General features: G+C 40.0%; 4 protein-coding genes across 6 annotated transcripts; 3 read left to right on the top strand and 1 right to left on the bottom strand.

Moving 5' to 3' along the window:
- Positions 1-22901: 22901 nt before the first annotated feature.
- Positions 22902-145906, bottom strand: CDK19 (cyclin dependent kinase 19). The gene is made up of 13 exons (XM_030944295.1): positions 145566-145906; positions 126814-126889; positions 99535-99645; positions 89247-89387; positions 60463-60520; positions 59105-59236; positions 42595-42738; positions 42264-42333; positions 41028-41100; positions 36737-36834; positions 35167-35245; positions 29892-30158; positions 22902-27133 (listed from the first exon to the last, which is right to left on the bottom strand). Exons 1-13 carry the CDS (start codon positions 145691-145693, stop codon positions 27002-27004), a joined length of 1509 nt encoding a protein of 502 aa, XP_030800155.1. The 5' UTR covers positions 145694-145906; the 3' UTR covers positions 22902-27001.
- Positions 145907-176670: 30764 nt separating this feature from the next.
- On the top strand, positions 176671-194548 carry AMD1 (adenosylmethionine decarboxylase 1). 2 transcript variants are annotated; one of them, XM_030945372.1, is made up of 9 exons: positions 176671-176849; positions 187056-187142; positions 188402-188528; positions 189002-189104; positions 189926-189968; positions 190054-190198; positions 191194-191286; positions 191370-191525; positions 192367-194548. In XM_030945372.1, the coding sequence occupies exons 1-9, from the start codon at positions 176719-176721 to the stop codon at positions 192505-192507; spliced, it is 1026 nt and encodes a 341-aa protein (XP_030801232.1). In that variant the 5' UTR covers positions 176671-176718; the 3' UTR covers positions 192508-194548. The 2 variants fall into 2 exon arrangements, with proteins under 2 accessions (XP_030801232.1, XP_030801233.1); XM_030945373.1 differs by lacking the exon at positions 176671-176849 and adding an exon at positions 176946-178316 and having other exon boundaries at positions 192367-192809.
- A 16908-nt stretch (positions 194549-211456) lies between these two features.
- GTF3C6 (general transcription factor IIIC subunit 6) lies at positions 211457-217938 on the top strand. Of its 2 annotated transcripts, none has more exons than XM_030946327.1 (6): positions 211457-211600; positions 212562-212642; positions 214905-214968; positions 215521-215565; positions 215703-215813; positions 217315-217938. In XM_030946327.1, the coding sequence occupies exons 1-6, from the start codon at positions 211538-211540 to the stop codon at positions 217608-217610; spliced, it is 660 nt and encodes a 219-aa protein (XP_030802187.1). In that variant the 5' UTR covers positions 211457-211537; the 3' UTR covers positions 217611-217938. The 2 variants fall into 2 exon arrangements, with proteins under 2 accessions (XP_030802187.1, XP_030802186.1); XM_030946326.1 differs by having other exon boundaries at positions 215700-215813.
- A 1973-nt stretch (positions 217939-219911) lies between these two features.
- On the top strand, positions 219912-231099 carry RPF2 (ribosome production factor 2 homolog). The gene is made up of 10 exons (XM_030946324.1): positions 219912-219971; positions 220897-221029; positions 221823-221860; positions 222603-222642; positions 224422-224503; positions 224595-224671; positions 224991-225090; positions 229242-229344; positions 230252-230396; positions 230697-231099. Exons 1-10 carry the CDS (start codon positions 219949-219951, stop codon positions 230874-230876), a joined length of 921 nt encoding a protein of 306 aa, XP_030802184.1. The 5' UTR covers positions 219912-219948; the 3' UTR covers positions 230877-231099.
- Positions 231100-252457: the final 21358 nt, after the last annotated feature.

Genomic DNA, 252457 nt, shown 5'->3' with positions numbered 1-252457 from the left:
CCATTTAGGGACACAAAATGCCATGGGCGAATTTGCATTCACTGGGCTGCTTGCATTTAGGCTATGAAGAGTCAAAGAAAAAGGAGGCTGACTTTCCAAAGACACATGCAAGCATCCCTCGCTCAGAAAACCCAATCTCAGGCTGATGTTGGCTACATGAACACTTTAAAGATTTGAATATTTCTGCCAAGCTGAGCCAGTTAAAATCCACAAACGGCTAGAATGCAAATCCAAACTCTAATTTTACAACCTTGTTGAAGCACAGTCTCATAGAAAACCTTGTGCCAAGTCCTGTGGCCACTTCCATTGTTTCTTAAGAGGGATGGAGAAGCCACTCTCATGGAGCAATACTCCAGATGGGTTTTTCCATGCAAAAGTAGAACAAGGGAAACAGAAGTAGGTGAAGATAACGCCAAAGCCAAGCAGCACAGATGGATAACACTGCAGCAAGGACCTTCCAGGAGAGGCCCTACCAAAAGATGGTCTTGTTGAAGGCGCACCACCACTCCTAGACAACAGAGGCAAGAAAAATTACATAGTTTGTAAATTCATTTGAGCAAAGTTCAATTTTGGCTATTATGCACTAAACTGTAACTGATTTCCTGTACAAGGCAATTCATATCTGGGTAGAGAATCCCACAACAGATGTCATTTCACACTCTGTAGCACACACACCCTGCTCCAAAAAGCCTTTGCATTTCGTGTGCCTCCCCTCACTTAAAGGAGCTATCAGCAACCACTGCTAGCTTCACCTGATACAGCTGAAACTGTCCTTCCTTTTCACTTCTGAAACTGGCATGTGTGGCTGTTCCAGATTTGCAGGGTCCTGTGTTCTTTAGACAAATATGAAAGTACAAATGAACTTTGGTGATGTGCTAGAGAAGCCAATGTCCTACCCAAGGCATTTCAGCTGCTTTGCTTTCACTTTGATACACTCAGCTCTTCAATCTCACAGTGAAAATTACCTGGACTACACCAATTTTTTTCCCGGTTACTTTAGTCCCAGTTGACCCAGTTTATTCCTTTACTGGGTTTCTGATGCCTGCTATATGCTCTAAGACCACAGTGAGGCAGGTATGCTCAGCAAGTTGCTGCCAAGCCTTTGGGATTAACAGTTTGTTTAGTATTCCTCCTACACCCTGTCATGCTGGCCTGTGTGAGATTTCAAGCAGAAAGCAGTGATTATTCAGGATGCTGCTCCTGTTCCTTTTGAATTTGTTTGGCCGCCTCGAGAGGGACTGAACCAAGACTGCACAGGCTCAAGGACTTCCAGTCCTCTCAAGACAATTATTCTAAGGTACTAAATCTTGTTTCTGTTCAAAACAAATCACACAGGATACACTGTGATGTGACAATAATGACCTTTGGAAAACTCAGCTGAGTTTTCAAAAGGGCTTTATTAAAATGCACTTGATTTTAATGCCAAATCAAACCACTCAGTGTTTTGACAGCTCAAAACTCAGCAACTCAGGAAACTAAAGGAGTGATTTTGTATGCTTACTATACATCACCTGCTTCTCTAATATTCTCCAATATACAAACAAAAATAATCCCAGGACAGTTACTCCTGACAACAACTTGGCTAGGTGGAAAAACTGGGTCCACCATCCTACAACACTACTTCAATTCAGATGGAAAAAACAGCCAAAGAGCTGTGAAATGAAAGAAGTAAAATAGTGAGGCTCTGCATTTTCTTCCATTTGTTTGAGAAACATCAAGCCATGGTTGATTTGAAGCATACATGAAGAAGATAGAGGGGACCAAAAAAAAAAGGAAAATTTGTGGCTTTGGATGTGTTACCAAAGTGCTTGCTCCAGCAAGCTGAGTCTCTTCCTTGGTGAAGAAAAATGAGCTGAAATAGTTTTTTTCATTAGAGTTTGCCAATTCAGTGATGTTGAAATATCTTGTGGAAAGGCTACGACTTTGGCAAAGTTTCAGAGGAGCCCACACTTGTCCTAAGCAGTCGCTCAGCACCATTCCCTGGCTGCCCAACAAGGACTCATCAACCAGCAACACAAGCTGCTCTATTTTCAACTTCTCAGGAGCCCACAGCCCCACCATTTCCAGGATGTGAGACTTGCTGCTTTCTCCACTGCTATGGTTGCAAGTCCCTTCCACAGAAAATCTGACATATTGGAGTTTTGCAGCTAGGTGGAACAAGACCAAAATATTCAGATGCCTTGTGACAGTGCCAGAGGAGGCTCCCAGCCTGACAAACTCCTGACTCAGCAGTTGCTCCACTGGCAACAGGCACAGGAGTGAGCAACAGGCATTGCTTGTGCAGGGATGTGGGCTGTGATTGCTGTGGCACATTGTGAGTGCCAAGAATAGTAGATTGAAGAGAGGGAAACAGCAGTGATGGATGGACAGAGAGGCTCACCCTGAACAGTGTTTTCTTAAAACATGGAGGTGTTTCTCGCAGCTTTACTGTGGCCTTATCCAAATGGGAAGGGGAGATGATGGTGCTTAAAGAGAATTTATAATGTCCTCAGCAAGAAAAAGCATAAAACAACTAAAGATGGGGTGGCTCTTAATCCCTCTTCTCCCTGACTGCCTTTTAACTGGCAATCAGAGGCAAAGTCAAGATTTAGTGGAGCATGATGATATCTATCCAAGTCCACATGATCCATCTGCTAGGTGCTGCTGGTAGTAGGAATTCTTTAGGGAATATTCAACACAACGGGTCCGAGTAGCTTGGGAAGAAGAGACACATCTCCTGTGCACCTTTACTGACAATAGACACAAAGGTATGTGCAGACTGTTTCTATCCCACTGTCTCAGCAGAGACTGTGTCCATGCTAAACCCTGGATGCTGGCAGCTGCAGCAACACAAAACTTGGCCCCAGCTTCCAATCCCATCCAGAACGCAGGGAATGAATGACCATGTAGGAAATAAAGCCATGTACATCATACTGTAACTTCCAGGGTGGTTGCCACCTCAACACTTTGCTCCTCATGTGGACCAAAGGCAAGGTTTTATCAGCAGAACAAGCCACGCGAGTATGTTGAGGAAACAGAGCAGGAGCTGCTGTTGCTGAAGGAGCTCCCGCATGAATTCCTTGGGTGTTCTCCTCTCAGTTTCCCAGTTGCCTTCTGATACCCCTTCACTCTCTTTTCTCCCATCATCTCCCTTTCTTCTCTGCTCCTTCTCCCTCAAACCCTGAAGGAGGTGGTGAGCACTGGCCAAAGACCAGCTAGGACTTGTGAGCAGCTCACAGGTGGGTGCAGGTGATCCCCTGCACACTGCTGGTGGTCAGCTCTGTGGTCTCCACTCTCTGTGCCCACCCCACAGGTGCAGCTCAGAGCCCCGGCCTGTACACCACTGCCTCTCACTGGCTGCAGTGGGTGGGACTCCATGGCTATGAGCAAAGATCCTGTTCCTAGCAATGTTCCCTCTGTGCTCACCCGTGCCTTCACCTGCCAAGGGCTGTGCATTGGCTGTGGGCCCCCATGCCTCTCCTGAGGAGCACAAAACAAGCCATGGCTGTGCTCTCCTCTGCTATTTAGGCAAGGACAGCAGCAAAGTTGTGAGCTGTGGAACACCCTCCCTGGCAGCAGGAGGTGACCCCTGCCTCCTCCCTGTCCCCTGGATCATCACAGCTTGCAACATGCCTGGATGACCTCAACAACCTATCAACACATTTGAATCAGAGCAGCAAATAGCATCTTCCTACCTTCACACGCCCCTGCTCTGGGTTCACAAGTTACTTTGCTGCAAAGGGCATAGCGGAAACAGGATCTTTTCTGCTCTTGACACCTGGCTTTGACAGCCTGGAAGATGTCCAGCAGGCTGGAGCCCTTCACAGCCCAGGGACTTGAGCCCACATCCTCTGGGGGCCAGGCTCTCTCCTGGGGCATCCTGGTTCATGGGCTCAGCCCCCAGTTCTCATTTCCAGGCACTGAAGCCACAACTGCTTCAGCCCATCATTTGTGTCACAAACCCAGGGAAAACAGTGCCAGGAGCCCTAAGCTTTCCTGCACACAGGACCAATACAGGTACTGCCACAGCAAGGGGAAATGAGGGATTACCTGCCAGGCTTCAGCTGCTCTAACACAGGCAAGGAGGCTGTGACCACCTTCCCTGTCCTTGGAGCAGGACTCTCTGCATCATCTCACACCGGTACCTGGCAAAAGCATCATTGCTTTCTAAAATCTTCTGCAGTGATCCTCCCAGCCGCCAGTAGATGGTGATACTTTATCTCCATCCGACGTGCGTGCACTGCAGTCAGGGAGGCAGCACCACAGACAGTTTGAGAAGAGATTAAAAAATAAAAATAAAAATAAATGCGAAAGTCAGGCTACAGACAACCTCCTGCTTGTGCAGATGCTGATTTTTACATCCATCTAATATCCCAAACCTCACTCGGTAACCCTGGCTAGATTTACAGAGCTGAGAAAACGGCAACTTCAGCTATATCACTCACTTCCTAGTGTGATCCTTTGTATGTACCTGAGTGGGCACATGCGAGGAGCACTGAAGGCAGAGCTCTTTATCGAATCTGCATGGTCTGGGCACCAGTGAGATGAAGAAAATGTATTTATCTCTGAGAACACAAATAACATCCTCCTCATCTCTGACAAAGCAAAATCCTGGAGGTGTTTAGCAATCACCTTCTCTTGAAAAGCTCCCTTTATTTAACAGAGTTCTCTTCCCACTGGTGATGAAAAATAGTGTAAATCACTGATCTGCAGAGTCCTCTGTGGAAAATCTGCTCTCATTTTTCCACCTCTTAAAAATTGCCTTCAGAGCTGCATTTGTGCAAGAACTGACCAGATCATAAAGAAAAAATAGAACAGATCTGGCTGAAGGCTGCTTGAAATTGAAATGGCAATATTTTTGTCATTCCTGATTTATTCATATATCATTAAATTTGGGGCAAGACTGATGTGGTTGTGAGGGATGTGGTCCTAAGCACAGGCAAAGTGTGGCAGGATAAGAAAGCCCTGCCTAACACAAAGCTGCATGGCCAGCCTGGCGCCTCACAGGCACTCTAGGAATAACTGACAAAATATGGGCCACAGCAGATCCTTCCCTTTTATTGATCCAATTACAGGCCTGATCTTCCTTTCTCAGAAGCTATGTGGGTTACATAGGTGATCATTTTGACTGTCCCAAAACCATTGCTAAAACACTCTCACCCATTTAGCTGGGAGCCATTTTTTGGCCGTTTCCATCTCCAGTGCTGAAGAAATTACTTTGCAGTCTCATCAGCTCATCCTTGTTCAGCCTGGATCCACTCCATAGGTGTTCCAGGTTGTGGCTTCAGTGCCACCAGGCTGCACAGAATTTCACAGCTTGGGAATTGTCTGGCTCATGGCCAATGAAGGGCAACAGCAGACACCAAACCTTTGGACACCTTGCAGGGTGCAACTCAAACTAAAGAGGCTGGGCTTGCTTTGGTAGTTTGCATGAAGCATTAAGATTCTACAGGATCACAGAATGGATCAGGCTGGACTACAGAAGGTCCAACCCCCCTGCCCAAGCAGGGTCATCCTGGAGCGCAAGGCACAGGATTGTGTCCAGGCAGTTCTTGAATATGTCCCACGAAGAAGAATCCACAGCCTCTCTGGGCAGCTTGTTCCAGTGCCCAGTCACCTGCACAGTGAAGAAGTTCTGACTCATGTTCAGGTGGAACTTCCAGCGCTTCAGTTTCTGTCCATTGCCTCTTGTCCTGTTGCTTGGCACCACCAAGAAGAGCCTGGCTTCACCTTCTTGGCACCCTCCTCCAGACACTGATAGACATTGGTAAGGTCCTCAGTTATTTCTTCCCAAGGCTGAACAGGCCCAGCTCCCTCAGCCTTTCCTTGTAAGAGAGATGCTCCAGAGCCCATATCATTGTTCTTACCTTCTGCTGGACCCACTCCAGGAGCTCCATGTCTCTCTTGTCCTGAGGAGCCCAGACACAGACACAGCACTCCAGATGTGGCCTCTGTAGGGCTGAGCAGAGGAGCAGGATCTCCTCCCTCGACCTGCTGGCAATGCTTTTCCTAATGTACCCCAGGATGCCATTGGCTTTCTTGGCCACAAGGACACACTGCTGGCTCATGAGCAGCTTGTTGTCCATCAGGATCCCCAGGTCCTTCTCCTCAGAGCTGCTTTCCAGCAGGTCAGCCCCAGCCTGTGCTGGTGGCCGGGGTTATTCCTCCCCAGGTCCAGGACCCTGCATTTATCTTTGCTGAACTTTGCCCAGTTCTTTGCCCATCTCTCCAGTCTGTTGAGGTCCTGCTGAAGGGCTGCCCAGCACCCTGGGGTATTGGCCTCTTCAGATTTGTGTTATCAGTGACCTTGCTGAGGAGGCATCTCCCCTCCATCCAAGTAATGGATGGATAAGTATTGATCCATGGGGGCACCACCAGTGACAGGCTTCCAGCCAGACCCCGTGCCACTGATCACGACCCTCTGGGATCTGCTGTTCAGCCAATCCTCCTCGCTGTCCACTCGTCCAGGCCACACTTCCTGAGTTTGCCTATGAGGATGTTGTGAGAGACAGTATCAAAACCCTTGCTGAAGCCAAGGCAGACCATATTCACTGCTCTGCCCTCATCCATCCAGGTAGTTGTCTCATCACAAGAGGCATTCAGGTTGTTCAAGCAGGATTTACCTTTAGTGAACCATTGCTGACTACTCCTGGTGACCTTCATGTCATCTATATGGATAGAGGTGGATTCCAGAATGAGACTCTCCATCACCTTCCCAGGGATTGAGGTGACCATGACAGGACTGTAGTCCCTTGGGTACTCGTTCTTGCCCTTTTTGAAGACCAGGATGACATTTGCTTTCTCCCAGTCCTCAGGCTCCACTCTTGATTGCCACAACCTTTCAGAGATGATCACAAAGGGCCTCACTATGGTGTCCACCAGCTTTCTCAGGACTCATGGATGCATCCCATCAGGGGCCATGGACTTGTGGATGCCAAGTTTCCCTAGATGTTCTTTAACCCAATCCTCCCTGACCAATGGAAAGTCTTCCTTCCAACAGTCCTTTGCCTTGGTCTCCTGGGTCAGAGATTCCTGAGGGATGGTCTTGTCAGTGAAGACTGATGCAAAGAAGGCATTCAGCAGCTTCAGCAGCTTTCCTCAAGTCCACGGCTGTAATCTTACTTGTTACCCTGCTTCTTCCTCACCCAACTCCAAACTCCAAAGTATGACCCAACAACATTGGCAACTGCTGATATGAAGCCATAACATTATTATGAAATCAGGGATCTAAAATCAGTTCTCCCTTTCACACTAGCAGTCCATGTAGCCCAGCAAAATCGGCAGGCATCTGAGAAGAAAATGGCCTAAGTAAAATCCCCTCCTCAGATGGGTTCCAACCTTCCTACTGCACAGTTAGCAGCATGTTTCTCCCCTCAAAGCACAATTTTCAAACAACTAATTTGGACTCAAAATATCTCTCCCTCTCCCTTTAGGGTTTGAGAAGGCAGAAACACAAATTAGAGAGGAGCTGTTCAGATTTAGCAAGAGGCTGTAAGTGTTTCACCCAATGAAGAGAACAAACATTGGCCAATAATTTTAGAATCCCATAAAAGAGGCAAAAGCCACCCAGGCAGACCTCAGAGAAAGACCTCCAAAATACATGTACAGAAATAGGAGATAAAACAACGAAGAGCAGTCAGCTCCCAGAGGCTCCTGGCCAGAGCAGTAAGGATGAGTTTGTGCTGGCCAGGCCCAGGAAGGAGGGAAAAGAGGTGTTGGGGCTCTGAGTGTACCCTGGAAAGGAGCCATTCCTGTCACCAGCCCCATTTCTCACCTTCTGTGAAATGAAGCCCTAGTCTGAGCCTCTTCTGCCTGTGTGGGGAATGGCTGACTGCAGCAGCTGGCAAATGGCTCTGGAGAGAGTAGTAAAAGGCATCATTAAAATTTTAAACAAAAAAAAAAAAGAAGAAAAAGAGTGAGAGCAACAGATACATTTGACAGAAAAATCACATCAGAAGCAGGTTATGGGGAAATGCCTGTGGTGAAATTGCAGCTTTGGGCTAAAGAGGCACCTGCTGTGCCCACAGTTAATTAATTGCCAGGGCATCAGAGGCTGCCAGAAACTCCTCACTGTGGCTGTGGCATACGGCTCTGTTATGAGATGGGCCTTGCCTGCGAGCAACCACCCCTCAGAGCATCCCTCCAAGCAGCTTGCTGGGGACCAAAACCCCTTTAAGCCATCTGGTGGGATAAACACTGCCAGTTAGCTTGGATCCTGCAGTTCTGGGACAGGTGGAGGTTCAACAGCCTGTGCTCAGGAGTCTTCAAACCTTCATGATCTTAAGCTGATGGCCCTGAGTCAACCACAGGAGGAGCTGCTCATAGGAGGTTTTCCATGTAAAGGTTCCACATGGTTATCACATTTTCTGCACCCCTCCTTTACAAGATTTTGTGATGGGTGGTAGAGCTGGGCCAGCCAGGAGCTGTGGCAGTGTCCCCTCCCAGCTCTGTACAAGGCTGTGAAGGAGAAATGTGAGTCCCCAGACCAGGCACTCAGACACAGACCAGCAGCATCCACTTCCCTGGAGGCACAGAGAGGTTGCACCTGTCAGGCAACAACTCCTGCCTTCCCTTCATGCTGCCTCCCAGCCTGCCATCAGTGGTGGCTCTGTCCACCCTTTTTCCCATTCCCCAGGTCAGGTTCCATCCCCCCATCCCACTGAGAGAGCTGCAGGGATTCCACTGCCCCCTGCCTCCATCCTTGATTATCCCACTCTGCATCCAACAGGCACCATGTCCTCACTGTCCCTGCCCAGATGGGACCAGCTGTGTGCACGGGGTGGAAAGCCTGGGCCAGCACTGCTGGAGGATGCTCTGTCCCAGTGCAACATCAGAAGCAGCACCAGGCCTATGAATCCTTTGTCTTTCTTCCTCCTTACCTCCATGCCACTCAGCTCTCTTACCAGCCACCCCTCTTATCCCTCAATTTTAGCCATGAGTCTCCTGTCCCCATTTGTAAAATATTCTCAGGAAGCTATCTGCCACAAGAACAGCTTCCATTGTGAGCCCCTGCCACATTCCAGGGATGCAGACAGCCCTAACTCTGTGGCATTTCAGCATCAGATTTATTATTAATTATTGGTGTCATTATTACACAGCACCTAGGAGCCCTGGCCGCCTAGCAAAACCCTGCAGTGAATATTAAAATGCTAATTTCCCTCCGAGATGAGAACTTGCTGGTGTCTCTCTGCTCATTTGTTTGCAAATGCCTTTTTCCTGTCGAGGCTGTATTCCCAGCAGGCATGGCAAGGAAATGCTTGCATAAACAGTCCCTGTTTAAGAAACCTTGTATCTCACACATTCCTGCGTTATAGCCCTAACAGGGATTACTGTGACACCATAAGAAAAACGTTTCATTTTGTCTGATGCCTTTTAAGGATTCGATGGTGCCTTCAGAGTGTCTCCGTGCAGCAGCGGCATGAGGATCGTGGAGAGATAGTGGGAGATGCGATTTAGCTGACTGTATAGGGTTTTATTAAGGCACAGCTCATTTTTGTGCCCCTGTGTGAGCCCCCACATGGTGTGCTGGTGTGTGACTGCTGCAGCTGTCCTGGCTTTGTCCTGGTGTCGGGTTCTGCTGGAGGAGCGGGTGGCAGCGCTGGCTCTTGGCAGTGCTGGCTGTCCTGGGCCAGGTGCCAGCACCCACCGAGCCCTCCGGAGCCCCTGCATGGCTGCCAAAGGGCTCAGGCTGACACCCTGCTGGCACAGCACAGAAACCCCCCCATTTTGGATTAGTAGGGTATGGTTAAAACATTAAGGACAGCTTGGTGGTGAAGGGCCTCGGGAAAAGCAGAGTAAAAGGCTGCGGCTCTGCAGGTGAAGCGAGAAATGCTGCTACTCCTTCCCCCCTGCACTGAGTTTCCTCGGAGAGCTGCATGTGAGGGGCCAATCTCCCGACCATCACCTTCCATTCTCACTGAGGAAGTATCTCTTGAAAGCACCTGAATTCCCTTCTCCTCAGCTGTATGTTTCCAGCAGTTGGCACAGTATAGGAATTCATGCCACATTTTAAGGTAACTAAGCCAAGCATTCAGTTATATGGCAGAGGGAGCTAAAGAATTTGGCAACACCAAATGCAACTACAGCTGAGTACAGCTCAGCTTAAAACAAACCAATGAAACTGGGATCTCTCCCTGCAGGTATTTTTTGTGAGAGCCTGCCACTATTATCGCTCTGCCATTGAGCAAAACTGGCAGCCTTATCTCAGGTTGTGCAATACCCTGAAGATTTAGATCTCTTTCAACAGCTCCATATTGGGGGGGTACAGACACACAGCCAGAAAGCAGCTTAGAGAGCAAGATGGACAGTTTTTATAGCCTTGCAGTGAAAGTCACACACATGCACAGCACCTGCCGTTTCATTAAACTTCTTTTTATAATCATGGTGCCCATCCCATTTACAAATACCTGCCTTATATTTAGGGCCATGTGTCTGCCTTCAGGTGCTGATACAAAGTGATTGCAGTGGGGCTTGCTGCTCCCAGACATGATTTCTACATAACCAGTAATAATCCCCTGCCCAGGTTAGGGATGCAATCATCTTTGCAAGTGTTTAAAAGTTTATTACAAAAAAGGCATTGCTAGCACACCGGAGTGAGACAAGAGAGTGAAACAAGAGTGGGGAAATTTGTGGGTAAAAAAATCAAAGCTAAGATGTAGCAAAAATCATTGCAGGTATTGGCTCCTGTAACTCTCAAGGCTAAAAGAAGTCATTGTCACAGAAGCCAGAGGTGATTCCTGAGGATGCCTGTCTCCTGGCACAGAACTACTCCCAGCTTCATTTCTGAACTGCCCACATATTGCTTTAATTCAGGAACGTTCAAAGTGTACAAAAGGGTCTGAGCAGACATACTGCCCGGTTTTGCACAGATGGATGTGCTGGAATGCCACAACTTCCCAGGAAAAAACCTGCCCAAAATCTCTGGCTCACATGACTGCCACTGCTCACAACCAGGGTCCGACAATACTCTAGCCTGCCCAGCCACAAAACTCAGCCTAATCTAGTCTTAATGGATACAAAAAGAAAATGACTAGGGAAATTGAAAAAAGAACCATGCCCACGGTGGGCAATGCAGAGCAGTTTATTCCAGCCCAGCTATTCACAGAGGGGAAGGAAGGGCAGAGAGAAGGCAGGCTGAGCCATCAGCACAAAGAGCCCCCCCCGGGCAGGTTCTTGCTCTCCTGCAGAAGCCCCTCACATGCTGCCTGGGCTGCCCGGTGTCCTCACTGCCGGTGGGATTCGCTCTCTGCAGCCAAGGGGCAGGGAGCAGAGGAGCAAAGCTGGCAGGGAGCTCAGAGCAGAGGATCAGCTGCAGCAGCCCTTGGTATGAGGGCTGATCTGCTGCTCCTGCTGCTGGTGCTAATGGTGCTTGACCCAGCAGGCTGGGCCCTCACCGTGCCTCTGCTCTGCACACTAACTCAGCCTCCAGCATTTTCTGACAGCTCAGACACGAAGAAGGCAAAATACGTGTAGAGTAATCTGGAAAACAGGTTCCCTGTGCAAACAGCCAGGCTCAGGCAAAACAGTGCTTATCTCCATGGCAGAGATAGGGGAAGGGAGGCGCTCGCTGTAAATCACAGTGTTGCCCTATCTGCACCAGGAGCATGTACACATCCTCTTTGCCTGCTTGCCTGGGCCCCAGACCACAGGAGCATTCTGGTTTGTAAATAGATCCAGGCACTTCTACTCAGAGACACAGAACTCCCAGCTGGCCACTCTGAACTCACCAACATCTGCCCTGCTGTGTCACTGCAGTGCCCAGCTGCCTGGTCCCCCCCTTGCCCGCACAGACCTCGCTGCCCTGCCTGCCCCAGCCAGGCACTTCAGCAGCTCCTCCTCGGCCTGCAGGGATCACCCTTGGCTGTGGTGCTCGTCCCAGCCTGGGAAGGTCCTGCTTCCTCTTGTGGTCTTGCCCTGCTGACCCCACAGCCAACGCTCCCCTGTGGCATCACCCTCATCTCATCCTCCCGTGGGCCCAAAGGAAAGGCACTGGTGATGCCTCCTTTGGAAAGAAAATGCCACAGCCCTGAATCCAGCACAGCTCGGGGCTACAAAACTGCAGAGAACAGGCTGAGTCTGGGATGGGGGTCACTGCAGGTCCTGGTGGTGCTGGGCAGAAGCTGGCATCACACAGAGACAAGGTGCTGGCATCAGGATGTACGTGAATGCCAGGCAGGGGCAGATCAAGAATTTCAGGGCTCCTCTGAAGGTCATACATCTCTGCAACCTGTCCAAAGCAATAGGGTTATGGAACTGTATTGGACCATAATGCAGTCTTCAGTCTCATCAGCTGGAACAACAGAGTGATGAACCCTCAGCCCTCGATCGTGTCAGAAATATTGTCTCTGGCCAGAGCAATACCACCTAACCACAGCAGCTTTCCCTTTGCAGTGCTCTCCTGGGCTCTGTCCATCCCATGGGATTTGCCAGCAGATGTCAGGCAACCCCTGGCAGAGGTCCTCACCAGCCAGCCACAGAAGTCTTGGCCAGTTGCTCTTGGCTACTGAACTCCTCAGTCCCACCTGAACAGCAGAAAGGTTCCCAGCTCTCTGGCTGGCCCCTTCCCCAGTTCTATATTTAAGGAAGAAGAGGCCCATTGTCAAACACTCCATGCCTACACCAAGGAGCAAACAGGTACTGCACCACGGACCTCAGATTTGGGGCCCTGTACCTGCTCACCCTGGTCACTGCCCAGGACAAGGGCCAACACAAACCACTTTCACAAACCCCATCATAACATCTTGGAGGGGTCTCTGCTGGCACAGACTCTTGCCAAGCAGAAAATGGCAACAGCTAGGGACAGGCATTTCTTTTTCAAGCCTCAAGAAGCTGTTTGCAAAATCAAAGCCAGGATGCAACAGTTTTGCTCTGAAACCTCCCAGTGAAACGAGTGACAAGCCTGCTGTGAAAGGTTCTAGGAAAGGAGCTGGCTCAGAACTGTGTTCAAATTTTTTGTGGTTTATGTGTGGGAGAGTATTTAGCCAAAGTCTTGTAGAGAAATGTGAATTTCACATTTGACTGTAGGTGTCTTACGAGGGGAAAATCCACAAAAAACCCCCCAAACAAATACACAGCACCCTCTTCCTGACAAACCACCCCTCCACTGGCAGGCCTGCAAGCCCCAGCTCTCCCAGGCTTATCAGGAGCTGTGGCTGGTGCTGGTGGGACAGGGCTGGCCCTGTGGCCATTCCAGCTCAGTGGAGCAGCCCCTGCCCTGTGGGCTGCTGGGCTGGGCAGCAGGGCCTCATGGCTGCTCTCCTTCCTCAGCTTGCACCACACTCTGCCCAGCTGCCAAAGGCTGTCACACCCTGCCTGTGCCTCATTCCTGCTCTGGCAGCCGGGATGTGCCAGGCCTGGGGACATCCTGAGGCGCTTCTCACTGCAGGTCTCCATTTGCAGGTGCACATGCAGCAGCACAGAGGCCACATCTCTCAGTGGACACAGCAGAGCACTGGATTGTTGCCATCCTATTGTCATCACCAGGAGCCAGCTGGAGTGTGAGGGGACTGCTGGGCACAGCACCCACCGGCCTGGCTGCCTCTGCCCTGTTCACACACACACAGTTTGCAGCATGGTGTGCTCCCAGCATGGTTGAAAGGCTGCTCTCCTCTCCAAGCACATCAGGAGCCATGGCACAGCCCTCACAGGGCCAGCTCTGCCCACAGGGTGTGTGCTACCCCATAGCTCTCAACTTCCATACGTGTTGTCCTGGGAGCTGCACCAGCTGCCCCAAGCCAGGACAGCCATCAGCCCTGCAGAGATCCCTGGCAGGCACTGCAGTGAGCAAAGCTGGGTTTGGGGTTTGAGACAGTGACAGCTCTACTGCCCAGATGCCTGGTCCTGCTGCAGCCCCAGCACTGGGCAGCCCTACACCTTGTCTGCCTGTGATGGTCCTGGGCCCTCAGGCTAGCAGTGGCTCAGAGAGAGTTCAGGCCCTTTCAGGGCTCTTATTTTGGGACCAATGCTCTTCAAAATCTTCATCAAGAACATAGAAGATGGGGTCAAATTCATCCTCAGCAAGTTTGCAGATGACACAAAGCTGAGCACTGCAGTTGGCACAACAGAGGGAAGGGATGCCATCCAGAGGAGCCTGGACAAACTGGAGAAGTGGGAGCATGAGAACCTCATGAGGTTCTACAAGGCCAAGTGCAAGGCACTGTAGGGTCAGGAGAATCCTAGTGGTGAGTACAGACTGCAAGAAGAACAGAGAGGAGCCCTTTGGAGAAGGATTTGGGGTTCTCATGGATGAAAAGCTGGACAGGAGCCAGCTGAGCAGATGCAGCCCAGAAAGCCAAACACATCCTGGGCTGCATCAAGAGGTGTGGCAGCAGGTCAAGGGAGGTGATTCTGCCCCTCTGCTCTGCTCTGCTCTCAGTCCCCACCTGGAGTGCTGCATCCTGCTCTGGGATTTCCAGCACAAGATGTGAACCTGTTAGAGGGAGCCCAGAGGAGGCCATGAAGATGATCAGAGGGATGGAGCACCTCTCCTGCTCAGACAGGCTGAGTGAGCTGGGAATGCTCAGCCTGGAGAAAAGAAGGCTACAGGGAGACCTCCTTGTGGCCTTCCAGTACCTTAAGAGGGCTTACAAAAAGAAGGCAGAGAGACTTTATATGGGCAGATAGTGACAGGACAAGGGCCAATAGTTTTAAACTGAAAGAGGGCAGGTCTAGATTAGATATAAGGAAGAAACTCTTCAGTGTGAGGGTGGTGAGGCACTGAAACATGTTGCCCAGAGAATTGTGGCTGTCCCATTCCTGAAAGAGTTCAAGGTCAGGTTGGACAGGTACCTGAGCAACCTGATCTAGTGGAAGGTGTCCCTGCCCATGGCAGGGGGTGAGCTGGATGATCTTTAAGGTCCCTTCCAAAACAAACCATTCTATGATTCTGCAGGCCTGTGGTGACATTAGCACTACTGAGGTCCAACAGCAGTGACTGCTACAGGCTCACATAGCCCAGCTACAAAGCAAAGAGAAAAGGCATGCTGGTGTTCCAAGAATCCAGTGGAGGAGTAAAAAAAGGGGTCCTGACCCCTCAATGGAGAGCCTTGTGTAAAAAACAAGCAGTGAGAAACTCCTGCGGAATGGCATTTGCTCACACTTCATAATACCACAGTTCACATATCATAAAATCTTAGCTTCATTTAGGTTGAAAGAGACCTTCAAGATCAGCAAGACCAACTGTAAGGCAAACACAGCCAAGTCCACCAAGCTGAGACAAAGTCAGCTGAGCCCATCCCCAGCAGTGTCTGGCACACACCACAAATACCCACATGCACGTGGCTGTTAAAGCAAGTTCTGGTGACAGAGAAATGCGGGGTGATTCAAGAGAAAATAATGAAGCCACTCCCACCCTCCCGTGTGAATGTGACTCACGTGGGCTCAAACCCCAGCCAGATACAAATCAAGGGTTCATAAATGAAATCTAAAAGAGCACCCCTTGAGGGCTAGCAGCCTGCCCCACCTCTCTCCCCCTGCTGGGATGTCAGTCTCTCTAATGGATTCTGCCATGTTTGTTCAGATCCTCTCTAAATGACCCTGTCCTCGTTCCCTGCCAGCATCTCGAAGGGAAGCAAAAATGCACATTTTCAAGGGTTTTCTGGAAGAGGGTCTAGCTCTCACCCTCTTCACCCCAAGTGGGAAAGTCATTTGAGTCAGTGTAGCCTTTAGCTGGGAATCTTCCTCCAAAGCAGCTGCTACCTGGGACTTTGGGGCAGGGTCAGGCTACAGAGAGAGGAGAGCAGGATGACGATGCCAGTGGGTGCTCAGTGTCCCACTCTGCAGAGCACGGGGTACAGCCAGCCTCCTCCTTGATGTCTGAAGAAGCAATCATCCTTTAGCCCTGCAAAAATATGTTGGAGACCTCCTTCTTGCTTCAGACCTCTGCTACCTCCCTTCTCTGGAGAGGCTGAGGCTGCCTGCCCATCAGATGATTTAAGGAGGCAGCAGCTTCCTGCTTGCAGAGGGCTTGCATGAACCACACCTTGCCTAGTCCAGATGGGCCTAAGCACATCCTACCATCTGGAGCCCCACACAAGCATAGTATCTGGAGAATTCCTTTTGCCTGCCATGGCCAAGGAATCCAAGTTTCCATCAGCCCTTACTGTTTAACTTGCAGGTCAGTGAGATGGATTTCCTCAGCAAGACTTGTGTTCCCCAATTAGAGGATCCAGATTCATGGCAGATGATGCCTGCCATACTGCTGAACTGCCTAACTCTGCCCAAGTAGGACTATTATTTTCTTCACAGCTTCCTCAGTTGTCTCCAATGAGACACACCATGCTTTAATCCACAATGGTATATCACATGTAAGAAAATTTGAAAACTATAATCCCAAGAGGGCTCAGACTCTGCTCTGAAATACATGCTGTCATGTTAGATACCCTGACAGACAAATATCCAAGCTGTCAGACAGTTCCCCAGGACAGCAGACAGCACTGACAGCAGATATCCTCCCTGGCAATAAAGTGAAACAAACCACCCAAGGGCCTTCTGAATACATATTTTTTTTTTAATGCATCTGCCATTAACCATAAAATGGTCACCTCAGGTACAGATTGCCATGTCTCTGGAGAAGAGAGGCTTTGTGTAGGACTGGGCAAAGCTGAGCCATAATAAGAAAAGCGGCATTTTTGCCAAAGCTTAGAGCAGTCCTAGCAGATAAGAACAGAGCAGGGAAAAAAGGGACTGTAAGGGATCAAACCTTCCTCAAGTCCACCCAAATCCAGTGAACTGTCAGCTACTGATCTGTATCTGCAGAGAAGCAGAACACTCTTCCCAAAACTTCCCAAAGTCCTACCCTCACCCACATGTGGCACTCATAAGACTGTCCAAAAAATCTCAGGGCCAAAAACATGTTGGAAGACGGGTACCACAGCCCCATTCCATGGAGGCACGCAACCACAGAGCTGGGCAACGCAGTGCGTCACCCTTCCAGCCAGGAGTGAGCTGCTGTGCACGTGGCACCTTCCCCTCTGCTCTCCCCCGGAGGCCCTGGGGAGCGGCATGCGTGGGGGGAAGCGATGCACAACATGCCCATGGCTGCTGTGCAGGGCTGCGCTGGCACCTTGCTGCTGGCACTGGCCTCCTCCACGCTTCCAGCTTCTCGTGCCCCTGTTTGCAAGGCTAGCATTTGCCAAGGCACTTCAGGAGGCCCAGAGAGTTTCTATGAGGCACCATGGTCTTTGTAAAGTGTCCATAAGAGAGGAGCCCGGTGCCAGAGCCCCTCTGTCTCAGACAGGAGTGGCACACCAGCAGTGCTACCCACTTCCAGGCCGCCCCAGGCGCTGCCGGCACCATCCCACGACGCCCACTGCTGCAACGTGTGCGGACAGCTTGTACAAGGTGGGGACTCAGGCTCCTGGGGGTTGGGCAATCTTCCTTCCCATCTCTGCACGTGGGCCCTGCTCTGGAGCTGCTCCATGGTGGCACACTGCATTCACCACCCTTTGCCCACACCACTGCCGCTGCCACCCAAGGGGGGACCTCTGTGCCCAGGGCCCAGCTCACCAACCCAAGAGCTCACATCCATCAACAGCAGCAAACCTCCACATCAGGTCTGTGCAGGGCCTGAGGGACCTGCCCGTGCCACACACCACCTTCCCTTGCAGAAGGGATGGCTCCAGCTGGAAGGAGGTGGGTCTGGGTCAGGGAACTCACTCCCAGCCAGCAGCTGCCAGGCTGGGAGCTGGCCTGGCACCCAAGGAAGGGCTCAGGTTACACGGTGGGGACGTCTGGCCCTGAACATCCCAGGCTGCCATACGTGGTGTAAACCTGAACCCTGCTGTGTGAATGCTCAGCACTGTTATATTTAGGATGCATAGCTATGCTGGCTACACAGGGTATCCTGTTTTCTCAGGGCATTTTTGGGAAACCAGTTATTCCTTAGCTCCACATTTGGATATGTGTGTGAGAGCAGCAAGGCATAGGAAACTTTTTTGGTTTAAGAAGTGATAGCAACTATCAATGTCAACACAGTTTCACTAATCACGCTGATCTAAACAAACTTAGGACATATCCCAATAATTTAAACCTGCATACTTCTGGAATTCACCTGTAGGGTAAGATCCTGAAATACCAAAGTAAAAGTGTGTTTTGTTTTCATATTCACACGTAGCATATCCAGAAACCATCCCTAATCTCACAGAAGCAGCAGTAATTCCCACTCTCTTCCTGTGTCCCCTCTGTAAGCATGCCATGTCGCATGTACTGGATTTTCAGCCCACACAAGGACAAGACTGAATGCTGCTGTGATGCTCCCTTGAGTTCATTTTCAAGGTAATGGATAGGCTATCCAGAGTCAGGGCCAGTGCATTGCTGGTCTCTCCACAGCCACACATGAAACATCCCAAAGGAGCTAGGCAGAACACAGATGGATTACCACATCTCTGATGCACGAGAAGCAGCAGTGATAATGCAGTCTTGGAATAGTACAACCACTGTGTATTAATAAAAGCATGACGCACTGCAACTGATTTATGAGCTTGGCACGTTAGGTGGGAAGAGAATATGCCTGGTTCTGATAGAGCTGACAGATTGTTCCTTACATCCTCCAGCACACACGATCCACTGACGAGTATTTCATAAGATTTAAGTTAGCAAGTCACAGCTGAGCATGTCTCCACAGACAATACATGTAAATGTTATCATGTGAGATTGAGTTCCTGGAGTTGGAAGTGTACGGCCACTGTTCAAATATGATACATGTCACAATCTCAGATGACTCAAATGCACTTAAAATACCTCTAATATTGCTCTGGATGATAAGAGAAGCTGCTTTCTTCCTACTTTCCAGAACCAACTGTTTCAAAGTCACAGGGGACTTCCAGCTTTCATCTAGCAGCAGCATGATGCAGAAGCAACTCTTGATAATCCCCATTGGGACATACCACCAGGGTGTGTTAGTAGATGTCCCCATTGTTTCTTAAATGAGTAGGGATTTATTTCTATGCTTGTGGGATACTGCAAGCTACAAGAAAACTTTCGGATGGTTAAAGAAAAGCTCCATTATTACCATTATTCTGAAACCACAAACTATGCAGATTTTCATGCAATTATGGGTAGGTAAGACCAAAGTCTATAAACTGCTCGACATGATCAAGTCAGTCTGCTTGCTATGTGCAGGGAATTTCCTAAAGGTGACCAACTCCCATCAACTTTGCTGAGTATACTTTCTACAGTTGTGATCCTGTACTCATAAATATTTCTTTCAAAACCAAGTGTTGCAGTTCCTACACAATATCATGGTATGATCTGCCTCTTTGAATCTCCTCCGCTGCAGTGGAAGGATTGACACCAGCAAGGGAGATGCCTGATCTCCTTTGGGTCCTCTTCCTTAGCAAGTTAATGTCCTGAGTTTTACTGCCAAAACCAAACTACTGGAAACTGTCCTTCTTTCTTCTGTACCACTGCAAAAACAAGTCATACAATTACAAAAGGTTGAAAACTGAAAATCATAATTACACTCTCACAAATTACTCATTCCACACCACACTAGATAATGGCAAGATGTTTTAGAACAATAGATGTTTTAGAACTGCACAGCCTTGCAGCAATTATATGATCTGATAATTTACAATCATCTCATAATACTGTCTGTCAAACTGGGGGGCCACAGGAGCCTTTTGCATAAGACTTTAAGCCTTTAATTTTGTGGTTCTCTGTCTCACCTGTCAGCCAAGGAAGTGTGCTTTCTGTAAAAGCTGATTGCTTTTCCACAGACCTGTGTGACCTGAGCTTACAGGTTAAAGTTCAGTGTCCACCTGTGTAAATTGTCTGCAAGACTGAATTGACAACCGTGCCCCTGACAAGGTCATGCATGCAGAGCTGAGGTTATCTTTTCAGAGCAGGGCTGTGCCACGTTGCCCAGACAAAGGCAGAAAACATTTTTTACAAATGTTAAAAATACATATTTAAAAGTATTTAGAATTTCATTATGAACTGGAGAACTTCAGATACATAAATTTGATAGCATTAAAACTTTTTTTACAAAATCAAAAGGCTGCATGCTTCTAGTCCTTTTACCTCCACAACATCCCAGGGAATTCCTATTTGTGGATACAGGGAAGAATCTTACCAATGTAGGCTTACATGCAGGCCACAGAAAGGATGTCTGGGCTGTACATCACTTGGCATATTTGGTTCATAATTAAAACTTTGTCTGCTGCTGACAGGTATGAAGAATTCCTTTCTTCAGTGCTTCACATATCAGGCTTTTTGGTATTTGAGACATGATATTTTGTGGGATGGAGATGGCATAAAATATATTATTGCTGGCTATCACATCATATCCAAGATTCAGTAGCAAATAACTAATTTTTTTAAAGTAATATTTGAATATTTTGCTTTACTAATTTATTTACTGTGTTTACTGACAGTGCAAGTAAAAGTAAAAATCCATTCTGGGAATGGAATGGGGCACAGGTATCCTTTCTGTAATGATTTCGTATACCAGCTTTATTCAAACAACTTCTTACTGAACAACATCATCAGATGTTTTAGCTAAGAGAATGTATTGCTGAATACTTCATTCAGCCACATGTTCTGTGCATGCAATGCACATGTAGAAGTTAAATACTCTCAGGCTGTCCTCTTCATAATGCTTCAAAGAACACACAAAATAATCACAGAAACAGCTTGTTACAGACCCTACAATACACATAGCAGTATGCCACTACACCAAGCTGGAAAAATTGATCCTATTCTAAGGCAAGTACATTATATAAAAAATATTAGGTAGGTTAGTATTACTTTCAGATTTGCAATAATAATGATAGTAATACTAACAACAATAATAATATTAATTTTTTAAACACCTACTCTGGATTAATTTGGCAATCTGTTACATAACATTTGTGGTACTCTCCCAGCAATTTCAGCAGCTCAGCTATGACTGTACACACATCTTTCATAACCTTGTTGGTGATTTTAATCTACCTCAGCAACTGGTGTTCTAATAAATATTTCTTGCAAATGAAAAAAATCATTGTATAATTATCCCATCATAATTTTCTAAATTACTATAAACCCACCAAAATAAACCAAAGCTTCTGTTTTTTTCTGTGACAATAATCAAGGATATGAAGCTCCCTGGAAAGTAAAAAAGCAGAACCTACCTGTTAAAACAACATTACAAGAACACCATCATTAACCTTTGCTAGCTATTGGAACACTGCTTGCTCAGGTTCTGTGATTAGCCAGATAAATTCGTGTTTGGCACTAACATGATGCTTCTTTTGTTGAAATAGCACACGGAAAGTGGCAACACTACTGCTGTGTATTGTCCAGCAGTAAAACACCATGATATTACAGTAATTATTTTTCATATTCCAGAGTGCTGCAAGCCCCAGTCATGAAACTACTGTATCAGAACAAAATGACTGTTCTTGTCACAGGGAGCTTGCAAGGGGCATGCAGGGAGGCGATGGATGGAGACAGACTGGAAGGCAAAATGAACACTGGAACAGTTTCACAATAGATATGACTCCTTGCACACCAGTAGTGTAAAATACTAAACTTCTGTATACATCAACACCAGGGGGCTTTAATGTGGGGTGAAGAAGACACCAAGGAGGGAATTTTTCAGAATTTTATGCAACATCTCTTCAGAAACAATGGGCAATTGGAAACAGAGCCTTAAAATGCTTATTTAGAAGTCTGAAAATGAAGGGTGCAGAGGCTGACCTGATGGGACAATGAGACCAAGAGATAACGTCTTGATTTGAGTAAGAGGGATGGTGTAACAGCAGGCTTTGGCAGTCATGAGCAAGTGAAGAGAGAAGCTTTACAACTAATGTAACAGAGATGCCAGAACCAGGGCAATAACACAAAGCAAGAAGCAACAAGTCAAAGCAAAAGACTAGTAAACAACCCATTCTGCAACTTTCTCAGTGGCTGTGAAATCAAAGTTGTTTATCTGTCAAGGACAAAAAAGGGACACCATTAATTCAGATCAGTATTATCAGCCTGGATTAGACTGTAAACTGAATGACCAGGTAGGAAAAACAGAGAGAGATGTGCTGTAAAAGAATGGAGATTGAGACAGAGCTGGCATAGGAGGTTTTAGAAACATGCAAGTCAAAGCTGTTAACTAAGCACAATTGGATCAACAAAAGCACAACAGAAGCAGAAGCCCTGAAGTTTACAGAGTTGGGAATATTCAGTTGCAGTGAGGCTGTCTTGAGGTGTCAGAGACTCAGACTAAGCTTTTTGTCAAAAGCTTTGTCCTATTCGCACCCTCGCATAAAAGGCACATGAAAAACCAAAGCCTCTTTCTTAATGCAATGGGCAGTGCAAGTAAATCCCAACCGTTCTTATCCATGCAACTGTTATGGAAAAGACATGTGGGATTTTTGGAAGAAGTTTCCATCCATCCATCCACCCATCCATCCATCCAAGTTAGATGGAACAGAAACATGCAGACTAGCAAAGCACACAAAATCCCATTGTGAAAACCCACCAATAATGCTCTAGCTCATACTTTCCATGTTGCCACCAGAAATACTTGAAATGCTCCGAGATCCAGCAGGAGGAGAAAGCAGGAAAGCATTTATTTCCAGAACAGAGTAAACCAGCTTTCTTTTTCAGAAGATGCAGTTACAGGATTGTCATGCAAGTAATAATGAATCTCAATGAGTGCCATCAGTGTGGCACACCCGCACACAAGCAGAGAGCAAAGCCTAAGAGAACACTCCATCCATCCTGCTTTCCATAAGGCTTCATTCTATTTTGATAGACACATAGCTGTGAATATCCTCGTGGGCATTTTAAAATCTGCAATTTCAACTCTGAGGTTTTGCAAGCTTTGTTTTCTGTGGTGCATGATATCATAAACATCCTGAATATAATTACAACTGCAATTTTGTGGGCTGTATTTTCCCTACTGGTAGCCTGAAGTTGACGTTTACAAAAACTTTTCTACACGCTTATTTGATTTGAACTTTTTATTATTATTACAAATGTATATTATTTTATTAAAAAAATTCACACTGAAGCAAAGTCAATTCCATTTCATTACAACCAAGAATATAAAATAAATGCAATGAACTCATAGCTTAGTTTTAACAGTCATTTAAAGAGTGACATCAGGACAACTTAAAAGCAGTAAACTCTCAACTCTAGAATGAGAAACAAGTATTTTGCTTCATGGTTTTGGTAGCCCATTGGCACGGGCACTACTGAATGTGGCCACCACAGATCTAGAGCGGGAAAGTTTTGTGGCAGCACCAGGCGCATACACAGTAATTTCTAATAGAAACTACAAAAATGAAAGATGCGTGCATGAAATTATTAGGAAAAAAAATAACTGAGTAAGGACAGGCACACTTCCACAAATAGTAAACATGGGAATATACAACTAGAACAATTTGAAAAGTTACTACCTTACATATATAAAAAGTTCTTTAAATTGCTGTTAAAAAGGACACGTTCTGTCCAGATTTTGTGTAATACTTTTTAGTGTCTACACAAGACAAATTTTTAAAAAAATTAAATAGCATTAATTTACTACTAAATATTTAGGAGATAACAGTGCATTAAGGACTTTTTTCATATTGTAATACACATCGCTCCTGTCTGGCGACATTTTTAGAAGATTACGTATGGCCTTATGTACAATACATTTATTTAATCCTAAAACAATTCTTTACTTAATGGTGTTAAAGTACCATTCCTGAAGATTATGAAGGGGAACTAAGCTTATTATGTTTATATAAAATATCATACATATTTGAACACTTCTAGCTTCCCGCCACCCCTCCCGCTACGAATGCGCTTCCCTCCCCCTCCCCAGATACAGTGTCACAGATACAGTGCAGGAGTCGCAGCTTTCCCTATATTTTTCCTTCATTGTGCAGTTTGTGCTACATAAACTTCACCAACATGGACCAGGCTGCTCATCCCATTAATTCCCCACGTGTTTGATTCCTCTGAGCCACGACGTGAAAAGCTGTGCTCAGCAGCCTGTTCTCCCACCAGGATGGAGAAGACAGCTCTGTGCCTCTCAGTGCAGGTGTGAAACACTTTGCTGAGGGTCTATAGGTTATGGGCAGAGACAGAGCTGAGTAATAAAGAAACTGAACAGGCAAAAAAAAACCTCATAAAAATGACATGGTCCTGGTTTCCCACAACAAACTGCACAATTCACTTCTGAAAGCAGAGAGTTTTTACCTCATGGGATAACCCCTAGGCAGCAAGGCTTCTTCCACTATGACTGCTACCAACCCTGGCAGCATGCATCAAGCTCCCAAGAAAAGGCAAATTATTTCACCCCAGTGAAGAAATTACAAGAGTGTGCAGAGCCTACATTTTGAGCCAGTGCTTTTATTCCCTCTCCTCCTGGCTGTGAATTTGAAGGAACAGAGGAAGACAGCTCAGTTTCACCTGTGCGCATAAAAGCTAGAGAGGAGTGGCATGTGGTCATCTATCAACCCAACCAGGACAAGAAATGCAAGTGCAGCTGAGAGAGGTTGTGGCAGTCACTCTAGAAGCTGGAAGTTCACTCAATTAAAGCACCTTACATTGCTGTGAAGTTTCACACTCTACATACAGATTAATCTACACCACGATTTTGCCTTATTGGCACAAGAGCCCACCTTAATTAACCAATGGTCCCCTGCCACCTCCTGATCTCATATGAATTTTGATGATCAGCTGCAGGTCACAGCAGGGAAAAGAAATGTTAGATAACTGTAGTAGAAAAGACAAAATAATTTTGAGAGAACAGAAGGATGAAAAGAACATGAGGAAACAAAAATCACTCTGCCATAAGTTAATTTCCAGAAATGTGACATTCAAATCACGGAAGTATAAAAGAAATGTTACTTAATAGCATTGGCCAAATACCCATTTGATCAAAAGTACCTCGTCTTAACATCAGTAAAGGGAGAGACAGAAAGAATGTCACCCCACAGTCACTGAAATACAGGAATAATTAAAACCTGTCCTTTCAGAGTACTACCGTATGTATAAAATGTAGCACTTCCAAGGGTTATTAATTGCAAGTATCCTTTGGGAGATTATTTTTCCCCAGAAAGAATTTTTCCCTTCAATTGCTTCATTTAGTTTTTCACCACCTTCTTATCCATTTGATGACAGAAGTAGGTTTTAGCTGCTTTTCTGGAGCAGCTGGGTGTTGTCAAAATTACATGATGGTAGGAATGGCCAAAGCAAGCCAACTGCTCACACAAAGCAGAAAAAAAAGTACGAGTTTGAGGAGGAAGGGGGCACTAAAGATGACTGGGAGATCAAACCAGTAGAACCATATATGTGATGAAAAGCATTCTCCTCAGAGCAAACAGACCTACTCATCTTGCTACATCCAATTACAACTTCAGTGTGAATGTGCGCGGGTACATAATTTTTTTGTGTGGGCACAGGACAGAAGAGAACACTCTGCAGTATAAAAACCTGTTACCACTGACCATTTACACCTGAACTCCTGTCACTTCTTCTCTGGACACCAGCCGCAGAAGCTCTCTGATGTTACACTGCCAGTAGCTCTCTAAAAGCATTCCTCCAGGTTTTCTGCCACAAGAGCCAGCCCTATTTCTGAAGGCTGAAGCAAAAACGAAGCTGTCCCAAATTACATGTTGTGTCTCTCTGAATAACTGTGGTTCCAGAAGTTGGACAATAATCCTCTGATTATGCTTCTGAACTCTCACTTAATTACTAGGGATTTTCTGCCAGCTACCCATCCACTTACAGTCCCTTAGGCACAATCAAAACATGTTTGCTCTAGGGAAAAAGAAACATTTCAGTGCAATCAAGCGCATCTGGTGTAACTAATCTGGTTAATCACAGCAATGTGAGGGACACAGAATATGCATTATAAACAAGAAAAAGGAACAATTTTCAACATGCTTTTCAAACTGCACAATAATTTCTCTTAATTATAAATTCTAACATAAAATGATTAAATGCATTTGTTTTTCCAAGTCTTAGTATTTCTGTCACCTTTAAATTTTGAGAACTGACTCAGGAATGTGAAAAAAAGCTAAATTTATAGAACTCTCACACACAATAATAAGCTACTTTGCAGAAGTACAGAAAAAGCCCGTCATCCACATTCCTACTGAGGCTTGAGGGCAGTAAATATGTTTTCCTGACTATTTTGGTGTCCAGCCTGGGAAGACATTCCATTCTTCTGTTCCAACAGATCCTGAAAGCATCTCCTTTTCATGTGACTGTCCTGGTTTCATTTAAAGTAATGCTTAATTTAAAACTAGTCAGAGCATGATCACTGTGATTTCAAGAATTCAATGTGAATGAGTTAAGAAATATCAGCAATCTTCTGTTTGGCGTTCAGTCCAGTAGCATGAAGCATATCTGTTGCTGCAGAGACTCGGGTGGGTTTTTTTTCTTTTTTCATTTTTCTTTTTTCATTTTATTAATTTTTAAAATTTTTTATTTTTAATACTTTGCCTGAAAACTAGACTAATAAAAACAGAATAGTAAAATACTCTGGAACAGTAAAATTTTGCTGTTCTTGACATCCATGAGCAAAACAGTAATATCCTGTGAAAATAACATAGTGCTTTAAAAAGGTGCAATATACCTGTATAGCTAAACTGGTTCGCCTAGTATAAAACTAACTATATACAAGCTTGAAAGCCTGGGAGTTCAAGATTTTAAAACTTTAAAATCCCATCAAAGAGATTGAAAAGACAGATTTATGGCAATCACTACAGCATAAGGAAGGTGCACCAGGAATCCTTCAAAATTCCAAAGGTTAAAGAAGTTAAGTGCTGGGTTCAGATCAGAAGGGTTCATTAGAGTAACCACAATGGAGCACATGCAAGGGCAGGAAGGAAGGAAAACTTCACAATAATCTTCTTTATGGCAATAAAGGGATGGGGATGGGGCAGGGACTGGGGAAGTCTTCAGTGAGTGAAGTTTTCCTTTTATCATCATGAATTTTAATTCTGCATCATAGTTTGTATTTTTGGTCTTCTCATCGTTATGAACTTCATATTGCTGGAGTCTTCTGGCTTCTAGTCCATTCCTTTCTGAGTGCAGCCGGTCAGGCCCCTCAGTACCTGTGAGACTGATGAGATTGGTGATACTGAGAGCTCTGCTGAGACGATGCGGAATAGCCCATTGTACTCTGGGACTGAGAAGATCCCTGAATGTTGCTTTGGTAACTCAGACGTGAGCTGGAGTGCTGCAGGAAAAAAAGAGAGTTATCAAAGGAATGATCATCACAGGTCTAGCCTGCAGCTCAGGAAATTTTTAACCTCTCTGGTGCTCATTAAAACATGATTGTTGGGGAAACTGACTAAATAGTGCTACTTTTTAGGGTCCCATAAAACAAGTCATCATTCTGATCTGCAATCAGCTTTAACACAGCACACAAAATATACAAGAACCCTTGGAGACACCTAAAAGCATGTACACATCCATTTTCTGAAGAAAAATTCACAACAGACAAAGAGAGCAGACTCCCTTTCAAAATTCATCTGTTTTTTAATCTTACATCTATCATTACTGTAAATGCTATTAATGCTAAGACTACAAACATCCTTCTCAAGATAGGCAATACTAAACGTTATAACCATTTTATTCTTTTCTGAGAAAAAGACAACCATGACTACTACTCAATTTATCTAAATGAAAAATTGTCCATTAAGATATAACATTAAGTGAGTCTTTTAACCTGATACCTTAACTACTGCAAACAAGGATAACTGCTTAAAAATGGGTATGGGTATGTACGTAACCTAACATTCATTTTCCTGAGTATTTTTTTTCCCCTCCACTATGGGACTGTCAGCTCAGTGGACTCCACCCTCAGTGAGACAAATTTGTAAATCTTGCAACCTCCAGCCTGCTGAATTTGCCCTTTCATTATCATAACCGTTTCCCACCCAGAATTAATTGTGAACTGCCCAATAATGCAAGATGCAAAATCACTTAGCCTGAGAAGTACTGCTCAATGGACAGGAGACTGTCCAGCAAGGTAAACCCCACCACATTCCCATGATAAGGCTGGTTGTGTTACACAGTGTCTGAAACCTGAAATTTTTCTCAAAATTCTGGGAAATTTTTCAACTTCTAATGAAAAGAAAAAGAATTGTGATAAATTCTATGATTTTATAGGTGCTCTTTCTGGATGAAAAGCACCAGTTCACTATGGTAAGCAAAATACCCAAGGTCACATAAGGAAGGCTCAGTAAAATTCAACAAAGAGTTTTGCACTGTCATTTGTGGAAGCAACAGATATTGAGGCTGGTGAATGACAAAAAAAACTTCAACAGAGATTTCAGACCACAAGCTAAATGAAACTCAAAGCAAAGAGAATCTTCCAAATAAGATAAAATGGAATAAAATTACTGCCTTAAGACTAGAAGAATGCATTAACTTGCCCATAGTTATTTTTGTTTCACATATGAGAATTTGTTTTTAATAAAGTCAGACTTAGACAAATTGCAGACATTCCTTCCTGGAACAGAAGATAATCAGCTAGAAGTTAAAGGCAGATAGCCAAACACAAGTGTCAAAATGGATAATCAGACCATACAGTTTAGTGAATGACACAAAAGAAACATACAGATCATGATTTTGATGCCTGTGCTGTTAAAAGTTAAGAAGGAAAGCGTCACAGAGGGCAAAAAAAATCTGAAAAAAAGAATATTTAGACTACTAGCAACTTGTAAGGGGGAAGTTTGCCAACAATTCAGAGAACTGGATAAGAATTCTATAATGGATATCATGAAATGCAGCACACCAGTCCTCAAAGTATAGACCAAACCAGACCAGCCATAAATACTGCGCACTCAGACAGATGTACTGATCTGTCCAGGCCTCAAACCTGTCTGGAACTTTTCAAAAAAGAAACCTGGTTGTCTTTCTCCTTAAATTGCCCTCAATGCCTTCATGATAATTTGTAACTAAAGGAGTTAAACAAAAATGGGAGAAATATGTCTGGCACTGAGTAATCAATTGTCTGTGGAGAAGGTCTGGAGGGCTAAGTCGAGACAATTGTAGAGCTGCTGTCTTAAATCCTACTTATTTTAACTTTAAAGCAGCCTGAAAAGACCATTCTCCAAGGTGGGACCCTCTTAGAGACTAAGACCAACAGAATCCCTAGCATCATTTAAAATTTACTCTTAATATCTAACTTTTTAAAAATTTTTCTTTCAACTAATTACCGCTCCAGCAAGTATAAACTCGGGTAAGTTCAATGCTTTCTATATTTAATGTAAGTCACTTTCTCAATGGAAAATATAATTCTAGTAAGCAAAGACAAGTATACAAATTCAAAAATATTCAGTGATAGTGTTTTTTTCCTTATGAATGCTACTGTACTGAAGAACACGAAATCTGTTCTACTTTGGTCACATTAGAAACAGTGCCTGTCTTTGTGCCCTGCCCTGGCATAAATCAAATGGATGAACCAAATTGTCATTCCTATGCTTACATGCATTTTTTTTTCTTTAACATTAGAAGTAGTCTTAGAAAGATACCAGAATAAACTACAGAACCACTCCATACATGTGACAACAGGAGGAATGAAATGGGAGAGCCTGGTTCTAACTTTGCTCCTTCTTCTCAGGATTGTCTCACATCTGTGCCTCACAGGGGATTTAATATTGCCAAGACTCGAGTATCCTGAAGTTGATGCAGTGCAGCATTCACATCCACTGGTTTCAGCAAGATAACTCTAAAATATAAAGTTAAGCAAATATTTAAGTGACTTCCTGGAGCGGACTAGTCCTCAACACTTCACAGGGTGCAGTAGATATAACTCAAACTGGTATTCTATTGAAAATTACTAATCACAGAACAAAACCTCAGCATGCCTCAGGTTACATCAAAAATTCATTAAAACGCAATCTGTTCTTGCAGCTGGGAAGGGGGGGAAAATGACATTTTGGCCCTTGGCCCTATAGTATCAGAAGCAGCAAAATTTCCAGAGGTACCTGATAATCTGAAGGCATGACAGGCCCGCCTGAGTTAGCGCCTGAAGGCCCTATGCGTGGTTTCTTGTTGGGAGGCACCTGGCTGAGGCCGGAGTCCTGGCTGTGCTGGAGCCCCGCGCCCGCGCGTCCCGCCGCCCCCGGCGCCGCGCCCGCCGTGCCGTTGGTCTGGCTGCTGCTCTGCTGCTGCGGCTGCGGCTGCTGCGGCGCCGCCTGCGCCTGCTGCTGAGGTGCTGCTTGCTGCTGATGCTGATTCTGCTGCTGCTGATTCTGAGGGAAGAAGCCACACAACACGGTCACTTGCTGTGAGCGAGGTTTGTGAGCTTCATGGAGCTGCCAACCCCCTGTCACCGAGGGGGAGGCAGACCCTCATGTGATGGGAAAACACAGCAAGGCTGAGTGCTGGGAGAAGTTCACCCTCAGTACAGACCTGCACACCTGTGGGTTATCCACCTGTGATCATTTTGCTTTTTTTAATGAAACAAGCTGTACTTAAACTGGAAAGACAGTCGAGCGCCTCTTACAGCTACCCAGGGGTCCTGGGTTGCAAGATATGGGTGGGGTTGTATATTCTGTTATCATCTGTTAGAGGTGGGGCAGTTATCTTCTGTTAATTGGGCAGATTTTCTTTATCTCTTTCACAACAAATCCTCCCTCTGGGAAGATATCTTCTGTTAATGGGCCACCTAGCCTCACTGATAAAATTACATCTCCCCATTGTGAGATGCTCCACCCAGGGGGAGGAGCCAAGCATTCCTACCTGGATATAATCTGGGATTTGGAACACCATAGGCAGCCTTTTCCACTGGATTCCAAGAGGAGCAGCTTTTTTCTCCACTGGAATCCCAGAGGAAGATCAGGCCCATCTACACTACCACTGAATGTTCAGAGGAAAACTACACCCTTCTACAGGATGATTGTTTCAGCAGAACCACACCTGTCACTGCAGGAGGATTGCAGCCACCATTTAATCAGACTGCTACCAACGCCCTGACCCACAGGGTGTCAAGTTGTATTCTAACTCTGTCAGTGGGTGTTTTTTGTTTGTACTATTGCATTTGTACTTTTAATTTTCTTAGTAAAGAACTGTTACTCCTATTCCCATATCTTTGCCCGAGAGCCTCTTAATTTCAAAAATTACAATTATTTGGAGGAAGGGGGTTTATCCTTTCCATTTCAAGGAAGGCTCCTGCCTCCCTTAGTGGACATCTGTCTTTTTCAAACCAAGACACCGGGTGCTCAGAGAGGATAAAAGGAACCTTTTATAAAGCAGTAATCACCTAATGAAATAAATCAAAGCACCCAGAATTCCACTAGTGCTCAGTGGCAGACATGGGGAGCCCAGAGTAAGTTGCTCTAAGTGGTTCAGCGGCCTTGTTCACGCAGAATCAAAACCAGATTTCAAATTTTCACTTTTCACCTGAAGAAGGCTGACAGCATTACTGCCAGAAAGGTAAGCACATTGAGACCAAAGGAATTTTATCATGTCTTCCTGGTTGCAAGGAAATTCTGTGGCAAAACCAAAAACAGGTTTCATTACTATTTTGGTTTCCCATGCTTTTAAGCACCTTGTAAAGAGTGCTGTACTGGGAATTGGGCCCAGCACAGTGCACAACATACAGGGTCAGAAAATCTTACTGAAATAGCAGAAAAGTGAAAATAAACCAGAAATGTTGAAGACAAAAGAGGAGGAAACCGCTGAAGGAAGAATCTGGCAAGGGAAGGAGGAGACTAGCAAAGGAAGAGAAGCCAGATAATTAAGATGACACTGGTTCCTAGAAGGAAAATAAACAGAGAAAAGTGTCACAGAAGGGGAAAAAAAGGTTAAGAGGAAAAACACAAGAACAAAAGATATTGAGAGCTCTTCTGGCTTCAGAAGGCTACAGACTAAAAGGAGTATTTGAGGAAGTGGAGGGAAGGTCAGAAAATGAACTGAGTACAACTCTGTCCTCCATGGTTGCAGTTCTGGGAAAGATGTCACTTGTTCATCATGAAAAAAACCTTCAACTGACATGGATTGAATTAAAAAACCTTGTTATCTTTCCCCAAACATACTGTAGGGAACATTCCAGGATAGGTTTGGGTTTTTTTTTCTGTAGAATATCTGCTTATATAATGACCAAAGTTTTAGTATGGCAGCCTTTTAATTAAAACCTTACTTTATTAGTTTCTCAGAAATTATGACAACCAGTTGCCACTAGCAGAAAATTCTTGATGTCCTCTTCACCTTGAGGCTTTTAGTTACCTCAGATAAATGACATAAAAGATCTGCATCTATGCCATTCATCACAATAGTATCCCAAGATACATTCCAACAAAATATGCAGTGATGTGTTCATTTAAGACTATAAAGAAGACTTGCATCTTCAAGAACTTAAGAGATGGCCTGAAATTCCATTCCACATTTAGCAAAACCCATAATGTATCCTCCTTCATGTAGTCCTCAAATCCCATCTCAGTCCAATTCTACTTCCTGGGAGATTTAGACCTCAGTAATCTAAAAAGTTAATCAAACCAGCTTGTAAAAAAAAAAGCTATCAAGAAGCAATTTATTTTTAATAATGGTTTGAGCTTCACTTACACAAACAAAACACCAATAACTAAGGTACATTTGTGTTACAATTCCATAATTTGTGTATTCATAGGAGTGTTTGGATGCAAGTAAGTTAGTTACTATTGGCTGTGGCATTCACATTCTCTGAACAGAGAGAGACATCATTTTCTCTCTCAGGGCTTTTTCCTGGAGAAGCACAGAGAGAAGAAGAGAAAAACAATTCTTATCTCTACTTGCTGCTCCTGTTGTTTTGCACATGTGGAATGTTTTGGAAAGATTGTTTACCTGAAGTGATTTGTCAATTGGATTCTGCTGAGGATTGTTTTGTTTCCTTGGCCAATTGGCTCAAAGCTCTGTCCTGGCTGTCTCGAGACAGTCACGAGTTTTCTTTAGTATTCTTTGTAGTATAGTTATAGTATAGTATAATGTAATATAATATAGTTTATTAAAGCAATTATTCAGCCTTCTGAATCAATGTAGTCAGATGCCAATCATTCCCTGAGTTGGGGGTGCCCTGTTTTTGATAATTGTATGAGCCGAAAAATTTCAATTTTTTAATGTGTAAACAAATATTGGAGGGACTCTCATAATTAAAGGCAAGAGCTTGTTGTAGGTCCCTGGTTTTGTGCTTCAGATTTTAGCACAAAATTTAGGTGACTAGCTGGAGTTTGCTCTAGTGTGGAACTACTACTGCTACTGCCTGGCTGGAGACTGAGACCTGCTCTGTCAGTCTCCAGCTGGGGCCTGGCTGCAGCACCCAACTGCATAAAAATGTCCGTTTTCACAAGCAAAAACCTTGTCCTCAGGTCAGTCTGGTTCATGGCAGCTCCTAAATGACTAAACTCATGAAAGGTCTACACTTAGCAACCCATTGCCATATGTCACCTCTCAAGCACAAATTACCAAAATGAAATTTCAGTCCTACCTAGAAACAAGCCAAGAAGAAACTTGCCTAACAGAATTGAAATTATAAAATTACATTTTCACTTTGTTTTACAAACCCTCATTTTAGTCTTGCTAACTAACAATTAACCATTTTGAAGAACAGATGCTTATGCTAAATTTTATTTAATTCAGATGTAAGTTCCAAATAAACAGAGACAACTTCTCCAGGTTTCCAAATGACTGTACAGATATTTACAGTTTTTAAAACAAACCAGTCTAAAAAAAAAAACAAAACCTTTCATTTACAATAACATCATAAAGCAACAAAACATGGAACAGATTCAACTTTCAGAATAGCCTTTACCTCCAGATTTTCTATACTGCAGGAACACATTCAATGAGTAATGTGGGACTTGTATAACCTAAACGGCCTAAGAAAAAGTTTAATTTGGAGTGTGCATGAATACCTGACTGTCCTCAACAATCTCAAAGACCATTTATATATCGGCTGTTTTAAATATAAACATGCCATTGTCATCACCCCTGCAACATTCCCAGGGAAAAGACAGATATTTCCTTTCAAGTACACTGACTTAAATATAAAAAAGCCAGAGTAATTTTAATTCATAAGGTTTCTTCTTGTTTTTTGAGGCTGTGAGAGTTGAAGCAAAACTAGTAACTAAATTACAATCAAATTAGTATCATGAATTTAATTTCATTTTTGCTCAGGGGTCTGTTTCCTCCTCTGGAAAAAAAAACATCTGGAAACAAAAATCATGGATATTACCACTTGTTCCCAGTGAAGAAGAATCTGCAATACCAGTTCTGAAAAAAAAATTTGCTCTCAAAAATATAGGTTTAAACTCAGCTAGTTTGTCATGCTACACAGAAAATTGAAAACAGAATATTCATGTCCTCAAATGGTTTCTCCCAAAGACAACAGCCCTTCTCACATAGTCCTCAGATAACTACAGTTCAAGACTGTTCTCTTCACATTTGGCTAGCTATACATCACTGCTGGTGCCTCACTGTACCCTGTTCCATGAAAATAACACGCTGTTTCCTACACTGTGGCACTATTGTCCGGCCTTCCCAGCACTATGGGACAATGGCTGTGGTCACACAGTGCAGCTGAGCTACATGCACCAAGCAGAGCAGATTATGTTGCAAACACCCCAGAATTTATTATGCACACAAACAAGTTCTTGCTCATGTCTATGGGGCTGTGGAAAAGAGAATATTCAGAGCAGATTGTTGCCACCAGAACAGTTCAGAATCCTTACTACTCCTTTGTCTAAGGGCCCTTACAACACAATCAGGAAACTGCATGCAGATGGATGAAATGTTCTGATGTAGTGCCAGAAGCAGGCTGCCACTATTTATTTGAGACCCCGACAGCCATCTACATTCAAATGGCTGGATGGATGCCAGTCATACAATGAAAATGCCATTCTTTTCATGTGCTCACAACGTATTTTCATCATGTGATGCTGCAGGAGGTAGCAAGGTCTTCTTGGAACACAGCAGCTGAGATCAGGCTGCAGCTGACAGAACAGCCCATCCAGCTCATTCCCCACAGGTCAGGGCAAACCGTGCTGGTGATATCACCTGAGACACCCGGAGGCATCTGATACTTTTCAACTGTCTGAGAAGCAGTTTTAAGAGAGCTTTGCCTTGGAAACACATTTTTGTTAATTATTCATGTTTCATTTTTGGTCAACTCTGTAACATTTTTGGTTAACTCTTCATGTTTCATTAGTTTTCATTTGGAATCATGATGCTTTCTTATTGCATACTTGAAAGTAAAAAAGCCCCAACCAAACAAGGAATTCACTATACCTTATCCCCTTTCTCTTCAGGTTCATCTTCATTGAGGAATTCTCTTTTTGGATACGGAATCTGACAGCCAGCAAACACACTGAAACACAGTAAACACCCCACAAATATGTACACATGGCATACATTCACTTAATACTATGTTAAAAACAAGTGCATATAACGTAACTTCATTTCTTGTATTTGACAAATCCTGTTTCCACAAGTGAGTGGCAGTGTGAGCACCCAAGATAGGTGCTGATTGTAATGTCAGATCTCTTTGCTATTGGCACAGGGCTATCATTTAGAAATCATGGCATGGTTGAACATGCCCAAATGCCAGAACGACCACTTGTTGATCCAGATGGTAAAATGAACAAACACAGTGTCAGAGGTTCCACAGCACCCAGTTGGAACATGCATGGCTCACTGAATAAAGGGACTGATCCAAGGAGTATTAGTGTCTTATGAGCCTGCCTTGGCTTACAACAGGCTTCAGTATATTTGCCAATCACAACTGCAGAGTTACTTTCACTAAGCTTCTCAGGTCTTGTTTAGGAAAAAAAGACCACTTTAAAATTCATCTGACCAATGGAATTTGGAACATTCCTTAATGTTTATGGCAGAGACTTTACTATAATGTTATCCTGTAATCCATAGGGAGCTACAGTTCTCCACAGGATAGCATTAGATAAACACTAAGCAGAAAATTACTGGTAGATCTTGACCAGTATAAATTTCTTACATTTCTGTGCCAACATTCAGAATACAATTAACATGATGTGGTTTTTTAAAGGGTGTTAACAGTTCTTAATCTTGTTGCTATGTAGCGTAGAAAAAGAAATTTTAAAACCCCAATTAGTATCAACTAGACTCCTTTTTTATTCCAGTGACTGTTCCTTCCTTTTGCTATTGCCTGCTAGTTGAGGAAACAGTGAAAGCAAAGGTAGAAGTCTACCTGCATTAAGTTCATACAGATCATCATGCCATGCACCACCATGCTTCTGAAAACTGGGAAGAGAAACTGACAGTCTGCCAGCTGGAAATGAGAATGTCATCTGAACTTTTCATGACAACAAAATATTCTCTCAAGCCTTCTGAACAAGGGATTTGTGGGATTTTAGGCAGACATTTATCTCTTCACTTTAGGCAGTCATTTATCTCTTCACTTTTCTCATACTGTTACCCTGTGAAAAGAGGGCATGGGAATGGGCTATAGGTCAGAGAACTGTCCCACTCCTAGGGAGAGGCACGGTCAACCAGGCAGTGGAGAGCAGCGCTCTGTGAAGCTGTGTGAGGCAGAGATTGATTCACTAAATGCTGCAGTAATGTTGTAACTCTGGCTTTGGTAATATGTTCAGAATTACAACACTACTGTGGTACTGGGTTATTTTTCATGACCACTCAGTTCTGACGCCAGTAGATACAGACACTTCTGTACAACACTTGTAGCTTCTACTGAGCATGGCTGAGCTGCTACTTCTTGTGTACACAGGTAGGTATCTGTGAATTTTTCATTTGTCATGTCATTCCAGAGACTAGCATGAAGCAGAAAGAAGTCACCTCAGATGTTCATAGAAGAAGGAATACATACTCTGATGTAGGCAGAGGATCCTCTTGAAAGTAGGGGTCCTGCAAAGCCTGCTCTGAGGTAATTCTCTTTGTAGGGTCCATAGTAAGAAGCTTCTGAAGCTGCAAAGCATAACAATAAAAATAGAAACAGCTTATCAAACTATCATTTTTCAAACTATGACTTGTATGTCTTGGATTGTGGATTGCTAAACTATTTCTGGCTTGTCCAGACAAGCCTAAGTTAGCATTGCTTGTTCAGTGAAGTTCCCAAGAACTACAATGCACATCCATCAAAGTACTGTGGTTGTGAAGTACTTCTCACGTAATAAATAGTTAAGAGAATCAGGCTGTATTAATTGCTCAGGCTGCACCACTGCACTAAACTAATGCTTAATTCAGCTATTACAGGTTCATAAAACATTATTTCTAAATAATAGCTTTTTGTTGTGGTATATGTATAGCTTTTATATTGTTCTACACTGCTGACACAAAAGGAAAAAAGTGTTAGAATGGACTGAACACGTCTGATAGCTTTAGGGACGGAAACAATAAATCTTCATTTCTTGCACTGGCAACATTCCAGAATCAGAGCACTCTGCTGCTCATGCAGCTCCCAAACCCACTCTAATTGGTACCGAAATGAGAGGGAACAGACCCTTCCTAGCAACCTTTCTTCCTTGCTAGGAGGAAAACAAGCACAAATTTATTAGTTAGAATTCTTTGGACTGCAGCAGGCTATGAAAGAGGATTACAATATATTAGTAGTATAAAATAGGAATACTAGGCATATCACATAATTTAAAATAGTTACTTATTTATCACATCCTGATAAACTTACAGTAGTAAATTTGGGTGCTCACATTATACACTATCCTGCTCTCACACAATACTCTTTCAATTCAAGCCAGTACTGAAAATAAATTTCCTTCTGTAAAGGACATCTCAGCTCAAACTCTTTCAGGTCTCCAAAAAAACTGCCTGGATATTCAACAAAAGAATGTGATTTTGGCATGGGTATTTGGGGCTTTTTATTCCAATAAATTAAAAACCTGACATACAATTCTATATTCTATATATATATGCTACAGCAAACAGCTTCAGTAAAAGCACTCATCCTCCTCAAGAAAGGAAATACAAGGAACAATCTTTTTCAATAGTTGTAGGTCTCAATAGGTCTCAATAAGGTCTCAAAACTCTCTGTACTTTTGCCATTTCCTTCCCAACTCTTATTCACATACTTTATAGGCCACAAACCTCAAAAGACTCACAAAACAGACCCATCTGGGCTGTCTCTCCACCCATTAGTTCATTTGCAACTAGCTCCTAAATGTGTTCCTGCTGCTTGCCTAGAGATACACCTCAAGCTATTCCTGCATTGTATACACCTGGAGGGTTTGAATGGGCACTTATTTCCTGTGTTTTTGAGTGGTGAGATAACTCTTAACCCTACATTTTCTGTGCATCTTCACAAACTGAACTTCTAATGATATGTTGGCTCTCTACAGAGTGACCTCACACAACACAATACAGACAACAATTTGGTATTCAGTATCTTTACTTCAAATCACCTTTCCCTACATGAAAATTTTTTGCAGCTAGAGCAGCTTCTGGCCCCATTACAGGTTATGCAAATTTCCCAGTTCCTCCACAATGACTTGTAGAGACAAAAATGCATTATCTGTACAAGGCCACTCCTGATCTTTGGTACCAGATGTCAACGTTGACAGAAGAGTACAGGGCACCAACCTCTGCCCCCTGGACTCCTTCCCTTAGCATTCCTGCTTCATTCCTGAGGATACAATCAGCTAGCCCATTCCAAGTAATACCACACACAATCACTTCCAGCAAGATAACCTGCCTGTTGGTGATGCTACTGTGAACCAACTTCTTTGAGAAATTCTGATTATCTGTAGCTTCTGGTAAAATGAATAAAAAGAAAAAGTCTGGAGACAATTTGTTTTTAGGGCAGCAGCTGCTAAGAACATAGCAAACGAAACCAATGAGACTAGATTTCATCAAAATCTCATACTTCCCAGCAGGTCTCAAGCTCTTAGGCTCCACTGGCCTGACATGACAGCTATGTTTGTAACTTTTCCAGGACAGCAAGAACAGATGCCTCTTCTTGAATGGAAAACATTCTGCCCTTCATGTAGACATTATCATTCAATGTCAATCAGCAGAATGGCATAATATCGTTCTCTTTGTCAAGAGTCACTTGCTATCCTGCACTGATCTACTTGATGCCATCTGTTCCCCATGAACCACACTTCCTGTACTCATTAGCACAGTCACAATCAATGACTGCTACAAAGGAAACATCTTCAGAGGTCACCCTGCAAGAGGGAGATCATCTCATAAAAATACCTTGGATATGAACAAAAAGTTTTAGAGAGTCTGCTTCACAATATACGTATACCTCCAATGTACAGCAGTGAGATATCAGGAAGGTATCCCATACTAGTGGCCATTATTATTCAGAGCTTTGGGAGACTGACCTATTTGAGATCAGAGGCTGATCTCAAGCAAGACCACAAGCAAGCCTTCGCCTTAAGTAATGAAAACAACTAAATTACAAAAGGCTATCACACCACACCACGTCCAAGAAAAGGACCAGCTAGTGTGGCAGAGCTTGGAAAATGCAAAAGGCTTAAGTCCTTTAACTCAGAGGTTCAAATCCTCTCCCTAGCTTAACTCAAACCATCTCCCATGACTAACTACCCTCTCTTAATCAACCTCATCATAGCCCTCACCTATGCCCTTCCAATCTTAATTGCAGTAGCCTTCCTCATGCTAGTAGGGTGCAAAATCCTAAGCTATATACAAGGCCGAACGCGCCCAAACATTGTTGGCCCATTCGGGCTCCTACAACCTCTAGCAGATGGAGTAAAACTATTTATCAAACAACCTATTGGACCATCAACATCCTCCCCAATCTTATTTATCGCAACTCCAATACTAGCCTTACTTCTTGCAATCAATCTGAACCCCATTGCCCCTTCCATTCTCCTTAGCAGACCTTAACCTAGGCCTACTCTTCCTATTAGCCATGTCGAGCTTGGCAGCCTCTGTCTCTGCAGCTGATCATTAAGCCACCTTTATCCACTCCTTGAACTGTGAGAAAAATCTACCAAACTACCTTACTTAGAGAACTAAGTCTTTGTCACATTGTTCAGGAAGAAGAGCCAAGTATGTTTGGTTTTGTTGTTCTTCAAAGATCTGGTTAATATTTCCCCCAGGAAAAGCAGCCAACCCACCCAAGATGATTCTCAACTCAGTGTTCAGCCTTAGGGAATTAATAATATAAGCTGACAGCAAGCAGGTTTTCTGGTGGATTCCACTTTTGGTAGGAAAACATGGAAATTCATGTGCTAACTAATGATGTCTCTTAAAATTGTCGTCTTTTCAGTTAGACTTACCCTCCAGGTGATTCCAATGTGTGCCCAGTAAGTTGAGTTTAAGAAATTTTAATTCATTTTTCTTCAAGTCTCACTCTTCTTATGGAAACTCTTCCTTTCCACCTACTTGGGACCAAGCTATTCTGTTTCCACAGTTATTTGTGTCATCATCCAGCAGCAACTAATGAGTCAAAGAGCAAATCTTTGCCAGGACATAGAGAGATGACTGCTATGCTGAATTTGTAACTGAAAACAGACCACTGAAAGTCAAGCTGCACCAAGAGCCTCATTACAGAGCTCCCTGTACACAGCATTAGCAAAGTCACTTTGAACTTCAGTCCTAAATTTAGACAGCACTAAGTCATCACAGAGACATCCAGAAATTATGCTGTATTAGACAGAGCAACCCTGTGTTGGCCTACAATGGATGACTCAACTAGGCAACCAGCAAATATATGTTTAGGGATTTTGTTTGGAATCATCCCCAGAACAGTGGTGGACTACTGTCAGAGGGAAGAAAAAGAAAACCAAATTACTACAGGAAATAAATTTCTCCTTTCCTCTTCCCTTTCTTCACAAAACTCTTTAGCTTTTGGGGGCTCTTTAGGTCTCTGAAGCCACACAGAATCAAGACACATATTATACTCACTTTCTTATTTGCACAGCAGACCTAAAGGTAAGGCTGCGTATACAAGTGTCTTGCAGATCTTAACTAGAGAAGACTCTCAGATCTTCAATTCCAGCAGTTTAAGCAATTTGTGTATGAAGAAAACACATTTCAAAAATGACCAGTTAGTGATAAATAGTTTTCTTTAACATTGGTGTTCATTAGAATGAGAGAGGTAAACAGACACAGATATTACCCTTAGAAATGCAATTTCATTCCCGTCATCACAGCAATTTTCAAGTTGCACCTACCAAAAGAAAAACTTTGCTGTCAGGCTTGACTTTGTGTTTCTCCATGTATTTTATGAGGCTACTATTGGCATATCTGAAAAATATGTTAAAGAAAAACATGTCTAAAATAATAGTGCATTAAAAACATGGAACTCTATCAAAGTGACCGCAGAAACATCTCCCAACCCTCAGGAAGTAAACTGTAAAAAGAACTGCTATCAGAAGACATGTCAGATATTTATCTAGCAGTTGCACACATAAAATGTGCTTTTCACCAGCAGGAGTGCTATCAACTGTGTAAAGATTATCTCCATGAAACATGCAACTTTTATAGGGTATGGATAAGCTGTTGATAAGGACAATGACAGAGACACAACTTGAAGCTGATTCTATATTTTTCCAAAGCAACTCTGCCACAGAAAGCATTCAGCAGCTCATCAAACCTCAACATTCAAGCTATTGTTTCTGGTTAGAACTTGGCAGAGCAGTTAAGATTACCATTCTGTCTCCCCAGCCTCCAGAAAACCATACAGTCCTTACAGCTCCCAAGCTCAAAACTGCCCTAAATACCTATGACACATGCCTTGCCTTTAATTTACAGCTCCAGAGGTTATCTACAGCCATTTTCAAACAAAAGAAGCTTCATATTTTGTGTAAAGCCAGTGTAATGAATCCATGTCAGAGCTGGAAACAGAATCCAAAACTCCCAAATCCATGTCCTCTACCTTACTTTAAGGACTCCTTACCAGCTCTGATCTATTATGACCACTTGACTTAATTTAGCCAAAGCACCAGGAAACAGTATAAGTGGAAAATTCTCAGATCCTGGACAGGCTTTGAATTGCAACCTATTGAACATGTTACCTTCAATAGAAATTTCTGTCCAATACATTGCTGCCCCCACATATCCACTTCTCAAGAATACCAGCGCTTCCCTATTCTTCCTCACACAAAATGAACAACATTATCTTGAGTATGTAATAGAAATGGGTTAAGGAAGCTCATTTGTCTGTGCCTGCCATAGATTAAATTATAGCAATCCCTTCTAGAGAAATGAGGAGGCCACTCAGTTCATGTTCTTAACAAGCAGCTGAGGGAGAGAACACAATTATGTAAACCAGCTAATTCAAACAGGACAGCTGCCACAGTATTAGAACCCAAATACTTCAAAATCCCCTACCCGAGAAGTCAGAGCGGAGGAGCTGATCTCTGCCTTCCTCACACTCAATGAACTGTTGTTACATGATCATTACTTACGTTGTTCTTCTAAAATCTTTCTGAAGAGTTGGATATTCTGGCATCTTTCTTATGTCTTCCCAGTCTTTATCTTCAGTAGTGTGGAAAAAAGAAAAATCATTTACAATTCTGAATGTGTTGGTTAAGTAATACTCAGGAAGAAATAACTACAGGAGTTGTTTGACTTCCTGTTTGTTGGCCAGTGCTATTGTTCTTTAATTGCCAGCATTTCCAAATCCATCAAACTGACAGTTTCTTCATACCTATACAAACAACTAGTAATTTCCTTAAGGTAAAAACCAACAAACAACTCACTAGAGTTATGTCTGCTGCTTTAATGAAAATAAATTACCTGCAGGGAATCCCATTACACTGAAAATGCGGTCTAGCTGATCGTGATGAAAAGGATTACTTGTTTTGATGTCCTCCTGGCGACAGTGAAATATAGGTTCTGAAGTCAATAGTTCAGCAAATATGCAGCCAATTGCCCAAATATCTACAAAAGAAGGACAGTAATTAATGAAAATTTGCTGTACTCAATTGCTCTGTTTTTTGTTTCTGTACAATTTCTCAACCTGTATAACCACATTAAGACAAAACGCTTCACATTTAAAAACAAGGCATTAACATAATACATTAAAAAGGGTAAAATCTGGAGATATGCTTTCAACCAAAATTAAACTCTCAAAAGCCAATTTGCACAGTGGCAGTCCAGCACTTAAAATATTCACAGTTATGTCAGAAACCTACACAATATTTGCTTACAATATATATTAAAGGGCATTCAGCTGATCAAAGATACATTGAAATAATACTGCTACCCCATATTTCAGAACAATTCCAAACAGATAATTGAGAACCAAATAAATAGTAAGGAGAAGATTAATGGCTCACATGTTTAACCAAATGGTGCAAGCTAGTTAAAATGAGGAAAAAAATCCTAATTTTAATCAAGTGTAGAAGAGTGAGTACAAAACTTTGAAAAAATTAAAATCCTACTTGACAACTGACTCCCACAGCAACAATACTTTAACTGTATCATCTACATCTCATGTACATAAAGAAAACAGCATGATATTTGACAGTTGGACTTGATGATCTTGGAGATCTTTTCTCCCTTAATGATTCTATATACTGAAAGAAAAAAACCCAAAACTTCTATTTCATAAAACTCTCATTAATATAATTTTTTAGATTAAATCTATTGTGGACCAAAACATTAAGTTAAAAGAGAATAGTTTTTCAGATTACATGTATGCATTCTAGTTACTGCCCATTACCATCCATCCTAGTGTTCTGTATGACTCAAATATAAATTTACTATGCATCTTAAAATGAAAGTGTGAATTTGCCAGTGAGAAGAAGCTTTTTTTGTCAAAAAATCAAACCAAACCAAACAAAAAAAACAAACAAGCAAACAAAAGAAAAAAACAACCAAAAAAAGGATTTAAGGATTTGCTACACTGATAAATAGGTGTCTGGGATACTGGGCAATACAACTTTGGAGCAGGTGTTGAGAACAGATTAATAATAAGCATAGTCTGCTGAATACAAGGATGTGGAGACTTGTGTAGTAAGTGAAGTTAAATTAGATGACCCTAGGAAAACCTTTTTTATTTTTTATAATTTAACAGAACAAATGCAAAAAGCAATTTAATTTTAATTTATAAGTCTAAGAGATACAAAATTCTTTAAACAGAGTTTAGTTTACTGGATTCAGACTAAAGAAAACACCAACAAAAGCCTCTTGGTTGTTGCAATTAATCTGAGACTCCAAATCCCACTTGCTGTCAATGGTGATGTTTGGCCCATGCTGCCTATGAGACACAGGGTGTCCTTAAGAAAAAGCACTGCTCTCCTTATGTAGGAAATAAAGAAATGAGCCATCACACTCTATTTGCCAAAACTAGTCAGCTCCATTTCCATCCTGTTACAGGTGTGGAGCTTGAGGTGTCCCAATATATAACTCTTTCTTCCAACTTCCCTTACAGGAAAATCTGATAACATTTCATTCAGACTTTACAGTTTTGACAGGGTATAACTTGCTCTGTGCGTTACATCACATTCTCGAGGTTTTATCTTCCTTTGATTTCCCTATTAGCCTTATCTGCATGAAAACAAGATCTTCAGCTGTTGAGATTTTATCTACTCAGGCAACTAATGCAGCATATTAATCACAATTGCTGCCTGGGTAGTAGGCATAAATTATCTACTCCAGAATGGAAATTACTTATTAATTGAGGAATGAAATCTTCATTTAACAGTATCTCTTCACTCATTTTCATATGATAGCAAATCCTTTTGGAGAAGGCTTATCTAGAGGCCAAAAGAATTGCAGCTCTCTTAGTTTTCATGGCTTTCTACAGTGTTCACTGTCCATCACATTGTGAGGGAGAGGCTGGGCCACTGCTCATTATGACATTATTAACTGCTCTATCCATACTGACCTTCTCATCTTAACAAAAAAAAAAAAAAAAAGGTAAAATCTAGTAATCTAGTATTCTCCCTGACAGCAGAACTGAACAGGGAAATATCCCTGATGTGACACAGCAAACTTCAAAACTGTTTTTCCTTCATCAGCTGCACTGTGTGAAAGAAGAGCCACTATAGAGTGTACAGAGAGTGCATTTTAAACCCTCCAAGAATTCAGAAAGACAAACATTGTACCAACTGGATGTTACATCTGTGTAAACACTGGAAACTCCCAAGATGGTGTTATAATTTTCTGTGGGATGGCATTATTGGGCAAGTCAAACATAAGACTGCTTTAACTTTGACCAAGTGTTATATTCTCTAGCACTTCGTATGGTAGGGTTCAACCCTTTATGTTTCTTGCCAGATACTCTTAATCTCTGAAGAACTAATATAAAGTAACCCAAAAGTCTTGGTACAGAAAAACTGAAGCTTTAATTTATGCAAGAAAAGATTAAATATATGGAAAAGGTCTTGCAGCCATGCAGCTCAAGCAGGTCAGGGTCTTCTCTTCACGAACCTTTTATGTAACCTGATCTGGAACACATCCTTGGCATATATTGATACAATTCACAGTTAATGATTTTCTGCCAAGATTAGCTAGTCCTTTTGTTTGTTTCTTCTAAAAAACATTCATAATTTGTAATAATAATGTACCACATGTGGCACTTTTCCTAGCAGGAATACTTCATTAATTCTGCTAAGTTTAAACACTTCATAGATACAAGCAATCTTAATAGGTATTTATGTCCTACACTGTTCACAGTAGTCAACCAAATACAAGTTTTAGGTCTAACTATGGGAAAAAAAGTCCTTGTCTAGTGCCATTTAAGGTTTTCCATTTATGCCCCTTAAAAATTAATGATTATTACATCTACTTCAAACATATTCTAAGTAGCACCTACTAGTCCTCAGCAGTGGGCACTGACAGAGCAAACCTTAAAACACACAAGTAATATTTTTCAAGTACAGTGTATTATTATTTTAATGCACATAATCTCCCTCTAGCACTAGAGGAGCTCCTTATAATGTTATTTGAAAATTTCATTATAAACAAAACTTTTTTTTAAAAGCAAACAACAAAATAAGTGGCAAACATTATCCAACAATTAATTCTCTCCTCTCCCCTCTACTAATGATCAAGATGGTGAGTGGCCTGACTGCTCCTGAACCAAAGCTGAAACTACTGAAGGTATCCATTTGTTATGTCCCAGACCCACTGAAAACTGGGACACAAAAGTCCTACAGAATTGTACCGAGTACTAAATGTTTTCCCATCTTGGGAGGAAATGTTTTCCCAGCCTGATGTCTTGGGAGGATGCTAGTAAGTTTACCATAGTTACACAACCATTCCTGTAAAGATGGTTCTGTTTCCTACAGTCTCTTCCCCCGCCATTAGGCTTCAGGACTGATCCATGGGAAAAGGTTTTTACTGTCTGTTGAGTTGTGTTATTTTGCTGATGTTCTCCTCCACCCCCAAGACTTACAAAGTCCTCACTTTCTTCAGGTTTACGCTGGACCCCAGTGCAAGCCAATTCTGCTCCCTGGCTCTGGAAAGAGGGGTAGGAGTGACTCTTAACCACACAACTTCCTCAGGTTTAATTCAAACCTGTTCTCCACTGAAATATCCTTCCACTATGACAATACTTCTCAAGTACCATATAAATTTATGAAAAAAATAAACCCCAGCCTTTTATGAATGGACACTTGTGATTGGTAATGAGACTTCCTATATAAATGCCTGTGTGCACAGATTATTAAAATATTTGTATGGCTGTCTATGTCCCACTTTTAAAAGCTGGGACTCTTACAGCTTTATAGGTCAGCTGAGAAAATCCTGCATGTCCTGCTCTACTTTAGCACTGTAGCCAAGAAACAAGAACAAAGGGATGCTGTTTCAATGATAGGGCTGATTAAGCGGACAAATGCTTGTGTATTCTTTCATTTCTATGGAACAATAATCTCATTTCTGTATTTGTTCCAGTATCTTGGAAACATTCTGTAAGAATAGTATGACCATTTAAAACAATAAGACAATTTATTAAGCAACAGCCTTGACTCATAAAAGGAAACATCTTTTCCCATGCATATTAAGCAAAACTTTTCAGTGAACACAGGACAGAATCCAAGATTAAATACATCATAATTCTTTACTATATCCAAGAAAAGAAATAAATAGTCTCTTAGTCTCATAGAATTCTTTAATAAAATTCTCTTTAAAAAAAGCAAATAAAGACTTGGAAAACATCTATTTAGGTGCAATCTGAGGAATTCATCATTAGTGAGGTTTAGCATAATAGCATCAGTACTCAACTGAAGTGCTTTTTTCCTGTTGTTGTTTTGAACATTTTGAACACAAAGTCTACACTCTTGGACACATATGAATGCTGGTAAAGGCAGTGAAGAGCAGAAGGACAGACAGCAGAATACAGCTTCCCTGCACCTGCCAAGGGCTAATGCAACAACCAGGCTACCCAAGAGCTAGTTAGCAAGACTTTAACCCAAACAGGGCTTTTCAGGCCACCTGTAAGAGCTACAGCATTTACTTAAGATCCTCTAAAACTTTCCAGTCAAGGCAAGGATATCAAACACACCAACGGACTGGAAACCTAAAATGGGGCTGTACAGGCAAACACGTCTAAGTTTTTCAAATAGCCATCAATTGGTCTAATGAAAAGATATAACCTCTGATTAAAAAAAAATCCATCTCATGCTGAGCACAACAGCACATTCTAGACTTACCTGGAATCTTTATACACAAGAGTCTGGGAGCACAGAGATAGTATAGAAAAATAGTTTATTAATTTTTATGCTGGTTTTAGCATTAGAAATTAGATTTAAGAAAATAATATACCCTTAAACAGGGATTTCTTTGGTCTGGTAAGATGTACAGAACATGCCTGTTACATATGTTCTGTTAGCACACATATACACAAGGGAAAGACCTTTCCATTCATACATTAAGGTCCCAATTTGGATGTGCTTCATTTAAACTTTAGTCAGCAAAACAGAAGGTTGAGGAAGTAGTTAATAGCCTTTTACATTTGACACCTTCTATGAAGAACTGAAAATGGGGTCAAACATTTTCATGTTACAGGCTTTTCAAGGGGAAGCAAAAAATGGTGTCAGTGAGTTAAGGATCAGAAATTTGCTTTCACTCACTGATGTTAGGAAATGTTGACCAATTTTTAACAAACAGCATCTCAACAGACCCTGACTGAAGAATAACTTACACTGTAAAGCCACAAAGATGACTGTGCTGCAGACAGAAACAACACCTCCCACTAATCCGAGGGATGTTCACAGCCAGCCAACCATGTATCTAAGAACAATGTTTTATTTCAAAAGTGCATCATCTGTGCCGTGATGTAACATCAAGATAATTCAAAACTTTTAACTGCAAAACCATACTAACTTGAATTAATAATGAAATGCACCATCCTTACTTTTCTTTTTACCTCTATGCCTCCATCCTAGCATTTTAAACTAAGCTGCCTTCTTCTCATGTTTGCACTAACAATTTAATTAATTAATGTCAATTAATACAACTCTAAAAATTTTAAAACATCTTGACTGAAATTCTGAGTTCACTTAAATCAATTGTTATTTTCTGCAGTGCTTTAATGGGCCAGATTTTCAACACTCTCTCTCTAACAGCGGTATTCAAGGTTATCAAAATACTTAATTTTCCCACTTAAATTTCTACTCCTCAGTGTATCATTAAATGAAGATCCTGGATTATATTATTTCAGACTTCTGCTATGCATTAGATACATTATCTAGCTTTCAACATTACACTAAAATTACTGTGCTAAGCTTGACAACACAGGTACAATAGATTTAATACAGGGAGTGGCAACAAATCCAGAGGCCCTAAGTAGTCCTTTCACGCAGCAAAAATATTATTTCAAACAGGAAAATCCTGTAAAAGAACTTAATCCTTGGTTTACAGAACTTCACATCCAATAATTTGGAAATTCCAGGTTTATGGTTCTATATGAAACCTTGCATTTAAAATGCGTAGATTCCTGAAGACAGGAATCATCAAAGCTGAAATCTTACCAACAATTGTAACCCCAGAGTACAAGAATTTGACTTTTGCCAGCATCAGTACCTTGAGAATTAAACCCCAACATTATATTGCTTTTGCAAAGACTTTCAGTGACTGTCTTCTCAAAGACTCCTCTCCACCACAACCCATGAATCCTCTACACCACATTGTCATCAGCAATTCTTTAACTCCTCACTCGTGTCTCCAAGACTACTGCTGCATAAACCAGATGAGCTACTACATTAGCTAGCAGCAGAGCAGCTAACTTCCTCAGGAGCAGAAAGTGATGGTTGCATGAATGCAGAACAGACTGACAGTTCCATCTTCTTTCTCCTCTCAGTTCCTCCAGAACCTGGGGTTGCTCCAGCCTCAGGTGGTGTCATTTCAGGGCAAGCAATCGGGTCAGTGGGACAAGCCCTTAGTTCTGGCATGGAAAGGGTGTTACAGTCTTGCTTTTTCCCTAAATATTTAGATGGTTGGAGATGGCAGAGGAACATTATGACAACTCCAGCACCTCCAAGATCTGGTAAAGAACATACTGCTACTTTTTTTCAGCAATAGTCATGCTTATACCTCCAAGGGTCCAAGAGGTACCCTGGCAAGCTGTCAAGCTCTTTGTGGAAACAAGGGAAAAAAGAAAAATGGCCTTTCAGTGACAACTCTTCAAAAGTCTGAGGAATGTAATGGATGACAAAAGGCAGCTTTGTAGCTTCAGGGCTACTTCCCACTACGAAGTATCAAACTGCAGCAAGTAAAGTATGAAAACTTATTGTAAAGGTCATGAATCTCCTTTATACTGCAAAGTATTAGGCAGGTCTAATACAGAAACTTTTACTATTTCCTCCTGTAATGATGACAGAATAAAGAACAGGCAATATTAGCCACTGTTAGGTAAAACAGTATTTACAATTATTTTCAGGAAATATTCACAGCTCTGTGTTTCATAAAATAATGGGAAAAAGTTACTGACCATAACAAATAAGAAAGCAGTAAATATTCTTTGAAAGGGAAATATACTTTTTTCTAATTAAATGCAAAATATTTTAATAAAACAGCTTTTTTGTAGACAGTGGAACTCTTTACAGGTAACTCCACGCTAACTAAAGAGGAACAGTGAGTTTGTTATCTGTTGTGTGCTCTCACTCGGCTTGTGTCTTTAACTATTACAACTTTTTAATAGATCAAATGTATCAGCACCTTCAGAGCTAACATAAGGTGAGCAAAATCCCTGCTATCTGGTAAGTTATTGAGCTATAACAAGGAACATCTCTGAAGAATACTTTATTGGACTGTTTCAATTCACAAGCCATGACAGTTCTTTCTAGAAGTTATCAAAGCTTTTGATGCCTACTTTATTTCAGTCAACGGAGAGGAATGCGCATGAAGAAACCTTGCTTCCCAGACAGTACCACTGGAGAAGCTTCTTTGACCTTCCAAACATAGTGTTTTACTTTACAATACCTTAACATGTCTGTTATTAAGGTTTTCAGCCTTACAACTGTTTCTAGTAAGGCACTGACAATAACTCCAAAGCATAATAAGCAACTCCATTGGATAATACATGAAATAAACTGGTGCAAAGAGTAATTCTTCTGTCAATCACAGTTATTGACAAGAAGTCAACCTGCAAAGCAATCACACCCATCCTGAAAACCAGTCATTCTACTTAATCAGCGCTGTAATGTTGAAAGTTTCAGTTGATATTGCTGAAGTAATTATGCTTGATGATCAAACTGAAGGATCAGCTAAAACAACTCCTCTGCACCAGAAGTATGCATCTTGTTAGGATAATAAGCACTTGGTTTTCAGCCAAAATCAACTTTTAGGAGCCAACTTTTCAGATTTGGTAGCAAAAAGTGCACATTAAAAGCTACTCATTATTGCACAGTGTATTGAGGGTAACGTGTTTATGGAACCAACTTTCACAAGAAAAACTCCTGTCTTACTTCCCTAAGTAATCTTTCTTTTAAAAAAATCTAAATTTTTTTTTAACTGAGTTCATGGCCTATGTTGCTCAGGAAGATTAGAGAATGAATGTGCAAGTGCAAAGCTCATCTGTCTGGTAAAGGGCAAAGTCAGTGAGATCCTAGGGAAGAAAAAGCTTGTCCATGTGAGTCCCCATAGTTATTAACAGTTTGGAAGAACACAAAGCTGATACTTGGAGGGAAAAACAGTTAGAAGGAAAAAAGACATGGAACTAAAACTATGACCACTATGGAGGATTTTTGGCCCACAAATCATTGACGACTCTTGATGTACATGGGACTAAGCACAGACAGATTTTTAAAGGCACCTCTTGCTCAAAAGTGGGGTTTTATCTCAAAGTTATTACTATGGAGGATATTCTGCCTTCTGAGTATTTTTATATTATTTTTCCTGCTGGAGGATTTTTGGCCCACAAATCATTGACGACTCTTGATGTACATGGGACTAAGCACAGACAGATTTTTAAAGGCACCTCTTGCTCAAAAGTGGGGTTTTATCTCAAAGTTATTACTATGGAGGATATTCTGCCTTCTGAGTATTTTTATATTATTTTTCCTGCTCTAAAATAAGCCATATACAAATTGTCACAAAAGTCACAGCAATAATCATGCAGCAGCAAATCTGCAAAATACTAAACAAAATGGCAAAAGCATCCAGTATGTCCCTTCATAAGTGTTGCAAGGGGGGAGAGTCATAAGAATAGAAAAAGTATTGGCTGACCACATGTGGAAGTTTACAGGTTAATTTACCAAGCAATCCAAATCAGGACAATTAGCAGGTTGTACTTGTGTTGAAGATTTAGTGGTTTTGTTTTCCTTTTCTTTCCTTTTTGTTTTTCATGTCCAGAATGTGTAAATTTCTCAAGTTAATTGCAGATGCTAAGTGACATCCCAGGTTCTCAGACAGATAATCCATTCATTGAGTTAACAAAAACAATTTACAGCATACTTGTACTGGAGTTCTCTATTATCCTTAACTGACTTTATCTTCAGGACAATACAATACCATTAACTAGTGTCCTCATTTTATAGATAATGAAACAACACTAGGGATGGAATAAATTAAATGTGGCCAACTACAGAGAACCCTTGGGACTGAATCAGTATTTAAAGCCAAGTCTTTTGAGACCCAGCTTACTGTCCTAAGAAATGAAACTTTTAGTCTGGCCCACATTACAGTACGTCCATTGGTTTTCAACCAGCAGAGACAGGTCAGACCCACAGCACCGTTCCCATTTTCTGACTGTTAAACTACTACACACCTCTCAAACTCTTCAGAGTTGACAATGACCACCAGCTAATTTCCAGACTTAACATATTTGAGAAGTAAGATTAATAGAGGAGTTAGAAGAAGGAAGGAACCAGAGCACAATAGTTAATGTGTTAAAGTGTGCAACAATCCTGCGGATGATATTCCTTGAGTTGCTGTCAGGATCCCAAGCTTCCCAAAATACTAATATAGCTTTAAAATGTTCTAATTAGGTGATCTAATAATCCTTAAAAAAAAAACTTTACATTTCTTAGATTATTGTAGTAGAAAATGCTTTCTATTTTTTAATAAAAGAAGAAGCATGTATAGTATTTTAGACATATTTTGCTATTTTAGAGAGCAAGAAGAAAAAACAAAGCAGTAAATCATCCAGTACCTGTAATAACTAGATAAGAGAGCAACAATTAGTCCTTGGTATTAAAATATTTTGCCTCTCAGAAAAAGCGTAAGAACAACTTTGATAATCAAAATTAAGAAAGTTTACCACATGCCAAAACAAGTTTACCACAAAATATCATCTGAATCCAATTACCCTTCATGTTGTATAACATTTCCCAGGGCATGAACAAGGCTTCCTTCTTGGTGCAGCCTGAGATTTTCTTTTCAGCACACATAAATGAATATTTTCTAAACCTCTCTAATTTACTTTATTTTTCTAGTTTTTCCACAACCCCTTCCTCAAAACAAGAATGTGGATTCCTATGCAGCAATTAAATGCTGACTGACTATGGATTTCTTCTTCTTAATTATTTCTCATGGTTGCTTAAAAGCAGTCCCCCTCCTCCTGCGGCTCCACAGACAACAGGTAGGAACCTCCCCTTTCTTTTTTCCTGAAGAGTTTTTTTCAGTCTTCTGGCTGATCCCACCTGTAATTTCAGGTTTACCAGATTTTCCAGATAGGTCTTTTTTTTTTTTCCTTCCAGCCCTCCCAGAACATGAGACCAAAAGAGCTTCAGGCATCAGTCCAAGATTTGCAGAGGCCCCACAGGCTGGCCAGCATGCCAACAATCTGTCCATGCACAGTCGGGACATCTGATGCACTGGGAATGTGTGGGACTCACTGCATAGGCAATATGGAACACATATGCACATACTTCCATCCTAAATCCAACATAATACACCCCAGATATTTCCCTCTCTTTTATTCCTGCGTGAGGTCAAATGGTATTGTTGAAACTCTGATGGATCCCAGCATTCGTTATAAATTCATTCCTTCTGATACACCAAGTATTTTCCTGTGACATTTGCTTCCAAAGGCATTTTGATATCTGCTTATACCTTTCACACATTTCCAACTTCCATAACTGCATGATACTCTGGAAATAGAATGAGGTGACAGGCACTATCCAGGCTTTGAATTACAGTTTCTCTTCACCTAAGTCTCATTTGGGCTGGTAAATGCAGTTACCAACGGGCTATTACGGACATTTCTGATGACCTATAATTTAGACAAGGGCAAAAAGGCACCTAAGAAATGGGGATTTCTCAGGTTTCCAGATTTATTTTTTCACTATAAACAAGCCCATCCTTTTTTGGTTCAGGACAGTGTTTTAGCCTTGATTAATGGGTGGCTGAATGATCACTTTAAAGAATTCTTATGTCAACAAAATCCAAACCATCTAAAATACTATAAGTCATCTGATGACATTTATCAAACATGCTATTGCTTTAATTAAGCCAAGTGGTAAAGAGAGGTAAGATAACAGGCTTGTTTGATAGCACTGATAACTATACAAGCTGCAGCTTGATAAAAACAAGTCATAATTATGTTATTACCTTGATATGCTACAAGATGCCCCAGAATGAATCATATTGGAGACAGCCACATGTTTTCCTAAAAACCTATGATGAAAGAGTTCTTACTATTTGCTTTACCTACTAAAACATTCTTTTCTAATCTGATGTTCCCAGAGTGAGAAAACCCACTCTGATTAATGTCTCCTTTCAAGCTCAAAGTCAGCTTAACTTTTCCTTCATTTCACCACAGTCATTTCCTTTAGTTTCCTTAAAACTGAACTGCAGAAGTCTTTACCCATACATGAAAGAAGCACTGTACCTTGCCACTTATTTCAACCTTGTTTTTTAAGTATTTTGAGTGTTTTAAGTATTTTCTGGACTTTCTAGTTGTTCAGTAATTTTATTAAAGTTTCCATGATTGCAAGCAATTTGCATTTTTGCAGCTACTTGATTTCACCTGAAGCTTGTTCAAGTTACTTTTATTTGCAGGTTTTATGTCTTTGCTAAAGTATTAAGACCTGATGAACACAGAGAAACATTCTGGTTTTGAATTTTGACACTGAAAACGCAGAAAACCTTCACAGGCTATAGTGAATTTAGTACAAATTCATATTGTAGTAATGGAACAGAGAATGAACTTAGGCTTCTACAACACCAGTTTCCCAATTTGCATTCATCTGGTAAATTACTTACTTGTAACTATGGTACCAGGTATTACACGTGTAATATTACTTATTAACAATAATTTTAATACATTTAATCTTAATATTTTAATAAATTTACTTTTTATTATTAATCTTGCTTTTATTAACAAGTAGGGCCTACATTACAAACATTCAGAATTCAGGAAATGAAATATTACTCTCCATGAAACCCTAACACGGGCTTTTTATTATCCTTTTAACATGCAGAAAGTAAAAGCTATCTCTGTTTTTCAACAACAGTATTTTCCTGATTTCTACATCTCTTTAAAACATTATGTTATATATAGGATGAACAACTATCTGTTCTGCAAGGAAATAAATTAAAAGTAGAATATTTAATTAGTAGGAAGAGACAAAGGACAAATATCACTGAAAAGTCACCCCTAAAATAATAAAATATGCTTATGTACTGTTTTATGTAATATATAGCATTACTCTAATTTTCCCTCAAAGTTAAACTCATAAAATGTAACTAAGATCAGGTCCAGAAATCAAAGACAAAAATCCTGAACAAGTCAAAAGTCAAATTCTAATTTCAGTCTTTGATCTTGTATGAGAATTATTTACACGCAAACAAGCACACCTAAAGGCTTTATTACAAGAAAAAAACCAAACTGGACACTATAGTAGACAGTGTCCAGGATATTTTGAATGCACTGCTAATAATTAAATTATATGTGAAACACAGATAAGGAAGAGAGATTACAAAAAATACATTTAAAATAAAGTAAAATCAAGATAAAGTCAGTAAAAACCTAAGCAAACATCTGAATCACTCTTGGACAATCTTGCAGAAGAGAACTGATGACAATGATTTCCTAGTAAATTCAAACAAAAATATTTCTCACTATGACAAAACTGAAAGACCAAACTCTGCTTTCAGCCTTATCTTATTTGTATTTACTAATCAATAGAAGTTATGTATCAGACATGGGAGAATAGCTATGGAAAACAAGTAGCTATATTAAATAATCTTTTTTTCCATAATTTGTTATAGCTAATCACCTTTCTTCTAAATTATTGTTTCCAACTCCAGAGCAATTAAATCTTACTTAATTTCTGAGTTATTACTAAAAGCAACACATTAGGCTTCCTGAGAATTGCATAATATTAAGAGATATAAAAATTGTATTTCTTGCACAGAGATTTAAGTTTTAAGAGTTGCATCTTTTGCCAAAAACATCAGCATTCGAATTAAACTCTCACTAGCATGCTTAGCTCATGAAAACGGCCTTTTTTAAGTGCACATAGTGCTGGAAGCAAAACACAAGTCTGGACTCAATGAACTGCATGAACATCATCGCTACTGTCATTTTCTTACTCACTTCTCTTTGCCTTAAAGCTGCACATAGATCAGCTCCATGTGCCTTTTTTCTTTTCTCTTCAATCACACTCTCTAATCCTTCAGTCAGCCTACAAATCTCAACTTGCAACTCTCCTTGTCTTCATTTCCTTGTTTTTTATTTTGCTGCCCAAACAGTTTTGAGTGCCCTCAGCACTCACACTGCACGCCAGGTACGATGTAACCATTCACACCCCTCCTGGGTGACTCACTGGTGTGATACAAGAAATAAAAACCTCAGAAATAATAAACTACTAGCAAAACCAGATCTCTCCAAAGTACCATCATCCCCTGAAGTTTCATAGGAACTTTTTGCCTGTGTTTTAGTATAGACTAGAGATCCCTCAAGGCAATAATCAAGTTATTTATGACATAATTAAACAAACAACAGCATTATACTAATTCATCCTTCAAAGAGATACCCTGAGATAGTGGTACATATCACTCGCCCAAATCTCCAAACAATGTGCCATCTATCAAAAGCAGGTAGCTGTCAGCTGAGGTAACTTCCCTGTACCACACACACAGGTCGCTCAGTAATCTGGTCCATTCACATCAGTGTTTTCCACTATGAACATAGGGCAATTTAAGCACCTAATTTGCAGGTGTTGGAGGCAATCCTCTTGGTATTTTCTTTAAAACACTCCAGCAAACACAGACTTCGTAGTTAGCAGCCCAGTCTGCATAGCGGGAGATGCAAAGCAGACCCTAAGAGTGCTCCTGCCACCATGGGATTGCGCTGTCTTGGGGCCTCTCACTGGCCAGAGTGACCCCGAGAAATGTTAGAAAGTCTCTTTTCCCAGCCCAGTGCTTGAAGAAGGAGTCAGAGCTCTTCAGTTCTCAGTCCCAAGGTTGTTTATTGTTCCTTATCTATAAAATATTTTCTCCTGTCCTGCTGATGTCTGCTCAGCAAGACAGTCCAGGCACTCTGCCCGCCCCGCGGGGTGGTGTTATGTCTTAATACTAAAAATTACATATAAAATGTTTACAATTACTTTCCAATACCTATCACCTATGTTAGACAGTAGAAGCGCACTGTCTAACATAGGTGATAGGTATTGGAAAGTAACCTAAGAGTGCCAACATCACAACAGAAGATGGAGGCAGAAGAAGGAGAAGGAGAAAGGCTGGACATGCCCAGATCCCTCCATCCTGCCCCCTGAACCCCCATTCTAAAAAACCCCAAAATCTACTTTTTCACCCCATGATAAATTCACTATCATTCTACTTAACTGTCGTGGCCTGCAGATCTTCATCTAAGGTTGGTAACTTGCTCCATGGGTCATAATCAAAACCACAGGCATTTTGGGCTCTGTGCCAGGGTCTCTGAGCCCCCTGGCAGGGGTCTTGGCTGCTCAGGACAGCCAGAGGGATGTCCTGGGTTCTGGGATTGTGCCAGAGGCATGCAGGGGACAGGGGCATTACAAGGGTCCATACCCAGCTCGCACTGGAGCAGATGCCCTGGGATGCCTCTGTCTCAAGTGAGGTAGTGATCCAGAGGGAAGGTGCTGCCATGCAGGAGTCAGTCTGCAGGGTGACACTGGCCTCACACTGGGAGAGACACTCTGGTTGGGGCACTGGGACACCAGCAAAAGGAGCTGTGGGAGGAGGTGAACAGACCATGGGCAAACAGAACACAAACAGGATCACTTCAGGGATGCTGAAAAGATTTCCAGTGGACTTAGGGGTAAATTATATGTGTCATCCCACAGATCTGCTGCTGAGGAAGAAGGAAGAACCTGGTTGGGGATAATCAATGGAAGCCTTGGCTGTAACAACCATGAAACAGCGGAGTAACAAAGGCAAGAAGCAGAGGTAACCCCCCAGCATGGTTAGACCCTGGAGAACCTGCTCCAGGAGAAGATAATGAGGGACATGGGCTTATTCAGACTGAAGAGGAATCTATGAGCAGCGCCACCAGAACCTACACAGAGGTGACCAGGATGATGGAGCTAAGCTCTGGCAATGGCATACAACAGGAGAGAGAGATTATCGGCATGAACCAAAACAGAAAGTTGTAACTAAGTATGAAAAAAATTTCTTCACTACGAGGATAATTATGCAGTGGAACAGGTTAACCAGAGAGGATATGAAATCTTTGTTCTTAGAGGTTTTCAAGATGTAGCTGGACAAACCCCTCAACAGACCAGGCAGAATTCACAGTGGGCATTGTTTTGAACAGGAGGATTAACAAGAAATCCCCTAGGGTCAGGGTCCCTTTTGACCTGACTGAATCTGTCTGGACCAGCTTTTTGGTTTTGAAATGGATCAGATTTTTCCTCACTTCTGATACTTCAGCTTTTGCTGCAAAGTTCTCCTAGAGTACACAAATAAATTTCTGCACTGGAGGATTCCAAATGGAAGTGGAAAGAAAGAAAGAAATGGGAAGTGCAAGTCTACATCAAAAAGTCAGGTGTCAGTTCATTCATTCTCCAAACCTTTTTCTGTATATGGCAGTTGAATAAGCAGGAGTTATTTTTAAAAAACACACCATGAGCCTTAAAAGTCCACCATGAGCCTTGCTGGTCCACCCAAGAGAACACTCAAACTGAGATGCCAGTACAACACAGTATTTTGTAACTCTCTGAACAAAGGCTGACAGAGCATGTCCAAAAACTTCTGCAACAGAAAAACGCCTGCAACGAAAGCCATCTCTGTACTCAGGAACAATTTAACACTCTTAACAGAGGGTCACTGTTTCCCTTGCAGTTCAATGATATATAAGCCAACCATGCCTCCCATGCACCTCAATGCTTTAATTCTCCAAGCCTCCAGCTGGGCACTGAGGCTGATTGTGCTTCTGGAACTCACTAGGGCAGAAAAGAACCTGGCTACCAGCATTTCCTGAACATGGAGCTTCGTAAGTCATCAGGAGGAAATGATTTGCAGATTATGCACAGCACAGGAGTCCAGCCTTCTGCTTATCAAGACACACATTTCATAGAAGCATCTGGACGTGAAACACTCTACAAGAATGCCACAACTCTTTCCCTTTCAAAGGTTTATAACATTACAAGATTTCTAAGTCAACATTAAGAAAACATATAAACCAATTAGAAGGATATTCTTGTTTTACAAACAAACAAAACTAGATATTTAAAATGTCTAAGTTATATTGAAATATAAAAGCCCAGTCCTCAAAAAATTTTAATCTTGATTAATCCTTTATGGATGGGATCATCTGCAACTACTTCAGTGACAAAACCCCAAAACTAGCAGGTCAGCTGACCATCTTCTCTATTATAAGGCTACTGTCCTTACAGAACTAGCAGGCAAATATCCTTCTTATATGACAACTCACCAATGGCCTTTGTGTAATGTCTGGCCCCAAGTAACAGCTCTGGAGCTCTGTACCAGAATGTCACCACAACAGGGTCCAAGTCTGCCAATGGCTTCAAAGGTGAGTTAAACAATCTTGCAAAACCCATATCAGCTGGGGAATGGGGAGAAAAAATGAGAAGTGTATTTAAATTCTAATACAAATAAATCAAAATTCAATAGTATTGTCAAAAACAATTACAACAATAGCTCTAAAACATTAAAAATTACAAATCAAATTTTCTAACAAAACAAAAGCTACTTACAACAATACTGTAGCAAATTTTCTAAGGCTAAATTCCATTTAGTTCACTTCTAAAACTACAAAGGATAACATCTGATGTGTTTTGATCATGGTATTGTAAAACTTTACATAACACAGACACCTGTTCATTTTTTAAAACTGTAACAGAAACTTCGTTAACTGAGGTCAACAGTAGTAGGTCTCTAATGTACATTTTCTCCTTTATTTTTATACATGCTTACAAAACTGCGAGTCCTTGTGACTGCTATATATTTACCCAAAGTGCAAAATTAAAATGACTGCAGTGTAGATTGGTTTTCCACTATTTTTCAAGGCATGCCTCCTACATGATTTGGAGGAATGAGCTCCAGAGTCAGTCAGCATGCACTGTTACAGAGGTGTATTTTAAAACTACGCATTCATTCTATAGAACTCAAAAATTCTCCTTAGAATGAGCCTGGTAAGCAACAGTAAGAAATGCTAGATGGAAAAGCACAAAATTTGGTGTATTGTCAAACCCACACATTTTAAACCCAATTCAAATCTGTAACTTTTCTTTCACACAAACTTCAGTATAGCCACATGTAATATCCACATCACTAAAACTGAGAAGGGAATTAGATTCTGGATAAAGACCATCACAGCTACATATGTTACTCACTTTGACACCAAATAACTTTCGCATAACAAACCTTTGGATCTCTACAAACATATGTAGTAATGTTGTTTATATAAAAACAAAAATAAGAAACCAAAAAGTTTATAAGTAACAATGCTAACTTATGCTAACTAATCATAGCAGAAATCAAAAGAACCCTGGTCATCACCACTGTTCTCTGTGCTTATTACTTTTTTGTTTCATACAGATGCTTTTATGTCTCATCTAATACCCTTAGCAAGTTTAGAAAAGCCTAATAATACATTCGGAATTTCTTAAGTCCGTAAAGTCAGTGAGTGAGATTTAAAATTGAACTAGAGGTTGTAGATACATACACTCAAAGAATACTGAAGATCTGTTTCTATCTTACACAGAAGATGCATTTTTTAAATTATAGTTATCTTTTAGCTGAAAAATTAAATTTTCTCAAAGAGTTTACCTATTTTGACTCTTCCTCTCTCAGGACCTTCACCCATTACCAGAATGTTTGCTGGTTTCTGGAAAACAAAAGCAGAATTTTTAGCTGGTCAGCATTTGACAATTATTTTTGAGTATAATATGATTACATACATTTATTTTATAACGAAAACATCTCTAGAAACACCCTTAGAAGTCTAAAAGTACCATACCTCTATCTTGCTGACATTTAGTTTTTATCTCTAGTTACCAATTTCACAATTAGAAAACAGAAATATACTTTGACATTTCACAGTAAGAAATACCACCTTTAAGTAAATGCGCATTTCTATTGTTACGAGAATAATTCTATTCACTGGAGAGATTTTCTTCTAGATGAAAGTTTTATATAAGCTTAACTTTTATGCTACACATCAATAATCTGGCAAGAACCACTTTTGCTGGTATAACTTATCTAAAGTGATGGTATACAAATGTATAGTTGAGAGCCACTTTTGTTTTCATCCTATAATAACTACATTTTCAGAGCTGTACTTGTTTTTAGTGTATGAATGACAAAAATCACATAGGGCAAAAGCACTTTTTTCCCACAAAGTTGATTTCATGCTATGAGAATTCTCTTGAAACAGGAGTATTCACACAGAACTACACCCCAAAAGCTTTTGACAGTGCAGACAGCAGCTTTACAAGTAGAACAAAACCTTTACAGGCATTTTTTGCAATCTATTTGTTTGCAACCAGCTGTTTGTGAACACCACATAAAATCTGCACATGACATCACAGCAATTGTTCTGCAATTAGGATCTAGGTTCCCTCAAACATCAATAGTCATTCCTTGGAAGCTTTTGTCCTATTGTGTTAACAGCTGTAAAAAGTAAACAAGATTGAAAACATTAACTGATTTGAATGAAAAGATGCATAACAAAGCTTCAAAGCAGAATTTTTGGAATGTTCATGCAAACAATAATTAAATTTAAATCGTTAATGCCTGCAGAGGGGTCTACTCAAGCAGGATTTGTTCAAGAATCTGAAAGAGATGTGCAGAAAACCAATGTCAGAATCTCACTTAAACTCTCAGTTCCTTGCCGCTATTTACCTCAAATGAGATACTCAAACTAGGGTTTCTAATTTGACTCAAAATTACACACCTTTAGCTTTTTTGAAAAAGGAAACAAACAAACAAACAAAAGCACTCTACTTCACCTATTCTTTTTCCTTCCCCCAGGAAGCTGTTCTTCCCATCCCACACCCAGTGCTAACTTTGTTTCCTCCCTACCTCCAACCACTACCTCTCTTTCCAGATGCCTCTTTTATTCTTCCTTTTTTAATCTGTAATTATCAACACCATCACTGGCTTTTAATTCCTCAACATATACTGGAACCATTCAAAAGGCAATATGCACTCCCTTCTTGGAAAACACAAGCCATTTCAATTGACCTTGAGCAAACACCAACAAATCTAGGAAAGAGAAAGATGATGCTTGCATCATCTTGATGACATGCTTGATGACAATAAAATCAACACCTCAAGGCAATTGTTGAACTCTGGCTGTACATTTATGTATTACCCTGAATTGAATATTCCAGAGAACAGAATAATCACTTTCTGCATATTCAGTAACCAGGCAGCAAGAGATGCATGCAAGTTCACACTACATTTTACCTCTGTTAGAAATTGTATGGGTAAAATTGTCCTAACCAAGAGAGCAAAACTCCAGTTTTCTTGATGAACTTCTTCCTAAGCTTTTGCCTAGCAACTTGGATTCAGAGTTGAGTATGATGAGTTTTCTGGATTGATGTGCCAAAGCCAAATGTATGAGGTTCAACAAGGCAAAGTGTTGGGTCCTGCCCTTGGGTCACAACAATCCCATGCAGTGCTGCAGGCTGGGGAAAAGCGGCTGGGAAGCTGCAGCTGCTGGCATTGGAACAGGCTGCCCAAGAAACTGGTAGAATCACCATCCCTGGAAGCGTTCGAAAAAATGAGGATTTGCACTTGTGGGCATGGTTTAGTTCTACACATGGCAGTGTGAGGTTAATGTTGGACTTGACCTTGGAGGGATTTTTCCAATCTTAATTCTTCTATTAATCAAAAACACTTCAACAGACCTTTACATTCAGGATTGGATTCTAAGCACTATAAAAATGCATTTACTTGTCAAGTGAAGCAAGTTGATAAAAATGCTGTTACGGCACTGATTTATAGGTGAGGTTGTTTCTAATAAAAGAATTAGGTTGTAAGAAATAAACATTCTAACTTCAGAAGATTTTGTGAGATAAAAATTAAGATCTAAGCAGAAAGGACTTTCAGAACAACTCACAAAAGCCATATTTTATCTCTGGCAATATAATATTCTCCAAGCAGCAATTTATTCACAGAAAAAAAGCTCCCAACTCTTTTATCTGCAGACCTTATCCACAATATTCACAGAATATTTCAGGTTGGAAAGGACATCTGGAGATAACAAGTCTAAAGCAGGGTTGCAAATTACAGCAGATTGCTCAGGCCTGAGCCAAGTCAGGTTTTAAACTTCTCCACAGATGGAGACTCTCTGAAACTTCCAATGTTTGACCCCTCTCACAGTAAAAAAGGTTGATCAATATAGTATGTTTACATCTACTGCTTCCTGTTCTACCCTGGATAGCACTGCAAGGAGTCTGGCTCAGTTTTCTTTAATCACACTTATCAGACACATATACACACTGATAAGATCCCACATGAGCCTTCTCTTCTAGAGATTGAATAGCCTCAGCATCCTCAGCCTCAGAAAAATCCCCAAAGCCCTAGGAGACTTAGTGGTCCCATGAATACAGGAGATACACTAGGTCAGAGTCTATGGAAGCAAGAGACTTGTCCATTTGTATATTTTTAAAGCCAGAATGTTTAGAAGAGACGTTGTTCTGATTAAAATTTAAATCTGTTCTAATACGTAATCCACTGAGGATCAGAACCTGCTTAGGCAGCCAGCAGAGAAACAAACTGATTTATGAACTTAGCAGATGTCACATTCATTAGCTCTTGTGAACCCCTCTGAGAGAGTCAGGGGCAGGGGAAACAGGGAAAGAATAAAATGGGAAACAATTAAAAACTTTAATTGAGCAAAAGAGCAATCACTTCTCCTGAGGCACCACCACCAGTGTGAAGACAGCAGGGATTTCATGGATGGTAACCTGATGCCTGCAGGATCCCCACTGTGTCAGCAACACCTTGCATCGTGGCACCTTCCTGAGAGAAGTCTTGGTTCCAACCTGCTTCTTAAGTAACAAGAAGCCTACATCTCAACCTCTTATTTCCCACATGAGCAAATTAACTACTTGATTATCTACTAATCAGCACTTTCTAAGTTCCTCTTGCTAATCAGAGCTGCTCTGGCTAGGAAAGGCTTTTCAATGTACATATGCTAAACCAGATGGGACCCATCTTCTTGAGATGCAATGTATAATACCCAGTTCCTGTGCCCACGAATTTTTATTTAATAAAAATAAACAGCTTTAGAGGAGCTTAAAATATAGGTCAAATATTTTGTGGTTGTTTTATATAATAATGGCCTGAATATTGTAAAACTCTTCCCAGAGTCTTCACATTGCTCATACCATGGCGAGAGAAACACAACCCTTTGGCTAAAAAGGAGGCACCAAGGCAGAGCAGTGGAATTTCAGGTGCTCAGGTATGGAGGAAAGATTTTGGTTTACTTCAGAGGGAGTAATTTAGCATCAGAGATCCTCAGGAAACTATGTTAGGAGGGTTTCCATCATGAGGTAAGAGAAAGGACTACTGAAGGAGAATTCAAATGACCTTCTACCTTCTTGGAGAACATGTTAGCTCTACCTTAGTTCTTAGTAATCTCTGAAAATGGAAAATGCAGCATTTACATATCAAAACATTTTACTCCAAGATCATCACTTAGACGACAATAAAACTACAGCCTAGTATACTATAGTTACTGGACAGCTATAAAAATCAGATTAAAAAGCAGGAATGAAAAAGCCCCACACTTCATTTATGTTCAGGCTACATATATGTCATAAGTGCCAGTCTAGTTCCTGACACAAATCCTACTGCCAACCATTTGATGAAGAAAACAGCGTTTTAGCTGTAAGAAACAATCAAGAACCAAGCAGCAGCTAAAAGACCAAAAGCTAGCACATACTTAAGAGTAAATTGTGTCTCTATACAAGAGGACAAAATTTTAATAAAGAAAGTTAGAGAAGCCCTGCTTAAAATCATTATCTAACTCTTGTAGAGTAGTAGTTGGGTGAGACAACCCAACAAGGAGTATACTTTGCAAGCAGTTACATTCTAATTAATCCTCTATCTTCCTCATACTCTCCCCCCTCGCTGAGAACACAAACACCAGCTGGGAAGTGAAGTGATGCTGCTGCATCTCCCCCTATCTAGTTGCTATAGAAACAACAGAAACAGTAAGAATTAGGAGTCTTACATTTAATATAAGCTATAAAAATGAACAGGCAAATCCCTGCTGAGAAATTCAGTTGAGATTTGACTGTCTAAAAAAACATTTGCAAAAAGAGCAAGGTTAACAGCAGCAACCGAAGCAAAAATCTGAAATATCTGCAAAAAGGGATGAAGATGACAATGATTCCTTACGAGCCTACAATAGGTTCTTTACAAGTAATAAGCATTGATAATAACATTTACTTTTCTACATTGGTGGGGTAAAGGGAATACAGAAATTTTAAAAACCTTGATGGGAGAGAAATTAAAATGCTGGATTAACAAGTGTGTTTTCACAAATACTAGAAGTTTCACAATTGGGACTCATACAGACATCCATGTCAAGATATACTTCTAATATTTAGACAGTAAAACAGAAGAAAGGTTGAAAGAAACCATCTGTGGTATTATAACAGTATAACAGTTCAAAACAGGAACAACAACCTAACAATAGATGGCAATACTTCAGTTTTAATGGTTGTTGTGATCTCCTTAAGTACAGCAGTGACACAATTCTTAAGAGATTTGGTGCAGAATTACAGTCCTATGAGAAAATGTCCACAGGGATATACCACTTTCCATAAACAATTCTGTATTGTTTATATCCAAACAAATGTGTTTCCCTTTTGGAATGTGCCACTGGAAAAAGAATAATATCAAATTAGGAGCTTCTATTGTAAAAGAGATTGCAAGCCTTACAGATAAAGGCTCTCCCCACAGTTACTGACACTGCCTTGTGATGAGGTCTTTTCAAGTCTCCATTATTTAAAAAAACAATTGTAAACAGCCCAGTGTTGATACATAGAGACACTTTCATTTCACAAGCAAGAGGAGAGCAATAGTATTTTTGTCTCAGCTTTCAGCACACTGCTCCCCAAATGACAAAGGTCCTGAGTGAGATGGCAGCGTTCCACTCTGCAGGCACTACTCCAAAGACCACTGAGCCTCTCAGTTCAAGGGTAAGAGGGAGATGCTGATTGTTGGCTGAAATTTGCAAACAAAGCTTTTGTTCTGCTCATCTGTAAGGAAATGTAGGCACTTCCCTGCCTTAAACCAACGCTGTTCAAACCCAGACTTTGTGCTCAGATCAATAAACTGCCACATAGGTACTAACACTGCTGCTAACAATTGAGCTAATTAAAATTAATTAAAAAAATTAAAGGGTCTTAAAATATTTTATTATGCACTGCAAACCTCCAAATCATTACCACTTCCATTTAAAATATTTCCATATATTGAAAAGCACGTAGGAAATGGTTATTCCCACTTCTCTTTTTTTAGAAAAATTTTAGGTCAACATTTTTCTGATACTGAAGCACTAGACAGAAGTATACCATACAGAATAAAGTATCTTCACATCTGCTTCTCTTTAGCCTTACACACTGCAAACTCATATGAGAGTCACTACTCTGATTACATAACATCACTTTCAGCTTGGTTTTTATCAGTTTTTATCCTTAATGTTACAAAAACCCAACCATATTTCATTACATTTTTGGCCTAGGTTTGTAATCCATACAATTTTCTTCCACTATTTCTCTATTTTGTGGGAATGACTGACTTTGCAAAGTAGTATCTTTAACAAATTACTTTAACAAAATAGTATCTTTAACATCAAGATAATTATAATTTCATTTGAATCAATGTAATAACACAGATATTATCAAATTATCAAAAGGCCAAACATAAAGCTGATTACAACAGCACATGATCTAAAGAGTCAGCAAAATCTCAAGGCATACAAAATGCTTTGAAATGGTAGATCATTCAACTGAACTCAAAACTTATTTAAATCTGAAAAGGAGGAAAAAAATAAGAGGTAAATACGTTAAGTAAATAAAAAGAACACAGGAAACAAAGAGTACCACAGAATGCTTTTATCCCATCAAGCAGAGTGCTTGTGCCTCTGGGATAACAGATTTTAAAAGGAAAAAAATGTTATTGCACAGAAGTAATGAGGTCAGACTAGAGAAGAGTGGGAATATATAAGAAAAACTTTGCAGACACCAAGATCAGTGAAGAAGGAGGAGCAGGAGGTGATCCAGTCTCTGGAGCCAAAATTCTCCTGCAGCCTGTGGTGCAGACCATGAGATCCATCTGTAGCCTGTGGAGAAGCCAATGCTGTAGCAGGTGGATGCCCAAAAGACAATTGTGACTCAGGACTTGTGATCCCATGGGGGATCCATGCTGGAGCAGCCTATTCCTGGAAAGCTGCACTTCATGGAAAGAAAAAAAGAAAGGACTCATGCTGGAGCAGCCTGTGAAGAACTGAAATCTGTGGGAAAGACTCCTCTGAGAAGTTCATGGAAGAGTGTCTCCCGTAGGAGGGACACAGCGGTGGAGCAGGGGAAGGACTCCTGCCCTGAGGAGGAAGCAGTGGCAGAACCAACACGGGATTAACTTGCTGATGACCCCATTCCCTATCTCCCTGTGCCACTGAGTGTGAGGAGGAGATAGAGAATCAGGAACAAAGTTAATCCCAAGCAGGAGAGCAGGGGATGTGGTTTTAGGATTTGTTTTACTTCTCATTATCCAGCTCGGATTTTGATGGGAATGAATTCAACTGATTTCCTTAAGTCCAGCTTGCCTGTGATGGCAACTGGTGAGTGATCTCTCCCAGTCCTTCTCTCACCCCATCAGCCTTTTTTTTCTATTTTCTCTCCCCTGATCATTTGAGGGGCCTTTGGTGGGCACCAGGCACACAACCCAGGTCCAACCACCATAAAATGGTACACAAAATTTTACAGCTAAGTGTCACCAGACTGTGTCTTTAAAAAGTTCCCAAAATTCATTTTATTGCAATTAGATAACTATTAGTGACAACAGAAACATTTTAAAATGCATGGTAACTTTTTATCTCCACTCTTGGTCCTTCTAAAATAATTTTAAAATGAAACATGTTCAGAACGGATAAAGAAAAAAGGCTCTTGAGGGATTCTGAGATATGAAACTGCATATTCAGACACAAACCATGCTGTCAGGTTATGGTAGTGACTTATGTATTTCATAGCAGCTGAACAGATGTGGTCAAAATAGTAATTTAACTCCAGCTACCATGAATTCTATAGCAACTACATTTGCAGAATTTACCTGAGACTGATGGCAAAACATATTACTAACTATGAATAGGAACAAAATGTACAGAAGAGACCTGAAATATTTATTTGGAATGCCTTAGGTAAAGATTTTGGTTAAACACATTCCTTGCTTGTACTTATTATGTATTGAAAGGGGAAATGCACTGTTTCCATATAGAAGCTAGTTATCAAAGAAACCTTTTCATGTTTATATACTCTTATAAAACTTGGCATAAAAAGCAAAGGTAAAGGAAAGCAGAAAAAAGCAAACTTTGGCCACAGTGCAACAATGCATAGATCTGCATTTTATTTTTTAGAAGTCCATGAATTAAGCTTAAGGTGATCTATCATTCAACAAAAGCAAAGATGTCACTACACAGGTTTCATTACAGACTGATTTCAACAGCCCAAGAATCTGGATATTCATCTGGAGGATCAGCCAAAATCATAGAATGCTTTGAGTTGGATAGGACCTCTAGAGGTCATCTGGACATTTTGCAGCTCAAAACAAATCCAAATTTGAAGCTGCATCAGATTGCTCAGTAGCATGACTAAGGGAGCTGCAAGTCTCCAACACTGGAGGTTACAAAACCCTTCTGGTGGGCAACACCTGGCACTGTCTGACAAAAAAATTGTTTCCCATCACCTAATCAAAATGTCTCTTGTTAAAACATGGATCTGTCCCCCCTCCTCCTTCTGCATTCCCCTTAAGAAGGCTTCACCATTTCTACAGCCCTCACAGCTCAAGTCCCCTCACACCATTCATGCTGCTGAGCTGAGTGGTAGGACAGCTGAGGCTCAGAGAGCCATCTCTGTCACCCTGCTGTAACCAACCCTATTGCACCTTTGGCTGAACAGCTCCAGAGCCACAGGTTTAGCACCAGGAAAACATCTGGGATGACAGCATCAGCCTGGAAGTCCAGTCTCTAGAACACACTCCCTACTGAAGTATTTCACCAAAGGGAAAGACGGACTTTTCCACTCTGCCTTCATTTTAACCAAATCACACATAGATGTATATTCTAATTAAGTTGCTACTTCTTCACTTACTCTCATTTATAACCACACAATTAAATCAGTGGTCAGGTAGAATATTCGTGTCTCTGTTTGACTTGATTTTTCATAGGTCAGATGTTCTCTTGAGATGCAATTAAGCATATATACCTCAAGTAACATTAATTCTTTAAATTCACTTCCCTCACTTCTATCTAGGCCTTCCCCAGAAATGGCCAAAATGTCCATGCTCCTTATAAGAATACTCTGGTTCAAAATCCATTTGGAACAATGGTTTCTTAGGCAATTTCCAGAAAAAATATTTGATTTATAAACTCAACATGCTTTGATCATTGTTGAAACAGGAAAAGACTATTCACCAACTCTATTCCCTGGTTAACCAATGGATAATATAGTTGCACTTATGTCATTGGAAAATTGACTGTACACACAAGGGGAATATGAAATAAGAGTAATCACAAGAAGAGAATATAATTCTGGGTTGCATAAAAGTTCAGAAATGAAACAATCTTCCTTTCACACACCATTTCAGGTTTCTTATGGCTGACAGGGCGTTAAGCTAATGCGAGACAAAAACAAAAACTCCAGACAATTTTGGATGCTGGGCATTGCTTTGATTAAAACAATCTTCACAATGTTCCAGTACACCAAGTTTCACTCAAATCAATGGCAATGCAGTTTAAGTGAAAAAGAAAAGGATGAAAAAAGTCACATTTGGAGAATGCCAAAACATTTGACACAAATTAAATTTTATGTTGCTATGCAACATTATCCAAAGCATTCTGCTGTTACCAGTGCTGCAATAGCATACTTGAACTTAAAATGTTACATGCAACCTTGAGAAGGACAAAGAAGGGGGAAGTCAGAAACAAAGAGACAAATATGATCATAAATTTTCAATGAAAAATAAAAGGTCATAAAGCAAATGTTCAAATAATATGCTGAATTCACATTGTCCCTGGGATTTTCAACACATTGCAGTACACTCTCCAGCAAAATTCCCATGAAGATACCCAGCAACCATCTAAGGCCTTGTTTTTAGACCTTTCCTGGGTTCTTTGGGAGCACCAAGCATAGCACAGGACAAGGCAGATTGTCCAACCTCTGCTACCCCATTTCTGAACAGGGAGATGTGCAGATGTTCTCAGTCTTCTAGCCTGAAAACAGAAGAAAGACTCACCTCAGGAATACTTTGGATGAATGTTCTGCTTTTAATGTAATTTTGTTCTATAAAAGCACAGTCAAACTCTTCCTCTGCTGGGCCTTTAAAATACATCCTAAATGCCCCAAGATACTGTGGTCAAGCCAAGTCTCTGCATCTCTGCTATGAAGTTCTCATTACACATTTTTCACACATAATCTTTATTCAGAATAATAACCCAAAGGCAAATAAACGGGGAAAATGTATGCACACGTGAAACATCACCAGCACTACTATTTTCTTCACCTTTCTAAAGGCAAAAGCCAGGAGACAGTAAGTCTGACAGAACACTAACATAAGAAAGCCTATGCCTGTATTGAGTTTAGGGGTAGAATTTAAGAGAAGGGGGAAATGACATGATGCAATTCTCACCTGCTCCTTGCATTACTTTGTTTCTGTTACAGTACCATGAAAATTAGATACCATAACTGCTAATTCTTTCAGTTGCAGCACTAAATTCCACCACAGCCAAAATCTGGTATTTGTTTTATATTCTGACAAGTCCTCTTAATTTAGTAGGGTTATTAAGACAGGAGCATGAAGCCTCTATCCAATCAAACAATAAATAACTGAAACTGAGACTGGTGACACCATCATAAAACATTTTCTTAATTGCCTTTCACAAAGTATTTTTGGCAGTAAAACTCCAATACCTCCATTCTCCCAAGAGTCTGGTAGAGTCAAATAATTAACAAAGCCTTTCTGACTGCAATAAATAAAATATAGTATCAAATGAATAGATATAAATGTAACCCATTTTCATTACAAACAAGCTTCTGCTTGGATAGCTTAGATTGACTGAATTAGGTTGAAATATTAAAAGCCCTTTAATGGACATTTCAAAGGAGGAAAAGAATAGGGTAGCATGATTACCTGAAGTGGTTACTCCCATGCCAAGTGGGTCTTAACAAGCTCCCTTTTGTCTGCATATGGACATGGGAATTTAGCTGAAGGGACTCAGAACTATGGAATACTTTTTTTTTTGTTACTCGAGTATAAACTTGGAAAGATTTAGAAAAGCAATAAAAACATTTTACAGGACTTTAACAATCAAAGGTTTATGTCTAATAATATTTAATTTATCAGCTCTTGTCAGTTTATTACATATCAAATTTTGCAGCATTGAGCTACTTTTTAAATCCATTTTCGCATATGCTGTTTTTCTATGCTGATTATCTCAAGAATAAAAAAGTGAAATCCCATCTCTTCTCCCCTCCTTCCTTGATATTGAGTCTAAAGACTAAAACTAACCCTCACCCTTATGAGCAATTCAAATGCCTGTTATATGTAGGGGGATAGAACATAAGCAAATAAAGGTGGTATAGAATGTAATCTTACCCCCTAAAGAGTTGCAGCTGAACCAATTACTAAGGATTAGGAGCAGGCCTGATGTTAACAGGCCACAGCTGTAGCCAATCAGAAGAGTGTTATAAAACAGTGGATTGGTTGGTTGAGGGTAACCAGAGTCAGTTGGCTGCTGTGAGCACAAGGAAGAGTCAGTGCCTAGAGGAGCTGCCGGCAAGAAACATCAAGGAGGTGTGAAACGCTGGCAAATATGGAACCCTTGCAATGTAATGGCAACAGAAATCTTGCATTGTAATGACAACAGTTATACTATAGCATCAGCCTTCTTCTCTGTGTGGAAACAATCTAGATCAGTGATTTATATAAGCCAAATCCTTATACACAGTCTTTCTTGGAGCATCTTAAAGCAAGTTCCCACATTCCACTATTTGCCGGGCTAGGTTATGTGTCCCTTTTTCCTCATGATTTGTCCAGCAGATCAGTTTTCAGGTTTCAAGAAGAAATTTTATCATCCTAATACAAGCCTTGTTCCTACAGCAATACTGACTGGGACTTAACAGTCCTCTGGACCTTAAGGTCTCAAACTCACCATCCAGTTACCATGTTTAGGCAATTAACTCACTTATCACTTGAGGCACCACAACCCCAGGTATCTTGCAGTGGAATAAAAGCAATGCAGACCCCAAAGCAAGCAGACAAAGTACCACTGTTCAGCTGACACATGCATTACAAAGAAAGCTAAATAAAACATAACCTTTGAAACCCATCCTAACAGAAACTTTTTTCCTAGTTTATCACCATCAGCCTGTTCACCTCAGGACTCAGATTAAATCTCTCTTTATCTCTCAGTCAGTTCTCAGCTTCCTGACTTCTGGGAGACCTTCAGGCTCATGACGACGCTGATTTTTAAGATAAGCATCAATGGCCAGCTTCTTCAGCAAAAGTTATACTTCAGACCCAGTCTTGTAACATTAAGTTAGAGAAGCCTCGTGCTCCTAGTTTTCTCTTGGAGGTTTTCCAAAAGTGTCTCCACATGAACAAGCAGCTATGAAGTCTTTTAAGTAACCAGTAAATGCAGGCAGCCGATGGCATGCTAAAACAAGGTCACAGATACTCATTTCCACCGTTCTTCAGAAGAGCACTTGTTTCACAACATTAACCAGATTACAGGAGAGCAGAATCTCCACTCCATCTCAAGAGCTGTCCTGCCTCTGCAGCCTACATCTCCATTACTGTACTCCTTAAAGCAGGGTCCCTGGGCAGCTGCAGTGCTCAGCCCTGAGCCAACAACCTGCTCATGTGTTCAAGGTGCTCTGTCATGGATGGGGCTGTAACTATTCCCTTAGATGAAACTACACTGATGGGATTTTATGAGGCAGTGAACCTCACAGGAGACACAGAAAAACATCTCTGGATACACTACTATAGCAGCATTCAGTATTACAAAGTTAGTAAAGAACCAACAAGAGAGGATGATTCTCTGAAATCTTTTTAGGCTCTTTTCTTGTAGAAGAAAAAGTCAGAAAGAGGTAAGAAAGGCTACGTTTGCATATAGATTCATAAGTTATAGTATTTCTACATGTTTTCTGAAGTCTGAGATAGGTTCATTCCCTGCCATTACTCCCACACACAGACAAGATTAAGACATACTAAGAAGCACATCTGCATGTGTTTACATTCATGATGTCTTGGTAATGTTTCTCAATACAAATGCACTCTAAAATTAAGAATAATACTGCATTCCTTTTTTTCTCATTTTATCAGGAATGCTAGGGAAAGGAGCTTAATGTTCAGCTGAGATTCAAATTTTTATGGTGTTCCTTTTGTAGCATAAGCTTCAATCATTATAAATCCAGTGTAACAATAAAGGTCTAGATGGTCTAGATGTGGAGAACTGAAGACCTAACCCTTAAATCAGCACTAATTCAGAACTATCAGCATCTCAAAACAATTTAAAAGCATCTCATCACAACAATTATTCACATAAATTAAAGGTCATCTGTGTTTAAGAAGGTTTTCCACCAATTAAAATAATTTTCTAACAGGCCAGGCAGGAACAAGCACAAACCTTTCAATACAGAATGTACTTCCCAAAATTACCATAAACAACTGAAAGGCATAGATCTGGAATACTGCTACTCCAAACATGAGTGAACACTGCCTACACACGAACCCAATTCAAGTATTTTATTGTTTGTTTATGCAGCCTTTCTTGCACAAAGGGCACAATATCTAAAGTACTGAAAAACAGCTCCTGCTTTGGAAAGCTCAAGGCTGGGAAAGGCTGGTACAGCAACAAAACACAGGAGTGAAGAGAGAGCAGCACATGCTGTGTAAGGATGACACAGCTGCACCTACACAGCTCAGGGCTTTGGCTTCAGGGAGACAGAACTTGGAGAACAGTAACCAGAAAGGTGCTTTCAAGCAAAGACTGACACATAAAACATTGAAACTGGGAGGAGCAAGGGACAGAGACCAAGGAAGGCTTCTCCAGCCACAGGCATAGCTGGTGAAGGCTGTGAAACATATATAAGAAAGAAGGGGAAAAAAGGCTCTGAATACAGAGACTGAAAACCTGAAATTGGTTGAAGAAAAGGAAAACTATTTAAAGTTAAGATTTAGCATGCCAACTAAAAAATTATGGAGACCACAAATTATCTTTTAAGACTCTTAAGCACTTATCCCAGTTACTTAGCTACTGTAGGTATAGTCCAAGATTGCTAAATTTTTGTTGCCTTGGAAAAGAAAAATATATTCCTTTCCCAGATACCATATTATTTACACAGCTTGATAAATATTTATATTTTTAAAACTACTATTGAAAATCACACAGTTTCACTTTAAAGAATGACATTTGTAATTTGTATTTTAGTTTCAACTAAACAGTCACAGCCTAAGACAAGCTAGAAGTAGGCTTTAAGTAGTTATGTACCCTACCACCTTGCGCATGAGTATTTTTGCCTGTTAATCCAGTTTCCAGGTTTTCATGCAGAAAAACATCACTTACTCAGAAGAGTCTTCTCACAGAATACTTGCAGCCACTCATTTCAAACCAGCACCTCCTAAATTTCAAAATAAAGATTCTGCAGATGCTGAGGCAAAGTATGGTGGACACATGCAAGGAAGGTTCCTAACTCCACACCACCATCACTTCAGAGCTGGTAACACTGCTCCCTCCTTTCAGTCAATGAAGGTCTTACTAGCACTGAGATTGTGTTTGAGGACCAAAAACCTTCTCAAGAGTTTAGACAGCCTGTTTTTGAACCTAAAAACTCTGGCCACAAAGAGCTCACACTGCATTTCTGTGCTAGTGGGAAGTTGCCAGGACCCCTCACATATTTGGCTTGAATAACCAAAAGCAGTAAGTTTTCAATGGCATACTTCTCCACAGCATAAATGCGTGAGATCCCACTTAAAAACTGTTCATAAACACATCCATTAAACATATAAACACATTAAACGGTTATGTTACATTCTTAGTATTTGTAATGGGCATTTTCAAATGCAGAGTAACACATTTGGAATAGCCTTAGATATTCATGCAGCTGGGTGAACAAACCAGGCTAAATGAAAGCAGGAGCTGTCAGCACCTTCACCAACATGCCATGGGCACGCTCTTATCAAGTGGTATCTTGCAGTAAGCACCAAGCAACCTACTCCTTTTCATGGAAGCATAAACCTATCTTGTATTTACCATATAATAGCACTGGTAAAAAAGTGTGCTCACAGGCAAATATAGCAGCTGAAGGGCTTGGAGTTCATACTCCCCATCTCGCACAATAACATGTCTTTCAAGAAAACATGCTTATACTCTGAACTGCAAGTCTAGAGCAAGAGGTTCCTCAGGTTAGAGACTACACTGATAGCTGAAATGAAAACTGAGGTGCAGCAGATCAATGATGAAATCTCTCCAGATTAATAATGAGTTTATCCACCTGACCCAATATCTTATAGTGTTTACAAAGTCAACACAAGATTCAGGTGATGACACTCTGTCAGATGCATGAGTATTCCATTTAGGCTTCCATAATACACATGGAAGCTTTTCAGCCCTTAAATTTAAAATAACCTAGGTAGATAAGTGTTTGTATTGAACATACTTGATACAGTGACTTGAAGTGATAATGGAAATTACTACAGTTTATTAAAAGCTGCACAGTATCTAAAGCAAAATGCTAATCTTCTGTCCTAAAAGTATCTCAATTTATGAGCGCAAACAGAAGAAAAAACATACTTGAGGAAGCAGTGATGGCAACTAGGCTGGAATAATTTACACAAGAAGCAAGTTGTTTCTTTATTTCCTTTCTTCAGAAGCGTACAAGAGCTTTTTTTGGGGGAAAGAAAGTACAATAAATATATTTATATAGCGTAACATATAAATGCTACAACACAGCATTTCAGATTCTTAAAATTTTGTTTCTGTCGTATATTGCCAGAATCTTCATTTTTTATTTTACTACCTAATAAAAATGCATCAGAAGACAATTATGTTAAGAGATGCTTTCATGAACAAATGCATCAGGTATTAGTATTACTTGTCCTCATTAATGCAAACCAAAAAGCATTTCTTGGCAGGATATTAATGCGTGATGCTTAAATATTTTAGATGAACCAGCTTAAGACAAGATGTGAGAGTCTGCTAACTGCTTTTGAAGATTAGGCTCTTTCCAAATGACACATATAGCACAAAACAAAGAAATCATTAAGTCACCTCAGAAAAATTTAACCTAACACATTAGCATTTACATAAAGCCTTGTTAATGTCTCTGGAGTTATTTGCAGCAGTTTTACAATAGTGTTGTAGCAAGCATCAAGACGCCTCTTACACACTGAAGTAGCTGTGCTGTATCTAATACCACAAGGAATGGCTGACTAATTATTGACTTGGAATGCCTGCAGACAAGTTTACAGCACCAACCGCTAAAAGTTCTTTCAATCAATTGTCAATCAAGGCTGATTCTAGACTGAAGTCTGTGTTTGAAGATTCTCAACTTTCATGCAAAAACCCTGCAGTCAATAATACATATACTTTTGATAATATAAATATCACAAACACTTCTGGGAAGTTCAATTTTTTTTAAGTGTATTGACAAAAAAGTTATTTGCTGTTAAAAAAAAAAGTCTGCCAAACCCCAAATGGATAAACCCCCTTTTATTTTGTAAACTATTTTCCCAATGATCTCCAAATGTTTTAGAAGAATTGCATAAAAACTAAGACATATCAGAACTATAGATTGTAGCAGTTTTAAAATACATTACTATTTTCACACATCAAGCTACTAATGGAAGCTAAAAGCTAGAGGAGATAGGGATTGAAGATTTAGTACATATAATTTTGAGTGGGGAAACACAAAGTTGTTTGAGGAAACAACAGCCTTAGAAAAGTCAGTCTCAACATCTTTTCTGAGGCAGAACGACCACAGTAAGGAGTGTTACTGAATTCAGAATCTAGAGACTAAGTTTTAATGAGTGGGTAAAGTTTTTGTATGAGCATGGTACTTTTAATGAGAACCTAAAACAAAGGAGAGTCACTCCACCTGGAATGTGTGAGCTTTTCCTACATGGGGATCAATTGATGAAACACAGCATTCTACCTGTACCAGCCACAGAACTCGAAGTTACAGAGACCAAAGGGAGGAGCGATAATTAAGATTGTGAAGAGTATTTCAGGAAAGTCAAAGCTGAGTCAAGGTTATATGAGTAATGTTAAAGAAGTGGCAAAAGGCAGATCAACAGATATGGAACGTGGGCAGAGGAGAAGGAAGTTGGAAGCAAATGAAAGATTTGTGTAAAAAAAAAAAAACAGAAGAATAGTTGTGAAGAAGGTTCTGCGTGCCAAAAACAAAATCTGAAGTAGTTCAGAACTAATTATAATATTTTTCCATTCAATAATTATGCCCTTTTAAAAAATGAAAAACAACCTGCATAGACATGCAATGGCTGTGAGATTCCTGAGAAACATTGTGATTCATGTCAAAAACACGAGCACGTTAAAGAGTGGCAGGTCAAGATGCCCTAATTTTTTTAATTTTAATTTTTTTTTTAAATTAAACAACTCCAAACACATACCACACTTTTAAAGCAAGACAGAACTGTACTTGCTACAGCAAATTTGCCTCAGCTTACTAGATAAAATATCTATGTTTTCAGTGCTCAAGTCTTAAGATTTACCTCACTGTTGATGTTGTCGATAAGTCTTTAGACATTCTCACAAATATTGAGTGCTTAAAATGCAAACAAACTTCCTGTGGAAATTTTTATTTTCTTTTTTCAAACTGCATCAACAGTCTAGACACTCAAGTCCTGTTACTCAAAGCCAGATAATGACTTTTGAAAAGCTTACTGTGTAACAAAATGCCTTTGAGAAAACCCCTGGCTTTGAGAACACAGCATCAGAGCACTTGATAATTCCTGTTATTCTGTCCCGTGTTTCATATAGTCTATGCTCATCAGCTGAAATTCTTCTCTATAAATTGCAACATCAATTTTGAGATTAGTCACAAACTCAGGACAAGGATTAAAGTTTATGGAAGCTTTATTGGAGGCAATAATAATTTTGATAAAGATTTAATGGCTGCAATGTTCCTACTATTAAAAATCCCAAAGCTATCAATACATTTAACAACTTGAAATCTAACATTAATAAGATGAAAAGAGACACTCACACCTTAAATTTTGAACAAAATTTTTCCTAAGCCTAAACTAGACATACACTGTAGGAGAACTGTGCCCAAAAGGCTGAATTGTTCTACAACCTCAGCATATGGGTACCAGTCAGAAAAACCCAATACCATACTGTCATTATTACTACACTGACATTTTAGTCGCTTGCATTTTACTAAAATCACTCTCAGAAACAATGTAAAGCACTTGGAAATTAATTAAATAGCTGTCCAGTTTTAATGGTAGTAAATAGGACAATTTTATCTCACCCTATTAAGGAGTGAAATACCAAAGAACTATGCACTTTCTGCAGAATAAAAAAATGCAGGTGAGCAGATACTACAGAGCACCGAATGCAGAGTAAATCCACACCCTACACTACCTCGCTGTAACTTGTTCATGTAGTCATACCCTCTGCGTTAGTTTAAGGTTTTCAACAACATTAAAACTACAAAAATACTAAAACAGACTTCCACATCATGTGCACTGAGAAAAACATAGTATAGTATAATTTAAAATGTTGCTGCCTCTAACAGCCCATGCTGTCTTGCTGGAAATAATCATCCAGGCAGCAGATGGCTGTAGTGGATGGGCTCCTCTGCTGCAGCACTCCAGTCCACCTTTAGCACCTTAAAGGCAGCACTGGGACCATGGGCTGGGTCAGACACAGTGGAGAAGCACCCTCACAGCACTGAGCACCCAGCACCACCCCCAGTGCCACAGAGTGCTGGGCAGGGACACCATTGCCTCTCACCAGTACAGCTGGACTGGGCACAGACCCCTTTCAGAACAGCCAAATAGTACTTTTCACACAACTCAGAAGAGCCACAGGACAAGTTTAATGCAGTTTAGCTAATCTGGTTCAACACTTTATGCAGACTTTCTTGAGTGTCCCCATGTACACCACCCATGAGAGTGAAGAAGTGAGATTAGCATCTAGTATTTTTCCAATGAAGCAAAAAGAAAAGTCCTGAAGTGAGAACTGTAGGGAGCAGCACTTCAGTAAGTTACAAGTTATAAAGGAATATAAAAAGGAGTGTAAAGGAATAGGAACACATATCCCTACAGAGAGGGGAAAGAATAAGAATCAAAACTTCACATTGCAGAAGGAAAAAAAGATCTCGAAATGAGATAAACAAGAAAATAGCTTGACCTCACATTTTTTCAAACATATCAAACCACTTGCAATATACACTCAGGCACTCTTCTGGTAGATAGAAAAGATTACTTTTAGGTCCCCTAAAAGGTTTACTGTCACTGCAAGCTCTTCCCAATGCACTATGGAAGCTGGCACCAAAGAAGAGCAGCTCCCCACCAGAGCAAGGAGATGTGCACAGAGAAACAAACTTCAAGTAAATCCTGCATCCTAGAAAAGAGCAGCAGCCAGCCAACAAATACATTTGCTGACAGCAAAATTACTAAGAAGCTACTGAAAACATATTTTATTATCCAGCTATAACCAGAATTTCAAGCACACGTCTTACCCAAAACCTAAATGGGTTTGCAATTCTATTTAGTTTAGCTATCAAGAATTCAAATTAATATTTACTTGATAAACAGTTTTAGGGCTGAGACTAGGATTCACACTCAATGTCAAGAAACAAACCAAACTTTAAATGTCTTATTTAAGAAATTGTATTTCGTCTGAGCTGGCAAATAGCTAATCATTAACTCACAGTTAAATAGCCAAAAACCCAGTTTTTATAGCATTAAAAGTCAGCATCAGTTCATTAAAATGTAACCTACTGGAGTCTGTATTTATTTCATAATTCTATCAGTCATCATCCACAACTGTTACATCAAAAGTAACTACTTGAAAGGCAAATCAAAGTAAAAATGTACAAGCGCATTTCATGGATTAGAGAAGAATGCAGAACAGAAGACACACTTCTAAAAAATCTTCTCTTTGGCAACAACTACAATGGCTTGAATAGCTGAAATCCCCCATTCCAAGAGGATTTTCAGGAATGCAAAATATTGGCTATGGAATTCTTTTTTTCATTAGTTACATTTGAGAACGCCAGCTACACAGAACATTATCATACTAAATATTGGGATTTGGGCTCAATATTTAAACTAGCAAAACAAGCAGGCATAAAACTCTAGTACAACCTGACTTCATTTTTATTACTAGTTTTTTTGGTTAGGTAAAATACTTCAACCAAAAAAAAAACCCACAAAAACCATCCCAAACACACTAGAATTGGTTAAGTAGAAATAAACTAATAGAAAAATAACCTCAACCTATGTTCAAAGATTATTACAGCAGTAGGAGTCCAAATGTCACAGATGGAGGGCTAGCTTGGGGGTGGGAGGTAGAGGTTGCAGGAAAATGTAATTAAGTCCAATATAAAGAACCTTTTTCAGATGCCACCAGCTAACTTACATAGAATAAAAGAATTTCCACAGAGTTTTCAACTACTTCACATAGTAGCACAGAAAGGTTACTGAACTGCTTGGAAGTGCTTCTACAAGCCACTCAGAGGAAACAAGAAGGCGAACTCTGCTCTAACACACTGAGGTGCTGAACAAAGTGGAATGGGGTCTGTGAAAACAACTGTCATACTCACATGGGCTTTAGCTTCCAGAGGGAAGGAAAACAACAGAGATCAGCAGTTTAAAAAGTTCTGTTAGTACTGAGGTTTGGTATTCAGAAAATTGTGTGTTTGCCTACTTGCACTATGAGAAGCCTTTTTTGTCTTGAAATCTTTGCTGCTTCACTGTTAAAATAGGTGACAGAATAACATATTTTACCAGTGGTCCAGATATCTTGAAAGAACTGTTCCTGTATTAAATATCTTGAAATTTTAATTCCAAGATGGTTTTATGTGAAATTCAGAATCCTCCCTAAAGATGAATCTGAAGACCTAATGCCCAGTTTCTGAGAGGATCACTTGACAGATTATGCAAAGAATTTCCTTTGTTTTAAGTGACATGACTGCAGTGTTCACTCTTAAGAGCTACCATGAGGCCAGTGATTTCTGAAGCATTTCCAGAAAGCATGGAGGTTGGAGAGAACAGAGGTCCTGAGAGAAGCCATCTGGGAAAAACCAGCTGATCAGTCATTTTCTGCAGCACAGCCAGTTTCTTTGACAAAGTTCACACATAGTAAAATGAGAAATAAACTAACATCCTTTGCTAGTCACTGCAGTTTCCTGGATCACTAATCAAAGATGCTTAATTTAAATGCAAGACAATCTGCAATGTTACTGCAACTGCTTAGTAGAGTAGCAATAACTACAGCATATTTGCAAATGAAGAGAAATGCACATGAGAAAGCACAAGATGGCAAGCAACATTGAGGAAAAAAATGCCTTTTTTTCTTGATTATAAGTTGTTACATTAGTTGTATTCACTGATTATAATGTATTTCTCTTAAGCTTCACTAATTTCTATTACTATAAAACAACATGATGCCAATTTCTGTAGCCTTATTCAGAAGAGGTAATGAATCCAAACAGAAATAATTCCATAAATGCACTTGCAGTCAATCCCATTTATCCCAAGGGTACTTTCTCCAACAGAAAAAAAAAAAATTTAAAAAGTAGCAATACTTTTACAAAAGAAAAACTTCTAAAAGTAGCTTCTAACATTTGCATTGTTTTTAGAAGGCAAAACTCAGTTTTTGCTCACTCTAAACAGCCTGCTGCGGCAGTAAGCTGAAACACATCACGTATTTACTAGAAACCTCCTTATGGCAGATGGTAAGCTAAACTGGGACTATTAGAAAAGATGACGTTTTCAATCTGTTTATTCTGTATCAGGAAAAGAAAACCAAATAAATTCTAAAATTATTTTAATACTTTAACTTCCTTGCCACCCTTTTTCCATCTCAGGAAAAGAGATAAGTTCACAGGCCATATGTCATCTGTTGACTTTAGCAGCAAAACGCAGCCAAAAGAACATTAAATCAGTCCCTTTGTTTCTTCTGACTCATCTGAATTTATATCCAGTCAGAGTTTTATGAGCATAAGCTTGTTTCAGAACCTGAGGTAAAGCATTTCTCTTCAACTGTAATTATTTTTATTACTAAAAATTAATCTACAAACATCTTAATACTCTTGCCACAAACCAAAAGGTATGCATTAGTCAGCCATGGAAAACTTGCTGTTTCCATGTACACAACACAGGTAACAATCTGCACATCTTCACATACTTTTTTAAATCATGTCAAGATTAGTTTTTACAACTGAAGGACAAAAGCAAAGTTCCAAGTAATGAGAAACACACCATTTTTAAGAGGTGCCCTCAATATATGTTTAAGATTTAAAAATAAAAAAGATACAAGTATATGCTGATAAAATTCAGTTTGTTAATCAGCACGTAAAATTTCTGGTTGATTTACCTATGTAGAAGCATGTAGAGATACATGTATAAGTACCTACATACTGCTCTTCCTCACCAGTAAAAAAAAAAAAAAAATCTCTAACCAGATACAGAAGAAGAAAATTGTGTTGACCTTTCAGTAAGTAAATTCAAGTCACTTTGTAAAGTCATCAGTGGAGTCTCATTTCTTGAAACATGTGGGTTTAGCCTGCATTTTCTTTCTTTTGGGAAATCTGCAAGCTGAGTATGATCATTCATATGATTCTCTGACACTGTGGAAAGTGTCCTCCATCCCAAAAAGATCATGCAGATGAAAAAATAAATGATTAGGAGTCCTGAACCCATACACAGCTCAGGAAGAATACGAGTCAGGAGTGCATGTCTGGACATATTCCTGCACCCTTCCCATGCCCGCACACACACCGTGACACAGAATGGTGGGATTACAATTACAGTGGGTTTTAAAAGTTTAAAGAAACTGGTAGACAGGTTGACTCGGTATTTATTCATAGGAGTCATGTGCATGCTCAAATGGGTGCAACAGGGCCAAAACTTTTCAAGCCAGTACAAAATTACTGGCAGAAGGCAGGACCCAACAGTTCTACATTCCTACACAGCAGCTGCTTGTCAAGAGAGGGATGCATGAACCTGGACCTAAATTTACTTTTGATATCAGTACATAAAAATCCCAATTTAGAATTGCTAGTAAAAGGGGAGTTTCCCACACTCATCTATTTACATTTTATTTTTCAAACCCACAGTTTGCTTGCATAGCAAAATGCAAGTGAGAAATTTGAAAGCCACTTCAGTGCTGCTGCTTTTTGCATAACTTTTCTAATCATTTACTGGAAAATCTTGGGAGGGCACAGGGAGGAAGTGGGGGAAGTATTTAAGTGATATAAACTAGTAATAATAAGCATTTATTTATCAAAAGCTTTGTAATGAAAGCATAAAAGCAGAAGCAAAAAGTGAATATCTAAATAACATCATTTTAAGTCTTCTGGTGCCTTCAAACAACATGCAATTATATTTATTTTTAGAAGAAGAACACCAAACAGCAAAAATAAGTCACCTATATAAGCCATACCATATTAAACCAATTTCATAGCACATTAAGCAGTGAGCTACGAAATACACCCATAAATAGGTAACAGATTGGGAAACAGAAGCAAAGACAGGTTAAGTGAGTTGTGTAATGTGGGAGCAAAGTTTTAGAGCAGAGTCCAGGTATAGGTCCATGGTAAGAGACTTCATATTTACATACTGGCTAGAAAAGGATTACTATGAGAAAATGACTAGGGGTTTTTCCTAAACTAAAAGTCAATCAATCAACTAAAAACCTGAAAACTGTTAGAGCTGTATTGAATTTAATATAACTGAATTACTGAAAATTTACTAAAATGTTGCTATTCTATAGAAACGTTGCAATGGGTCATTTAAAATACTTATTTTGAATAAACAAAAATATTTTTTAAAAACCTCGATAAATTATCAGAAGTTAGAGGATGAAAACCTATGTAGTTCATTCATTTCTGAAAAGGCTGTGCTTGTATGGAGATAGAAGTTGCAGATTCCCACAGAAAATTATCTGTTTGACCACTTCAGTTTGGGCTTTCCCTTTCTGCTTTACTTCTAACAGAACAAAACTTAGGTTCCAGATGGCTGCAGTTTCCAGAAAACCCTGAGAGACAGCAATACTGCACTGTTCACTCTGCACAGTTCCACAAGGGATGCGGAGCAGGACCACTGGAGAAGACAGCCTGCCCTGAGTGCAACCACAGCCAGCTGGAGCCACACACCACACTGGCATCTCTTGGCTCTGCTCAAAATCCGCCCTTGGAAAGATACCCTTGGCTTCCTGTTCCAACACCAGCTGCGTATCCCGGGGATTTGTTAAGATGCAGAATCCAAGAGCTCACACATCTGATCATCCTAAAAAGGCTGTGTATAGACATTTACTATATAGACAGATATGCAGAGTCAAAATTATGTCAGCCTCAATTGTCTGCTATGTCCTTTCACCAGAAATGCCCAGATTAGCTCTCCATAAATTCTGATGGTGGGAGAAGCACAGAGACCCTCCCTGATCCACTCCATAAAGAAACAGAAACCGCTTAGATTACGCACACAATGAAAATAGCTTCTCCCAATATACATGACATAGTGAAACAAACTACAGAATACAGATATTATTTTATCCTTCTTTAAGAGACAAGGAGATGGCAATAAAAAAGCTGAATATAAGAAACCAGTAGCAAAGTCTTTACCACAACTGGATTCCTCCTTCCTCTCCTTAGTGAATTAGTGAAATTAGAGTGAAAAGGTTAATTTAGAGAAAATGGGTTACACTGAGAAAACCCCACACGGACATAGATGTGTCCAGATTAATGTTTATATAATAAAAACACTTAAACAACTTTGCTCATTTTACAAAGTTACTTTATATGACCATCACAAGCAAGTTTTCTATTTCAGAATCCTTAGAGCAACCATTTAACTCCCTGGGGAGGGGAAGAAGAAATCTGCATTTCTCTGGTGAGTTTGATTTCCAACATTCATTTTTCAACCAGTCATTTTAATATTAAGCAGTATTCTAAAGAAATGCCCAAGCTACGTAAGTGGAATCTTAAATTAATTTCTCCATATGGATTCTGTGCACTTCAAATGTCTCATAGATAACACCTCCCTTCAGGAAAATACATTCTGTTACAAATAGAAATTGCTTTTATCAGGTCATAAAGGATATGTTCTCTACTTGCTTTTGACCTTAAGCAACTAATCTACAGAAGGATTGTCAGAGCAAGAAAGTGCTCAAATAGTTTCAGTTGCTAACATGAACAGACACTGCAAACACTATATGAAAGATCTCCATTTTTTGACATCTCTGCAAACTAAGACCTTTGCTGAACATTCCTGTATAATCTAAATATTTCCCTTCTAGGAGAGGAGGGGATAAAGACCTCAGAACACTCTGAAACAGTGTACTTCAAGTGCTTGCTCTTATCTCAAGGTATGGGGCACTGGTTAGACCCCGTTCAAGCAGACAGCCCACAGTGTATATAGGGTATTTTAAAAAGCCAAAAGCACAGTACTCAAAGGTTTTTTTCTCCAATATCTATCTCTATTAACCTCTTGTTCATAATTAAACACTCCAGCAGCTAGCAAAGCCAGCAAATCTTCCCTCCTCTCATGCACAGCTTTCAGAAATGTTGCTATGCTGAAAAGGTAAAATTATCATTGCCCAATGACATGCAATTCAACAGCAAAATCCCACTCAAAAGGGGCTCACAGGAAAACAGATGTATGGATTTTCACAGACTTAAGTCAATTACAAGCTGTATAAACTGACACAATGCTATTCAAAGAAATCAGTAACCCAGTGCTTCTCTTCCATAGTCTGTACTTGTTTGAATCTTGCTATAAAGGCTGAATCATTTTTAAACTGAGAGAAATTAAGAGCTTAGCTAAAAAATATACCTAGAAAGTAATTTAGCACCTTAACAGCTACTCTCAGGATACAAAAGCCAGACTCAAAATAACCCAAATACTACAAAAATTTGAAAGATACACAACACTAAATTAGTTTCCAATTTCTTGAAGCACGAGTACAAGTCTATTTGGTGTTTGTCTCAATTTGAGCACTTTCTTAAAGCTGGACTTGCGTTGGCAGTCTTAAACTGCTGTAAGTCTTGCATTACAAACTTATACCAATTTAATCTTTTAAGAACACTTGCACTCCCTCTTAAGAATCAAAATAGTGCATTTTAACAATAAAATAACCAGATCTAATGACAGGTGATGCTGGAATGGCCTCTATTGAGCCACCACCTCCTGCCTCACGCTGCCTCTGCACCAGCTCCCGCACATGCAGCTAAGCCCCCAGTGAGGCCCCTCCAGGACCTAACCCTGCAGAAAACAAGCTCTGCAGGTGAAAAGCTTTCTATGACACTTGGTGTGGGTTTAACTCCCTGAATGAGCTCACCAGGAACCAGGTGAGTGTCCCCTGCCAGGCCATTAGCAAGGGGGTCACTGCCAGGCAGTGAAAAGGGGAAGGAGACTGCGTCCTTGTGGTAACAGCCATCCATGAGCTCAGCCCAAGGAAAGGACATGGCAAGTTCACATTGTTCACCACTTTTATCACCCTGTCATGCACTTGCTGGCTACAGCTGACCTTAATGAGTTAACTAAGAATATCTTAGTAATTCTAAGGTTTTTAAGTAACAAATTTGGTATTCCAGCTGCTTTAAAAACCTCTTTGATTTAAGGCAGTAGTAAATTAAGATTTAAACAATGTTCTTCAAATACCTCTAAGCAAATACTTAATCTCCCAGGTTTCTGTTTTTTCACAACAACATTTGTTAAATAAATTACAGAGGTCATTTCCATGGCTCAGGAGAATTTGACTAATATTATGATAAATATTCTTGGAGAATCTAATTTTATTGAGCAATGAAATAAACATAACATGACTTTTATGGATGTCACCATTTTTGGTCTTCATCCAAATACAGGTTAAAAATAGTAAGAACAAAGTTATATTAAACCAAGAAAGTACAAGGTGTTTTGATGCAAAACTTGGTTTACATAAAATAGAAAAATACTTTTTCCAGCAGCTGTAAATTCAAACAGCTAAGAGAAAACCACCAGAAAAACTGTTCCACATCTTAAGAAGACACTGAGGAGCTGCTATTTATGTATTATGCAAGAAACTGATGCTAGTGAAATTGTACCTGAGTACCATTCTTAGTAGCAAAAAATTACAAGCACAAGCATACAAATAAAAATTACAGATAAATAAAAAATCTTGGTTAATCCAGAATTTAAACTGTTTGCTAGCTATATTAACCTCTAATTTCAAGTGCAGACACAAGGACACATCCAGAATAACATTTTTTTTCTTATCATAGTCAAGATATAACTATTTGACATACCTGAATTCTTCAGAAATCCAGAAAAAAAATTAAAAGGTAAAGGATTCCGATTATACTTTTAAATCATTAGTGTACCAAAGCAATTTTTGAAATGGTTTTCCTTTGTCTTACTGAGGCATCCCAGAATCCATCAGTTTACATTTATTTTCAGACTAAGAACATACTAAGACTTCACGAATTACTATTCTCCTCCCTTCTCAATAATGCCAACATCATTCAAGCACTCTCATTCCAGAACCAAAAAATACAGTCTTTTTCACAACAGCAACCATCATCTCTCACCATTCCAAAAGACAATACAAAGACATTAGACAACAGCTTTGCTCCAAGTCATCAGCAACAGGTAAGAACTGCAAAGTAGCAGCACTAGTCACACAAACACCTGGTGCTGGAGGCTGAAAATAACACCAGCAAGAAAATTCTCAAGGCTATTTTTTGTTATTATCTTAGATATCATCTCGTATTTCCTATCAAAATAACGAGTTCATGTATGGCATTTAAGTGTATATGAAATTAACAGTTCCATGAAGAGGTGTGTCTCCCTTAGAGCTGGACATAGACTTTCCAGGTGTTACTTCTCAAGCTGGAGCTAATCACAGCTGAGCATTCTGCCAAAGCAGCACCTGACTCTTTAGGAAAATAGTAATTGTAATGTGAAAATCAGAGTTGTACATGCTTCCTGTTTTTTGGTCCTGGCTACTATTCCAAAGGCAAGCCACACCCCCTATCCCTCCCCAAATATACTAACATTGGGAATTTAACAGAAAAACCAATGATAAACAACCAAGGAACAGAGTAAAAAAAAAAAGTTCCATAATGAAAACTGAAACCCGCTCTGGCCACTGTTGTCAGGTATTACAAAAAAATTAAATAAAAATCAGTTCAGAAAATGTTTGCGACTTGTATTCCAGGCCTGCTTTACTTCATACTTATTATTAAAAAAAATTTGGTCTACAACCAAAAATTGTAATCAAAGTCCCTACTTACTATTAAAAACTCAAGAACAATTAGTGACAGTAAGTTTCTGGAGAGGCAGCCCTATTTTGACATGGTGGAGCAACTACGAAAAACCAGAAATAACCAAAATAAAAGGCAGTGACTTGATATACAGGCTGCCATACCTAAGAGCATTGTTTGGCATATTCACCATCACATTGCTTCATGCCAAACATTCTAGTTAGAATGCAAGTGGAAGCATACCTGTATTAGTATTCTTTTCATAAACCACTGTAGCACTTCACATAATTATGAGGAGTGATGGAAAATTTTAAGGGGAAAAGGGGAACTAAGACAAGGCAACTGGCTGCCCTTGTAATGTGCAATCAACTTCAAGAGCTACTTCAGGTCATGAGAAATTTCAAGATGATAACTCTTTTATAGTTCTCTTCCCACGGTCAGAAAAAAATACCACATGGAAAAGAAATACTCCATGAAAAAATGACTCTTTCACTAGCTTTTATGCTAAGTTGCACGTAAGCCAAACAATGTAAAAGGGTATCAATCACTCTCCTATTTAGATGCCTTTTCAAAGTCATGTGAAAAGTTGTAAGAATGTTCACCCAACATGTATCAGCTGTCTCACGTACTGTTTTTGGATATTGATATCTGCAATCCCTTTACCGGATCTGCCATCATTGTCCGAGCTCAGATGACTCAGATAAAAACAATGTGAAAGCATAGTTTGTTTTCATGTTTAAAGTCACAACTGGGCTCCTGCAACAATAACAGGAAGAGCTGTAGGGATCGATACGCCAGATTACGAACGGGGCTTTTCTTGTCCTCCCCAACGAAACGCACGTGGAGCGCTCCGGGGCAGGTGTCACATGCCACACTTACCAGGTCTCTGTGAAGCACCCAGTTTGCATGGAGGTAATGGATTCCATCGAGGATCTGGTAGAGGAGGGATTTAACCATAGATCTTGGCAACTGCATGGGCTTTTTATTTGCTTTTGAGGCACGGTGAAACTTGATAATATGCTAGAAATAAAACAAGTAGAAACATGAAGAAAGTTAGGTGATAGATAGGTGAGAAAGTTGGGTGTTTTGGGATATTTTAACTACTAACACTAAATAATGGAATGAGATACAAAGTTTGTTGAACTTTGGAATTAAAGTAATAGTGAGGCACTCACAATTCTCTTAAAATTGTTTTTATCCTCTGAGTTGCTTCAAAGAACAGCTGTGAAGTTTTTGTGAATATCTAAATACTGGCTACTTACCTCCAGTAAAGGGTCTTAGATATTCTCCTTCCTCCCTTCTCCCTATATGGCATCCTCTTACCCTTGGCAGCTAGACCAGAACCTTTCAAACCAGCAGTATCTACCTGGTAGATAGAGTAGGAGAACCACACTCTATGCTCTCATAGAGACCTTCCCTCCTCCTCTTCAAAAACACCCAGGCTAGCATACTTGCAACCACTATTCCTCCCAAAATCAGGACCCCAGTACACAGATTAAATAAATATCTTAATAAATATTTGAAGGGGGGAAAGTATAACTCCAAAAACCCCATACAACATTTGGGTGAGATTATGTTCAAACATCTAAAAATGGTTGTCTTCTTGCTGCCAATTTATGGTTGCATAGTTCACTGATAATGACAAACTGGTGGCTCTTGGATTACAGAAGCCAGTCTGCCCACTGAGGACAAACACCTCTTGAAAACAGAGAATGCAGTAAAAGACCTCAGTATTAGTTGAAGGAATGAAAAAAAAATTGAAAGATTTCTGAGAGATCATTAAATAGTCATAAACTAATTAATTCTAAGATCAATGTGGAGATGATGGCTTTGCTCTGGTTTTGCTACCACAGTACAAGAAATAAGCTGGAGTCAGGCCATTCTACCTTTTCAATCCTTAGAAAGGTGGGGCTATGCAGGGCACAAATCCAATCTTAATATATGGTCATTCAGCAAACAACTAAATATGTTCATTCAGATGGGGAAAAAAAATCTCCTTTTTGAAGGCAATTCAATGAAGCACTTCAAATAACAAAATAGTTTTCAATTGTGTGTCTTTTGAAAGGTGGAAATGATAAAGGCAGTTTACATTTTTACTGAAAACCATACAAAATGCTAGAGTAGGACTATTAATTACCCATTTTTTTAGATTGGATTTGTCTAGCTGAAGATCTTCTCCCTTCCCAGGTAAAAGAGGTAGTAGCCAAAGGCCATGCTTTAATTAGACCACTGCTCCCTCCCCCACCATCCCCACTCCCCACCCAGTTTGTCACTACTGCTCCCAATGACAATGGTAATGAGTTAATGTTTACTCATGGTAAATGCTACCTCTGGCTGTCCCCAGTACTTTAGCCACTGTCAAACTGTACTTAGCAAAAGTGTAAACAGTAGTGTTTAAAGAGAAGTAAGAAAGGCAGAAAACACCAAATTAATCAAAACAGCCTGCTTACTCCCTACCAACAATGCTCCCACAGAGCCTTCCACTGGTAAATGTACAGTATTTATGGCTTTGTACTAAAAAGCAGTAGAAATTTACAGGATTGTCAGTTTTTAATATACTCATGAGGATCAATAAACAAGTTAAGCTCTTAGTACCTGATCCTCAGTTATGCAATCACTCTGGAAACTGTATTGAAATGCTTTAAGGGATTATTTCCTTAGAAAATTTTTGCTTGTGATGTCACAAGATTCAGTCTCATAACTTCAACTAGGAGTCCCTAGTACTACACAATGCTTACCAGATAGCAACCTTCATGTGTAATTACAATGTGATTTATAAAGCAGTAATGATACCATAAACTCACAAAGCAGTGTATTTATTAATGCAGGAAATGAAAAATGAAAAATACAGAGGAACCAACAGGCAGAGGTCATACACAGAGGCCTATAAATCCTGTCCTGCCCTTTTTCAAGGTGCATGTAATCACTAGAAGGGATTTCTACACCCATCTAAAAACCATCTACTACCCACACAAAACATTAGTCCTTAGGCAAAAAGAAAATGAAGGTGTCTCATGAGACAGAACAGGACACAATTAACCACAGATGTGTTGCAGAGGAACAACACGAGGCTCTGCCTCAGCTGCTCTGGTACTGCTGGAAGTGGGGAGTGAGACAGCACCAAGGTGATGCCATTGGATTTCTGTCCCTGCCCCTCCCATGTGGCTCCCAGTTAGAAAGGCTAAGGAAACAAGCTCCTTTCTTGAAAGGGTTATTGAATTGCAGAAGCGAATAAAAATGGATAGTTTTGCTCGAAGCAAGCAATATCACCACTAGGTAAAATCCAATTTCCTGCAAAAGCAAATAAAACCTGTTGTTGCCAGCTTACTCTATGGAAGTTTATATCCAAAAGATTGCAACCATCACAGTTTAGAGAACTGAACAAAAGCTAAAAATATACTGCAGGGCCAAGTAGTATGGGGAACCGAAAAGCTAGATTTGCCCCATGACATTGTAATGAATTCACAGTGTTTGTGACTGAAAAGTTGTCTAAAAAAAAAGTAGTTAATCCAATTTCGTGTAAGCAACTAGCCACATGAAGAAAGAATAACACACCTAACAAACACTAAACAGCAATTTTAATGGCAGTGTCCATCTAAGAAATAGAAGAGCAAACAGGTGCTGCTTCAAGTACAGCACGTAACAGCCAGAACCTGAGACCTAATAAAGGCATGGAATAATTTACAGGAATTACAGCCTGCATTTCCCATTTCCCAGAAAACTGAATTAACTACTAGATTTCAAAACTACACTTCTCTCATTCAATATATCTTTTTGCTGAATAGCACAAAATTAAGACTGCCCTGTGAGTTGAGTATAAATCTGAACCATGACAGGTATGAAACACATTGTGCCTCTCTCTCTAGGAAGCATGAGGTGCACTTGGACACTGTAGTTGGTAACCTTTAGGTATACTCAAGTTCTTTGCTGACTCTTACCCTAATGAAAGCCACCAAGGACAAAACACGAGGACTTCCACAATCCAGGCAAGTCAGAGACATGTTTGTAACAAGACAATAAGCAGAGGGTCAAAAAGCTTCAGTATTCCCCGTGTCTTTTTTCAGCGCATCTCCTTAAAGATAACTCACACATCCTGACATACCACCTGGCCAATAAAGCTGGAAAACACCCAGCAACATTCAGCAAAATTAATGAGGAAAGTTATTGTCAGTCCACACTATACCAGTTGCATGCTACAGAACAGACACCCATCCACAATGTTATGCAGACATAAATTCATTTTAATTACTTCATTAGAACACTGCAAGCTCTCTTCTAATATACTTTAAATCTTTCAAAACAAAAGAAAAACATATGTCATAAGAGGTAAACATAACTCCAAGCAATATTGAAATCTATTCAGCAAAAGCAGCCATTTTCCCTTTCTGTGCATCCATAGTTCTGATTCCTAAATCTTAAAAACATTCTGCCACTGACTGGATTCCAAAAATGGTGTGAGCCAATTAGGTATTCACTATTAAATGTAATGTAAAAAAATTTCTATTGCTTGTACAAATTTTGGTTTTAATTTAAACAAGACAGCAACTTTGCAGAAGTGATTTTAAGTCTTTTTTCTAAATTAAATTAATACTTCACTGACCAACATTAAAGTACACATTCAACAGAAGCCTAGGAAAGCAAGGAAGGTATAATTTGCTGCTTGCAATATCTGGGACTATTAGTTTTACTTACTAACTGCTTATTCCAAATTTTCAACTTTAAAAAAATGTAATAAAATCGCAAGGAAAACTGGATGAACCATATTTCAGTAAGGTGATTTTAGCTCTTGCAAAGGCAAGACCATATAAATGATAAAAAATGAAGAGGAGAAACAGAGCTAGACATTTGGAAATAAACAATACTCAATCTAGGAGCTTGACTGTCTTCTATGTTCCCTAGCGCATTGATATTGCCTTGAAAGCTGGCTGGTGAAGAACTATGTGCATTCTCTAAACTCTCCACCACAAACAAGGCAAACATAATGCATAACAACACAGAGCAAATTCAAATCCCTAGGATTTACCCAGCAGTTAAGTGAGCATTCAATAAGATCCTAATTTTAGTCTGCTTCCAAGTCTGTCTGTGTTTGTGTCATCCCATTCCCAATTCCAAGAACTGTTGTTCAGTGTGACAGAGGTTAAAACAAGCAAACAAACAAGCTGGACCTAGAAACTTTTCACAGAATTAGGAAGCCAGCTAAAAGAGGGATTTTATGCATGTCTGACTAAATGAAGTTACAGTGAGCTCCCACCTCAACATACATGAGATAATCAATAGACACAAGCCTCTAGAAAACCTGACTGCTTGAGGTCTACTGCTTAAGGCAAAGCTTGCTGAAAATTACATGCATCTCCTTCAAACTGAAATGCAATCCTGCCAATGCAGATGCCTCTCCCTGCTCAAGGAAACTGCTTGTGCTCCCACGCTTCAGCAAAAACCCTGCATTCTATCCAATCCCTAATCCAGCCTTTGAGAACAAAATAGAATTATGTCAATGTACCAATAAAAAGTAAAGTTACATTTTAATATTGAGGAGAGGGAAGCTTGGATACACATAAAATCTGTACTAAGGCCAAGAGGATTTATTTTATATGGCTTCCAGTCTCATTTTTAACACAAAACCACCTCAAATTACATTGACTTTAAATGTAAAGCATTCAAAAAGGATATGAAATAACAAATCAAAATCTTAAGGCAGTATAAAAACTAACCATGCATTGTTTCCATGATTTTCAAAAAGAGAAAGCAAACACCCAATGAATCCAAGTAATTTGTTTGCGGTTCCAAAAATAAATCATAGTTTGATATACCTACACTTACGACTAATTTCGGACGTCACAGTTTTAGAAACTAAGAAAATTTTGTCAATGTACTTATCACAAGTAAAATAAAATAAAATCAAAACAGAAGTGGATAGAAGTACCTCTAGAGCAACCACTTTAGTTTCCAATTTTGGAAACATTACAGCAATTAACAAACTGTCCTTCAAAAAAGAAGGGGAAAAAGCATGCTTGTTCCCTCTAAATGGTGCCAGTGCATGGCCATCATCAGTACCTTCTTTAAAATGTCATTAACCAAACTGCCCAAAGAAAGGCCCTATTCCAAGTGACAAGAGTTGAACATTTTTAGTAACAGTAATATATCAACTTCTGCTAATCCCAGCTTGCTTTAAATATCTAAGTTTTGAAACACAGATCAAACACGTCCCATATAACACATCCCACAAACAGACCCCATATAATTTTTCTAGGTTTTGCCTGCATCTTTCTAGATCTTATAGTACCTTTCAGCCCTAAATATTGCAAAATAACTCTATACAATGTTAATAAAAATCATCAAAATTCAGCTACCCTTTCAGTACACATAAAAGTGAAATACACCACTGTTCACTTTAGTTTTTCCCACATTTATGCTTTTGAACCTTGCCTTTGTTTTGAGGCCTGCTCCTACCTGTTGTTTCCTCCACTTCTCATGCTTTGTGGTGCAGAAAATGAGTCCATATAAACTACCCTCAAATTCATACAAGTCTGGCAGAAAAAGCAAGCGTATGTTTTGAGAATATGACAAAGAGCTATGGGCAAGGAATGGCACTGCCCTCTGTGAGAAATTCAGCCATGACTTTGATGGTAAAAAAACCCCATCCATTTCACTTGGAAGGAATCAATCATGACAAAGACCTATGCCAGCCCATTCCCTTGTGTCTCCACACTAATTTTATACTCTTCTTCCAGCCTATACTGGTACATACATATGCAAGAGAGAGGATTGCATGAAAAACAACCTGGCAGAATCACCAGAATTACACCAAAAGTGTAGACATGACTTAGAAAACAAAAATATTAAAAAACACATGGTTGTTACACTGAGAAAAGTACTTTTATGTATATAAAGATATTTGTCATCAACTAGCATCTGAATTATGTTTATGATTAAAAGCTAAACTGAAGCCTGTTGAAGAAAGAATTATAACTGATTATACCATATTTAAGGAATATGTTAAAACTCAGCTGTTAGACAATATTCATGTGATTAAACAAATGTACAGCTTTATTGTACACATCAGTATGCAACACTCTCCCAATTTCATTTATCATAAAAGCTTATTCAAAATGTTGTTAGCTGAAATTAAGTATATTTATTTACAGACTGAGAGCATCAAGTAGTGCTATGAAATTCACATGTAGGAAGAATAGTTTCTCCTTTCCATTATTTGATGATTATTTTTATGTACTCATGACTGTGCTAATAATCTCTACCCTACATTTTTTAAAAGCAGAACACATACATAACAGGTAATTCATATAAAACAAAGCCAGTCTGCCCATATATATTTATTATTATCAACAATAATTCCCAGATTAATTTTACTCCACTTTTCTCAGTAGTATTGGTTGCCAAGGATTTAGTTGTTAGAGATCATTGGAATCTAATAGTAAGAGAAACGTTTAACGAAACCTAAAAAATTCAAAGACCATGGTTTAACTGCTCTGGGATACTGAACATATCATCACATTCAATATTACCAAATCAATAGTTAATTATTTATGTACTTACTTATTAAGAACCAGCAGTGGCTTTTATTGCTATAGAACACATTTAACACATTTTTACTACGATAAAAATGTCAATGCGATAAAACCCATCCAGAAGCTTCTTATTTAAATTACAACATATATTTCCAGAAAAGGGGATCCTAAAAATTTGACTTTATACACACATACTAAATGAGTCTGGGAATTAACTCTGTACCATAACTAGGAAAAGGTATATAGATAACCTGTCAATACAAAAAGTTGGTTTTTTTATTATAATAAAAATGTTGGTTAGAATCAAAAAATCCTACTTAAAGTATAGAGACTGTGAAATTGAAGTCATTGAATGTGTGTTTATCCGTGGTACTAAAAACATGTGCTTTAGCAAATACTTTCAATATTAGAAATCTGCTTTTAAAGGGAACAAAAGTTCTAAATATTGTAACCTCTACAGTGGCTAAAAGTAACTAGATTGACAAAAAAACTTCACCTCCATGACATTTGTATCAAACTTTTCCTCAAGTCCATTTTAGTAATCATCATGCATTTAAAGCATTTGATATAAATTTGAATAATGTCTTGAAATGCACTAGCTTTATGCAGGAATTTCTGGACAGCAGTATACTGTCCAGAAGTATAAAACTAGGGTGATAAAGAATATTCATGAAAGTTCAATAAAAAAAAGAAGTTATTCTTTTGCTGATAAGACAGCAGGAACTCTGGCATTTAAAACAAATTTTTGACCTTTAAAAATAAAAAGTTAACATCCTACAGCCTGAGAACTTTACCAGTTCTCTTTGGCGGAGACAAATAGCCAAGAAAAATCACAACATTGTGTATTACACTAAGAATTCTGGTAATCAAAGGAAACTAGTTATAAATCAATTTGTCAAAAGAATTCCTATATTCTTAGATATTCTCCACGGTAATCTCATGGTTTTGCACTGTTTTGTATAGAGCAACTTGAGAGATAAGAAAAGAAAGTATCTTTGATAGGATTAGTTATTAAAACTGATTACCATCTTTATAGTTAAGAACAGCATAATCAGTGTTCACCAATACTTGCCTAAAGCAGTTCAAATTAGCAAAGCTTCTACATTCCTTGGTAATGGTATCAGCAGAAGTTACAGACCATTATTAAGTATACACTATCTCAACATAAAATTTCAGATCTGAGCAGTTTCATTCTTGGGAATTAAATGAGAAGTAAAAAAAAAAAAGTTCTTGCTCATCATGGAAGAACTTTTTAATAAGTTTAATTAGCACCAACCCTTTAGAGCAGGACTTTTTTTTCAGTACTAGAAAATTAACAGAATAGCATAGCATCTGATATAGTTGATTCATCTCTTGCCAAATGTTTCCAGTACATAAGCTGAAAAATATAATGATTTTAATTAATCTAATGATTGAATGCGATGAGCATTTATTCTTCTCACTGAAGCCAATAGGTGTTACTAGAAGCTGGACAGCTTTGAACAGAAAGACAGTTTCCATACTTACTGATTTTGGTAAGTAACTCTAACTACCTACATTTAAAAACATTAGTGTCTGGAAAACTACACACCTCTAGTGACAGCACACCTTCCATTCCAAAACTTAAATCTTTATAAACTGATATATCCACGATAAATAGACTTATTTTGTCTTTATGTAGTGCTGGCAAAGCACATGGTGCTAAGAAATTTTTTTAAAAAGTGCTAAACCCCTACTAAAATTTCTACCCCAGAGAGTTGAAAGGGCACAAGCTGTAAAGCACAGGAAATGCAAAACACAACACAACACAGACAGAATGACAAGTGGTTGGTATTACTGAAATGCGTTACAAAATAAGTGGATTTTCAGGAGGTTTTTGAAGGAGGATAGTGAAGGATCTTTACGTACGTTAATTGGGAGGCTGTTCCATGTGTAGGAGGCAGCGTGGAAAAAGACACAAAGTTGGGAGTGAGCAAAACAGACAAAAGGGGAATTAAGAGCGATGCTTGGGAAGTGCTGACAGTAAAGGAAATGAGGACCAAGGTTAAGCCAGAACCAAGAGTGCCTTGAACGTGGCAAACTTTATGCAAGGGAGGAAAAAATTCCTGGCAAAGGCTTAAGAAGCAAGGAAACATGGGCAATTATACAGGAAAGGAGAAATGACTTGTGTAGCATGTCCCATAGAAAAAAATAAAAACAAAAGAGAGTTAGGAAGTGGGAGACCAGTTCATATCAAGTACCTCATTGTAACAAACATTTCAGTCTTCAATAATAGAAAATAATAACTTCACTGAGATTATATCCAGTACCCAGCCATATGGGAGGGGTGGCAAGAATATCAAACTGCAGTGATTTTTCTTCTAAAGCTGTTAAATCATGTGAAAAACGACTATGTAGTGTAAAAACCACACACCAAAAGGAAAATCGAATGGAAAAGGTAAGGAAAAAAGGTGTTTAAAACACATGGCAATAAATGCAGCAGTAAAATGTGCTTGTTATGACTGTTCCATAAAATGAGTAAACTCATTTAATGTACAAATAAAGTCTGTCATACAGAGATTTAGCTGATGCACTTCTCTTCATCCTCACTACCACCAGTTACGTGAAATACACAAACTCACAATGTCCACTGAACTTTGATGAACAAAACTTGCAAAATACAAACCTGCTAGCCCATAAGAGAAATAAATATCTTTCAAGCTTTTGAAGGGGAATAAATTACCATGATTTTCTGTGTTCTGAGACAGAAGTGTCTTTTTGAATGGTCTAAGTTCACTTTCTGTCCAATTAAAATCTTGGGTCATTTACGAGTTCAAGATCCAAGTATGAAGAAATTGAGCAATTTGTCACTAACATTTGTAATAGTAACACCTGTATTACTGAAGCCTTCAAAAGTAATACTGGAATTCATATTACCACTTCCTCTCCTTGCCAGTATTTTCAAAGGAATCATAAACATATTGGTTACACTTCATGTTTGATATCTTTCAGGTTTAAACACAAATGCAGGTTCAAGTAACTCACATCTTATCAACAGATGTGGAGCTTGAATATTTTCTAGTTCAAGTCACAATGTCACTGATGTCTGCCTCTACAACAGACTAAACCAAATCCTATCATATTTTGCTAGAAACTTAAAAACAAACATCTAAGTCTCTACTCCTCCATGTAATGAGTGTCCATCAGTAGGCCCAATTAGCTTACTTGTTATTTTATTTCCACTCATAATGTCACAAATTATCTGTTTAAAATATAGATGATTCAATGTTAGTGGCTTACAGTTACTGTCAGGGAGAGAACGCATCAAAGCAGTCACTCTCCTTTTTTTCTTGTCTGTGTATGTGCAAAATATCAGGAAAAAGTATTAAATACATTTCCAAACAAAGTTTTAGAATATCTCAATTTAGGAATGCTTTCTTTAACTCCAATTAAAGCTTGCAGAAGAATTCTTTTCACTTCAAAACCCAATCTGACTCCAAAAAAAATCTATGTAGTCTTTGGCAGGCTTTAAAGTGTAAAAGTAACAGGATTATCAGTTAGACCCTTAATTACAGAGTAAGAAATTAATGCATCTCTGCCTATATGAAGGCACATCACACACACATCACTTTGAACAAATTCTTATTGCACAATCTCAAATACTCAGGGAAACCTGTACTTACCCACAAATCATGCTCAGCATAATCAAACAGCAGCCAAACCTTTCTGTCACTGTGAGAAAGGAAAACCTTCTGCAATGCAATCACATTTGGGTGCTTCAACTCTCGTAAAAGCTGCAGAGAAACAGAGAAGCTCTTGTTATTCTGTGCTTGTTAAGAAAAGCAAACACAGCAAACAAAACCACCAAACAGGTGAAATAGCAAACAAGTAATCCCAAAAGAGGCCCTAGAAGGAAAGACACCACTGATTCACCACATTATCTTCCAAACATCAAAATCAGGATATACACAGCCTCTGTGGCATGGGCTGCTGTTCTTACAGCATAGCTACCCATCACTACCTACCTTTCTCCGTCCCACACTTAGCACAGAGCTGCCCATCCCACCTATTCATCCTGCTTGTCATCAGTATCTTTCTTAAAAAAAGTCATTACACACAAGTATAACTGTTTTCTTATCAAAGGTGAACATTAGGATTTGAGGATGCCAGAATGAAGCTTGGTCCAGTTCTTTGTCTGCACAACACAGTTCTTGTTCATCACATAAAATTATTTTATTGTCAATAATTTTCTTTTGCTTTGGATCCCTATCTCACTTGCCCTAAAGTGCATAGGCTGTTGCTCTCAGAAAACAGGGTGTTTTCAAAGAAAAGTTTACCAAAATGGGTTTCCTACTGGTTGTTTCAACTATTATTCTGTAATCCGGAAATAATCCCATATTTATTTATTGCTTGAAATAAATTATTGATAGTTATTGAATTTATTGATAGTTATTGAAATTATTGATAGTTATTGCTTGAAAGAAATTAATAGTTTTCTTATTGAAAGAAAACTAGGTCTCATCACTAATTAGCATATTAAAGCAGACACAGCTGCTGGAGTCATCCTTCTGCCAGATTAACCCAGGTTCAGGAGGAGTTGTGAAGCAGCACTCCCAAAAACATAATTTCCATGGAATCACTTCCCCCCCCACCACTGTAGTCACCAGAATGATTGATCATTTCTGTTTTATCTGGAAATTGCTTACATCTGCAGCACTAGTATATACATTGCCAAGAATCAATTTCTAATGGCAAAATTGTAAATGGAGTACGTTCCAAGGCACATTTGGGAGAAATGCGTCTTCTATCATTTCACCCTACAGAAAAAGGCTCAAGATGATTTTATTCTCCCTAAAACCAATATTTTAGGGGAAATAAAATACTAATTTTAAATTATATTATCTTTTGACTATACAGGTATCTGTCAAGACAAGAAATCTAAAGAATATCATAGCTGCTTAAATGTATTCCACTTTTCCAGCAAATGAAATTTAGATGCTTTTTTTTACCATGCAGGAAGTGTTTTCTTATTTTTCTTTCTTTCCCTAACCCTGAACCTCCTTTTCTGCATGCCAAACAAGCCCAGTTCCCTCAGCAGCTCCTTGTGAGACTTGCTCTTTGTTACATTCTGGCTGTCAAGGCTGCATGCCACAGCAGCCAATGCTTCAGGAGCATGAGAGAGACCAAGGAAATGTTGGCTCTAGGAGTCCAACACACCACATCAAGAATGAGAGCTCTATTCTAGCCATGCTGGACTTGCAGTGGTGCTTCACTACAACGACAGGAGGTCAAAAAGGATAACATAAGGGACAAGGGATGAGAGTGAGCCACAAACACAAACTGTTGGTCAGATTTATGTTAAAAACCATTTCATTTAGAAACATGCTACTGCAGGACAGAGGGTGACCACGGGGACTGAAGAGATGTAATTCTTAGGTACATAAAGAGTGGAGATAAGGGAAGTCATTCTAAAAGCACTGGAAAGATGTGATCAGAAGGGAATATTGGGCAGAACCAAATCCACAGCTGTGGAAATCAAAAGACAGCAAGTTTGAGACAAGTGTATCAACGACAAGTATCGATCCAAGGCTGAGACAAAAAGAAACAAGGAACTTCATTTTGAATGAACTGTATTTTCATTACAGCAGACAGGTGGAAGCCAACAATGGGAAAACTTGGGTGACACAGTGAAGCTACTTACTTGCATCATGATTGAATCTACCACCTACCCTAACAACCTCTGTAAGTGATGCACCTTTATGTGATGTGATTGTTATGTTCATGTAACTGAAAGACTCCAGTGTACTTGACAACATCTTCTATTACAAGACAGCAACTGGAACATAAAAAGGGTCTGCAACTACTATAATTTATTAGTAAATGAACACAGCATCATATTTGAATAGTATTTTAGCCTAATGTTCCTCTAAAATTTAAGTTCCATCATACCCAACTTGAGGTAAAATGCTACTAAAAACTTGTGTCTCAGTTACAATACATTCCCTTCTTGTAGCAGCACACAATGCAGTTTAGACAGAAAGACACTGAGAAGGACTTCATAGTGAATTATCAACATCTGTGCAACTTTGAGTGTCTTGTACAATGGCTTTCATCTAAACAGATTATGGTCATTATTATTAAAAGTATTAACAAGAGTATTGTACAAGCATATTTGTTTATCACCATTCTTAGCTGATGCCACAGCTTAAAGTTTAAAATTATGCTTTTGGTTAGCCCAAATAGCATGAACAGCTTCTAGGATTCCCAGATATCTGCTATATGCAGAATTGCTAGTAATTTCTTAACAGAAAGTTAAGTTAATAAGTTCTCCATGAGGCACACTGTGAGAATTTCCCCCATGAGTGAATGTCTCTTATAGCAGGGGAAGGGAAGGTCATTACGTGAAAGTCTCTGATGCCTGAAAAAAAGTTAAGTTGCTAACAGTATTGGTGTAGAAGCTTGAAGCCTTGGAAATGTAAAATGTCGGTAGTCATGCTGAGGTAGACTTTGCCTAGAAAATCCAAGTAAAGAGTAAAGGCTATCTAGCCAGAGAAGGAGCACAAGAGAGTATACAAGATTAAGCAAGTAAAAGTGGGATATCATAAAACAAAGAAAAAAAAAATCTGTTATTTTTACCTCTGTTTTCAACAATAGTTATGATACTGACCATGGAATGAACAAACACACAGATAAACGATGCCTCACCCTTAAGAAAGTAAAAACTAGCACAAGTAATTTACAAGCAAAACTCAGAGGTGGTATCAGATGATTAGCAAATAGATCACATACATCCAAAAAAAAGGGACACAAAGGAGACATTTGGAGACTTGTGTATCCAAAGCATGCAAAAAACCAATTTTGAAACAACGAACATAAAGAAAAATGTGTGGAAAACAAACTATCCTGACTTTCTTCTCTGATAATTGATTTTCTACTCAAGCAGAAGATCTGAGTTCAAATTTCAACCTTATAATAGTTTCAAGTACTTCATCAGATGGGAAAGATGACAACTGGAATACATTCAAGGTGAGAAAAAAATACCCTAAAGGGGCAGCTGACAATGGGGTCAAGGTAAAGTAGCTCTGTATTAACTATAACTATTTGAAGAGTTACCAAAGAACAAGTATTGTGTTTTTTAATAAAACCCATCTCAGTATCAACATCGTGAGTGTGAATGAAATTATCTGAAAAAATAAAGGCAGCATTTCCAAGGAAGAAAAGGAATGTGATAATGCATCATCTTTTATGCTACTTTATTCTGTGACTGAGTAAACAAAGAGTAACAGAAACAAGATTAAATCAAAAGCACAAAATCTGAATTCATGCGCTTAAAAACTAAACAAGAATTTCTACTATAGACTGAAAAGTCATCAAAGTGCAAGTGACAAATGGTAGAACTGGATTGCCATAAACAATGAAGAAAATTGAGATGGCAAATCTGATACCAAATATCCTAGTTGAGGTCCTTACAGGAGAGAATGGAATGTATTCAAATCAATACTTAAAAGGCTTCTGTGATTTTTTTAATACTATACGCAGTTTTCTCTGCTCAAACACCACTCCCTCCACACCCACACAAAAGATGAACTCTCCCAGAAAGAGGTAAAGGGTGACCAAAGGAGCAAAACAATCCATCACTCAATGGGGAATTCTCAATTACTGTAACTGATCAAATATCAAAAGAAATAAGAGGGATACCCACTAAAACGCAAGGATATGAGCATCAATGGTGAAAGAAATCATTACACTAGATGATAAACATGGCTGAAGAACAGAAAGACAGCTAATAAGAGCTAAAATCACCCTGCAAGTTAGCATCTCATGAACAGGAAGGTTCAGGAATAGTTTCTCAAGAGCAGGGAAAACAGTATATTTCATTTGCTTCTTTAGCAACATTGGACAACAAATTTAGTTGATGAATTTGATATGTCACCACTAGATTCCCTAGACAGATGCCTATGCAGTGTGTGCTCTTGTAGAAGCCTTCATGAAAAATGGGTTTAGTGAGGTTTTACTGATCATCTCCAGCACATGGAAAAGATGATTGACAGCAAGCCCTACAGCAATTTGGTTTAAACACTTTAACTGAGCCTGAAAATCATCTATCACCATATAATGCAAATTCCTTTTACAAGAAGTAGACAAGCAACTAGGAAGTCTCTTGATCTTTTGAGCTAGGTAAAATTCTCCCTTTTTTCTCCCAAAGAGATAGGCAACTTCTGTGAATGGGAGAAGAGTTGTAGTGTTACCAATATAAAAAACGTGATCATTTTTGAGGGCACTTAGCACATTTAAACACAAGTCAAAAAGTACATTCCTCAAGGAAATAAATCTTGCCCAGAAATACTTTTATGCCACTGGATGAATAATGCTTTCTAGCTACCACTTGAAAAAGCAGGGTGAGGACAGACACTTCCATCTTGCTGTGAAGGAAACCTAAGAAAAATTAGAGAAAACAGGAAGACAAACCAGTGCTGTCACAACTGACACTAGTAAATCTTGCAGCAAACATTTGTTTCTGTGTCAGTGATGACAAAACCCATAACCACCTTCAAAAATTTATTCAGAGGGCAATCTCATCTAAGAGGTGTACCCACCTTTCACACAGTTTACTTCAGTCTTTTGATCTATGTACTTCAACTGATCTGGAACAGCACTGGTAGTTTCTGTGATGGAAATGCACACTGTACTGCATTGAACCATTTTCAAGGTTAGAACAAAAACCTCTAACAGGCAAAAACGTGGATCACAAGAAATCAGAGGAAAGGCCAGAGCATGAGGCTGATGGCTCATAAAAGTGATTGCACATTACAGAATTTTAAAGCTGCCTCTTCTGTAATGAATCTATTCAAAGTCTCTAGGGTCACTGAAGTCTTTTCTTAATTGAAGCTGGGCTTTTCAAAGGAACGTAAAGATCATAACTTTACTCCTTCAGAAGGCCTTTTAAAATTCCAACTGGTTTTGACGCTATTAATCAATCAATACTAGATCCTCTCCTTGGTGTTATTAATATTATCCTTTCCACAGACACTCTGCTGTCTATTATCATATCAAGCTCATGCTGCAGCTTTTCCTTCAGGGAGGTATGAGCCTCTCTCGCTCAAAAAAAAAAAAAACCAAACCAAACCAAAACACAACTACCCCCCCCCCAAAAAAACCCAAAACAAAACAAAACCAAAAAACCAAACCAAACAAACAAAAAAACCACAAAAATAAACAGGCAACTATTTATTTTATTTAACATGTAAGAACAATCCTTTGCTAACTGTGCTACAGATCTTGAAGTTATCATATTAAGAGGAGAAGTTATCAGGAAAAGAGAAGGGAATTCAAATTCAAACAAGGTACCACATTAGAAAACTACTCAAAATTCAGCTTTTTTTAGTGGTGCGGTTGATTCTGAAGTTAGGGATTTTCCAGTTTGGATTCCCATTTCTACTTGAAGAAATTACAATTACAGAGTTATTGCATAACTGAAGTACCAAAAGACCTTAATATAATACCTTCAAACTGAGCAGGTATGGAGGGATTGTTTCCAGCTCTAAGTTGTCCATGGCTGACCCTTATATAAGAGGTCTTAGAAAGATAAAGGCAGGCAACATAAAAACGGACATAGAGATATACACACACAAAAAAAAGAAAAAAAAGAAACCATCCAAATAATATAAAAAAAGAAAGGCAAAAGTTTAGGCATTAGCTTAAGCTCTACTTTAGAAAGGACATATTCTTTGTACTCTGGTCTGGTAAGGCCTGTCCTTGGACTGCCTTTGGCATGCAAAACCAAGCAGGGGAGGTAGAGTAAAATGCCAAAAGTTAACAACTGCCATTCTTACACAAACTGCTAGGAGTGCTGCCGGAGTTTCCGCCAAGGAACACTGCAAATTAAAATTAACAAGCTAAAGTAATTCAAAACAGACTCAAGTAGAGTCCATGCAGACTCTCTGCTTCCCTCTAATTCTTCCTATACATGTATCTGATTTTGACCAATTTGATCCCAAGCTGTCCTTCAAATGAAAAGATCCCTCCCAGTATGCCTTACACATTCTTCAACCTCTTACACTTGCATCTCTTCAAAGCACACAGTCACCAAGCTGTGAGGGCTTCAGACTACCAGAAGAGAAAGATCAAGTATGGTTTTTTTTTTTTTAAAAGAAAAAAAAAAAAAAAAAAAAAAAAAAAAAAAAAAAAAAAAAAAAAAAAAAAAAAAAAAAATGAACAAATGAACAGAAACTAACCAGTCAACTGCCAAATGTTCAGGACAGGAAGAAGGCAAAAATGTGCCCCACCCTCCTCCTATGAGAAGGATTAAGAAAGTATTTATTCTATAAATATTTTCATTTCGGGAGCTGAAAATTATCTGGCATTGCTAAATAACATTATTATTCTGAAACAAAAGCTTGGCAAAAGACATCTTGAAAGTATTACATTTTAACTCAGCTAAAGAAAGAGAAACTAGGATAGCTGCATTTTTAATTCTTAAGGTCTCCATCAAAAAAAAAACAACACACAAAAACCAATTATCTTTGGCATTTATCTTGAAGCACACGAGCAGAAATACAAGTATAAAAATTCTATTCCATTTCCTTCTTACCAATATCATATACCAGAGCACAGACTTCTTAATAACAGAGACAAAGGACAACTGCAAAATTACTTCCAAAACAAGAAATTTCTCAATTTTTAATACAACTATATAAGGAAATGCTGACATTAAGAACACACAATATCAGCTTTACTCCAGTGCAAATATTATATATCTAATTTATTGTCATATTTTTTCTATAAAATAAATCTGAATTATTATTGAAGTTGCACATCTTCCTAGAGGAAACTTCATTTTCTTTAGGACAATTGAATTCTACACTCTCTTCTTTTAAAGGTAGCCGTGTATTTAATTTTGGTCAGTCTGGCTCAGATTTAGCAATAACCATTTTCCTCCCAACTGAAAGGTATAGATAAGTTAAAGTTCTATCTCTCTCTACAGAGATTTTTCTCCTTATTTGGCCTACAATAAAAGAACATCCAACCACTCAGATAACACCAACAACTAAACTGAAAGTAAATTGCTGAAAAAGTAATAGTGAATGTTTGTCCTTTCTGAAGATTTTAAGGTACTCTGAATTTGCTTTTAGGCTGACTAGAAATTTTGTCGGTTACTGAAAGGATAAAGGAATTTCCCATCAAACTAACAAAGACTCTTAAACCTAAAGCTATATTAAAATGTTAAAATGGGAGAGAGGGAATACAACACATCACAAGCAGCATCACATCATTCCCAAACCCACACATTCACTCTGGAGTTTTAAACTGCAACTAGTTTTCTCTTGCAGATCTTATTCTAACACTTCCACACTTTTCTGAATTCCTGACAACCAGTTATCACCTTGCTCTAGCACCGTATCTCATAGTGAATAAACAGTGATGGCAACTGAGGTGCTCTAAAACTCTTGCAGAAGGGCAAATACGATGAGTAGACATCAATGCTGACTGTCCATTTTTCAAAGATTTTTCCACCCAAGAAGATTTCAGAAAGATAAATGGTATATGAACCAGAGCAAGACAAACAATTCTTTAGCAAAGAACAGCCAAAAAGCATGTTTTTCCAACCTCAATTAATTATGGCACCACAGTGATGCATCTCTTAAAAGGTAATAAATTTCTAATCTATACAAAATATTGGGCAGGGTTTGCAATGCTATCCTGCAAAGATAACATTTTTACAGTCCATTTTTCCCCTAAAGTTTACTTATCTCCTCTACTTAATTGACTCTTTGATTAATCCTTCTATTATTAAAGCAATTTTTTTCATTTTTGTGATTATTTGCCATTTTCTAAATTTTATACTATAGAAAATATGGTATATAGTACATAGTATAGTACATACATACTTCTGTATATAGTACAAACTGTATAAACAAAATTGTAAAAAAAGTTCTTTGAAGTTACCACTTAAAAAAAAAAAATCAGATCTTGAAAAAACTTCCACCTAACAACTTTTTGTATCTGAACAGTGACAATAACCAGCCGCCCAACTTGGTGGATGTGTTTGTTGGGCTCAGAGAAGAGTGCAATTCTGTGCCTCTACTTCTTATGCTGAAGTTCTCTATCCTATGGTATGAAAATTTCCCATGTTTCCTAGAACCAGAGTGCATCAAGTGTGACAATGCTGAGCTGATCCAGCACCTCTACCCAAGATCTAAAGTTTCTGCCAAAACCATCTGTAAAATTCAGTGTGTGAGGGGCTCTCCGAGATGATGCATAAAAGATTTGGCTCCATAATAAATTGGTTGTGAGACTGCCAGCATCTCCTCCTTCAACAACCACCAACTGGCAAACAGGGCTTCAGTCCTCTCCACTGCTCTGAGCTGCTGAACACAAGGGGCCCAGTGCCTGGAGAGACATAGCTTGAGCACCTCAGGACAATATTCCAGCTAAAAAATATTCCAGAGAGGTGACTCTCTACAGCCTAAAGGAAGGAAGGAATCCCAGCCCTTTCCCAGGAAAGGGCCAAAAAATGCAGCTTCTCAAGTGTGCATGCTGCAAGTTACAAATCCAACTTTAGAATCTAAATCTACTCCTGCTTTGTAAAAGGACTTGGAGTATTATTCAAGGTCAGGTGTGCTGCTACTCAGTACTCTCACATCCATGTTTTCAACTTGCAGACAATTATTTCTCCAATACAGAAATATACTGGAATATAAATCAACAGTTATAATGAGACAACAGTCTAACAGTAATTTATCATGTCCAATAGCATTTTAATAAGGCACTCTTCTGATAATACAAAGTACTAACAAAACACTCTTTTGGAATTCAAAAACTGTTTGGAAAAAAATAACTAACTTAGCTTAATTTTGCACCCATGGGCTGTATGCCAGATCAGGTATCAACTATCCTGTGTCATGGTTTAGGAATGGTATTCTCCAATTTAGTGTTCCCACCAAAACCACTTCAAACCATGTGTCAGTTGCTCATTCCTCCCTCTTCCCCAACCCCTCTGGAGGGCTGGAGAGAATTGAAGGCACAAAAGGCAAAGTTCAGGCTTGAGACAAGAACAACTTACTGGAAACAACAGCAATATTAATAAGAAATGTGTGTGCAAGAGAGGTGAATGATTCATATGCAAATGCTCACCACCACATCATAGGGGAATCTGATAACACAGATCCAAAAGGGACCCCTTCCCCCATTCCGGGAAAATGGTATGAGGTGGTCCTTGTGCAGAAATTAATTCTGTCATGGCCAGAATAAGGACACCTGTCTACCTAAAGCCAGCATAAAGTCCATGCTCTGAGATACTCAGAAGAAACTAAATTAAGTGCCTATTCCCAGATCTGGACCAAATAAGAAGGTTGATCCACCAACAAAACAGCAACCTCCAGCTAGGATACAATTCTGTTATATACCATTTCCATGATGCTGAATCATAGAAAGCAGATTTTTCATGGAGGAATAACAGAGTCTTGTAAATCCCATTAAGTTTTCCATGACACTATTATGTGACAACTTGTATGTGTTTTAGCATTTAAGGTTTAAAAGAAAATACTACTTTTTTATAATTAATGTGGGAAAAGAAAAAAGAAAAAAAGGCGAAAAACCCAGCCAAGTAACCCCTAAACACAACCCTAATGGTTATGCTCATATCTTTCATATGCTTCATTCTACTTACTCAAGACTGGGATACAGGAGATTAGATATATAATTTATACTTACAGTCTTCTTTAAATAGAAAATTAAATCAAATCAGAGGTATGAATTCAAAACATATTAAGCATATTAAACCTCTGCTCCTTATGGGAATCAAGTTAAAACTGCTTTAGTTCTGAATGACAGCATCCATTAAACTTTGATGTACTTCAACTGATGCGCTTTAATGTCTTAGATGCCTTACCTCTACTTAAACAAGCTCATACACAAGCCTGCAGTTGCAAGTGTAAATTGAGTCTAATACCACACTCCAAATGAGAAACGTGCCTGCAGACAGCAGGAGATAATGTATTATTTAGGGGTTTTAACTTCATTTTATTAACTTGGGTTTGTTTAAAATAGCAAAAGTTGTGCACATAGATCAGGTTTCTTATATATTGTTTCCAAATGAGATTAATTTAGAAATATTACTCCTTCAGAGTTTTTACTCAAGAGTTCTTTCTCTAATTACTCTGTTGACAGTTATTTACAACAAATTCAGCATTTCACTCTGGAAGCACAACCCTAGAACGTTCTTAGCGTTCATTAACACATTTACCCATTAAATTTGTTCTGCTTTTGCTCATAAGTTTCTACTTTTTACCCAAATCTTCTGCAATCTTCAGCCACACATTAGACAAATCTAATGTGTGAAGCAAGCTAAAACAAGATGTTCACTGGCAGTCTCCCAAGTCATTAAACGCCTACCACAAGATTCTTCTCATACTCTCAGGATCAGACTGCAACTGGATAAAAAAAATCAGTTTGTAATCTATAGCCTGCTATTTCCTCATTCTTCTATTAAATATAAAAAATCCTTTAATGAGACAATGAATGCAGCAAAAATCACATTTCCCTCAATAAGGACCAATACAGGTCAGAAAGGCTCAAAAGATGACTTAAAGCAAGTTACAGAATTTGGTAAGCAGAGGGATAGAAATATAAACAAGGTATGGTAAATATGCTCTTACAGCAACACATAAGAAATCAGATCAATTTTGTAAGAAAGCTTTGGAAACAACAGTAGGTTGTTATCAGATTAAGAAATTAGTTAATATTTACCAACATAAGAAGTTAAGCATGTGGCACTATGCATTTATCTTCCAATGAATATAATCCTTCTCTAAACAGACTTTGACTCCAAGCAAATGGGTAGTGAGCTGACATTTTGCCCAAGGCAGCAAAAGCCATGTGGTCCTGAAAACAACCTACTATGAACACTCACATTAGGCTTTCTTCCTGAGAACTGACTGCAGACACTGCCCCAGATGTTATGCAGAAAGGACTAATTGGAAGTCTCTCAAGACCTCCAACAGAACTCTTCCAGTATCTCATTAAGCATGCAATTAGCAGCAGCAAATGACATTTTCCTAATCCCAGCAAAAACTACAGCATTTATTTATGTGCATCTTCCTTCTGAAACAACAATTTTGGACTGCCTGAAGAAAAAGAACTTCATCTTTCAGAAGTTAAGTAAATTTCTTACACAATGATGCCATGACCCACTAAGAATACAGCAAGCCTCCTGCATATTTACTGTTTCTAATTTTCTAGTCTGGGCACTACTGAACACCTGATTATTCACATAAACCATTTATCCATTTTATAAGAACACCACTGCAATAAAAACACAAAATACATGCGTGTCCCTAGTCAAAGAAGTAAGAGCTGCTGTAAGTGATTCAGAACTCAAGACTCGTTTAAAGTCTGCTTACTGTCCTACCCCAACATAGCGGAGGCAAACACCAAGGAAAAGAACAGGTTCAGCAGCGCACAGACAGTACAAGCCTTTTAGGATATGAGCAGTCAGCTTCCAGCAACCCACCAGATCAGGGATTTAAGAACCAGAGACTGCTATCTTCCTTCAGTTGCCTTAGTTCTTCTGTTGTGATAAACATTGAATAACAATCCCATAATTAACTTTCCCATCTAAGTCTGTGAATTCAGACTTCCCATATTTTCCTTCAGCTTCCCTCCCTTCCACTCCACAGACTCCCAGTCTACTTTGTTTCTGCCCATACAGAAGTAGTTTTCTGTTATCATTGCAAAAGTTCCATGCCTTCTTGGTGATTTCTCATAGGCAGCTCCTCACAGCACTGACTCCTCCTCCTTCACAGCACAGCCAAAAAACTCCAACTCCCTCCTCACCCAGCTGACCCCCTCTTTTGTAGCACTCATCCTCACTGGACACAGCTGTGGCCTGTTAAGGGCAGGCCTGCTCCTAATCTCTGGTAATTAGTACAGCAGCAACTCCTTAGGGGTGAGATTACCTTCTGCGCTATGTTTATTTTCTTACATTCTATCCTCCCCAGTTTTCTATCACCAACTTTTTTGATTCCCCTTCTCTCTACCTTTACTAGTGCTACTGTATCCTTTCTAAAGTGGAAAGAGACCAAGATAGCACAAAAACACTCATCATCTGAACATAGGGATTTATGGAGCTGACCAAGTATGATTTGCTGTCAGGTCTTGACTTAAGAAACTCACTGGAAAATCATTTTGGTGACTTTGAATATGCTTTTTTGACTGCTCCTAATCTTGGAGCTCTTTACAAAAGATGAGTGACAAAGATTCTCCCCCTACCCTCAACTTGCACTGAAGTAATGATCATTCAGGAAGCCACTGCTGTCTGTAAATTGATAGTTTCTCTCCCATTTCCATCACATTAAAAGATGACAGACATAAACGTAATTTTATTACACAAGCTGCACAGTATTAGGAGATCTTGAGATCTTTTGCACTTCTGCACAGGTTAGCAAAGAAATAAAATCAGGCTAAGCAAATTTTGACCATCAAACTGCCACCTGGTGCTTCTTTTTCCCTTGGGGAAAAAAAAAGCTATTTGAGCACACTGTAGAAAAACCTTTAGAGCATCATTAAATTATGCAGGTCAGAGACGGCTCTGGCACCAAAACAAAGGAGAAAGCATCCCTCATTTTTTCCCTGCTTAATTCAGTCCCTGAGGATCTTATGGGGCAATGGACATGAAACTCACTCCAGAAAGAGAGATGGGAAGAAGGGGAAAGAAAAGCTTGTCAGGAGAACCATCCCAGGGAGAAGGAAATCAGCATGGCAGCCACAGGAGGAGAGGAACACAGGTGCATCTTACCAGCTCCTCTGCTCAGCAACACTGAGCAGGAGAAATGGCAGAGCTGGAATGAGAAGTGAGGATAACTGCAAGACCTTGGAGAAAGATGCTAGACCATGTGCAAAGGATTCATGGACTACAATGGTGTATCAGTGATGAGGAATTCAACTGACTGTGGAAACAGAAAGGAAGGAGGGGAGGAGAGAAAAAAAGCAGGGGACACTAGCAAAGCTGAAGACAGAAAAAATGGTGTTGGTGAGGTGAGGAATGGCATATGGAAGTGTAAAAAGGAATTAACTGTATGGGAGGAACAGAGAGAAAGAGTAGTGGAGGGGAAAGCAAAGGGCAAATACAAAAAATGTCAAGGGAGGAGAGATGCACAAAAATGTGTCCAACATAGCAAATGCTCCTCCTAACCTCGGCACAAAGTCCAGAGGCACGCCAACCCTCTGGCAAAACTGTCCTCTTGCTCTCCTCTTTTAAGCATTAGTTCCCATGACAGTGAGGTTACTTATGATGGCAGGCTGTGCTGTGAGCAGAAGGTCAGAAAGAAGAAAAAATGAGGCATAAGGGAAATGAACCAGTGCTGGGAAAAGAAGGAGCATAAGGAACAAAATTCTATTTCCAAGGACAGAAAATGGAAAAATAAATAGACCTTGTCAAATTCTTTTATTCTTTGAGCACGACCCTCAGGAATAAAATCAGTTGAAATAATTTGTATTGAAAGGGGTGGCAGAAGAAGAGAAGGGCTCAAAGTTTATGTCAAGGGTGATGAGAAGAACCTGGGACTGGCAATATGTGATATAATTAAACTGCAAAAATGAAGAAAATTCTCGTAAAAGCAGGTGAAAAATCTGCAGAAGGTGATTAAGATTTTATTATAAGTAGTATAGAATACAAAAGAAGCAGCAAAAGTAGTAAATATTGCTGCTGACAGCCTGTGAGAAAATAAGGAAATGCAAGGAGAATCAAAAACTGTATCAACAGAAGAAAAGCAAGCAGGAATGCAGTCACAAATGAGAAGTTGTGAATACTTACACACCAGATATCACAAAGAGGTCTAAGCAACAGAGTATGAAGGATACTATAGAAAGAATAAACTGTACAATAAAGAAAAGGTTTGGAATAGAAATCAGAGATAACATTTGAAAAGCCAGGAGCCAGAGTCAAAGGAAGGACAACAAGTAAATGATTACAAGTTACATGCAAGGAGTCTGGTAAAAAGGATTAAAAAATCCTAGAATTAATATTTTTTCCTACTCAGACTGCAAATATTTTACAATGGTTATTGAAATAACTGAATGTAGTAAGACATTTTGTCCCAATCAACATGTCACTACTATACAATAGGATAACTCAGCCAAATAATCTAAGAAGAGCAACATGCACTTTGTTTCCACTCATTATGACATTTTCCACCGTTAGATAAAAATCAAAACAGCACGTCCTTTATCAGAGGGGAAAAAAAAAGGCAAGAGCAAGTCAAGGATTCTTCCTTTATCCTATTATTGCCAAGACAAAAAAACATGTTTTTGCAATGCCCTACCTAAAAAATAGAATTATTTGCCCTTTTATTTGGCAAGAAGCATGGAAAAGTTCAGGCAATGGGCCAGATCTTTTGTCTAAAATGCATAACGTTATGGCTTAGCTTTGCTAAGGACTCACAAACAGTGCCCTGAGAATCTGGTCCCAATGCCCTCTCTCCTTTTTTAATACCTAACATCAGATTTTTATCCCAAAGGTATAAAAGTAGATTTACACACACACCTCCCCCTAAATCTCTTATAAAAGACAGGAGTATATCTTATGCTGTGAGGACTACAATAACGTCCCAGACTAACAAAGCCATATCCATAAAGAAAACAAACACTTGAATTCATACATAAAGTTTCTCTAGCACAGCTTTTCACACAAACAAGGCACACTGCTGGAAAGTGCTGCAGTGAGAGAGCTTGGGCACTCCTTGCTCCATACTGTCACCTTCAGCTCTTCTCTCTTTCTTGCCACTGTCACCACCTGCTTATCTCAGCACACACAATCTGTGTCCCTATTTAAGGAGCCCATGGTAAGGTTTCATATAGGTGTCTATATGGCTTCCTTTTGCCCCAGCTTTTAATAGCACAGTCCCTACCTGACTTGCTGCGCTTGGATTTTGCCACCAAAAAAAAAAAAAATTTCAATCTAAGAAAACACATCTCTTCGAAAAGCCCTTCCATCTCTAACTCTACTGCAAGCATCCTTTTACCCCACTGCCTTCAGACTTATAGGTATTCTAAATAAACAAAATAAATTAATGTGATCTGACACAGATGTGATGCAGCAATGGGATTCAGTGGATCATGAAAGAGACACTACAAATATCAAATAGAAAAGACTGGATGATATAGAGAAAAAAAGGAGTGATAAATGGAAGTCTCAAAAGGCACAAGGATGAGTGCAATTTTATAAACTGCAAAAATTTTTTAAAACCCTCATTCAGGAAAATCCATGCAAGGAAGGCTCCTTCCTTTAAATTTTCTTCACTATTCACAGCCTATGAATTGAACTGTATGTAACAACAAAGCAATTAGTTTAAATACTGCCAGTGCTCTCACTGGTGATAATTGGTTGCTTCTTGTAGGAACATCTGTTCCATCTTTCTTAAGAAATGAAGTACAGACCCTGTTACCTAGACAACAGAATCCTTCTGAGCATCATGCGCTGTAAAAGGGCAATATCAGCCTAAGTCACTCTGCACACTCGCTCTCCCCAATGCTCCCTCATCGCCACTAGTGCAGCCAAATGCAGTGACTTTTTAACATTAAGCCCATATTTATTAGACTGCATACACTCAAGCCCACTTTCACATGCACTAAAAGCAACAGCTGTGTCACTGTCCTTTGGCCAAGCAACAGTCACTTTGAGGCTCTGTGTTCAGCCAGTTTCCACCACCATGACTGCCAAGCTGTCAAGCTGAAAATGCTGCAGCTTATGAGTACTCTGAAAGCAAGTCTTACCCAATCTAGAATTGTCAGCTCAGTCCCCCTGAATGTGGCGCAGAAACAGTCACTTTCACTGCTATCCCTCTTGGTTACTGGAGCTATTCTAGCACTAAAGGGACTCATCCCTTTCAGACACTCACTAGTGTCCTCTAGCCAAATTCAGGAGACAAGCAGCAGACTAAACTTTGAAGATGCCTTTTGTTGCCTTAAACTCACCACAATTCTACAAATATTGATAAAATGTTAACAACAACAGTGAAGTGCACTGGATGACCATATTCCTTTGCATGCTTTAGCAAGATGGATGGATTTCTTTTTTCCCCATCTGCATGTGATGGAAGACCAACAAACACAGAAACTGAAATTGTAGAATCATTAAGGTCAGAGAGGGGCTTTTCACAAGAGCATGTAGTGACAGGACAAGGGTCAATGGCTTTACACTGAAAAAGGGTGGGGTTAGATTAGATATTAGGAGGATATTCTCCATTGTGAGAGGGGTGAGACACTGGCACAAGCTGCCCAGAGAATCTGTGGATGCCCCATCTCTGGCAGTGTTCAAGGCCAGGCTGGATGGAGCTTGAAGCAACCTGATGTAGTGGAAGATGTCCCCACCGACAGCAGGGGGATTGGAACTTGATGATCCTTCCCAACCCAAACCATTCTATAATTTTATGAAAATCATCCCAGTGAGAAAGCACCATAGATCTGTTTTCCAGGCTCATGTCAGCTGGGGGAAAAAAACCAACCAAACAAACAAAAAAAACCCCAAAAAACACAAAAACCACATGAGCTCTAAAAGTACTGAGGATAAAAAATAAAAGCTTGAAAATGGTCTGGATTTGAGATGCCCAGAAGAAGCAAAAATTAAATCATTCATCTGGCCTTAGACTGAAAATCTGAACAATGGAGATAGCTGAAAATTATTAAACATAAAATTCACAGTAGAATTCCTTATTTTGACTGCACGGCTTTGAGAGTTCAGAGACTTTCAAATGTGAAACAGTACAAAAGACAATTTCGCAACAGTAAAGTATTTTTTAGGCCACAAGTATAATATTTAGAGACAGAATGTAAAGCTACAAGGATCACCCATGCTGAGAAAAATTAAACAGACTAGGTAAAACCTAGGCAAGCAGAAAATCACTAATACATAACAAATATAACATGTCAAAAAGAAGAAACAATTATAAGTCTGAAGTGCAAAGATATTAAGGCAAATGAGGATACTGAACAAACCTTGGAGTTTGGTCAGAGAGAGAGATCATTAAACACAGTAATAAGCTTTTTTACGGTAGGAGCTTTGAGAAGTCAAACCAAAATGGATCCAATATAGAACTAGCAGACATAAAACCACTACATTGCCCATAAATATTAAAGACATCTGGAGATAAAGGAAAGCTAGGGAAAGAGTACAAAAGGCAACTGAGGTAAAAATGAAACTGAAGTAATCTAATAAGCAAGTGAAAATATGGAAAGACAATGACAGTTGAGAAATAAACTTTGCAGGGGCCATGGGATGGAGTAAGTTCATTAGCACAGAAAGAAAAGGCAGGGACTCAATGTCTTCAAGAACTGGCAGTAGGTCTCCCATTTCATAACTGCCACCAATCAAAATCATTCTACTGATAGCTTTTTTCAATATTCCACATATTCAAAAAACAAATAATTTTTTCCAGAAGTATAGCCTGCCTGGACTACATTAACTTCAGTATGCTCAGGTGATGGCATATGAAAAAGCTCAAGGTCAAGTACACTTGTGGCATATTCACATACCCACAAATTGGTACATCCACAATGTGCAGGCAACAGGCAGGCTCCAGGAAGCATCCTGACACTGCAGTGACAGAGGAAGCATGAGCATGATGTTCTTTCTACAAGCCAGAAGCATTTTGCCAATTTGATGGCCAAATAGAGCAGAGAACAAGACTATGATGCTCACAGAGTCTTTATCAAATTGCATTTATCAAAATGCAAACACTGTAAGATGCATCAAAGAATTAAAGACACCAGGCTATCCACTTTGTGCTGTACTCTTAACTACAGTATCAAGACAGGAAAGGCTTCCTGTATCTTAAAACCCCCCTACATTTACATCTCAAGTCATCATAAAGACAAGAAAAATCTCAGTAGGATACAGTAGAAGCTGTATTTAAAAAGAGCTACTGTTCAGTTTACCACAGAAATAGACACAGATGTTCACAAGAAAACAAACACCACACTGAAACTATTCACATAATGGAATTCAATTAAGTCAATAAAGTTTTAGTAGAAGGTGACATTTTGCCTTCAATAACAAAGCTGACTACAATTTGCACACAAAAACTTGCAGAGTAAAATAGTGCAGACTAAAAACACTATCCACTTGGCCACACACAGGGCTAAGACAATGCCAGGTAATCTACTGGGGGGAAAAAAGCAACATTTGATCAAATTCCTAGATTTTTTTTTTCTTCCAGAGATGATTCATTTGCAATCCAGCCATCTCTGTTCTGTATTAAATTTGTCCAGTTTAAGCACTACCAATAGTATTTCATTTCTGCCTCACAGACTCCACGGGAAGCAAGAAGTCTCAGGTAGTTTATGGATCTGGGACACCAGAGAGACCAGTAAGGAGGACAGTGTGTTGAGAGTACATTACAAAACTATCTGATAAGGATGGGGAATAGTGTGACGTCTTCTCTAAACTCAGAGAAGTCTCTGATCAACAAGCCATCATTCTTATGAGAAGGTATTTACCTCCTTGACATCCACTGGAATTAACTCAGTTAATTTTGGGAGGCTGTCAGGAACAGCTTCTTGATACACATATTGGAAGGGCCAATAAAGGTAGCGCACAGCTGCTCTCCAACAGGGAAGAACTGGTTGGAGATTTGACAAGGTAGCTTTGGCTGTTGCAACCATCAACTACACCGGAGGTTATTCAGCACAGAGAAGAGGAGGCTCCAGGGAGATCATCTGTGGCTGTCCAGTACTTAGTACAAAGGGGCTTACAAAATGGAGAGGGACTTTTTACATGGGCAGACAGTGATAGGATAAAGGAGAAGAATTTTAAATTTAGAAAGAGAGGAAAAATTTTTTAGAAGTTAGGAAGAAGTTATTTACTCAGAGGGTAGTGAGGAACTAGAGCAGGTTGCCCAGAGAAACTGTGGAACAATGGGACCTCTCCCATTGTTCATGGTCAGGTTGGATGGGGCCATGAGCAAACTGATCTAGTGGTGGCACCCCTGGCCCAAGGCAAGAAGGATGGAACTAAGTGATCTTTAAGGCCCCCTCCAACCCAAGCCATTCCATTATCTTATGATTCTAAGACCCTGAGTGAAGAAGGCAGAGCACCGACCTGGAGCTTCAGAACGGCATACATCAGCTTACTGAAGAAACTGGTAAGTAGCCACAGGAAGCAGCTCTGAAGAGCAAAGTTGCTCAGGAAAACTGCCAGGTCTGTTAAGAAATACAAGTAGACCCTTTTGGCTTAGCAGACTGTCAGAGTTCAAATGCAAGTGTACAGAGAGGTGCAAACAGGGACAGGCTACATGGGAGGAGTTTACAGACCTTGCCCAGGCATGTAGGGATAGTGTCAGGAGAGCTGAAGCTCACCTTGATTTGACACTTACAAGGGACATTGAGTGCAACAAGAGCTTCTGCTACTACATTGATTATGAAAGGCTGAACAGGAAAATGTGAGCTTGTTTCTAAATGAAGTGGACGATTCAATAATAGAAGTTCCAACTTAAATATAATCCATCATCTGAGAACACATGCCATCACCTCTCAGCCTGAGGCATATAAGCAGTTACAAGTAATATTAAATTAGAGACATTCTAGTTATGCAAAGTCAATATATTAAGTCAAACAATTTTACAACTCCACACAGAATAAACTCAAAACAGGTACAAACTAATTTTACTTTACAGGGAACAAATGGAGGAACATAAGGAATTCCAAGTGAAAGAAAGAATGAGAAACAGGAAACTGAAAGTTTATGGCAAATTCAGAAAAGAACACAATTTACAAAACATTCCAACTGAAGCTTTAAAACTTACATAGGTAAGTATATATGTTCACTTGTGCACACACACAGAGTCTTGCAGTGAGTATTTAAGTTTGGCAAGTAAGTATTTAAAAACCTCTTCTTTGCATTATCGGCAACTCTGGTTTTCTTTATCTGAGTGATCAAGCAGCTATTTGTTTTCAGTGCACTGCTGCCTAAAGCTTAACCTGAAGCAGTTTGGCTTTGGTTTTTTTGTTCATTTCTGCTGAAGGCACCATCGGTTGGTTTTGCATTTGTGTGTTCTGAGAATATTCAGAATCTGAACAAAACAGCAAATACAAAGTGAAAATAACTGAGCCTAAATAGCACTGAAGTCATTCTCCCTCGACAGCTGCAGTGGGAATTTGGATTATATCCTAACTGATGTCAAGTTTCAAACTCATAAAGATGTTTCCTCGGCTCATACCATGTTAGAATGGGGTAAAAGCTTTCTTTTTCTTCTTTTTAATGTACTTGCCATAGATGTACTGGTATTGCTCTCCTGCTTTGAGCAGAAACACAACTTCCCAAGAAAAGAAAAGGAACCTCTGCATGAAAAGAAGTTGCAAATTTTGCATTTAGAACTCTAAAAGCAGCATCTTCCTTTTCCTTTCTCCTCTGCATACTCTTTTTTGTTATTAAACTGCCAAAGGACATATCTGTGGTTAAGACAATGGAGCTGAGTAGCTGCTTCAGATGATGCTCTACTTTTGTCCAATTTCTTGATATAAAATTGTACTTCAAGCTGTGAAACTTTATTTTCATAAACACTACAGTGTATTTATGGGCTGATAGAAACATCAACTTAATTGATTAAACAAAAATAGCTTTATTCCACATATTTACTCCTTGTGTGCCTTTTTATTTAATGAAGTTAATTGTTCTTTCAGATGCAATAAAATAAAGAAGACAAAAAATGTCCAAAAACAGAACCCTTTTGAGGAATAACTAAAGCAGGAATTTAAGTACTCCCTTACACAAAATGCATTTAAATTACACAGATTATACAAGATTAGACCATGTAATACAGAGAGCTCTTATTCTTCCTATGGCATGCAAAACACGAGTTGTCATGTAGCCGAACCAACAAACCTTTTTCCAGCTGATTCACAATGCATAGACCCTTCTAGCCAACACATGCCTTAGCTCTCTAATAAAAATTCCTTCAAAAAAATTTTTTTTCACTTATTTCACTACCTCCAGCTATTGAAAGAGGGAGTGGAGTTTCAAAGTTTCCACAAACAATCTTTTCTAATTAGGTGGTAGAGAATTTATGGGGAGATTTTACATTGCCAAACGTTCTACTCATTTATTCTGTCTTGGCATGGGAAAAGAAGTCCTGACATTCAAAAGGAATCTCCTACAGCAAATGTACTCAGGTACACAGACTTTTATAAAGCCTTTTTTTACTTAACCTTGCCTCCAACAAAGCCAAGGACCAAAGGCTACATAAGTCTGCACAGCAGCAAATACTGCAAGCTGCTGTGACAGTCATGGACAAAGAAAAGGTCCATTGAGCTGAAGCATGGAATTTGTACCTATTATGAAATTTTATGCAAGTTCATTTGAAGAAAGCCAATGGCATTACAAATCTTCTAAGTGCTTTATAAATACAGAAAAGTTACCATTATTCCTGTACAGCTGACTTTTTCCATGTTACTAAGAGATGCAGAGACAGGTCAAAGAGGTTTAAGGCCAGCCTGGTCCACAGTCTCAAATTAAGTAAGTTCATGTTTAGCTCATTTGGCTAAGCAACCAGGGAGGTTGACTTTCCAACCAGGGAGGTGAGAACAGCTTGTAAATGATGTGCAGCACCTGACAGAGGTAAAAGCAAGTAAGTTTTACCACCTCTACCAGCAAAGCACAACATGTCCCCTTGAGTCCTTGTGCCACACTGTCAATGGCACCAGAGGAAACACGTGGCATAAAGGCATAAAGTGCTTCAAGATGGAGATGGTAAGTCTGGCTGACTTCTTTGGCTCAGCTTCAGCAGCAGCACATCACAGCATAGCCAAACCCAAGAAGAGGGGGACACAACCCCAGAAGAACTGCCCACACAGAAAGGAAGGTCATGGACAGCAGGGAGGCAAAAAGAACTTAAATACAGTGAGAAAGTGCCACCTTCAAGAGAGCTGACAAACACAAAAAGGTTACAAAGATATATTATTTAACCTGTAAGGCTTCTAAAACTTAGCCCACCGTCAGGAACCAAAATATGCTGCAGTACTTTGGAACATATACTGCATAAGTAGGTAAAAGGACTGAGAATGATTTGTGCATGCTAAATTGTTCAATTGAGCTTTCAGTAACTCATTTAACAATATAGTCTGAATTTATTTTAGCCTGTACCCATAAATACAAGTTTGAACAACAAAGGCCAACTGATGCTCCCGCTAGTGTGCCACAGCATACTGGCACCATTTCAAGGCCTCCCAGAAGGAGCAGCCTTCCCTAAAAACCAGCACACACAGGCACAGGATGTGGCAACTAAAATGGTTACAGGACCCAGACCAAACATTCACACAGGGCAAAGCAGCAGCAATTTAGGGCACTCAAAAAACACTAGGCTAGCAATGCTGGTTTGCGGCTCTGCTTCTCCCAGAAGCAACAGCCTGGTCTCTTCTTCCCCTACAGGAAAAAAAAGAATGAGCTATAAAACCACTCTGATATAGAAAAATTGAATTAAGTTTAGAATTAAGGCCAATATTTACAGAGAAGAAGGCTAGAGTTTATAATTTATCCCTGGGAGAAGGGAAGTTCTTATTGCCAAGAGTGCAAAAAAAAGCCTGAATGGACCAGAAGTTGAACAAAGAACATCTAAGTCTTGACTCAAGTCTCTGGTTCATGTGAAACCTTTAGTAAAATCATTTTTGTCTCTAGACTGTGCTAGCTGCTCTGTGAGAATATTACGGAAGATACCATTAAAAACCTTACTAAAGTCAAGATAAACAGAATCTACAGCATTCACCCCATTCACCAAGCCAGACATCTTATTATACAAGACAAACAGGTTAGTTAAGGATTATTTTCCCTTTAAAAATCCATGCTGACTACTTCCAATCACCATCTTGTCCTGCATGTGTTTGGAAATGGTTTCCATGAGGATCTGCTTCATCACCCTCCCAGAGACTAAAGGGGAGCTGACCAACTTGTAGTTCCCCTGGTCCTCCTTGGAAACTGGAATGACACCTGTTCTCTTCCATAATAAGAGATAAAGATATTTCACCATTATCTTTCTAAGATAACAGAGAGAAGTCTCAATGAAATCCAAGCAGCTCCCAGCACTTGTGGATGCAACTCATCAGGTACCACAGACTTGTGTATGTCCAGTTTCAGTGCTCCCTAACCTGGACCTCCTCCACCAAGGTAAGGCTTCCTTCCTCAACTTGCTCTCTGGTCTCAAGAGCATGAGACTCCTCAAGGCTGGACTTACTGTTAAACACTGAGACAAAGAAAATATTAAGTACCTTGGCCTTTTGCATGCCGTTTATTCCCGTCCAACTGCAGGCTCATACTTTCTTTAGTCTTCTTTTTGATATTCATGTATTTGTAGAATCCTTTCTTGTTGCCCTTCTGGTCCTTTGCAAGACCCAATTTCATATCAGCCTTGGCTTTTCTAACCCCTACTCTTGCAAGATCAAACAGCAACTCCATACTTCTCTTGTTCTGCCTATCCTTGCTTCCAATCCCTATATAATTCCATTTCATGTCCAGGTTCAATAAGGAGCTCCTTTCTCATCCACACAGGCCTCCTGTTGCCCTTGCTTGCTTTCCCCCTTGCTGGAGTGGAACTTTCTTAAGTTTGGAGAGGCTGATCCTTGAATACCAACAAGTTTTTCTGAACCCCTCTTCTCTCCAGGGCTGTATCTCACAGAATACTTCCAAGCAGATACCTGAAGAGGTTCAAGTCTGCTCTCCTAAAGTCCAGGGTCATGATCCTGCTTTTAGACATGCTCCATTCACTTAGTGAATTCACCTTCAACCTCATCATATCAGCTAAATAAGCCAATAACAATTGCACTGAAGTTATTCCATGCTCAGGGACAGGATACATATCCATATATTTACTTTATTGGTGAGTGGCACTAAGAAAAGGCTTATTACTATTCTTATTTTCTCAATTAAGTTTCCCAAAATCCACAATTAAAAGTTTATAGTCTGTGAAAAACAAAGTCATTGAATTAACTTGAATGTACTCTCACAGGAAGTGAAGACTTTGGGACAAGAAATCTCAGATAAAGCTGTATTACCCTCATGCTTTTTGATACAGAAACACCAAATTCCATTACCGCTACCTGTTTGCAGATTTTAGAAGTCTTAGCCTGTGGTTCTTAACAAATGACGGCCAAGATATTCAACAGGAAAACACAGCCTTAACAAATAATACTCCTCTGGTCTGTTTCTTGTGTCTCCACTTCTTGTTCTAAAGAACCTACTTAGATAAGGTGAGGAAAAAACATAAAACACAAAAGCAGCAGAATTAAAGTCTTCCTTTCAAGCCACCTCGGGTTCCAAAATAAGCTAGTGCAAGCCTGGAGCTGAAAGAAATGTCACATTCATTAACTAAATAATCATCTAAAAATAGAAACACTCTCTTTCATTACTCCCATTCACATTTTACAGCTCTGCTCTTCAAAAAATGCTGTTGCTTAAGCCAAGCAATAATTTGCCTCATAACAAGAACACAGAAATAGTTAGCATTTCAGTTATCTTCAGACCACACTTGAGTTACAGGGAACTAATTCAGTTTTTATACACTCACAGGATTCTTTGAGGTATAAAGATCACAGGTATAAAGGTCACAGGAGGTATAAAGGTCACAGGATTCTTTGAGGTATAAAGAGTCCTTTCTAATATTTTGGTACTCAATAAAACAGAATTGGCTGAAATAAGGATTCTTTAAGCAGGGATCAGCTGAAATAAAGCAACAATCACTTGCCACAGGAACCACTGCCTATATGATGTGTCTACTGATACAAACTTTCTTCCAGAAAAAGCTCCTACAAATGAATAAGCAGTAAGAGAAACTTTATGGGTTTTGAAGTCCTAAGCAAAGGCAGACCAACTTGATTTGTAATGCCAGAAGAGAAGAGTTGTCTGCCTTTTCCTTCAGGGAAAGCTAGCCAGCAGATCCTATTATAGGTATCTATGCAATAAGACACACAAAATGGTCTTGGACTGAAAACTGAGTACCTTTCAGTTCAGCAATATATTTATTGAGTACAATGCCAAGTGTCTAAAGTTTACAGAACTATTAAAATATCCTGAACATACACACACAGAACCAGGTACACTTTGTCCCTGTCATTTTCTCATCTTCCAAAGTGGGATTTGGGTTTGTTTTGCTGCTAGAGCAAAGCGGAAGGGTTAAGTGCCAAAAGAACTACTCATGACATTTTTAAAATGGCCTCTGTCCAGGCTGATAATCTTTATTTAACCAGTAAACATTACCCTCCTTGTCACCTATCTAAGCCTTTAAATACAAGATAAGCTATTGATGCATTATTTAAAGTCTATTTCTTTTTATGGAAAATGCACTTGATTTTGGCCATATGACAAAAACTTAGTAATTTTTTCAACTATTTCACCTTTACCTTTTTCACAATTCTAATATTTGCCCTGAAATTTCACTGAGGCAAATGCTGATGTGCTGCATTAGCTCAGGTTACAGAGTTTTACAATAAGGTTTGAAGAAGAAAAATGAAATCTAACTCATGGAAGAATTACCAGAAGAACCACTGAAAGCAGCCAAGGAACTTACACAGTAGATACCAAAATTCATAAGCTGTACTGACCTTTGTATAAAGCTTTACTAATTAAACAAAAAACAAAAGTGATGTATCATGGGAGTAAAACATAATTTGACACTCTCTCCTTCCTTACAATGTTTTGTCCAGGTAGACAGAACCAGCTCCACATCACGTACTACCATGCCCACAGGAAAGTCTCCTTCAGACTAATCCACACATCTCCACAGCAGTAAAATTTAAAACAAAGAACAAGAATCCAAAAAACAAAAAACTCTAAGTATTGTCAAAAATGACTTTGTAGTACCAAGAATATAACCTAGTACTGATGTTAAAAGTTTTTTTAACATCATATTTCCTATTTCCTCCAAAGGCAGAAATATTAGCAAAAAAAGTCACTGGGTAAATCCTGTGTAAAGTGACTGACAGCAATGCAGCCACCTCTCAAATCCATGAGTGACCTTGACCTTATAGTGATAAGCACTTTAAAAGGACAGCAGTTTCATCTGTTAAGTCTCTTCATACAGAATCACCATGGACACTACACTAAACACAACCTCAGTGGTTTGTTCAGTTCATGGACACCATGAGTTTCTAATGCCTCACATTGCATTGCACATCTGAATGCCGTATTTCAACCCAACACTACCAGATTATACAAAGCTTTAGGCACAATCCTAAAATACATTCAACAGCTGACTGCATAGTGACAGCAGTAAAACAAGGTAAATATTTAATCAAGCAAGTGCACTCCTTTTGCAATGCAAGAAATACTTGCATTACAAAATTCTACTCAGTATCCAGCATTTTGTCAGTAATGCACATTTTCAGACAAAAAACATTTAAAGATCAAATTCTGCCTTTATTTACAAACACTTAATTTTTACCCAATTTGAAGGAATAATAGGTATGTAATAAAAGACACGTGTAAAAAAATATAATTAGAGCTGCTTTTCATTTTGTTATGAAACTTCCCTGTACTTGGCAAAACAAATTAAAAATGAGGAGAACAAACTGCTCTCAGATACTAAAGAACAACAAGTCACCATTAGTCTAAAATAAAATACATTATTAGTAAGTGGACTTCAGATGTTAGCTGTAATCCTTCAGAACCTTTTTCTTTCAAGTCATTTTAAAAACATTCCTTTCTAAAGTAAGTCTTCATTTGAAGTTCGTATTTATTTCCCTCTCAACACATAAAAGAAGATGAAACAAAATTATATCAGAAAGAGGCATTGCTATTACCTGAAAAGAACTAAAAGAAAATTATGATTTTAAAAGCTTCTTTAAAAGGCTTAGATCTGAATAAACTTCCATGCTTGCATACTTTAAAGAAAACATTTGAATAATCTCCATGTTACTTAATTCTAGGAAAATAAAATACCTGTTGAGTAATAATGTCAGTAAAATTACTTTCATTTATGTACACTTACTGCAATCTCTCTACAGGCCGACATGGATATCCCTGTACCTTCAATTTGCTTCAGTGCATACTCCTTTTCATCTTTTCTGTACACACATAAAAAAAAGAGAGAAAGAAAAAATATATTTAGCTCTGATTTACATTACACCAATCAATATCAGTATAATGATGAAACACTTTAATTTGGTCTGGATCAAGAAGCTGAAAAGCCAATCTGCTTTTATGCATAAATTACACTTGGATATGAAAAGCAAGTTTACTTTTAACAAAGACCTTACAGTTCCCAAACAAAAACTTCTTTATAAAAAAACTTGGTTAACCTACATCCATTTCTCTCTGGAAACAGACATATCTGCAGATAACTGCAAACACAGAATTTTAGAGGACACTTTCTCTGAAATTCCAAGATACTGTCTACTACTGTGAAACACCGCAGTCATATCCCATGTCTGGAAAATTCTCCTAGAAATATCTGGGAATGGCAAGCTTTTTTCTTGATTTTATGAGTTACTCTCAATCCACTTTTATTTCTGAAATACTACTATTTTAAACTAGTTATATAATAAGCACTGGCTACTGACAGATCCCTACAAAGCATGTGAAATATTGTGCTCTGATGTACAAAGCCAGATTTTGAAAAAAAGTTCAGCCCAAACACTCTACTATCCTTTTAAATAATCACAGCTTGAAGTGATTTAGAGGGACCATCAAAAGAACATGAAAAGGAGGTAGAATCTTGAAGCTTTCATGACAGAACAGAACCAGCCTACAACATGGTTTTGCAGGATTCGGCTGTCAGTGACAGATGTTGGTGGGCACCAATGCCCACAGTGTTGGTGCCCCTTGGCAGACTCACCAGTCACAATTCAACAACTCACAAGCCCCTATGCAAATCCCCTGTGGTATTTCTGGTAGACCTCAGTTAGCCCTTCTTCCAGTCCCAAACCATTTTGTTTTGTCACACAGAAAGATTCTGAACTTGCACTTGATTCAGTCTCTCTGGCTTTGAACTCCAAGCCTGTGCGCTGCCAGCTTCAGCCTGTTTTCCCCTTCCACCAGACCTTCTTCCTCCAAAATTCACGGGATAAGAAATGACTGAGTGGAAAAATGTGGGGACAAGACAAGATAACTTGAAATAATAGCTGGCTATACAGTAATTTTCAGTAGCAGCTAAACCCTCAATGCATGTCTATAATTAACACTGAGCTACACTTTTTGAAATAAAATTTTAAAAAGAAAAATTCCAGATGCTTTCCAACTACACATGAAAACATGTAACTTCACAGGTAATAAGATCACACCTTACCTCTCAGGAATTGCTTCTGATTTCATTAATTAGTCCAAATTTTAAACAGTAAATAATAAATGCCCATCCCCTCTTATACACGGTCCTGCTATCTATGCAGAGGATTTCCATACACTGCAAAGTATCAACTCCATCAACTCAGGTTGCTTACAGAGACTGTGAAGACAAAATTATATTGTCTGCAGAACCAAAACCAACTCTGGACACACAAAATTGATCATGACATTTAAACTATGGTCATGTTTAAACTATGCAGCAGAAACAATCCTGTGCACAACTATCAGCTGGAATGCCAAAGCAATGTAGTCACTACAGCACTGCATCACATCCTTCTTTTGGCACATCTACCAAACCAGGCACAGGATCACACTGATATGGCGGTCCTTGAACTAGTTCTACATGCAAAGCATTGCATGCAGTCACTCAGACCTTCACAGAGTGAAGGTCACTGCAGAGACCAGGCGTGACACTTGGCACCTGCTGCCTTCAGCAGCACTGCTGAGCACCACTGCCACGGCGAGGCTGTCAGCGCTTGTCAGCCACTGAAGGCAGGACTTCAAGATACAAATGAAAAATTATGAAAGGTGTTTTAAAAAAAACCCCAATCAATCCAACAACCTAAGGTATTACAGCATGTGGGAAAAGAGGCAGTCTTACTGAGCTGCAACCCAGATAGTCTAAAACACTAGGGTTTATAAAAAATCGGGGTAATGAAATAATAAATGCTTATTTATAATAAATGGGTGCCTCTTGACCTGACTTTTTTTTTTTTTTACCAACAGCTTTGGAATTATAAACACAGCTTCCTTTAGATACTATTTGCTTGCTTCGGCAGAAATGCAAGTCTATACAAATACTTTTCCGAAGTTAGCTGTCCTTATTATGGAAATACAATAGCTAATTAAAGCACTTTCCAAAGATGTCCACCAAGTGGTATTTTAGCTAATAATATTTTCCATTCAAAATAATTTGAAAGAGAAAGAAGTATATTCAAAACTTCAAAAGCAAGTCAGCCAGTGCAATCTGATGAAACAAATAATTCTGGTTATTCAGTGAAATGTCCAAAGAAAAGAACACATAGGTACTTTATTAGCTATTTCCCCACTTGTAAGAATTCAATAAATATTATCAAATGGTGTGTGTGATAGGTGAGTACACTGTGCAACTCCCTAAAGACCAATGCTCTCACAAAACACTTGAGACAGGCGGAAGTACTTTTATTTCATTTCAGAAAAACTCTACTGAACTCTAAACACATTTCAGTAAATTGTATGGAATTACACAGCAGGAAAGTTTTTATAAATCCTTTTCTAACAGATCTTAGATCAGCACATTTTTACCAGAGTGAAGCAAGCATGGTTAACACCAAATCTAAACAACAACCACAAACCACACAGCTCTGGTATGAGGCAAAAGACATCCATGCCAGGGACAGCCAAGCAGAAAGCAGAGTCTTTGCCCACAGTCATTTTTATATGATCTGCAGAAACACTGTCCCAGGAACAGGTCAACTAACTTGGAGGTCTTAACCTGTAACTGTAAGGGAGTTTTTCTGAGGTCAGGAAGCAAGTGGCACAGATCAAGGTTTAATCAAGTAGGTTGTATCAAACAGCCACCTCAGGCTGATGGTGGCAATGTGTTCACTAATCTGAGCAAAAAACACAGCAAAGTGGAACTCAAAGGGAAACCATACTTTAGGAAGGTGTGAGTTAACAATTTTTATTAATGCTTTTCAAATCTGGTAAAATAAGCACTGTATCACACAACTACAAGGCTTCTCTATGCTTCAAGCTCCCTTATCCAAAACTAGGGATTAAAAATTAAAATCAGCATTGCTTCTGGTTTCAGAAATATTACAATTCATGCTATTCTAAGAGGGATTAATTTTTACCAAAATGACACTGCCAATATGAGATACTGCCCTCCTGAAAACTTTCCAACTGATATTTCAGACTGCCATAGGCAGCACTCAAATACAAAGGTCCCCATGTTATCAGTACTTGCATGCCAGCATGTATTAAGAACATTCCTCCACAATAAAAACTTGGTCTTCAAGTTTTTCTCCCTCACAATAGATATCCCATTCTGCAATCCTTGAGGTTATTGTCAATATTTTAATTGGCACTATGCAAAGGAACACTCTGTCCTCTTGCCCCAAAAAATTGTACTTAATGGTTGATGTCCAGCTGTAGTACTTAATACAGAAAACAAAAATACAATTACTACTACTTCTGGGTAACACTTTCAGTTTCCATTTTCCAAATGCTTTGGAAAGAACAAAGTACCAAATTCACTTTTTAAAAAATGTAGCTCAGGAGATTTAGAATAATTACAAGATTTCAAAGGAGCTAAACTGTCTTAACTATTGCAATTGTACTTCAGAGACCTCCCTTCATATGAGAAACTACTTTACAAACAAGTGAATGGAAAACTAGAAACAACTTGCCCAAGACCATAAAAAAACCAGGAAGATTTGAAAATAGCGCATGGTTCAAACAATTGTTTTATCCCAATTATTCAAATTTGAAGACTTTCAATGATGGTCTCTCTTGAATTCACAGATAATTTAACATACATCCTAACTTCAGAATTAATTATCCACATCAAGGAACTGGCTTGAAAGACTGCAATCGCTCCAAAGCTAGAACTGTGATCACATCAGTTAATACAGATATTATCCTTACTGTATATACTAACAAGAGCTGCCTTAAATAAGGTGCACAATACCATAAATAAATAATAACTAAAGTGCACATTTTCTTAAGGAAAGAAAAAGTGTACCATAAAATCATTTCAAGACTTAGCTAGAAAAAAAAGTAATAGAAAAGAACAACAATTTACCCCTGTAACAACACTAATGGAATTTAAGTATTTGAGACTTTGTAGGACAAAGCCTGGGAACACTATGGAGCTCAGCGTCCTTCACAGTACTGCCTGGAACACAATGTCCATAGGGGTATCTGGTTACATTCTGATCACTTTGTTTAATTGCTGCCAGACAGCAGTAAATTAATCACTCAGCAGCAGATCACAAAGAGTTGCAAACCTTTTTCCCCCTGAGAAAAGGCAAACCATGACACTGAAGTGCAACTAGAAGCTAACTAAAAACACGGCAGCAAAGCCACTAACTAGATCGTGCTCACCACTGGTTACCCAAGGCAAGCTTCTCATGGATTTAATTCTGTACTTAGCACATGGCCCTAGCCCTTTACAAAGGTAACAGTACCAAAAAAGAAGTCTATGACTGACTGAAAAAAGGGACATAATCCTTTCCAAAAAGTAGTGAGTTCTTGTGCTTTAGTGTTTTTATGGATATAGAAGCAGTCACTAAGCCAAAAGAATTATTAGATCAAAAAAATCTACACATGATGTCTCTAGGGTGAATGTTCTATACCAGACTAGGAAAGTAATTTTCTTTTACTGCTATCCTCCAAACCTATCAAGCCTTATCCAGTCAGCAGCTCAGCCAGCTCATTTTCATCCATGTGACAACCAGTCATGAATGACAGAGGCTGTGAATCTACAGATTGATCTTAATTTATTTCTAGCTAGAAGTATACACTGCATTTCAATGCACTTCCATTAGCTCATTTTGAGATCTACATAAGAAACTCAAAATGTGAAACAATAAGGTAAGCAGAAATTTGAAAAGTCCTTTAAAAGGTTTGTCTTTCTTCACCTTCACTTCATAGCAGCTATAGGCTGCTCCTACAACCCCAACCCAGACAAGTTCACTACAACATGAACTACAACTGGCTGGTTTTGGCCATGAAAAGAATGGATGAAACCAGCAGGTGTGTACCTCATCCTGCTGCTGTGAAGAGTTTCAGTAATGTCTGTGGACTGCATAGCTGGCCTTTGTGCTGATACATCCCCCAGAGGTTTGATGGGAACTTTCCTGGTGTTGCAAACAGAACATCACATGTGTCAGTCACAGGAAAGGACTTCTCATACAGAAAGAGCAGACACGTATGTCACCTGGGCCTGGGCTTTCCTCTCAGTGGCAATGTTGCAAAATATGGAATATGTAACATTTTCTTAAGAAAGGATGCTCTTTAATGTTTGATTTTTGTATACTTTCAAGCCTAATCAACAAGATAGGAGATTTAGTCTGTGAAACAGAGAGCAGCCCACAGGCTCTAAGTGATGTGCAGGTGTTAGAAAGACAAATTACTGGTTGGTAGAACTGTCTTGCTAAGCTTTAGGGCCTGGAAGGTTTCAGTGATCTCACACCTAGAGAGAGGTTAAGAAAGCTGGGGAGAAGGATGTACCACTGACAGCCGACACAAAGAATGCAGAATTTATGGCCCACAAGGACACTGGGCAGAACCCCCAAGATAAGGAAGAAACAAATAAACCTTACCCAGCAACTGTGCTGAGTCAGCTGTGACTGGGTAAAAGGGAATTCTGCAGGGGGAGATCCCAACCACCACTCACAGATCATTGACCCAAAAACCCACCAGCCCAAGAGAAACACCACAGGACTGATTAGCGTGAGAAGAGAGAATCATTAACCAATAAAAGATAGAACATTAATTAATACAAGGATTATGTATCATGTAGCCAATGAACACTAATTCCTTTGTTTGGTGACATGCATAAATAGCAAAAGGTTTTGATAGTTATTGTGCTTGATTTGTGGAATTCCACTGGGCACCCAGACTTGCAGAACTCTGAAAAAAAAAAAATCAATGCCTCTCTCAAGTGTGTAGTTATTGGCTTGTTGCCCACTGGGTTACAAAAACCAATTCTTGTGGACAACAGCAGGGTGGTAAACCAACCTCCCCATCAGGCAGTAACCATTCGATCTTTAAAAGCTGAGCTTGTATCTTATCTGAAACATCTACAAGTAAACTTGAGGAGTGGGAACAATGCAACAAACTTACATCAAACAGGACAGTCTACCACACAATATTAAAAAGAACTAGAGTGAAAATAGAATGTCCAAGGCTGATCCAGGTAAACAAAAGGAAAAAGCTTTTTGGAATGGAGACAGTATGCTACAGTAAATACTGCATTTCTGGTTTTTGGTTTGTTGTTTGGTTTTTTTTTTTGTCTCAAGTACTTACAATCTCCATTTGCAAAAAGGGGCTTAAATGCTTGTCAGCTTCATTGGCATCACTGCCTGATGATACCTACTGAACTCCTCTAGGTCTCACTCCAAACATCAGATCACATCAGACAGCTCAGTATATACACAGAATAACAAAAGGCAGCAGCACTTTCCTCTACCTTCTGCTACCTCCCAGACCTAAAGCCTACCCATGAAACCCTTTAGAACACCCTAGGAACATATCCAAAAGGCAGAAGTCTATGTGTCATTTTAGATGTTACTCTTCTCAAAATGCAATACCAAATTCCTGAATGCTGTATGGTTTACTACTCCATTTTTCAATAATTACCAATGTCACTGACTTGCCAATGTCAGGCATAAATGGATGCCAAAAGGCTAACTCGGGAATCATAATGCAATCTGTGAATTTTTTTAATAATTTGGTTTTTTTCTTGGTTGGTTGGTTAAAAAAACCTTTCAAGAAAATAGAAATATTTTTTGTTGAAATTAGCATTCTAAGCTTAAGTCTACTATAAATTGACAGAGACATTCAAATATAGAACAACTGATTACTACAATTAGGCTTTTTGAAAAGATACCTGACTTTCATCACATACACTATGAGAAATAGGCAGAAGAACCATTACATGCAGCTTTGCCTGCTGGAAAATCTGACATGTTCCAGTCAGACTAAAAGAGCTCATATTAAAAGTACCAACTGCATCGTATTATTAATAAACACTCTGTGTTACCACAGCACCCCCTGAGAAATTGAAACAGATTTTGCTTTATAATCTGTAGAACAGTCCCAAATATATCCCTAAATCACACTAGTGATATGGCTATCCTTCCCCTTGTTTACTCCTCTGTAAACCAGTTTATGAACTCGGGGAAATGTGCACGTTGAAGAACAAGGCAAGTTCTTAAAGTGAGGATAAGCTACTTGTCATGAAACACAATGCCCTTGACATTGCCTGCTTCCACAGAGCCTCACAAAAGATGCTGAATACCTATAAATCCCCCACAAACTTCACCAAACATAAATGATTCGTTCTTCATGCACAAGAAGACAGCTGATTAAAAGGACAAAAAGTGAATCTGAGCACTGATAAGGTTTTCTATCATAAAAAAAGCCCTTTTCCCAGCTATGATTTCACTAGACTGGGAGTGGGGAGTAGAGGTCGCTTAGTATCAATGTGAGGAGACTAAAAGTAATCCACCAGCATCACTACACATAACTTAACCCTATGCTCTTCTCTTTATTCCTGTAGTTTCTAATTCAGAAATTTAAAAGCAAATCTTTGTAGCATAGATACCTTCTCACTGTCAACAACAATATCGGATTATTTCACATCACAGACAGTCTAAGATCTATGTAGTACCAGACCACTGGAAATCTTATTAACCTAATCAATTAAAATTTATCCTTTCCACTGTAATAATAAAACTTTGTATTTGCAAGGAAAGAGAGCACAACTTCAGTCATTGCCACCCTTGCTCCAAATTTACTGATGAAAATTCAGAGACCTCAACCAGCTATAGTGTTGTTGCCATTGCTAAAATTAGACTGATTCTTAAGTATCTGGAGTGACTGAGAACTGTGAATTTCATACAAGTACATTCATAGCAGATTGGGGTAAGCAGACTTGACAGCCTGTTTGTAAGGGTAAAAACTAAAGGGTTCGCATTAAACCCTGAAAGCTGTAAAATTATTCTGCTGCTCCAGGTAGCTTCTTCCAGAATTTGCTACATTTAAGCAGAAGAGAAAGCTGCACCTGATTTTATTTCTTTACAGACAGGCTTGATTACAGATAATGGATAGATTTAGGAAATATCTCCCTGCCTGAAAGGATACTGCATGTAAGGATTTGCTACCTTAAAACAAGGAACACCAGCAGCAAGGAGAAAACTCTGAAATAAAGAGGAAACAAATTTTTATTTGTCAGCAAATTACATACCAAAATGATAGAAATAGGGTCCTAAGACTATGCCGAAAAAAAGAATCTGCCATTTGCTTCATAAACTCATTTAAGAAGAATGTTTGTGACTAACTATAAATGTGAAGAAATGTGCTGTCTGGTTTTGGAATTTTTTAAGTCCTAGAGCCATACTGTAACTACATCATCCAGCTTAAACAGCTCTTTCTATGTCGTGCTAAATCTGGCTAAATACTACAACTTTGATAGGTGGGAAATTACTATCAAATCACCGAACAGTGATTGAACAGGAAGCCTGTACTTTGGGATCTTTTTCAGCAAGAACATGTTTCAAATACCAGGTGCAGATTTTTTTTCTAAATCCCTATAATGCATTAGGTTCACCTATAGCAGAATAAGCAGAATTATTGACTCAATATAAAAGGGAGGAGGGCAATGGCCTAAAAACTGCAGTTACTCAGTTTTTCTTTTCTGACTCATGTCATAATCAAATGCTTCCCCTAAAGCACATGAAAGCCCAGATTTATCAGAGATCTATCATAAATTTTCAGTTCTTTTCCTTCAGACTCCCTAAATCAAACCATCTACAGTGAAATTATCAATTCTCCAAGCCAGACCTACATGAAAGCTTGCTAACACAATATGGGTATAATTCCTGGGTGGTAAATTAGCTTTTAGGTACTAAAGCTGCACCCAGATCACATTTATTACAGCTGAAAAGTTGCAAAGTTGAAACAACTCCTCACAATAAAGTAGAAGGACTGGAATGAAACTCCATAAAGTCACCCCAAGGTCTAATTGAATTCAGTCTGAAACGTAAAAAAATAATAATTTTTGATTTTAATGGAGCACCCCACTTTTTTTCCTCAATTCAGTGTCAGGACATGAGGATTTCTCAAAGAATAGAGGTCTTCATTCCAGCCACTAAGACAACTTTGTTACGTCTCAAAAACAAAGTCTTTAGTCAGCTATCATATCTGTTCCTGGGGAAAGGGAGGGGCATTCTGCTTCCTTTGAATTTTAGAACTCCACGTCCCATAGTCAGAACAGGCTTTGTCACCATCTGAGGTTTAAGAACATCACTTGATAAAGTTTTATGCTGGTTTTTCTCCATCACTGAAGTGACACAAGAAGTAGAACAAATGGCATTCTACCCATAACAAGTCTTTTGGTTGTTCTGAAGGTCAAGTTAAATTTGGCAATTTGTCTACCTCTGTTTCTCATTTGAAGCATGACAGAATTGAGCAAAGGAACAACTGGTTATCCAGTACAATGGCTGGTTTTAATCAAAAGATATGAACATAAGCTAACTTTGAAGTCTACAACACCCTTGAGAACAAGGCAACAACTGATACAGAAACTCTGTTTTAGGAATAGACACATTCAAAGACATGAGCTGACACCCACTCTCAGCTGCACTGACGATAATTAACACAAGCAACGAACACAGCATTTTTGAATGTGCAAGGTGTTAAATCTCAGCATGAATCCATGGTAATTCACTATTAACACAGGTGAGAATTTTCTCTAAACACCTCTGAATTTGCAGAATTCATTACTTATAAGAAGTATCTCTCTCCAAACAACCAACTTCAGAGCCAAACATGCTGCTAGAAATGTCATGCACGAATAGCCCTTGTAGTTCCTCAGGCACCACAACATCACCAATGAGGTGGGAAAGTCAAGGACAATCAGAGGCAGAGCTGAATCCCAGCACAACCTGTGTGAATGCTTCCAAGTGCTCTAATAAAGATGGCAAAACAAAGGAGGGACAAAAGAGGAAGAAAACCTTCTGGCCACACAAAAAGGATTGATTCTACCTTCAACTAATGCATGAGGAAAGCAGATACATTGCTTCAAAATAGTGAAGCATACCTCCAGATGCAGTTTCCATTCCAGCAGATTTAGTTTCTGCCTCTAAGTCAATTGCCTATAACTCTTATTTTCACTTGACTGCAAAAAGAAATCAATAGCATTTTCTACTTAAGTCAGCACAGAGTGAACAAAAAAAATAATCATACTGCACACAAGGCTCACTTTATGGGAACATATGTTTAAAGCCACACTGCCCCAGCCTGCCCCCATGCTATATCTGTGCTTTTATTTAGCCCAGAACCCTGATACTTAACTGAGCAACCTGACATTCCCAGCACACACAACAAGCTACGGCCACTGCTCTGCCTACTGGAAAGCCTATCTTCAGTGTGGTTTCATCTACAAAACAAACAACTGTAGAATATTTCAGGATCATGAATTTTGTAGAAAACAGATGACAACTGAGGAGAAACAAGCAGTTATACAGTGGCCTCATTTGAAAATATTGTTTTAAAGATTACTAAGCCCAGAAAAGACAGAAGCAAACATGGACAGGAATAATGCCCTTCAGGGATCCACTCTTTCAGTAATCTCAGCTTCTTCAATCTTTCTCACAACCAGAAAAAAAAATCAGTTGTGTTTTCCAATAAGGTGAAATAAAATAATTAAATAACAAAAGATAAAAATCCCCCATCACAACACACCAACCAAAAAACCCAACCCACACTTACAGACACCCATTTTGTAAAGGTCAGTTGACACTATCTCCACAACATTGCTTCACTTCGGTCTTATTAGATACACTAGTATTTCATAAACTCTCTCAAACAAACTCCCACCAATAAATGAAAGGATTGTACTCCCACAGAAAAGTCTAAAAAATGTTAATAAAAAATTCAGATATAGAAGTTAAGTTTCAGTTGAGTTAAAGACTTTCCCTGGACTTTGTCAACAACAAATTTTGGTTTAAAATATTTCTGCACTTTTTTCTTTTTGAATCTGTTGAGATAATGAACTTCACAAGAGGTGCAATGATTCCTAATATGATTACAACTAGCATTGTTATCTGTCAGTCATCTAACTTATAGTCAAACAAACCATGTAAACCAAGCTTCCAGAGCTGGGAGGTCTTTTCAAACCCATATTATTTAGAGAACATGAAACTCAAGTCAAGTTAAAACAATAAACTTCTTGTGTTTGCTACACAAGTAGAAACTGTTCTTCATTTCCTGAAGTCACATACTAAGTTAGCCAATTTATTCTAAATGCAGTTGTCCTGGACCAGTTTCAGCATTCCTTTAAGCAAATGCGCTGTTATTGAAACAAATAAATCTTTTTTAAGTTCTAACACTTTGTTGCATTAAAAAAACAATAAATAAAATAAAAACTGCAGTGCATGTCAGTTCTCCAATGCCAGCAAAGGAGCTCAAAGAACAACACATCTTTGGAAGCAGAATGTAAGAGCTGCCTGTCCCTGCTGCTAACAATCCCTTCCCGATGGCACACACAGACCTCAGCTCCTCCTGGATCCAACATAAAGCAGCAGCAAGCACATGCAAGCAGAGTCACTTCTCAACACAGAACTCTACCGCTACAACCAGAGGACAAAGGCACCTTCTGACCCAAGTCTATGCAAGCCATGAGCTTGATTAGGGCTGCAGAAGAGGCAAACAGCAATTCAGAAGGTATTTTCAGGTGAAAACTTAATGTTACTGGTAAATCTCTAGTGCAATTTGGTTAGGACATTCCACAGAAACTTTGGTTACTTGTACAAACACATCTGCAGCATTATGAACCACAGCAATTTCTGGGGCTTTGGGGTTTTTGCTGATTTTTTGGTTTCTTTTCAAATCATACATGATGTGAAAATACTCATGTTGAAAATAAATTTATGAAAAACACCTCTACACGTTTACTCACAATATAACATGTTAGACTGGATGACTCAGAAATACAACATAATAAATTGTTATATCAAGTAGTTCACACAAAGAAGCATTTAGTTTCTGACCTAGTCCATGGTCTGTCTTGCTTTGCACTCTATTACCAGATGCGGGGCAGAAACAGAACTCTTCTTCCCCTTGAACCTCTCACTTCCTTTTCCTGCAGCTCTACTGGAAAACTCTTAACCCCCTCACTCAGAAACAGGAACCTTCTTGCCCTCTTCATTTCTTTAAAAAAACAAAAAAAAAAGCTACCACTAAACTTTGAAAGTTTTTCCTTCACATCTTATGGGCTAATTTATGTACAGTTCTTTCTTTACAAGCTTGGAAAAAACTCATCTGTTTCTCTCAAACACAACCCCTTCCACATCTTACTGACCCCCTTTCTTCCTCAAGCTCCTACCACCACCACACCACCAAAAGGTGATGATGCACTTTACAGCTCATTTCTGTACCTAGTTTCAGGGAGAGTAACAGAAGAAACAACAAAATAGCCATGAGAGAAACCATATGCAAGAGTCTGTGGGAAGCACTAAAAATTACTCACCACTTGCACTATCCTCTTGAGCAGGAAGCAAAGCCATGGTATAGCTGCAACAGCAGCTCTCATTAAGGCACAGATATGAAGTACTCATTATCTCTTCCTAGATGGGGACTTTTCTGCTAGAATGCATGGCAGGCAACTAGTTAGACAGGTTTGGTTTAGTTCTGCTGCTCCTTCTCACACATATTGAGAGCCTTCAGTGGTTAAGTGGTATTTTCAGGATTTGCAAGTAAATCTAGTATTTAGGTTTTCTTTGCTTTTGAGAGATTTTAGCAAGGCATAAACACCTTCAACTATTCTACCTTCCTCAAGATAAGAAGTTTCATCAGGAAAAGAAAAGATATGAAAGTGGAAAGCAAACCACAGGTTTTCAGATACTGATATTTTCCTGCAGAGAGAAGTAATTGTTTAAGATCTAATACATTGCATTCTGACTTCAGTCAATAATTCTGTGATTTAGCCTGTCACAGGTTTATATTAGTAAAAAGCAACTACAGCACAACACTCAAATTACTTATGTTCAAGGCAATGTCAAACAGGGGAAGTAAGAAAATGTAAATATATAAATTATTATAGACTCTCAAATGTCTTACAAGTATCAACTTGCATTGATAAATAATATTCCAGTTTCACATTCAAGAGAGTATAATCCTTGCCACATCAGTGAGTTGCCTCTCTTTTAAGAATAAATGCAACTGCAGTACACATGTACTCATTCCCCAGATATTTTGCTACCAATGCTGCTCATTTGCAGCATTTAGCTAACTTGAGTGCAAGTTTCCTCTCCTGACAAACCCCTGCTATAAAACTTAAGTAATTTAGGTTTTACTAAATAAGAATATGGGGAGAACAATACACAAATTAATTTCTACACAAATACTGATTTAAGAGATCAAGCATATTACCTTGACCTCTTCTACACTTTCAGTTTTCTACTACCACCGTGACCTGAGCCACCACCTTGACCAGATGCAACCTCTGAAAATGTAATATCAGCAGAAATACCAAATAAACTAAGCTGCTCCAGCAGAAATTCAGTTTTTCCAATGGAGCCATGCTTCATAGCAGATTATTGTTTTCTCTCTCTCAATCAGTATCTTTCTACTTCTGCTTCAAACAAAAAATATTGATCAAATAAAAAAACTAAAACAAAGGAAAGTTGACATGACCCCAATCACAAGCAGCATTCCTGTGTTAAGGTTATATACTTGCCTTGGCTAGGTACTTCATCCTTTTTTCTCTCCCCATATCCTACTTTTCATAGAAGCATACAATGATTTGGGTTGGAAGGAATTTTAAATATCATCTAGTTCCACCCTCCTGCCCTGTGCAGTGAAACATTTCATTAGACCAGGTTGCTCAGAGCACCATCCAACCTGGCCTTGAACACTGCCAGGAAGGGGGCACTCGACTCTTAATGTGGACCTGGAAGCTGTGGGTTAAGAACCCTACATTAATGATTCTGCACACCAGTGTCAGTCCAAGGAGGAAAACACAAACTTAAAGTACTGAAAAATAGGGGTAAGAAGAAAGAAAGACTATTTCATTTTTCTTCCCCTTCCTATGCCTGTGTTCCACAGTGATGTTTCTGGACTTGCATCACTGTTGTCCAGTTTTCAAAAGGGAATTCTGTATTTGGCAACTAAGATGAAACCTGGTTTATACCAACTCTCTTTTGAAAAGTTACAGGTACAGTAACAATAAAGTAATCTGACAAGCTACAAAAGTATACTACTACAGTAGCATATAAATCTACATCCTTGGTTTAGCTGATACATTGTAAGTACAGGGCAGAGCCAAACCTTTTATGGCAGGAGGGTCCGCTAGGGCAGCGCCAGCTACTGAGCTGGCAGGGAGCCTGGGAGCTGCCCGGGCTACAAATCCTGGCCCTTTACTGCCATTGATTTGAAAGCTGATCACTTCATATTTCTGGCATTCCTTCAGTAACAAGATTTAAAAGCACATACTTGCTTTTTAAAAGGTGTTCTAAAACATACAGATTAAACTAAAATTACAAACTTATTTTTTCTTTCCAAGCAGCTATATAGTTAATATTTATAAGAACCTTTGTTTCCCAAATGCAGAGAGTAAGTCAAATGACAAATGAAAAATAAAATAGCCCTAGTTTGAGAAAAAGCAGCCACCTTGATTGTTTGTTTACAGGTAAGCAGAAGCAGCAATAATAAAAAGGTTTTATTTACATGAAGATACAGCTTTTGCAAGTGTTGCATCTGCTGCTGCTGCTACAGAATGAAGAACAGAGTGGCCTATTTTCGACTTGACTCAAGTATCCCACTATTCCCTGCGCTCCTGACTAACCAGCAGTGGTGCCTTTTCAGCTGCTGACTCATGCAAACCACCACCTGCAGGTGGACTGACATCCTGGTGAACAAATACTCTGTAGTGCCCTGGATTCAAAGATTGATTATTTCGAAAAAGTAAAGGAAAATAACTCAGGTATACACAACAAACAGAATTTCCAAACCTCACTCATCCTAAAACTCGCCTCTCATATGAGGAGGAGACACAAGAAGTGAAACAACTAAGCACAACATCGCAGCTTAAAATACAATCAAAGAGAACGTAAGGAACGTAATGAGGAGAGGTAAGGCATGAAACAAAACTATATTTTCCTAACCATGACTGGAAAAGTTGCATTCTTTACTTTACTAGACAGATGCGAACATGTCCAACAAAAAGCACTTCGAAAAAGTCAACATGATGCTTTGAAGCAGTACACAAAAAAAAACCTGTAACAGATTTTCCAGCTACATAAAGAGCTAAAAACCTAATATTGATGACTGAATTGCAATCATGAGGCTTATATCATGATTTCCTCCATCAACATCACTGGTCCGGTTTTACTGTACATGAAATAAAGGACTGGACAGCTTATATAAATACCTATTTTCGACACCCTCTGGACTACAGAGGTATTAATGAAAGTTCTGTAAACCCAGGTGCCTAATTTAGCTAAATGTATAACACAAGTAGTACCTCCAGACCTCATCAGACCATACAAACACTACTGAACTAAATAGAAGCTGCAGCTGCTCAAAATCTCTAAAAACATAATGATGCAGTGCATTCAAATGCAACACCAACATTGTTCAAATCTGACTATTTAAAAAAGAAAAAATCTTTTAACTTTCATAGAAACCAGTCCGCTTACTAGAAACACGCCCAAATGATATTCTACTCTAGGCTGAAAAAGCCAAACTAAGCTGTTACTTTGTCAAAAAACTGCTTTTATGCACAAGCCATTCACAGAGATCTAAGCAACAAAACCACTTTTTCTACAAGCATTTTATCGAACAGCTTGCCAAGCTCCATATAAACACATTTCACTATTTCATAAAATTCATACGCCAACTTTTTGAAACATGAAGTGACAAGTTCTCGGTGGAATTTCTGGAGAGCTACAAGGTTCTTATTGCCCTCAGCTTCCCGAGACTGTAAATTAACTGTATGAAGCAAGAAGCCAGAAACTTTCTATTTTACACAGGAATGCCTTACAAAATACTGAAACAGTCTCTGCAATCAGCTAAAGAAGAATTCCTTTATACAAGGCTCAAAAGCCCCCAGTGATGAGCACACAATAAATATGCACCACTGCTAGATTTCTTTGGCTAATTTCTTTCATTAGGGACTCCTTAAAGTTCATAAGTAATGCTAAATATCCTCCAACCTGCAGATATACTTTAGCTAGGTGTTTACATAAGGAAATCATCTCATATTAATGGTTTTAGTTGTTTTCTAATGTTTTCCTAAATTGTTCACATCTTCCTTTCACCCAAGGATTTAAATTCACACAAAAGCAACTAAGAGTGAATTCACCAATGCCATAAAATGAAGACCAAGAAAAAAGAAAAAAATAGGCCACTTTCTAAGCTTCATGAAGTAAAGTCTCTTGAGTACATAGTACAGTTGAATTTGTGCCATGTTATATTACATGTCAATCTATCTGACAGCACTGAAACTTTGCACTTCCTCTTACCAGTTACTTGTCTTACGGCTCAAGGTCTCCCTTTGATTATTTCCAGCTCTGACACATTAGCTATCTTTTTATCATATTTATTTTTGCTTTACTACCCATTTGCATTTGTCATATTGTTGTAGGGATTTTGAAGACGTGTTCTTTATGGTGCTTTGTAGCAGCAATGTAATTCCTGTGATGGCTTTCCTTTACAGATGATGGAAATGAAAAATGTCTGGTTTTAACTTACATCAAATTTCTTTCTTTCTTCTGTAATACAGCCAATCCAAAGCTCTGCCTTTTTTATGCTGTTCTTACAATCAGCAATTTTAGGTTTACTGTATCAAAGAACAGCAACAAACATTTAACTAGCATTTTGGTAGTTTTATTACCACTTCCTTTCCTTATTACTGCTTTCTTCCTATCCCATGTATATTTTATTATATATATATATAAATTAATACTTAGGAAAAAGAAGCAACCATGATCACTTAGCTCAAAAATATTATGAAAATACTTTTCCAGGTATTACAGTGGCAGCTGTAATACCTGGAAAAGATTTGATATTTCATGTTAGCTATGCTCTAGTATTCTTAAGGCTGCAGAGCAAGCTAGGCAGAATCAGAGCTCATTTCCCGGTATTTAATCCTTCACTGGAATTAGTGTCTACCTTTCAGTTATTAATCACTTTTATACTACAGCCTCCTAATTCAGAGTTTAAATTTTCAATACACACACGAATGCCATTTATTCCTACAGAAATATCCCTAGACTTCTCTACTAATCTAAAGCAGCAGCATGTCATTAAACCACTTCCAACAATTTATTTAAGAGTTGTCCTTTTCCCACATTCAGTCTCTTCTTTTTCAAAGTTTCAGTTGGCTATAATGGAAGGCTATTCCCTTTAGCATTCTGATAGAAAGGAATCACCTCCAATTCGCAGGCATATTTTAGCCAACCTTACAGTATGTTTAGAACACTGCAAACACAGCCTGTGTTTGTGCACCAGGCACACACCACAGTGAAAAAGTGCTCAATATGGCCCTTCTGAAAGCAAAGGATTCTATTTGGAACCCACACCTGCACGAGAGCCTTGCTCAGGCCTCAGAACTGCTCCCCTTCAACAACTGCATGCCAGCCAAACAATCCCAAATTGCAATCCTAGCTCCCCACTGCTCTCTTAACCACAATACTGTGAAAATAGCATCCATGGAATACCTATCCCATGGTACTGGATTTCCCCAGAGAAGAGAAGAAACCTTGCTTAGGCAACATACATGGGCTTAATGCCTAAAGGACCTCTCTGGATCAAGCCACCAGCCAAGTGTTTGGGGACAGGGACTTGTATCCTGCTCTCTCACGGGAAACTGCTGGAGACACACCTGTGCATAGGTACTGACAGAAGCCACCAGCTCTGCCTACAAGGAGTGCCCCGGACAGGCCATCAAGCCAAGCGTGCCCGGCACTGGCATCAGCGGGGTGCCCCAGGCTGGGGACACACCAGGGACCACCACACACCCCGGGAGCTGCTCGGGAGGGAGCAGCCGGGGAGGGGCCGTCGGGAGCCAGGTGCTCCTCCCTTCTCAATCCCCTACAAGTAATCGGAACAGAACGTCAAATTACGAACGCGGTCACACAAAAGACGAAAGCGACGACCTGGAACACGGCGTGCAAAGCAAAGGCGACCCCAGGGCACAGCCTGCTGACACCGCACCACCAGGGATGGCGGGGGGGGGAGCGGGGCAGAGCGGGACGAGCTTTAGGCTGAACATTAGGTAGGACTGCTTACATAAAGGGCGATTAGACATTGGAAAGGGCTGCTCAGGGAGGTGGTGGAGTCCCCGTCCCTGGAGGTGTTTAAGGAAAGACTGGATGTGGCAGTTAGTGCCACGGTCTACTTGAACATGGTGATGTTCGGTCACAGGGTGGACTCGATGATCTCAGAGGTTTTTTCCACCCTAACTGATTCCGTCGCTCCGAGCAGCCGGGCACCGATGCGCGGGGCCGGGGCACCGGGGCCCGCTCCCGGCGCGGGGCGGGGGATCCTCGGGCGGGCTCCGCGCTCCGGCCCCCGCGCTGCCAGAAACTTTCCGGGGAGGGAGGGGAAGGAAGGAGGGGAGGGGAGGAGGGAAGGGCGCTGGTGCGGGGGGGGGGGGGGTTGGAAGGGGGTTCTCGGCGCGGCCCTTACCCGTCCTTGCGGCGGGCCTTGTAGACGTGCCCGTAGGTGCCTCTGCCCACCTTGCATCCCTCGTACTCGAACAGGTCCTCCACCCGCTCGCGCTCGGCCGCCAGCTTCGACTTGAACTCGTAGTCCATGTCTCGCCCATGGGCGGGGAGGGACGGGCGGGCAGGGGGACGCGGCGGCCGGATCAGCACCCGCAGCTGGCGGAGCCCCCTCCCGGCGCCGCCATGTCCGGGGCTCGGCGGGGGCGGCGGGCGAGGGGACCGGGGCTGGGGGGGCGGTTTGTTTTTGTTTTGGTTTGGGGCTTTTCAGCGGGGGGGAGGGGGCGCGCTCCGCCGCCGCCACCCGCTTCAACTGGGCTCCTCGCGGCGCGGCGCGCGAGGTGCCGGGAGTCGTAGTGCGGCTGCGGGAGCCGGCCCCGCCGCGGCAGGCGGGACGCCGTAGCGGCAGAACTACAACTCCCGGCATGCCCCGGGTCGCCCCGGCCGGGCGGCGTCGGCGCACTGCCCTCTCCGGAGACACCGGAGCGTTTCAGCGGCCGCTGGGAACTTGCTGACTCTTCACATTGCGCGCACAGGCGGGAGCGGCGAGCGCGGCGCCTCTGGCTGGTAGGGAGCGAGGGAGGGAGGACCAGAGGAATAGACCGTGGACACGCACCCCATGCTACAGGGCGCCGAACAGTGCAGCGACTTGTTTATCTCGCCAGCTGCCATTCACGGTCCGGCCCCGCCCCCCTGCGGGATGGTGCCCCGTGATTGGTCAGTGCTGCCCCGCCGTACGGCAGGCGGGGCAAGGCGGGGCCCGGCCGGCCCCGGCGCTGTGGGTCCATGTTGGAGCGGGAGGTGTTGTAGGATTCGTGCAGTTGGGTGCCGCTAAATAAACCGATCGCTTACAGAAACACGGGGGCTCATGCTGTGTTTGCGTTCACATACAAACTAGGCGTATTGCTGCGTCTTTAGGATCCGATGCTGTAGCAAGACCGTCCCCCTTCAGCCCTGAGCAGAGAGATTTTTAGACAAAAGCGGCGCTGCTTTGGGGTTCAGATTTCATCAAAGTGCTTTGAGATCACAGAAACATTCAGGCTTTTTAATGTTATGTCTCGGTTTCTCGAAGATTCTGTTTGTGAGAAGCGTCACTCTGCAAGGTTACTTGCGTTATGGAAGTGCCAGGCAGAGGTAGCTGTAATGAAGAGTCACACAGAATCACCGAATCAGGTTGGAAAAGGCCTCTGAGGTCGAATCCAGTCTATGACCAAACAGCACCATGTCAACTACAGACCGTGGCATTAAGTGCCGTGTCCATTCTTTCCCTAAATATCTCCAGAAATGGTGACTCCACCACCTCTCCAGGCAGTCCATTCCAACATCTAATGACTCTGTCTGTAAAGAAATTCTTCCTAATGTCCAACATAAACCTCCCGTGGCGCAGATTGAGATGATCTCTCATCCTCTCACCTGTTGTCTGGGAGAAGAGGCTGGCCCGCACCTACAGCTTCCTTTAGGGAGTTGTAGGGAGTGTAAGGCCAACCTTGACCTGACCTTATACAGCCTGCAGGTTACATCCCCCTCTAGAAGCAAAGGACAATCCCCACCTTGTGTATTCAACCTCAGATTACTCCTGCCAGCAGCAAGTGAATGAAGCAGAATTAAATTAGAGGAGGGAAGAGTAAAAATGGCATCTCTCCTTACACAGAAACTATCTCAGTTCATCACCTGCTCTGCCAGCATTACTTACCACAATGGAAAGTTTTTCCACATGCTGGATGGGAGGGGTAGAGGAGCTGATGAGAAGCTGTCATTGCTGACAAAGCAGAGGGAGGTGTCAACTGCACGATAAGGTACGGTGCTATATATGATTACTAGTGCATAGCTGAGTCATGAGGTCATAGCCAGAAGTTTGTTTCTCAAGGAAAGGCAGGAGTGTAACCATTTTGAGGTGATTATTTCTTCCAGAAGGCAATAGATGATTCAGAATTTCCCTTGGGACAGGTAGCTAGCAACTGAAATTCTCAGAAAACTTCATCACTCCTATACCAAAGTAATATTTTCCAGAGAACTGCAAGTGCTTTGCAGTTGCAGATGTGGATCTTTCTGAGCAAGGCCTGATCATGAGCTGGCAGTTTTCCTGAACAGGAGAAAGAACACCATCGATCTTTCAGTGTCAGCATTAAAGACATTTACTAAAATTAGAGCTAACTGTTTAAATTTTGCAAAGTGTTCACATCTTTGGTCACCTAGTAATCAAAACCAACACTGAGGAGAAAGGGACACAGACATAAAAAAAGAAAACTTATCTGTAGAAAGTTATTTTACCCAAATTTATTCTGGCAGTTTTAACATCAATAGAAATACGGACTACCTTGCTGTTGGTAATAATAAACTCTTCAAGTAGTTCCCATTGCCCTCTTTGACCAAGAAAAATAGCCATTATTGCCCGTTTCCACCACTAAGGCATTTGTTTTTACTCTTTCAATTTTACAATGTACTGACAAGACTGTCTTTTGTTATAATTTAAGTCTACAGTGCTGGTGAGAGAGGGCTAAGAGCACCCTCATTATGGTAACCTGGCACTTGTAAGCCAAGGCAGCATAATTCCCCCTCCACCCTATACTGTACACAGCTCCCTAGTGTTGCAAGCAGCCATTTTATCCTTTCTTCTGTAAATTAATTGTGCTTTGCCAGTAAATTTTTTGGCCCTCACTGCTGCTACTGGGAGGCTGTCCGAGAGAAACCTCTCTAACAGCTGGAAGCCTTTTAAAAATGTCAAACCTGCTTTTCCTTGTGACCAGTACCATGTCCATCTTTTCTTCCTGTGCAAATGCTGTCCTGAAGTAGCCTTTCTCGCTCTCCTGTGTGTACCCCTGCCAAAAGTATTTATAGACAGCAGTCTCATCCCCACACAGCCTTGATTTTGCTGGACTAATCAAGCCATGCTCTTCTCATTCCCCTCGTGAGCCCTGCCAGTGAAGGCTGGACCAGTACAAATCACGTAGTGAAAAGCACAGAACATGATCTGTGCCCTGATTCCTTCTCTCCTGACTCAGCCCTACTTCTACTTTCTGAATCTCTATGTTGGCCACACAAAAGCCACTGAAAGTGTAGAACCAATTGAACAGCTTCAAGCGCAGGCCAGCTTGGAGGCTGGTAAGAATGAGGTTGCTGTCTCATTAGTGCAGAAGTTTTATTGTGGTTGAAAAATGGAAATGGGCACCTTTGTTTCTTCTTGAGATTGGAGTGTACAGCAGGATTCTGTTTCAAATTCATAAAGGTGGAAAAAACTATTTGTGTGGGCACAGGCTGTCAGACCTGCTGGAAAACAGCTGCCTGGCATCTCCTCTCCAAATGGTTCCCAGAGGAGCAGCAGCAGCAAGCAGCCATTTACAGAGCAGCGGCAGCAAATTGTTTGAGAGAAAGAGACAGAAAAATACTGTGACATTTCCATTGCTCTTCCAAGTTAGTGGGACAGTTGTGATACCAGTGACATATATTTAATAGCATTCACGTTTTCTTTTAAAGTGTTTTACCAATTGTATTGTTCATTTTTGGTCAGAAGAGAAATGACTGTAACGTTTTTAATATGCAGTGCCATATCATTTGTTAATTGTGCTGATGCGGAAAGTTTGAGTAGCCCTAGCAAAGAAAACAGAAAATTATGGGGTTGCAGATTGCAAGCAGGACTTTTTTCAGCCTGCCAGCCTGAATGAAGATGCCACGTTGTCACTCATTAGAATCACCGTTTCTTCCAAATCTCAAGTCACTGTGGTTAAATTTCACTGGAGGTAAAAGATATATTGAGCAAGACTGAAAGTTGAGGAATTCAGTATCCTCACCAGATCTCTAAACAATTTTTCAACACAGATAAGACACTAATTTCTTATGTAAAAAGGAAAAATTCGGTTTTTAACACTTCAATGTCAAGAAAGTGATACATGCAGGACTTTGTTCTTCTTTGTAGATTGCCTTGCACTTAAAATACACTCCTATTTTCTTTCCATCATGTTTCATTCCTTGGGCAATCTCTTAGAATTCTCTCTTAATTTGTTAGTGAGACCAAAAGATAGATGGTGGGATTTTTTTATTTTTCTTGGCCCCATTTGGAAGTAGCAGCACCTTTTCTTAACTCACTCTTTGTAAGCTTTTACTTGTTAATCTAATGGGAAATTTTTGATTCTTAGGGATCAAGATAGCATTTTTTCCAGTAGATCTTGAGTGGGATATTAATAAACACATGCACTCAGTGTTGACTTCTGTCTGTCACATTTAAAGCCAATGTTGCTTCACTTCAGAGTAGAAGGATGGCTCTCAGAATTCCAAGGGATACAAGCAGAGAAACCTTAGGATGAACAGAGGTCTCAGATGTACTGTATTACCATCTCTTCATAAGCAGAGAAAAACTAACAGACCTGTTTCAGAATGTGTAGAGATGTACTTGGGATTTTTAAACATATTAGTGTCAGTGTGAAGAGCCTAATGAAAGTGGGACAGAATGGCAGAAGATTTCTAATAGGGATAGATTAGAAAGTCCCCAATTAATTCATATAAATTCAAGTTCATATGTTATGATTCCCAGTAAAACTCTGAATTTTGGAATCTTTTATGTCAATTAACTACTAAACCCCTATAGTAAAAGTATTAACCTTATTATATTGGTTTAAAAAAACCAAAGTAGATAACAAAGGGACACTATCACGATTTTACAGTAAATCTAGAGAGCATGCTAGGAATGAAAGAAGAGAGCGCTGACTTCTGCACTCATGATATAATTATTTGGCTAGCTCTGTTTTGTTGGGGGTTTTCTAATTCATTTTTATAGTACCATAATCCAAATAGTACTAAATGAGAAACCTTGTGGTGCTTTTCTTGAGCATAGTCCAATATCCTGGTCCCAGAATAGTCTGTACTGCTTTACTCCATGTTAAGAGAACGCTTGCAAAAGCTATTCCCTACCTTCTCTTTACAAACACTTACTTGACAAAATCAAAGTAATTCAGAATTCAACAAGTAAAAAAGAGTGGGAGACAGCAAAGTAAAATAGTTTTTTATGTGAAATAAAGTGGTTAAAGTGAATGAATTAAAATGAAATAATTCTGCATTGCTCACTGTGCTAGAGTTCATCATTATGCCTCTATACCTCAACCTTATTGCTCAAGCGGTGTAACCACATGTATATCTTTCTTAGGATATCCACTTACTCCCTGTGAATTGTGAAACAAGCTTATTTCATTTGGGAAGCAGCATGCAGTATTGCTTCTTCAGTTTGACAGGAAAAAAAAAAAAAAAAAAGCAAAAAAGCACCAGAGGATACTACTAACTAACTAATGCCTTTGTGTTCACATTTGAGAATCAGTATGACAGCTGGTTTAGAAGGCAAGCCAATACCTCCAAAGCAGAGATTTTGAGAAAGCCTTGAATTCCAAAAATGTAGAAGTTGCCCATAATTATGGAGAAAGCATAAACTCTAATTCCAAATATAGCAGCCTAAAATTTTATCCTTTGGAGCTGCATAGTCCGTGTAACTGAGTTTCCTTGTCTTCATTGGTATACATGGTTTCAGTCTTCCTGCATTGTTGGCAATCTCATTCTACCACTAACACACTCCATCCACTTAATTTCCTTGCTGTCATTAAAGTTTTGGAAGCTAAGTAATTCTAGACTTTGCATTAGAATCCACTGAAAAAGACAGTACCATGTAAAGAAAAAGAAAAGATGTTTCTTTGCTCACTCTTGAAGCATATAAAGGAGAATACAGCTAAACTGCTCTGATAGCTTTCTGCTGTTAAATTCATTCCCACTGAAGAAATAGAATTGTGCTAAAAGGATAACCTGAACCACATTGAATTGTACTCTTAGGTTTTCAACTTTTTCCTTGGATATAATAAATTTTGGCAGAATCCATCCTAAATGCAAACTACAGCTACAGAAAAATATTTGATGACAATACTATACAATGTAGATCATTTATATAGAGAGAAGATATATTATTCTTTAGTGTTGCTCCTAGCCAATCAGATTCTGATGCCCTGTTACAAATGTTTTCAACAGCAAATGTTCATAAGGGCGTCAATAAATCATCTTAGGTTAGGAGACATGGGACAAGGAATAACAAACACCAGTTGTAACAAGTGAGATGTGTATATGGGAAAACTTTTGAGTAATAAAGACAATTACATAATCAATTACCTGAAGATACTGTGTAATCATTAGACTAAAATTAAAATCATTAGATTTTTTTAAGAAAAGATCAGATAAACCCCTGTCAGAAACTTTGTAGGTAAGGTAGCATTAATGTGATAAGAAATTAGATTTCTTGTTTTTCTTTCCAGACCTATTTTCCCGTATCTCTGTTATTCTATATGGCATAAGAAGGACCCTCAGTTCATGGACTAACCAGTTAAAAGACAAAAGACAAAAGCAAACTGGGAGTTTTCGTGACAGAAAGGTTATCCCACAAGGATTCATACCTAACACTGAGCTGTTCACAGTTCATAAATGACCTGGGAAAAGGCACGAATGATGATGTGACTACATTTGAAGAACATATTTAGTAATTCAGATCTAAAGCTGATTGAAAAGTACTGTGAGAGGCTTCCACAACAGTGTGAGCAGTGCTAGTTGAAAAGCAGTATTCCAGAGCATAAAGCAGCATAATGCACAAGGGGATGAAAAGATACAGACCTGACAAATTCTAAAAGCTATTGTCAACCAGGAGAAGCCTTGCAGTCACTGTGCGTAGTTCTCTGAACAAAGTTCAGTGCTCAGAAGTGATTAATAACACAAGAAAGATGAACTTCTTTAGGAAAATGATAAGAAAACATAATGTAAAATACTTTTTTAATGCAGTGCACTACTTGCATATTGCTTTCCGATCTAGTTACCCCATCTCAAAGTCCATGTAGTAAGGAGTAACATTCAGGATTGAACAACCAAAACGCAGAAAATCAAAATGGCAAAATACAAATATATTTACAGCTTTTAAATACAAAATACTGGCACTGTCTTAGCAAGTCTGCAATACTTAGATTACTGGAAGATGGGAAGGCATACAGAAGGGATTATTGCCCTTTTCAGATACTTTTTAAATCATGTGCTTGTTGGGCCTCTGGTCTTGTCTACTACAGCCATTCTTATGATCCTGTGGGGAGAGGCTAAATACATTTGGATTTATTAGCTGGGAGGATAAATTATTTGGAGGAGGGGAGGTGATAAATGGTAAAAATTAAATTGAGACAAAAGGTATATTTGATTAATATTGTGCCATTTACAACTATTGTGTACTATGGTCCAGAGGAAACTTCCAGCCCAGGAATTCACTGGAATACAGTTTGTTAGAATATGAGGAGCTATGCTAACAAAAGAAACAAGTGATCCAAGAGCTAAATCCCTCCTGCCTGTGAATGATTTTGTGTAACTATGGTGGAACTAGATTTAGAAAAACCTAAGAACTTCTATGCAGAGAACCTCAATATGTTGCTGAAGTTCTGGTTTTCTTATTTCCACCCTAATTTTATTATTTCCTAACTCCATCTGTGCCTTAGTGGCAAAACTCTAAATTATCTAGATTCCAGAACTGTATTTACAGCCAAATAGGAAATGACAGCATTGGCTGCTGGCTCGCAATGCTGAAAAAGTTGAGCAATTCTGAATTTTAAAAGAAAGCCAGATGGTCTAATGAAAGTAGAAACCAGAAGTTCCATTGTCCTGCATGGTTATATTTCTTTGGGGAGCAGGTTTTCTACCTGTAATGCAAGGCAGAATATTTTCCCATCTTTAGGAGAACTTTTATATTAAAGTATTACTAAAACTATCACTTAGCTTTACTAGCTCTGTCCATCAACCAGTAAAAAATTTGCACTCAGATAAATTTCAACCACCCTAAAAAAAGAACTGACCAAAATCTTTTTATACTTCAGGCTACAATATTGCCAATACAAATCAGGAAAAAAATATCCTGAGTCAAATTCCTATTGTTAATGCCATATATAGAAAATACTTAAGCTCTGACTGCTGCAGAAAAAATATTTTTTAAGCCTTGCTACCAGACCTCAAAAATTTTATTGTCAAACCCCTACAGTGCTTTTGGCTGGATGAAGTATCAAGGAGAAGGTGGCTGTGGCCTCACAGAAGATGCAGAAACAAGACTAGAAGCATGGGGATGATGCATTCACAATCACTTTTACTACCGAACATAAATGCCCTTGCTGCTAACTTCTTATCGCTTGCTTCTGTCTTACCTTCCCTCCTGTTTTACACGGTCAGTAAAATTAGAACAATCAAAAGTGTTAAATCAATGCACCCAAGCTGAAGTACGTTTAACTTCCATGTTAATGTTTCCTTGAAGGATAAAGTGCCCTTGCTTTCCTGCAGCCTCTGGTAGTATATTGTGTCTGGTTGGGAGGGGGTTAATTTTCCTCACAGCACCCTGTGTGGTGTTGTGTTTTAGATTTGTGGCCAAAGCAGTGTTGATAACACCCCCATGTTTAAGCTACTGCTGAGCAGTGCTCTCACAGCATCAAGGCCTTCTCTGTTTCTCACTCTGCCCCCAAAGCACGTAGGCTGACATGAGCTGACCAGAGAGGTCCTGCACACTGTGTAACATCATGCCCACTTCTGGAACTGGGGGGGAGGTTTTGCAAAGTTCCCATTGCTTGCAGACTGGCTGGGTATCAGTCTGCTCGTGGGAGGTGGTGTGTGCCTTTCCATCACTTCTTTTTCTTCGTACTTTTTTCTTTCATTGCCTTATGAAACTCTCTTTATCTTGACCCATGCCTTTTTCTTGCTTTTGCCCTTTCAGTTGTCTCCCCCATCCCACCTCAGGGGGAGTAAGGGAGAAGCTGGGTGGGTGTTTAGTGGCTGGCCAGGGTCAACCCACCACCCACAGAAAAGCTCTGGAAAAGAATGAGAAGGAAATGGGATGCATCTTACTGGACTAATTGCTTTGCCACGGGTCTCTTCTTCAATGCTGTAGGTGGAAACAACCAAATTCTTATTGTTAGGGACTTGGTGGAAGAAGTTACAGTTCATTTTCTCTTTCCCATCTGCTGGTGCCAGCAAGAAGGCAGTATGGATCTCAAAGGGATTAACAAACCAGTAATAAAAAAAAAGTGCTGCTTCTTCCAACCCTTAATGCAAGCATAGGCAACCTATAGCTCATATGTGGCTTCTGCAAGAGCTACACCAAATGATAGACACATTGAAGGCAGTGCAGCTGTGGAAGTTCCTGCACCTTCTGTATGTCCAGCTGTCAGAAAAAGCAAACAAATTGAGGCCAGTAAACCCAAAATTACCCAGCCACCTTGGGCACAGTTCTACTCTCCAGCAGAATCCTTACCAACAGCCTATCATGTCATTCTAAAGTTTGACCTCTCCTTAGTGTGATGGGGTGTCACATGAACTTGAGCTTTCATCTCTTATCTTCCATCATCTGAAACGGTTGTGTTTGATTCTGCACAGACCCAGTCTGATACCATGACATCCAAACCAACATTTTCCCGTGACTGAAGTTTTTCTATTGATGGGTAAATCTGTGGTAAAACAAGCTCCTCCAGTAACCCTGAGACCTCTGAGGAACTGCAGGAATTTGGATTCTACACATGCATGAGCTTTTCAGGACTGTTGGAAAGCAAAAGATAAACTATGGAAAGGGGTTTTTTTGTTTGTTTGTCATCTCAGAGTATAGAGACTCAAATTTTAGGAAGTGCATTTAGTACACTCTTTAAATAGAGCTTCAATAATAAGTTAACAGAGACATGTTTAACTCAGAGTCTGTTTCAAACCACTTTGTTAGGAAAGTGGAAAAAATGCATCACATGTGTTTCACTTTTTCTGGCTATGAAGTAGGAACAATATCTTTAGACATCCTTAATAGGGCTGTCTCAAATCTAATTGGTAACTGTGGGCACTCTGAGTACTAACCATTCCTTTATTAGTAGTACTTTATTATTGCAAAATTATAGCTGCTAGTGCAAAGTTTTTTTCATATAACCCATTGAGTCCATCACTTGCAATGGATTCTCTGGCATAAGACAAAACACTGGGAGCTGTAATTTCATCATGCTTGTTGTAGAAGTAAGCATGCTTGAAATAGAAATATTTGTGCTATCAATGGTAACAGAAACAATAACAGTAGACTGGCATCAGATTACCAAGCTGTTCTAAGTAGTGAAATCCTGACCTTTGTATGTAATGAACTGGATGCTTAAGGGAAAGAATATAAACTAGGATAAAGAAAAATTGTTGAAATGGTGGCTGTTGTGCTGGTTACACTAAGAATCCATTTTGGTTCTAAGCTCACTTCAGTCTGCTTAATTTTGGTGTGTTGCTTTTGACTCTGGTCACTCCCAATAGAGATCAAGTTCTGCTCTTAAGAAATGGAAAGCCCTGGCTTCTTTGGATCTGTGCCCCATTCCTTATGCTTTCCCCATGTCCACACCTCAGGTTCACTGCCCATCATCAGTCTTCCCCCAGTGCCCACAGCTCCTTCCTCCTGCCTCCCAGCTACCAGCTGGGTGAGAACCAAGGGGCTGCTTTTGAGCTGAGCGTGTGCTGGCTGCCAGCAAACCCAACATAATAAATAACCTTTGAGCTCAGGCAGCAGCCTTTCAGTCACAGTAGTAATTTGAAGGAAGTAGTCTTTCCTTTACTGAGCTGTTATGTTTCTTAAAACTTGGAGGAACTTCATAGCCTGAAATTTTCTGTTTCTGAGCCAAATGTAGCTGAAATGAACTTACACATTCTAAAGTTAGTCGAGAGGGTCTCACAAGATGGGTAGGCAAACAACAAGTTACCTAAGCCCTGTTTCCTGAGGCTTACAGTCCCAGAGAAGTATCCTTTGACAATGTAATGGATACAGTCCCCAGAAGTTTATAAATAAGGTTTAATGACTGAAGGTATGGGCAATATGCAAAATATTGATCTCAGGAGTTTCCATACCATTTACAGTATTCAAGGGAAATCTCCAAAGCCATTTAGCAGAAAAAGCACAGTGGGTTTGATTTATTTGGATTCATACAGAAATTAGTAGACACTGGGAGCACATTTCAGGAGCCAGAACATGTGTCCTTGTTAAATGTCTCTGCTCTAGCAGTTAGGCATCATTTCCCAAACAAATATAATTGCAGTTTATCGTCAGAATTATATTTAATCCTAGACAGGATTATATATAAATTAAAAAGGAAAAAGAAAAAAGTATTCATAGGTCCATACTATACAATTCTACTGAATGAAAGATTTTCACTTACTTTAGGACTTCCTGCATACAAAAGATCTTCTACTTGAACATCCACAGATGAGAATCATTGGCAGTATATGTATGACTATACTTTCTGCTTTTATTAAGTGCATTATTTTTTTCAGATTTTGAGCATCCTAGGCTGTACCTGGCCTGAATTCAGATGCAAAAAGAACTGGTTTTGGCATAGTGCAAGTAACATGATACCTGTTCTAAAACCTGATAAAATTGCATGCTTTCTTTTCTGTATAATCTCTTTTCCTTGATATTATTTGAATATTGATTCCACATGTCATGCTTATCCCTTCCAAAACACACTAAAAGTGAGAGGAAAAAAGAAAAAAAAAAGCCAGATGCAAATTCACCTTGACATGACCTAGATGGAAGAAAGACAAAGGCATTTGCTGAACTCAGTGGCATTCCTAATGAATTTATTTATGACTGACAATAATTTGAATTGCATTGAAAACGTGTCAGGTCCCTGAAATAGTAGAAAAATCCATCTAGTGTCAAAAATTTGTTTCAGAAGAACTTAATGTCTGAAAGCATTCTGGTGGTCATACAAATTCTGGGTAAACTGAAAATAGAGGAGTAAATTTGGTAAATTTCTGATGAGGAAATAATATACAGTGACTGTAGCTTCTGTTGGTCAGGCAGCAGAGCACATCATACACTTTCATAGAGAAAGGGGCTAATAGAGAAGTTGTGGACACGTATATGAGAAACAATACTGGAAATAAAGATAAAATATGGAAGAAAGCCTCAGAATGTGGGAAATTTGATTTCCCAGCTCAAACTGATCATATGTAAAATGCAGATCTAAGTGCTGTGCCGTGACCACTGCAGAGCTTTCAGCAGGCAAGTCACGTAAAATCCCTTCAGGACCTCTTTCCTACATACAGAAGCTCTATGGACTTATTTCATGCACTATTAACCAAACAAGTTCAATTTTTGTGTGTGATTTTTCTCACATCGACTTAGAACTATTTTTATCCATTTGCTTTATGACTATACATTTACACCAGAAGCACAAATTAAGTTTGCAAACACTTGCTCCATTCACAGTCGTTATTTCTCCCCAGCCCTTTATCACTGACCATTTGCAAAAGGCCACTTACCACCACAGTTCTGCCAGACTGACCCCAAACAGATCCCTGGTGCCAGCAAGGCTGGCAGGCAGCCTCCAGTGAAGTATCCAAGGGGATGAGCCAAGGAGCACCTACACAACGGGTGTGGGTGCAGTAACCTGCTGCAGGATGGTGACAAGCAACCAGGTGCTGGATCTTCATCAGTTCCAGCTGTGTTGGGAAGGAAACATCCATCTGCAGCCCTGCTGACAGCTAAACCAGTGTAAACAGATCTAAACCATGCTAAAGCCTTGACTGCACACAGCCTTGTGTAATATACTTGCTCTATTGATTGGAAAAATCAATAATGCTAAGCAGGTAACCCCCCTGTGCAAGCATATTTATAGCATTCTAAAGGGGTTTTTTTCCCTGATGGGATATTCCTATAAATTTTATCATAATCTACAGCATGAAGTAGTGTTGCATCCGGGCCGAATATATAAACATAAAAAAATTAGCATCTTTATCTATCATCTCATAAGGCCATTTTAATTTAATATTATCTAATTGCACTGCAATGTAAAATAGTACAATTTTTAAGTAGTTTTAGGATGCCTTTATTAGCCAAATAAAACAAAAGGAAAACAGAAACTACTGAGCAGGGCCAAGTGAAGCTGCAGGATAGCTGGGAGGGCCAGGCTGTAAGTTATTATGTTGTTCCCATGCTGTGTGACATGGAATGTGCCACACTGAGGGGTGCTTATAGCCCCCAGCTGGAGCCTGGTCTCCTGAATGCCCTTTGGTGGCAATTTGAAAGGATACAACTTGAAACCAAGTAAAACAGCAGAATAAGTTGATAGTTTCTGATACTAAATTCCTTCAATCACAACATTTTATTTATTACACAATATATTTCAAAATTATAGCCCTCATTTAAAAAGTATCTTCCTTAAGAAACCTAGCCAGAATTCATTGCCATATGCAAATATATAGAGAATGCATAAATACATAACACATAAAATTATTACCTTTTTCTCATCATAAGATTGCATTAACATAGGTAACAAGGCTGCTTACCTGCTTGGATGCTTCTGTCAGTGCATTCAGTTTGTGGGTGTAACTTTCAGGTGCAGTTTATCAATGCCTTCTGCATATTTACATGCCAGTATAAAGGTCTGCTCTTCCCCTTCCCTTTGCCTGAATCACACAGTCCTCAGAACTTACTGTCCTGCTGAGTTGTGAAGCTGTGGACAAGCACAGTGGATCTGGAGAACCAAAACCTGCAGGCAATAATGCATATTTGAGCACTTGCCAGTGCCTGTGGTGGGCAAGAAATCCTGTGCTGTGCCTATCAGCCACCAAATTTCTAATAGAGTTAAGAACTGAATGACAGTCTTCCCAAAGGCAACATCAGAGTTAGAGAGTCCAGAAGTGGCTTAATACTTGCTAGAAGCTCCACCTAGGCAATCCACAATGTCTTAGGAATGCAAATATTTTGCAGCACTCTGATCCTGGCAGGAGGTTTCTTCTTTGTAATCTTATAACAAATCCAAATCACATAATTTGATCCTGTTGGAACAATTTCTGCATGAGAATAGCAAATTCAGATATCTTTCTTATTCCGAGAATTTGAAGCTGAAGTCGTTCTGAAAGCTCCACTATAATTAAAATATATATGTGTGTGTGTGTATGTATATATATATGTGTGTGTGTGTGTGTGTGTGTGTGTGTGTGTGTGTAGATAAAGAAATAGCCTGCTAATATAAAAATAGCAGTACTAGCATATAAAAGCAAGACATTTAATTTCTTGGTTTAAATAATTTAGATGCAGCTTTAAAAAAACTTTAGATGAGACTTAAGATCACACATTAAGACCTGAATCCACCTACTATTTCTAGCCAAGATTCCATTTACTGGAATAAAAATATTTGGACAGGCAAGTACCAAAAAGAAGTGGCAGGAGCTGATCTCTCAGTAATGAATTGTATAAGGGTATCCCAGAGTAGGGGCAAATTCTGGGACAGCCATTGACAGCCATAATAATGATGCAATCTGGCTGGAGTTAATGGGAGTATGGCTACTCTTCCCTGCTTTTCCTTTAGAATAACCTTGTGTAAGAGAGAGTTTGATGGAAGATGTGTGTTACCCAGCTCAGGAATCAGAAACCTCTGAGAAGAGCCCTGAAGACAAAATACCCCTGAAGCAAAAAAGCCCAGCACTTCCTACTGAAAGTCAAGACACAAAGCAAACTTGAAGTACACCCTGTCTCAGAAAAGATTTGACAAAACATGACTCCCAACTGCTCAGCAACTCAAAACAACAGGACCAGTTGGTACTGTGGGCAGATCCTGTTATCCTTGTACTCTCTTGTCTGGTAGAGGCCATCTTGCACCATCTCCCTTGTTAATAAAAAATAAGGGAGTGGTATATCCCTTTTTTTTTTTTCCAAAACACACCATGTCAACTCCTGGTTCAGAACATTTCACATGCTCTGTTCACATGAACTCACTGCCTTGAGTTCAACTAGATAAACATGTGGCTGTGCTGTACAGGGCCTGCAGACCCCGCCTTCACAGTACCTCAGTGAGATACCTGTCTGCTACTGCTACTGCATTTATGCAGAAAATACAGGAACACAGCAACCGGTCCAAGGTGTGTCCTGCACAGACACAAATACCTTGTAGTCATTTGCATACATCAGTACAGGAGGGAGCACAAGCCCCAGAAGAGCTGAACAAACCCAGTGCTCAGAAGCCAAATTTGTGGCTTGAAAGAAGTTGCATTGGAGGTAGGGTTTGACAGGAAGGCACTCTGTTGTTTCACTGATGGACTTAAGGTTTCTCTCAAATCCAGTTGAGACTCTGAGAAATTTAGCACGCCATTCAGAGAATAAGGAGTTTGTTGTCTCTATAGTTTTTTGAACAAGTGTAGCTCCTGAGCTGTGTGTGGCATGTATTCACAATGTTTTCCACCTTTGTATAGTCCCCATATTATCATCTGGCAAAATTAACCACCCTACTCTCATACTAAGACTGCTTCTTTTGTATTATGCTTATTACATTATCTTACATATTGTTAATAATCATACATACTCTTGCTTTCTTTTAATACTAATGTTTTCCATTAAATGCTCTTGTGTCATTTAAAAAAATCTATAGCCATATTATTTACAGATTGCCTCGTGTATTATGGCACTGTAAGAAACTGGGTGTTGGAAATAAAATGTTAAGCCACCCAAAGCCACTGCAGTTAATCATATTTAACACCTGACTAACTGGGCTCACCCAGAGCTTTTGGTAGAGTCCTGCTCAAGTCATTCTGTACTACTATGTGACAGCCCATTAATATCTGCAGTTTCTGTTAAAGTTGGATGTAATTCTAAGAAGCCAAAGCTCTTTGTTTCTAGTTTATCTGGTACAACAAGGCCTCTCAGAAGGGCTTATCATTTATTTTTCTATGACCTACAGATTGACTACTGATCCTTAATCTATTTGCTTTTGATTGGTATATCATCATGACAAGCTTATGAGAGGACACTGCAGGGAGTAAGCTCTGCTGGTCAACCTCCATAGTGATGCCGTAGTTCTGAGTGGCTTTTTATTTACTGTCTTGAACCTATAACGAATGCATCCTCTATAGCAATCAAAGTGTTAACTTTTGTCATCTCTATCCATATTTCCACCACAAAATTGATGTGAGAACTCAGCTTTTGTGTTGCCTGAATGACATAATCCCCCCAAACAGCTCACATTTGAAATGGATCAAAACCCCCAGCTCTGAAGAGCAAAGCAGAGTGCAGAGGGTTAAGGCAGAGCAGGCTTCAGTGTAGAGACACGGGTTTTTTTGAAACAGGGTGGGATTAGAGACAGCTTTACAAAGAGTCAAGTACATCAAGGAAAGGGGATAGGAGCTCAAGGATGTCCTACTGCATATGACTTTAAAATGTATGATTTTTCCTTTGTGGGAATGCTTGAACTTGACTTTTTTTTTCACTTGAAAGGAACAGCCTTTTCTTTTCTTCTGTCTCTTAGCATAAGAAAGAAAGGCTTTTAGTGGTAACTGGATTTTTTTCAGCTTGCAGACAAGGGAAAAAATCTGATTTCCTCAGAATATATATTTTACCTACAGAAAAATTGCCCTTTCATCCTTCTGGATCGTTTTTAATCCCTCCACATAATTTTCTTAGGTTCCTTAGCTTTTTTCACTCCATGAGGATATGCCCTTAGGTCATCCCGGTACATATGGTTGGGAACCTGCAGCTGTGTGTACCTGGGCCTTTGTCACTGCTGGGGACATTACAATGCTGGTGACATAACCACTGCTTCCTGTCCTGAGTTTGACACTGACTACCCTGTTCCAGTCCTCCTGCTTTAAGATCCACTACATCAGTTCCCCCTTTCATAGGACTCACAGGCAATCCCCAGCAATTTAGCTTCCCTGCAGCAATGCCTTTACCCCAGCAAGCTGTTTGCAAAGGGAATTCCTGCAGGGAAAGAAGTTTCAGGAATTTCCAAATTCCTTCTCCTTCCTGTTACTAAGAAAATCTAACAATCTCTCCTTTGATGGAAGCTCCTAGAAAACTGCGGTCTCCATAATTGCTGAAGGATGGATGCAGATTAAGGGAGAAAACTGGTTAAACAAGAGATAATAGACTGCCAGAGCCTCTTTATTCCACAAAGAATGCTGACCATGAGTATACACAGTAAAGGGAGAAATATCCTGGGGAGATCACAGGAGAAAATCCTGTTGCAGAAAAACAACATGCTTCAATAAAACCAGAAAGGCAGATAGGCATCTGTTATCAATCAGCTCTTTAGACAAGTTGAGGAGTCGTGGAGCAAAAGAAACAAGCTTTCCCTCAGGCTCAAATTCCTCCTTGGAATTTCTCAAATGTCCATGGCTGCAGAGCTGTAATTCCCGGTCTGCCCTGAGAACAGCAGCTCTCGCCACGTTCCTTACCAGCCTGGTTACGCAGCCAGGGAAACCAGCGAAACTCTGAGTACCTGCACGCAAACCTCACTGGCTCACCAGGAAAAGGCAGGTTTAGCCCATTCATCTATCAAGCCAAAAAGCGTTGAGGAATTCTTGATCACATACATACTCGCTCATTGTTTCTTTATTTGCTTGCTTTCAACAAGGATATTTAAATTGCAAACTGAACTTCCTGTGAAGTTGTTCTACCATACCAGTTCGGCTTTTCTCCCTGAGCATGGGAAGCTGCAGAGTGCGTTCCCGGTGTGCAGAGTGCCCATATGCTAATGTTAGCAGCAACCAAACCCCCGGCCGTTTTGTTTAGCATAAGAATAGCTTTGCTGTGTAATGACAATGCTGACTGGAAAACAGACCTTTCTGTACAAACACTTTCATTTAAAGCTTGACCACACGTCCTTGTACAACACGAGCTTGACCACAGGTCACACACCCTGGTCCTCAGTTCTGACTCGCTGTCCCCTCCTTAATCCTAGCTGCCCTTACCAGCCATGTGCTCCCTCTCTAACTCCAGGCAGCCCCGTCTGCCTTGTCCTTTACTTGTCACAGAATCACCCAGCATCAATTCGATTGGAAAAGGCCTCTGAGATCATCAAGCCCTCCCTGGCTTGGGGCAGGCAGGGTGGTTCCTGCCGCTCGTCCTCTGGCACCGCGCTCCCTGGCAAAGGTGCCAGAGCTCCCAGGCAGCTCGAAAAGAGCAGAGCCTGGAGTGATGAATTTCTAAGGGCTGGAAGAGAGGGGAAGGGAATTCAGAGAGAATGTTCTGGCCGAGCAGTGAGTGGATATACATTAGTATTTTGGTTTGGAAGGTCTTTTCCCTTTCTAGAGGTGTACACTGAGATCGTGTAGGTGGCAGCAAAAGGAGCATTCCCCAGAAATACCCTGCATGAGTGCTGCATGTTCTCTTTTCTTCCAAAGTGTGTTCTGTACTCCTGGATATTTCCAAACCCTGCTCTAGCCTCTGGACTCTGACCTCAAACCAAGGAGAATTCAGTAATGAATGTAGTTAATTTGAAACCAATTATTGTTTCCAAGGTCAATAATGGGAAAACTGACTATCAGCAAATAACCCTCCTGAGAACACAATTCTGAAGGGATCCTGTGTTTCCCTTAACCAAACAATGCCATAGAAACTGACCAGATGTTTGCCTACTCAACTTACCAATCTACTACCATGCTTTTCCCATTGCTTAAAGCAGGCCTCAAAACCTGAACTAAAAGTACACAGCAGTCACAATGGCATGCTTATTTCACTCAGACCAGCCTTAATAGAGTGTGTGGCTTCTGAATTTTAAGAAAATCAATGACATTCATATTGCATTTGCCAAACCAAAAGTTGGATCTCTCCTTTTGATTTCTGTGTTTGGGAAGAAAAGGCCAAGTTTTACTATCCACCCTTCAATAAAAAACAGTCAGTGAAAAATTTCCTGTGAGTATTGTAGATCTTCCTTGATCAGCCAAGGTTTACATCATGGACAAATATGCCCATTTGTATTCAGAGGATGCAGACTCAGGATGCACCCAACCTATTTCCCTACCACAACCTCATCATCCTCCACTTCGGATTCCTCTGTTCCCCAGGCACCACCCTGATTCATAATCTCAAGAAAGTAGGAGATGCTTGATAATCTTGCAGACCTGCACAACAACTGTGTTCACTGTGGATTTTCCAGCCCAATTGATTGCCTACTGTCTGGCTTGCTAACTTCTAGAGCATGAATGCTATTTGCTTATCTGTCATCAGAGTGGCTCTCACTTTGGTGTCTCTTTGAAGAAGACCAGGGCCAGCACCTCTTCAGCATGCAATTTCATTTATGTGGCTTTCTTCACTCTGAATTTCTTCATCCAGTGCTAGTCACACAAGACCTGCAAAACAGTTTCACCTCCTGGTGCAGTGGTTTTTAGGCCCAGAAACATTATTTCATAGTGTTATTATTTCCAGCTCCTCAAAATTAAATAATTCTTTTCCTATCATGAGTCATCATTTTAGAAGGACTTGGTTCAGTTCCATGTATATGAAAGATATGCAGATGAGAAATGCAAGGTACATTACCTTTTACAGATCTTGTGCTGATGACAGAAAGTTGCAAAGTACGGATTTTTGTTAAATAGAAAGAGAAAATAAAAACTGCAACAGAGAAATGTGTGAAACTGATCCTAATGCCTCGAATGGAAAAATTCTGCACAGAGCAGTGCAAGTTAGCACAGGGTGACATCACCTTTTGGTGTGGCTCCACCCTGCACAATCACACTTGGTGAGGCTGGGTTGTGTCAGGCTGAGAATGAGTGTACTCTGGTGTTGCAGTGTCAGCTGTTGCAGGCTGACAGCAGAGTTTTTCATGGAGCCACATCTATAAACCCTGGGCTTGTCAGTTACCACCTCCGCTTCAACTCCAAGTCAGATGCAGACATCAGAACTGCAGACATCCTAAGTTAGATAATGCAAATTCCAGTGCTGGTGCTGTAAAGATGGAAGACAAATGGTCTCAGGTCAATGTTCAGCAGGGGTCTTACTTACAATTTTTAAAAATTTTTCTAAGAAACTGTTTAATGTTTTCTCTAAAGATGCATCGGTCAGTTTTCAGTAAAGATGCATCAGTCTTTCAATCCCTGAAACAGCAAGGCATGAGTTTTATGCAGACAGTTTTTCATCCAGTCTATGTGCAAAATTCTTAGCAGTGTAAATAAATCATATTAATAAAATAAATAATTCCATAGACTATGATTTATTATAACATAGCTTATAGGGTTCCTGAAAATAAGTAATAAAACTGTTGCTGTGCCTGCACAGATGGTTCATTTCTCTGCTCACTCTTCCCAGACTGGACATATAGTTTCACTGCCACACTTCCACTTACTTTTCCAGTAGAACAAGTAGATCCTTTGGTGTACCAAGAAAATTTAATTAATCTAATGTCTAAAATATGTTGGGTGATTCATGCCCTAAACTTACCTGTTCTGCTACACTGACCACCAAGGGAAGCCCTGGCTGACTCATCTTGGTTATCAACATCTGCATTGCATATGTAAAAGTTAAATGAGGTTCGTTTTTCTGGTGGTATCTGCAATTGCTTCAGACAGTTCCTAGCAAAACTGTCGTCTTTCAAAGAGTTCAAATACATGTTTTTTTCTGAAAGCTAAGAAAGCACTTGAAAGTCATTTGACCAAAGGAAAACACTGATCAGCCTTTCCACAAATCTTTTTGCCACAGAGCGATGAATGTCTTAAAACTGTCCACAAAGTGAACGCACTCAAACACAGATGAGAAGAACACACCAACAGGGAAACAAACAGAAATCTGGATCAGATAAACTGAGGCAGAGGAAATAGACAGAACCTGGGCAGAACTTACTGATGTTCTATATAAATAATACTTTCTAGTTTCCCATGTAAAACTCAATATGGAAAGTTTAGTGTCCCAACTAGGCTAGAAAATTAAACTGAGAAACAGAAAAGAAATCATCACTTTAGTGATCCCATCAAATGAACAGCGTTAGCTGAATTACGTTATTTTCCTGACAAAACCAGATGTGGATACAAAGAAAGATAAATAAATTCTTAATTATCTGTCTAAATCTTGCCATTTTCCTTATAAAACTAGAGATTGAAGAGTATCTCTGAATTAATGCTTTGTTTTAGATCGCAGAAATCTGAAGTATTTATATTTGCATATATGATGTTTACAATTTGAAGAACTAATTTGAAGTTACCGAACTCTTGTACACCAACAATTTGAGGCAACTATTAGTTAAGAAAATTGGTACAATATCCTACCATTGTTTATGTGGACCAAAATTTGGTTATAGAGTATCTAAATCAGCACAGTTCTGCAGATGAAAAGCCTTGAAGCCCTTGTTGACGAGACCAATTGAAGAGACCAAAGAGATGGTAGGTAGGAAAAGAAAAAAAAGTTTTTTAATACCTACAATCAGGTTATGTTTTGACACTGTCCCACATGCTATCCTTGTGTCTGAACTGGACAGACATGGATTTGACAGACAGACCCCTGGGTGGATAAGGAATTGGCTGGATGGCCACACCCAGAGCTGCAGTCAATGGCTCCAGGTCCAAGGGGAGAGCAGTGATGAGAGGTGCCCTCAGGGCTCGGTATTGGGAGCAGCACTTTGTCTAACATCCTTGTTAGTGACAGACATTGGGATCAAGGGCACCCCCAGCAAGTTTGCCAATGACACCAGGCTGTGTGGTGCAGTGAACACACCGAAGGGAAGGGATGCCATCCAGAGAGACCTTGGCAGATTTGAGAGGTGGGACTGTGCAAACCTCGTTAAATTTAACAAGGCCAAGTGCAAGGTCCTGTGTTTGGATTGGGGTGATCCCAAACACAAATACAGGCTGGGTGGACAATGGTGGAGAGCAGCCCTGAGGAGAAGGACTTGGGATGTTGGTGGATGAGAAGCTCAGTGTGACCCAGCAATGTGTGCTCAGAGCCCAGAGAGCCAGCTCTGTCCTGGGCGGCATCCAAAACAGCGTGGCCAGTAAAGAGAGGTGATTCTGACCTTCTGCTCTGCTCTCCTGAGACCCACCTTGAGCACTGCATCTAGCTCTGGGGCCCCCAATATGAGAGGGATGTGCACCTTCAGGAGTGAGTCCAGAGGAGGCCACAAGGAGGTGGAGAAGAAAATGAAGAGGAGAAGGAGAAGGAGAAGGAGAAGGAGAAGGAGAAGGAGAAGGAGAAGGAGAAGGAGAAGGAGAAGGAGAAGGAGAAGGAGAAGGAGAAGGAGAAGGAGAAGGAGAAGGAGAAGGAGAAGGAGAAGGAGAAGGAGAAGGAGAAGGAGAAGGAGAAGGAGAAGGAGAAGGAGAAGGAGAAGGAAGGCTGGGAGAGCTGGAGTTGTTCAGCCTGGAAAAGAAAAGGTTCCAAGGACACAGCACCTTCCAGTAGCTAAAGGAGTCTGCAAGAGAGCTGGAGAGGTACTTTTTACAAGGGCCTATAGTGACAGGACAAGGGGGAATGGCTTCAAACTGAAAGAGGGAGGGCTTAGATTAGATATTAGGAAGAAATTCTTTATTGTGAGGGTAGTTAGACACTGGAACAGGTTGTCCAGAGAAGTTGTGGATGCCCCATGCAACATTCAAAGGGTGGATGGGGCTCTGAGTAACCAGGCCTAGTGGAAGGTGTCCCTGCCACTGACAGGCTATTGGAATAAGGTCATCTTTAAGATCCCTTCCAACCCAAACCATGCTATGATTCTATGATTCTGTGTTATAAGTTCCAAATGCTAAGTTAAAAAAACCCCAAATTTTTATAATTAAACTGATGGTATTGCTTAAGGTGTGTATTTTCATAACCAGGCAGCATATACGCCATAATATAATTGCACACAGAGACTGAAATCACTGGTGAGAAATACTCTGTTGACCAAATGACAAAAAGGCTCCTGCACCTGCAGCTAGCAGTAAGTATAAAAGTTCAGTGTACGTCTTCCACCACAGCTGGCATAGCTGATGCACAAATTCAAAGCTGCAATCAAAGACAGTTGTGCAATTTAGACCTTAGCTAGTATTTTGAAAACACAGAGGGAGGGGCAGTATAAAACTACTGAAGAAATATTTATGAAAAGGAAGGACACAAAGTAGATTCCAGTTTAATTAGGAACTACTGATCCACAGGGGAAAAAAAAAGAGAAAAAAAGACTGCAGTTATGAAAAACTGATATTTTTGGACAGCACCTTGTTGGGCTTTATGATGAGCTCCAGTTATGCACAACACTGTGTAATAGCTTTGTTTGCCAGTGCCAGTCTCCAAAACAGCCAGATCACTTTTTATATCCAGAAATATGCTCTCTTCAACAATTTATCTTGGAGAAACTTTCAGAAATCAGTCACAACCTTTGTTTAAAGGTTTTATTTTTGAAATGCTGACAGCAGCTTAGCTCTAGCATTGTCTACAGAGAAGGCTACAACAGAGATACTTAAATGATGCTGTCACATAGAGTGGAATAAATTATTTCAAATGTAAATCAGCTAATTATATATTAAATCTGGTACCTACTCCTCTTTTATATAAGAAAGCTTTTTTCTTGCTCTAGATGAAATATAGAAGTGTGCCCAAAGCCATATAAAGAGCCATTTTGTTTTTATCCTATCAGTATCACTCAGTGTCTCAATTTAAGATTTGTATTTCTAGTCATGTGATAGCCTCAAGTTTTCTTTTCACTTCATTTTTAGAGTTTTGAAATTTTCAATGTACACATTGACAAATATCCCAGAGGTCAAATGCCAATTTATTAATGTCTAGAATCTCATTATTTTTTAATAAATCTCATTAGTTTAAGACCTAACTGGTGATTTTTTATGCTTAGGCTTATTAAAATTGATGATAATACAACCAATGTAAATCTCTTCTTTGTATAAATGAGCAATTAGAAACAATGTAAGCAATTACAAGCTATATAAATATTTTTTCATTAATTTTCTGATAAATATATGAAATTTTCCCTGTTGAAGGCTGATTATAAATCACTCACAATCAATCTCTGCAGAAGCAACCAACATAAAGAGGAGTCAGCCTGGTTTTCCTCAATCAAGTTTAAAAGAAATGGACTTCCTTTACCTCAAAGACAGAATAAGCAAAACCAAAAGAAACATAACTTTAAACTGAACTTTAGATACACCTAGGTCCTCTTGGGACAAACATGGATTTCAGTGTTGTGTCCCCAAGAAGAATCCTTTCAGCTTCAACCACAGGGCTTGTATATGGGATCATAAAAAAAGATGCATCTTTGTAGCTCTGTGTAAGCAAAATTCCTCCATGTGGTTTACATCACATCCTTCCCAGGCTGGTTCCTTCAAGCAAAGTTTTCTATACAGCCCAGGTTGGGTATTTGAAAGGTTGGAGCTTTATGTCTTCTTTAAAATATAATAACCTTTTGGGGGTTGGGTTTGGTTTTTTTTAACAGATTATTTGTCTTCTCTTTTCCTTTCTTAGTTTAGCTGCTTATCAGAAGATAATGAAAAGGTCTCAGATATGAACTGTTAACAATCTACATCAAGGAAACAAGACACATAAACTTGAAATAAAGACCTCTTATATGTTCATTCGGTATTAAACTAAAGTATGCGCCAACACAATTAATTAATTTAACTAATACATCTTATTCTTTGTGATGTTTCTACTGGTCTATCACCATGGGCAGATGGAGGGAAGAAGGTAAAGCACATGGCAGCCTGAATTCCTATTGCAAAAATAAGCAGAAAAAAAATCTGGTTTGACAAGAAGATCAAAGATGAGGAGAAAGGGCACAGTTCATTTTCCTCCCTGGAACCCCTTCTCTGAAGGTCAGTTCTGATTATTCTGTACCCTGGTAACAGAAAACAGTAGATAATATTGCAAATTACCATTCCTTCTTTCCAGAGGAGCTAAGAGAAGCCTGGCTCTCTCATTCTGTCATGCCTGCTAATATTTCTGTACATTAATTGCTTCTTAGATTTGTGTACTTCTATTGACCTCCACTTTAGTTTAAAAGTAAATGTGTAAATGTTTGCAGGAGCAAGGCCTGAGTTTGTGTACTGACTTCCTTTAGACTGGGCTAAAATGACTGATATGACACGGGGCTTTTGGAGACTGGGGAAGGGGAGAAAGTGTGAGTTTGCTCCTGTGTGTGAATTCTCTTCTTCAGTAACACAATCTTCTCAGGGAAGTTTAAGTGAGCCTTTTCATTTTCAGGAACACAATTACAAGACATCTCAAGCAAGTTTCCATGTACTTTTTAATTGCCTAAATGTAAGGGCTGACACAAGTTTTTAGAACACTGAAAAATTAATACCAATTAAAAAAAAACAGGATTACCCAATTCTCTTTCGTCAGTCCCTCTCTGAAGATCAGCTGTAACTTGTTTAGATTTTGTTTGAATAATGTCATTAGTAAATTAGGTACAAATAAAAATTGAATGTAACTACAACTGAGCTAAAGGTATTCCTAAGCAAAGTTCATAGATAAAGATAAAACATTTATGATGTGAATTAAAACATTTATTTGTGAATTAAATTCATATTTGCATTTAGTGTATTACATTCATTAATCAAATGCATATGAAAACCTATATAGGCATGATTGTCATTGCATTGCCATTGACCAATGACAGAAGGGGGCTTTGACAGATATACAACGATTTGGTAAGGTAAAAATTGATTTGCAGAAGATCCAAAAGCAAACAATATTCTCACTTTCACAAAGACAAGCTTTGAGAAACCAGAGAACTTATTTGTGAAGTCAGGGACTGAGGAATTCAAATATTGAGGATAATACAATTATTTGAATTGAAAAGGATTAAAGTATGTGGACTTTGTCTCAAGAAAGCAGAAAAAGTTTTACTGAAGAGAATTGAATAAATAACCACAAGCAAATCCCAAAACATTTGCAAAATGGCAAAGAGGCTTAAGCACAAAGGAAATGTTATCTGAAGGATGAAGAAAAGGAAGGACAAAGTGAGAATTACCAAAAGTCAGGCTGAATTAGACTTTCAAAAATATGAAAAGCAAACAACAAAAGAGATTCTTCATCGCCATAAACTAAAGACAATAAAGAAAATGACTGTAGTGCTATAAAAAGTGCAGAGGAATGGAAGATAATCTTGGCAAAATATAAATTGCACTTTGCTACTAATCTGAAGTGAATACTTTGCCTCAGATTTTAATGAGTTTACATTGACTGATCATGGGAGCAAAGTCAGTTTAGACAACAGCAGCAGTGTGGGACAAAGCAGCATTCGGAACAAGGACAGAACAGAAGTCAAGAAAATTAATGTAAGACCCTGGATCTTCTTCACCCCATTTCAGAAAGGAACTGACATGTGAGCTCATGGGTCCACTGCCTGGTGGCTGGAGAGGAGCAAATTTCACACCCATCACTAGATGATGGGTGATGGTTAATTTCAGCGGTGGAATTTTTATGGCCCATCACCATGACATCCAGGCCTGCAGAACACATATAAACTAGCAGCACGTATAACCTATCGAAATTGAAAATTGAAATTCCTAACTTTTTCATTTAATTCATCTTTTCCAAATGTAATTGATTATTCCATTAGCCAAATATTTGCAACTGGATCTACAAACTAAACCTTAAGAAACTTCAGTAATTTAATGTTTTTAATAAGGCATACACTGCCTAAGTATTAAAGTTATGCTACTTCTGCTTTACAATTTCATACATACAAAATTTTATAAGAGCTACTTAATTGTCAGTGCTTCCTTTTTTTTTTGTTGTCAGCAAGTATAATTTATCATGAGATAAATTATATATGGCAGCACTACACTTACAACTATCAGTCAAATATGAACTAGCTGCAGAGGAAATCATAGTGGCACCCTGAAAATTATTTCACAGGACAATTCTTCACATTTACCTTCCTCATTTAATTTAGAAGGATATTTCCTGGTTCTAGGTAATAAATCCATTTATTCAGTAGGGAATAACAGCATTAGCTGCTGAAATCACTATTTTGAGGTAACAATAGCCGCCATTACTGAAAGAGCATTTCTGCTTTTTGCTATGACAGTTTCTATTTCCACCATGTAGCAGAACAGCCCAGATTTGCTGAGAAATTCTGTTTTGAGACCTTTTACCCTCTGAACTGTGAAGCTGGCTGCAGTTGCTGTCCTTTCTGTAAGCAGAAACCTGAGAAGCAGGGTAAGTAAATCAAAATGGAAATGGAGGAGCAGGGCCAGGTTGGCAATAGTAGGGATGAGTGCTTTTGTTTCTAAAAGAAGTGAAAAAATGCCTTGAAAGTCATGCCTTGTCTATGCCTACACTGGCTCTGCAGCAACTTGCTTTCCTGTTCCTTTTGTAACAACTGGGGAAGACACTAAGGCAGTGCTCCTCCTCACAGCACACTAGTTTTGCTTTTCACAGTGACATAGCAGAGATGCAGAGAATTAGCATTAATATAACTTTTACATAAATATTAACAAGGAATGTTCTCCTTCACAAAGAGTGAGCACAACCCGTTACTGCTCAGTGGGTGGAGGGCTGGTAAAGGTGGCTTTAATTCCGTACTCAAATCTCAATTTTTCTTGGCAATGCCTCTCGTGTAAGTTGGCTGCTCTAAATTTGCTGCCACAGCCTCCTATGGATCATTCCAGCTGCTGGAAATAGCTGTTCAAAGTGAGGAAACCTCTACACAAGAAGTATTCACTAGAGAGAATTTTCAAGAAGTCTACAGTCCCTCTGTGCTACTGGGAAAGTGTAAAGAGACTGGCTAAGAAAACAGAATTCAATATTGTTCTTTCCATAAAAAAAAACCCATTCATACTTTCTCATTTTTCTTTCTGGACATGGTTATTTGTTGACATCAAACTTACCCTGTTCAAGAATATGGATAAGACCAATATGGGTAAGTTAGCGTCACACTAACTCTGTGAGCTCCGTGCTTTGCAGCTGGTTATGGCAATGAAAATGGGGAGCAGCTCCAGCACCATACAGGCTTGCATTCTGTTTCTGACTGCCCCAAAGCTCTGTTTAGCTCTGTTTTGGTATGCAGAACCTCCGAACTCTGACTGTTGGGCTTGGTAACACAGCTAACATTAAAAAAAAAAAAAAAAAAGTTACAATAATAGTCACAACATGCTTTTTGTAACACAGAATTTCCTCCTGCACACAGGGAAATGTACCTGGCCAGTTACAGCCTGTTGTGCCAGCAGATTACTACAAAGGAACAAGATCATAAACAATTTTTGGCCCCATGTCTACAATCATATGATGATATCTGAGCCTTCCTGTCTTCCCAAGCCATTCTTCCTCCAGATTCAAATGCCTGATTAATATTATCAAAACAATTTTAAAACTGGTCTAGTTAAATTAATGCAACCCCTTTGAATGGATATTTTCAAACCTGCTGGTCCTTCAGCTCCTGTCCTGCCCTTTATCTCTGGGTAATCTCAGTTGTAAACACGAATTCAGCAAACATCTTTCCAACACTGACTCACAGAACCTCCCTCTAATCCAAAACAATCTCCTTCTGTCCTTCCTGAAACCTCAGCCTGTCTCTCAGACAATACTTTGTTCATGTCTAGTTGTCAGTCAAGTTCAAAAAAGAGCTTTCACTGTTTCCCTCCTTTCCCTCCTCCACCTGTTTTTTGTGTATCTGTCAGCAATCCAGACTCCCATGAAGGAAGGCCTGCAGCCTTCAGCATTAATACAAATCTCTTTTTAGGTGATCTGGCTTCAAATATACAACATCATCCTGCTACTTTTCTAACACATCAGGAAAAATATTATTCCATCTTACTCAGTGTTGAGATCACTTCCCTCCTTATGTCAGCTGGTGATACTGAGCTGCATTGTCCCTTTTTAAACTTTCAAACAAATACTTCATGTGGTTTCATAGGTTATCCATCCCACTGAGATGCTTCCCAGAAATAAAAAAAGAATGTACTTCATTTTTTTTAAATCTTGTCCTCCTCTGAAATGTCTCAGAAGTATTCTTACAGGGAATTAGTGTGCCTTAAAACCAAGGGACAACAGTCACAGCTACTGGGTTAGGGCCACTCTGACTGTAGTGAAGTCTGTGTGGTAGCAAGTGCCAATTCCTGAATTGGAAAAGTCAGAAAGAGAACAAATTGAGGGGGTAGAAAAGAGAACTGTCAAGACTTCAGGAAATTATGAAGTTTGTGAGCACGTGGTCCAAGACACGCTGAGACCACACCATAGTCGAGATCAGGAAGTCAAAAACTCCATACAAGATAGGATCCATGACAAGAAATAGATATATCTGGCTGGAGCAATGTCACACAGATCACTTGCAAACAGCAAGCAGGATCAAACACCCGACTGAAAACTAGAGAGGACATTAAAATCAATTAAGAAGACAGAATTAGGAACTAATACTGCACATCTAGAAAGAAGGATGGGTAGACTGGTATTAAAAGTAAATGTGGAATATGGCTGGACTAAGTCCACAAACTCTCAGATGTAGTGCTATTAGCACTTTAAGCAGATTTAATCCATTGTGACTACTGAAACTAGTGGTCCTGCACTCCCCATCCAGAATTTCATGTGCATGCCCAAGCACAGCTTCTTATTTATACCAATACAAGCATCTATGTAGCTGGGACACAAACTGCCTTGGGAAATTGATGCCAATTAAAGCTGATCACAATTAAAAACTATTAACCATCATTAAAACTTAGTAGTCAGCATTAAACTTGATGCAGTCCACTACACAGCCATGCAAGTGCTTGTACTGGCACAAGGAAGGAGGCAGCATGGAGGTACAGACAAACAGCTGAGAAAGGAAAACCTTTTTATTTAGAGTTGTCACAACTCACCCTAAGTTAATAAAAACCAGTGAAGCCCCAGCGCTGGAGAGCATGGTTCTCTGCCAGCTATTAAGGCTGTGCCATGGGAGCGTAGAGCAGCAATCAGCTACCTAGGGAATGATTCACGTCCAGCTGCCTTGGCAATGACTCACTGGCTCAGTGACTCACTCCTCCGCTGGTGGACAGAGCCCACTGCCTATTATGCCGTCCGATACTGTCTCACTGTCTCCTAGTAGGGACTCATTCATCTGTCCCCAGCCATCTGCTGCTGCCTGTCCCATGTAGCGCGAGTACCGTAGGCTCTTCGGAGAAGACGGGATTTTCTGATCTTCATTTGGTCAGTTGCGAGCCTTTCCTCAGACTACGGAGCATTTCAACACTGAGTTTATAATGTGTTATAATATCGCTAAAAATGCTTTAGGCGCCCATAGATCTATGTGGTTTTCAACAAATTCTTCTAAATATTAGAAAAAGGAGTCGCAGGTTGTCAGGTACTGACCCGCGCACACAGATCCGCGGTTGCCCCAGTGTGCGCCCACAGACGCACATGCCCTGCCCGGTCACTCGCTCCTTGTGCCACACACCCGCGTACCAGTGACTCCCCATTTCTCGGTCACACACGCTGGGCTCCTGGAAGGGGCGAAGGGAGCGGGAAGTACGCCTGAACGCTCGGCTAAGCTCCTGTTACGAGCGAGGGAAGCGCCTTACGGCGGACGCAGGGGGAAGGAGCGCCGGGTGCGGGCGCAGCGCTGCCGCCGCGGCCCCGGAAGAACCCAAATTCTCGGGCTCGCCCCTCGCTACGCGCCGAACGGTTTCGGGGGACGCTCCCCCGCCGTCTCTAGGCTGTGTTCAGCCCTGCTTCCCCTGGCACGGCTCTCTGCCGACCACAGCCCATGCTTCCCCCCCACGTTCGGGGCAGCGCGGTCCGATCCCGGTGCGGCCGCCACAGCGCGGCCCGAGCGCTGCCCCAGCCCGCCGCCGCCCGCGCTCCATCTCCCGCTCCCTGCGGGCCGGCGGGCGGGAGGGCTGCAGCGGGAGGGGCCGGAGGAACCGGCTTATTCCTTGACGGGCGTCGCCTCCACCCTATGGGAAGCGGGGAAGGGCGGGCCGGAGCGGCGGCCGCCCAATGTGCAGCGCGGCCCGGCGTGATGCGGCTACCTGCGGGGGTATAAAGGCGGCTGCGTGCGCACTGGCCCCTCGCTTACACAGTATGGCCGGCGACATTAGCTAGCGCTCGCTCAACGCTCTTCTCTGTAACAGGGGAACACACGGACTACAAGGAACCGAACCGCATCGCCCGCCCGCACCCCCGCTCGGACTGTAACCCGCTCACACACGCTCACGCCGCATCCGCCGCCGCGCACTCCGGGTGGTTTTTGCCCGTTTAAAAAAATATCCTTCCTTCTTCTACTTATTCCTTTTTCTTTTTTTTTAATTAATATTACACAAATCCCCCCGAGGGTGAAACCCGCCCGGGACGGACTGGGACCCGGCGGCGGCAGCAGCGCGGCCCGTGCAGCAGCAGCGAACGGTGGCGGCCGGGGGCGGCAGTTTGGTTGTCGTTTAATTTCTGTGGTTGTTGGTTGCCGAGTTGTCTCACCATGAAGGAGAGCGGTGCACACTTCTTCGAAGGGACCGAGAAGCTGTTGGAGGTGTGGTTCGCCCGGCAGCAGCCCGCGCAGCAGGAGCCGCACCAGAGCAAGGGGTCCGGCGACCTCCGCACCATACCCAGGTCCGCGAACGGCCGGCGCGGGTGGGGTCGGAGCGGGCGGTGGCGGGGGCAGCGCTGCCCGTGGGGGGCGGCCGGCGGGGCGGGAGGGTCCCCGAATGGCCCGGGTGTGGCGGCGCTTTGGGGGGCGATGGCGGCCGCGCCGAGGGAAGGCAGGTTCCGGGGTGGCCGTCGGTGGGGGCTGGGCTCCCGTGCTGCCGGCCGCCTTCCCGCTCTCCCGGTGACGGCCCCAGCATCTCCCCGCGGGGGATGACCTTCCGCCGCCCTCCAGAGACCCTCGGGCAGGGAGGCTCCCCTCGTCCCGGCGGGCGGGAGGTGGCGGTGCCGGGGACGGAAGCCATTCCGCGCCGCCACCTCGTGCAGCCCCGCGCGGTTCCCGCTGGCAACATGTGGCGGTGGCGGCGGAGTGCAGCGCGGGGCCGGGCGTGTGCTGGGAGCGCCGCGGGGGGAGCGGGCGCGGTGTCGCAGTGCTGCTGGCGGCCGGGGCACGGCAGCGGCGCCCACCGCTGTGCGGCGGCTCGTCCCGCTCCTATGGCCAGTTTCGGGATGAGAAGGCTCGGGAAATTCCTGCCCGTGCCCTACTGCGGACAGCGGGGGCTCAGGAATCTCCCTCCCCGGTAATGCAAGCTGGAAAGGGAGATCCCTGTGGCTGTCGCGGCGAGGGTCGATGGTTCCCTCTCACATGGCCGGTGTGGCGGCGACCTCCGGCACTGCGTAGCCGGACAGGTCCATAGAGCGGCTCTCGCCGAGGGAAGCAGGCGGTACCCGGGGACCCTTCCCGTGTCTCCCAGCGGTGCGGTGGGCACCGGAGCGAGGGAGGCACCGGGAAAGGGGTGCCCCCTCCTTCCCCAGCAGAAGTGTGGCTGGAGCCGCGATTTACACGTGAGTGTCCTGGCCGCGCTCCCGGGCCGCGCCGCCGCTGCCGTCGCTCTCCCCCATTGAGGAGCCGAGGCCAATGGGAGCGGGGCGCCGCGGAGGGCCGGGCCGCGCCCGTCACCCAATGGGCATGTGGGGAATGCGCTGGCGCCGCGCTCGGCGCCGCCCGCGGCGGGGAAAGGAAGGCCCGGGGCCCGCTCCGCTCCCGGCGCACGTGCTCGGCCCCGGCTCCCGCCGCTCCCCGCCCGCCGCCCGGGAATGTGCCCGCGCCGCCTTTGTTAGCGCAGGAGCCGATGGCCACCTGCCGGCGCACGGGGCGGCTCCGGAGCCGTGCTGGGCGCGGGGCGTCGGTACTGCGCATTGCCGGTACTGTGGTTTTGGAGGAGGACAGCGTAGAAACACTGGAGCTAGGTGGTCTTTAAGGCCCCTTCCAATCCAGACCATTCTGTGATTTTATGGAATACTTAAATTTCTGACTGGGAAGATCCACAAAAAAATAGTGTTCTGGAAGCGTCAGAAAATGGTAGCTGCAAGTTTGAAGTACAAAGCACAATCTGCAGGACTATGGACGAGCTTGCAGTGACAATAAAAATGGTATGTAGGTGGGATCAGCTGACATAGTTGGGAAAGGTAGGCTTGTCCTAAGCAAACAGGGCAAATCTGAAGGTTATACTTATGAGAGTAGTTCACCTTCAGTACGGTCAGCTGTTCAACTTTTCAGGTTCGCGTGGTTGCTGGAGGATCTGGCTCTCAGTGTATCCAGATCTGCATGTGCATATTACTGTTACCCAATGGTCTCTTGTCAGAGTTTGGGCAAGAGAGCTTGTAATAGTGTATTTAATATTTGGAATATGCTAATGATCTCCATTCAGCGATGCATCCTATTTGTCTTTTCCTTTGTTTTGGTATTTCCCAGGAAATTTCCCATGTGTATATATTGGTAGAATTAGCTATTCACAGATCTGAATTGGCAGTGATCAGATAACTGCCTTTTTTTAAAGTAATGAATAGCCCATGCGTGTGCATGTCTGAATGCTCATGGTTAGTGGATGCTTCATTTCTGCTGTACCAGAAGCAATGCGGAGTATTTTTACCTCTGAGGTAATTTGCTTGTATAGCTTTGACTTGTGAAGCTATTTAGATATTTCTGAATAATGTACTTAACATGGAAATCATCAAACGTGGTTTTATAGCTCTTTGAGGCTTAGTGGTGTAGCAGGTACGGGGTAACAGCTTGTATAGGTAATGTCTAGGCAATCCTGGAAGCAAAGTCCTAGCTGAAATACTTGCAGATGATGTGAACCACTTAGATGCTGAAGGAGTCCTGTAGTGTTTGACTTAAAATGTGAAAGATTCCAAAAGTACGTGTTTGACTTTGTGTTAATATGGAGATGTAGTTTAGAGACGGCATTCTGCGAATGCTTTCCTCACTGACACATTCGTGCTCTCTGGTGCTCCATTTGTCAGCTGAGGCTCATGTTTGCAAAACTGCAAACTTCACTTTTAAACCCGGAGCATTTAATGTAATTGCAGTGTGGGTACTGGGATAGTTCCTTTGTGTGGTTTAGATAAGGCTGTAAAGTTTTAATAGAGTGGATAAAAACTGTTAACTGTTGAACGTGTGGTCTTTAACGCAGTGTCAGTGCTGTGAGCAGGCTTTGAAGACTTTTCTGTTAATTGGCTCTTAATAGAACATGTTAATCTAAGGTGCTTGCTTTCTTTGGTAGGAAACTGTGACATGTCTGAAAGTGTTTCTAGCATGAAATGACCTTGTACAAACATTTTCTTTTGGAGAACTGTCAGAATTAAATTACCTGTTACCGCTGATAGATACAAATGAAAGTCCTGAATACGATGTATCCCGCTATGCTAATTCTATGAAGCTGATGGAATGGGCTAGTTTATGTTGAACAGAACCTGAAATCAAAGCTGAAACTGTAGAACAATAGATACATTAGAATGAAGTTGCAAACCAGTTGAGCTTGCCTTTTGTATTGTAATACCTGCTTAGTAGTGAAATGTGAACCATTCATGTACTGAATGACTAAGCTGGTGTTCAAAGCTAAAAATTTCCATGTTGTGTGTGCTTGCTAGGGATTAGATATTTTAAAGTCTTTGCTGGATATCTTGAGCTGATGCAATTAAGACTTTTTTCCACATTTTTCCCTCCTATGGGCAAACCTGCATTCTGGATAAAAGTTTGGATTATGTGTAATGTGTTTCAGAAAAGATCTTTGTCAAACTAATACCTTCAGTAAAGGTCCCAGCTAAAAAGTATGGAACTTGAGCTTTGTTATTAAGTTTTGGGGTGTTTTTGCTCACTTGTTAATGAATTATGCAGAAAGGTCTTGTGGTTGAAATAGTTACTGGCAAGCATCTCAATATGCCTACCCTGCTTATATCCAGTAGTGAAATGAAGTTAATGTTTTTGTGGTCTCAAAATAATTTGCTTTAGTTTTATTGCTTGTTCTCACTATGCTTTATAAGGCATGATTTTTTTCCTAAAAAAATTGCCTTAAACTATGTATGGAAAACAGGATTTGTTGAAAACATGATGAACTTGCTGCAAGCCCTGGATTTCCATGGTGACTGTGTAGTGCATTCACTCTCCCCACAGTAAAATTAGCTGTTTATTCCTTCAGATGATGTGCAGCTATGCATTTTCCATCTCAAGGGCTATCAGGATCTTAAATGTACAGAAGTTTGAAACCATAAATAAATTATGCCAGTGTTAGAAGCTCATATCTCAAGCATTCAACCCTGATGAATACTCTGAAATTGAGCTTATTTATGGACTTCTAATCTGCTTCTTATTTGTCTATATTACGTGGAGACACAAGCTGGAGAAAACTGCAGCAATGAGCAGTGTGGGGTGACACTGATAGGACATTCTGATCCTGTGGTACAGGGAAGCTCCCAAGCCCTGAGACACTCAAGGATTTGCTGGGAGCCCTGTAAATCCTTGCTGTGTGCTGCACCCTGTAGCCTGAGTCAGCTCACTGCTGCAGTGTGCTGCTCCTCTGCCCCTTCCCCCAGTGCTGGGCACTGCTGCCTGCCTGCTTCCTCAAACACTGAAGGTGCAAGGAGGCTGGGCCATGAGCCCTGCTCTGCTCCTGCAGTGCTTTGGAACAAAACTGAAGGGACTCTGGAGGGAAGACAGGGCTGTGCTAAGGTAAGGGCTTCTATCCCCGTGTACTTGTGGGGCCTTTTTAATGGACGATGCAAGTTTATCTGGAGAACTTTATGTAGAGTGCAGTCTTCCCCTTATTAGAATGGATATCAATTAGATTTTAGATCTGGTTCAAAATTACTGGTAAAATGTTTTCTTGTAACTCAGAATTGTACCAAAGAGTGGTTTCACACAATGGAAACAAACCCTTTTAGTCTCACTTCTACTGATTTTGATACTGCTTGCAGGAAGTGAAGACTTATGTTGAAGCCTTTCTGACATTTTCCTACCTTATCACTTAAAATGCTGAAGTGTTTGGGTAGTCACTGTCTGGCAAAGGTCTGGGTCCTTAGTGAGACTCTGTAGAAAATAAATAAGCAGCTATTGGTGAATTCCTCAAAGGGCTTTCCTAATGGTTGTTTGCTCAGCCAGGAGAACGGGAAGACTTGGGACTTTTGGTAGATACTTGCTGCCTTAGAGTGTGTTCCTTCTGGAGAAAATTACATTCAAATTTGCCCTCAATGTTGCTTGTAAAGTCCTGCTGTGCCTCCTGGGGCTCATGCTTCCTCAAGCACTTTGGATGTCCTTGGATATGAGAGACTTGGGAATACCCATTGAGTATCTTGGGATGTAAAGGATGGAATCTCCATTCCATGTAACTGCAGTAGTGGTGTAAGGCCCACAAGAGAAACATGCAGCCTTCAGAGCCCAGCTGTGGCCATCTTTGTGCCATTGCTGAAATATCTTGGTTTCATTTGGGAGTGATGCTCTGAATAGTTGGCTTGGGACTTTCTAGGTAAGAAGGATTTTGTGAGCAGTACTGCATAGAATCACTTTCAGTGTGGATGCAGTTTTCCACCCAGGTGTTTGTCTCTCAAGTTTAAGTGCATGTCCCTGGAAGGCTGCTTAGGTTTAGGATAAGGAAGATGTGGACAGTCTCTGTATATCTGTGCTCAGAGCATATAGAGGGTGTGACACTTTTGTGCACCCCGCAGATATTGCCTATGTAAACTTATCAAGTTGCAAGGCTCTTGGCCTAAACTCAGGCTGTGGTTCAAGGTAACCTATCTTAAACAGCAATTTTTAAATTCTGTTTGTAAGAGGTAGTAATTCACATGCAGCTGTGTGCAGAGAAATACGCAAGCTGCTGAGAGATGCTTTAAAATGCTTGTGACTTTTGTGTGGTTTATACTGTTCCTGCTTGTTTTGGGATGCTTGAAAGCAATGTTCGAGCTCTGCTGCCACTGATGTTTAGCCAGCTTCATGTGTCTTGGCTGTATCTCCTCTGTGTAGGCAGTTTAGACACAGTTTTAGGCTGTCTGGATTCTGGTATTGGTAGGAATTGGCCTGCTTAACTGTAGCCTGCTAATGAGGTAACTGATACCTGTGTGGCTCTTAAAAACACTTACCAGGTAACAGGTAGGGGTAAAAGATTGTTCTGCAATTGAATGCTTGACATCAAAACAAGGTCTTACATAGTCAACTAAAAAGTTTATTATTTATGGTAATATAGAATTGTCAGCTGTTCTATTCTAATGAAAGCTTAAGCTACATACTTACTCTTGCATGGCTTGTCTCTAGGAGTTCCATATGATTTATTTCATAAGAATTCCTGCCCTACTTCAATACAGCTTTTCTTCACAGTGCTCTCTGGCTGCCTTAGCAAGTTCCTGGTGCTGGGCTGGTGTGCTTGAGGAGGCTGTTGGTTGCTGATAGGAACGAGTTCTTGATGTAGTTCTTAATCTCTTCAAATTGCTGTTAGCACATTCCCAGTTGGCCTGAAACAGCAGTATTGTGTCTGGTGTGCTTGACTCCTCTTAAGGAATGTGTTTTACCCCTGAAGGTAAAGGCTCAGAAGAGGCCAATAACTTGCGTGCAAAAGCATGGTTTTATCTGTCAAGGAAAACTTCCTTCTGAAATAAAGGAGCAGATATGATGCTTTGGAACTTGGTTGAGAGGAACTATTGACTATTCATGAAGCATACTTCCTACAATTCCTAAGCTACTTCTCATTTACAATAGCTTTTCCCTACACATACCTGGTTGGCACTTTGAATGGAGCTTTTTTGTACTCTGGTAACAAGTCTGTTGATAAGGCACTAAATATTACAACACAGGTATAGGAGTAAATTGTTAAGCTTGATTTTTTTCCCTCCTTTTTTTTTCCTTTTGGGATGTTCTGCTAGTCAGGTGTAGAACAAATAGCTTTTTGCCATTCAAGCAAGGACAATTCTTCACACTTGAGTAGATGTATTCTATTTTCATTTGCTGTTCTCTGAGAAGGTGCAGTCATTTGAGGTGCATTGTGCTTGCCCATTCAAGAAACTAATTTGACTCAGGATAAGTAGCAGTTATTTAAAAATTTGGAAAGTGGATCTTTGGAAATGAGGTAGTCAATGAGCCCACATGAGTGAGAAGTCAGTCTCAAGTTGGTGTCTGCAGGTCTGCTGCAGAACTTGCTTCCAGTAAGAGCTGCCATTGACACTTGAGTATAGGAAAGCAGTTTCCAACTGGCATTGTTCTGATGTCTGGCTATGGGAAATTAGGAAATAGTAATGCCTTGCACAGTGATCATTGAAGGGGGAATTTTGAAGAGCAGAAGTCCATGATGGCACTTAATTGGGAATCAGTCTTACTTGGGTACCCTGTTTCAGTTGCAGGCTTTGCTTCCAAGTTAAAACTTAGCTATGAAATTAATAGTGTTCTCAAATACTTAAATTACTAACTTATGTGACAGTGGTCACTGGGGTTGTCAGGTGAGGGAAGAGATGAGAATGTTGACCCCATGTTCAGAAGGCTTGATGTATCATTTTGTGATATAGATATTACATTATAACTATACTAAAAAGAAAAGATACATAACTATAGTATATAAGTATATAACTATACTAAAAAGAATGATAACAAAAGCAGCTCTCTCAGACTCTGTCCGAGATAGCTCAGCCCTTGATTGGCCATTAATTATAAACATCCAAGATGGGCCAATCCAGACAGACCTGTTGCATTCCACAGCAGCAGATAACCATTGTTTACATCTTGCTGCTGAAACTTCTCAGCTTCAGCAGGAAAAATCCTAAGAAAGGATTTTCACAAAGAGATGTCTTCGACAAACTTCGCAGATTTTTACTTATTATTGAATAGCTGCAATAGATGTAGTGATAACCGTTGAAATACTACTTTTAAGGTTGATTTTGTTTCTTCATTCAAGTGTGGGTAGATATCGTTTGTCTCAGCTACTGACAATTATATGGAACAAAAAAAAGGGGGGGAAGAAATACGAGAGTTAGACTTGTAGTGAACTTAATCTACTTGGGACAAAGTAGTCCCAGATGTTCTTCCTTAGCTGTGCTTTAAACAATAGAACATGCCAAATACTATGGTCATCTTGTTTAAATAGATTATGTTGGATCAAATCCAGCCTTTCTTTAGTTTTCTGTACTTAGCTTTAAAATGCATACAGATACAGGCCAGTATCCCTGCAGAATTTCTCCCTAATGTGGCCAAGTCTCATCCTGGGTGCTGCAACCCTTTATTAGTCTCTGTATGCTTCTAGAGCAAGCCTAGCACCCTGTCTGTTTCTAAAGCTATAGAGTTTTTCCTTAGTGCTGCTCCAGGCAGACCAAATTATGACCAGGCCCTTTATTTCTGTAAAGGCTGAACACAACATTTAGTGTATGCTTAGCCATGGTTTCTGTAGTACCATAGTGAGGACTTGAGCAAAGCTGTGATGTGCAAAGGTCTTGTGCAACTCCAGATTTCAGCCATGGTACCTAAATACCAACTGTAGTACCAACAAGCATAACAGGGCTTCCTTTGCATCGTGGGCTTTGCACTTTACGCACAATTGTGTGTTGTTGGTGCTGTACTGACCCCTCACTGAACTACCAAATTTGTTGCATCTTCCTCTGCTAATGTGTGTCTGGAGCATGCACATTTCTCTGAAATGCCTGCACAGAGCTGCACTACAGTGGTGTTTAAACAAAAAGTGTCACTTGCCTGCCTGAGGCTGAGGTTTTGACTGTCTGACCCGGTAAGAAGCTTGTGAAGGCTGAGATGTGTGCTCTTGCAAAGCCTAAGATAGCTACATGCCCATTAATGCTTGGGCAAGTACAAAATCAGATTTGTAGTAATGTACAAATGGGGTTAGTACAGCTCAGCATCAGGGAACTCTTCCTCACCTTTCCCAAATGCAATGTCAGACTCTGGGTGTTTATTTAATGGCAGATAAGATGGTGGTAGGGATGCTGGAATAGTTTGAACAATCTAATACATTACCTAGCTCAATTTACAGGAAGAGTGGCTGGCAAACTTAGGTTGGTGTGCTGTAGCCAGAGAAAACTAAATCCTTTGGTACTCTTAGTAGCAAAATTGTATGATTTTTCTAGGAGCATTTAGAAATAGTTTATATTGTGTCTATTTCATTATTTGCATTTACTAGCCTTTTTAAGGTGAGCGGCCACTTGCATTTTCATGTACACTTGAGTTTAAGGAACAGAGCAAACTCCTGTCAATGACATAAGTATAGAGCTGAGTAAATGTGTGGGACTTGAGCTGAGCACTCAAAATAACCTTTTTAATTTGACATGGAGATTTGAATGTCTGTGCTGTCATGTCTGTGTTTGCAGAAAAGCATTTCATCAAGTGTCACTAACTGGGGTAAACCTCACTTTGATTTTAAGTATCCGGTTATATCACAGAATTTCTAAATTAATCAGATGTGCATTGATTATGAGTGTTTTTTAAATGGATAGGATTTTCTTAAATGGATGGGATTTTCTTAATATATGTTCTGGTTGAATCATATATATGAATATTACTATTCTGGTGTACTTAAAATGGGAAAGTCCTCAGGTATTATTAAAGGTACAGAATTCAGTTTCAAAAGACATTCTCCCAAATGAATTGTTGAGGGAGAAGTTAAGGCATTTATTTGCTGACTGTTCAGAAAGGCTACAGAATATATGGATGATTTAATTATGCATGTAACAGAATCTAAAACTTCAATTTCATGAACTGACCAGTTTTCTAAGGGGAAAGACTGATGGCTGCAGGAGAAAGTGTGTTGATGGAATTAACAGTGAGTGCTCTGTCCTGGCATACAGCCACAGACAGGGCTTTTGCAGTGTCAGTAAAGGGTGAAAGGTCTGCCTCCTGCAGAAGGATTAGGCTGACAGTTTTATATGGGCAAGCTGAACTTGCTTGATGATGAAAAATTGGCAATTTTTTTGTGCTGCTAGCTCCTGCAGTTATTCCAGCTCTGCTGATGAGCAGCTTAGTTTTATGCTGGGTTAGTAAATCTCTTGGATCGTGACTTCTCTGAGGACGAGAGCCAGCACAAACCTGCAGGTGGAATATGCTTTGGGCAGGGAGAAGTAGGACAGCTGGCAGTCTTGTAATTTTGTGACGTCAGGAAGCTGTATCTGTTCCTATCTTATTTATAGCAAAATTGACTACATTGAATTCTACTAGTCTGGTGTAGACGCAAGACTGAAGTGACAACCAAAGTAGTTTTTTTGCAACCCCGTCATTTCTCTTGAGTACTTAAAAGCCTTTTGGCTTAACTTGAGCCCTTGTTTTTTGTTTATTTTTTTTCAGACTCTTTGTAGAATGAATAATATAAGTAAAGAATTGAAATACTGAACTTCTACCACCATACCGAATTCTACTACCATAGCTACAATTTGCACTGTATGAAGGAATTCTGTGATCCTGGTTTCATTGAATTCAGGCCATTGAAATATATTTGGTTTTAGCTTTTCAGTGAAATTATGAACTTGACTCTAAACTGGTCAATTAAAGCATCTTGTTGATGCCAATGACTGCTGTGGTAGAAGTGCTTAGAGGTTCAACCTAAAGCATGCCCTAAGTTGTCAACGTGTGGGATGCAGGATTTAAGGTTATCCTGACTCACCTGGTTAGAAGCTTGAGGTTCCACATGCAGCAGATCATGGTAACAGATTTTTAAGACTACTGAGCCATCAAGAGCAAAGAACGGAGTATTACTGTATTATGAGAGCCAGTCCCTGTATAAAAGCTCTTCCCATTTTGTGCTCTCAGATCCAGTAACTCAGGACTCTGGTCTTGTTTGGACTTTTTACCCAGGGCTCCAGCAAGCTTTGGTTTGTTTAACCTGTTGTTTGTGCTCTTCTGTAATTTCTTCACAGGTTTGAGTGGGACAAACTTCTGGAGAATGTGCATTGTTTGATCATAAGTGTGACAAAAACTGACAAGCAGGAAGCTTATGTACTCAGGTAAGGCATTGGCTCATTCTTTAATCCCTAGGAGAGGAAAAAGCGAAAGCTGTCATATGTGATTCACTTGGCTGAGAATCCAATCTTGGGTTAATGGCAGGTTGATGGCTACAACTTGCAGGGATCTCCTGCTCAGAGGTGCAGATCTCTTCATAGTTGTGTTTCTCTTTTCCTTTGGCCAAAAGGATGGACAGAGCTGTGGTGACATCACTTAATTTTGTCTATGAGCAAAGTGTCCCCAGTACAGAATTTCAGTGTTACTTCAACAGAATAGGCTATAGGTGTCACTTACAGATCAGCAAAAAAACCTTACTGGTAGATCAACCTTAACTGAACATAAATACAATCAAGTGGAACAACTCTTGCAGCTGACATAAGGGTATCTGTAAAACTGTAGCTTTCCTGGAACCCTGGAATTTTTGTTGTGTGTGCTGCAGTTAGTTGTAAGGATGCTCTTTTTGCCATGTGTTTTTCATCTTGCAAAATACTTTCTTGCTTTTTGTACATAAACTTTACAGACACATTTGACATTCTCTGGTTTACTTCAGATTACAAATACTGAAGTTCTTGTACTCTAAAAGATTGCCTTGAGGGCAAGGTTGTGCTAAGAGCAAGCTAGTCAAAGAAACTGTGTTCAAGTCTTGTTTCTTCAAGCTTCATATATTTAAAACAAAATTCTGGAAAGAGTAACTAGTTGCACTGCATCCTGGATTAAATTTAACCTTGATTTTGAATTTGTAAACAGCATTCCACATTGAGTTACTTGAGCTAATTTTTGCTCCCATTGTTCAGTTACGTGATGAAAAGATACTTGTTAAGCATGTTTAAATGTCCTGGATGTGGCATCAATGCCTATCTCCAGTTCAGCTGGGCTGTAGTTAAGTATCTGACTTCGTTTATATATAGTTAATTTCTGGATCTTACTTATGAGGCATATCATATAGCTGTGCCTGTGTACCCACTTCACAGCATGTTTGTATTCCTCAGGTAGTTTGAGGGTGTCTAATGTGTGTGCCTTTTCCTGTAGTGTGACAGCTCTGTAATATCATGCTTGTGCAGGTGTTTGCTTTGGTAAATCATAACAGCTCTCAAATGTTAGCTGCATTCTATTGATTTGATCTATTTGCTAAGTATGTTTGCACCATATGCTGCTCACTTAGAGTAATGCATTTGGTTGGGATAAGGACCAAGACCTAACAACTCCTTCCTGGATTGTTTTATGTGGAGCACTGAATATCTTCTTAACACCTCTTTTACAGTGAGAGTAGCATGTTTGTCTCCAAGAGACGTTTCATTTTGAAGACGTGTGGTACCACCCTCTTACTGCAAGCACTGGTTCCCCTGTTGGAGCTTGCTAGGGAGTACAGTGGGTTTGACTCAATTCAGGTAAGGTGTCAGAAATCTTCCTTGGAATGCACAAAAAGCTTTTTGCTGCTATTTCAAATGTATTAGTTTAATGTATATACATTTTTATTAAATATTCTGAATCTGGACATTTATGTATGCTTCCCATAATGGGAAGACTGTAAAGTAAGATTGCTCTGCTGCAGCAGTTGCCCTTTTATTTGTCTCTTAGTGGGTGCTAACTAACAAATGTCATTGAGCTGAGTTACGTAAGAGTAACTGTGCCCACACTGTCTAGTGGAAAACAAGTTTGTAAGTAAGCTGTCTCCTGAAGCTTAGAAATTCAGATAGGAATAACCCTGTGCTTCTGAAATGGGAATACAGGTAGCAGTGTTTTGACAAGGAAAACTTAGGTCCTGTGAAAGTTCATGATAAATGTTTGCATTTTTCTTAATTCTTAGATTTAAGGTGGATGGATAATACTCAATACCTAAGATGCACCTTTATTTTTTCAGAGCTTCTTTTATTCACGTAAGAATTTCATGAAGCCTTCCCACCAGGAGTACCCACATAGGAATTTCCAGGAAGAAGTAGAGTTTCTTAATGAAATTTTCCCAAGTAAGTTGATGAAACTTCATCAAAGTTGGGTGGAGGGTTGATGTTATGTGAGGAGTGATGAGCAGTACAATAGGTATGGGCTGCCAGGCCGAGAATTCAGCAGTCCTTGCATAAAAGTCAAAAGCTATAAATATTTTCTGGATTTCTGATACTAGCCTGCCAAGACCAAAATTTAAATTATACTAATCTTGACCTTTAACACCTAGTCCAAACTGAGATAATCTTCAGACTTCCAGTCACTCTGTAGAATTCTGAAAGCCCTATTAAAAAGCTAGGATAGTAATTTAAAGGAAGTAATACACTGAAGAAAAATGTGGGGCTTTCACACATTACTATGTGGAATGTGTGAAGTGCTATGAAATGTGAAGAAGTTACTGTGCTAAAACCTGAACTCAAACATGTAATGCAGTTCCGGACTACAAGAAGAATCTTAAATTTTAAAGTGACAGGTTTTTGAAGGAACATGGAAGCTGTGGTACTCATCTGAGTTACTTGAAAAGAAATTATCATAAATGCATTTAATAGAGGCTATAAGAGTTCCATGGTTTCTCTCTGTGCATAGCTAAACTATAATATTGATTTCCTGATAGTAGCCTCTCAGCTGAGGTGTCCAGACCCACTTCTGAGGAAGCTTGCTTTTCTGATTATTAACTTTGCATCCCTGAAGTTAAATGCCTGGTTATTTGGTACAGCTGCTGACTGCATCAGTGAACTTCATGGGGTTCTGTGAAAGGCCCCTGTCTTTAAATAGGAAATAAAGATAATATTTTACATAAATGTTCAGCTGTGGCAATTAACTGGAGGCTTTTTGTCTTGTCTAGATGGAGCAGCTTATTGCATGGGGCGTATGAACTCTGATTGCTGGTATGTATGTGAAGAGTTTGAAGTCTTTACAGTAGAACCTGGTGCTCTCAATAGGTGTTACATACTTGATTTGTGCTTTATGTAGGTACCTGTACACCCTGGATTTCCCAGAGAGTCGGATATCCAATCAGCCTGATCAGACACTGGAAATTCTGATGAGTGAGCTTGACCCAGTAGTTATGGACCAGTTCTACATGAAAGATGGTGTTACTGCAAATGATGTCACTCGTGTATGTTTGCTTGAAAACTTGAGCATTTTGGGGAATGGTGGAAGTTGGGCAACAAAATGCTTCATTCATTTACCTTTTAATACAAGGTTTATTTTGTGGCAGGAGAGATGTTGTAGAAAGTGTCGGGTTAGTACTTTGGGAGGAAAATGGATTTAACCCAAGAGTATTTTGGGGAATATAACTTCAAGTTTTCAATGCCCTTCCTTTAGTGAAAGCAGCAATATGCAGTGCTTTGGGTGATGGGAAGCTTTTACTCTGAGGAATGTCAGAGTAGGGATAAAACCATAATTTGAGTAATTTTCAAGGATGTAGATTATAAGGAGTAAGGAGATAAGGAATGCAAAGGTTAAGTAGGTATCAGAATCAGGGTTAAACCAGGGAGCCATTAGGATGAGGGGAAGGGCAGATTTGGGGTCTAAGCATAATTTGATGTGTTTGCCTCCTTTACCCAGATGGGGAAGTCGTGTGACATGAGCAAGTTTTCCTGACAAGTACACTGACTTCATCTTGTTTTCCATCTTAGGCTTTGCTTCTCACACTGTATTTGCTATTGAGATTTGGCTGTAGCTCAGGTACTGTGTGGTAAATCAAAATGCTTGGGATTGCACTCCTTCCTAGGGTATAAACTAGTATATCCTTACTCTGGAGTAAAAGTAAACAGCCTTCATTTTGTGGATAGTGCTTGAAGAGAAGCTCTGTTTTCCATTTCAGCAGCAAAAGCAAATATGTTTTGGAGTTCTAAGCTGTTTCCTTGTCTTGGATGGATACAGCTGGGCTCTGTGAGAGGCAGTGTGATACCTTGCCTGCAGCTTGTCACTGCCATTGATGTTGTGACAGGATGCAAACAAAGCTCATCTACAGTGGTACATGTAACCAGACTTACCTGTTTTTGGGAGAATTCTGGTGTCCTTTGCTAAACAGATGTTCATTCTGCCTTTGAGATAAATCTAAAGTGTAAGGATGCATGATAAACAGAGTTGTTTGACTTCTTTCAGATGAGTGGAATTCGTGACCTGATACCAGGTTCTGTTATTGATGCTACAATGTTCAATCCTTGTGGGTATTCAATGAATGGGATGAAATCGGATGTAAGTTTTGCACTCATTAATAATTAGCACTGGTAAATAAAAATAAATAAATATTTGGTGGTAATAATACCTTTTTTTTTCAGGGAACTTACTGGACTATTCACATCACTCCAGAACCAGAGTTTTCTTATGTTAGTTTTGAAACAAACATAAGTCAGACCTCTTACGATGACCTGATTAGAAAAGTTGTGGAGGTTTTCAAGCCAGGAAAATTTGTGACAACTCTCTTTGTTAATCAGGTGAGTTTTCTTGCATTAGCTTATCAGCTGATGAAATACATATAGACACAAATGAAGCAAGGCTAGAGATTTTTACTGGAGATAACTAGTTTCTAGTTTGCCTCTATATTTGAGTGGTAGTTTCTTTAGAAAGTAAAAATACTCTTCAGTCGTGCTATGGCATGTACTAAATCTGATCTTCAGCAAACTTCAGAAACAGTAAGATGCAGCATCCCAGTCCCAGAATTCTAACGACTTCCTATGTAGTTCTGTATAGGCATAATTTCTTTCCTTGGCATTTTCCTGGATTTGCCTGCAGCTGTCAGTTCTAGAACACCTGCTGTTAATAGTGTTGCTCTCAGCTAATCATAGCACCACAAAATTATTTGGGTTGGAAGGGACCTTAAAGATCATCTAGTTCCAACCCCATGCCATGGGCAGGGACACTTCCCACTAGACCAATGTCTCACCACCCTCACAATGAAGGTTTTTTTTTCCCCAATAACTAATCTAAACCCACCTTCTTTCAGTTTAAATCTGTTGCCACTTGTTCTACCACTACATGCTCCGGCAAAAAGTCCCTTTCCAGCTCTCTTGCAGCCCCCTTTAGGTATTGGAAGGTCCTATAAGGTCTCCCCAGAGCCTTCTCTCTCTTCCCCAGGCTGAACAACCCATAATTGTTCACAGAACAGCAGTACTGTATATAGGGAGCAGAACCACTGCTTGGGAATGAAACTTTCTGCTCCACTTTCAGGAAGAGTTTTAAAACATGTTAGTAAGAACCATATATGAAATGCAGTGTGCTAATCCATCTCTAAATGACAGCTTTAAAAGTAACTTCCCTTTTTCTTTTGTTTTCCAGAGCTCTAAATGTCGCACAGTGTTTTCCTCTGCCCAGAAGATTGAGGGGTTTAAACGTCTTGATCACCAGATTGCCCAATTCAGTGATTATAATTTTGTTTTTACCAGTTTTACAAAAAATCGCCAGCAACAGCACAGTTGATTAAGAATGAAGAAAAAGCGCAAAAAGAAATCCCATATAAAAGGTGGTGGTTGCTTTCTAGTTAATGATTCAGGGGGCCATGCTTTCCACTCCCACCACCTTGTAGTTGTGGAAAGCCCTAGGTGTAATCATAGTATAACCATTTTGAATTGTATGCATTATTATATCAAGGAGTTAGATATCTTGCATGAATGCTCTCTTCTGTGTTTAGGTACTCTATGCCACTCTTGCTGTGAAATTGAAGTGCATGTAGAAAAATCTTACTGTATGAAACTTTACAACACTTGTAAAAATGATTCAGGTAGAATTACACACAGTATAGTTTTTCTCCAAGTATCACCAAAAATTCCCCACAGACAAGGCTTTCGTCCTCATTAGACTTCAGCCTCAACCTACTCACTGGGGACAGTTCTCTGTTAAATTGTCACTCCTTTTTTCTTTTTAAATCTATGTTGTGATTTCAGTCTAAAACAGTTTTTGATGAACTTCTATGATTTCTAATGAAACTGATTCTTAATTAACACTTTCATGTTTGGAGAAACTTCTTAAAACAGTTACAAATTGTTTTGCTACAGGTGGTGGTTGATTTATTTTTAAATCAGACTGACTTTCCATGCTCTGATACAGCTTCTAGGAATTTGCTCAGCTCTCCTGTAGAGCTGGGCTAACGCATTGGTCTTTCACCTTTAGTAACGTGGGTATCGGTACTAGAGCAGGCTAAACTGTCTCACCTCAATGGCCATTTGTCTGTCCACATCCCCGAGCTGTCACACCGCTACGCAATGGCAGAACTTGATGAAGGTCCAAGACTTGACAGGGGAAGAGCTGAGCCAGGCTTCAAGTGCTTTGGTGTTGTTGTGTGACAGCTTTGCGAAGTGCAAGTTGATATTGGCAGCGGGCGTTTTCTGTCCCAGTCACCTGATGTGTCAGAACAGGAAGCTGGTGCTCCTGAGCCCTGGCAGGTAGTGCTGGTGGAGGAGTGGGATTTGCCAGTCTGGGTGCGTTGATTGGTTTGGATTATTCTCAGTAAAACCCGTGACCTGCCACTTCGGACTGTAAAGAGTGCTTCTAAACTGGTCCAGTGTCACTTCATTTTGTTGTTCCAAGCAAAGCTAATGCCTGTCTTGTGACAGTCCTGTGACATTGTTGTGCATGTGACTTATGTTGTACTTGATTGTTGTGACTTCATCTGTTTTTTCCTCCTAATTGCTAAGGTGGTTCCTCTTACTGTGACTTGAGGGCATTAAATGAAGGTATAGAACAAGAACTGTCTGGGACACCTGGACAGAAGTGAAGTAGAATGCTATTCATGGAGCATGAATAAGTGTGTAATTCAAAGTCACTTTAATGAGTATTGACTAAAATGCAGGCTTTGAAAAGCTGGCACACTTTCAGCTATGTTTGTTTGCAAATACTGGGATTTTAACAGCTGTGAGACCAGCATGTTAACAACAAAATAGAGATTATTTTTCCCCTCTTGTCCTTGCAATGTTTTGACTCTTTCTGGTTTGATGCAATGGTTCTTTTGTTCCTTCTGTATTTATAAATGAAGCACTTTTTCAGTGCTTCTAAACTAAAGTCTGCTTGGTTAGAAATCAAGTGGTTGGAACGTTTTGATTTTTTTTTAAGCATATTATTGATGTTCTTTACCAATGTTATCAATTACATGCTGTAAATGGCACTAATGCTTTTTGGTGTTAATATTGAGGACCAATATTTCAATGGTTTTTTTCTTTTTTTTTTTTTTTTTTTTTTTTTTTTTTGTTCTTGCATTGTCCCAATTGTTTTGACTTTTTTGGCTTGAGGTCCTTTAAGTAGACTGAAGATCCCTTTTCAAGTAAAACTGAAAGAGAATGCATCTTAGAAAAAGAAGCATAAGCCTCGTCTATGAAAATGAAAGCTGTTGAATGGGTTATTGAACTATCTGGGTGATCAGGATGGGGGGAGTATGGTGTTTATAATTTCTGTGGTGTTAGACTTTGATCATTTAAAAATATCTGTACCACAACTTAACGCTTCAATAAAAGTTCGCTTAAATTGTTTGTAGTGATGATCCAGCAATTCTATCCTTCACTCTCTTCATGCTTTATGGTACCAAATGGTTTAATTCTGAAATAAATTTGTTTCCTTACTGTCCTGATTTGCACTGCTCCTGTAGGGGGTGCATCTCAAAGCTCTGGCAGTTTAAAATTAGGCAGCATGTGAAATGAAGCCAAGTGAAAATGTTCTGCTGTTCTTGAAGCTAAAACTGTTTCTCTAAATGAACTCAAAAATTTATGCCTACATTTAACCTGTATCTTTTTCTTGAGCACTAAATATTCTAAATAGCCCTCTGAATTAAGACAACTGCTTCTAAGTAACAAGCTGGCATGCATTTATGTACTTAAGCTTAGACTGGCTTTGAGAGTTCAAGGTGAGATTTATCTCTTAAGGTAAAGTAGGCAGGTATCTAATCTAGATAGTAACCTAGACCAGAAGCTAGTGGCTAGCAATGTCAGGGCTAAGCAAATGCAACCAGCACAATTGAAAATTCCTTGAGTTCATGTGCTAAGTCCCACAGGAAGAGCAGCTGCAGTTTAATCGTACCTACAAAGCTCCAGCAGTGCTGATATCCCCCAGTCACCTAAGTATTGTGTTGGTATTGGTGGTTTAAAACCTTTAAATTTAGTCACCCAGAACCTAATCTATGATGTTACATATCTCTAATGGGGTTCTGGATAGTAAATAGTAACTTGTAGTTATTTCAAGTACTTAAGACTTTTTTTTAAAAGCCAAACAAACTATGAGAATAAGAAACTGCAATTTGCAGCATCAAGAGATCATGTTTTAACAATGTCGGCCATGACAAATTAGCAGTAATCTACCTGGTGAAACAGCTTGTCAAGCCATTTTTAATTATTTAGCAGCTGTCCTGGTTAGCTGGAAAGGTCCCAGTTGGCTGGAGGGTAGCAAATGTGATGTCCACCTACAAAAAGGACCACAAGGAGGATCTGGCAACCTGCCCTTGTTGCCCAGGAATGTCGTGGAGTGTCTGATACTGATAACTGTCCCACAGCACATACGGGACAATCAGGCCCAGCCAGCATGTGTTTGTGAAGGACTGGTCTTCCACAAGACCTGTCTTGTGATTGGCCAACCTTCTGCATCTATGGCACCTCAGTGGATGAGGGAAAGGTGGATGGTGTCCATCTGGACTTCAGTAAATCCTCAGATGCTGTGTCACAACATGCAGGAGAAACTGGGTGCACTGTTTGCAGGGTGAAAAAACAGGCTGGGTCATCAGACCCAGAGAAGGGCGTGAGTGTGCCACATCCAGCTGGTCACCAGTGATGTTCACAGGGCTCAGGGTTGTGGTTGCAAAGCTGGTGGTGTCTCATCCAGTGGCAGGGAGGATCTTTAAGGTTTCTTTCAATCCAAACCATTCTATGATTCTATATTAGACTGTGTGGGGATGGAGGGGATGGGCGGACTGAAGGTAGCATGATTGGGGCAGGAAGGAGGATAAGGCAGTTCTGTGTCTGAGCACTCTCATGTCCATTCAAAATGGGGCAGAAAGGGAGATGCTGACACCAGTGCTGGTACCAAGCCACTTGAATAGGCACTAAAAACCAGTGGTTTTCAATCCTACACCTTTACTGTGGTGTGTTGATGCCAAAGAGATGACACTGCTCTGGTACTTATGTCTGGGTGGGATGACTCTAGAAACTCTACTGGCTGTCAGTCTGGCTTCTGCTTTGGTGGTGCAGGATAATGTGTTGGCAGAAATGTTGAAGTTTGCCAACTGAGATGATGTAAACTCAGGTTTCTCTAGTGATAATCCCCAAAGCAATGCCACCAATATCTAAATGCATATAGGTTGGAAGTAATGCTGAGGGTATGCTCTCAAGGTGTGGAGTTCTCCCAAGTTATTTCAAGTTAACTCTTCCATATTTTTCTACTGCTTATTATACACTTACAAAAAAAAAATAGGAGCTGCTGTTTTATTTTTAAAGAAATTAAGCAGGCCCTAGAGAGTCTTGTTTCTGCAGCTGCCTGAAAGCCCTATCTTTATATAAATGTTACATTCTTTATAACATGCTTAGTTCTGCCTTTGGAAACTGCTATTAATTTTAAATATATGTGTACAAGTGAAATATGTACAGTCACTTTTAGGAGCAAGACCAGACACATGAATACCATAAGCTCAGCATTTTTCATTCCTGGATTAGCCAGAACGTGAACACACATTTTTTGTATCATGTAATTCCTAATGCAGGCACTTTACCTAATCCCTAACTCTAAATTGTCATTTATAGCCTTCCTGTTATTTTCCCCACATCGTCTTCTAGATTATATTTATCCTCTCAGTCCATCACTCTAAATTTTTCTTAAATACTAAGATTTCAAAATAGCATGTAAGGCAAATGGGCTAAATGGGCAGATGCTCATTTAAAGACATAGAATCACAGAATTGTTTGGGTGGGTTGGAAGGGACCTTAAAGATCTGATCCAATCCATCTGATTCCAACCCCCTGCCATGGGCCGGGACACCTTCCACTAGACTGACTTTCTTAAAGCTCCTTCTGGCCTGGCCTTGAACACTACCAGGGATGGGGCAGCCTCAGGATCTCTGGGCAGCCTGTTCCAGTGTCTCACCATCCTCACAGTAAAGAATTTCTTCCTAATACCTAATTTACACCTTTGCTCATTCAGTTTAAAGCCATTCCCCGTGTCCTGTCACCACATGCTCTTGTAAGTAGTCTCTCCCCATCTTTCTGACAGGCTCCCCTCAGGTACTGGAAGGCTGCAGTTGGGTCACTCAAAGCCTTCTCTTTTCCAGGCAGTAAATCCGAATTTTCTCAGCCTGGCCTCATAGGAGAGATGACACATCACTAATAAACTTGGTGTCCCTCCTCTGGACCTGCTCCAGCATCTCCATGTCCTTCCTGTGCTGGGACCCCAGAGCTGATGCAGCCCTGCAGGTGGGGTCTCACCAGGGCAGAGGGGTGGAATCCCCTCCCTCACCGTGCTGGCCAATCTGCTTTGGATGCAGCCCAGGACACGTTTGGCTCTCTGTGCTGTGAGTGCCCATTGCCAGCTCATGTCCAGCCTCTCATCCAGCAGCCCAGAGGCATTTTAGGAGGACTGCTCTTGATCTGTTCATGTCCCAGCCTGGTTTGATATGACACGGGTCCAGTACCTCATTATGTTAAACCTCATACGATTCCCACAGACCCATTTCTCAAGCTTGTCCAGGTCCCTCTGCATGGCATCCCACCCTTCAGGTGTGTCAACTGCACCACTCAGGTTTGTGTCGCCTGTGGTTTTGCAGAGGGTGCACTCAATCCATTCATCCCTGTCATTAAAGAAGATATTAAATAACACTGGTCTCAATATGAATATCCAATCTTGCCCTCTGCAATAGAAAGGTGTGATGCTCTGGCTTGAGTTTGCAAGGTAGCCAGAGAAATGGAACTTTCAACTCTTATTTCCTCTAGAAATGGACTTCCAGCTCCACAGTCTAATTTCCATCTTCAATTTCATTGCCTTACTTCATGGGCAAAAGTAAGTATTTGGTACTTGTTTTACACTATGAAAACTGCTGCACCAACAAAACCAAAGAGAGACAAGGAAAAGCCAGCATAGGATTGAACAGAGTTGAAAGTTGCAGTTACAGGACTACGTTTCAGCTTCTCTGCATGGACAGGAGTTAGACAGATGTAACAGAACAAGACAAAATGTTCCAAATCCATTGTTCTTGTTTAGAACTTGGAGCAATTTGGTGCCTCTTCATCATCTGCTCCTTCCAGAAGAGGCACTGGCCTCTGTGCCTGCCAGAGATTATTTATTGAAACACACCATATGACAGCTCCATCAACACACCAGCCGCTGTAGCTTTACAGCTATCTCCAGTCCCTAAATTTGGACTTGTTTCTTTCAAAGAGGAACTTGCTAAGTACCTGTCAGCTTCACTAGATTCATCTTTAACATCTTTTAAGCACTGACCTTAAAAGTTAGGAAATATGTAGCCAAATACAAGGTCAGATTTCAAATACAAAGTTAGAATCCAAGCTATAAAAACGTACATTAAACTAAAGGATTATTTCTTAGCTGCTGTGGTATTTTGCAGCCAGAACCCCTAACAGCCTAGGCAGCAATAACACATGTATTCCATGCTATTTCAGGATGAAACTTTAATCTAACCAGAGGGCCTAAGCCCTTGAGGGCTGTTGTCTAATGGTAACCCTATCCAAATTCTCTTCTTTTTTGTTAAAGATGCTTCTCTCCTGATTTATTTCATGGTGCTGTTCTAAAGCCAAGATAGTGCTGTTGCATTATCTTAGAGGAGAGGGAAGAATGTGTGTTTATTCAATTATTGAAGTATCCTCAATGCTGTTACAATATCCTGCAAGGCATTTGTCATCAGGTCTACACATTGCATGTTCACTTCATTAGGCTTGGAGTCTTGGGCTCCTTCTAGGCTGCATTTTTCCTAAAGCCACATTATCAGCTACATTAGAGGTAGGATGCTCTATCAAACAATCTCTCTCACAGCCCAGATTTGCCAGTTTTAAGGGTTCTTACAGACATGTATTTTTCAGATAGTGCAGAAGTTTTTTTTTCATCTTGATGTTCTAATATTTAATTGTTTCTAATTCTCAAATCTTAAAATCTTATTTAGAGTGAAAATCTGATATAAAACCAAAAGTGTTGATGAAGTTGCTGATTTAAATGAAGGCCTGATTTATTTATTCCCCTAAACTGTTGTGAAATATGGGGGGTCTTAGAGGAAGAGGACAGAAAAATAAGAAAATTATTCATTCCCCTTACAGAAGGTATATTTTCCCTAGTGTGCTGTAGTGAAAGCTGGCACATATAACAAGAAGATCAAGCTGCAAAGGCTTCAGGGTGTAATTGCTGGGGCTACAGTGCCTACAATAGAAGGATACTGAGCAGGAAGCTGATGGGGCTACTAAAAGCAGTAAAGCAAACAGACAAACAGCCAGTGTTGTAATTGTCTGTACTCTCGATTAATACTGGTTTTAATGTTAGTATTTCATTGGTTCAGCTGTGCTTGCACTGGTTTTAGGCAGATAATCAACTGTAAATTCACAGGTTTTAATATTCTAGTTTTAAGCATGTAAGAAGTTTACTTGTAGTTGCACTCTGTTTTCAAGTGCCATGACATGAAAAAGCTGGACAGTTTATATTTGTGCCTTTCTGTTCTTCCATTTAGTGTGCTGCTACATAACAGAAAGATATATTTTCTGATTACTTGCTCTCTTAACATTGTAATCTCTTAAATACTTCATTCCTGAAGTATTTAAACTATGCAGACCACCCAGAAGGGCTCAGCAGAGAGGTTTCAAACCAGTAAATTTCTCTTCAACTACTCATGTTACTATGTCAAGCAGTTGGTAAGAAATTAGTCAACTACTCAAAAAAGCTATCCAGTTTGATTTTTCACAAATAGTCCAGAGATAAATCATATTTAAACCAGCTTTAATAAAACTCTCTTAACTCATTTTTAAAGAATCGTAATCCTAGCTATTCTTACTGAATTTGGGTAATTCCATCTCACTGAGCCACTGCTCAGTTTCTTGTAGTAGTCAAGGCGAATTAATAGACAGAAAACCAGATGTTCAGTCCATACCGAATATCTCAAAATATTCAGTTTTTTTCAGTTTATATTATGGTGACTCAAGAAATTTTTACAATCTCTGTATTCCATGTGTAATACACATTTTGGATACAAAGTAAGTACACACTGGTATATATTTATATATATAATTATGGAAAACTAGAAATCACACCTAAAATCAAGCAATTCTAGACTACCCTTTTTGTAGCAGTTCCTCAAGTTTTATTATTTTGGAGCTCTTTCTTTTCAAGATTGTTTTAAACTCTGTAGGCACTTTGAATTTTTTGATCACTCTTCCTGCAAATCTAACCAAATTGTACTCTAGCAGTGGAGCATGAGCTCTGAGACAGTGTGCTGGGAAATTCCTGTTGTTCCAGGAACCATACATCCCATACAATTTCTTCATGGACCTCTAGCCATCCTCAGAAAGATACATTTTAATGCATTCTGGGGTGAAATGGGAAGATTTTAAGTCAGGCCTTTTTGTAGATGCTGGATTATTCCTTCTGCTGCCTCAGGGACCCTATTGGAATCAGTGGAATGATTATGTTTGTATTGTGTGCTGAGGAGAATAGAAATGTCACATGCATCTCCCCCTTAAAAGGAAGTTCTGTTCCATACAAAAAAAAATCCATGCAGGATTTTACTGTAGTGATAAGCAGCCTCATTCAGATTACATTGGATTTAATACACTTAAGTCTAATGTGATCTGAAACGACACAGGAAGACAGACAACTGTCTCTTTAAATGCTTTAAGGACCAAGTGGGAAGGAGACATGACCTATGGGTCTTCTTGAGACCTGGGCTGCCAGTCATGAGGACTGCATGCAGGAATGGAAGTGCTTACTCTTTTCACAATCATATATATATATTCTAAATCAGGTTGAGAGATCTGAACTACTCACTCTTCTGAGTGAAAAAAAAAAAAGGATGCAGTTTGCAAATTCCAGAAAAGCAGCAAAGCCAAGCAAATGAATCATTTACTGCTGGTCACTTTGTGTATCTGCTAATATGGGGAAAAGAGATTGGAATAGCATAGAAGAAGGAAAGAGAGAAAATTATTTGTTGCTTCTAATCACAAATTCAGGGCTGTTGCCTGTTAATTCTGAGCTGATTAGAGAAACTGAAGGAAAAGAGAGATGTTGGCAGTGACCCCTGCTTCTGTCAGCAATGCCAGATCTGGCCATTCTGTAGTTCTTGCCAAGCACACAATCCCTTGCCCAGACTGGTCTAAAGCTGGTCTTTCCAGCAGTATCTTTCCATCTGGATTGCTCCCAAAATGAAGATGACAGAAGGGTATTTGTAATGCTTTGCCTTGCCTTTTCTGGTTTCCAGAGTGCTACTGGCTGGATAAACCTAAAGGAACTGAAATGGTGCCAGTTACACATCATTATGTGTTTTAACACACTGAATACAAGGGAGAGCAAGTCTAAAGTGTTACTCTAGCTTCTACAAGGGGAAAAACTTTCCTGCTTCCAAGGGACTGGGCATGCTTTCATGCACAGTGGAAGTGTACAATATTATATAACTATGACTTACAGACAGAAGGTTTTGGGGGTTACCATAATACCTTCTGAAAAATTACCCTCTTCAAAAATAAAGTATTTTTGTATCTTAAAATTGGTGCCTTGTATTTTTTTCATAAGCACATATGTATCTAAATGACAACATAAACTTGTATTTGTCTTCTTTGCAGGGGAATTCTGAGCCAATGATAGATATTAATGATTGACCTTATGGCTAAGATGCTCAAGTCTGCCATTAGGACGTCATGTTCAATCCTTTAAGGAGAATAAAGCAAAAATATTGGATTAAAATACAGATATGACAGTATAAACTTATGGGCATCTTCTCTCATCTATAATTTTGATGCTTAATTACAGTGTGAGGACCCTGGCAGATTAAGCACTACTTAATAGCAATCTTTCTTAAAAAAACTCATGTAGCACATGTTCAGATTAATGTACTTTAGTATCAGTCACCATTCAATCAATAACCTTTTATTCAGTATAAGCTACTCAGAATGCAAAAACTGCAAAAAAAATTATGAAATTAGTTACAAAAGAAGGTGTTAGAAGGTGATGCACTGGGGACCTAGTACAAATACAACACATGCTTGTAAGAGCAGAAGTAGGAACAGAAAGTCCTGAATTAATTATGTCTAAAGGGTATTTATGTGTTGCTACTGACTGTAAAAGATGATCCTTAGTGTAAACAACTTGCCTTCAGAATCTCCAAGAGAGCAAATAAAGAGAGCTAAAAAAGTCAATGCATCAGAATTCAATATTTTCCATTTTCCTTGCAGCCTTGTATAAAGTGCCTCAAGTCTATCTACCATTTGGAAATACCTATGAGAAAATATAAATTATTCTCCTGTAAGAGCAGATCTCTACGGAAAAAAAAATAAAGATCACTTCAGCAGTGAGTGCTGCTGAGGCATTTTCAGACAGCTAATAACTCCCTCCAGAGCTGCCTAGGTCCAATTTGGAATTTGAGCTGACAATTGTATCTCCCTCTTGATTGGTTACCGGGAAGAAAACATCTATGCTTCACTGCAAATGTGAGTAATAAAGGATAGCAAGGTCTTCAAGCCTTAAAGGTAATAGATCTTTGGTTTTTTAAAAAATGCCTACCTGCTTTTCTAGGGAAAAAAATCCCCAACAAATTAAAATTATTATTTTTAAAAAAGAATGTGTCCTGATATATGTTAGAAGTCAAAAGCGTACATTCATATATATTGAAAATATCGTGAGTTTACTGCATGCTAGATGAGACAATTGTCAGCAGTGAGTTTATTTTCTTACATAAAAGTGAAAATTCCATTCACAGCAGCTATAAAAGTATAGATAAACTCTTTCACACTTCATCTCCTGACCTGCATTTCTTACTAGCTTACAGAGACTGCCATTTCTTTGCTCTATTCATGCTTTGAGCCAGCTGGACATAAGTAAGACCAGCTTCTTTCCAGAAATCATGTGGCCACATTAGCACAGTTCTGAGCCCAAGCTAATGTATTCTGTTTCACAGCCAGCTTTATTAACTCAGGTTCAGCAAAACACAAATCACAGCTACACAGCTGCTACACTGGCTGGCTCAGGGCACAGGCAGAGTGAACCTGTCACTGTCTGCACCCATTCATGTGGATGTACCCTCAGATGACCCCAGGCACTGTGTGCTGTAACAAAAGCTAGTTTTTGGAATTGGTTCTCCAATTAATTGCATTTTAATTGCATAACTGGAAATGGAGTAATAAAATCTTACAAGATATGGTAAATTGAGTTTTTGTCAACATCACCACAACAGTTTGGTGCCTAAGCGGGTCTATGAACTAACTTAAAAAAACCAAATAAACACATTCGTGCAAATATAAAACATTTTAAGAGATCTAACTGTCATAGGAAAGGTTATCATGTTGCATTTCTGTCCTTTTTTCCAAACACATCATCTATCAAACAGTAAGGTAAGTCAGAAAGGAAGGACTATTGAAAAAATATGATCAGCTGTGACAGTGTCCTTCTTTCCACTTTTTGCTTGGTGTTTCTGAATGGTATTCTTTAGTCAATGTAAATGGTAAGTGTACTTTGGTATAGATTCAGGTCCTTCTTCACCATTCATTCTCTTCCTTCCTATTGAAAATAGAAGCAAGACGTGGTGAGTGGGTCAGTGCATCAGCTTTGCACACAACTCCTCAAAATTACTTTTCCAGTAGCTTTAAAGTCTTAAAAGTCACTCACAATACTTTTCAGTCCTTCTACAGAGAATTCCTAAAGAGCCCAATAATAGCCTTTTCCAAGTACTGATCCCTTTGTGCGTAAAAGTAGTAATTGTAGGCATACCAAATGTCATGATATGTTAAGTGACAACGGGGACTTCACAGGGATTTCCACCTCTTGGGTTTTTATCTGCTGTCATTTATCTACTCTGTTATATTCCTGTGCTTCTCTGTACAAGAGACAGTGGAGTTAAATATCTGGGATTAGAAATAAAGCTGCTAAACACAATTTATTGCTCATAAAAGCACCTTTTGGTGCTAGCTGGCTTGCTACACTGTGTGCAGCAATGGCCCCCAAGTGAAGAACACAAGTACATATAGTGTGCTCCCAGCTGTCAGCTCAGTTATGTCCTTGGCCTGATAGGATTTTCCCATGTTATTATTCCCAGTGGACCTCTCCTTCAAGTACTTGTCTAATCTCTCATTGAGTTCATATACATTTTTGCCTTTATAAATTTTGGAAATGAATGTAACAAATTTGCTAGCTTTTTGGTTTGTTGTTCTGAACCAAATTTGAGAGCCTAGAACAGCCATACAGTGAGACAGATCAAAGATCCACCTAGCCAGTGCCCTTGTCACCCAAATCAGCCCATAGTGAATGCCTGGAAAAAGCAGCAGAACAGGCAGGACTAGCATGCAAAGGTATTTCCTCATTCCTCAGCAATCTTTATCTCAGGTGTTCCTGAGACAGAGAATGGTTACATTTCACCTGCCCTTTTACTATCCAGTCATGTGTTACATCTCACAGTAGGCTTTCATTTTTAGAACTCCAGAAATACAGTACCATCATCTAACTTCCATGCCTCATTTTCCATCTTTGATTCTAAAGGGGTTTTTCTCAACAAATAATTTAAAAATATATTTCATATTTCAAATTTACAAGAAAATAGTCACCCTTCATTTTGGAAACAGACCATTTTCTCCTAACCTGTATCAACAACTTATTCCTTGGCAGTTTAGTTTGTTTTAAGAGCCACAGTCCATTGCAATCTGTTATGCAAACAGATTTTTTTTATGCAAGTGCATCAACTGCAAGTACAACAAGATCACTATTTAAGAATGGCTCTTCTATTAAAATAGTTTGAAGCAGACCATGCACAATGGTGATCAAAAATCAAGTCCAGGCAAAGAAGCCTAAAATTTATGGCACCAAAGATTTTAGTCTTACAACTCTGATCAATATGACATTTACCTACAGTGCTCAAGAGTACACAGACAATCTTCTCTCTTCTGTTTTCTTTTACAGTGCCTGATTTTCCAAATCAGGAAATGTTTGCCACCATCTAGATACTACAGTCCTAGCAAGATATATTTCTTATTTAGAATTCATTTTAACTCTGATTTGTCTCAACATCCTTCAGTAGTGCAATGGGCTATTTTCACTTTCTCTGCATAATTTATACCTGGTGTTATTCTCCTTCCCTCCAGTGTCTCATATGCACAGTATCACACTATCCCCATTTAAACTAGATTTTCTTAGTCTCGTTCTCTGGATTTGGGGGTTTGATGTTTATGGAGCAATAAATTTTTAGTAATTAAGGAGATACACACAGACAGATAACAGGAGTCAGTGCATCCTTCTGTTGGTTGTACAACTAGACTTATTTATGATACCAGGCTACTCTATCCTGCTTCACTTTTGGCACTTCTGCCCTTCTTTGGAGACACAGAATGCATTTAAGATTTCACCCACACAATATGAACTAACACCAAAAGAGAAACATTCTTACACCTTGTACTAATATCACAGTAAGAAAAAACAATACATATAGTATTGACCCTCAGGCTTCAGCAATATGATTCTTACTTTTCATACTGTGTCAGAAACATTTTCTGCAGGTCAGCGGGCATAACTACACAAGCACTAAACTAACAGGAATTCCAAATTGCTGCCAAGTTGCACTTCAATAAAAGCCTACTGAATCAAGACTCTGGTGCTTCTGATGCAGCTTGATTAATAACTGATTTTTATTTCCTGCACTGCAAACCACTCTGGCAGTTCTTGAGGTGTGTAAAAATTGCTTTTAACAGCACTTCACTAACAAGTAAAAGGTGTTCATGTAGATGGAAACCAAAACAAAATTCGATAAAAATATTTCACTTCAATAAAAAGTAAGCCATGGGAACATTGATCAAAATCAGTGAATAAATATGAAATAGAAATAACTTTATGGTTTTACATAATTGTAGGCAAAAAAAAATCCAAAGGTCATTTATATCAGTTTGTTAAAAATACATTTTAAACAAATACTCTCCTATGAGGAAAAGCTGAGAGATTTGGGGCTGTTCAGCCTGGAAAGGAGAAAGTTCCAGAGGTACCTTTGAGCTCCATAAAGGAGGCTGCAAGAGAACTGAAGAGGGACTTTTTACAAGAGCATGAAGTGCTAAGACCAGGGGGAATTGCTTTAAACTGAGAGAGGGCAAGTTTAGATTAGATATTAGGAAGAAATTCTTTCTTGTGAGGGTGGTTAGGCACTGGAACAGATTGTCCACAGAAGTTGTGGATGCACAGTCCCTGGGAGTGTTCAAGGCCAGGCTGGATGGGGCTCTGAGCAAGTCAGTCTAGTGCAAGGTGTCCCTGCCCATGGCAGGGGGATTAGAAGCAGGTAATCTTTAAGGTCCCTTCCAACCCAAGCCATTCTCTGATTCTGTGAAATGTGGACAGGACAGCTGGGATTATATATGAGCTTAGCCCTGAATAATAATTATTCCTGGTGAATTTTGAAGTCAAGGGCTGTCAGCTGCTTTCAACCCAACAGGAGTAAGAATTTTTATCCTGGTATCTCAAATAACTGATGCCAGATTATCTGAGGTCCTGTAAAAGATCCCAAACTTTGACATTTCATAAATTAGCAAGTCAGCTCCATAGATAGACATCCCCTTCTGATCCAGCTGCATAACAAGTAATTTAATTTGTTCCCTATCTGTTACCACCTGCTTCAGAAGATTGTCACCTGCCAAGTTTACTGAGAGGGATCCCTGTTTCAGAGCTCTGTGAAGGACACCACAGCAGTTCTCAGCTTTGCCACACCACTCTCCTCCTGACCTGTCACTCACAGACATGAAGATGCATCCCTTCCACATGTGGATACAGCACCAAGTTTCTTCAGGGTGCTCCCAAGGAAGGAGCATTTGAAGCTCTGAGCTGGCTGCATGCAGGAGGCAGCACTGATCACTTTTAACAGCCAAGCTCTTTTTCCCTGATAAACAAGACAAAATGTGTCTCTTGAAGGACTTTTGCCACAGCCCCATATAATAAGGCCCTGGAGGGAGGAGGGAGCCCAGGAAACCTGTGTGGGTAGTCAGGCAAAAATGCCAGGAGACCTCTGTGGGTGAATAAGGAGCACCCCCAAACTCAAACACAAAAAGAAAGCATAGAGAAGGTGGCATCAAGGACAGGTAACCTGTGAGGAATACAGACACCCTGTTCGGGTATGCAGGGATGAGGTCCTGAAAGTTAAAGCCCAGCTGGATATCAAAGACAACAAGTGCTTCTGTAGGGGACAAACAAAAGACTGGGAAAAATGTGAGCCCACTGCTCCCCCTCTCCTTCCTACTATAAAATCGCACTCCTTTATTTTAGAGTAGACACAGTAAATAGAAGCAGCTCTGTACCCCTTACTGTACCTACCCTTCTTTTCTTTGTCTAATATCATTCCTATGATATACTTACATAATGTTTAAGCAGTTCTGGAAAAGACAAAAGGCACGTGTGCAAAGGAAACAAACAGGTGGGAGCGGTTTGTTTTGTTTTGTTTTGGTTTTGTTTTTGTTTTTTGTCAAAACCTGTGAGCTGGTTTGGCTTGCAAATTCCTAACTGAAGAGGCTCAGCAATGTAGCTGCAGAGAAATGGAAATCATCTTCTGTAATACTATCAGCAAATTACCTTTGTCCTGGGGATGATTTACCTTTTGCAACCCCAGCTACAGCCAGAAACACACACTAGTCTCTTACAAGCTTTCTCCTGCATCTCTCTGCACCTTACAATGCTGTATTATGGCATTTAGATGTTTCACATGGCAGCATTTTACTGAGAGTCTCTTCAGACATCCACAGGCAATCACCTTTCGTCACATCATTGCTTTTAGCTACATTTCCAACTGAAAATAAGCCTAGGAACTACAATGCCCTTCTCCCAAGGCTGTCAATTCAGCAAATAGCTCAGATACAAAGATTAAATATAAGTTGTGTGGGTATATTTGCACACATATGATCTATTATAATTTTTTGAATGCTAAATCCTATGTTTTTTCACCACATAATACAAAAGGCTTTCAGCCAGAGACACTCACAATCTAAACAGACAGAAAAGAACACAAGGGCTTAAACAAAGACTCTTATCTTACTCTGTGTTTTCATAAAACACTTAACCTTTTACTTAGATAGACTAGTGCCAGGCCCTCACAAAGAAAGTAATGTGTTCAGGAGGGAATGGAGAAAGGGCACCTCCCTTCTGCAAAAGGATTGAGAAGGAATTTCAAACATGAGGATAAAAATCAAAATAAAATGGAAAAATGAGACAAAGTAGGAAGACAGAATTTCTTCATTATGTGTTTCAGTGAACTTTCTGTGATTTCCTGTAATGTACCTTAACTGCAACAATGTTTATTTGCTAAATAGATATTCCAAGCCTCTAATCTATGAACTTCCACAAGTAAATTTTGCAAACTACATAAAATACATATTAATGTGCTTAAATTGGAGATGAGCTCACAAAAACCAGTATGTCCATATTATGTGTGTAGATCTCAAACACGAGCATTTATTTTAAATTGACCATTTAGTTCTCCCTGAGTCAGAATTACGTAAGAGCCACCAAGGAACTGGCCTCTGGCAGCACACACACATAAATCTGTTCAAGCACTGACAGGACTGTTAGCTGAGGCCTCAGAAACCCAAAATCTGGGTCCTCAAGACATGTATTTCCATATTTGTCTCATCAAGCAGTTCAATCTTGCTGGCAGATTCCGAGGACAGTCTCTTTTAAGAGATAAATTGTCAAAATAATCCTGCCAGGATAGGGAAGACCAAGGTAAACTAGTAATGCCCACGGCAAATTTAGCCTGACAAGGCAGTAATCTCTTCTAAAATACCTTTGGCACTAATGCACCAAAAATTACCCATCATCCAACTGCATGCCCTGCATCCCCATAACTGGGAGACTGAGATGAACCCGGATTCTACACGACACTTAGGCTGATTTAAAAGCAAATAAATGTACTTGTTCCTTCACAGCAGTTCATGCCAGCCTATGATTTACACAAGCTGATCTGGCACACATTTACATTCCTGTGAGGACTTTCTGTAGTTTTTAACCGTATCACTTCACCTCCCTCCAGCTATAAAAAGAGAATGATTGTATTAATGTAGCATTACAGAGGCACTGTCAGTTATGACAATTAATTTTAAAAAAAGATTCAGAATAGAGAGTTGATTCTGCGTTATTGAGGTAGAGTTTTTTGGTTTTAAGCAACAAAACTTTTCTCTAAAGTGAGGAAGACCTGATGCAAAAACTAAAGCTAAATACAGACAACAATACAAAATGTTATTTTGAAATATCTGATAATTAACACTTATAGAAAACCAAACATCTGTTCCACAGCTTTTATTCTCTGCAGTCAAAATTCAAGCCTTTGCAATTTGCCTGCTGAAAAGGTAACCAGCATATTTTTCTGTATTTAGAACAAATCCAGATTTATGGGCTGTTTTTGCCACAGCAGTATGCAATATTCCAAAACAAGCTCTAAGAAAAAGTAATTAGAAATGTGAAGCTTAATAGAAAATGAGACAAAGCATAAAGCCAAAGAAAAAGCCTGCGAAACTTATCTGACCTTATTAAAACCTGTAATTTTTCTAGGAAAAGGAGAAATGCATTAGATCCCACCTATATGGACATAGGTAAATACTTGATATAGTGCAATGCTGACATTTATGTCTATCTTATGGAAGTTAAGGAGAAGCTGGAAGAAAATGCCCGCAATTTCCCTTGCAAATAGTTTTAAATTAACATCTTAATTAATGACTTCAACATAATGAGTAGAAAGACACCTTTGATACAAAATAAGAAATATAGCATATGGAAAGAAAATGGGGAAATTACAAAACCAGTGTAAAACTTATAATTATGGAGTGCAACATTGTGGCAAAATGTGGACTGTGCAACATTTTCTCAAGGAAGGATGTTCTTTAATATATATTGTATACTTTCAAGCTTTATCAACAAGATGGGAGATATAGTCTGTGAAACAGAGAGCAGCCCACAGTAAGTGATGTGCAGGTGCTAGAAAGACAAATTACTGGTTGGTAGAACTGTCTTGCTAAGCTTTAGGGCCTGGAAGGTTTCAGTGATCTCACACCTAGAGAGAGGTTAAGAAAGCTGGGGAGAAGGATGTACCACTGACAGCCGACACAAAGAATGCAGAATTTATGGCCCACAAGGACACTGGGCAGAACCCCCAAGATAAGGAAGAAACAAATAAACCTTACCCAGCAACTGTGCTGAGTCAGCTGTGACTGGGTAAAAGGGAATTCTGCAGGGGGAGATCCCAACCACCACTCACAGATCATTGACCCAAAAACCCACCAGCCCAAGAGAAACACCACGGGACTGATTAGCATGAGAAGAGAGAATCATTAACCAATAGAAGATAGAACACTAATTGATATATGACAACTGTGAAACTTGTTGCCAGTGAACACTAATTATTGTTTGCTGAAATGTATAAATAATAAAAAATTGTGATAGTTGTTGGGCTTGATTTGTGGAATTCCACTGGACACCCAGGCTTGCAGAACTCTGAAATAAGATAATCAACGTCTCTCTCACGTGTGTAATTATTGACTTATATTGTAATGATTGTTGCACACTGGGAAACAAATCCGATTTTTGTGGACAACAACATCCTGCACTTATAAATTAAGATGTTACCCCAGAAACCCCGGTCAGAAGGATATATTTGATGGGGAGTATTTGAATCTGCCAAGATAACTAGAAAGCATCATGCAAAGGATACGAGTGGTAAAAACTAACTGCATATTTTATTATTTAATAAAAGCTTTCTAAACTAAAGGTCTGTACCAGAAGCAGGACATTGTTTGTGTTAATAAGACGTGTCTGGTAACCTTTTTTTTTTATAAAAGCGTGAGGTAAGGATGATACTTTAGGGATTCCCATTTTCCAGTACCACATCTACGATTCAAGAAAAATTCGCAGGACGTTCGGGAGTGCCATACAGCAGCTCGTGTTTTCATTTTTCAGCGCCGAGCGAAGGCCGGGCCCGCTCGGGCTACGGCGCGGGGCTGAGGGGCGGAGCGGCGCCGAGGGCGGAGCGGCGCCGAGGGCGGAGCGGTTCTGAGGGAGGAGCGGCGCTGAGGGCGGAGCGGTGCTGAGGGAGGAGCGGCGCTGAGAGCGGAGCGGCGCCGAAGGCGGAGCGGCGCTGAGGGGCGGAGCGGCGCTGAGGGCGGAGCGGTGCTGAGGGCGGAGCGGCGCTGAGGGGCGGAGCGGCGCTGAGGGCGGAGCAACGCAGAGGGCGGAGCGAGCCCGCGACTGGGGCGGGGCGGGGCCGCTCCGCTCTAAGATGGCGGCGCGGGCCCCACGTGGTGCGCACTGAGGCAGGCGCGGGGCGGCCGCTGGCGACATGGCGGCGGCGGTGGGCAGCGAGGGCGGGAGGAGCGACGGAGCGGAGGAGGACGAGGTGGAGGTTCGTGGATGCCGGCATCGGGGCGCTCCCCAGCCCTGGGGGAAGGGTCCGGCCCCCCGCGGGGCGTGGCCTGGCCCCGCTCCGCCCGGCCGGAGGGGCAGGCAGGGAGAGGGGCCGGCCGCGGACCGATCGCATTTCCCTGGGGTTGGCGGGTTTCTCAGTCCCCACAGTGGTGTCGTCCCCAGAGCTGCGTGGTTCTGGCTGTTCTTCCTCGGGCTTCCCCGAAAACTGCGTGGTCAGAGAGCGCATTTGCAGTTTATGTTGCTTCCTATCGCCATAAAATCACAAAATGAGAGAAGGGTTTGGGTTGCAAGGGCCTTTAAAAACCATCTGGTTCCAAACCCCTGCCATGGGCAGCGACTCCTTCCACTAGACCAGGTTGCTTAAAGCCTCATCCAGCCCAGTCTTGGACACTTCCAGGGATGGGGTATCCACAAATTCTCCGGGCAATCTGTTCCAGTGCCACACCTCTCCCCTCAGTTAAAAAAAAATATTTTCATTAATGAAAATTTCAGTATCTAATCTAAACCCACTCTCGATTTAAATCTCTTACCCCTTGTCCTGTCGCTACAGGCTCTTATAAAAAGTCCCTCTCCAGCTCTCTTGTAGGCCCTCTTTAGGTACTGGAAGGTGCTGTAGGATCTCCCCAGAGCCATACTGATGCTCGTTTTCCAAGGGTGAAAAAAGTGCTCCCCCATTGCTCGCCAGGAAGAAGGCCAGGAAATTCGGGTGTGAAACAGGTGTCTTATGGAACAGTGGGTTACTGAATTTCCCTGGGTATTACAGGAGTTCTGTCTCTTGAGAAAATGCAGCATAAACTCCACTTTGGGGTCTGTTTATCCTGAAAGGCTGTGTCTTTGTATGCTGTTCTTATTGGTGAAGATTGATTTCAGGGAGGGCTTTTTCCCCCCTGATTTCTGTCATATCTGTTACAGCTGTACATGATCAACTTTTCTTGTAGGAGCAACTGGTCATGGTTGAGCTATCAGGAATTATTGATTCAGACTTCTTAGAAAAATGTGAAAACAAGTGCAAGATTTTGGTGAGTGATTACAGCACAGTAGGAAAGGGGTAAGTTATTATGGTTGTGAACAAGGGAGTGAGGCTGCTTCTAAATTTCTTGATGTAATAACATTAGATCAAATCTTTGATAGAGAATTATGTGTGCTTTGCTTGGCTGCGTGTTGTGGGCTCTCTTTCAGAAACAGCATAAAGTCTTTGAATACATTATTGCATAAATATAAGGAAACTTTTTCAGAAGTATATATAAGCTTGGACCAGTATCTGCTCTGATTTCAAGTTCTAAGTTAATTTTTCTTTAAATTATGTATTGCACATGTTAAAAAACCATAAATGTTAATCACACTTATTCGAATAATTGGAATACAGCAGACAGGTAAAGCAAAATATTTAAGATTAGCACTGTATTTACAATGGGGTTTTTTGCAGATGTATCCTGGCAAGTTCAAGTCTTGTAAAGGATATTTGAGTATTAAGTGTTTAGTGAACAGGTTTGGATGTTTCCTTCACTGTAAGGTTATTGTAGGAATCTGGTTTCCCTCTCCTGTTCCTTTTGAGTTTTTTAATCACTTTATCTGTATAGGACAGATTTTATTTGCCCTTCAAAACTTATGTAGACTATGAGAGTTGTATAGATAGTACAAGTACTGCTGATTTGCAAATACTTTCTCAAAGTAGACCTTTATTATAGGCTGAAAAGATGGAAGAGAACGTCTGAGTGTGCTACTGATCACAATATATATGAGTGGCAAAGTCAATTCTGAATGTTTCAGAAGTAGAAATACAATCAAAATCCATTAAATATCAATCTTTGGGTGGATATGCAGGTTTCCCTCCTTGATCTGATCTAATTCTCTTGAAATTTGTTACATGTATCATTCATACTTATGGCTGAGTGGCTACAGATGCTTCAGTGCCGCTGCTGGGATTCTTTCAAATGTTGCGCCTTGAGATTCCCTTGTAATGTTACTAGTAAAATTAAAGTATCCATACTGTGTCATACTTGTATCCACATATACTTGCATTCGCTCTACAGAGTAAGCATTCCTTGAGACTTTTCCTGAGACAGCTGTTGTTAAAAGTTTAATTACAGCGCCTGCTCTGTGTTACTCTGTTTAGCAAGTTTTCCGTGATGCTGGTCGCATCAGGGGAAGACAGTCTCCAAGTCTGCACAGTCCACAAAGGAATGCAAATTAGCCAAAGAAATAAAATTTTGACTGTAAAACCCCTATAATGCTATTGTTTAGTACTGATGTGTTATTAATTGCATTTATTTCTTGTAGAAGAAAAAACCCACAAAAATATGTTCTATGTGTTAGCTGTGTTATTTGTGTAATTTATGCAGAAGAAAGGGAATCCCAGAGCTTAAATCTTGTTGATCCTTGTACTTTTGAAACACAGAAATATATGAGGAAAATTGCACAAATTCATATTAACCTGTGTGATATTCTGTAGTTTATGCAATTTACCATGTAATGCCTTATCTTCAAAACTTTTAGCAAGTGCTTGTCTTCATGTCCTGAATAATTCTGATGTTCACAAGGTACTATTCAAAGTCATTTTGCCTTAATTAGTGTGTTCTGTTCAGATATTGATTTTTATCAAAATACAGTATGTAGATATATATTAAATAAGAAAAATGGTATGCTGACTTGTGTATTTGGAAAACCTGTGCTCTAGAGGAAGGGAATAAGCTGACAGAAGTGCTTCCTTACTCTTCCACTCCTTGTTTAAAAAAATAAGATAGCAACAATTTCCAACTCCTTCACAACAGAGACACACAGTAATCACAGAAGCTTCTGTGACCCTGCAGTGGCACTTCTGGTGCTGATGTAATGCCTTATGCTGGACTTCTTCACCCTGGGTATTTTCCAGTTTTAAAGTTATTCCACTTTCTAGAACTTGCATTAATTGAAGCTTAGAAAATAACATAATCTTCACGCAAACACCTACATTTTTGTTAACTAGAAATGGAGGTTACATTAATTTCCTAGAGGAAAAACAACACTTTAACTTATATAGACTATTGGCTGCCATTTGATCTGAATTTGTTGTAATATACTAGAGCATTTTCTATACAATTCTATACTAGGTTTTATTATGATTACTAAAAAGCATTATCTGGGGTTTTTTTTTTGTATTTAATATACTTAAAGGAACATGTATGATGAGGAATTGATATAATCTAAATTCTGTTGTGTCTGTCTTTGCTGGTCTTACAGTGAGAAATGCACCTGGGCTAATACAGACCTGACATTATGCAATTTTATCCTTCTTTACATAGGGAATAGAGACAGAGAGGCCCATTTTACAAGTGGACAGATATGTATTTGCAGGAGAATATGAAGGTAGGAAAACTTATGTGAATCCAATCTCTCCCTTTTCACATGACCCAAGGAACTTTCTTAACATCAGGTGGTTTTACTGCAGTTGGTCCTGTGAGATGCTGTAGTTGTGGGCAGTTGTATAACACCATATAGAGCAGTAGCACTCTGAATTCACTGCTAAATTAACCATGCATCCATGGTACTTCCAGAGGAGTATGTGTGGAAGCTGACTCTGGGGTGCACCAGCTAGTATTCCTGCAGACAAAAATGTGGGATATAAAATGCCTTAAAGTGCTGTTGTCTCCTGTGTAAGCAGGACTGACACATTGTGCAATCTGTAGTTCTTTGATTTGCCCTATGGTGACAACACTGGTCTGGAAGAAAATGGTCTGGGATCCTCCCTTGTAGTGATTCCAATGACTGTGATATTCCTGCCTGCTCTGAGTTCCTTACCAGTGCTGTGCCTCTGCGAGGGGCTGGAAGTCTGAACATTCCCACAGCTGGGCCAGTGGGTGCATTATCTGCAGCTGATGCAAATTAGTCTCTAAAAATGTCTCACTTTGTTTTTCATAGATGCCTTGGGAACCTGTGTGGTTTTTGAAGAAAACACAGAGCAAGGTAATTGTTGTGATTTGATGTTCTGTTTGTTTCAGTAGCTGGGGAGGTTAAAAATATTTCTCTTGTTTCAGTTGCTAGTGGAATTCACTATAATGATTGGGGTTTGGGTATTGTTTTTTCTCCTCTCTTCTTAGTAGATGCAGAAGGCAACCAAAAAGTACAGCTGAAATACAAGTGCCACACAGTGAAGAAATTGAACATGACACGGACCCTTCTGACAGAAAAGAAGGAAGGAGAAGAGAATGTTGGTGAGTGATTCTGCTCTTATGCAGGTGGACATGGGTGGATTATGCTTAATCCACAGGGATAGTCAGCCTTTATTAAGTGTTTGATTCAACAGCATGCAGGAAGTTAAAGGAACTTTCTTCCTTAGGCAGCATATGTATATTTAGATTAAAAAATTAAATACATTTCTGACCAGCACTGCCTCCACAAATGGCTACTAGGAGATCACTACAAAGAAGTGTAAGAGCAGGAAAAACATATGCTGATGGTCCCTGGTACATTCTTCTGTCATCTAGAAGTTTCAAAATCAGAGGTGCTGTTTAGTAGTTCTTTCTTGAATTTTTCTTTTTTTCACCTACTATTTCTAAGGACATTCTGAGTCTCTGTAATTGTTGAAAAGAACTGAATTGTACTTAATGAATTTACAGTTAAATGGAAATTAATCTAAGTTACTTGCAAAGACATACCTAGAAGACCATTTATATTGATTTTCATTCTGGAGGCAGAACTCAGAGTTCATATGTTTGCTTTGTTTATTTTTTTGTACAGAAGTCAGAACTTTTACATAGTCAAATACTGAGCGTACTACTATATGTAGCAGTATTCATTAGAACTGTCCTACTGCTTTTAGCTGCCTTTTTTCACTCAAGTCAGTGTTACTGCTTCTTATTTTAAGAATATATAGCCATTTTATCTTAAATATGAGCAGTCAGCTGGACACTGGCCATAGGAGGTATAAAATGAAATGTCAATTAGAATCTAACCAAACATCAGCATTCCTATCAACACCACGTGCTACTTCTCTGTGTGGAATAGATTATGTAATATTAAACTGAAAACATTATTTTGCTGGTATAATAATAATATTAAATTGAGACTAGAGAGTATTTTGCTTAATACAAAGACCTTTTTTATTCTAGAGCAGCAGTACTGCTGATAAGTACTGAAAACCACTTTGTTTCTGTACCGTGACAGGAATTTGTGCATACAAAGTAACTACAACATCTTGGGAATTGACAACATGTACTGAGTAAAAATCAAAATGGGAGTAGAATCCGATTTCTATTTGGGGTTGGTTTCAACCTGTTGTTACACTTGAGTTCAAGAGAGTGCAAGAACTTGTGTCCTATCTCTGTTGTCATTACCTATTGCCTGAAGATCTAATATTTAGGTGAACACATTCTATTCTCTTCATTGCATTTGTGAAATATTTTCTCTGCATTTTGATTTATGTTTAAGTTATTTTAAGAGTGGCATCAGACACCTAAATACAAGAGGAACTGCCATACTGGATCAGAGGAAAGATCTTTTTAGTCCTGCATTGTATTTTCTGACTATGAAAAGTAGTAAATGAGTATGTGGAAAGTAGTAGGTGAGGGATATGCACATCTTTCTATTCGAAGTGTTTCTTTTACTTGGATCTTGGTCAGGCTCAGCCTTAATAACAGTGAACTTAAACAAAATAAAAACTGCTGTTAACTCCTTTTGTCTAAGGACTAATAGAATTTTCCTTCTTTACATCAGGTGGAGTAGAGTGGTTGCAGATCAAGGACAGAGATTTTTCCTACAGCAGGCTTAATATGATTTGCAGTTTTCTGCCTGAAAAGGATGATTCTGAGGAGTCAGCTCAAGCCCAAGATAAATTGACTGAAGAGTCAGAGGGAGAGGTGAGTGGCAAAGGCAATTCTAACATGAACTCTGACCTGGAAAAGCTGCCCAACTTGGAAAGAGATGCCCCTATTCCTTTGCCTGACAGCTCGGCTTCTGGGGCAGAGGGATCTCCTTCTGGAAATGCTGCCTTAGAGGATGTACCTCCATGATACTAACTCTGATCTTTTAAGGATTTCTTCACAGAATTAATGGGTCAACTTTTATAGGCCATGGCATGGTTTCCACCTTCTCTGAAAAATGACTAGTGGAAAAACAGACATTATGTTCTTGTGCATTGCTTTTGTGTTGAATTATAGTGGGAAGGGCTTAATTGTTTTTTAAAAATACTGACTGGAAATGTATGTATCCCTACCTCAAAAGTGGACAAGTGGAAATGGTTACATAATTAAAAGAAACTCCTAGTTTAGAAAAATGTTGATGTATTGTACAGTCTGAAACATTTTGTAAAAAGAAAGCAACATCATTGTTTAAAATAAAGACCTGAATTTTTCAACTATAGCTTCACCTTGTGTGTCGTATTCAGCCACATACTCTGTCTGCTCTTGTACTGCAGTTATTGAAAGAATATAAATTAAATAAGTGTGGCTTTTATTGAATGCTCCTCAAATTGCTTAGTTTAGATTCTCTCTAGTGTCCTTTGTCTCCTTGATGGAGTTTAGAAATCTTTCATGTGGGTAGGGACTTTAGGGGGTCTCTCATCTAGCTTCCTATGTAAAATAGGGTCAACACTGAAATTCAGGGCAAGTTGGTCAGGGCTTTTCCACTCAAGTCTTGAAAACCCCTGCAAACTTGCCAGCAAATTAAATCCAGTTCTTAGAGAGGTATCTGTTGCATTGCTTCCCCCATTTTCTGTATAATATAATGCGTGCTATACAAAAGGAAGTGTGGTCACCCCGTTTTTCTTTTTCCTCACAGTAACTTCTTGTCTCTAATCTTCCTCTCTGGCATTTTCCTGGAGGGTTTTATGCTTAAGATCCTGTACCCATGCATCAGTGGTTCCCAGACTAGTCCATGTGACCGTATTGTGCTGCCTAGTTAGTCTGTGGGTAGGTACTGCTACATTATTGTAGCAGTACATTATCTGCCACACACTGTTCTGTATCACAGTTGAGTTTGTGGTGCACTCGGATAATGTTTTCAAAAGCACAACAATTTTAAAACAGAAAACATTTTCTCTCTGACCCTTCTTCTTTCCTACCTTTCTCTGCCTCCCTCAAAACAGTGTAACTGCAACAGTGCTGTGAGGATGAGAACACCTAATTAATTCCAGTATAATTATGTAATACCTTAATTAGTAACGATCAGAGGAGAAGCTCACCCACAGCGTTGTTCACAGCACAGCATCAGTAAAGAGAAGTGATTAAAATGGCAACAGTTTCAAACTATTAATCCCATTTATTCCCCTCTTTTTTTTTTTTTCTGTGTAGAAGCAACTTGAATCCTAGGGGAAAGGGAGGCAGGGAGAGGAAGGAAAGGGAACATGTTCTGTGTGCCTCCAGCCTGGGAAAGATCTTTCACATGGTTGTGTTGCATTTGAGGTTTCTGGGAGACCGCACAGCCATTCCTCTGGACTTAACTGCAACTATGGAAGTTTAAAAACATCATCATTCATGCTTGATTTGTGTGGTGCTGATAGATAGAGGACAATTATAACTGGAATAACGATCCTGGGAATACACAGGCTCTTGAGTGCCGGAGCGAGGGTTTGCGGTGAGCTCGGTGGCAGCTGAGCCTCCTGCAGGGAGGGCTCTTGCTATGGCTGCTTCAGCCACTGAGAACAGAGAGGCGCTTCAGGAGTTTGTCCTCCGACAGAATGCAAACACAGCAACTCTCCCATGTTTCGCTAACTGGTTACTTAGTCTGGCACTATGTATGTCAGTTTTTTCCCTATGTACAAAGAGTGTTCCAGCAGCATTGGTTTCTGGCCTTCTCAGCCTTTTCTTTGAGCACTACACTGAAGCTGTTTCTTTGTTCTAATTAATCTGGTAATCAGTATTATTTTTTGAATACATTTTATGTATGTCACACACAATGAGTACATTCATAATGTCGGGGTCTTCTAATATTTTAAGTGTTATTTCAATAATGGTCGAGCTTTTGTTCCTATTATTATTAACCTTAACTTTTGCAACCATACAACCTCTGGGTGAAGCACCTTTTCCTGATATCTCCAACCTAACCCTCCCCTGACACAACTTCAGGCCATTCCCTCAGGCCCTGGCACAGGTCACCAAAAAGATCAGTGTCTGTCCCCCCTCTTCCCCTCAGGAGGAAGTGGCAGACTGCAGTGAGGTCTTCCCTCAGTCTCCTGTGCTCCAGGCTGAACAGCCCAGGCACGCTCCGTACTCCCCGCACCGATTCCCCGCCGCCCCGCGGGACGACGGCGCGGAGCCGCGCCCCGCGCATGCGCCGTGCCCCGTCCCGCCCTGCCGGCGGATGTGACGAGCGCGGCGGCACCCGCACAGCGTCCGGCACGTGAGGGCAGCGATGGATGCGCTGGATCGAGTGGTGTGAGTGTGCCGGGGAACCGCTCCGGGAAACGGGAGGGGCGGCGGCCCGGGCGGCATGCACTGGGGGAGCCAGCAGAGAGAAAAGCCGCATGGAAAACGTGCGGGAAAGAGGAAGCCGAGCGCTGCCGTCTTTTTAGTGGTGGCCAAACAGCCCTTGCTCAGTTGGTAGCTTAAAATAACCGCGGTTACTTGTTGGTGTTGAATTTGTGTGTTCGCGTACACCTGAGAGAATTCATTTCTGAAGTTTCAGTGATGCATGGGGAGCAGTTGCCATAAACTAAAACACCAGAAGTCCCACCTCAACGTGAGGAGGAACTTCTTTACAGTGACAGGGCGCTGGACCAGGCTGCCCAGGGAGATCCTGGAGTGCCCCTCTCTGGAGACAGTCCAAACCCACCTGGAAACCCACCTGGACACATTCCTGTGGCACCTGCCTTGGCAGGGGGGTTGGACTCAGTGATCTCCAGAGCTCCTTTCCACCCCTGTCGATGCTGGGATACCTCTGTGTGGGGGAGAGTATTGTTTGTTTTAAAGAAGAAAATAAAACTAGTGCTTTACTGAGAAAATAATCTAGTGGAGAGCTGTAATTCTTAAGCCACGTAGCCACTGATGTGTCTAAAGTCTGTGCCCCTGCGAAGGCTGTGGTGTTTCACCCTGATAGTGCCTAGCATTCAATGCTGGTTCCTGCCAACAGCTTTTATTTTGGGGGCTGTTGGTGGTCTTTGAGGAACTTCGTTTTCTTCTCACAGTCACCTGACACAGGGCTTTTGGCATTGATTGTAATTCTGCAGGTTGGGATTAGTTTGAGTCATTGAAACAAGTTACTTGTTCAGTTTATTCCAATTCTTGTTTGGATTCACAGTTTCCTGTAGTGTCAAGTCTTGTTACATATATTAAGCTTTTAACTTTTAATTTGTTGTTACAGAAAGCCCAAAACTAAGAGAGCAAAAAGATTTCTTGAGAAGAGAGAACCCAAGCTAAATGAAAATACAAAAAATGCTATGCTCATAAAAGGAGGAAATGCAAATTTAACAGTGACTGAAGTGCTTAAAGACATTGTGAGTTGTTCGACATAGCATGCAACCTTCCTCTCTCTTTCTTACAATATTCTGTCTCTGCTGCACTATCAGTATTTTCATACTCTCCCTGTACCCCAAATCTCGGAATGACCTGTACTCCAAAGGTGTCACTACCTGCTTCTTAAGGAAGATTGCTTTCTTCCAGTTTCTTCTTTGCCAGAAATGTTGAGCTTGCTCTTTTATTTTTTCACAATTGTCTGGTATACAAGTGAAGTGTTGCCAAGTCTGTTTGAAAACAAGAGGATTAAGAGGATTAGGCACAGAATTGGGACTGTTTCACACAGCTAAGTCATATCCCAGAATCCTGTAAGCTGACTGTGTGTATTGATAGGGAGCTTTCAGCCTCTCCTAAAACTAAGTTACCAAACTTGTCTCCTAACTCTATAGCTCAAAATATTATAGCTGTTCCTACACTCATTTTCTCTTTGCTTTGCTGTTTTCCTGTTCTTTTATGCTTCTATAATCAAGTTGTTGTTCTCTCCCTGTTTTTCCTTATGCCCCTCAGAAGCAGAGGGATTGCTTTGATTTTAGTTGTTTCTCAGTTACTTTTTTATTTCTCAGTTTCTACAAGTAATTTCTTGTGCAGTTAATTTGGAAACAAGATTGTCACCAGCTTGAAGGGTATTACTGTGAGCAGGCCTTTTGAGGTACCTTCTTTTAGGCTGCTCTGCATAGTTACTGTTTCACATGTTCCTGTAAACTGTTGGGTTGTAAAAACAGCAGTGCTGTACGTGTTTTAGAGGTGACATGTGTTAAACTCTGTGTTTTGCAGTATGCTGTGAAGAAGCCTTTTGCTGTACTGTATAAAAGGTAAGTGATCTCCCTTTGACATCTTTAAGTCTTCTGGCAGACAGATGGCTTTTATTTTGGGGTAGTTTCAGGGCATGGATGGAGGTGCAGGCTAGCCTGGGGCCTTGAACAATGACCAGGGTGCAGAAGATAACTGATCATGATTTTAAACAGACTGGGAACAAGCTACCTGTGATCAGCATTGGTGCTGAGCCCTGTTCTGTGGCAGCTGGTATGGAGCAGGATTCATCTCTAAGTCTTGTTCAAAATGGGAACCCAGTGTCTGTATGAATGTAGTGTAGAAACAACTGTAAATTGTTGTCTAAATTTAATGAATGAACAGGCAAAGGCATTTACTCATAGTGTCACTGGTGGTAGTGGTGGGATGTTCTGCACGTCAGGCCCCAGGAGACAGGAAATGTGGAGGAAAGTACTTGGAATGACAGTGATGGCACTAAGGCATTCCTGGCAGTAGTCATAGGACTTGTGATTTGAACTCAAACTGAGCCTTTACTGCTGGGGTTTCTGGTAGAATGCAGAACTTTTCATTATCAGGGAATTGGGCCTGTTCTGGGTCGATTTTTTGTTTTTGTTTTTGTTTTGGGGTCTTTGGGGGTTTTTGTTTGTTTGGGTTTGGTTTTTGCGTGGTTTTTGGTTTCTTGTTGTTGTTTTTGTTTGGTTTTTTGTTTTTGTTTTGTTTTTTGGTTTGGTTTGGTGGTTTTTTTGTTTGTTTTTTTAACTTGTTTTTTTCTTCTCCTCTCAGGAAAAATATTACCAGGCCTTTTGAGGACCAAACATCCTTGGTAAGTATAAACAAAGTTTTCTCTTACAACAGTTTTGAGCAGGCTATCCTTGTGTGCCAAAAGATGAACCATCAGGAAAGAGGAATTGCCTGTCTGCATAGAGCTTTGCTGGAACTCAGGAGTTAAAAGATTGAGTCTATTGCTTTTGGAAAAGGCAGGCCACTCAGGAGGACCACAAAGATGTTGTGAGGGTATGCAGGGAGAAAATTAGAAGGGTCCAAGCCCAACTAGAATTTAATCTGGTTAGTGCCATAAAAGACAATAAAAAATGTTTCTGCAATTAGATCGCTAACAAAGTGAGGGCTAAAGAGAATCTCCATCCTTTACTGGATGCAGAGCGAAACACAGGGACAAAGGATGAGGAAAATGCTGAGATACTTAGTGCCTTCTTTGCCTCAGTCTGTAATAGAAGCAGCAGTTGCTCTCTGGGTACCCTGAGCTGGAAGACAGGAACACGGAGCAGAATGAAGTCCCCATAATGCAGGGAGAGATGGTTGGTGTCCTGCTACACCACTCTAGACACACACATCTATGGGGCTGTGTGGGATCCATCAAGGGTGCTTAGGGGGCTGGTGGAAAAGCTCACTAAGCCCCTTTCAATCCTTTAGCAGCAATCCTGGCTGGCTGGCTAGAGGCATTTTTTTTAAAAGGGCAGTTTTGCAATATGTGTGTTGTTGCAGGATATGCAAGGCACATTTGAAGAATTTGAGTTTTTTACATCTTTTTAATAAAATGTACAGCTATTAGAGAGTGCACAGTTATCAACACACAGTGATTAACAGAGCTGTATGAGCACGTGTTTCAAGGGGAGTCCCCTCTGCTCTGTTCTTGGCCTGTCTAGAGTCAGCATTTCTCAGGGGTCTGGTCGCAAAACTCGGTGCTGAGCTGTGTGATTTAGTCCAGCCTCTGCAAGGGCCTCTCTGACCTCCCAGAGGGCCAGAGCTGCAATGTCCTCTCTGAGCTGCTGCTGTTGCAGAGGTGGGAGATGAAGTGTCCTCCTGTGCTTCACAAGGGCCAAGTGCAGGTGTATACTTGTGGGAAGCACTGGGTAAGTTGTGTGTGTGTGCATCACTCTTGATACACAAGATGAGGAGCTGCCTTGGGAGGCAGAAGTGCATAAAAAGACTTAGGAGCTGGACATCTTTAGAAAGAACTGCTGTAATGTTGGCTCTGGACATTGTACCATAGTAAGTTCTCTAATCTGTTCCTCCTGGAGAAAAGATCTCTGGGATAGTCACCACTGGCTTGGTTTTAGGTAGCATCTTAGTCTTAAATAATAGTAGTAGGACTCTTGTGCCAAGTGCAGATGTTGTTAGCCTTGAGGTTGAGGGAATTAACTGGTTGTTCAGAAGCTGTCAGGCAAAGCCAATATGCTGCATAAAGCTTAGTTGGGAAACTACAGTGAGACATTAAAATGGTAGCCAGCTTGACAATACTTACTTATCAGGCAAGGAGAAGTGGTTGAAAGCATCTTGTGTAAAATCAAATAACCAGGAATTATAAGAAAGGGTAATAGATAAAATGGCAAGAAAAAATTGCCTGACTTGTATTTTAAGATGCAATGGTCAATAAAAAAAATTATTTAAACCTTGAATCCAGCTGTCAGTTTTAGCATAAGTGCTGAAAAACACTCATGACATGCTCAAAACTCTTCTGGGAAGTGCAGTTGTTCTCATTAAGTAGCTCCTAAACTCATATGTTTGTGCCATATGCCTTTGCAGAATATTTTAAACCCTGTGAACTGCAACTCATAAGTTTGATTATATTCTTCAATTGCAGGAGTTTTTTTCCAAGAAATCAGATTGTTCTCTGTTTCTCTTTGGATCTCATAACAAGAAGCGACCTAACAACCTGATAATAGGTAATAAATCTCACTTGGGTTTTTATTGGGATGGTAGGTGTAGTTTTCAGTGAATATTTAAATAGCTGGATTTTCTTTTTCACTCTCACAGGACGCATGTTTGACTACCACGTGCTAGACATGATTGAGCTGGGCGTTGAGAAGTTTGTAGCCCTAAAAGATATCAAGGTAAGGAATTGCTAATTCAGTATTTCAGCGACACCTACTGGTGGATTTTTTTGGTTGCAATTTCTTCTGTGCCCTGAAATGAATCACGTTGTTTGAAAGAAGTGCTTAATGCAGTATATAAAGATTGGTAATTTGTGTACTCCAGAATGTTAATTTTATGCTCTGCTTTTAAATTTAGTTTCGTTGGTCTATTCTGTCCCTGTTGATCACAGGTCACAGCAGTTTTTCCTTCAGTGTTGAATGACTGGCTGGCTATTAAATCAATTATATGTTCCCTAACTGTCTGAATTTTTGTTGTTTTAAAATTCTTATTCCACAGAACAGTAAGTGTCCTGAAGGGACAAAACCTATGTTGATATTTGCTGGTGACGTGTTTGATGTGAATGAAGAATACAGAAGATTGAAGAGCCTTCTTATTGGTCAGTATTTTGATTATTTGGGCAGTAGGATTGCATGGATCTGTAACAATGTGATCTGTGGGGAAAAGCTAGTTTGTCAATAAATGCTTGCTTATGTTCAGCACAGAAGGAAAACAAGAACTAGCCCTTGTAGGTTTCATGTCACATAAAATTTAAGTTAACTAATAGTGATGACTTTTAAAGGGAGGAAAAAAGAACATCCTAAAAGACACTGAAAATGAAACTTCATATTCACTAGAGTTCATTACTTTGGTTGTGAGAAAACTGTGATTTTCCAAAATGTCTTGGCCTTATAATTGTACTGGGTTGTCACTTTTCTAGCCAAATAATGTTCTGAAGTATCTAAATGGAAATCAGTGGATTAAGTTCAGAATGTGAGATATTTTTGCTTACAGAAAAGTCAAATCAGTCTAATTCAGCTTTTGTTTTTGTGTTGAAAGCATTTTTTGTTGGCAATTCCCCCAATTCTAACAAGCGTGCCGTTACTTAGGATACTTGGAGAGAATACGTGCAGTGAAAATCAACTGTAGATAAGTTGTGCCCTAACATTAAGGCAGGCTTGGAGCTTAGGAAACAAACTGGCATGAAGTATTTTATTATCTTGAAGTTGGAGCCTCTGGAAGATAAAGCACATTGTAGCTTTATAGAAGCTATATGTAGACAAAGAAGTTACAGGATATTGTGTCTCTTGGCACTTAAAAAAGTACTTCTTGCTTGGCAAAACTAGATCTAGTAAGTAGAGTGGAGTGATTTTTCTTTTTAATAGTTTTCCTAAAAGTAGATTAGGGTTTTTTTGTTGGTCTGTTTTTTTAAGTTCTGGTAAAATACTGAACCTGGCCCAGTAAGAGCAGTCTTGTTCTTTCAGTTCCCTTCTTGTGTTTCTAGATTTCTAGGCAAATGGGTAAAAGATTGCTCTTTAAAAACAGACCCCCTAAAAAAGAGAATTTTTTTCCTTAGTATTATTCCTTAAAGCAAGATGTTTCATCTAGAGTGAGTCTGAAAGGGAGGAGGAGAGGAGTAAATTTTCTTCTTCTCAATACAGTTGATTGGTTCTTGGGGATGGGTGAAAGGATGGTAACTGAGTTTATACATCTTTGAAGATGCCTGAATACAAAGATATGTAAGTTTTACTGCTGCATGTTTCTGTCACTGTAAATGAGTATTTACACAGGAAGCAGGTGCATTTTCTGAAGTGTATCTTGTTCAGGCATCTGCACAGTGTTGGGCATCCAGATGTGCTCAAGCAGCCCGTGATCAAACAGCTGAAATGGCAGACATGCATAGTAAGATAGTTGCCAAATAACTGAGCAGTCCTTCCTCTTTCTCTTGATGTTCACCTGTCTTTTCTCCTCTGCTATTTATTAGCCATTAATGACTTGGCAGTCAAATGTACTCCACACCCAATCTTTCTTCTTGAACATATGCCAAGTACTCCAGGTCTTAATTATTCTACTGAGTTCTGTGAAATACCCAGATGCAAAACAATAGTCAAAGAAAAAGGTTAAGGAGAGTAATGGCTTGAAGATGCCACTCACAAATTAAAATAGTTCAGGTATTAATCTAACCTGCTTCAAAACTGCCCTTAACCAATAAGGAAGAAGTGATTTGTTCCATTTCTGCAAAAGATGGTAGCCTAAGTTGCTACTCTTTCTAAGATACAAGAATGTCTTTATAACGACAGCTGCAAATATTTTATTGCTGTACCGGTATTGTTGGTATCCCAGAGGGAATATCAGATAGCTGACAGCTTCTTGTTGCCAAAGCAGTGATGCCAGTGATGCTGAGGAGCAACCAAGCTTTCATTGGCTTTTGTGACATCAAAAGAGCTTATGTATGTTTGGACAATCATCTTAGAGTAATTTCTTGGTAAAATTAAGGGCAAGGGTGAATTATTGTCTTCATGGTAACCAAATGCTACAGTCTGGGTAAACTGTGAAGTGGAAGAAGTTGTTTAGGAGAAATAAATGATGGATGCATTTTCTTTAGAGACCTGGAAGAGAAAGACATACCACTTTTTCTCTTTTGGTTTTCATTGCTCTCCAAGTGGTAGTGTAGTTCATTTAAATGATGTAAGTCTTGGAATGCATTTAATGAAATTTTAATAATTATTTATGCCTGTATGTATAAGATGTTTCAACTGTTACAACACAACCTGCTTGTTGTTAGTTCTGTTGTTGCCCATCTATTTTATCCTAAAAATGGCCAGACCACTATAGGGCATGCTTATACACTTTCTAAATGTTGGTTTGCAGATCTCTGCAATTTTAGATTGGCTGTCACTTTTGGTTTTCAAACATCCTTCCTCACACAGACTCTTTTTGAGTGTTTGAAAGGATTTGAGGGCTTTTTCTGGTCAAGAAAGGGGATGGCTGGGAAATGTTTAAACTGCTTTCCAAAGCAAAGCTACATAGAATACAGTGTTACCAGCTTTTGGATACAAATTGATACAGAAGGAGTGACATTCCAAAATCAATTAAGTATTTAATCTGTAAATAGAAAGGTCCTGAAGAGCTCTCTGTATGAAAGGTAAATTAGACTTTCTGGAAACATGTTTGAGGACAAGGGGGAGAGAGAACTAGGAATGGAAAGAAAGGAGAAAGCAAGTCTAGTCTCTAGTCCAACCAAAGCAAGAGTTGTAAATTAAGAGTATGTTTAAAAAACTTCAACTCTCTGGGTGTACTGAAGTGTAAGGTTTCTGCAGCTGTTCGGTGTTGCCAGGAAACAAATTCCTGACCACCTGCGTTTATGGGAAGAGATCATCCTGTGGGTAAAAGGATGTATGATGCCACAGGAAAATATGAAAGGGAGGTGTTGCCAGTAAAACCACTGTGAATGTAAGCTTGTGTACCTGCAGAGAACTAACTGAAGGGAAAAAAATATGCCACGAGTGAACAAAATGTTTCATTTGCTACTTTTCCTCTAACTACAAGTTAGACTCGAAATAACAGAGTATTTAATTGACCAAGAAAATTTCCTGGGCTGACTCCATCTGTTATTTGCCAGCCAAACTGTGTTTTGGATGTCACTCCAGTGCTTATATACTTTCAAAAAGGTACTGAAGGAAAAGACAAGTAGCCAAGGGATCTGAAAACAGGGCAGAGCAGAAAAGAGTGATGTGTTTTGCATCTGTTAGGAGTTCTCCTATGTTTCAGCATTGTCCTGTCATGTTTATTAGCACACCTTGTTCCCTTGGTCAAGGTCACATTCTTTCTCCACCCTCTGCATATGTTGGACAGATTGCTGTGCTCATTGCAGGCTCTCTGATTGCACAGTATATTTTCATAGCCTGATATAAGAACCTTGCTAGAGGCAGCCCATTTTGTATTTAACCTGTATTTCAGTGTTCTCTTTGCAAACTGGGCAAGTATTCAAAGTGTCTTATTTTCATAGATGTGTTGCTTATTAATAGAGAAAACATCAGACATAATGACAAATATTGCTTTACCCAGAGGACAGAAGTACCTTGTTGTGAGAGAAATATGAAAGAAATTATATATCTAAACTTTTTCCCAAAGTTGGAGAGAGAAAATGTAGGTAAGAATAGTCAAAGTGCAGTTTTGATCTGTTGTGTACTGGTTTTGATCCCTCTTTCTGCTATTCCAAATCTGGCTATGATTAAGATTTAAGTATTAGGTTTGAATGATGTCTTTAAATAGATACCTGAGGAAATAGCTTCTCTGTACGGATCTTTGTCTGAGCATTGACTGGCCTAAACACCAAATAAGATATTTTTTCCCCCTGATTTTAGAGATGAATATTTAAAAGAATAGACAATGCAATTATTCCCATTAGCTCAATAATGGTAAGTTACTTCTCTGAAAGTGTATTTGCTCTTTTCCGTGCACTTATCTATAGGAAGTGTATATATATACATATAGGTAGCATGTATATTCCTCCAAAATTATCTCTGGGAAGTCACTGTGTTCCTGTCAGGATATACACATACATTTGGATTCACCAGTGCACACCAAAATGTGCAATGTTAAATTTCTGTCCTGTGTATTGGCCAGGCTGAAATTTGAAGTAGGGACTATTTAGTGAGATTCCTGTTTCAAAATGGGCCCACATCACATCACCAATTTGTCACAGGTATCTGTTGGTTTTGTTTGCAGCCAAAACCTGCCATTTATTCCTTTTAAATACTCTCTCAGATTTCTTCAGAGGTCCCACTGTGCCAAATATTCGCCTGGCTGGTTTAGAGTACGTTCTGCATTTCACAGCTGTAGATGGGAAAATTTACATGAGAAGCTACAAGTGAGTATCTGTTTTATCTCTTTGTCTGGGTTTTGGTACCAAACCTGTAGTTGTGAAATTGAACAGGCTTGAGCTGCATTTAGAACATGCAATGTGTAGAGGTGCTCCAGTGTAATTTGTACAGCCGAAGAAAAGCACGTGAGCCCTAGGTCTGCTGCCTCCTTCCTTGTTGAGCTCCTCCTGGCTCAGGATTGCTCTTTCATGTGGCTCAGTTAGTAAGGTGGTGTGAATTAACTTAGTGAATTCTGGGTATTCTCTTAGACTTGATGGCCTTAGTCTGTTCTCAGTCTTATTTTATGACTCTCCTCACTTAGGTGTTTGCCAGGGAACAGCAGGGGATAGGCTGCTGACAGAGATGCACAAGGAAAACCAGGAAAAGGCAGGACAAGGAAATCTTTCTTATTGCATTGGTGTTCACCCTCACAGTCACTCCCTGCCTTAGGAGACTGTGAACATTCATAGCTTGTATTCCGTGTGATTTTGATTTCTCTTAATATAAAATAATTTTAATCAGCCTCACTCTTAAGAACAAAGAACCAAAACACTTTCTCAGATAAATGCTCGGGTTATTTTGCTGTAAATGATAGTGAATATTTTTATGTCTAATAATACCCAGGGTACTGTTTTGATTTTGAGAAGTGATATGGCTTTCAGGGTGCTGGGGCTAAGTTTTAAAAGTGATACTGATTATAATGGTCTTGTTAAAAAAATAATAAATTACATTAGCCAGGTCATATTTTGGACATGTTCAAATTGTAATGGGACTGATTTATTATAAATTGTTATTGATGGATGCCGTCCCAAAATACAATAGTATTTTGAACTGCAGGATTGAACTTGTTAAGGAAGATGGATTAATCTCTAGCACAGGGGACAATGTTGATTTTCATTGGTTTTCTCCTCCTAGAGTGCTTCTGAAGAAATCTGGCTGTAAAATACCCAGAATTGAACTGGAAGAGATGGGGCCTTCATTAGATCTGGTTATAAGGAGGACACATTTAGCCTCAGATGACCTTTATAAGCTGTCTTTGAAACAGCCAAAAGGCCTGAAGGTATGTATCTTGGGAAGCGCATTGCTTTCAGATCTCTCTGAAGAAGAGCAAAGGCTGAAGTATTATTTGTTGTGTGTTTGACCAGAGCTTACTTTCATTGAGGCCAACTGACATTCCTGGGGCCACAGCATTCTGTGGTGCTCAGCTGGCAGCCAGACTCCCCTCTGGAAGCACACAGAACACGTGGCACAAATCTTAGTGTCTCCAGCCAATGTATGAGGCCTTGCTTTTGGGCACTTGATTCTCACCAGAGCTCCTGGGACTGTACTCAGAAATATTAATGTTGTTCTTCCCTTGCAGCCTAAGAAGAAAAAGAATATCTCCCACGATGCACTTGGTACAACTTATGGTCGAATCCACATGCAGAAGCAAGATCTCAGTAAATTGCAGACACGGAAAGTGAAAGGCTTAAAAAAGAGGCCAGCAGAGAAGTCAGCTCAAAATGATGGGGCTACTCCCAAAAAGTCAAAGTCAGCTTGACAGTCTGGGACAGCTTTCAAAACTCTTTGTGCTTTCAAATTTAGAATATGTGTTGTAATATAAATTCTCAGACATTAAAGATTAAGCTGCTGTTAGCTTTAGTTTTGTAACAAAAAATCTTTAAAATAATTTGTCATTTTAAAGGGAACATTGAGGTATTGAGGTTTAACATGGAGCTTGGTTATTTAAAATAAAAAATATATAACTTTCTTAGTTTTCCAAAGCTGAGTGTTTGTTTCTTGGTATTAACATTATATGGGAGTCAAACAGGTGAGTAATTTCCTGGACAATTTCACAGAGTGGATTGGAAGGGACTTTAAAGATCATCTGGTTCCAACCCCCTTGCCATGAGGAGGGACATTTTCTACTAGACCAGGCTGCTCAAGGCCCCATCCAACTTGGACTTGAACCCTTCCAGAGATGGGGCATCCCCAGCTTCTCTGGGCAACCTGTTCCAGTGCCTTACCACCCACACACAAAAGAATTTCTTCCTAATATCCCCCATGCTTTGTGCTTTTAGGATAGAGGCATTTAAATTGTGTCTCCAGTGAAGCAATTTGCTGGTGGGAGAGGCTTAAATTTCTCTGTGCTGCCCTTCAGGTGCTCTCCTGTTGACCTGCAGTCCCTCTCCAGGCTTTGGGCATCTCTTGCTGGAATCAAACCAGTCAGAGTGGGATGGATTGAGGTTCCCTTCCCCCAGAAACTTTAGTTTTATTGCTGTTTTCTTGGGAGCCCTTGATCAGTCAGTTCTTACACATTCTCTGCAGGATCAGAGCAATGAATATGCATAATATACGCAACTTCCCTGTTCATTTATTTTTTGTTTATGTATTTCAGATTTTGTGCAGCTGCAACACTCAATACATTTTCTAAAGTGTGAGCTCAATACATGTGTGATGGCCAGGCTTTGCTTCTGTGTATTGCACTGGCAGAAGTGGGAGTGCTTAAGGTGTTTTTACTGTGTTCATCACCATGGCAGCAAAGTACCTGATATTTGCTTTAGGCATAAATGAAACCTTTGCAGGTTGAATTTCAATCTTTGCTGCCTGATTTGTACCCAGAATGGAAATGTGTGAAGCAACCACTAAAGGTCCATTTTTTCAAATATTTTTTCTCACCCTGCTTTCCTCCCAATTTTGTGCTCATGAGTTAGTGCAGACTCAGCAAGACTTGTATGAAGGGGATGACAGTTTAAGAGTTTAATGAGACTTTGGTGTGGTGTTCTGTTTTTGGAACACATAGAAAAACCTAGGTTTTTTAATTCTACTTGTCTCTTTGGAAGCTGTTTCTCTGCCCTTTAAGCATAATTGTTATAGAGTATACACATGTTACCATGAACACAGCAAACTTGCTCACCCAACTTATGTTTTTAATACTTTTCTTGCTAGTTTTCTAATCAGCTGAAGTGTCACATCAGAAATAGGTGGTTATTTTCAATTGTCTTCTGCATCCTGGATGGAAGCTGTTGGGCAGCTTTGCTTTCCTTACAGGAGGGCTGAGCTGGAGCTGTGGCTGTGCAAATGCCACCCATGACATTGTTGCTGTGCTCATTTGATCAAATTTGTAGTGTGAAAAAGGAAGGGCTTTAAAAGTTTGGGTTCATTTTGAGGGTTCAAACATATTTATCAGCAATCTATTTGCACGGCTCTCTCCAAACCCTTTTCTCCAATCTATAACCATGTGTTTGAGAAATTGATGATTCCATAAACTTCTTCAGATTTGTATTTCCCATTGTATCTTTCTGAAGTACAAATCACTAGGCTTTTGTCTGAAAGCTGTAGAAGAACCCTCCTAGCAGTAGCTGTCTAGTACCCTACTAGCAATTCTGTCTTTTACAAGGTTTGAGTTGTAGAAGTAATAGCAAAATACTATAAATTTGTAAAAGCATGCTCATAGTTTAAAAGACTCTAATTTTCCATATTTTCCTAATTTGGAAATTAATTTTGGTGCTTAATTTGGGTTTTAAAACTTGACTTCTTAGCAGTAATGCAGACCATCCAAAATCCTGCTACCTCTTCATGTAAAAAGTGTAACAGTTGTTCAGTAGGAGCCCTCAGAGAGAAGCTGTTGCATCGTGGTGTGAGGTTTTTTTTTAATGCTGCTGGTTTGCTCCATATATGAAGAGGAGTTTTGGACACTTTAGGGCTACTACACCTTCCAGCACCTGAGTGTGGTTACTTAAAGCTCAGGGGGTGAGAAGTCCTTGAGCATGGGAAATCAGTCAGGTGGGAGAACCCAGGTGCATTTATTAGCCCTTTGCAGGTGGAATTTGTAGTGCCTGATGTCCCTCACCTGTGGCTGTTTGTGTGAATACCCTGTTTGTGTGAATGCTCTTTTATATTCAGCTTTTTGTACTGGTAAAATACAGTTACATGGTGGACAGAATGTGTTAGATATGTGAGGCAAGGAGAAATTCTTCTGGATACAGTGTAAGGATATTTATGTTATGATTTGCCAATCACTTTCAGGGTATGTTGTTAGCAAGGATTAAAGTTTTCTGTATTTCTGAGAGATACTTTGTAGTACTCTAGTGCCATTTTGGTGCAAATTCGTGAGTGTGAAGTGGAAATGCTCTCTTGTTTTTCACAGCAGAAATGAACTGCTCTGATCTCTGTATGATGAGATAGGATGAAGCCAAGCTAACAAATGAGATCACTGGTGCCCTTTGGAGAAGTTTCAGCCTTGCTGTGAAGCACTGATAAAGTCACAGGGCTGGTGGCTGCTGCGTTTTCAAGGGTTCAGCAGGTACAACCATACATCTGCTCCATAGGCAATGGCTGTATGCCCAGTATCTGATTTAACTCAAGGTGAATGGTGATAGGAGGGCTAAATATAACCTTTCTAGTGCAATGCTCTTATTTCCCAGAGTCTTTCAAAGTGTAGGGAAATTTGTCTGGAGCTGTGTGCATGAGGAATAGAATGTGCAGTACTCAAAGGGCAGCTGATGAAAGGGGCTTGCTCTACCTCAATTGCTCCTTGCTTCCAGAGTTCACCAGGCTCTGAAAACACCTAAACATGGCCCCAGGGGTTGCCTGGCATAGGCAAGGCATAACAGGCATGCTCATCACTTTCCTCTGGCTTTCATCTTCCTACCTCCCAACCCACAGGAGTCAGATTTATCTATGGCTTGAGCCTAGTAATAGCTCTGGTTTGAAGCAAATACATGTGGGCAAAGTGTGGCTCCTGAGGCTGTGCCTGTGCAGGAAGGTGAAGCTGCAAATAGGCAGTCAAGCCCACACTCTCTATAGTCTAGCTGGCAGAATGGCCAGGGCAAGGAGGGTACAATCTGTGCCTTCTGTAAACCTCTGGTCTCTGTGCTGATGTTGCTCAGCTGTGCTGCTGGTGGCTTTACTGCTACTGTTAACCAGGCTCCTGTCATCACAACTGATGATACACATGTAATATACAGCCTACCTGCAGTTTAAGGCTTCTTGGCTCTTTTTAGGTGCGGTGGAATTATAAAAAGTAGGAAGAGAGGAGGATATTGAGTTCTGAAACCTGCTAGGTTCTTGGGATTCCCACATTTCTGGGAATCTGTCCTGGGTGCACATAATCACAGCTTTAGCTCTGGGTTAGTATAATGTGACAGACTGAGCAATGAGAGGTGTGTGTTTGAAAAGGGCATATGAACTCTCTTCTCCTTCCTGGATTTGGTAGGTTTGAGCTTATCTTTACAGTTCCTTAGCAACCTTATTTGTTTTCAGTAAGTGCTTTCTGGGTTTGATTGTAAGGGTTTCCCTCCACCATTGGCTTGGTTGCAGCTGGAGAGGGTTAGAAAAGAGCATGAAAAGAGGACATGGCAGACACACCAAGTGTCACACTGACTGCTGCTTCCTTCAGCCAGGGGAAAAAAAGGCTTATTCTAGATGCTATCAAATATAAGGGAGCAGGGTAAGGAGACTAGAGCAGAACTCTGTTAGAGACATTTTCATTATTAAAGAGAAGAAAGTGGAAAATGTTAGCTGTGCATAATATATATAACATAGCCATACATAATACATGCTAACATGTGTATTACACATGGTGCAGAGAGGTCTCCCCTGTCCCCCAGTGCAATTTATCTCCTCCCTTTGAACTTTGCTGAAGTGCCTCTAGCAGTACTGACACATTCCAGATGCAATCCAAAAACATAGCTGAGAAATGGGTCAGTTGCATCAGAAGTCAGCTTTCCTAAAAATGTACAAGGAAAAGAGACATGAGGCTTCTGAATGTGAAGCCTCTGTAGGATTGCCTTTCTAAATGGACGAATGTTCCAAGTTAGCAATATGACTAACACTATACAGGAAGAACAGCTTTGCTGACACACATCTTTACAGAACATAGTGAAAAATATGTGGGTAATCTGGGATTAAAATTTGTCCTAAATAACATGGGCATCATATACTCAGAGCAATCAGTGAACACAGCAGATGTTCTCTGATCAAGACATTTCTAAAGTGTCTCTTCTTTATTTCTTGTTTTGTTTGACTTTTGGTGATATTCTGTTTACTTGATCTTCCCCCCAACCCTGCTTCTCTAAGATGAGCACAAAGTAATTCAGGGGAAATAGACACAAAGTTTTTAGTAGAATTTAACAGGGAGTATGCATGGTTAATGACAAAAGCTCATTTTCTTCCAACTTTCCCCTTTATAATCCCATAATTCTTTCTGTGATGCAAAACAGCACCTATGAAATCTGGATTTCTCACTCCATCCGTGATCCTGAAGTAAGCCCGTATGGGCCCTCTGTTCTGTTTTGATTGTTGCAATTTGTTCCTCTTGACTCCTTTCACCCTCACAGCTTCCAAAACAAGCATGACAGATCTGCAGTGCCCTTTTTCCACTGTTTGCCTTCTTCCACTGGCAAGAAATTTGAGTTTCTTGTCTGGTATTTTTATGCACAATAAACAGTATTTTTCACATATACAGTGCTGCAATGCAAAGTGAGGTGAACTTCAGAATCCAAGTTTCTCTCCCTGCTTCCCAACGTTTGGAATGTATTCCCTGGAGAAGGCAGTCTCAGCAGCCATGCAGTGAAAGGGCTGTCACTTAAGGCAGAGCTCTGTGATTAATTCCAAGGCTGCTTTAGGTACTGGCATTATTTCTTCCTCTTTTAAATGCACAAAATGAAACCACTGATCTCTGCTGCTGGCCTCTAGGCAGGAGAATTACTGATGCTGCTGTATGCCCTGGAATTACTGCTGCAGCAGCAACTATCTGTGTTGTAGATAGGCACTGGGGCCCAAGATCTGTCTATTGCCTAAAGATAGTTTAAAACCCTTTTCCCTCTGCATTTGTTTTTCAGATAAATGCATGTTTCTTGAACTAAGTCCAGCTCCCTGTTTTCCTAATCCAAAGAAGTCCATGAGTAGTTGCATCTTTTCAGCTTTGATTGCAATTTGCTAATGTTTCTCTCCAGTGGCAACCGAGCTCCTTGGCCTGGAAGTTGCTCTCTCCTCTGGAGGAAGGTGAGGGAGAGACCACAGAAGTGAGGAAGAGGAAGATTCAGGCAAAATGTCTCCTCTCTCCCCTGGTGTGTCATGTTCTTGTGTGTGACAGAAACTAGTCTCCCAAATGCAACAAACAAATGTGAGATATTGGGCAGTATCAATTCACCCCAAGCATCTCTAAGTAAAGTTCTCATGAGCCTCTCACCTGTTTGGTGTGAGTCATTGCCAAAGATGGGCAGTCACAGCTGCTCTATCAGGGAGTCTGTCTTGGGACAGATTGCTGCAAAGAGTGTGATGCAGAACTTGCACTCACCTCCCATTGCTGCCATTTAAATTGTTTTTTCAGTTGAAAATAGATTATTATGAAGAGTTTATGAGGGTCTCCAAAGGGCACATGCAACATGCCAATAAACAGTAATGAGCTTTTAATTCATAAGAGGCAATAAACTTCAGCTCCTGTTGGCTTATTTTCCACACAGGAATAATTCCTTGCTCAACAGGGTTATTTTAAAGAAATGTTAGGGTTTATGTGTTATGTTGTGAGAAGATGTTTGTCGATGCTTTACTTCTTTTTTTTTGTTTGTTTCTTTTTTTTTTTTTTCCTTTCTTCTCTGAACATACTTGAAATACCTAAGGACACTTCTAGGATATCGTTGGGAAAATAGTGGTACAACTCAAATGTGTTCTGTAGTTGATTGGTGAGGGGTTTCTCTTTGTGTTTCAGATGCTCACCTCTTCAGGGCTGTGCAGAAAAGCTCACTTGAAGAAAGATTCAGAGACCTGGTAACTGCTGGGCACTTCTCTCTTTCCTTCCAGAGAGAGAGGGATACCCACCCTTCCTGCCTTTAGCCTTCTCCAGTTTCTCAGAGGCAGTAGGTCATACATAATAATATTTCTTTAAAAAACCAAACAAACCCACAAACCAAACATTTTATAGATAACACCATGTGGGGAGTGCAGCAGCAGTGCTGACACAAGGAGTTAGGAAAGTGCAGCTGTTGGTGGGACTGGCAATCAGGTCAGGGAATTGAATTCACTTGAAAAGGCAGGTGGGGGAGAGGGAAGGGGCTGTGCTTTGCTTTGAAGCCCGGATCAGCTCCCTGATGTGGCTCACAGCACGACTGGATGTGCACTGCTGCACTGGGGAGGCAGCAAAAGGCTGGGGGTGGGATGGGAGATGTAGGGGAACTCCTGCCACTTGGGTTCCTGCTTACAGCAGTATCTGAAAGACAGTGCCCAAGTTTGAGACTTACTACAGTTCTGAGTTTGCTCTTAAGGAAATGAATAGGGTTTGAGACCTGTATTTGGCAGAAAGCTTCATAACAGCTTTCCCTGTGACAGTCTCTTTTAACACCGTTTTACAGATGTGATAGCAAAGGTTAAGCAAACAGATTTGCTTTGGGAACAAAGATAAAATGCGGAAGTCATGAATTCCTTGTTGGTGTGGTCTCTGTTGGTGGTTTCCATGTACCTTCCTGTGGCTGAAGCCTTTGCTGTCTCTGCTGTGGTGGAGCTGGCACAGCTGTCAGCGTCACTTGGTCAGGGAAAAGTTGACTCAAGTGGAATCGCTGATGGTTCTTCATTTTCTTTGCAAAAACACCCTCTCAGAAATGCTGAGCTTTTTCAACAAAGACCAACACCAGTTGTAAGAAAGATGCCAGGTCATCTCTGTGCCATTTTCAGCAAAACATGAAGAAAACAGTCCAGACTGGTTTTAAGGCAGCCTTCAAAATAATATTCAGGAAACTTCTCCTGCTGATCAGGAGTAACCTTCTGACAAAACTCCCTGTGTGGTTTCTGGTTTAACTGGAAGGATTTTCTCCACTATGAAGATTTCTCAACATACACCTTTTCCCTCTACGCTATGGAGCCATGCTATGAACAAGATTTTTTGAGCTTCAGTAAGTGATTTTGTTTAATGAACTTGAATAAAATATTAAGTTGGGCTTGTTCTAGTCTGAGCATGATTAGAAATACTTAATGTATGTTTTGCTTGGAAAGCTAATGCTTCATCTTAGCATGAGCCTGACATTTTTGATGGCAAATTTAGTTGTTTTCTCCAGCTATGAAAAATATTTTAAATATCATTTACATTTCATTATCTATGTTACCGTTTTCAGGATGAAATAGCTGTTTAGGTTCTTAGTTACTTTTCTTTCAATTCCTGGAAGGAAATCTATCCTGTGGCCTGTGTGGTTAAGTGACTGAAAGGTTTAAGCATGTGTAGACAAAGCTGTTTGTGTTAAGGAAAGAGTATAGTTAAAGGAATATTATGAAAAAGTGAAAGGTGAAATTCTTTTTCAGCTGTGAGCTGCATAGGACACAATAAACCTACCCTAAAGATGATCCCATGCATGACATTCTGTCAAAGGTAATTCTTGTTCCTTTAGGGACTCATGCTTGTGGCAGGAGATTTATGCCACCTGACTGGTATGCCTGGAGAAAAAGATGTATTAAATGCTAGCAGAGAAGAAGGAAAAAGCTTGTCAAAACTTGTGGTTTATGAAAATGGTGCCAACATTTGGTCAGAGCCAGCTTTACTAGGGCTGTAATAAATTCTAGGAGCTGAGTTTACAGGGAAGTTTTGCTGTTCTAATAAAAGGTAGAACAGGATGAACTTTTCAACCTAGTAGGTAAAGAACTAGGGGCTCAATTCTGCCAGCAAAACAAATGAGTGTTGAGAAGGAGCAGCCAAATTATTAACACAAGGCAATGGGGGAAGTGTTTTCTCACAATAAAAGCCAGATGACTGAAATCAGAAACTATCTGATTTTCTATGTCCCCTCTTGGATACTGAACCAGACACTTGGAGTTCACTCAGAGACTGAACATGGCTTTCCTGAAGGGTGGTAGCTTCTGCTTATAAACCAAACAAGCTTTAAGACCTTGTCCTTCAAGCTCTCCTGTTTACTTGCAGCCATGCATTGCAGGAGAGTGTTGAACACAGTCTGTCCTGGAGAACCCTGCTCCTTGTTTTCCCCATGCTGAGGGAAACCCTTAATGAGAACAGGCATTCCTCTTTGTTTGGGAACGTTACTCCTCCTTTGTGTTTTGTGCATGCCAAGAAGTACTTGTGTGATTAAGGTGGTTTGTTGTTTTAGATCGATAGTTTGGGTGTGGAATACATCCAGCTGCCATGGGCCAGAATGTCTCAGTGAGCTCACTGCTACTCTCATTTCCTTCTGAGGGAGAGATCTCAGAGAGATCACTAAAGTTTAGCAGTTGTGTGAATAAAGATATCTCCAAGATGAATGTGTTCAAGTGACAGGAACCTTCCTTTTCCAAACAAACACACTGGTGTTTCATAGTCAGTCCATGAGAAAAATAAGCTGTTGGAAAAATGGAATTTCTCAGAATCACAATATTTGAAAACTTTGTGTTGCTCCAAGTCAGAATAAAAAAAAGGCCAAACTTCCCATTGTATGAAAACTCTGGGGAAAGGAGAAAGTTGATTTGTCACCATTGAAACATTCATACCTTTGTATAACATTACCAATAATGCAAATATGAATCTTAATCTTTCATTAGTTGAAGAAAAAGAAATTCAGTTTAGTAAAAGCACGGTGCTTTACTTTGACATTTTTACTTCTACACATTTTGAATTTCCACCCGTGTCAGAAGCCAAAAAAGAACTACACTCAATTGGCATCAAGAGTCCATTTCATCTGAGGGGACATGATTTAGACACTTCCTTTCCCAAAGGTAAGATTTACCTCTTACCTGCTGGATGGGTTGTCCCTCTGATCTCCTCAAATATGAGAAAATTCACTGCAGTGTCTGTGGTAGTGTGGAACTGCATTTGTGCTTTATCCTGAAAGTTTAAAATGAGCATTAAGCCTCCACTAAGTTCCTGGTGCTTTGGGGAAGAGTAGGAGAACAGGGAGAAACTCAATTGAGACTTATTTCGATTCCTCTCCTGTTATTTCCTAGTATAGAGAAATCCACAGTTTGAAAAGTTCCTGAGCTAGAAGTAATCCTTTTATTGTGTTTTGTTGTTACTGCATCTTTATTTTATGACTCTTCCTATTGTTTGATTAAGTATGCAATTTTGGCATCTTAAACACTCTGTATTGGTTAGTTTAATAATTTAGTTTTGTTGAGTGGCACAGGAATTGTTGGGTTAAACTTGAGGTCTGATCATATTTTAAGATCTTCCTCAGGTCTTTTGAGTATTATCAGATAAACATTTCCCTTCACCTGTTTCATGCCTATCACGACTTTACAGGCCTCAGTTTCCTTACTGATTTCTTTCCCAAGACGACGTGTCTTGGTCAATTTAAATGTTTTTCACACAAACTGTAAAACAGGATAATTATTGCTTATTTGTCCTCTTTGAACTCTTTCTATTTCTGTTATGTTCTTTCTGAGAAGAGAACTGTGTGTGATATCAAAAGTATTTTTACATGACTAATTCAGACTTCTGCAACACTTTCTTTTTTATTTTCTTTTCTTAGATTATTGTTCAGATGGAGGCTGAATATTTATGTGCAGCATTGTCTTGGCCATGCCAATGCCAGCAGATGGAAGAGCTGCAGAAACAGGAGGATCCTTCCAAGAAAGCCACAGCTGGGGCATTTGCTCAGCTCCAGACTTGTAAGTGCCTTGCTTAGGGACATGGTTTAGTGGTGGACAGGGCAGTCAAATTTTTACAGTTGCACTCAATGATCTCAAAGGTCTTTTCCAACATCAATTATCCTATGTTTCTATGTGCCAGTTAGACATGGTTTAGGGAGCTATTGCTACGTTCTTCCATAACTTGTAGTTTGATAACCTGTTACAATGAAGTTTGATTGATGCTGTAAAGATGACTGGCACCTGCAAAGATGTTCATAAGACTATTGGGAAGGTGTATTTTAATGCCACACAAATTAAATGCATTTTATTATGTAAAAATGATGGACAAAACTGACATAAATTAAAAAGGGAGTGAGATCTTGCAATTGTAATAGAAAGGTAAAAAGTCATCCTTATACTCATAATCAAAAAAGGAAATCAAATATTAAGAATTAGTATGGGGAAATAAGAATGAGTGGAAGGAAAATGAAATAGAGTATAAAAATTTGCTGCTGTATAAATCCAAAATGTGCCCATACTCTCCCTGCTGTGTGCAGTTCAGCCCTCCCTGTCTTCTGCCTTGAAAAGGTCTATAATAGAACTATCCAGAGAAAGCCAAAGTTGATCTTAAGATATGAAATGGCTTCTACAGGAAGAATAAATAGGCCTTCTGCTCAGAAAGGATATAACTGAAAATAAATATAAATATTGCAAAAATACAGGAATTCATGTCTGATATGGAGATCACAGAACCATTTAGGCTGGAAAATACCTTGAGGACAGTTGAGTCCAGCCATCTATAAACCCAGGACTGCCACATCTAACACTAAACTATGTCCCAGGTGCCACATCCACTCATCTTTTAAATACCTCCAGGGACGGTGATTCAACCAGATTCAACCACTTCCCTGGGCAGCCTGTTCCAATGCTGGACAGCCCTCTTTGTGAACAAATTCTTCATAATACCCAATCTGAACCTCCCCCGGCACAACTTGAGGCCATTTTTCTTGTTCCTGTTGCTCTTTCATTGGAAAAGACAGTTGTTTTGGGACTATGCAATGAAGAAAATAGGTGGCACGTAAAAGAATGCAATTTTTTAAAACAGGCACTTAAGCTATGGAACTCCTGCTAGAAAATACAAGTGATAGAAAGAACTCCATTTATCATAATTCTACTATGGCTGGGGAATGCTTAGAGGAAGTTACTGCTTTGCTTTACTTCTTTACAAACCAGCTGGGCAGTGGAATGGTCTGTGCCTGCATGAACAGTTAGGGGAAAAGGAGGAAGAATTGGTGGAATAGAAAACTTAAGGAAGGATGGAAAAGAAGATGAAGAGTGTGAGGGGCTCTGGATTGAAAGAATGAGGAGAAATGTTTTGACTCTGAGGGGTGGGGAGGTGGCTTGTGAAAGGAGTTTGGAGATAGAAGGGCTTGGGACATAAAAAGTCACAGCTATGAAAAAGCAGATGAGAGAAGAGAGTCAAGGGATAACTGTGCTGTGCTATACAGGATTTTGATAGGATTAGTGTGGTGCCTCTCTGCTGCCTCTTAGCAGCTCTTATCTGGAAACAGAAATTTGCAGAGACTTAGCCTTCCTTTCCAGCAGCAAGGGGTTTGTCACTCCTACATTCTCTTTTTGTCACTCCAAAGTATAAAAATTAAAGTGTAATTTCCAGATGAAAACAAAACTATTTTACCATCTATTTTAAAATCAATACTCCAGCATCATGGATCCCCCAAAGTCATCTCCTCCTCTACAGTTTTTCCCCTCCTTTTCCAGCGTGAGCTGGAGAAGTATGCACATACTTCTGTCCCGCGGGCAGGCTCAGCTGGCAGTGGCACCGTCTCCTTCGCTCAAATCCATTTCCAAATTTAGTCAGGGAGATGTAGTAATAAATTGTGGACAAAGCCCATTCCCGGCTCGGCCAGCAGATGGCAATTCCTGCTTTGTAAGATATCCTTAGGCGGCCTTGAGGGCGTGCAGAAAGAAGTTTGCAGCAGCCGAGTCTCCGTAACACTTCATTGAGCGTAAAAACACCTCTGGAAATTGCGCTCAGGTTTCCTGTCAGCTGCTACCAAATCAGATACCAGAGCTACTCAGTGTGGGAAATCATGTTGTCATACATTAAGGAGAAAAGAACTTAACACTGTTCTGATCACCCAGCAGTTAACTCTGTTTTGCTGCTCTAACAAGCAGCACAGGAACTTTTGGTCCCATTTTAATGGCATTGCAGAATCTACATTGCTTTGGGGACGTTTGCTGCCACATCAAATGTTCCTGACGTGCATTGACACTGAAAGCTGAAATTAAAGCCAACACAAGAGGGTGTTTCTTGCTGTTACAAATTGGTGGAAAATGACCCGTTTCATTTCAGAAGAAAAAAAAACCAAAATAACAGCATGCAGGTGCAGATAATATATGTATTAAATTACAGAGTTCCGGAGGAGGTTTGCAGAGAAGACTGCTGCAGAGAAATCTATGTAAACTCGAGTTAGTTTCTTTGCTGTAAAAGGGAAAAGTTTCAGAAATTATGTAAAAAAACCAGCAAAACAGAACAATGATTAATGGGCAAATACATTGATATTTTCCTTTTCCTAGCCTGAATTTCTGTTTCATTTTCACACTGAAATGGCTCTGTAGGGCTAACTACAATGTCTTATTTAGGGAATGTTGTGAGTTTTATGTCTCAGGATTGGTAACTCCCAATGTAGGGAGGAAGAAGGGTTAAGAAGGGGGTCCAAGCTGACATTACAAAAATGACTGGGTCACAAGGGGGTACAGAAGTTCTCAGTAAGTGTGGGGGGAAGAAATTCCTGAAATAATTTCTGGCGACATTTTTGCCTGGAGAAACATAAATAGGATATGAAGCAAGCTTTATCTAGCTTTACGTGGCTCAACGTTTAGTTTTCCTGACGTGAGACTGAGGGCTGAAGGGAGGGGAAAAGGAAAATTATTGGAAGAGGTACTAGGGGTCCTGCCAAGAAGCCAGGTTTACTTTTAAACACTCAATATTTGAAAGTGATTGAAATAGTGTGTTTTACTTTCCAGTTGTACTGATACCATCAAAATATAATGAGCGAATTCATTTCTAGACTGAGAGTGTGAGTAACAGTTTTTTACTCAAGGGCTTTTCCCAAGCTACTGTACACAGACCAGAAATGTGCAAAGCCTGCCCTTGTGCTCCTGTCATTAGTGGCCTGTGCTCTGTGGCGCCCTGAGTTACAAGCCTTCTCACTGTCAGAAAAGAAAGTGTTTCCTTGAGTGAGGGGGAGTCTGGACCACCAGGAACAAGCCAGTTGAAGCAGAAGTCTGGAAGGACTGTCTGCCCTCAGGTTTCAAAGGAAGGCCAGGATTTGCTGCTGTTGGTGGACAGTTTAGACCTAGCTTACAAGGACTGTGTCCAAATGTTTGTTTAAAAACAAACAAACCTGTAACTCTTACATGTTAATGGGTGAGAAATTATTGCTCTAAGCCTGTGCTCATTGCTTTAACAACAAACGTGTTTCTGAAAACTGTTGTTAGGAAACCATGTTATTAGGAAAGAGCAGGAGGAATTCATCCAGAAGGATGAATTAGGAGGGTTGGTTTTGGGGTAGGAGAGAGAAGAGGGTCATGGTGGTGAAAATGGAATTATACATGGGTCTGCTCCTGGCAATTTGCTTGAGAAATCCAGAGTTAGGAACACTGTGTCTCTCTGCATCAGCAAAGCTTTGAAATGTGGGAAATTGAGTTTGGATACAACCAGACTAAGGTGATGTCTAACCAGAGAACAGACATAAAGCTTCCTGTGGCAACTAGTGCTTCCAGTTAATATCTCCTCACATATTGTTCTCCAAAAGGAGAGTGACAGCTCATCTTTACAAGAAGCACACATCTTGACTAGAAAAAATCTGGAGTCTACCTCTCACACTGATCCTGCACATCAGGAAAAGCAAAATGGGAAAAGTTCTATTCAAATCCCTTTGGAGGTTACCTTAGAGTATCAGTCCTACTGAGAAAGTTGAAGTTAAACACAAGGTTGGGGGTTTTTGTAAGTGTCTGTAGTTCCAGGCTATGCTTGGATTCATTGCAGAACTGAAAACCTGCTTTTTCCAGCCAACAGTCCTGCAAAGTCATACTGAAACCAAAAAATACTGTGTACTTTGGCAGAGGAATTACCAGCCATAAAGATCTGGCAACTGCAGCCTGTGTAACAATCTTGCTAATTGTATTTAAATTGGAGTGGATCAACCCTTCTAACACAGAATAAAGAACTTTGTTTTTTCGCAAGGAGAAAAGCAGATAGGAGTCTGGATGTATACAGGTGAGCAGGGTTTTAACAAGTGTTTCTTCAATGAGATTTGACACCAGGTTAACTATTCCCATTTGCTATGTGGGTGCAAGTTATTAGATTGCATAAAGTAAAAGATGGCCTAAAGTTAAAGCTTTGTAATAACCCCATAATAATTCATGTGCAAACACAACTTAAAGGTCTGTTTTTACTCCATAATCATTCATATATAAACAATTTTATGTGAGAATAATTACTTTTCTTCTTGTTCAGCTTTCTCCACGTGTCCTTGGAATACTAAGCTAGCTCATGAAAAACAAGGTATATATGAATATATAAAGGTATATATAAGAAAGGCTTGGAATTACTAATTTATTACTACTTTAACTTCCTGCTTTTCTACTGACTGGTGGCAACACATCAAATACCCTGCAGAAATGCAATTAGAAAAATATTTTAAGATAAAAGGAACTACCAAGTTACAATGTCTGGGAACAAAGTGGGTCACTAAAGGTCAGCAAATCTTCTTTCTGTAAAACTAAGGGTCTCAGGTTATTTTTAAGATCAACTCCTTATGTCGGAGTGGCTTTCGTAGTGGGAGTATAAGGCATATTTTGATAATACAGAAACCTGAGATGACTTAAAGATTAATAGTGTTATTCTTCATAGCAAATTTACCTCAAATAGAAGAATTGTACATAATTTAGTACACAGTGTTCATGCCCAGTCAGTAGCATTATAGGTCTTATTAATTGTAAAATGCTGTTAGTACACAGCAGGATCCTTCAGTAAATTCCAGCAAAGTGAATTCTGGCATGACGATAGCACTGCCTGTGCATGGTTATAAATCAGATTTCTAGGTGTCTGGGAATTATTAATGTGGTTTAAGTGGCTCGGGTTTATGTTGTCTTATTGCTTATTTGGCCCAATTTGAACGTGCAAGCTTTCCCTCAGAGGGTGGTTCTCTGTGTACTGTATTATTCAAACAGTTGGCAACTTCTTAAAGGTTTAGATGTTACTGGAAGAGCTTACAGGAGTTGAAGGCTTTTAGTAAAATAATTAGGTAGAGTGTAATTTCATTTTAAATATTACTATCCCAGGGAGTTTAAATAAGGTGACCTTGATTTCACCCTGATGAGAGAAGGAGGGAAGTCTTCTCTTTAAAGTGTTTCTAACTAAAATATAAGACACAAACAGACATCTAAATGGTTAGACCTTTTATATACTGAATAATTCTGCCCGAAAACGAATACTGCACCTGTTATGTCATAGTGCTGTGATCAGAAGCTTCTGTAATGCAAAATCTTCACATAGTCTTTATTTTAAATAAATTGGAAGATTGTTATGATGATAAAGAAAATTGACGATTAATTTTATCTGTCTTAAGGAATGCATCTAGGATTCCCAGAGAGGAATCTTAGCCTATGTGCATCTCTTGAGTCACAAAAAAATGTTGTTTCAGAGGGAGGACAAAGAGCACCTAGGAGCCACTGAACTTGAACCATTCACATCTGGCTTTCAAGTAAACACTGCACTATGAATCACCAGCCATAAGGTAACCTCGTACTCCTCATGGGTGAGGCTGGCCAGGGGTAGCACATTGTCTTGCTCAGCCTAAGTAATAGGGAGGGAAATGTAAGATTCCCTAATGACATTGATTTGTGTGAATATATGCAGTACTAGAAGTCTTTCTGTACTAATGTATTTTATTTTTTGTATGTAAAGTAATGGTTATCCCATTAATCTGGTAGGGATGGATTTTATCAGAGTATAAATAGAAAATGCAGGGCCTATGAATGTGCTTACTTTTAAATAAGTAGTATATTTTTACTTAACCACAAAGTACATACATATTTAGAGGAAGGCCACTGATGCAGGATTTATTTAACTTTTAAAAAATCCCTGTCGACAGAAGGATTAATTTAATTCTGCTTTTGAAAGAGAGGAGATATTTAATGGTGCTAACAAGAATTGTTATGTTTATTTCACAAAATACAGTCATAGCAAACTAATGTTGCATTTTCACACACCTTTGTTGAAATCTGGTTTACCCATATTACCATATATTAGATGAATTGTGTGTTAAATAACCTATCAATTGGAAAAAAGAGAACCAGAGAGAGTATGTTTGTTTTTTTTTTACTGACCTGCAAAAGATTGGATTTTTCTTGTGGGATACGCAACTTCAAATTCAGGATTTCAGGTGATAGTTAAAAAGTAGATGTAATCTGAGGACAATCATTTAGAAATAAAAAAGGAAAAAAGATAACGTTCATTAATCTTTCGCATATTAAAGAAACTCTTAATGAGTAGAAAACCAGAATGGAATTAAGTCCTTCTGTACCAGCTGTAAGGTAAATGCATGAAATTATTTACCATATATTTTATGTCCAGTATAGTTTAAATACTTCCATGCAAATATGTATAGCCTGAAACTATTCTTTGCTGCATTTAGTACCCCTATAAGAGTCTTAAAATGCCAGATTTTTTTTAATGTTGTATTTCTCAATGCAAATCTGTTCAATTTGCAAGTAGACTTTCTACATGGAAGACTTTGTTAACAGTTTTCATATGCCTTAATATTTGAATTGACTCACTTAGATACACAGTTTTGCTTACCTAGTAAGTAAAATGCTGACAATGTTGTAAATCATACCTTGAAATGGGGCCACTACCACCTGCTAGCCCTTGCTGTAGCCTTTAATACAGAAACACTTTCAAAGCGACAAATGGACAACGGTGATCAACAAAGTTAATTTAACTTCCATAGAAATTAGAATTCTTAAAAATCAAGTGAGCAAGATTAGTGTCACTTCTCTTCCTGGTGGTTTTTCACTCCAACTTAGTACTGTCAGAGGTAGTAGTATTTTTCTTTTTCAGCTTTTTGCAGCCTGAAAAGTTAACTGAGCGACCAACTAAAATCTGCTTCTAGACAACGGTCTGATTTGGTTGATTTGGTAAAACATTTACTTCTCGGATGCTCCAAACTTTTGTTGAGAACAAAATTGAGTTCTTGAGATTGCAAAGGTGGTCTGGAAGATGCTAGATCTACATAAAGAAAGGAACTCTGAGGTGCTTAGATCCTATGATAATGCAGGCAATATGAAATACTTGACCTGCGCAGTGGTATCAAACCAAGCCTGAAGACAACCTAAAACAATGGCTTGAAGCAGTTCCTGCTCATTTGAAAGAGATGTTAACTTGGAAGCTGAGGGAGAATGTTGCCAGCACTATTAGTTATTTCACTGCCAAGAGAGGTGAATGATCATGCTAGGACAATGTATTCTTCATGCTTCCTCATTTAGCAATAGGATCAAAACAAATTCGGTGTTTGAGGTCAGAATAAAAATTATCTTAAGATGTTCGTCAACTTAATATCCATGGGCAGGACTAATTTCACCAAATTTTAGGTGTTTAGAGTTCACTTGTATATCTAAGCTAGTCATCTGGGCTCCTTCACTATCACTTATCACTCATAAATGTTAATGTTTGAAGTAATTTGCACCTACCCACACTGATGGCATCCCTGATCAGATGCTCACAGTGGAGATAGTGACAAGGTGGGCTAGAGAAATCCTGCAGTAAAAGTCTGCCATCAAAAATTTAGCTTTGTGCAGCTGGGGATTGGCAAGGGTAGAGGGCTTTGACTGGTAGTGACTGCCACTTTCTTTCACTTCCCCACCTTTAATAGTAGCAGTTATGTGTCAAACACATTCCAGACAACATCTGGTCAAGTCCATCCACTCTTCACTGAATGATAAACTAAACGTGAGTTTAATTTTGTAAAGGAGCCAGACCTGAGCCATAAAGTGAACTTAAAAAAGGAAGATGTTAAATCTGGAATTAGCATTTTAAATAAATGCAGAAGTGGGAACTGGACATGTTGCTTTTCCTTAGCTTCACCAGTTAGACATTTAATCTACTTTCTTTCCCTCATACTGGCGGGAATTAGGAAGGAACCTATGTCTTGACAACTAATAGCAGTCTAGAAAACTTCTACTGTAGGTATTATCAAATTTGGGTTAGACACTTTGAACACCCCCCTCAGTAAACAAGTAAAATCTGTGGGTTTTGCCTTTGAAAATGTGACTCATCTTCTCAGCAGTCAGATGCAGCCCTGGTAGTTCATACGACTCAGCTGGAGCCCAGTTTGAAACATCAGCAGAACATCCTGTCTGGCTGAGAGAGGCATAAACACTGCTCACTGAATAGCACTTAATCGAATGTTTATCTTCACGCAGTTGGCGATGCCATATGTTTTTGTGTTTTAATGGTTATCCTGTTTATCTCATCTTTCTGACCTAAGTCCAAATCCTTCTGCTCAATAGTGTCTTAATAATACTAGCTGAAAATTAAAGAACAGAAAGGCTTAATCATTAATATCATGCACTAGTCTAACCGGCCACAAGATTTTATATTAGCCTCGTGTCTTCTCTGCATAGCTCCTTTCTTTATTGGATTTGCTTCTACTGTACTTCTTGTTGAAAATTTGTGGCAAAGTTAGGCATTTTACTGAAGACCTGTTTTTTTTTCTGGATGATGTAGGCATACCGTTTTCATTGATTACAGTACAAATTCTAATCAGATCAACAGAAGAAGGAAGAATTAACCTCTCTGAACACGTACTCTTCAGGCTTGACATTCTGCACTTTACTTTTGTGGAATACTACACGACTTGAGAAGCTTTAAAAATAAAATGGTTTATGGAAAAGCTGTTTTGGTGTGTCACTAACAGCACTAACTTCAACAATATAGGTAATTTTTTTTAAGTCATAGGCAATTGAAATATTCTTTCTGGTCAAAGAAAATGCTGCCTGTGAGAGCTACTGAAGTCTTGGTCTATTTTCAATAGCTTGTGAGAAAGGGAGTCAATGTTTAATGGGGAGCTGGTTAGAATTTCAGATAGGGTTGCAGGAGATGCCATTTCCTGGCCCCTGGGGCTTTTGAAAGTCCACAAATGATAGGGCAAATTCCTCCTTTGGCATTGGTCTTTTATGTTTTGTCCTAAAATAGGCACAGCCTAAGCACCACCATAGAAGATGTCTGTTGCAGAGCATTATGTCTTTTGTGTGCACAACTGCTGTTTGTCATCAGCTGTAAGGTATTAATAAAACATGTAAAATAAGCACATAACCATAAACAGGAAGGAATCTTAGATAAACTCTAGGCTTTCCTCACAACATATTTCTCAGCTTATCCATTCTTTCTTTTTTTCCCCACTTTTCTCTCTTTTTTTGCTGTTGGTTTTATGATTTTTTTTCTTTTTGTTTATAACAATTTAGCTGAGACATATGCAGTTGTCTATATATAACGTATATCTTCTATATCTATGTAACTGCTTTATTTTCACTGTTTTATGGTGATTATCTCCTGCTCATCTTCCTTCTTTTTCCTTTTCAGCTGTTTTTCTTATGAACATACAGGGCTCAAACAGCAGAGCCACAAAGGTAGCTTTCATTTCACATACTTTTACAGAGTTAGTATTATTTTTTTTCAAATAATACTTCTAAAATTCTTTGATAGCAGTAATTTAAAGAACAGTGCTTTTATTGTGAATCTTTGGGGTTACAAAAAACCAGAAATCAAAAACTTCAGAAGTCAAAGTGCAGTCAAACCTGCCCATATTCTGTTTGCAAAGTACGTCATCTATGGAATATCTGACTATGAAGAGTGAGATTTTATTGTTCTTGTTCTTGGGAACTACTAGGGAAATAGCTGAGATCTCAAGAGACCTCTCTCAAAAGGGAAGAGGCTTAGCTATTGAGAGGAGCAGAATGTACCAAAGAGGTACAAGGTTTCTCTAGATACCTACTTAAGGCCTGTAAAGGAAGACCTCACAAGCTTATATTTTTTAAAATATAAATACTACATATTATTTTAGTTTAGCTAAACAGCAATAGGACAACGAGGTACAGAACATTGAAGAAACATTCAGAATAGTTATAGACAACACATTTACAAAAACTGTATGTTCTGGAGAATCTGATTTTCTGACTATGCATTCCCAAATGTGAGGAGAAAGGGAAAATAATTTGTTCATATTATCAGGGTATGAGAAACTTAATGACTGGAAAATAGAATCTATTTTTTAAAAATGCACCAAAGTGGAAGCTGCACACAATATGTTCACAATGGGTTTTCTTAAAGACACATCTTTTATCTTAAAAAGTGGGGGAGTCATAGTAGTGTTTATAGGAAACATGCAAATGAAACTGCAGTACATAAATATTACCTTGAAAAAATATGCAGAGAGGGAATTAGTCTTGAGCTTAACTGAACACTGTCCAAAACAGAAAAAAATACATGGCAGTTCCCTCAAGTTGATTTGACTTTCCATCATGCGCTTCACAGGCTTCCATTCAGGACTCCCATGTGAGCAGTCTCACTAAGAGTTAGAAACTTATCTAAGAGTTTGTGGAACCATGACCCCTTGGATCAGTCACATCAAGACCCAGTCTTGGATTTTACCCTTGTTTATTTCTCTGCAACTGAAAGTTTAAGTTAATCGTTGCTGACACACACAATGAAGATTGAATCTGAAACTAAAAAAGCTTTGTTTGCTCTGTCATAACTGTTCAAAAAATGTTAAATTGTGGTGGAGGAAGCTTTAATTATTGTAAGAAAGCTCAACAGATTTAGAAAACAGCTTCTGGACAATGACTTGGTGGAGATTGTGAACTGTTAACTTTTGCACGTTAAATTGCTTATGAAATATTTTGAGCATAGTTAAGCTTATCATAGGCTTGGGGTTTTAATAAGCATCCAGACTTGTTCCTTTGGGGGAACAGATGTGTTTTTCAGTGGTCGGCCAAATATTCTCTCTTTGCTTTGACAATCATTATGTATTTCATAAAACTACATTGTGTTTCGTTGCTGGGCTTTTATTTTTTTCTGAATTCCACTGCTGTATCTTTATATGTGTTACATATTATTTACGTATGTATAAAAATATGTAAATATTTTTATGTTTAACTCAGAAGGGCACGAGTAACAAGACAGTGAGTGTGCAGCAAGATTAGTGCATCTATAAAATGCGCTCCATTATAATCACAAATGTATTCAACATCATTATATGGTTTTCTTTCTTTAGCTACTACTACACTACTTTTCATGTGGAGAGCAATCTGTGCTGAGCCAGAAGACATGTTCTTAAGAAGATGTGCTTTGGTTTGGACTAATCTTTGTTTTTCTGTGTGGCCATTGGTAGGTAAGGCGGGGAAGGTGATTCAGGGATTAAAAAGGAAGAGGCTTTGGCAGGCAGGCTGGGGAGTTAGATGCCACAGCAGGCATAGCAGTAGCAGCCCATGCTCTGAGGGAAGAAATTGGGA

Source organism: Camarhynchus parvulus, chromosome 3, assembly GCF_901933205.1.
Source record: "Camarhynchus parvulus chromosome 3, STF_HiC, whole genome shotgun sequence".
Lineage (NCBI taxonomy): Eukaryota > Metazoa > Chordata > Aves > Passeriformes > Thraupidae > Camarhynchus > Camarhynchus parvulus.
This window is presented reverse-complemented; position numbering and strand designations above follow the sequence as displayed.

Bases quoted from the DNA above. Each gene is read 5' to 3' on its own strand.
- CDK19 (XM_030944295.1), bottom strand. From the start codon at position 145,693: ATGGACTACGAGTTCAAGTCGAAGCTGGCGGCCGAGCGCGAGCGGGTG. The intron at 42,334-42,594 runs GTAATTTATTTT...ACACTACTGAAG, and splicing joins TGTAATGGGATTCCCTGCAG to ATAAAGACTGGGAAGACATA. The intron at 30,159-35,166 runs GTATAGTGAATT...TTCTTCCCTCAG, and splicing joins CTGAAGAGAAAGGGGATAAG to AATCAGCAGCAGCAGAATCA.
- AMD1 (XM_030945372.1), top strand. From the start codon at position 176,719: ATGAAGGAGAGCGGTGCACACTTCTTCGAAGGGACCGAGAAGCTGTTG. The intron at 189,969-190,053 runs GTATGTATGTGA...TGCTTTATGTAG, and splicing joins CGTATGAACTCTGATTGCTG to GTACCTGTACACCCTGGATT. The intron at 190,199-191,193 runs GTATGTTTGCTT...GACTTCTTTCAG, and splicing joins CTGCAAATGATGTCACTCGT to ATGAGTGGAATTCGTGACCT.
- GTF3C6 (XM_030946326.1), top strand. From the start codon at position 211,538: ATGGCGGCGGCGGTGGGCAGCGAGGGCGGGAGGAGCGACGGAGCGGAG. The intron at 212,643-214,904 runs GTGAGTGATTAC...TTCTTTACATAG, and splicing joins AAAACAAGTGCAAGATTTTG to GGAATAGAGACAGAGAGGCC. The intron at 214,969-215,520 runs GTAGGAAAACTT...TGTTTTTCATAG, and splicing joins ATTTGCAGGAGAATATGAAG to ATGCCTTGGGAACCTGTGTG.
- RPF2 (XM_030946324.1), top strand. From the start codon at position 219,949: ATGGATGCGCTGGATCGAGTGGT. The intron at 222,643-224,421 runs GTAAGTATAAAC...CTTCAATTGCAG, and splicing joins TTGAGGACCAAACATCCTTG to GAGTTTTTTTCCAAGAAATC. The intron at 230,397-230,696 runs GTATGTATCTTG...CTTCCCTTGCAG, and splicing joins AACAGCCAAAAGGCCTGAAG to CCTAAGAAGAAAAAGAATAT.